At 40.4% G+C, this 270484-nt stretch overlaps 4 protein-coding genes and 1 long non-coding RNA gene across 22 annotated transcripts; 3 read left to right on the forward strand and 2 right to left on the reverse strand.

The window, feature by feature from the left end:
- Positions 1 to 16368: 16368 nt before the first annotated feature.
- Positions 16369 to 60107, reverse strand: SPATA6L (spermatogenesis associated 6 like). Of its 5 annotated transcripts, XM_014860717.3 has the most exons (14): positions 59978 to 60107; positions 59754 to 59798; positions 55486 to 55623; positions 52535 to 52583; positions 49425 to 49466; positions 40186 to 40310; positions 35087 to 35164; positions 32158 to 32397; positions 29726 to 29828; positions 26936 to 26970; positions 25998 to 26194; positions 22805 to 22898; positions 21701 to 21803; positions 16369 to 17574 (listed from the first exon to the last, which is right to left on the reverse strand). In XM_014860717.3, exons 2-13 carry the CDS (start codon positions 59790 to 59792, stop codon positions 21714 to 21716), a joined length of 1230 nt encoding a protein of 409 aa, XP_014716203.2. In that variant the 5' UTR covers positions 59793 to 59798; positions 59978 to 60107; the 3' UTR covers positions 16369 to 17574; positions 21701 to 21713. The 5 variants fall into 5 exon arrangements, with proteins under 5 accessions (XP_014716203.2, XP_044612713.1, XP_070351787.1 ...); XM_044756778.2 differs by lacking the exon at positions 55486 to 55623; XM_070495686.1 differs by lacking the exons at positions 59754 to 59798; positions 59978 to 60107 and adding an exon at positions 55732 to 55851 and having other exon boundaries at positions 16774 to 17574.
- An 11061-nt stretch (positions 60108 to 71168) lies between these two features.
- Positions 71169 to 90620, forward strand: CDC37L1 (cell division cycle 37 like 1, HSP90 cochaperone). 2 transcript variants are annotated; one of them, XM_044756507.2, is made up of 8 exons: positions 71169 to 71503; positions 75302 to 75583; positions 78482 to 78575; positions 80296 to 80411; positions 80983 to 81105; positions 84973 to 85137; positions 85563 to 85592; positions 88980 to 90620. In XM_044756507.2, exons 1-8 carry the CDS (start codon positions 71372 to 71374, stop codon positions 89079 to 89081), a joined length of 1044 nt encoding a protein of 347 aa, XP_044612442.1. In that variant the 5' UTR covers positions 71169 to 71371; the 3' UTR covers positions 89082 to 90620. The 2 variants fall into 2 exon arrangements, with proteins under 2 accessions (XP_044612442.1, XP_044612443.1); XM_044756508.2 differs by lacking the exon at positions 85563 to 85592.
- Positions 82809 to 110353, reverse strand: AK3 (adenylate kinase 3). Of its 6 annotated transcripts, none has more exons than XM_044756510.2 (6): positions 109247 to 109579; positions 101561 to 101680; positions 99986 to 100158; positions 99265 to 99383; positions 95211 to 95350; positions 82809 to 86594 (listed from the first exon to the last, which is right to left on the reverse strand). In XM_044756510.2, the coding sequence occupies exons 1-5, from the start codon at positions 109395 to 109397 to the stop codon at positions 95230 to 95232; spliced, it is 684 nt and encodes a 227-aa protein (XP_044612445.1). In that variant the 5' UTR covers positions 109398 to 109579; the 3' UTR covers positions 82809 to 86594; positions 95211 to 95229. The 6 variants fall into 6 exon arrangements, with proteins under 6 accessions (XP_044612445.1, XP_044612446.1, XP_044612444.1 ...); XM_044756511.2 differs by lacking the exon at positions 82809 to 86594 and adding an exon at positions 87670 to 88877; XM_044756509.2 differs by lacking the exon at positions 82809 to 86594 and adding an exon at positions 92570 to 93326.
- A 995-nt stretch (positions 110354 to 111348) lies between these two features.
- Positions 111349 to 134910, forward strand: LOC139041693 (uncharacterized). Its single transcript, XR_011497369.1, has 3 exons — positions 111349 to 111758; positions 122776 to 122891; positions 133901 to 134910. It is a non-coding gene; the product is annotated as an uncharacterized lncRNA (long non-coding RNA).
- Positions 134911 to 146260: 11350 nt separating this feature from the next.
- On the forward strand, positions 146261 to 215991 carry RCL1 (RNA terminal phosphate cyclase like 1). Of its 8 annotated transcripts, XR_011497257.1 has the most exons (11): positions 146302 to 146618; positions 163797 to 163868; positions 166019 to 166194; positions 171656 to 171730; positions 172660 to 172784; positions 195999 to 196124; positions 200009 to 200165; positions 204680 to 204783; positions 205123 to 205234; positions 207471 to 207634; positions 215198 to 215991. XR_011497257.1 is itself a non-coding variant. In XM_070495515.1 (10 exons), exons 1-9 carry the CDS (start codon positions 146483 to 146485, stop codon positions 207599 to 207601), a joined length of 1056 nt encoding a protein of 351 aa, XP_070351616.1. In that variant the 5' UTR covers positions 146304 to 146482; the 3' UTR covers positions 207602 to 207634; positions 215198 to 215991. The 8 variants fall into 8 exon arrangements, 4 of the variants coding, with proteins under 4 accessions (XP_014716208.1, XP_070351617.1, XP_070351616.1 ...); XR_001401237.3 differs by lacking the exon at positions 205123 to 205234 and having other exon boundaries at positions 146295 to 146618; XR_011497258.1 differs by lacking the exon at positions 205123 to 205234 and having other exon boundaries at positions 146303 to 146618; positions 207517 to 207698; positions 215198 to 215432.
- The last annotated feature ends 54493 nt before the right edge of the window (positions 215992 to 270484 follow it).

Genomic DNA, 270484 nt, shown 5'->3' on the forward strand with positions numbered 1-270484 from the left:
AGAAGTACCATTTATCAAAAGATGGCGGCAAAGAAAACCTGAAACTAAATGCAGAATCAACCAAACTCCTGAGCAGCAGTGTTTCGATCCCAACCCCACTCCCACTCCCACCCACCCAACCCCATTTTCCCTCCGAGAAAATGCCATTTCCTGACAGACTAGAGGCTCTGGTAGCTGTGGTTCCTCTATGACTCAGGAAAGCTTTCAGCAAGGTTATGATGATGTCACATTCTCTTTCCTCACTTCAGGGCATTTGAGGGAATGCAAAGCAGGGTTGCATCATCTGGGTATTTCAGAGTCAAAGGACGGGCTGCCACAGGAAGAAATGAGGAGTTTGGAGATCTGGCACTAGCCAGGGTCTGCTTTATCTTGTCCAGGCCCTGTAGAAAGGCCTGTTTCCCAGGGCGAAGATAAGACTGAAACGAATGGACTGGTCCCAGGAGGGTAGTCGCAGGAGAAAAGGCACCACCTCATCAGTGCACAGGTGCTTTCTTTTATGGACACACCTCCACAAAGTGGTGAAGGCATGCACATTTTAAAGATGACTTTGATCTTCTTCCAAGCACTCAAATGTAACTTTCATTTAAGAAGTCCTCATGTTGTGTTTCCAAGGTCATCATTTTAGTTTGGCAAGAATAATAAGAGGCCAACAGAAAGGTCTGTCTGAGCTGAGGACTTTGGAAAGAAAAAAAAGTTCTCCAAAATGAATCCGAGGATAATGAAATGTCCAGGTCTTTAGGAAAGTGGGTAGGTCTGACAAGTGTCAAAGAAGTGCTACTGTGTAACTCATGTTATGAATAAAAGCAATACGGGTTAGCAACAGCAGGACCCTGGCTGATCCTTCCCCAGCAATTGCTCTCGTCTTCCCAGCATGCCAAACCGGCTTTAATTCCCAGGGCTTACAAACGAATCCTCCATTTCCTAATTTAGCAAGAAAGGTTAAGACAGACAAGAATGTGTTAACTTCACATTAAGCACAAACAAACTCAAGGCTCTTTGCTCAGGAGGGGCCAGTTAAGTTAGAAAAACATGCCACCTGCAGTTGATGAGAAAATTAAAAGTACAAACAATAAGGCAGACTCGGGCTGCAAGCACATTGAGTCTGCTTTTCTAGGACCAAGGAAAAGTTTGCTCCTATATCATTCCAGGCAGGCAGCCACCTACCCTAATCTTGGGCATCATCACCTTTAGTAGAGATGATGCTTTGAGTCAAATAAGGGTTCAGATTAGTTTAAGATGTTGACCTAACATCTAACTGCTGCAGGCACTGAGGAGTTTCCTCCCTGCCAGGATGACTGCAGGAGAGGATGGGATGTCATGACTCCAGAAGAAAAACAACAACGACAGAGAGGAAACTCATTTTTATTTACTTGACAGATGTTTGCATATCAGATACTATGTGGCAAGCATCGCTCTTAGCACTTAACAAATATTATTAATCTCAACAACATCATGAAGTAGGTGCTATTATTATCCCTTTTCTACAGATGAGGAAACTGGTACAAAAGGTTAAGCCACTTGCCTAAGATCACACAACAGATAGGTGGCACAGCAATTTGGCTCCAGTGTCAACATTCTTTACCAGGTGTTGAAAGCCAGAGAAGGCCAGGAGTGCTAGAATATTCATTCTAACTCAAGTCTAGAGTGACCTCACATTTTCAAGACAAATAACAATCATTATTAACACTTACCAAGTGTTAACTACATGCCTGGCACTGTACTAAATACATACTTAATCTCGTTTATTCTTCTCAACACTCCTATCAAGCAGATATTATTACCCTCCATTTCCAAGATGAGGAAACTGTGACTTAGAGAGGTTAAGTAACTTGTCCAAGTTCACAGAGTTGGGACTCAAACCTGATTCCAAAGTCTGCGATCCTAACCATTCAGGTATGTGTTCAAAATGCCTAAAAATTCCACGTAAATGGGAACCAAAAGAAAGTAGGAGTAGGGGCCAGCCCCGTGGCCGAGTGGTTGGGCTTGCACTCTCCGCTTCTGGGGCCCAGGGTTTCACCGGTTTGGGTCCTGGGTGCGGACATGGCACCGTTCATCGGGCCATGCTGGGGCAGCATCCCACATGCCACAGCTGGAAGGACCCACACCTAAAAATACACAATTATGTACTGGGGGGCTTTGGGGAGAAAAAGGAAGAATAAAATCTTTAAAAAAGAAGAAAAGAAGAAAGCAGGAGTAGTCAGAAATCTCCCAACAAAGAAAAGTCCAGGTCCAGATGGCTTCACTGGTGATTATACCAAACATTTAAAGAAGAATTAATACCAATCCTTCTCAAACTCTTCCAAAAAATAGAAGAGGAGGAAACACTGTCAAAATCATTTTACAAGGCCAGCATTACCCTGAAATCAAAGCCAGATGAGGACATTATGAGAAAAGAAAATTACAAGCCAATATCCCTCATGAACATAGATGCAAAAATCCTCAACAGAATATTTAACAGCACGTTAAAAGAATCATACCCTGTGATCAAGTGGGATTTACTTCTGGGATACAAGGATGGTTCAACATAGACAAATCAATAAATGTAATAGACCTTATTAACAAAATGAAGAGAAATATCATATGATCATTTCAACAGAGGCAGAAAAAGCATTTGACAAAATTCAACATCCTTTCATGATTAAAAACTCCTAACAAATTGCATATAGAAGGAACATACCTCAACATAATAAAGATTATATATGATAAGCCCACAGCTAATATCATACTCAATGGTGAAAAGCTGAAGGCTTTTCCTCTAAGATTAGGAACAACAAAAGGATGCTCACTCTCACCACTTTTATTCAATGTAGTACATAAGAAGTCCTAGTCAGAGCAATTAGGCAAGAAAAAGAAATAAAAAGCATTCAAATCAGAAAAGAAGTAAAATTGTCTTTGTTTGCAGAAGACAGGATATTGTCTATAGAAAACCCTAACAACTCCACCAAAAAACTGTTAGAACTAATAAACGAATTCAACAAAGTTGCAGGATACAAAATCAACATACAAAAATCAGTTGTGTTTCTATACACTAACAACAAATTATTGAAAAAAGAAATTAAGAAAACCAGCCCATTTACAATAGCATCAAAAAGAATAAAATACTTAGGAATAAGTTTAACCAAGCAGGTGAAAGATCTGTATACTGAAAATTATAAAACATTGATGAAAGAAACTGAAGAAGACACAAATAAATGGAAAGATATCCCAAGTTCATGGATTGGAAGAATTAATATTGTTAAAATGTCCATACAACTGAAAACTATCTACATATTCAAAGCAATCCCTATCAAATTCCAATGGCATTTAAAAAATAGAAATAGAAATAACAATCCTAAAATTTGTATGAAAACACAAAAGACCCCAAATAGTCAAAGCAATCTTGAAAAAGAAGCACAAAGCTAGAGGCATCACACTTTCTGATTTCAAACTGTATTACAAAACCATAGTAATCAAAACAGTATGGTTTTGGCATAAAAACAGACACATAAATCAATAGAACAGAATAAGGAGCCCAAAAATACATCCATGCATATTATGATCAATTAATTTTCAAGAAAGGAGCCTAGAAGATACAATGAGAAAAAGATAGTCTCTTCAATAAATGGTGTTGGTAAAACTAGACATCCACATGCAAAAGAATGAAAATGGATCCCTATCTTACACTATACACAAAAATCAACTCAAAATGGATTAGAGTCTTGAATATAGGACTTCAAACCATAAAACTCCTAGAAGAAAACATAGGAAAAAAGCTCCTTGACATAGGTCTTGGCAATGATTTTCTTTGGATTTGACATCAAAAGCAAAGGCAAGAAAACCAAAAATAAACAAGTGGGACTACATCAAACTAAAAAGCTTCTGCTCAGCAAAGGAAACCATCAACAAAATGAAAAGGTAACCTATGGAATAGAGAAAATATTCGCAAACCATCTATCTGTAAGGGGTTAATAAACAAAATATACGAGTAACTATATAACTCAATAGCAAAAAAACAAATAACCCAATTTAAAAATGGCCAAAGGACCTGAATAGACATTTTTTCCAAGAAGATATTCAAATGACCAACAGGCACATGAAAAGATGCTCAGCATCACTAATCATCTGAGAAATTCAAATCAAAACCACAATGAGATATCACCTCACATCTGTTAGTATGTCTATTATCAAACAAACAAGAGATAAGAAATGTTGGTGAGGATGTGGAGAAAAGGGAACCCTTGTACACTGTTGGTAGGAACGTAAACTTGTAGACAACTATGGAAAACAGTATGGAGTTTCCTCAAGAAATTAAAAATAGAACTACCATATGATCTAGCAATCCCTCTTCTGGAAATATATCCAAAGGAAACAAAATCACTATCTTGAATAGATATCTGTACCCCTATGTTCATTGCAGCATTATTCACAATAGCCAAGATGTGGAAACAGCCTAAATGTCCATCAATGGATGAATGGATGAAACAAATATGGTGTATACATACAATGGAATATGATTCAGTCTTAAAAAAAGGGAAAGAAATCCTGCCACTTGCAACAACATGGATGAACCTGGAGGACATTATGCTAACTGGAATAAGCCAGACAGAGAAAGACGACTACGGCATGGTATCACTTATATGTGGAATCTAAAAAAATGTCTAACTCATAGAAACAGAGAGGAGAATAGTGGTTGCCAGGGACTGAGGGGCAGGGGAAATAGGAAAAGGCTGGTAAAAGGGTAAAACTTCCATCTAGAAGATGAATAAGTTCTGAGGATTTAATGTGAAACATGGTGACTATAGTTGATAACACTGTATTGTATAATTGAAAGTTGCTAAGAGAGTAGAATTTGAGTTCTTACGACACACACACAAAAAAGTGAATATGTGAGGTGGTGGATGTGTTAACTCAGTCAACAGTGGGAATCACTTCACAATGTATACATACACCAAATCATCATGTTGTACACTTTAAATATATCACTACTTTGTCAATTATACCTCAATAAAGCTGAAAAAAATGCCTAAAACATAAAAGCAATGCATGATAGTATCCGGTCCTCATGTGTTTAAAGGTTATTCATCTTTTCTAATCATCTGTCATTTCATTTGTTACAATCAAATTTACTCCTTCAAACTGCCTGTCTTCATTTTCCCATTCTAGCAAAGATTAATTTAAAATGTGTCTGTATTGTCTCCCACACATCTAGTTGCCCAACCTCACCTCCTTTATAGTTGATAGAATATCATTGTATCCTTCCTTCATATCACTTTTGAATCTTTAATTCAAAACTTAATTCTTTCAAGAAGGCTTTCTATTCCAAAACCAGGGATGGGAAGGTGTCAGAATAAAAATTGGAACCCTATTTCTCTTTTCCTTTCTTGCTAAATTTGGGGGGCTGATTATTAGTCTTCATGCTCTTCCTCCCTTTCCTCCCCATTCACTAACACCTTAATCCCCTGCATTCTGGCTTCTACCCCTCACAGCTCCCTGAGACACCAACATAAACCAATACCCTGCTTATAAAATCCAACAGGCATGTTCTCAGTTGTCAACTTTTACTCTTTCACAATATTTGTCACTGTTAGCTTGTTTTCCACTAAGTTCTCTTCCCTTGGCTTCTAAGACATTGAGGGGTTCTGGCCCCATCCTCTTCCACCATTCTTCAGTGACCTTTGTAACTTGTTCCTCTTACTACTCCCTTCCTGTGGGCCTCATCTCTGCCCAATACTTAGCCTGTGCCAAATACACAGGGGCCCCTCAAATATTTGTGGAATGAGTGAACAAACTCCATTTCCTTCTTCTCCCTCTCTCTACACTCTCTCCACCAGAAATTCATCCATTATGATGGCTTCAAGTTCCACAACTATGCAGATGATTACCAAAAATATGTATCCACAAAATCTATAGTTGCTCTTGATTTTTCCTGCCCTGACTTCCCAACCAAACTTCACATACACGTTTCCAACTTCTATTAGACACTTCCCTTTGGCCTGTCCAGTATCTTTCTAAACTGAACTTATCCAAAATCCACCATGTAAATTTCTTCTGTATCCTCTCTTTCCTAAGTTGGGTATTGTGTTTTCAAAACCATTATTCCTACTGCAGCCTAGGATCGTAACAATTTCTTCCCTCTTTGGCCCCAAAAGGTCTGAAGTTACAAGGCAGGTCTACAGAGGTTCATTCATTTATTCGAACCCCTCCACCTTGGTGGGAGTTTCAGGTGGGAGCCACTGAGTGACAGTGCTGCCTTTCTGTGAGTGGTGGCTCAAGACTTAGCCTCTGTTCAGACATGAATAACTGAACATGGTGCATCCCTGCATTTTCTCTTCCCATGTAATTCTTGAATAAACAACATGTATTTTGATAATTCTCTAAATTCTATTTACAAAAATGAGACCTTCACAATAGGAATAAGATTTAGAGGGAATGACCAGAAAAAAAAACCAACTAAATCCAAGCAAAGGCTCCCATTTCCTCTGAGCACCCACCCAATCTCACAGCACCCCACCCCCAGTAATTCTGAGTGTTCCCTACTCTGGCCCTACTGCCAAAAGAACACTATGAAAAAAAAAATCCTTCCCTACGAGCTGGAAATACAAGTGAAAGAAACCAACAGATCTCCTAACTATATCGATGTGAAAAGATTTTCTCCAAGGCATATGGTAGCAAAGCTGGAAAAAGTCAATGACAAGGCAGCAACGCAGAAGAAAATAACATACAAAGGACCCCTATCAGGCTTTCAGTGGATTTCCCCACAGAAACCTTACAGGCTAGAAGAGAACGGAATGATATATTCAAAATTTGGAAAGACAAAAACATTCAGCCAAGAATACTCTATCCAAAGAAAATGTCCTTCAGATATGATGGAGAAACAAAAACTTTCCCAGATAAACAAAAGCTAAGGGAGTTCATCGCCACAAGACAGCCCCCGCCCCAAAATAAATGCTCAAGAAAAAGGTCTTCCTACCTGAAAAAAAAAAAAAAAGAAAGGGGTTACAAAGCCTTGAGCAAGGAAATAAATAAGTAGATAAAATCAGAAAATTGCAGCTCTCTATCAGAACAGGTTAGCAAACAATTATAACATTAAAGATAAAGGGAAGCAAAACACCAAAAATAAATATAATCTTGTCATTTTATCTACAAACTCACAACACAAGATGGAATAAGATGCGAAAATAACAAACTTAGAAGGGGAAGAGGAAAGGGATGGAATTGGTTTACTCTAAGGAAATAAGAGGCTATCAGAAAATGGACTATCTTATCTATGAGAATTTTTATACAAACCTCATGGTAACCACCAAACAAATAATTAGAACAGAGACACAAATGACAAATGAAGAGAAAACTAAGAAAATCATCATAGAAAACTACCTAACTGAATTGGTAGTTTGAAATACATGGGACAAGAAACAAAGGAAATGCAGAAGAACTGGAAAACAAGCAATAAAATAGCAGCATTAAGCCTTCATATATCAATAATCACTCTAAATATAAATGGATTGAATTCTCCAATTAAAAGACACAGAGTGGCAGGATGGATTAAAAAACAAGACCCAACAATATGCTGCCTCCAGGAAACATATCTCAGCTCCAATGACAAACACAGGCGCAGAGTGAAGGAAGGGAAGATGATACTCCAAGCTAATGGCAAACAAAAGAAAGCAGGTGTTGCCATACTTATATCAGACAAAGTAGACTTCAAGATAAAACAGGTTATGAGAGACAAAGAGAGGCGATATATAATGATAAAAGGGACACTCCACCAAGAAGACATAACACTTATAAATATATATGCACTCAACACAAGAGCACCAAAGTACATACAGAAACTATAAACAAACCTAAAAGGAGATATTAACAACAACACAATAATAGCAGAGGACCTCAACACTCCACTTTCATCAATGGAAATATCATCCAGACAGAAAGTCAACAAGGAAATAGTGAATTTAAATGAAAAACTAGACCACATGGCCTTTATGGTTACATATAGAACACTCCATCCAAAAACAGCAGAAAACACATTCTTCTCCTCAAGTGCACATGGGACATTCTGAAGGATAAACCATATGTTAGGAAACAAGGCAAGCCTCAATAAATTTAAGAAGACTGAAATCCTATTAAGCATCTTTTCTGACCATAATGCTGTGAAACTAGAAATCAACGACAAGAAAAAAGCTGGGAAAGGGACAAAGATGTTAAGACTAAACAACATGCTACTGAACAACCAATGGATCATTGAAGACATTAAGGGAGAAATCAAAAAAATATCTGGAGACAAATGAAAATGAAAAGACACCATACCAACTCATACTGGATGCAGCAAAAGCAGTCCTAAGAGGGAAATTCATAGCAATAAAAGCCCACCTCAATAAACAAGAAAAATCTCAAATAAGCAATCTTAAACTACACCTAACAGAATTAGAAAAAGAAGAACAAACAAAGCCTAAAGTCAGCAGAAGAAGGGAAATAATAAAAATTAGAGCAGAAAAAATTGAAATTGAAACAAAAGAGACAGTAGAAAGAATCAATGAAACCAAGAGCTCGTTCTTTGAGAAGATAAACAAAATTGACAAACCCTTAGCCAGACTCACTAAGAAAAAGAGAGAAGCTTCAAATAAATAAAATTAGAAATGAAAGAGGAGAAATTACAATGGCTATGGCAGAAATGCAAAGGATTATAAGAGAATACTATGAAAAACTATATGCCAACAAATTGGACAATCTAGAAGAAATGGATAAATTCTTAGACTCAAACAACTTCCCAAAACTGAATCAAGAAGAAATAGAGAATCTGAATAGACCAATCACAAGTAAAGAGATTGAAACAGTAATCAAAAGCACCCCAAAAAGTAAAAGTCCAGGACCAAATGGCTTCTCTGGAGAATTCTACCAAACGTTCAAAGATTTAATATCTATGTTTCTCAAACTATTCCAGAAAACTGAGGAAGATGGAACACTTCCTAACACTTTCTACAAGGCCAACATCACCCTGATACCAAAGCCAGACAAGGACAACACAAAGAAGGAAAATTACAGGCCAATATTGCTGGTGAACGTAGATGCAAAAATCCTCAACAAAACATTGGCAAACCGAATACAGCAATACATTGAAAAGATCGTACATCATCATCAAGTGGGATTTATAACAGGGACACAGGGATTGGTCAACATCCGCAAATCAATTGATGCGATACACCACATTAACAAGTGAGGAATAAAAACCACATGATCATCTCAATAGATGCAAAGAATGTATTTGACAAGATCCAACATCCATTTATGATAAAAACTTTCAATAAAATGGGTATAGAAGGAAATTACCTCAACATAATAAGGGCCATATATGACAAATCCACAGCCAACATCATACTCTATGAGGAAAAACTGAAAGCCGTCCTTCTGAGAACAGGAACAAGATAAGGGTGTCCACTCTTACCACTCTTATTCAACATAGTACTGGTGGTTTTGGCCAAAGCAATTAGGCAAGAAAAAGAAATAAAAGGAATCCAAATAGGCAATGAAGAAGTGAAACTCTCACTGTTTGCAGATGACATGATTTTATATATAGAAAACCCTAAAGAATCCAACAGAAAACTATTAGAAGTATCAATAACTACAGCAAAGTTGCAGGGTACAAAATCAACTTACAAAAATCAGTTGCATTTCTATACTCTAAAAACAGAAGGAGAACTCAAGAATACAATCCCATTTACAACCACAATAAAAAGGATAAGATATCTAGGAATAAATTCAACCAAGGAGGTAAAAGACCTGTACACTGAAAACTATAAGACATTATTGAAAGAAATCGATGATGACATAAAGAAACGGAAATATTCCATGCACATTGATTGGAAGAATAAACATAGTTAAAATGTCCATACTACCTAAAGCAGTCTACAGATTCAATGCAATCTCAATCAGAATCCCAGTGACATTCTTCACAGAAATAGAACAAAGAATCCTAAAATTTATATGGGGCAACAAAAGACCCCAAATCGCTAATGCAATCCTGAGAAAAAAGAACAAAGCTGGAGGCATCACGATCCCTGACTTCAGAATACACTGCAAAACTATAGTAATTAAAACAGTATAGTACTGGTACAAAAACAGGCACACAGATCAATGGAACAGAAGTGAAAGCCCAGAAATAAAACCACATGTCTACAGACAGCTAATCTTTGACAAAGAAGCTAAGAACATACAATGGAGAAAGGAAAGTCTCTTCAATAAATGCTGTTGGGAAAACTGGACAGACACATGCAAAAGAATGAAAGTAGACCATTATCTTACACCATACACAAAATTTAACTCCAAATGGATCAAAGACTTGAAGGTAAGACCTGAAACCATCAAACTCCTGGAAGAAAATATAGGTAGTACGCTCTTTGACATCAGCCTTAGAAGGATCTTTTTGAATACCATGTCTACTTAGACAAGGGAAACAAAAGAAAAAATAAACAAGTGGGACTTCATCAGACTAAAGAACTTTTGCAAGGCAAAGGAAACCAGGGACAAAACGAAAAGACAGCCCACCAACTTGGAGAAAATATTTGCAAGTCACATATCTGACAAGGGGTTAATCTCCATATCATATAAAGAACTCACATGACTGAACAACAGAAAAACCAAACAACCCGCTCAAAACATGGGCAAAGGATATGAACAGACATTTTTCCAAAAAAGATATACAGATGGCCAATAGGCACATGAAAAGATGTTTAACATCACTGATCATCAGGGAAATGCAAATCAAAACTACACTAAGATATCACCTTACACCTGTTAGAATGGTTATAATCACCAAGACAAAAAATAACAAATGTTGGAGAGATCGTGGAGAAAGGGGAACCCTCATACACTGCTGGTGGGAATGTAAACTGGTGCAGCCACTAAGGAAAACAATATGGAGATTTCTCAAAAAATTAAAAATAGAAATACCATATGACCCAGCTTCCTGCTACTGGGTATCTATCCAAAGAACTTGAAATAAACAATTCAAGGATACTTATACACATCTATGTTCACTGCAGCATTATTCACAATAGCCAAGACGTGGAAGCAACCCAAGTGCCCATCAAATGATGATCGGATAAAGCAGATGTGGTGTATATATATATACAATGGAATAGTACTCAGCCATAAAAAAAGACAAAATTGTCTCATTTGCAACAACATGGATGGACCTTGAGGGTGCTTTGTTATAAGAAATAAGCCAGACAGAGAAAGACAAACACCGCGTGATTTCACGCCTATGTGGAAAATAAACACACAGACAAAGAGAACAGTTTAGTGGTTACCAGAGGAACAGAGTTTAGGGCCGGGCACAAGGGGTGAAGAGGTGCACCTATATGGTGACTGACAAATAACAATGTACAACTGAAATTTCACAATGTTATAAATGTTATAAACTATTAGGACATCATTTTTAAAAAATCCCTCCCTGAAAGGTTTCATTTGGCCTCCTATTTTGTTCTCTTAGTCCTGAGTTCATCTTGCCTCATGTCATGAAAAATGCAAATCTACAAAATGAAGGACACTGTGTCCTTAAATCTCTGGAGTAATTATTCCCTCAGTCAATAGTTCATTCCTGACGATTAAATAGTTCGCCTTCGCTTTGCAACTCAGCCCAGCCCAGCTGACTTAACTGTTTCTTCCTTAATGGAGGCAGACTCCTCCTCCCCGCACACACGCCATTAAAGCACCATTCAAATAAGTTGCCTGGTGATTTCATCCCACCCATGATATCTAATGAGCCCCTTTATCCTCTATGACCCTCTCACTCTGTCCAGGCTCTATTACCCTAATTTCCAGACTTCTTCAATGGCTTTGTCATAGTCTCCCTGCCGCCAGCCTCTACCCACTCCCAAAGCACCCTGAACAAGATCATCAGATTAATAGTCTGCTTTCCCATCCCAAAACTCTAATGGCTTCTTATTGTCTACAGCACAAAGTCTAAAAGACCAACCTAATATGTAAGACACTTCAGAAGATATCCCTAGTGGGTATCCCCTTCTTCTCCATACACATATCCTTCATTAGACTCTAATTTCCTCACTTCTCCCAAACCTCTTCTCCACTTGGTCTTCCTATTCCTTAATGTCAAAACTCAATTCTTGGCCCTTAGCCCCAAGACTCCATATTTCTTACTTCGTGGAACCTAGAGAAGTAATAGCACCTTGGTAATTAATCAGATATTGCCTTATATTACTAAGTTAATCAACATGAGACTTGATTATAACATAATGAAATTGAGTTCCACAAACTTCACTATCTTTATCAATATCAAATCAATATCATTTCATATGAATATCATTTCATACCATTAAATAAGAGCCCAAACTGGTGGCTGTGAACAAGATCCAGCTTCAGCTTTATGTGGTCATAGAGACTTTTGTTGTTTTAGATTTGAATTTGAAGAATCTGAACATCTTGCGGAAGGCAAGGGGGAGGAATTACACTCTCCATTTCACCCCAGTGCCCATCACTCACCATTATTTCAAACCCCACTGCTTCTGACAGTCACCAAGCCTGCCTGGTCCTGAGGGCATTTGAGTTTGCAACACGTTTTGATAGGCACGCTTGAAACATCTCATTGCCCTAGGAAGTCTGGAAACTCCAGGCACAGCTTGTAATCTTAGACTACATAGCATGACTTGTCCCCTACCAACAGGGCCCAGCACAATACTGAGCACAGAGTAGAAGCTTAAAAAATACAAGTTGAGTGACTCCATGCAAGGCTGTGGAATCAATTTGGTTAATTGTGAGGGCTGAGAGACTGGATGTCTCAATGAACAAAGGATGTCAACATTTGCCTGGGTTGAACTTCCCTTATGCAGTGACAAATGTGCTTTCATGAGAACAAGTTCTCACCATGAACCCAGCGCTTCCAACAATGACACCTATTACATACAGTTTGTTCCTGGAAATCATCCCACTAAAACAGGTATGATCAGTTCAAGATACCAATTTGAATGAGTTTCAGTTCCTAGAAGAAAAGGAACAGACATATTTACTTTGGGATGGGGGAGCAGCTTCTGAAAAATGCTATTCACAAACATGATATTCCAATGACAGGAAGTACGAGCAGAAAGCATCTCTTGTTGGCCTAAACAAAAAGTGGTTAACCTTGTTCCAACTTCTGTCAAGAGAACTTAGTTGCCCTGTCACTCTACTGAAATGCTCTGAGTTCATTTTTTTAAACCCCTTGGGTTGTATTATCCAGCATGCACCAGCCTCAGGGACAATCAGGTGACAACCAAGTGGCAGAAAGTGGAAGAAATAACATGAGGTTTGAGACAAGAAGACCAGTGTTTGGAAATTGGCTCTGACACTCATTAACTTCTCTGAGCCTTGGTGTCCTTAGCGAAAAAAAAGCTTTCCTCAAATAATTAAGTGAGATGAGAATAATAACAGCTAACACTTACTGAGTGCTTATTTTATGCCAGCCACTGACTCAATGTGCTTTAAATGTGTTAACTCATCTACTTAGGACAACATTATGAAGTAGATACTATTATTGCCTCATTTTATACAGAAAGACACTGAGGCACCAATAGGTTGTTATCCCCCCAACTCACTCAGCCAGGAAATGGCAGAACCAGGATTCAAATCTAGGTGCCCTCACTGCAGAGCCATCAGCCCTAACACCTGCATGCTCATGCCCTTGAGAAGCACTCGATACAGTGCCTGGGAAACTGAGGCACTAAACACAGGAATGAAGAAAATGATTGAAAGAGAGGGGGCAGGAAGAATGAAAAAACCTCCACTCCATTTCTTTACTGGGATTCCAGGTCTCCCAAGGTTAGATGGTGAGGTCTTTAAAAGACCGTAGGTCTCCAAAGCCCCTCAACATTGTCCTGTCCTGTCCTCCTCTGTGGAAGAAACTGGAATAAATCACCCTTCCACACCCACTCGGGCTAAGCAGGACAAGCAGCAACATACCTTGTCTGGTTCAAAAGCATCCCCGGCCGATCACAAACCAAAGGCCCCACACCCACCATTGGGTATTTCAACTCTCTTACCTTAGAGCAAATTCTCTGCCTGGCCAGAGGTCTCTCTTCTCCCTCTTCATTTTACAGTCCTAATCCTGGTGACTCAGCAGCCTAGCAGCCCCCAAATTCCCTTTGCCATTTCTGGGGCAGGCCATGATGGCCCTCGGTGCTGCCATCTCAGAGTTCCTGGTGTTGAGATGAAAATTAGTCCTCTCCGCCGTGTGACCCTCCCACACATACAGAGCAAACCCAGCCATACGTCATGTTGCATTCTCTCTCTCCTATTGGCCCACATGGTCTTAGAGAGGAGGCAAAGCTATGGCCACCACAGAGCCAGCGAGTGCAAATGAGCCCCAGCAGGTGATTCTTATGGGGAGATGAGAAGGGTTGATATCACACTATGGGGTACATAGTACTTTTAAAATAAAGATAAAAAGGAAAGAAAAATACATACTTACAAGGGTGCTGGAGGATCACGCTAAAAGATATACTATCCTGAGGGGAAAATTTCAGACTAGGACCTCCTCACTCTGCGGAAGAAGTCCCGACAACCCAGCCATCCTAAAAAGGACCCATTTGCACCAGGGAAAAGCTCTTGTCCGAGGCATGACTGTTTTTGTCGAATTTTCTAGTTCTGAAGATGAAACTAAGCACAGGCTCTTTCCTCCAAACAAAGCCACTACTGCGGTCCCTAGATCTGAGTGGAGGAGCCGTAGGGAGCAGACTCAAGTTGCTGGAGGACTGCAGCTCTTCTCATTGTCAACGGGGTTCCCGTTACATGGGAAGAGAGGAGGGGCTTCCTCCAAGACCTGCACATCCCCAGGGACTGCTGGAATGGGTCCCCTACTTAGAGAAGGACAGCAGTCCCATCAGGTGGTGCTAGTAGATTCACTGGTCACACATGAACCAGAGGGCATGTCTTTCCCTTGGGCTGCCCTCAGAGAGGCCAGAAGGCTCCTTTAACGGAACTCATCGAATAGAGTCATGACTATTATTAAGACTGGCCGGGGGGCTGGCCCAGTGGCATAGCGGTTATGTTGGTACACTCCACTTTGGCGGCCCAGGGTTCACACGTTCAGATCTTAGGGGCGGACCTACACATCACTCATCAAGCCATGCTGTGGTAGCATCCCACATAGAAAATAGAGGAAGATTCGCATGGATGTTGGCTCAGGGACAATCATTCTCAACCAAAAAGGGGAGGATTGGCCACAGATGTTAGCTCAGGGCCACTCTTCCACACCAAAAAAAAAAAAAAGAGTGGCCAGTCATTCGGAGGCTAGGCTGAACTTGCACACATAACCCATAAATCCTCTCCAATTACACATTTAAAATAAACCACCTTCTTTTATGTTAAACATATCACAAACACTCTCATTTTTTAAATTTTATTTAACTTCAGGGTCTTTAGGCTTCAGCTGACTTTGGGTCAGTCAGGTGACCATAGAGAAATGGTCTCATTGTATGGTGGCTTTTGCTTGGAGGGCCCAGGCTCCACAAAGGAGATTTTCCCAGGAGCCTCTGCAAACCCAGACCCTGTGAAACATGCTTGCAAAATATGGTCCAGATCTGACAGATCTGCAACTATGAAAGCCAAGAAAGGAATAACAAACTGACACCAGACAGGTGGGAATCTTTATTATGTTTAATGACACATCTCCCCAAAGTAATCCAAACCCCAGTATGTCACAAAATTATTCACATTATTATATACTCCCAAAGCAAAATACCTCAACTGCAATCCTGGATCCAATATGATTCCTCAAAACTGAAATAATTCCTTGAGCAATAAAAAGGTAAAATAGGAATAATTTAAGCAACAGAGTTAGCAGATCAGAAAGTGAGAAAAAGGTAGATTAATTTGTGGGGAAAAAAAAGGCTTTACCACAACTAGAAGGACCCACAACTAAAATATACAACTATGTACTGGGGGGATTGGGGGAGAAAAAGCAGAAAGAAAAAAAGGCTTTAAATAAGAATGGGCATTTCAGATCTTATCCCTAAACTGAATTAAGATGCTCAAACCATTTCAAAAAAACCGAACAGTGAATGTAACAGTGTATATTTGAACAATAACTTACATGGGATACCAACTCAGTAGAAATGATTTCCTTCAGCTGCTTGTATACCTTGTTGTAAGTGGCCCCTTTCTGAGAATTGTACCACAGTCTTAACGTAACACAGTATTTTTTATTTTTGATGACTACTTAGACGTCAAAATAACAAATTGACAACTATAGTTTCAGACATATCGAGAACATATGAGCAGTTGTAATTTAAGCATGTTGTCTGTTTTCCAAAAATGGAAAGCTTTCTGTAATAGATACCTTTATTTGGCTGAAATTCTGAGAAAAGGATAAATGAGTTTTGTTTTACTGTTTTTGTTTTTGGAGAGTTTTTTTCTCCTTTAATTTTTAATTTCATTTTCCTAATTTGCCTAATGAACGAATTCCTGTGGTCATAATGAGAAAAGAAAACCTGACTCTCACTGAATCTTGTAAAAACTAAAAGGGTGTTAGGGTGTGTAGAGGAAAGCGCTCAGGTTACCGTATGAAGGAAAGATGAAGGTTTCCATTCTCAGGCTGCTCTTCCCTGGTCCGCACCCACAAAGATTGACGTGCCCCCGGTCCCCCTTCCTGCCATCCCCATCCTCTTCATGCTCCCTCAAGCTGTGTAAACATTTCATAAAAGCACCCTTCTAACTAATTTTAAATCCAGTTTTCAACAGCCATATTCGAAGAGCCTATTTACTTAAAACAGTTCTTTCAGAGAAATATTTGAGGAAGGTTTTGTTCCTCATATAAATTTATTAAGAATTTATAAATTCTAAATAAAAAGGAAAAAAAGGAGGGCTAGGTGACACAAGGAGGAGTTTAAACTACAGTCCAAAGAAATCAGCCTCCTCCTACAAACGCATCATAGAAATTGAACCTTTAGAGCAAGATCTGAATTCTCCAGATGTTATACTGTCTTTCTAGATTTTCAGTGGACTTCATGTAAATCAAGTCTAACACTAAAAAACAAACAAATAACAGAAAATAGATTTACCAAAAAAAGAAAATCACGTTGACAGTCTTTTCGCGAAGGATTTACCGGGTTATTCCTCTAAATAGCAGCTTCCTCTAGATCATGTAAAATGTAAATTGATTTAGAAAGAAAGAGAGATTGAGGGGGGAGGGGGAGGGGAGGGAGGAGAAAAAAGAACTTTTCAAGAACACATCCACTGCCCAAAATGAGGAACACTTGAAAAGCCATCTTGATATTTTCATTAGAATTCTAAGTGGCTTCCAAATGAAAAAGCATCTACCACTCAACTATTGGTATTTTCTATTTCAAGTTCAAAACAAACACACAAACAAACCAGAACACAAATTTTCCAGCTTGACAAGAAAATATGAGCCCCAAGCAGCAAACGCTTTAATCAATGACTCTTACCTGAATACAAAAGACTGAGGTACAGGGTTTTATTTAAAGGGGATTAGATACCCGGTGACTCATTACACATAAAAATTGTTGTCCTTCTCTCTAAGGATGTGTCAGTTGACTCGATGAGGGAGTTCTTCATGATGCTCCTCCAGCTTCCATTCAGTTTACCCTGTGAAATGTGAAACTTCATATACTACACGTGGTACTGAGAAAAAGAGCACCAGTCGACACAAGGAGAAGAGTTTACTCTGTTCTCATCTTGGCATGTAGCTGTACCTTGGGACCCCAGGGTTTCTGAGCCCCTTCTGCATTCCCAGTGCAATGAAGCAACATTAGGTGAGCACGACAAAGCAGCCATGTGACCTTGGGCAAGTTACCTGACCTCTTTGTGTAATACCAGGATGATAATAAGCAGAGTATCCACCTCTGAGTGTTATTGTAAGGAGTTAGTACAGTCCTTGGCACATAGTAAATGTGTAGAAACTGCTAGGTGTTACTGAGCTGAACTGTTAAATGTGCCCCAATCAATTCCATTCTATGCAAAAATTATTTTTGAGCATGGCGAGAGTCAATACAGAATTGGGGGGTGTTACAAGTCCCCCATCCTCAAGGCACTCATAGCCTACTGCAGAGATTCTCAGTCCTAAATGTGCATTAGAATCTCCTGAAGAACTTTTATAAAAATACTGATGCCACCCGCAGAGATTCCAACTAAATTGGTCTGGAGTGGGGTCTGGGCATCAGTATTTTTCACCCCCCACCCCAGGGGATTCGAATGCTCATTGAGGACTGCTGACCCAGGAATCTGCCTTGTGATTTGGGTACATGCTCACTGCCTGTGTGGTCTGTTGGATTCTGAAAGAATCAGGAGCTCCTGGGATGAAGGGAGGTGTGTCATTATCCATTGCATCAATCTCTGCAGGCCACCAAATGCCAAATCCCTCAGAAGCTGGTGACCAAATCAGACAGGGAGAGCCCTCAAGGTTGGACATTAGAATCTGTGTGCTGGTTTGCTTTTTGCTTCAGTTGTAATGGAAATGAAGGGGCCCCTGTGGGAGGAAGTCAAATGGCTCTTGCGTGCCCAGCAGAGACAGGGGAGGTTGGAAGGCATACCAGCCACTGTTGTAGGAGACGGAGGCCTAATGAGCTATGACAGAATCAGAAACCAGCACTTCAATTAATTTTTGTCCTTCATTTTTTTCTTTTCTTGGGTTACTTCCTTTTTGCTATTCTTTAATTTTAGAAAAGTTGTGTGCTATAATTCTTGTCTGTGTCTGAGGAAATCCAGGCCTGAGTTCCTTGCCCACCCTCTGGTTGGGAACATTACAAGTAGACCAGCTCCCACTGAAGCCCAGCCACTGCAGTGGAAGCTGGGATCACAGGGAGCTGCGCACAGGGATGGGGAACTCAGTGGGCCAGAGTTGGCGCCATTTGGTCAGTCTCCCCTCCCTTCACAGAAACTTCCCTTCCAGTCCTCTGTCCTCTTCTTGGGAGGGTTTTCATAAGGAAAAATAACTATAATACAAGACTTAGGGAAAGGAGTACTAAGTGGAGCATGAGGAAGAACAGAGGGCAGAGGGCCTGGCTCTGCCTGAGGGACCAGGAGGTTTCACAGAGAAAGGCCTTGTACGCCCATCTGTGAACGTGAAATCTCAGTGAGCACATACCAGACATGGGCAATCAGCTCACGCACTTGGGAAGGGCCATGACACAGAGGCAATCACGCCTTCCAGGAGAACTAGGGATAATCTGCGGGGGGAGGGGCAGTGATTATGGGAGTTTTTTTGCAGTAAAATTCACATAACATAAAATTCACCATCTTAAAGTGTACAAAGGATAATCTGTTTTATGTCAAAAGAACCAAGTCCCAAATCATCCTGAATAAGGAGAAATAGACGTATTCCAACCCCTTCTGCCCATTTCTTCCACCCATTCCTTGGTCAGACAATTGGACTCATTGTTTATGGTCCAAAAATTCCTGACCTTTTTGTGGTAAGAATCTACTTTTTCATTTCCCCCAAATCAGCAGATCACTAGGAAATCGGGAGAGGAAAGCTGATAGACAGTAAAAGAGCAGCAGTGGAGAAGGGAAGGGACGAGAATTGGTGCTGCAGCAGGAGAAAGTCCTCGAAAAAAGCAGGGAAGGGGATAGGTAGTGGAGACCAACCAGGTCCTCTGCTGAACGCTCCCCTCGGGCCTGTCTTCCTGGCCACAGGGTGATTCTGGCTGACTCGCTTGAGTCACCTGACCTTGCTTGTTTGATCTTCCCTGGATTCAGTGAGATACTCAGCATCTTTCTAATAAATGCTCTGTTTGCTTAAGGCGAGCCAAAGTCACCTTGGGTTTTCTACAACCTTAAAAACCGTCACTAACACAGCCCTCCAGGCCCCAGCCTCACCAGGAATCCAAAACCCAAGAAGTGGAGGTAGGGGGAGGAGAGTGTGGAGAGCTTTCAGACAAGGCCTGCGAGTATATTCCAAACCATTGGCTGGGAACTCGTGTTATGTAGAAAATCTATTTTCTAAGATAGAATTTACTAATTTTTTTTCCTTCCTCTCTATCCCCTCACATCAGTGTCCACATGTCAGCTGGTTCAGGGCTTTATGTAACTTGATGTTCCCCTTGTTGAAATTCAGTGCAGTTTGGCATTTGGTAATCACATGGGCCATACTCCCTAAGTGGTAATTATGTGGGCTACGTTCGTATAACCACCTAATAAATGCCTAGATGACTGTTTTGGCAACTGGAGATTAAGTGGTCCAGAATCCATCCTTTAATCTACCAAGGAGAACATTCTATGGTAGAAGCCAGCAAATGGGCAATTACTGAGCTGCCCTCCACATTCCTGTGTGCTGAAGACAAGGCGGGCAGTCCTGGCCAGCCCTGGGGCAAGGTGATTTGTGCCCTAAGGCATAAATGACCTTCGAACCAGACTTTCAGGAGCCTAACTACAGTGAAAACCTAGCATGTCAATCCCACACTCTTTTATTGTTTAAAAAGACTCATAATTATTTTGATGTTGCTAGAATGGGGAACTACACAATACAACACCATAGGATCCTTGTGGGAGACGTTCTAGGACAATGTCCACAAAGTCTGCTTGGGTTCCAATGGGCTCTGCTCTGTCTTTCTCTCCAGGGTTCTTCTGTCACATATTCTAGGTTTGAAGAAGCAACAGAATGTAATGGCTAAAAGTATGGTCGCTGAAGCCAGACTACTCACATTCATATTCCGAGCTGTGCCATTTACTAGCCACGTCACCTTGAGCAAGGCCCCTAGCCTCCCTGTGCCTCAGTTTCCCTGTCTGTAAAATGGAACTAATGATAGTATTAACTTCATAGCGTTGTTGTGAGAATTAAATATTAACTTATTTAACGCAAGTGAAGTATTTGGACCAGTTCCCTGACACTCAAGAAGCACTTAGCAAGGAACAGCTACTATTATTCTGGGCCTGAGCTAGGAAGGAAAAAGAAGAGAATACCTGAGAAATGATGATACCCCACAATATTGTCAAATACTTGTCACATATCTGAATTCTAGATTTGCCTCGTTACCTCAGTCAACATTCACTCACAAACAGTATTTCCTGAGCACCAACCACAGTGGAGGGTCATCGGATGCAAGGAGAGCGGCAGGGTGCTGGGGGGAAGTTAGCATCTTATTCAGGGCACAAACCTAGGATGCGAGGCCGAGTTCATGTAAGCTAAATGGCATTCCATCGTAGTGCACTAAATGCTGGCTAGAAAATAGGGGACAGGACAGACAGAGTCCCTGACCTCGTGAAGGTTTCATTCAAGTAGAGGGGGCAGATTTTAAACAGTCAACCCATATAAAAATATAACATCAACTGTGTCATACTTTATGAAAAAAAAGTGCAAGGTGCTAAAAAATATACCTCAGAGAGGGAGGGAGGGTCATGGAAAGTGATGAGACCGGAAGGATAAACAGAAGTGGCTAAGCAGAGTCAGGAAGTATTCCAGACAGAGAGCAACACATGCCAAGTCCCCACAGCAGGAAAGAGCGTGTATTCAAGGAGCTGAAAGGGGGGCCATTAGATTAGGAGTGAGAGAGAGAGAGAGTGAGAGAGAGAGAGAGAGAGAGAGGAGTACAAGAGGAGGCAGGATTCCTGGCAGGTGCACATATGTGCTATGGTTACTACACTGAGTGAAGGAAGAACGTGGTTCTTAGACCTCCTCCACGTCTCCTGTCCACCCCATTTTCTAGGTACTTCACATTGACAGTGGGAAATTGAAATTGCTTTAGTAAATCAAGCAGCACTTAAGCTGCTTACTTACATAAGACAGCAGCTCAAAAATATCTCTTTTCATGCACTGGGTATTTCTTCAGATGGTAGCTGGGTCTTTCAAGGATACAATTTACTTTAGAGAAAGAATCTTCCTACAATAAAAAACAAATCCAGCAATTGCATTACTCGTAATGTAATATAGATCAATGCTATCCAGATGTGTAATTTTGCATTTAAGAGGTCTGTGAATCCCATATATGCTATATATGTTGGGTTCACTATATATGTGTGTACATACATACCCCTCCCTCTTTCTTTTTCTTTCTTTTTTTCTTCATTTTAAAGGGAGTCCCCTACTTGAAAAAATTAGGAATTAAAAAGCAAAGCCAATTGTTTTTCTGAGAGGAAGTAAAGTAATTCACTGCCCTCATGGTAGAGTAGTCAATATTCATTTATAAGTGTCATCCTATAAATCTAGGATATGTCAGCATTTAAATAAGTCAAGATGACCAATTCAACTACATGGTATGGTTAAATCCAATCCCTGGGGGCATGTTAAGCTTTCATTCGAATTCTTCTGAAATGGTGACAGGTCACTTAGCTGTCGGTACACTGCAGCAGACAAAGTCCTGGGTCTATCTGTCTATGGATCAGAAACACTCCCCACCCCCATAAAAGTTAAACAGCCAAAACACCTTATTAACTTTTAGAAAAACATCCTTCCATGTTGTGACCTTACGCAGACCACACACATTTTGCTGGACTCGTCCCTGGCTTGGGACTCCTGTGAGCAGTGGAAGGGAATGTGCTACAGGCCAGTTAGACTGTCTTCTCTCAGTCTTTTGAAGGACCACATCCCCTCCTGCTGCAGGACCTCTACTTGATCATGCTGTGCTCCCAATTAGCTGCTACTCATCTCTCATTGTCAGGTTCCATTGTCTCTTTCTCAGGGAAGCTTGCCCTGACTCCCAACCAAGTCAAATACCCACTTTCATACACTCAAAGGACACCATGTACCCTCCTTGGTAAGCATCACAATTTTACCTTTATTTCTGTGGTTACTTGATTAATGTCTGTCTCCCTCACTAGACTGGAAGTCCCAGTTCCCATATTATTTTATCAGCAAAGATCTAATGTTATCAGAAGTCCTAACCTTGTCTAGGTGCTGCTGAGCTCTGTGGGATGTCAGAAGACTGCATACCCTTTCATGGATCTTCTTCCACGTAGACTGAGAACTAGGATGGAACCTGCACAACAGAGTAAACAGGGTGGAGTATTACGCAGCTACTAAAAAGCATATTTAGAGTACATAACAGTATGGGTTGATATTTATAATTTAATAGCAAGAAAAAAACAGCAACATGCAAAACAGTATACATAGTGTGGTTTCAATGTCAATGAGCCTATGCATAGGAAAAACATTGAGGAATAAAAACAGCTAAGCTGTTAAGAATGGTTTGTGTTTGGGTGTGTGGCTGTGAGTGATTCTTTTCTTCTGTGTACTTTACTGTGTATTTCAGATATTTCTCCAAAGAATAAATCCTGCTTTAACATTTAAAAATTTTATCCCAAAAATTTTAATTCAAAATTTAATCCTAATTAAGAATTTTATTTTATATCTCATTACTTTAGGCCAGCCAGTCCCAAGCTTAACCACAGGTCCTGCAGTGTCTTTCAGTTCCTCAACATGAAGCGTTTTCTCCCTTTCATGGGCATTCGCAGCACTGCTCCCTCTGCCTGGAACGCTGCAACCCCCATCCTCATCCCCACTGGTGTTAACTCCCACCCACCCTTCAGAGCTCAGTTCAATTCTTCATCTCTCAGGAAAGTCTTTCCTGAACACCCTCCTGTCGAGGAATGCAGCTTCCTGTTATGTGCACTTGGAGTCCACTCACCCCTCATTCACAGAACTCCCCCCAGTGGATATTCTGTCATTACTTGGTTAATATCTGTCTCTACTCCTAGACTGAAATTGGGACTGAGATACTTTGGTCCATAGCTCATCCCAGGGCCTAGCAGGAATTGAATATTTCCTGAATGATTAAATTCATCCATCTATTCATTCATTCATTCATTTTAGGGAGGAGAGTGGGTACCAAATCCTAAATTCTGAGGCAGAATTAGCATTTTGGTCATGAAAAGCACAGATATTGAAACACCTAAGGAATTTTAGGAATTTGGATAAAATCATTCTCTTTAGTTAGTGTACAATAAACATTGGAAATGACAGGAACATTAAGGGAATCAATCCAGTTGTTAGTCTAGCCACCACACTAATGAGCCCCTGTGTGGGTGCCTCTCTGCTTGGTTTAGGACCCACATCCAGGCCACCTATCCAGCTCTCTCATAACAAGCATGTCCCACTGGTTTCCAGGGAGACAAGACCAAGAGCCTGAGTGGATCTACACAAATCCATTACCAACCCAGGAAAACAACTCAAAGCAAATGAAAGCATCACCCAAAGCACGGCCATGTTTAAGAAAAGACAGGCATGTCACTTCTATACTCCTCTAAGAATTTTTAAGAGGAAGGAATAGAAATATTTTGAAAGCTATAAATAGTTAGCATTTAAAAATAGCCACCAGCTGGACACTGTAAATGCTTTTTCATAGGTCTTGAGTAACCAGTGCCAAAACGATTCCTACATTTGTTACCATTACTATCATACACAGTCAATACTACATTTGAAGATCTTTGAGAATGATGAGTCAACAGACAGGAGCAGACTGTGCCCTCATTACAGCCTTCACCATCTCCAGATGGTGGAGGTAGGGAAGAGGCTCGGGAGAGTTCCTCCCTCTTTTGGGACTACCATTTCTCACCCTTTTAAAAGGATTCTCCACTTCCCCCATTAGAACATTGGGCGGACTCACTCCCAAATTTGTCTCCCAACTCATCCCTGCAACCTCGGCCCTGGCCGATTTCCATACTAAGCTAGCAGAAACTCAAAAGGTGTTTTTCAGGGGCTGGCCCCGTGGCCGAGTGGTTAAGTTTGCGCGCTCCGCTGCAGGCAGCCCAGTGTTTCGTCGGTTTGAATCCTGGGCGCGGACATGGCACTGCTCGTCAGACCACGCTGAGGCAGCGTCCCACATGCCACAACTAGAGGAACCCACAATGAAGAATACACAACTATGTACCGGGGTGCTTTGAGAAGAAAAAGGAAAAAAAAAAAAAATCTTTAAAAAAAAAAAAAGGTGTTTTTCATGCACCCCAGTGATCCGGGCACAGGGAGACTGGTCCCAGTGTCTGATGTGAAAAGAAATGTGGGGGCAAAGTGCTGGTGGCACCTAGTGTTCCAGGGGCTGCCTCCGTGCTCATGCTGAAGGCAATGAAGAATGGATTCTTCCCCAAGGATATGAAGGGATAGCTTTCATTCAAAACAACTGTCTTAGGGGCCGGCCCAGATAGTTAAGTTCACATGCTCTGCTTCAGCAGCCCAGCGTTCACTAGTTCGGATCCTGGGTGTGGACCTACACACCATCGCGCATCACCATGCTGAGGTGGCATCCCACGTAGAAGAACTAGAAGACCTTACAACTAGGATATACAACTATAAACTAGGGCTTTGGGGAGGAGGTAAAAAAAAAAAGGAAGGCTGGCAATAGATGTTAGCTCAGGGCCAATCTTCCTTACCAAAAAAAAATCAAAACAAACAAACCACCTTTAAAAAAGAAACAGCTATCTTAAAAATATTATCTTCAGTGCCACCTCCCTGGAGTTAAGGTGACCAACTATCCTGGTTTTCCTGGGACTAAAGAGTTTCCCAGAATGCAGCACTGTCAGGGTTAAAACCGGGACAGTCCCAGGCAAACCGGATGCCTGGCCACCTTACTAGAGAGTGCAGTTTGGAAAACAGAGCTTACTGCTCTCCATCTCTGACTTACCCACCAGACATGTGCAATCATGGGGTTTTTTTAATTTATGACAATAATATAAACAAACCATGTCTAGAAATATACCCACATGTTAATAACATTTGTCTTTGGGTAAGAGGACAACGGGTGACTTTTTTTCACTCCTTTTTGGATTTCTTAATTTCTAAACTTTCTATAGTGAGCAATTTTATACCTGAGAAATCAAAAGCTTGAGTTTTTAAGTTTATGACACATAAAAGTGGATAAATAGTATCTTCGTCAAGTTAGCTATGTGTCCCATTTCCAACAAACATCCTGAGATAGGCTTTCCAGAAGCAAGGGAAAAGGCTCAACTCTTACTTTGGAGAAGTAATCTTCCCCAATTTTTCATATCAAGGTGTCCTAAAGAAGCAAACTGATGAAGTGACCCAGCTTTACTCCTGCCAGACCACAACACACCCTTGGAGCAAAGAGATGGTGCTTGCCGCTGACCTTTCTCGGAGAAGGGGCTGATCCAGAAGAGGGCTGGGAGACCTGCAGTGCTGGGAGGCGGCAAATGAAGTTTCCCGACGGCAATCGGCATCCCCTTGGTCACTGTAACTGGGCGAGGGCTTTCCAAACTTACTCGAATCTAAGGGTGATGGTGACTCATTCCTTAAAACAATCCGTTCATCTGGCTCTTTGACAACCTGAGTGACAATGTACATGATTCTTTAGTTGTCGTTTTGTTTCTGTTTGGTGGGGGTCAGGTAGGACAAGGAAGAGAACTGGGGACAAAATGACAGTCTCCCTGCCCCAGGGATCTCCTGCAGTGAGCAAGGGGCAGGAGTAGAGAAGACTAGAGACAAGGTCAAGGAAAGATAACCAAAATTCTGCACATTCGACATGTATTAACAAGCCCAAACAACTTAGGCTCTTAACTTTGATTTGTGAGGATTAGGATTATTGGGTTTGAGAGAGAGAACTTTTAACAAAATATTTAAATGCTATGGCTTAACAAGCATAGGATAATACTCCATTTTCTTTGCATACATCTAGTCCCAAGTTGTAACACAGAAGTTTGTACCTTCATTTTGACAAGCCAATCAAACTTCAAGAACAAGTGATTTACCACCTCTAAGTATAAAGGTATTCATTAGAGAAAAAGCAACGAAAATCCCTACTGATACAGTAGAGATTGGGCCTACATACATCCCCACTGGTGATTCGTCCTACAAATGAAAAGAGCTTATATGAGGGGAACAAACCAACTAAAGCAAAGCAAAGCATACAGCAGACCTAGGCACCTCTTACGCTCTAGTTAAACTATAGCAATTCCATAAGCAGCACTAGCTAGAAAGATACTGTCCACCACTCACTGGAGAAAGCACAATAACTGACATTAGACAGCTAGAAATAAATCATTTTACAAATGCTACTTCTAAAATTACCTTTATGTTAGCTGCAAGGCTGTCAAAAGAAGAAGCTAGAAGAAAGAGGAACAGGTGTTTCAATGACTCAGTATTACCAGTTATCCCTAAAACTGCTGTTACACTTATTCCACAGCAGTACAGAAATATCATACGATGAATGAACTATTAAAGAACTTAAATGCTCCTTTGTAAATTATACTATCACTTTTAAGTCTCCCTTGAGTCACAGCAATTCTGAGTTTTTCTGTCCTCTTGAGGCAACAATGAGGTTATATTATTAATGACAGCACATATGGATATGGGAAGGATAAAAGAGTCTAAAGTGAAGCAGTAAGTTCAGTAACCCTTACGCAGCCTGGAAAACTCATATATGCCCAGGTGCCTAGAGCCTAAAAGAAAGCCATGTGGCTCTACTATAAAATTCATCTACTCTGCCTCTTCTGCCATTTCCTTTATATTTAGATTTCATGGAATCCTATTTATGTAGGAACTCTTGAGTATACTTGTCCAAGGTAGGCACAAATGTTATATTGACACAATGAATACATAAGAGCTTAGAGAAACATAACGCAGCAAAAAATGTAAATCATTACAATTACCATGAGTAACCGTAATAAGCAAGTAGAACTAATGCCAGAGAATGGTAAGAATGACTAGGAAATGAAGTGATAAAGACACATAAACAAAACCAAGATCAAATTGGATTTTTCCAGGTTGAGAAAAAAATGCTTTTGAAATGAGTATTTGCAAGGCTATGCTAAGGCCACCATGGCTTCTCCCGGTGTGACCGCGCTTAAGCGGTGACAAGGGGCTTTTCCCAGACTGCTGATTCCCCTGTGCCACTGGCAGGAAGAAGGAAGATATGAAAAAGGATTTTAAAGCCTGGTAATTGTCATATCTTCTGGGCATGTGCGTATGTGTGTATCCATCTTGTCCCAGAAGCTCTCTTCTCCCAGCTGAGCAAGCAATGGGCCATGCTAAGGCCCTTTTCAGCTATAGCCACAAACCTGCCCTGTGGCCTCAGAGCCCCCTGGCCACTGGTTTTGAGCACTCCTTTTCACAGGAGACTTGCCTTTGTTCCCTTGCTTCTCAAAAGTGCAGCCTTTGGACCAGCAGCATCTGTATCACCTGGAAGCTTGTTGGGAAAGAAGGAGCCTAAGCCCCACCCCAGCCCTACTGGATCTGAATCTGTACTTTAACAAGATCCCCAGGTGATTCAAATGCACATTCAAATTTGAGAAGCACTGCTTTATTCTACCTTAGGCCTGGATGAATGAGCTAACAGGTGACCTAAGCAAAGGTGTGGCTTGGAAGCTACAGGGATTCCAAGGATCTGAGCCCAGAGGTCTGAACGTCTTCTCTAAATGTACGTATGTGCAAAACTTGGTGTGTGACCTGGACATACTCTGTAACCTCTCTGGAACCTTAATTCTCCACCTGCCAGGATTAAAAAAGACAAAGGCCGAGACCAATGTGATGTATGAGTCCCATCGCTACTGAGCCAGCATTAAACCCAACTTGTCCTCCCCAGGAAAGGACATTTGCTGTTGCTTGATTTCACAGTAATAGAGAAGACAGTGCTGCTTTTATAAGCTACACGGGTGATTTCCAAACCAAAAGACTTAAATTAAATGTCAGAGGTGATGAAGCACTTTCTACTTCAAACTCTGTACTCTGTCCTTGGTTTGCTACTGTCGAACAGTCACCATGATCCAAGAACATTGGATTGAGTTACCATAAGAGACGTGCAGCCCCTTAAAAGTATAAACCTTTAACCCTACAATAGGGAACTCTGTTGTCAAGGATGGTAAGGTCCAGTCCCACCAGCCCCATTCAAGAGAATGGGCCACCACCATCCCTTTCTAGCCTAAGAATTTTTATTAAGTTCAAGAATGGTTGAACTTCACTGCCACGACCTTCAGCATTGACATGGTTCACATATTTCAATCATAAGGTAAAGGCCTCCAAGGGATGCCTTAACCCAGTGACTCTCAATGTGTGGTCCGGGGACCTCCCCAGGGGTCCCCAAGACCTTTCAGGAGATATGGAAGGTCAAAACTATTCTCCTAATAATACTAAGGCATGAGTTGCCTTTTCACTCTCATTCTCTCACACTTTACAATGGGGTTTTCAAAGAGTTACATAACATGTCATCACATCACCACTCTGATGGATAATGGAATGTGTGCTTGTGTATTCTTGTATTTTACAGATTTCTCAGTTTTAATTTCTAATACACTAAACATTAATAGATACCATCCACATAAAAAGAGCTCTTTTGGGTCCTCCATAGTATTTAAGGATGCAAAAAGATCCTGACACCTAAACATTTGAGATCCCCTGCCTTAACCTAACTGCTTCAGAGAGAGTGGCTCCCCTCCTCACTGACATGGAACCTTGCAAGCAAATGTTCTGTCTCCTCCTCTCCACCATTCCCCTGCTCTTTCCCATCAGAGAAAGGGCAAGTCTTATTTATTAGCTATCAATGGTGCCTTTGCAAGGAGTTCACGCCAGGACAAGCTGCTCCCTAGTTTTCCAACCCAGCCAGGGAGCAACTACCATCAGGACATGGTGGGTGATCACACTACTCAGAGCAGTCTCCTTCAGTAGCTAGGGGACTCAGGAACTTCTCGGCTGACTCTGCTCATGGGAACTCCTGCCCTGGAAACTCCACAGCTGGAGGGCACCTGAAATTAGGCTCCGAGTTTCCAAAATAAACTGTGATTCCTCAGAATGAAAGAAGGTTTAGAAATAGGATACGGTTGTCCCCAAAGGGAAATGCACAGAAGTAACAAAAAACTCGAGTACCTCTTCTCATTGGAAACGGAAAGTTTGAAAACTTAGACTTTCTTCTAGACTTCCGAGAATGATGCTCTGAAACATCCTCACCAAAGGGCTTTGCGCTGTCCACCTGAAAGTAAAGAAAGAAGACTTGAATCCACTGTGGCTTGTATTACCATTTCCTCCTTACCTGAAATGCCCTTCTCTCCCTCAACTAGAGGTGACGCAGGTGAGATAAGCAAAAGCTGAGAACAAATTAAATCAGTCTCCACAGTGTTGTCCCCAATAGGGGAACCTGTCTGTCCCTATCTTCATCGAGGCTAGAACATGAAGATATGGACTAAATTTTAGCATAAAGAACATAACACAAATTATATTCTAACCACTCGTAAGGATTGAGCCCAGAAAAGAGCAAGTGAAGTTTATTTCACAATCTTTACAAGAGGACAGAGTTTCATGTTTCTAAACAGCCTGAGCCATGCTGGCCTAGGTGGGGTCCTCTCTGAAGACAAGGGATTATCACAAGGTGACTTTTCAGCCTTCCACATTCCCTTCCAGTCTGAGTGTCCATATCCTTGAAAAAAAGAATAGCGGTGACTGTATTATTAAGGTGACCATATTTTCCTAAATTGGACAACATGATCTGCAAACAGGTCAAAAGACTTGAAATAGGGACTCTTCCAGAATATCTATGACATAGAGTTGCTGGATTTTTTTAATCTTGTTTATTTCTGCAGTTTTTTAATTTCAAGAAGACATGTTATAATGTTACTTTTCATTCTACCTCAAGAAACATATTCATTAGAATTTACAGTCCTTGACAACATCAGATTCTCTAAGTTTTAATGCTTCTACTTAAAGAAAACAGATATCATCAGGAAATCTGGCTAAATAGAAGAGTTAATATGTATAAAACACTTAGAAAATAGCTTGGCACACAGTAAAAGCTGTATGAGAATTTGCTGAACAAAAATATAAGCAAGTTTTGGGGCCAGACCAGTGGCGTAGTGGTTAAGTTCGCACAATCCGCTTCAGTAGCCCAGAGTTCTCAGGTTTGGATCCTAGGTGTGGACCTACACACACGCTCATCAAGCCATGCTGTGGCAGCATCCCACATACAAAATAGAGGAAGACTGGCACAGATGTTAGCTCAGGGACAATCTTCCTCACCAAAATAATTATACATAGATATATATAGATCTATCTATCTAGATAGATAGATAGATCTATAGATACATCAAGCAAGTTTTAATTCCCTAAGAAATCCACCAAGATTTTAAGGTTATTTAGCCCATAATAGCATAGGCTACAGTTATATTTTACAAAAATTTATATCACATAGAATAAATCAGACTGTCCAATATACTCAATTCAACAATATTTTATGAAGCCATGTTTACTAATTGGCTGCTAGATTTTTGCCACATTTTTACCCAGGTCACCATGAAGAAAACAGCTATTCTGTAGTTTCTAACCAAATGTCTCTTTTCTACCCACAAACCAACTCTACATATGGTCATCTTAACAGCACTTTGCTTCATTTCTTGTGTCTAATACACAAACATCATCACTAGTGACTTTGAGTTAAATTATCAACTTGGCAATAATATTAACAGTTAACATTCTGGAGAATAAGTCATGAACTAGAAGATGGAACGTTGTTCATGAAGAACACGAAATAATATAGCAAAGGCTTTTAAGGTAATATTCACTGTAAATATCAAGAAACTAATCTGTATATACAGTATAATTTAGAAAAAAAGGTGGAAAAAGTTCATCAAATTAAATAAAACAATGATTTTATCATGCTGGTGAGCCCATGGGTAATGTTTTTCTTGAACTTTTCTATATTTTCCATTCCTTTTATAGTAGTCAAAAAAATTTAACAAGACTAGGAGAACCAGTGTGATTAAATTTGCCCACTGCTTCCTAAGGGCTAAATCTAAGATAACTTTAATTAAGGGCTTTGAGGATGGCACATCATTGCTTCTTCCTGTAGCACATTTTTTCTGCTCTTTAAAGTATTAGCCACTGAGTAACAAACTCATTAAGAAAACTCAAGCAGTTTTCTTTAAAACTGATGAAGCTTTAGTTTTAGATTGGTACAGAGTATATGCCAGCCTTTGTTACACATCTCCTACCCTTGTCAGTTCGCTGATTCTTCTGGATAATGGCAGGTTATCATACGTAGACATTACACTCTATTAATAATTTTCAAAAATTAAAAATAGGGATGGCTGACATATACTGAGCAAGTCCTCTGTAAAAGATATCTTTATAGGAGTTTCCTAACTATGAGTCTAGGAAATGAACATAATTTAATCATCGTTATTATTCAAGCTGAATTCCCTCTTTATTTAATATTACCCATTTGTTTTTATGGCCCAGTCTTCCCATATTCCACACTCAGTCACACCCTCACCATTCCAAAGGACTCTGAAAAATAATTTTTGGCTCACATGTCTAACCACAAATGGAGGTTTGCTTTGTCTAGAGATTTTGAAATCATTTCCAAAGTTCAGTTGAGCTGGCTGATCCTGGCAGAAACGCCGGGTGGCATACGGAGAGGACGCCCGGGATTGCATGCCTCGAGGCGGTTTGTCGAGATTGCCCTCCTTTGCCTCCACCTTTATATCATCCAAGGGGAGCGGTGGTCTCCATGAATTAGATAAAGACCTTCGTGACTTATATTTTTCTTCCTAAAACCAAAAAACAGGAACAATATTTTGAAAAACAAAAAGGAAGAAAAAAAGAAGAAAATTCAATTAGAATATAACCATATTTAATTGAGCTTTGTTTAACTAAGGTAGAAGAGTGAACAGAGATTTATAAAACATGAATTTAAGGGAGGGCATTTCTCTAATTTATCTTCAGTTCAAATTAGCGTCACTAGTATTTATAACTTGCTAGTATAATATATTTCAACTAATCACAGTGAGATTTATTGGTATTAGAAGAAAGTTGGAAAGTATCTGACAAGCCTTGTCATAGACAGGCGATCAATAGATATAAATAGAGACAGAGTGAGAGAGAGAATTTGGCATACACTGGGGTCCAGTAATTTTACTTCAAGAAATTTAATATAAGAAATTAATTATGGCTATGTGTATAGCTACAAAAATTCTCATAACAGTAAAAACTTAGAAACCAACTATATTGGTGAGTAAGCAATTTCCTCTCAGCTCCAAACCCACCTTTCTACACTGAGCTTCATGATACCGGGGCTGGCACTCCGCAAACCCCCTTTCCGCTTTTCCAGCCGTTCTGCAGGCTCCACCGCTAGAAGGCACTAGAGGGAGACTGCAGACTGGAGGAGGAAGGCGGTACCGGAGGCTTCCAGTTTTGCATTCTATTCCTGTCAGCATCACCCTATCAACCATTCCGCATCTTGGCAGCAGCAAATTGTTCCAGTTTATAGTTTCTTCCCACCATAATCCCAGAACTAGCCTCACTGTGCCCCACTCGGACAAACCAGCACCAGCTGGCCAGAGCCCCATGCTCAGAGATTTGAGTCTAGCCCCATAGGATCCTTCCTCCAAGCTCCAGAGTCACCAGCAATGAGCAGTGTCCCTCCTTAGATGTCTAAGTCCCAGCTTGTCGCCTCTGGATTCTGAGGAAGCAGCCCCTCCGCAGAGATCTGGGTCCCGTTTCCATGGGGTCTAGTCCTCAAATTCTATGCTGTTGATGACCCAACCTCTCCCCTTTGCTCCCGCAGACCCAGGCGTGAAAGCTGCTTCCTGCAATTACTACCTCCATCACATTAGTGTTCTCCTTTCCTTTCAGTCTTCTAACCCCAGCCTAGCCTTTTTTTTTAAACATTAATCTTTCTGTTAAAATAATAGCTGTGGTTTGTTTTCCTGACTGGACTTTGACTGATATATCAGTTTAGTACCCAATAATAGGAAAATGATTGGCCAAAGAAATTATGATACTTCTGTATGATGGAATACATCAAGCTATGAAAAACTGCCTGGGCCTAAGAATATTTAAGGACACAGGAACATGTTCATGATACAGTAAGTGAAAAAGGAACGTACAAAATAATACACAGTATAGTATGATCCCAATATTTTAAAATTAGAAAAGTATGTGTGTGTACAGAAAAATATCCTCAAAAACACTAGTCATGCTCATCTCTAGATAGTAAGAATGACAGATAATTTTTATTTTATTTTTTGAGGAAGATTAGCCCTGAGCTAACTGCTGCCAATCCTCCTCTTTTTGCTGAGGAAGACTGGCCCTGAGCTAACACCCATGCCCATCTTCCTCTACTTTATATGTGGGTCGCCTACCACAGCATGGCTTGCCAAGCGGTGTCATGTCCACACCCAGGATCCGAACCGGCAAACCCTGGGCTGCTGAGAAGCGGAACGTGCGAACTTAACCACTGCACCACTGGGCTGGCCCCAAATTTTCATTTTTATTTTGTCCTTTTTGCTTGTCTGTATTTTCTAATTTTCTAAAATTAATGGAATACCTTTGTTATAAGAAAAAACAGTAAAAGCTATTACTTTAAAAAAAATTAACACTTAGAGGAAGACATATTAAGAGGTTAAAACAAGATTAAAATGGTGGAGTGGAAGAGAAAGAATGATAAGCTGAAAAATTACTATGCACATATATCAAACAGATTGGAGGAAATAGTGGGTAAAATAGGAAAAACTAAAAGCAGATAATGCCTTCCTTAAAAGTAATCATTGGTCTCCCATTATATGCGTTCTGATGCCGAGAGGATTGGTGGATTTGCACAGATTAGTGACCCTTCGCATTCTGTACCCCTTAACCCACAGCCCACATTTTCAAGGTATTTCCAGGACACCAGGTGAGAATCGAGATGACAAGTATTTGAAGAAGCTTTACAAATTACATTCATTCTCTATTTTGTTCTAGAAAGGATTTTAAGTGGTTACAAAATTACGTACAATAAGGTAAAAGAAACATAGAAAGAAATCAGGGTAAAGAGGCAATTGGAGCTGAACAAGAGTGCCCAAGACCCTTCGTGATTACCCAAGATGGCCTACAAACACAACTCTGAGCTTCAGCCTCAGCAAAAGAAAGAAGGAAACACTACTGCCCATAAGATCAAGAGTACAGTCAAGGAACAACAACGAAAAAGCTAACTAGCCTACTTATGTCAAACTGGTGATTTTAGCTTTTGTATCACTCTATTCCACCAACTATATCATAATGAATATGTGCCAAACACACTCTAACGTGATAGGCTGAACAAATAGTTTGAATATAGAAATTCAAACCTAGCAATAAGTCTCCAGGTTTCTATTCATCCAGTTGTATCTAAACTTGGTAAGCCAAGTTTAAGCTGAAATTCTTTAAATTTGTAGAGAAAATTCCAGACATTTCTATCACTAGCTTCTTCATTATACTTACCAGACATCTGTTTCTATGCAGAAACACACATTCTCTGATGGCTGTCCTTGTAGAAAACTCTATTTTGGGAGCAATGCCCTAAAAATAAAACAGCATAAAAGAAGGAAATAAAATTATTGGAAACAGGTTCTTTGCCCATCCCATCCTAACCTGAAATCACACAAGAACTTAATTGCTCTTTTGTGTGTTTGGCATAATCCACATGCATTATCTAAAACATATACATAACAAATATATATACAATGGAATATTATTCAGCCTTAAAAAGGATGGAAATCTCGCCATTTGAGACAACATATAAGAACCTGGAGGACATTATGCTAAGTGAAATAAGCCAGACGCAGAAAGACAAATACTGCATGTCTCACTTATATGTGGAATCTAAAATAGTCAAACTCACAGAAGCAGAGAGCAGAAATCGTTGTCAGGGGCTGGAGGATGGGGGAAATGAGGAGATGCTGGTCAAAGGGTACAGATGTTCAGTTATGCAAGATGAATAAGTTCTGGAGATCTAATGTGCAGCAATGTGACTATAGTTAACAATACTATACTGTATTTTTGAAATTTTCTAACAAGGTAGATATTAAATGTTCTCACCACAAAAAAGAAAAGAAAATGGTAACTAGTAACAATATTAAGTGATGGATGTGTTCATTAGCTTGATTGTGGCAATTATTTCACAATGTATATGTATATCAAAACATCAAGTTGTATAGCTTAAATGTATACAATTTTTATTTGTCAATTATACACCAATAAAGCTGGAATAATAACATATAATACATGCATAATAAGCACAACTAAACACTTATGTAATATGTATTACATGCTAGGCCCTGACCTAAGTGCTTCGCATATATTAACTCGTGTAATCCTCACAACAACCCCATGAGGTAGGCCCAAATAGCACCTCTGCTTTGTAGATGAGTAAATTAAGACACAGAGGACCTAAGTAACTTTCCAGCCAGTAATGGCAGAGCTGGTCAATGAACCCACACATTCTAGCTCCAGTGTCCTTATGGTTAGCTACTCCACTGAAAATATTGGACCATGGAAGTGAATGAGATTATGTAGGGGGTGGGATGGATAGAGGTTCTTCTTCCCTATCTACTTGCTTTGAAAAACTTGCTTTATCTCTTATACCAAATATTTATGCTCATTAGATCTATTTCCCAACTCTTCATTTTGTTTCATTGATTGGTACTTCTATCTTTGCTCAGTAGCACACTAAAATATTGTGATTGATATATATGTGTAGGATAGGAGATACATATATATAATCTCTCCTATCCTACTTAATTCTCATAATCCTATGAGGAGGGTACAATTATCATCATCAACCCATTTTAGAAATAATAAAACTGAGAAATGGACCAAAACCGGAATCAACCCAAATGTTCTTCATGGGTGAGTAGATAAATTGCGGTGTATCCATATAATGGAATCTACTCATTAATAACAAGGAACAAACTACTGATACACACAACTACAAGGATGAATCCCAGAGGCATCGTTCTGAGTGAAAGAAGCCGGTCTCAAAAGGTTACACACTGTATGATTCCATTTATGTGAGAGTCTCAAATAGACAGAACTATAGTGATGGACGACAGACTAGTAGTTCGGGGTGAGGGGCAAGATGTGCCAACAAAGGGATAACATGAGGGAGATTTAGGGGTGATGGAACTGTTCTATATCCTGATCATGGTGGTGGTTTCACAAATCTATACATGTGTTAAAATTCACAGAACTGTGCATTGAAAAAAGGTCAATTTTACTGTATGGTCGTTTCAAAAATACAATTATTTTTCTAAAAAAGCCTGAGGCTTAGAAAGATATAAAGCAGTTTTCCCAAGGTCACATGGCTTGTAAATGGCAAAACAAGGACAGGACCTGGATCTGTCTCCAACTGACCCCATCCACTCACCTGCAGCCCCTCTGAGCATGACCCTCTGCTCTCCTCTCCCCCAGAGAACACCCCCGAGCCAGGTATTCCTCGTCCTAGAGGCGCCTTCCCCTTCGTCTTTTCCCATCCAAATCCTATCTGTCTCTCAAAGCCTGGCCTCACCCTAACTCCTCCAGGCATGCCCACAGTGACGTCTCCCTCCAGCCTCTAACAGTTCATATTCATGTATATGACATACTCTGAGTACTTCCAAGAAGGATTTGCATCAGCTGAAGCCCAAAGGGAAAGGAAACTGACATGTGCTGCATGTCAACTACATGTGGCTGGTCCTGGCAGGGGCTTTCACACGTGTGATCTCATTTCATCCTCACACAACCTGTGTAGGAGACAACTATATCCCCATTTTACATGTGAGGGAACAGGCTCAGAGAGGCTAAATAGTCTGTCCAATGTTACACAGCGGGAATCGATAAGAGCCAAGATTTGAAACTCTCTTGGACAGCGAAGCCCAACTTCTTTCTAGTACCCCATGCTACCTATCCAGGGATCCCTGTGGATCAACTCGTTAGTTTGTTTCCTGTGCATTCATTCATTCCTATGCACATTCATCCCTGTGCATTCATCTTGTCTACAGAACAAGTCTTTACAGACACAAGCTACTTCTTGTTTTGGTTTTTTTTTTTTGTCTCTAGAATGTACAATATGCCCATAGGAGTGCTACGCCTGGACTGGTGACTCAAGATTTGTGGCTTATAAACACAAAAGCCCAGTTGCTGCACAGAATCAGATAATCCAGAAGGGCATTTGATAAAGAACGTACAATGACATGACCAGCACAGCCTCACCTCTGGTTATCAAGATTACCCACATGAGGAAGACGGTAGCGGGAGTTCCAGGGTCCACAGCACCACTGGCAGAATCACAAGACCTCACATGTATGCCAAGCCCCAGGTCCTCCGTGGCCCAGATGCCTGAGCCTGAACAAGTCATCTGGGAAGCCACAGATTTGTGCAGTCTTCTCATTGCCTCATAGGGAGACAGTATTAACCCTTAAATGACAGTACAGCCATGTTCACTTAATGACGGGCATGTGTTCTGAGAAATGCGTTATTAGGTGATTTCGTCATTGTGTAAACATCGTACAGTGTACTTACACAAACCTAGATGGTATAGCCTACTACACGCCTAGGCTATATGGTACTAATTTTATGGGACCACCTTCGTATATGCAGTCATCGTTGACCAAAACGTCACTATGTAGCGCATAACTGTAATTCACCCAAAGTCACACAGTCACTGAGTGACAAAACTGGAACTGAACCCAGACAATCTGAGTCCACACTTAACCACTATGCATGCAGCTGCCTAACAGATCTTCAAATACCTGATTCACTTTGCCTGGAGAGGAGGAGGGTCCCCTACCAGTAAGGAATGCATCCCCTGTTAACACATTCTTGTTGGCCTATATGACCTCCATTCCTTGAAATGACTTAGAGACAATAGGAAGGAATGTGCTTTCTTTTTCACAGCAGTACTGATTTTAGCTTACAGGCTCTATCTTGTCCAATCTCCTTAGCAATGGCATGATGGTGATAATGGTGAGGTCAATAAATGGACTTAACAGTAGGATTTTTCTAGAATCATTTCACTAAATAAAGAAGAAAATTATTAAGTAAAAGTTAATAATTTAAAAAAATAATATTCTTTCTGCTTAATTTACAAATTCAGCCTTCACCTAACAAGAAAACATATTATATTAAAAAATATATATACTTCAATTAACTTCATTGTAAGAATCAATACTTTACCTCTAATGCATGAGGATCTTTCCTTGCAGTTTTAAAGCCCTTTCTCTGATGATCACCTGCATTTATGATTAACTATAAACACAACTTTCTATAGGCTCTTCTTCCTACTGATGCCCATAACAGAGATAAAAAATTCAGGGAAGATATAACAAAGTGTTTCTCCTTGTCTTGATACTTAGCTGGACACCAGCCCAGTGTTTGAAGATGGCATTTATTTAATAGAAAACTCAGGCAAACCAAAGTTAATATAAAGAGTATCCCACACCTTATTCTCATCAGTTTTTATCCCCTTTTAGCTTCTAAAGAGCAATATCTCAATAACTTGAAATAATAAAGGCGAGCATCTCACAAGTACCATAGATATAAGTGATACACAAAGAATATTTCTGAGAAGAAAAATGGTGTCAGTCACACTAAACAAACCCTCAAAGATATAGAGGGCTCAAAGTTATGGCCATTAGTAATTTTGATTTGGACAACTCTTGATGAACGTTTGCTGTTTGAAGTATCACAGCTGGAAGTTGTGTTATCAGAAACATCACAGAAACAAGGGTCCTGCGTGTTATGTATGCCTCATGGCACTCTCAACAAAATGGGGACAGTAACGTTTTATTAATTTGTAATAATGGTAATTTATGGGGCAGTACCAGAAAAGTTGAGTATTAAATATGCTTTTATAATTCACAAAGATATGGTCCTTAAAATGGAGGTCATCCAAGTGACATACAAGTTGAGAAAGTTGTTGCTGCAGAATTAGAAATCGTCACAGATAACATCAAAATGAATATTTTGAATTTGGCTTCAGATAATGGCCCCAAAACAGTTAGATTATCAACTGAATAACTGAAGTGTCTTTTCAGATCCTTCAATATATCAGTCTGTGAACCTCTGTCAGTTTTCCCTCCTTTACGTGGAGGCCATAATATCTGCCTTGGCTGACTTGAGAATTGTTATGAGGAAAATAAGATTTCATATGAAAAACTGAAACTGCAAAATAAATGAGAAGTAGCATGATTACTATTACTACTCTTTTTTATTGTTATTATTACTAAAACAATAGCTATGATTAAATAAACTGATATCAAATCTTTCAGTTAATCGGCCTTAAGAGGAGGTAAAAAAAAAAGCCACTTTTTTATAACTATGTGATAACTATGGCAATGATTTAGCCTGATTAGGTAAGACTCTCATTTCTCAGATCAATAGGGGAAATTAGTATAATTTGGTATTGTGAGTGGGGCATCCTAACAGGGATGCTAAAATACAACAACAGGGGTACTAACCAAGAGGAAGTGATCTGCCCAAGAGCAGGCCATACCAGGAATAAAACGCTCAGGTCGAAAGAATTTCTCTCCCAATAGAAGCCCAGCTGGGCTCAGATCACTTACCGGAAAACCTGCAACCGTCTTCATGAGCACCTCCCTACACATCCCAGGGTGTGAAGGTGTCAGCTTGGGCTCAGGGAAAAGAAAATCCCGTGTGTTTTCTTCATAGTAGGCCAACTCTGCCCACCCTAGAAAGAATGCAGAAAAGGCATAACTAGATTTACATCCTGAAAATGATGTATCAACATCCCTGAGTTGAACAAAATAAAAGCTTAGACAGGTGACAGCAGAGGTGGCACTCAGATAAAAACAGACATTTTGACCACAGCACCTGTTATTCAAGAGGCAAATGACTTCTACTACTTTTTATCTCATGGATAATTTTTTAAAACCTCCCCAAGTCATAACAGAGAAAAAAGACTATCTAAAGGGTTGCTCCACAAAACAGAAGAGGAAGATCTCTTTCATCCATTCATCCATCCATCCATCCATCCATCCACCCCTCCATCCCTCCATTCATTCATTCATTCTTTCCTTCAACAAATGTCTTCTAAGGGCATACCATGGGTCAGGTCCTACGGATGGAACAGGAATAAGGCAGACAAGGCCCCATCAACGCAAAGGTTACAGTGTGGACTAGGGTTCAATGTATTCTGTGATGCAGTGATGTGTCAAGGTCCCAACAGCCCAGAGAAGAGCCAGAGCTGTGGTTCTCAGCAGTGCTGGTACAACCCCAAGGGCATTTCGGAAATTTGTGGCTACATTTCATGGGCAGGAGCCAAAGGTGCTAGAAGGTCCTGGAATGCTCATGATACTCCTGCACGACTTTCTAACATCCTACCAGACATTCTTTCAGGTGAGAAACCATTTTATAATTGTCTGAGTCTGAGGCCCAACTCTTACATATAAACACAAAGCACTTTTTTGCATGATTTTAAAATAAACTGAATTTTCAGGAATGCAGGTACCACGTAAATTAAGGAACAACTGTACTTTGCTTTGTTTGGATCTTTACCAAGACCCTTCTGGCATTTTGAAAATCATGTCACATCTAAATACTTCATGTTGCTCAACATTTACATATTGATATACATATTTATTTTAAATTACTTTCCTTTTATTTCTCCCTTATATTACAGCCCGAATATTACACTGATTTTTACAGTGATTCGTGTAAGTTGGGTATATAAACTACGAATATGATTTTAGTATGGTAAAAGTGATGCTACAAATACTCATTACCAAAAGAAGATCTTGGGTCTAATAGGATTGAGAATTACTGAGCTGAAGGATGGAGAAGCTGCCATCTGAGACCTTCTTGTTTACACAGCAGGTGTTACACAAGTGGTTTGCACTGAGAGTGGCCCCTGTGCAGAGCACCATCAAAAGAGTCACTGTAGTCAATGAGGCAGCTTCACTGTTTGGTGGCTGCCTTTTTATTTGTGAGAGGAATTCTGATTAGGGCATTTTTTTGAACATCAACTGTAGAAAATAATTGACTTTGCAGCAAGTAATATGATGGATTAATTTCTTCTAACATTTCACTTAATATGAATGTTTGGGTCCTAATGAGGAAAGGATCAAAGTGCAAAGCAAAGTATTCTATATTTTCCATCATAATATCATTTTTTCCCACTCTTCCCCTCTTAGACATGCTCCAGCCACAATGGACTGATGATGTATCTTTCCCTCCTCTGCTATGTACTTCCTCAGCTTATGGCTATTCCTTCTCATCCTGTTCAGATTATATTCATCATAATAGGTCCAAAACAGAAAACTCCATTTTTTCCCACAAATCAGCTTTCCCCTAGCCTTCTTCATCAAAGGAACTGGCACCATTGCTCAAGTCAAAAATCTAGGATTTATCCTTGATTCCACTCTTTCACTCCTTACATCCATCCATTAGCAAGTCCCATTGACTCTATTTCCAAAATAAATCCCAAATCTGTGCTTCTCTCCATCTTTACCACCCTCACCCTAACCACCTGTCCTGGAATACTGCCATGGCCTCCAAGCTGGTCTCCCTGAGTCCACTCTTCCTGCACTCAAACCTATTCTATAACCTGTAACACGTCATGTTATAAATACATCAGATCGTGCTTTTCACCTACTTAAAACCTCCCAATAGGCTTCCAATCATATTAGAATAAAATCTAAGAATCTTACCCTAGCCTTCAAGACTCTATATCAGGCCTCTAAGTACCTCTCCTACTTTTACCACTCTCCTTCTTGATCATCCCTGCTGCCCTTCTCACTGTCCCTCAAACACATCAAGTTCGCCTCGATCTTAGAGGTTTGTCCCACTGATCTTCTCCCTGTAATGTTCCTTCCCTGGATCTCTTCGTGGCTGGCTCCCACCTATTGGATGGTGGGCCTTGGTTTAAATATCTCATCAGAAAAGTGGCAACTCAACCTAAAGAGGCTGCCACTCCCTATCACATCACCCTATTTTACTTTCAATCTAATAGTTATGACTAACTGATATTTTCGTTCATGTATTTATGATCTGCTTCCATGAATGCTCCATGAAAGTAGTGACTCTGTTCTGTTCTGTTCTTTACTAAATTTCTGGCAGGACTGTCCCTAGAAAGGTGTGAGCTCAGGGCAGTTCAGCCAGTACAGGGCCTGGCCAAGCCAATCTCACCTGAAAGGGGGCCATACTGTCAGCATCTTTCTCAGGCCCCCTGAGATATCATTAAAGGCAGACATTTTAAAATGGAATTTCAGTGATATTCAGAAAAGAACGGCAAAGTGCAGCATCTTTCACTCCGCCCCTTGGCCTGTGGAACAGTGCCTGGCACATGGTGGGTACTTGAGAAGTGCTTCTTGAATGAATGAATGTGAAGATTAAAATGAGATAAGTTACTTAAGTGCCTGCTTACATCAGCCACTCAATAACCATTAGATTCCCTCTTTGAGACTCAGTTTCCACAACTGTAGAAAAAAGGGAGACAGACTAAATGCTCTCTAAAATCTTTTCTGACTCTTATCAGTAATTTATTTTCAATAATTTCTTTTCATTCATACATTCAAGAAATATGTACTGAGAACTTACTATGGGCCATGAGTTCCAGACTCTGGATGTGTCCCAGTGAGCAGGATGGCTGCAATTCCTGCCCTCCTGGAGCAGTCTACAAGCATTAACCAATTATACAAAGAAACATACAGCATAAAGGCAGATGGGAAGGTGAGTGGAATTCTAAGATCAATCTTCTACTTCATTTACTAGTCTCATCCTGGCCTCCTTTTTTTTTTTTTTTACCAATGCTCCTTTTATAATGCTCCCTACGAAGGGCATGACCTCCCCACCTTTATTGGCCAAACAGACTTCCTCCATTCAGAGATCTCAGGAGTGCAGCCTGAAAATGGGAGGTGATGTGACAATTTCCTTACCCATCACTAGCAACAAAATACAACTTGCTACTGAAGTTTATAGTCCAGTGGTTAGGAACTCAGTTTCTAGATTCAGACGGAGCTGGGTTCAAATCCCTGCTCTACCACTTACCAGCTTTGTTATCCTGAGCAAATGACATAATCTCCTTAACTCTAGTTTCCTCTTCAGGAAAATGTAAAAGTCACAATAATACCTGCCCCTTAGGGCTACTGTGAGGACAAATGACAAACACCTGTGAAGTGCAGAGCATAGTACCTAACATTACCTGCCATTGACATGACTGCTCTGTGACGCCAGCCCAGCAGTGGTCTCAGCACCACTCTGGTCTCTATGAATGTCACGTGTTTTGGGCCATATGCTCCTACTGGGAACAAACACCTCGAAGCATGATATGATGCTCTATACAGTGCGCTTTTCTTTTTTCCTTTCATACGTTTTTGGCTGGTGCTGCATCCAAAATGATAGCTCCTAAATTACTACTCCTAAATTTAGCAAGAATTATGATAAACATAAGAGATCAGATAATTGTAGGCAAGCTCATCCACTATATTAAGAATCACAGGAATAAAAAGAGACTGAAATAGAGTTAGAGAAGGCTGTGAAGCTTTCCAATTCTGTCTCTCTGATTTGGTCATTTTTTTAGAGATTTAAACTGCCACCCAGAGTGAAAGTGTCAGCACACCAAGGGGATGTTACAGCAAGAGGCTGGGTTATAAATAATAAATAAAAATATACACAAACTGAGCAAGTCTCATAGGCCATGTGAAATGTCTGAAAGAACTCAGTGTTCTTAAAAGATTAATGGTGTAGACAGGAACGTCATCAGTGCCATCAATGAAAACCTTCTCCTCAAAAAAGGAAACAAATGAGACTTCAAGAGAAATAACAATTTTAATAATATTAGCTCAAGAAACAACATTTATAGAGCATATTAGAATTGACAGCTTGCTTCCCAATATGGGGTCTCACTTGATTCATCTTTATAGATACAGGAACTGAGGCACTAACAGTTGAAAACACTTGTCATGATGCCACATGATAAAGTAGGAATTCAAAACCAGATCATCCGAGGCAGTTCTGTCCTTGCTGATGCCTAATAAACATCACTACAAAGTATAAAATCAATCTCTGATTCACAGAATAGGTGCCCACTAAAGTAGCATTTTACAGCTGGACTGAATAGATATGACATCTCAAAGTAGAGGTTCTTATTTAAAAGGTCAATAAAACGAAAGCACCAAGCTCACAATCAATCAGGATTATGCTGCCCCCTTGTGTCCAATTGCTCTTTCCCACCTTTGTAAACTGAAAAACCAGAGTCTTCATTACTTCCAAGCCAAACCATTGGACCTCTTTGGTCGTTATCAGGAAAGCCGTACGCAAATGTGAGGTATTTGTATCATTAACTTAATGGTCACAATACGTCTTTTAACTATAATAAGTGTGTTTGAAAGTGATGCAAAAAAAATCAAACAATAAAGTAATATCTACAGCAAAATGAAAAGGTAACAATTCAGCCAATGAAGAACTGGTCCCTGAGAACCTAAAAGTGGCCCACGTGACCCCACAGTGCTGTCCACATCAGACTTTAAGCAAATCATTTTTACTTAACTATGTGGTATCAAGAACCAGCAGATCATGAGGGCTCACTGTCAGCATTCTGTGCTTGATGCCACCAGTGTGATACCAGGAAGTGGCACAGTGTAGCCCATGTTCGGAGTACACCCTCAATAAATATATGTTGGACAAATTAATGGATCAACCTGTAATGCATCTGAAGTCGAACAAAAATAATTATTTTGAGAAATTCATATTTAATTCCACTAAAATTATAATCAGAAATTGAAGGACTGTAGACAAAAGGAAAACAAGTATAATAAAGCCTCCATTTTGTATCTAACTTCCAAGTTATAACCAGTATGCATGCACCTAGCTCCCATATTCTCCAGTCATCATGGTTTTGAACTATTCTTGCAGTCTTCTCACAGATGCATTTATGATCATAAGAAAAACATATGGCAAACTAAGATATATTAAATTTTGTTTCTTTTTTTTTTTAAGATTGGCACCTCAGCTAACACCTGTTGCCAATCTTCTTTTTTTTTCCTTATTCTCCCCAAAGCCCCCTAGTACCTAGTTGTATATTACAGTTGTAGGTCCTTCTGGTTCTGCTTGATGAGCGGTGCCATGTCCGCACCCAGGATTTGAACCCGCAAAACCCAGGGCCACTGAAGCAGAGCTTGCAAACTTAACCACCCGGCCACAGGGCCGGCCCCAGATATATTAAATTTTAAAAAGCAAGTTGCAGAATATGTATATTCAACCAAAATCAAACCAAAATATACACTAAATATACATTTGCTAAATACTAGATATATTTAGTATATATATGTATACATACATGCTTGTGTGTACATATATGTATGTATTTTAGGGTTGGTTGAACAGACTAAATACATTATATATACTAAATGCATTTTAAAAGATCTAAAAAGATACACAACACATTATTAATAGTAATTAGTTTTGAAGTTGTTGAGGCATGTGGCTTTTGACTTATTTTATATAATTTTGTGTTAGCTAAAATTTTTACAGTGAGAATATTTAAGTATTGGATAATTTTTTTTGTCATATAAAATTAAATAAGACCCAAATTGGCCTGCTTCTCTTTTATTAGCATACTAAAATATAACTTGCCAGTTAGCAGTGATACATGTTTGAACATAAAATTGAGTCAAATAAGAAAAAAAAAAACCTATAAAAAAAACGAAATGCCCTGATTTTAGCCTGTCATTTTTAGGCTGAAAAACATTTTGTGAAAATTTCTGAAAAGCAGGTAGGAGGCATCTCTGATCTTCCCTGTGTTCTGCCTTCCTAAGAAAGCACTGACATACACAGGAGTGTCTATTCCTATATCCACTTGTCTGCTTTCAGGGCCTGGCTCTGCCAACAAACCAAGAGGCAGAAAAAGAACTACAGACTCTGGGTCCATTCCACTCCTCTGGGGCCCCTGACGTGCTCCCAGCACAGCCCCAGTGGGCAGGGCTATAATCCCCATAGAAGCCTCCACGGCCACCTCTGCTTTAGCTGAGGCATCTGCCAGGAGCTCACCTTCCTTCTCGAGACCATGCTTTCTTAAGAAAAGGAAAAATTCACACAATAAAATATTAAAATAATGCAATGAAACAGGGGAAATACATATGTGTTGAGCATAACTGATCAAAAACTTTGGTAAAAATATCATGAATTTATACTAAAATGCAATGCTAACATCCAGACATCACTCCGCAAGTAATCGAAGGACACTGACAGTCATGTTATACAGAAAGAAAGAAAAAAAATCGTAATATAGAAAAATGAAAATTTTTTAAAGTAAACTTTAAATTTAAGGTTGTCACAATCATATCTAAAAAGAAGAGGCCAGAAATATAGTAAAATATATTTTAAAGAAATTATTACACACTTTGTAAACACAATCAATGAAATGATAATATCCAGCATTAGCTAGGATCTGGGGATGGGCAGGCACTGTGGAATGCAGCAGAAATAACGGAAACTTATTATCAGTTTCCTAGGGATCAGTTTACTCACGTTGCAAGAGATGGTTCAATCTAGCAATTCTATTCTTTAAAAATATACTAAGAGAAAAAATAATTTTTATAAATATGTGAAAGACACAGAAAATCTAAATGCTCAACAATATCAATTTGAACGCTATGGAAAAATACATAGCTATTGAAATTGACAAACAAGTAAGCCACAGGAAATAATGTAGACTGAAAGAGCAAAACCCAAAATATTATGTACATACTGTTTATAGACCTATAAAAACACATAACTAAATTAATGAAAATAATGATGTAGATCTATGTTTTTAGAAATGACAACATAACAGTGATGTATAATGGGGAAAGCTAATAACAGAAGAAAATGTACGTGACACTATTTATGTAAAAATTCCATATCTATGTGTTCTATCCACAGAGAAACATAAAGGAACATGTTCACCAAAATCATATAAATAAAGGTTTTCTCATCATTTGGAGATGCTTTTTTATAACAAGTAAAAACTGAAGCTATTTTCATTTTGGGGAAGGGAAAGGCAAAAACATAATAGCAAAGATCAGAAGAGAATTAGAAGAGTTTCTGAGTTTTAAGCATTCTTTCTCTTTCTTTCTCTCTCTCTCTCACACACGTATGCAAATGACTCTAAAATCACCAGATGATCTGCCACATTGAGAAACTATGCATGAAAATTGATGCTACCAGGTGGCAGTTCCTACTCTCTGTTTATGACACATCACAAAGCAAAGGCACCATAGAACAGTTTCCTCCTAAAAGTCTCATGATTCTAGCACAGGGGTCACAAATTTTTTTCTGCAAAGGGCCAGAAAGTAACTATTTTAGGCTTTGCAGGCCATGTGGTCACAACTACTCAACTCTCTCACTGCAGTGTGAAAGCAGCCATAAATAATACCTAAGCAAACAAGCATGGCTGTTTTCCAATAAAACTTTGTGGATGATGAAATTTGAATTTCATGTAATTTTCAAATCACTAAATATTCATCTTTTAAAAAATTTTTTCCAACCATTTAAGAATGTAGCAACCAAAGACAGTTTGGCAGTTCCATAAAAAGTTAAATACGGAGTTAACATATGATTCAGCAATTCCACTACGAGGTGTACACTGAAGAGAACTGAAAACAACACTTGAGTAACACAACTTGGACACGAATGTTGACAGCAGTGTTATTAAAAAGTGGAAATAACCCAAACGTCTACCAACCAATGAATGGACAAACAAATGTGGTATATCCACATAAAAGAATATTATTCAGCCATAAAAAGCAATGAAGAACTGATACATACTACAACAAGGATGAACCTTGAAAACATGCTAAGTGAAAGACGACAGACAGAAAAGGCCACATATTGTGTGATTCCATTTATATTAAACGTCCACAATAAGCAAATCAATAGAGACAGAAAGTAGATTAGTGGTGGCCAGGGGCTTGGGGAGGAATGAATGAAAAGTGACTGCTAATAAGTACAGGGTTTCTTTTTGGGGTAATAAAAATGTTCTGGAATTAGATAGTGGTGATTGTTGCACAATCTTGTGAACATACTAAACCAACTGAATTGTACACTTGAAAATGGTGAACTTTATAGCACGTGAATTAAATCTCAATTTTTAAAAATGTAGAAATTTAGCTCATGGGCCATATTAAAAACAGTCTGAAGGCTGGATTTGGCCCAGGGGCTGTAGCTTGCCAACCCTATTCTAGCATCTAACAGAAAAGATGGCTTTGGGTTATACACACACACACACTCCACAAATTAGAACATAGCCAAAGGCAAAAAAGAAGAAGCTGAGCTAGGACTGAAAAAATTATTTGATGATAATTAGATAAAGTTATGAAAAAATGGGGCCGGCTCCATGGCTGAGTGGTTAAGTTCGCGCACTCCGCTGCGGTGGCCCAGGGTTCGGATCCTGGGCGCGGACAAGGCACGGTGTATCAGTCCACGTTGAGGCGGCGTCCCACATCCCACAACTAGAAGGACCTGCAACTAAGATATACAACTGTGTACCGGAGGGGTTTGGGAAATAAAGCAGAAAAAAAAAAATAAAAAAAGATTGGCAACAGTTGTTAGCCCAGGTGCCAATCTTTAAAAGAAAAAAAGTTATGAAAAAATGGAAAGTAAAACAGCCTGTTTGAGTAATGCTCACCGCCACTAAACCCACAAAGTTACTCTTCCGAAAGTGGACATAATTCAACAGACTGGCGGGGGAAAAAAAGTGAGTGTTATATAAAGCACAACTTTTAAATACCAGTCCCTATTCTGTCACGACAAAATCCTTTTTAAATTAAATTAAGCTAATTTAGAAATGCATTTGCTGGCACGTTACCTGGAGGCACTTGCTGTATTAATTCAAACCTGGTTAGGAAGCCTAAAAAGGAAAAAATGAGATTTTAATACTTTAGAAAATTGCCAGAGTTTTTCATTGATTGCTAAATCTAAAACTGCCATAACATCCTATTTACATTATCAATAATAATAATAGTAAGTGCCATACCAACTATGACTCAGATAGTTCTAGACCCAATAAATCAAGGTCATGGAGTAACAGTAACTGAGTTATAAAAACAGCATTTCGTCCCCTTAAAAGTATTGACAAAATGGATGCAATATTTTTTCTCTTAAAAATATATGCATAAATCACTGAAATAACAATAAACTTTTCATGTAAAAATTCAAAACATAATTGTTATCCATTGACCTATAAGTTTATCTTGCTTAAAACAGTATGCTATGTGACTATATAAATTAGACATAAAATACAACATTTTTTATATTTCCTAAGTCCAAAATGTATTTAGAAATAGTGAGCCCATGTACAATGTCTATAAGAAAAGAATAAAATTTCAATCTTAAAAGTAATCTAAAACGTAAATGGTATAATAACAAAAAATCAATAAAGATAATTCCCACACAAGGTTAGAAGTGAAAATATTTCAAAACAGCCTATAACAGTGATTATAGTTAATAAACTGTAGTATACACTTGAAAGTTGCTAAGAGAGTAGATCTTAAAAGTTCTCACCACAAAATGAAATGGCAACAATGTGAGGAGACAGAGGTATTAGCTAATGCTATGGGTGGTAATCATTTTGCAATATATAAATATATCAAATCCACGTTTTCATCTTAAACTTACACAATGTTACATGTCAATTACATCTTTTAAAAAGCTGAAAAAAATATACAATAAAAGTAAAATTCTTCCTTTGAAGACCTGTGAAAAATACATGCATCAGGACAGAATTTAAATGCCAAGAAATTTAAAAGCCAAGACAGCCTATAATTTTAGGTTTTCCAAGTGGAAGAAGGGAATATATCCTTGCCAACCATCACCCCAATGGTAATGTAAGCACTTAATTTGTCTCAGGCTCTAAATTCCTTACATTCAATTAATTCTCAGCACATCCCAAGTTCATGTATTGAAGACTTAATGTTGTTAAAACTAATAGTCCCCAAATTGATCTACAGGTTCATTGCAATCCCTATCAACATCCCTGTTGGCATTTTTGCAGAAATTGATGAGCTGATCCTAAAATTGATATGGAAAACCAAAGGAACCCAAATAGCAAAAATAGTCTTGAAAAAGAAGAACTAACTTGGAGAACTCACATTTCCTGATTTCAAAACTTATTACAAAGCCATAATAATCAAGATTGTGTTGTACTGGCATAATGATAGATAGATGGATCAATGGATTAGAACTGCGAGCCCAAAAATAAACCTTCATATTTACAGTCAATTCATTTTCAACAAAGGGGCCGAGACTATTCAATGGGGGAAAATACTCTCATCAACAAATGGTGCTGGGATAAATGGATATCCAGATGCAAAAGAATGAGGTCCGACACCTACCTCATGCCATTTACAAAAATCAACTTAATAGGTATCATAGACCCAAACGTAAGAGCTAACACTATAAAACTCTTAAAAGAAAGCATAGACATAAATCTTTGTGACTTGAATTAGGCAATGGTTTCTTAATAATGATATCAAAAGCACAAGTAATAAAAGAAAAATAGATAAAATAGAATTCAACAAAATTAAAAACATATGTGTCTCTGGGGGCGGCCCCATGGCTGAGTGGTTAAGTCCTAGCGCTCCACTTCGGTGGCCCGGGGTTTCGCCAGTTCAAATCCTGGGCGCGGACATGGCACCACTCATCAAGCCATGCTGAGGCAGCATCCCACGTGACACAACTAGAAGGACCCACAACTAAAAATGCGTAACTATGTACTAGGGGGGCTTTGGGAGAAAAAGGAAAAATAAAATCTTTAAAAAAATATATATATGTGCCTCAAAGAACATCATCAAGAAAGTGAAAAGATAATAGAAAGAATGGGAGAAAATATTTATCAATCACACATCTGATATGGGACTTGTATCTACAATATATAAAGAACTTACAACTCACTAATAAAAAGACAAATAACTCACTTAAATATAGGCAAAGGATCTGACTGGGCATTTCTCCAATAAGACAAATGGCCAATAAGCCCATAAACAATTGCTCAATATCATTAGCTATCAGGGAAATGCAAGTCAAAACCACAATGAGATACCACTTCATACCCATGAGGATGGCTACCAATCGAAAGGACAGATAGCAGCAGGTATTGGCCAGGACCTGGAGAAATGGAACCTTATACATTGCTGACGGAATGTAAAATGATGCAGCTGCTTTGGTAAACAGTCTGGAAGTTCCTCAGATTAAAAAGAGTTACCATATGACCCAGCAATTGCACATCTAGGTATATACCCAAGAGAAATGAAAATCCATGTCCCCAATAAAACATGTACACAAATATTTATAGCAATATTATTCATCATAGCCCCAAAGTGAAAACAATCCAAATGTCCATCAACTAATAAATGGATAAACAAAATGTGGTATATCCATACAATGGAAGATTATTTGGCCATAAAAAGAAAGGAAATACTGACACATGCTACAGCAAGGATGAACCTTGAAAACATCATGCTAAGTGAAAGAAGCCAGTCACAAAGGACCACATGTTATATAATTCCATTTATATGAAATATCCAGAATAAGCAAATCTATAGAAACAGAAAGATCAGTTAGTAGTAGCCTAGGGCTGGGAGGGATAAGAAAGAATGGGTATAGGGTTTCTTTCTGTGGTGAGGAATATGTTCTAAAATTGATTATGACGATGGTTACACAACTCTGTGAATATACAAAAGCCATTTAATTCTAATAAATAAATAAACAAACAAACAGAATTGTACCATCCAGTAAATCCCATCTATATCTAGAAAGCATTTGTAATAGAATCAAAAACACAATTCACATTGTACACAGACTCTCTTGAATATAAATATGGATCACACATGGAAGTATCATAACTTAGAAAATAGTAGAATTTTACATCTGTGAATTACATACATACAATAGTCTCTTCTTTTTTTTGAGAGTACCTACTTTCTAAAATGTCTGCTACAGCTCCAGGATCTATTGCGTTTTCAAACACCTGCAAGAAAAAAATAGAGAAAATAAATTTTCAAAGTTCTATTAATATATACTTACAGAAACTGTAGATTATATTCTTCCAAATAATTAACACATGTCAAATCCAGCCATATGTTATTTAGGTTTCAACAGGAGTAACTTTAACAGGTATGTGGTTAAAAGTTAACAAATGATTACAAAATAAATGGAGAATGAACCCAACACCACCGACTGAGCCAGCTGAATTTCCCACATGCCCATACTGCCATCAGCATGACCTCCTCCTACAGTTTGTTGCTAAAAGCACATCTGGCATCAACCTCAGAGAACTGTTTGAGAAACCAGGAAAACATCCTGCATACCAGAGATACTCATTAAATGTTGTTAACTGAATGAATGACTTCTCTTCCCAAGCAACTGGTTGGGAAAAAAGGAACATAAATAAAAATTCCATGTGTGACACAAAAGAAAAGCTAAGCGCTAGTAGCTACACTCCCACAGAATCCAAAAACAACTAGAGAGAGGGAGAGCCTCATAAGTTTTAAGTGCATCATGAAGCACAAGAAAAACACTGTGATACCTCTCTAGCCACTGCCAAATGTGCTTATCTTGTCCTCGAGATGAAAGGGCAAAGGATAGGACTGAAATAAAAGGCATACAATGGGGTCCGGCCAGTGGCAGAGCGGTTAAGTTCACACATTCCGCTTCGGTGGTCAGGGGTTTGCCAACATGATCCCAGGTGCGGACATGGCACTGCTTGGCAAGCCATGCTGTGGCAAGTGTCCCACATATAAAAATAAAATAAAATAAGTAGAGGAAGATGGGCACGGATGTTAGCTCAGGGCCAGTCTTCCTCAGCAAAAAGTGGAGGATTGGCAGCAGTTAGCTCAGGGCTAATCTTCCTCAAAAAAAAAAAAAGGCATACAATGCCCCTCCCGGTGAATTCTAGAACCCTGTAAGAAACAAGAAGTTTTCAGCAGAGTTTGATCACAGGCATTAAAGTTCTGATTTAAAAGGTGTTTAAACTTAAGCATGGTTAAAATCTGCTGCTGATTCAAAGTAAGGTCTGCTTTAATTACAAAAATGGAGGCTGTCCCCTGTAATCCATTTTTGCCTTACTGACTTGGATTTATCGAGCAAATGTGGGTGAGGTTTTTGGGTTTTTTCCCTAAATTATTTCAGTAATTGCATCCCTTCACTTCATCTATGTCTAAAGATTTTCTCAAGTGTGATCTGTGGGAGTAAATGATCCACATGAATTGCTCAAACACAATGGCTCATACATTCCTTATGAGTAATTTCTTGTTTATCCAAATGCTTTAGAACATTCAATCCTGAATTACACAGAACGTCCAAGGAGGAGAAACCTTTTGCTATCTGCTGCCAGTATTTGCAGCTAGAGAATGGAACAGATACAAGAAAGCTGGAGCCAACTGGAAGAAAGCTGGAACATGAACCCAAACAGCTCACACAAGAAGGCAATTTTTCAAGATATTAAATAATTGCATTTTATAAAATGAGAAATGATCCATGATATATGTTTGACTAGTAATCTCAAATGCACAGCTTTGCAACAGAGCAGAAGTAGCACCTAGAGTATAACTCTGAGGCTCACCTTCCTCTTCCACAAGTCAAGGAGGTTGGACCAGACGACCTTCAAGGTCATTTACAGAGTTACCATTCTGTGCGTCTACAATTTTCTATCCTTGACCTTCTTATAAAAAGATTTGTACATCCCACAACTAGAAGGACCTGCAACTAAGATACAACTATGTACAGGGGGGTTTGGGGAGACAAAGCAGAAAAAAAAAAAAAAAGATTTGTACAGTCTTCTACAGAAGAAAACTTAAAATTGATAAAATAAGGAAATTCTTAGGGAAAAAAAAGACTGGATTTTCACCACCCACTTTTTACCACTACCAACAACTAAATGGCAGAAGTAGGTTCCTTTGGACTCTGTATGCTCCAAAGTTAATATCCATTTATTCCTCTTATCCAAAAAGTTTGGTAGACTCTATTTAAATTAAGAGGCTGGGATTTACAAAAATACTACATAGAGCCCTAGCCCTTTAGAAAATCAATCATCTCCTGTCCCATTCTCAGGTCAAAACAGACAGGCCATTTTCTGGGCACCACCATCCAGACCTTTTAAAGTGATAGGCTGTACCCTGGAGCCTTCTCATACTCATCCTCTCCCGGAAAGAACCGCCTCAGTGATCTTGTTTAGGGCAAAAATCATTAGACTTCTCAAGGTTAAAATTGATTCCACCTCCAAATTCCAAAACAAAAACTTGAAAGGACTGTCTGTGATTGCATAGTAATGAAATTAATATTCTAAAGTGGGAAGAAGGTTGGCAATGTTTTGACTACTTACATCATGTTCATATTCCTTGGAATGGAATCTGGCCTTTATCACTGTAGCTAAATAAGCTACATATGACCTAAGGACACTCAGTAATATCTGAAGAGGCTTCTTGTTTTGTCACAGGATTTCAGAGACAGGATTTAAGTAATTTGGTGGTAGTTTTTCGTTATTTTTCTGAGTCTAAAAAGGGCTGTTTACAAGGCCTTCTAGTTTATTGATCATCCTTGTCAGAAATGTAATGCAACTGCCTCTAATACCTCCAAGAATATTCACAAAATGCTCTCTGCTCCAGTTAGAAAATGCCATGGGAGTTCCAAGAATAGAAAACATCGACCAGGGTACTTAGCGCTAGCTTGACACAACTTGGCTCAGACCTGAGATACAAAAGCAATTCCTCCAACTATGGTTTTGCACTGTGCTGAGGCGCCTTCAAGTAATTTTCTTTTAAAGGAAATTTACAAAATAACTTTATAAGAACTGTGTTCTTTACATGAACCATTAAACGATCTTCAGACAGCAAAATCTGTTCTCTATTTAGCAGTGAGAATGTCACGTTCACCTTTTCAAACCTCATGTTCTGCTGAATCATAATAGGGAACACAGAGGGAAAACAGTCTGTCTCCAGGTATTGATTCAGGAGGTAAACAGCAAGGTACACATCCTGCTTGCCAGGAAGGAACACCCCAGGGCAAGAAATCTTAAAAACAAAGAAAAAAAATAGAGAACAGGGTTTGTTTTGTTTTTTTAAACAGGGTTCTATTTTGCCTAACCTCTTGCAATTTCCCCCACGTCCGCACCCTCTCACCTGTACCTCCCACACCACCACCCTCTCCTCTCCTCCGCTTTCTCAAACTTGAAATTCGTATTTCCTCCCACGTCTCCGCCAGGTGTCACAATCAGCCTCTCGCTGGCTCCTCTCCCCGCCCCTAAAAGATGGCAGTGCGGAAACGGAAGAGACTGCAGGGCCGGGAAGCCTCTCTTTAGGCCGCTCGCCGCGATGCCGAGCCCCCGGAGGAACACCGAAGGACGCCCGCTGAGCGCCTCCGCCTCGAGCAGCAGCAGCAGCCCCGGCAGCCCGGCCCATGGCGGCGGCGGCGCCGGCAGGTTCGAGTTCCAGTCCCTGCTCAGCAGCCGGGCGCCGGGAGTCGACTCTACCTGCGCCCGGCTCCGCGCGTCCGAGAGCCCGGTGTACCGCCGCGGCTCCTTTCCCCTGGCTGGGACCGGGCCATCGCAGGCGCCCCCGCCCGCGCTACCCGAGGATGACCGCATGGACCTAAACCCGTCCTTCCTGGGCATCGCTCTGCGCTCCCTGCTGGCCATCGACTTGTGGCTGTCCAAGAAGCTGGGGGTGTGCGCGGGGGAGAACTCGTCGTGGGGCAGCATGCGGCCCCTTATGAAGCTGCTGGAGATCTCCGGACACGGCATCCCCTGGCTGCTGGGCACCCTCTACGGCCTGTTCAGAAGCGACAGCTGGGCCGGGCGCGAGGTGCTGATGAACCTGCTCTTCGCCCTGCTGCTGGACCTGCTCCTGGTGACCGTGATCAAGGCGCTGGTCCGTAGGCGCCGCCCGGCCCACAACCAAATGGACATGTTTGTGACCCTCTCGGTGGACAAGTACTCCTTCCCCTCGGGCCATGCCAGCAGGGCTGCCCTGATGTCGCGGTTCATCCTGAACCACCTGGTGCTGGCCATTCCACTGAGGGTGCTGACAGTACTGTGGGCCTTCATCGTGGGCCTCTCCAGGGTCATGCTGGGGCGGCACAATGTCACCGACGTAGCTTTTGGCTTTTTTCTGGGCTACATGCAATACAGCATCGTGGACTATTGCTGGCTCTCACCGCACAATGCTCCGGCCCTCTTTGTACTGTGGAACCAACAATGACACCATCTCATTCCTTATGGCACCAGGAGATCTGAAGGTTTTCACATGCGACAATGCCGACATAAACCAGCAGTCATCCCGCTTGTCCCTCTTAAGACGTTTCAGGCTTCCTTTGGGATTTCAGGCATCCTACCATCTTCATGGGTTGTGAAGTTGGAGTATGTGCTGGCCATTACTGATCACAGCCATATTATGGAAAGCAAAAAAGATCCCTCTACTATGTATTTATTCAACATTTATATCTCCAGGACAACTGCAAAGAAACCAAGCTGGGGTGATTATAATGTTGCTGTGTTTTTAAAAGTTGACCTCAGTAAAATTTGTGTTTTCTAGTAATCCTGCAAATCAACATATCACTTCTAAATTGAACTTTGAAAACGAAACACCATCTTCATTCTGTAAATATACATGCAGATAAGCCACGTACTGATCCTAGTTCTTTTCCTAAGGTATATTTTAAGCAGTATTTTAAAAGTCTAAGACATAGGTTTTTCTAATTTATTCTCTGAAGATCTGTTGCCACAGTTGGGGAGATTTCCTCTTAATCCTGATTTGCTTAGTGTGCTTTTTCAGTTTATTGTCTCTTCTGGTAGTGAGAAGAGAGATTATAGTACATATCTTTCTTTTCCCTCTAAATCCTCAAAAGATCTGCAAATAGATATTTATTTGCCACTACTCTCTAATAATGTCTTTTAGCATTCAGAGAACAAGCCAAGAACTTACTTGAAGAAGAAACGCTTAAAGGTGGGCATACCTACAGTCCCCATAGAAAAGGAAGGATGGAACTCTGGCTTCATGCTTAATTCTGCTGATAACCAATAGCATGACACGACAGAGGGAGGAAAGCTAAGTGGCTGAGGAGGCCAGAGGAACTGAGAGTTGGGCAGCATGTCATCCTGTCAATGGACCAGTATAGCAGGAGATGGGGCCTGCTGCCCATCATCTCTACTGAATAAAGTATAATGCTCTTCTATTGGGGTAATAAAATGGGCAAATGATGTGATTATTTGCAATGCAAAAGCATAAGCTTTCTCATATATACCACAAGGATGACCTTGTATATTATAGTTTTTCATATGGAATTCCGTTTCCCTGTATACAGCACACTTTAGGTAAATTCATCAGGGGCAATCTGCTGCTATACCAGGCACAAAGTATAACTAACTCCTAAATTTCTGTTTACATTGACCTTTACATTTAAAGCAGTTTATCCGTGGTGCCTCCCCAAATCACAAGACCAAAGACCACCAAATATAGGGTGGACCCTTCATTATTCTTTGATCAGGAAACACCAAAAAGGGCATGTGCTGTAAATGCTGCTCTACCTGAAAATAAGAACCTTTAAATTACCTGTGGAACTGGAGTCTTCAGATAATCTTAATGATCAATTATTTTGACATTTATAAATAGAAAGCATTATGGCCTTTGATCTGTCATATAGAGCTGCACATAGAAATCCTGAGAATGGCTGCGACAAGTAGGCTCTGATTGGGTGGAAGTGTGAACTATCTGAGTGTGAGAGGCACAATGAAAGAGGAAAAGCTACTCCTTAAAAGAAAATAAAATCATTTACATTCCCATAACATCCTGAACACAGACTACCTCTTCACTTCCTGAATCAGCCAAACCGTGAAGGTCTAATTGGTTTGCTTTATTGTTTCGCCTTTATTTTAATTGCAGCAATATTCAGCACAGATATTTGGGAGCAATGATATATCCTCTTGCAGTGTCCACAAGTCTGAATACTAGGGGCTCAAAATTAGGCTCACTTTCTGGTTCCTGGTTCTACTTCTGGAATTCCCTGTCTTAGTTGCTGAGCCTGAGTTTGCTGGTTTTTCAAGCACAGATCAATTCACCTGCTGTTTTTGGAGCATCGTAAGTACTGTAAAGTGGAAAACTGATTTCACTGTTAATTAATTGTACACTGAAGAATGCCTTTTAAAAATCAAAATAAAATTAACCAATAATGTTGAATGAAGTGAAATGAAAACTTGCTTGGTTTTTGCCTTGATAAGGAGGAAGCCTGATTTATTACTCAGCTTCTCAAGAATTCCTTCATCTTACTGCACAATTTTGACAGCTCACAATTGATATAGTCTGGTCTTGTTTGCTGTCAGCAAAGTGGGACAAATCCAGGAAGTTTTCATCTTTGTTTCAGAGCTGCATGTATGATGACACCAGAGCATCTGTCACTTGCATGGAGGCTAACCAGATTTTCTGGAACCCTAACTTTTCTGCATTGCGCTTGCAATCATGGCCTGTACAGAAGCATGTATAGCTTGGAGGCAAAGTTGCATGATAATGTGTCGTAACTACAGATGGAAAGATTGAAAACTGGAAGCTGAAATAAGGGGAATGACCCCAAACAAGAACGATGGAGTCACTCGGCCAGGGCACCTCACTTAAGCAGGATTCAGTAATTATAAAACAGTCGTTGATTGATGGATTTCCCTCTTGAAATTGCAAACCAGAGCCATCTCTAGGGGAAATAGCTTAGAAAATATTTGATTGGTTCATAAAGGTGACAAATTATCAGGAAGTGATGGGGCTTTTTGAAATTAAATTCTTCCCTGATTATTTAAAGGCTGGGTTTTTAAGTCCTTTCACAAATCTTTACCCTGGTAAAGAAAAATAAAATCCTTCTTGGATTTAATGCAGGGTTGTTTTAAAAGAACAGAAAATTTCAGGATAAAGCCAAGAAACAAGTTGGCTTTAGAGGGGAAAAAAAAAGTGGGGAAACGTTGAGCTGAATTAAAGGTTAGGAAGTCAGGGAACACCAATGTAGAGAATCTTAGGGACAGGTACGATTTGTCCCAAAAGATAATGATGTATGTGTGGTGAGGTGGGGAGGGGGTGGTGAAAACGACCCGGGACCATTTAAGAACCCCACGGAAAGAGTCTGATTTGGGGCAAGTGGTGGGGGGAGATTCATCGACGTCTCTTACCGCCCGGATCTGCAGCTCCACCACCACCTCCAGAGGCATCGTTCCCTGCGTGGGCGAAAGAACTGGAATGAAAAGATCTTTTTGTTCTGAGCCTTGGACCGTTTTTTCTTAGTTTAGCTTAAACTCTAGGGCAAATGTTCCCAGCACCTTCCCCACCCGCCACCCCCCTTGCACCCCCATCCGTCCTCCCCAGCCCAGGTCCCTCCCACCGGGACGGGTCTCACACTACTGGAGCCGGAGCCAAGGCTTCTAGAAGGCGGCAGCGTGGCGTTGCCATAGACACTCAAACGCACAACCTTCCAGCCTGGAACTCGAGCGAGGCCTCAGCGCAGGCGTGCGCGCCCCCTGTGCTCCGCTTGGAACGCGCGGTCCCGATGTCGGCGTCCAAGGCTGTGAGCTCTCGGAGAGGGTGGGCGAGTCCTGTCGTTGTGGTTGGTTTTCGAGATGCTGAGAGCCCTAGTTTCCTTTCCACCAACCTTTTCCATCACCTCTCTTTATGGCTCCCAAGCAGTATGTTAAAACGGTTAGTGTGTCCATTCTAAAAGTAGAATGTGATCATAGCTCCAGTATAATTTAAGTACTACCCATTTTTAGGAGCTATACGAGCCCCAAGCCCTGGAATTTCTGTAACAATTCCAATTAATATAGTAGCCTGTCACTAAAGGTACTCTCTTGCTTATTGAATGTTATGTTCTCGTGTTTGATTCGGAAAACATGGCCGTTGTCAATAATAAGAAATTAAACGAGTGCTAATTAGAAATACAAAGATAATTGTTAAAGAGTTTTAAAAGTTAGGTATCCTGTGTTAGCCACAATAGAAACATTTGTCAGTCTCTCTCTTCTGGGGTTTAGTTAACCTAACACAAGCATTGAATTGCATTATCTCCCAATCGGTCGTTACTGCAGTTGCCAAAGCCAGGGTTACACTGTAAAAACCATCACAGGTGGCAGGCAAAGCAAGAATTCTTAACCAGTTGGGAAACTGCTTTTTTTCCCACATCACTGAATTTAATAAACAAAAATGAAGGAAGGGAGATGGAGTGCCTGCTTCTGGGCAATCGGAAAAATCTGGGAGGGCCAATGCTGTCGCTGAAAAACAATCTTAAATTGTGATGGATCAATTATCGCTAATATTTTGCATTAGAGATTTATACAATTGCAGAAATGCAAGTGCAGAAAGATGTCCTGAGACAAGAATTAGATATTCCTTTCAGTAATTGTAGTTCCTTTCCCTGGAAGGGAAAGACTCAGCATGATGAAGCGTATATTATGTCCTTATCCAATCCCTGGTGCTTTGTCTGTCTGCATACCAAGGGGCACACCGGTAGGTGCTTGGCTCCCTACAGTATCCAGAGAACTGCGAGTGCCGGCTCACAACAGTTTGCTGGCACCCAAACTAGTATGGGGATATATGGGAATAGGACCTGTGTTGACCCTTACAGGTAAGTGACCAACGCCAATGCTAAGACATCAAGGAGAGTAAAAACCAAGGCAGATAAATAAGTAAGTTGTCAGAGACATATCGGAAGGGAGGAATCAATCTTTATTGAGGACCTGCAAAGTGCTCGGCACACTGCATACGCTAAGTCATTTCATGCCCACAATAACTTTTTGAAGAAGATGTTATTAACCCTGTTTTACAGATGCAGAGTCTGAGGCCAGACAGCCTTTTGCCCAAGGCCACACAGCTAAAGGGAAGGAGCCACACTTGAATCCAGGTGTGCCCTACCACGTCACTGCCCCTGCAACATAGATATCTTATTGGTCCCTAGAGACAGAGTCCCCTCCTAAGCTCTTCCTAGCCTTACCTGGAGTTCCTTGCTCACCTGAACTCTCTTTGCTGTAACTAACTGGACTCTCCTTGGCTGGCACCTAGGGCCCAGCCCTCTTCTGGTTTCCCTCCAACTCTCTGGATGTTCTTTCTCTGTCTTTGTTCATCTTCCTCTACCTGGCTAAGCAATGTTTCCAGGTTCTTTCCTCTCCTCACTCTAACTCTGCCTAGGGTGTCATCCAGTGTAGCTATGACCGACATGAACCTACATAGAACATGTCCACAGATTTACATATCCCACCCATGCTTCTCTTATGCTCTCCCTGACAACCTGGGATCTCACCATTACAAATATATGTTATCTCCTCTTTGTAGCAACTGCCACAATAGCAGTTTTACATTTGCTCCTATGATTGTTGATTACTATTTGTCTCTCTAAACTGTAAGGTCTGCATGGCTAAGAGTTTGTATCCTAATATTTAATATAGCAGATGCTGCTCAGTAAATATCTTTGAATAGATGTTAGATGCAGAGATGGTCAAGCCAGTCTGTAGGATTTAATGTACACGCGTAAGGGGAGGTCCCACCACATCCAGGCAGGCACAGCTACTTCCACTAGTTTGCCATACGGGTATTAAATGAGTTGATAGGGAATATTTACACTCTGTTATTTTCCCCCACCATGGTCACCTAAGGCTCTCAGCTGCCAGGAAAATGTGGAAGTTGCTACATAGACAATGCCTCTGGGCCATCTTGCAAAGCAGTTAATTACTGAGGTTGCCACCTCCACTGGAGGCCAAGCAGAGCTGTTCAAGGAGTGGACTGTCACCACTTCCAGAGATTGGCTTTATTACCTGTCTATGTACCTCTTGGTGGCAGAAAATTCCATTGAACAAATCTTATTCCCAGAGTGTTTCTGCAGTGCAGGCTGGTCAGCAGTAATATCAGCATTGTTGAAATGACCCATCAACATATTCTGCTCACATCCTGTCCTGGCGACCTCCAAGAAAATGGCACATGCCCCACATGGGAATTTTCCAAAGAGTTAATTATAATTAGCAAAGAACAAAAGAATGACAGATAATTATGGCTGAGATTTTCCTTTTAACTAAAAAAATTAATTATAGGACACTGAATTGTAAACATTTCTTTTCAAATAATATAGGAAGCAGTATTCATATGAGGGGAGAAAACTATAAAAAAAAAAAGGAGGCACTAATGGCAGGGGTGTGAGGAAACACATTACTTATTGGTAGGAGTGTAAATACATATAATATATTAATTTTCTATGGTTACTGTAACCGCAAACTTAATGGCTTAAAACAAGACAGATTTATTATTGCCCAGTTTTGTGGATCAGAAAGCCAACACAGATCCCACTGGGCTAAAAGCAAGGCTGTATTCCTTGCCTTTTCTGTTTCTTTGCTTCTCCAGCTTCTAAAGGCTGCCCACATTCCTTGGCTTATAGCTCCTCTCCATCTTCAAAGCCAGCAACATCAAGCCGAATCCTCATGAAGCCATCTCTCTGGTTCTCTCTTCCACTTTTAAGAACCTTTGTGATAATATTGGGCCCACCCAGATAATGCAGGATAATTTCCCTATATTAAGGCCAGCTGATTAGCAACTTTAATTCCATCTGCAATGTTAATTTCCCTTTGCCACAGAAGGTAACATATTCATAGTTTCCAGGGATTAGGATGTGGGGATCTTTGGGGGCCATTATTCTGCCTATCACATATAGCTTCTCTGGAGAGTAATTTATTAATGTCTATCAAAATTTTTCATTTGACTCAGCAATTCCACAGCTAGGTATGGGTATATATGGGCATACTTTCACAAGTACACAAAAATATATGTGGCAGCATTATTTATTATTTAAAAAATACTAGGGGGCTAGCCCAGGGGTATAGTGGTTAAGTTCGCATGCTCCACTTTGGAGGCACAGGTTTGCAGGTTCAGATCCTGGGCGTGGACCTAGCACTGCTCATCAATACACACTGTGGCAGTATCCCACATAAAAGAGAGGAAGATTGGCACAGATGTTAGCTCAGGGCCAGTCTTCCTCACACACACACAACAATACTGGAAACCACCTAAATGTTTATTAACTAGGGTCATTAAGTCAATTATGGTTACGTCTCAAGATGGAATAGTATGTAACATGGAAAAAGGATGAAGCAGAGCTATAAGTCCTAGCAATAAATACTCTCTAAAATATAGGACTAAGGGGAAAAAAGCAATCATGGAACAAAAAATGTGTAAAGTGTGCTGCCATTTGGAAGAGACAGGAATATGATATGTACATATATGCTTAGAATATTCCTGAAAGGATACATTAGAGACTGCTAATAGTGATTGCCTCTGGAGAGCGGATCTAGAGTAGAGAGAGAAAGAAGAAACTTACTTTTCATTGAATATCCTTAGGTACTTTTTGAATATTTTTGCTAAGTATGTACATTATCTAGTCCAAAAAGGAAAACAAAACAAGTAGAAAACATAAACCAATATAAAGGATAAATCTGGGAAGATAGGGAGGACCAGGAACTGGCTTCTTCAGCTTTTGGAGCTGCATCCTATATCCTGCATGCCATGAGAATATCCATGCAGGTGTGTCTGCTACTTCTGCTGCCAGTGCTGGGTGTCTTACCCTAAGATCCCTGGCTGTCTCAGGGGTCCTAAAGCCTCGGAAATGATAGGCAACCTTTCCTGCATGTGCATATGTCCATTTTTCTGGGAAGAGAGGCTGTAATTTTCATCAGAGTCTGGAAAGGGTAGAGTTAGTCAAAGCAGGTTTTAGAACCACTGTCCTGCCCTCTGTCCTGCCATCAGTCCCCTCCTATAGCAAAAAGAAGGGCCACCCAAGTGATCTGACAAGGTGACAGGTAAAGAAAGAGGGATTCTTCTCTATCACATTCATGCCCACTTATTAGAGCCAGGTGTCTCCTCAAGGGCAGCAGTATTCAATAATAAGCGAAAAAGACCTTCAAAGTCCTGTTCTAGGCCATTAGTTTACGTCTGGACTCAGACTCATTCAGTTGGCCCTACAATCTTTTGAGCCAGTAAATTATTCATTAGCAAATGTGAATAACACCAGCAAATTGAGTTTCCAAAGCAAGTTGTTCATTAGCATTTGTGAGAAATGCCTGAAAAGAAAAAAAACCAATTACATGAAACAATCTGGATTATTTCAGCAGTAACACATTTCTAGATCACTGATTTTTTTTTTAAGTGCAGACTCAGCCTCAAGACCCAAGAAATAAATGTGTTTTATATTTGGTGTTCTCCAAAATCTTTCTCTGAAATGTTCTTTAACAGTTTAATGTTCTCACAGTCTGAGATACACAGGAGGAAAATTGACTTTTCTGACTTTCACCATGAATGTGTAAGAGCTCAATGAACTATGCTGGGTGCCTGCCTTGGCTCTCATAAACTGCATAAAGACAAAGTTTATATATATATATATCAATTTTTTATTTTGAGGAAGATTAGCCCTGAGATAACATCTGCTGCCAATCCTCCTCTCTCTTTTTTTTCCTGAGGAAGACTGGCCCTGAGCTAACATCCGTGCCCATCTTCCTCTACTTTATATGTGGGACACCTACCACAGCATGGCTTGCCAAGCGGTGCCATGTCCACACCCAGGATCCGAACCGGCAAACCCCAGATCGCGGAAGCGGAACGTGCGCACTTAACTGCTGCACCACCAGGCTAGCCCCCAAAGTTTATATTTTTAAAGAAGTTAATGTTAAAATCATATCCTTTGGGAGAACTTTAAGGGATCAGGCTGTCACCATATGAACTCACTGATCAATCAACATCACTAAAGGTGACATCACATGTCTCCCTATGAAGGAAGCACCTATGAAACACTTTGCCAAGAAAGGTGAAGTCAAATCTAATCAAGCCCCTAGAGCCACACTGTCTAATAAGGTAGCCACATATGGCTACTTAAATATAAATGAACTAAAACTAAATAAAATTTAAAATTCACTTCCTCACTCACACTAGTCACATTTAAAATGCTCAATAGCCACATGTTCCTGATGGCTATGGTATTGGATAGTGTAAGTAGAATATTTCCATCGTGACGGGAACTTCTATTGAGCAGTATTGCTCCAGAGCTAACTTCACTTAAAGGGGGATAGAGAAACATGTTAATGATACCACAAGGAAGCAAAGAGACATATCTAGAATGTAGGACATTCTATAAGGACAACTGACCCAGTTAGTCTGCAAACAAGCCAATGACATTAAAAAAAAAAAAAAGGAAAGGGGGAGGAGAAATGCTCTAGATGAAAAGATACTTAAGGGGACCGGCCCTGTGGCCTAGTGGTTATGTTTGGTACACTCCACTTTGGCAGCCCAGGTTTGGTTCCCAAAATAGAGGAAGATGGGCACAGATGTTAGCTCAGGGTGAATCTTCTTCACCAAAAAGAGGAGGACTGGAGACATGTTAGCTCAGGGTGAATCTTCCTTACACACACACACAAAAGATACTTAAGGGCCAGCCCTGGTGGCCTAGTGGTTAAGTTCAGCGGGCTCCACTTCGGCAGCCCAGCTTCAATTCCCGGGTGCAGACTTACACCACTCTGTTAGCAGCCATGCTGTGCTGGTGGCCCCATACTAAAAAATAGAGGACGACTGGCATGGATATTAGCTCAAGGTGAATCTTCCTCAGCCAAAAAAAAAAAAAAAATACTTAAGAGACCCAACAACCAAGTGTAATATGTAGAGTTTGTTGGGACTCTGATTGAAACAAACCAACTTAAATAGAATATTTGAGACTATAGAGGAAATTTGATTATGGTTTTGGTATTAGATAATACTAAGTAATTAATTTTGATAGATATGATAATGTCCTTGTGTCTATGTAAGGTAAATATCAACGTTGCTTAAAGATGCATATTAAGGTATGTAGTAGAAATGATTTAATTTCTAAGACTTTGTTTTCAAATACTCTGGCAAATTCATAAAAGGAATGGACAAAGCAAATGTAGCAAAATCTTGATAATTGTTGATGTGGAAGATGGATATATGGGTTTACTATAATTCAATACTTTTGTGTATTTAAAAATATTCATAATAACAATTTAAAAATCTGTAACACATACTTAAATTAGAAAAGCAATCCTATCCTTACATGAACCTCCTTATATCCTACAATAGCCCATCAAGAGCATTGTTGGTGGCATCACTATGAAATTCTCTTCAACAGAAGTCTTACATACACATAAAGAGAACATATAGTGGATCCACTCCCCCCAAATGCAGATGAGATAAGAAAATTATTGTGGTGTGTAATACTTTACAAGTAAGTCAGACGGAAACCCACTTAAGGAAAAAAGAAGCACTGTTTTATAAGAATAGTGGTCTCTGCATGAATATTCAAAACAGAAGCTGGCAATCTGAATATTTCTTTAAGTATACATACTTCTTGAGAATTTTCCCCAATTATCAAGAATGCTTTCAAGGAAGGAATTAAATCACAATTAAACAGCTTTAACAATCTTGAAGTCATTTAGGATCTGGACCCACACATGGGATCTATTTCACAAACTTTATTAGAGTTCATGAGTCAGACTCATATGTTACTCTTTGGCTTCTGCTTTGACTCACTGGCAGTTGTAGGCTCAATACTTAATGACACCACGGAATCCTTTCCACAAGGACTGCCTTTGGGGATTCTGGACTACATAATCCATATCCTTCCATTTTAAAGTAATTTCTATTCAGGAAAAACTAATTTGCTCCTTTGACTTTCAGCTGGCTAGTTCTATGTCCAGGGGAGTAGTAGACTAAATATGACCAAAGCAATCTCCAAGGAACTATATTTATTATCCAATATAAGAAAGCAGAAAAGAGTATGATTCAGTTCCAAGACTTGCAAAAGGTGTCCACTGTACCTTGGCACAGGATTTAGGTCCCAAAGTCAACAAGGACTAAGATGAGGATACTTCCCATGTCATTATAGCCACCTTTTCTTCTCCTACCAAAATATATCTCTTTCCATTCTCTTTTCATCCTCTTCTGTCTTTATTTAATCCTACACTTTTCCTTTTATGCTTGTTTCCATTCATTCATTCCCTTTTCATCTATTCGCACATATTTATTGAGTACCTACTATGTGCTAGGTACTGATCTGGGCAATGGAAGTACGAGGGTAAACAAGAAACAATCTATGCCCTCGTAGACCTTACATTCTAGTAGGGGAAGAAATATAATAAATAAGTGAGCATAAATAAGATAATAACGGTATGATAAATGCTAGGGAGGAAATATCCAGGAGGATGAGATGAAGTGTTCAGGTTGGAGAGAGAATAAGAACATAATTTAGACCCAGTGGACAAGTCAGCCTCTTTAAGTGTATGACATTTGATCTCAGATCCAAAAAGAAAAGCATGACCGCTAGCAAGACTTTTAAAGAACTAAGAGAAAAGATATCTAGGCAAAGGGAGCAACAAATGTAAAGGGCCATGAGTCAGGAAAGAAATTGTTATGTTTGAGGAACTGAAAGGAAGCCAATGAGCATACTAAGAGGGACCTGGGCAGGAGGTAGAGGAGGTTGAGATGACACTCAAGAGTTGGGCCAGCATTAGATAGCATAGGAACTTAAACAGCTACAGCAGACAACATGACTGCCTACTTAAAAGCCATAAGCTCTTCCTCCTTGCTAATGGAACTCCAGTTTTGCTTGGGTGACAATGCATCTAGCTCCAGAGAATGAATCATAATTTACCTAAGCCAGTTCTTGCCAATGAGGTATACAGGGAAGTCACTGGAAGTTTCTGAGAAACATTTTTCTCATCTGAGAGCCACAGTGAATAAAGTTGTTTTTGCCTCTTCTCCCTTCCTACTTCAGCTGCTGTCATGTATTGATGTGATGTCTAGAGCTGTGGTAGCCATCCTGCAACCATGACAAGGCTGAAGATGAAAGTCAACAGACTGAGGATAGTGGAAAGGATAGAAAGAACTTGAATCCTTGATGACATCACCAAACTGCTAAACCAATCCTGGGACCACCTATCTTCATCCTTTTTGTTAAATATAAAAGAAAAGTCCTTACTGTTTAAGTCTCTTTTAGCTGGGGTTTCAGGTATTTGTGTTGAAAGCATATAATTGATACAGCGGGATGTGACATGATCTAATTTATATACTTTTTAAAAAATTTCTTTGGGGGCTGCCCCATGGCCGAGTGGTTGGGTTCACGTGCTCCACTTTGGCTGTCCAGGGTTTTGCTGGTTTGGATCCTGGGTGCCGACCTAGCACTGCTCATCAAGCCATGCTGAGGCGGCATCCCATATAGCACAACCAGAGGCACTCACAACTAGAATATACAACTATGTACTGGGGGGCTTCGGGGAGAAGAAGAAGAAGAAGAAAAAAGGAAGATTGGCAACAGATGTTAGCTCAGGTGCCAATCTTTAAAAAAAAAATTTCTTTGGCAACTATGTGAAGAGATTGTAGGAGTAAAAATGGAACAGAGACATTGAAGACTACTGCAGAAGGCCTGAGGAAAGGTCATGGTGTCCTGGGCTGGAGAGGAAGCAGTAAAGCTGGAGAGAAGTAGGCAGATTCAAGATGTATTTGCAGGTGAAAATAACAAGACTTGCTATTGGTTCAGATATGGGAGGTAAAAGAGAGGAGGATTTAAGGCTGACCTCTTTTAGACTTGACGGTGGTGCCATTTATTAACATGGAGAAGACAGGAAAAAGAAGTTTGGGGAAGGGGTGGAATCAAGAGTTCTTTTTTGGGCATGTTCAATTTAAGATGTGCATGAGCCATTCGAGGAGAGATGTCAAGTCAGCAGGAAGACATATGAGTCTCAAGTACTAGGGTTAGGTCAGGGCTTGGATTTCAGTTTGGGAGCTGTCAATTCACAGATGTTATTTAAAGCTACAGAACAGACAAGGTCCTCCCCACTGGCCAAAACTTTGAGGAACTCTAAAATTAGAGGTTAGTTAGAAGGGGAGGAGACTGCCAAAGAGACTGAGGGGAAGTAGTTAGAGAGGTAGGAGGAAAACCGATAATAACAACAACAACACTTAACATTTGTATAGAGCTTACTGTATGCCAGGCACTGCTCAAAGCACTTTGGGCCTCCATGGAAGCAAAGAGAACAAAGTGTTTTCCTTTTCTTTTTCTCTTCCTGGTTTCTCCTGTGGCTTTCATCCCTAAACTCTAAAGGTTTAGGCACAGTGCTTCTCAACTTGTATTTGTAGTTAATTATTAAGATATATATTCTAAACAAACACATGGACAAAGAAAACAGTTCAGTGGTTACCAGGGGAAGGGGGTAAGCACAGGGGGTGAAGGGGAGCCCTTATGTGGTGACAGACAAGAAATAATGCACAACTGAAATCTCACATTGATGTGAACTATTAGGAACTCAATAAATAAAATAAAAAAGATATAAAAAAAGATATAACATGTATTCACCAGAAAATAGTCAAACAGCATAATACAGGAAAGCTAAAAGTGGAAAGTAAAGATGGTCAGAAACTTTCCTCCCCAGGCTTACCCACCAGGGGTAATCATTAACAATTCTTGTTTACCCTCCAGGAATTTTCTATACACATGTGCACACACACACACATACACACACACAAAAATTTGTTTTTACACAAATTGGATCACTGTCTTTCTCAATAGATAGATATAGATATATAGACATATATCTAATTCTGCAACTTGCTTTTCTTTTTTTCACTGAACACATTTTGGAAATATTTCTATATCAGGACATTTATATCTACTTTACTCTTTTTAAAGACTGATAATATCCTATTGTATTAATATATATGATTTATTTACGTTTCTCTATTGATGGACAATTCGATGGTTTTTTCCTGCCACACACACACAAATGCTGCGATAAACATCTTTGCAGATAAGTCATTGGATATTGGTGCAAAAATAACGCATCTTTGGATAATTTCCTGGTAGTGAAATTGCTGAATCAAAGCACTTAAACCTCTGATATTGTAAAATTACCCCTCCTGAAAGGTTAGACAAATGACATTCTAACAGATTTCCTCACATCTTGTCAACACTCGGTATTGACAAACTTCATAAATTTGCCAATCTACGAGATTGAAAAAATGGCGTCTTGTTTTTATTTGGGTCTCTTCAATTATGAGTAGGGCAGCAACGCCTGATTGTTAAACTTGCGTGTTTTGAAATGAGACTCCCTGGGCTGGTCCTAGTTCGCCCTCTTAAATGTGTCCGCATCTTTGGCGTATTCCTCCCAGCCAAGTTTCACAGAACTCTTGTTGCTTGTAACTCGAAATGAGAGGAAAATTGGCCTTGCTTTTCAAAATTCTTCCCTCTTCTCCCCTCCCCCACCCCAGTTTCAGAACTGGTTTACATGTCAATGTCCAAGAATGAGCTGCAGTTTTTAAACAACAGGCAAAGTGGACCACACTCGGTCCGAGCACCTCCTGGCGTCCAGGGCCCACTGTCTACAGCGTAGGGGAAAACCAAACAAGTACTTAATACTCCAGGATCCGCAACACCGTTACGAGTATATCAGCAGCGCTGAAGGACTTCCGAGAACGGACCTTTAAACAAGAAAACGTTGCAGACCCGCCCCCTACACGGAGGCCCGACAGCCCACCCCCATGGCCCCGTCCTCCAAGCCGGAAGTGACGTACAAAGTCGAGTCCGTCTCTTTCCGCCGTCCGCCGGTGGCGCGGCCCAGGCTAGCGTGGGGCGTGCGTCGGCATCGCGGTCAGGAAAGGGATTCTGGGTAACGGCCCCGGCCCCCTGGGGCGGCTGGCTCGGCGCAGCAAGTTCCAGTCACGCCAAGTCCGTTGGCAGTGGCAGTTGTAGGGTCGGGGGCAGGCGGACATGGAGCAGCCGTGGCCGCCGCCAGGACCTTGGAGCCTCCCTCGGGCCGAGGGGGAGGCTGAGGAAGAGAGTGACTTGGACGTGTCCCCTGGTTCTCCCCGCTGCCCCCAGCTGCCGGGCGGCGGCGCCCAGGTGAGAGGGGCCCGCATTCTGTGGGGGGTGGGGTGCGGTGGGGTGGGGTGGGGAGGGCCCCCAAACTCCCTGTCTCCGAGACTCTCTGCTCTGCGCTACTCTGCGTCCCCCCACCCCACCCCCGGGGACCTGATGCCATCCCACGACTATTGTAGCATCTTCTGAGGGCTTCGAAGAGGGGCTGGCCACGTATTCCCAACCTCCACCACCACTCACACCTTTTTCACCTTGGCAGATTCCTCCTCACCCGTGGAAGACGTTCCTTCCCCCATCCACCACCCCTCTCCTGACAGCACCCAGATTTGGGGCGGCTCACGCTATAACACTGACCCTTTGTCCTCTTGTGCGTGCTTTTATATGAGCACTTTATTCTGTTGAAGGCGCTAATACTTGTGCATAGTTGGCAGTTAGGAACGGTGTATGGTTGTATTTCACCAGTTCACTGAGCTCCTGACTTGTAAAGCTTTCAGGTCCAATTTCACTGACTTGACATCTGAGCAAATTCTGTAAACCTCGCTTTTGATGCTGGCGTAAATCTCTCCCATTCGCGTGACCATTTTTTCCTTACGGTTATCTTTTTAGTTTGGCTTCACATCATCTCCAGTAAAAACATATACTCACACGTTTGCGTTTTTCTTCAGATTTCTGATGCTACTTGTGGTTTTCAGCGCAGCCTTCCTTCTTCTGAAACTTATTCAAATGTGATATGCCATTTAGGATTTTTCTGGGTCCTGTCTTAGGGAGTGCTTTCCTACTCATATCACCTTGTCTTCGTTTTTCTGCTAACCCGAGTATATTTTGGAAGGATCACAAACTAAACACTAATATGTTCAATGAAAAGGATTTTTGGTGTCTGCTTTCTAGGCTTCTTGCAAAATGGGGTCCCTAAGAGCTTAATTGAATTAATACAGTTTTTCTCCAGACTCATCTTGCTACCTGTTAATGAAGATGAGTGATTTAAATCGTTTGCCATTAAGTGTAGGGTCATCGATCCTATGCCCAGCTCACAGCGTTAGTTGGCTTCCCATGGAGAAAAATGCTGTTTCATAACCACAGACTGTACTTCGGCCAGCCAGCCACTGGGAAAGCGCAAGACATTTTTTAGGAGGACAGAATGAGAGTTGATGGTTAGTAGTCAGCCACTAATTATGGATAGCTAGTGTCATCTTTATATACAAAGTGTGTTATATGAGCGCGTAATGAATGTGTTACAGAGAGAAAAAAAAGAATGAACAGCAGCTGTCATCGTCAATTTTGAAGGCATATGGAGAGAATAGAAGGGTCCCCAGAATTTCAGTGCATTATGCTTGAATCATAAAAGTAATCTAAGAGAAACTCTGAATTTAAAAAATATCTGTATATTAACTTTTTACTTGTGCACTTGGAATTATAAGCTTATTTACTTGAAAGGGATTTTGGAAGTGAATAGCTTATCTCCTTCGTTAAAAGTGATTTGCATGAGACCATATAGCCAGTTAGTGACAGAATTAAAACTAGAGCTCGCTTCTGACCCCTGGATACAGTGTTTTTCCCCATCTACATATTGCACTGCCCATCCTGTGATGTAATGTAAAACTTTATATGGCTGAAACTACTTTTGAATGGTGTTAAACTTTGCAAGGTGATTACTAATCCTAAGTTAGTTCATGTGATTATAACAAACCTACTTATTTATCTTGCTGACTTTAGGATTTAAGATTTGGATTAGAATATTTGAAAGAATAAAATGTTTAATTCAATTTATAAATATTTTATAATCTTGTTTTAAAAAAACAGCTTTGGTTTAATTTTACCAAATATGGAGAATCTAGACATCTTAATGTCATATGTGATGTATACTTCTGAGATGCACTTGAATGTAAAGGCAGTTTGGAATTTAGAGAGCCTGTTTGAGAATTTTTTGCATAAAGTTGCATTAGTAGACCTAATGCTAACAGCTGCTATTTATGTTCATGAAAATGTAATTATGTTTAATATCCCTCTAAAATCTGAGTATGTTCACAGATAAAATATGATCTTTTAATTAGCGCATGTTGCATAGTTTGCTCAAATGGCCAAATGTTGTCTGTGTAGTCCATGGAGAAGACTTTAAACTTAAAACATCTTTGGAATTTGGAAGTCAGATTTCTGTGTTTGATTTGAGGAATGAACATTTGCTCCCACATAATTTGAAAATGCAAGATATTTCCATTAGTCCATATTGTCTTTCTTAGTATATCTTTGTCATTCCTTACAAAATAATAAATGTTATCGCTTTCTCATTTTCCTGGCCCCTTTTTAAGCATAGTCTACAGTTATTCTTGATCTTATTCTAAGATAGCAAACACTAAAAATAAATATTTTACTTGGTTGATTAGGGCCATCGGGTACCTGGGCTCCAAACCTTCTAAGTGAGTAAATAAATCATCTGAATAGCAACAGTGTCCACATTGCCCCAATGGAAATCTAAGTTTGCCTGAAATCTCAGCTAGGAAGAGGGGGCCTTGCATATTGCGTGCCTGAGAATTCTTTGCCACGACTAGTCTGTTCCAAGAAGTGGAGAATCATTTATTCATCTAAGATTTATTGAATTCTAGCCTCTCAAGAAGCTGATAGTTGAGTAAGCAAACAAGCACAACATTGTGTGAAAACACTACTACAGAAGTATGCATAACCTGGATGGGAAGGGAAGGGATAAGAGAAAACTGAGGGAAGTGATGCCAGAATCTGAAATGGGGATAGGAGTTTGGGGGAGTGGGGATAAAAAGAGTAAGCAGACAATTAGAAGAATCACTAGAAATGAGTCTAGAGAGAGAATAGAAAGTGAGATCATGAAGGACCATGCTGTGCCACAGAGTTTGCACTTTATCCCAAGGTCTAAGTATGTAATATTACCGGATTCGTTTTTTGGAGAGATCACTCCAAGTCTAGTAGAGTGGAGAAGAGCTTAAAGATGAGAAAGGCTGTATTTATATAATTAAGGTGTGAAATTAAAAGGGCTTGAAGAGTGATGCAGATAAGGGAACAGATTGGAGTAAAATTCTTCTGAGTACTCAGTTTGAAATTGATCTACATTTTAGCTAAGAAATCATAAAAATATGTGCCTTCAGCTTTTGTTTTATAGAGCTGTGGCATATAAGGAATTAAACACCCATCATAGTGCCTTACCTGTAGTGGTTCAGTAAATATTAAAACTAATTACTACTGCTTCTGAGTGGAACAGAGTCATTGGGGTGGGTCAGTTGGCTTTAGTTTTTAAAATGACTTTGCCTATTTTGATTAGGGTTAAGTTAAAGAATATCTGTCTGATATAGTCAGTTATAAATAGAAATTTCCAATAAGAACTTCTCAAATCACCAAGGATTGGAATGGTAAAGAAAGAAAATAGAAACCAAGAAATGGTTATTTCAAAATAAGAGGTTCGATGCAGTAAAGAACTTGGAAAACCAAACTATGAAGGTCTGGTTTTCAGCATGTTGGATGGTAGATTGATGACCTAGATTTAAGCTTCTGTTCTCATTATTCTGCTGTTTCAGGATTATAAAGACTATAAATCAAATGTTTGTTGAGCACCAGCTGTATGCAGGACTCTGTGCTAGTTGCTAGGCTTTTTGTTGCTGTTAGTTGTTGGGGGAGGGGCGCAGATTAACAAAGAAACTTAGAGTTTGATGAAACAAGGCCTATAATATAAAAATGTAACTGCCTACACGGAAGGCAGGATACCTATATACCAAAAACATTGTACAGAAATCCTTGACTAAAAGAAAAATTGAACTGTGCTGCCTTCTTCATTTCTTACAAACATTGTTATTTATCCAGATGTATAGCCATGGAATTGAACTGGCTTGCCAAAAGCAGAAAGAGTTTGTGAAGAGCTCTGTGGCGTGCAAATGGAATCTCGCTGAAGCTCAGCAGAAACTTGGTAGCTTAGCACTGCATAACTCTGAGTCCTTGGATCAGGAACATGCCAAAGCACAAACAGCCGTATCAGAACTGAGGCAACGGGAAGAGGAATGGCGGCAGAAAGAAGAGGCTCTAGTACAAAGAGAGAGAATGTGTCTGTGGAACATGGATGCCATAAGCAAGGATGTTTTTAATAAGGTATGGCCTTTTATTGGACCATAATGAAAGAAAAAAAACTGAAGTGTTTGTGCAAACCAGTTGTGCATATTTGCTAGCAAAGAAACCGAATCCTGTAAAACAGTGTTCAGTTTTGACAGTTTATGAAAGTGCTTGTTACAGAAACCTGTATCCCCGATACTGTCTAATGTGGGTGGTTCTTAATACAAATATATGGTTGCACTGTAGCACACTGGACATAAGTGTGGGCTCTGATACCAGACTGCCTCAAATCTCAGCTTTGTCAGTACTGGCTTTGTGACCTTGGGCAAGTCACCTAACATCTCTAAGCCTCAGTTTCCTCAATGATACAGGGTGGGTATGAAGACTAAATAAGGTAATGTCTTAAAAGTACGTGGGATGGTGCCTGCCTGGCACATGGTAAAGCTCAGATATTATGAGAGCTTTCTTTTATTATTATTATTTTTTTATTGCAGTAACATTGGTTTATAACATTATATAAATTTCTGGTGTACATCATCATATTTTGATTTCTGTGTAGATTACCTTGTGTTCACCACCCAAAGACTAATTATAATCCATCAACATATACATGTGCCTAAACACCCCTTTCACTCACTCCCCTCCCTCCTTGCCCTCTGGTAACCACCAATCCAGTCCGTGAGCGCTTTCTGATGTTGCTGTGCTATCAGCTTGCTATCACTTTTGTAACACCAATGTATAGTTACTGGATTTATTAAATAAAGTCTTTCAGTGTTATTTAGCATTGTGTATTTAGTAAAACTCAGGCAGTAATCTGGACTTAGTGTTACAAGCATTATTACTGAAAGGACTAGTACAGTAGTACAGTACTTTTGCCAGGTTAGTAGTTAATATAGTAAGATCAGTGTTCTGTTTCTCACTGGATTATATAGGCCTTCTTCTTTGACTTTTTTATCTGAACAAGAAATGGGCCATCAAATTCAGTCATTTTCTACTAGTGTGTGCAGCGGAACTTCTTTCTATTTATACTAAACTTAACTCTCAAGCTTCAGAGATAGACTACTCATTCTTGTCTAAGTCCACATTCACTTCATCTTTAACCATCATTATTCTCTAGATGTCTCAGTCTATACCACAGCTTGTTTCTGTCCTGGCATCCACTCTCAACCCACTCTCTAAGCACTCATTAATTTCCTTCCCCTGCACCAGCTCTAGTTGTGCTACAGCAACAGATGATACACATAGGTAAATGTACACCACCACTAGCCCTATCAGTACTTTATTCTTTAATCAAGAAAAATTGTGAGTACAACATGCTTATTGTAAAAAGCAAAATGAAACAAAAAAAACAATACATAAGTATGTAAAGTAGATTGAAAGGCTTCTTTCACTTCAGTTTCATTTCCCAGAGATAACCACTGTTAACAGAGTTGTATCTTTCTAGACTTTTTCTGTGCCTGTACCAATGTATATTTATATATTTTTCCTCTCCCACAACATGATCATTTCTTTATCTGAATGATTCACTATGTCTGTATATTCTTCTAAGTAGTGTGTCTTCTTAAAGTGTTATTTTACTTCTGGTTTGTATTTATACCCCATAAGTATTTAAAATAATTTTTTTCTTCCAGAAGGAATGTCACAGCAATGTTTCTTTGTTTCATTAAGTTAGTGTCTCTTCTTTTAACACACTGGTCACAAAGAAAATATTTACTTGTCTCTACTTCTCTTTTTTTAAACTTAAGTTCTAACATAGCCTACATTTATACCACAAATTAATTAGGACTATCTTTATGTTCCAGTCATTTGCTCAAAATCGTACATTGATTTTTGTCTGGGAGCTTGAGACTTGAGAGGACTGGTCTAGATCTGCACTGTCCAACTCGATAGCCGCTAGCCACATGTACTGTTGAGTGCTTGAAATGTGGCTAGTCCGAATTGAGATGTGCTGTAAGTGTAAAATACACACCAGATGCCAATGACTTAGTACCAAAAAGAAAATAAAATATTTAATTAATAATTTTTTTGTATTGCTTACATGTTGAAATTATATGTTGGCTTAAATAAATGTGTTATTGATTTCATCTGTTTCTTTGTGCTTTTTAATGTGGCTAATAGAAAACTACATTTGTGATTTGGCTTATATTTCTATTGGACAGAGCTGGTTTAGGTAAAGAAGATATTAAAGGGGAAAAAAATGCTTTTATTTTGAAATAAATAAAACTTTTCTGTGCTTCCTGATTGTAAACTGGCAGATTTACGTTTTTGGCAGCGATGATCTCAAGGTTTAAATGGGATCACAGAATGTTCTGAGAAACCGTTCTGCCAGTTTTTTTGGCTAGATAAAAACTTCATCTTGGTCTGTTTTATGACTTATTTAACTGAAAATAAGGACTTTCTTAATAGAAATTTGTACTTTATTTCAGAATCAAACTGTTTGGCATCTCCTAAGAAAGTTTATGACAAAAGTCTATTTTAGGTTTATGTCTTATCAGAAACTTTATAGTAAATATACTTTATTATGTATATGCTTCGAATTTCTAAGTTTATTTCCAGCAAGAACTCCAAAGATTTGGTTAGAGTTGCAGATATTTAATGGAAATGAATAATGCAAAATGTAAATTATGTATGTAAAGGATCTTTCTGTACTTAACTTTGATAGGGAAATTGTTTAACAAAAAAGTTAATTCATTTGTTTTTTTGTATGATTTCTAAAATAATTCTGTAATTTCTCACAAATATCATTTTAAACAAAACTAATGAAACTCCAATGGAAGAAAATTTTAATTTTTAATAGTTTAACAGATGAATTTAATGATATAGTATCAGTATAATACTACTAGTGTCTATAGGAAGGATTGCTAGGCATTCAGTATCTGAGAAAGATGGTTCAATTAGAATATAAAATCTGATTTTAACTTCAAAATTTTTTCTTAGAGTTTTATTAATCAAGATAAAAGGAAAGAAACAGAAGATGAAGATAAATCAAAATCATTTATGCAGAAATATGAGCAAAAAATCAGACATTTTGGTAAGTCTACTATTTGAGTTTCCTTCTTTTGTAACATTTGGTATCATAAACATGTGCACAAAAAGTGGATTTATAAAATGGGGACCAAAGAGAAAATAAGTGACAAACTCTAGTTGTGTAGCTACTTGTGACGCAGTGTACAGCTCTTGTTTTAGATTTTTTTTTTGGTCCTAAATAAAACAGATTGAGAGTAAACCGAATGGTGAGGGGAAGCAAAGTTCAGTCTATTGTTATCTAGCACTACCCTCCAGGACATGGTCTTTGTTTATTCCCTAGCCTCTTTCCAGCTCCTCACCAGTCTGCTTTTGTCTGTTGCTCTTTGCTTCCTTGGTATCTGTTTATCTTATGAGTATAAGATTAGCATTAATTTTTTCAGTTTTGGATATGTTGCTATATATAAATCATGCAGATCTTTAACTGTTATTCATATAAATATAGTAATAGAAATATGTACACAAAGAACTAAAAAATAGTTTTCTCTATTGGGGAAAAGCAGTGGGATGGGAGTTGATGTAGTGAAGACTTCCCAAAAGGAGGTAATATCTGAGCTAGATTATGAGAAACAGAGGAGTTTTCCATGTAGATACGGGAGGCAAGGTAACAGCAACACCATGTACAAAGGCAGAGTTGGGAAACAGCATGCTGTGTTCTAAGGATTAGAAGCAGTGGTGTACTGTTGGGGTGAAAATGCTGCTGGGTAGTGTTAGGAGTTAAGGTTCAAGGCATATTTTTTTGATCCCAAGTAATCTGTTAATTTAGTAAACATAGTTTTTGTAATACGTTAATAGGCTTTTAAAATGGCATTTTGAAATCTTTTTCCTATGGTGTTTTTTCCCCAAAAATATTCAGAATATTATTCATCCTTCAGTTATGTCAAGGCAAGACAATGGATACTACTTTAGATTTTTTTCCCTTCTTTTTATGCAGTTTATTCATAAAATGTTCATTTTTCTTATACTTTGCTGGTTACATGATTACTTGGGTGGTATCAACTTTTTGACCAAATTTCTTACTGATTTGGATGAAGATACACTTTAAATAGTATTTGGGATAGTTTGATATTTTGAAGCAAGATAGCAAAATTTTCAAATATGCTTAACTGATTTTTGAAAGATTTTGTTTTCTATGTATATAAACATGACTAGTTAACATGACTAAAATGGTTAAAGTATGTTTACTATTATGACACTGAATGGATTGGTTTTCCATGCTGTCAACTTTTTACCATATCATTTTAAACATTTTTTAATAGGGATAATGTGGTTTTCCTGAATCTTTTACTAAGTTTTTGTTTGCATAGCATTTTTCTTGAGGTTTTGCTTTCTTTTCCATCTTTCTAATAGAAAAATTTGTATTCTATGAATAAATAATGTTGAATTTCTTGAAATCATCTGTACTTACTTTTGCCTAAGATAACCAACTATCCCAATGGCCTGGAACTTCGGGCATCCCCCAGAGGCAGGATTTTTTTGGCGTTAAACTGGTGACCCTACTTTAGCCTAATTATCTAAAATAAAACTTGCTGTGAAGTTTGGAGGCTGTTTCCACTATACTGGCTATTGCTTTAAAGTTTTATCCCTTTTCATTTGCTCTTACGATAACATACTGCTGTGGTAATATGAATTGTCTTTAAAGAGAATCATTTTATTTTAAATACCATTTCTTTGCTTATAAGAAGAAAATATTTGACATTCATGATTTAATTCTTTTTCTTTTACAGGTATGTTGAGTCGATGGGATGATAGTCAGAGATTTTTGTCTGACCATCCATACCTTGTATGTGAAGAAACTGCTAAATATCTTATTTTATGGTGTTTTCATCTAGAAGCTGAACAGGTATCATGTGAACCTTGAGTTTCTGGGAACCTTAGTGGAATTCTGATTTACTTTGTTGGTTTTTTGTTTTGTTTTTTACCTTACTTTAAATGAAAGTAGGAAGGTCATTGAATGGAATTAGAATTTTTTTTTATTTTCAGATCTACTTGAGTTTACTGTGGGATTTTTTTTTTTTCAGCTGTTTCAGTCAGCATAAGGAGACTTTTCCAGTGTGCTTTCCCTGACCCCCCGTCTCTGGTTCCCATATAATATAAACCTTTTTTTTTTCCATGAGTAAGATTGGCCCTGAGCCAACATCTCTTCCCAGTCTTCCTCTATTTTGTATGTGGGGTGCCACCACACTTGGCTTGATGAGCAATGTATAAGGTCTGTGCCCAGGATCCGAACTCGTGTACCCTAGGCCACCGAAGCGGAGCACGCGAACTTAACCACTGTGCCACTGGGCCGGCCCCTACACCTTGTTCTTTTTTAACCTATTAGAAAATTCATGTTTTAAAAATCCAAATAGTAATCACAATATTAAGTATATTTCCAGAGGTAGTTTTTGTAATTTTAATGTCTTTATTTTCAGAAAGGGGCTTTAATGGAACAAATAGCACATCAAGCTGTTGTAATGCAGTTTATTATGGAAATGGCCAAAAGTTGTAATGTGGATCCAAGAGGGTGTTTTCGTTTGTTTTTCCAGAAAGCCAAAGTAAGTAGCTATTTGGTATTGTTAAATGGGAAGGTTAGGCCTTAGCTGAGATTTCTGTGGTCTGTACATATCAAAGGAAACCATCCAACCAGGATACCACAGGCTAAATTCTGTAGACTTTATAGCGGAAAGGAAAATTATATTGCTGATTTCATGCTAATTTAGAGTTAGGAGAGCAATATAAGAGGCTGTACTGTAGCATGTATATGAAACTGAGACCCGTTCAAATGAATGTATGTATTCAGGAAAATTAGAGTGTCCCATCGTTTATTCATTCAGTAAATATTGAGCACCTACTAATGCAAAGCACACATGTTTAAGATGCTCAGGACAGTGTAGAACAAAACAGGTATGGTATCCTCCATATGTAGAAGTCACAGTTTAATGAGAAATCAGACTTGTGTATTGAAAAAAAGGGGAAACAACCTAAAAATTCAGCAGTTAGAGGAATGGTTAAAAAAAACCAAACCTGTACACAGAATATCATGCAGCCATTAAGATTATATATATATATATATTTTTTTTTTTTTTTTTTTACAGATTTTATTTTTTCCTTTTTCTCCCCAAAGCCCCCCGGTACATAGTTGTGTATTCTTCGTTGTGGGTTCTTCTAGTTGTGGCATGTGGGACGCTGCCTCAGCGTGGTCTGATGAGCAGTGCCATGTCCGCGCCCAGGATTCGAACTAACGAAACACTGGGCCGCCTGCAGCGGAGCGTGCGAACTTAACCACTCGGCCACGGGGCCAGCCCCCATTAAGATTATATTTTTGAGGAATTTTTAATGATCTGAGAAAATGCTTTGCTATCAAGTCAAAAGAAGTGATACTTTGTTAATATATACAGGATGATGCTGGCCATGTTAAAGAAAGACAGATATCTCTAGAAAGATTAACTACCATTTCACACTCACTAGATTAGTAATAATTTAAAAGTTGTACAAGAAGTAGAGCAATAAGAATTTGCATTCACTACTTATGGGAGTATAAATTGGTACAACGACTTTGGAAAATTTCCTAGTAGAGCTGAACAAGTGCTAATGCCCAGAAATTCTTCTAAGTACATACGCTAGAAAATAGATTTCTCAATATGTGGTCCAAGGACACCCAAGGGTCTTCAAGACCCTCTCAGGAGGCCCTGAGTCAAAACTATTTTCATAATAATACCAAGATTTTATTTGCCATATTCATACTCATTCTCTCATGAGTGTACAGTAGAGACTGATACAGAAGCAGATGTGTGAATGTAGCTATCTTCTATTAAGTCAGTCTTCTCATGTTTTGGAAATGAAGTTTTTTAAATAAAAATATGTTATAAATATTAACATGTAGTGAGTTTGTTATTGTTATATTTTAGTTAATATTTTTTAAATTCCTTGGTTTTAATTTCTAACACAGTAAATATTGACAGATATAGCCCACATAAACAGGAGCTCTTTAGTTTCCTCAGTAATTTTCACAAGTGTGAGGGAGTCCTGAGATCATAAAGTTTGAGAACTACTGCCCTAGAGAAACTCTTACACATGTGTACTAGATACCGTAATGTTCATACTAGAATTGTTCATAATAGCAAAAAGCCTGGGAACAATCAAATGTCTGTTATCAGTAGAATGAATAAATTATGGTATATTCATTTGGTAAAATACTAACCAGCAATCAGCATGGATAAAAAAACGAGAATGAAAAAACAAGTCACAGAATGACAGATTCAGTATCATTTAAAAAATATTTTGTATTTTTTATAAAGTTCAAAAACAAGCAGAACTAAACAATATATTGTTGAGGGATACTACATATATAGGCCATAAAACTAAAGAGGCAAAAGGAGTGATTAAGACAAAAGTTACAATAATGGTAACCTCAGAGAGAGAGAGGGAATGCTCTTGGCAACTGATTTCTAAGGCACTAGTAATGATCTGTTTCCTAATTTCTGTGGGTACATAGTGGGGTTTTGCCCAATAAACTGTAGATAAATATATTTTTTACATGTTCTTTTGCATATATGATACATTTTAGCATACACAATTAGAAGTTAGAAGGAAATACTATATACCAAAAGTTTAACTTTGATTATACCGGGTGGTGGAATTATAAATGATTTCTATTTTCTTTCTAATAGACTACGATGAACATATTTTCTTTTATATACAGAAAAAAATTGTGTTTTTAAATTTAAAAAAGTATGTCAGGGTGGCAATAACCCACCTTTAATGCTGTAAACTCTTCTAAAGTGCAACCTAAACAGGAAATTGTCCCAAAGAAGTAGAGTTTTAGTGAGTAAACAATTGAGTTGGTATTTTAGGTAGGTTTCTGATGACTATTCTAAATAGTCATTTGACACATAGGCATAATATAAACCATACTTTCTTTTTCATCTTACATTAATGGATATGTTTGAAAATAGTCCTTAATAGGACAATGGAACATAGCCAAACTATATATATTCTTTGAAATTTACTTTGACAAAATAGAACAGAAAAGCACTGAAGTCTTTAATCTTAACACTGTGTTCTTAATAATATTTTTTGTTTTAATTAGGAATAACTTTCACGGGGGGCTACTTTGTGCCAGGTACTATTCTAAGCACTTTATGTGCAATAACTCATTAAATCATAACATTTCATGACAATTATTATTTCTGTTTTACAAGTGAGGAACTTAGCATAGAGAAATTAAGCAAATGACCCATAGGTTGCTTAATAAAGCAAAATTCAGTCAAGTCTCTCTAGATCTAAATCCCCAGGCCTTAGGCATGCAGTAAGGTCGGCACTTTTGCCACTTGATTCCTTTAATAGTTTGCTGCATAACCATTTCAGAAGGATTACTTTTGGATATGAAGACTAACATTCCATATGTCCATATGAATACCATATAATGACTAAAGTGAAATGCTATCATATAATTAAGGAAATGATTCTTAAATTCATAAAAAGATAAAATGGCAGCACAGAACACTGTCTGCATTATGTTTATAAATATTGATGCTAATAACTAATCCACAGGTTTTAATCTGGTTACACAACCTAAACTACATTAAAGTAAAAATAGCACTTCAGACAAAGGCGCTCCAAGATATTAAGGAATGAAATCTTGACAAAATCTCTTCCACCACTTGAACTTAAAGCCTATGTTCTGTAAGTGAAGGATGTGCATTGTGCTATTCTTGATCTGCAAAGGAAACGTTTATAAATGGAGGCTACTGCCAACAGGGTATTTTGTATCAAGACTTTTATTTATATTATATATCTTGGAGGGAGTTCCCCTCCATCAACATAATTCATTGTACTTCTTTCCATAATGTTGAAAAGAAGGTACTTGCTTAACTTAAACACTAAGATATTTCCATAATGAAGTTGAATGTTGAGTTTTATTTGGTTTTCATCACTTTTACAAATAGGGAGTATAGGGTTAGAGAATTACTAGAAACAGGTAATAGTGCCTCCTCATTGATGGAGAATTAAAAGGTTTTAAGAATATCCCTTGGTTGTTGGTTGGCAGTGGGAAGAGGATAGAATGAATATGACAAGTTAAATGAGGACTATTTTGGATCCTGTCAAGAATACGGATAAATCAAGAGAAATACAGAGAATGCCTACTTTCTTTTGTTGTATTTGTATGTGTGTTTATAAAGAGGGGTCATTTCTTATTAGTTTGTTTTATTTTGCTGAAACAGAAGGAAATGGAACAAACCAATCATTAATATTCCTATAAAACAGGCAGTTTTCACAAATCTGACAGGGATCTTGGTGGTTTCTACGTTTAAACTATTCACCTCATCTTTACTTCCTCCACTTCAGACCTGATAGACGCTTGTTAGAATTTACTGTGTGGTCTGGAAGTTTTGAGAAACACAGTCTTCTTTGTTTTCTAGGCAGAGGAAGAAGGTTATTTTGAAGCATTCAAAAATGAACTTGAAGCTTTCAAGTCAAGAGTCAGACTTTATTCTCAATCACCAAGTTTTCAGCCTATGACAGTGCAGAATCATGTTCCCCATTCTGGTATTGGATCTATAGGTTTATTAGAATCCTTACCACAGGTAAGTTGGAAAAGCAAATATTTATTTATTTATTTTTTAAAGATTGGCACCTGAGCTAACAACTGTTGCCAATCTTTTTTTTTTTTTTTTTTTCCTGCTTTCTCCCCAAAGCCCCCCAGTACATAGCTGTATATTTTAGTTGTGGGTCCTTCTAGTTGTGGCATGTGGGATGCCGCCTCAGCATGGCCTGATGAGCGGTGCCATGTCCGCGCCCAGGATCCAAGCCAGTGAAACCCTGGACCGCAAGCAGAGCACGCGAACTTAACCACTCAGCCATGGGGCCAGCCCCAGCAAATACTTATTTTATAAATGTATTAGTTCACATAATTTTTGTTCTTTTGGACTACTTTTTCTTCTTAGATGTTAAAAATATTCTTGCCTCAGAAGATAACTTAATTTGGCACTAAATCTCTTCCATCCCTTAGGTATTTAGAGAGACACCAAATTCCACTGCTGTAAGTATAGAAGAGATGAGTTGCACCTAAGCTTTTTTAAGGGCGGGTGTTACCTATTGATCTTCTCAGTCATAAATTTCTCACCATGGCTCCTGAGGAACCCCTCCCATTCTGAGTAGAACTATATTGTTAAGAATTTATCAGGATGAATTAGCTTCAAAGCATACATCCAAGTGGCAACCAAGATGATCTGTTACATGAGTTTATTTAGTGTTATCTTGTTAAATGTTGGTGTTGCCTACCAGATGTAACGTTGTTACTACACATTAATGTTGTTCATGCTAAGCCGCTCTTTCTGGTAACATTGGCCAACTGTTTGAGCCTCTGAAGTCTGCTATTAGATCAAGATAAAACCATGTCACTAGCATGAAAGAACTTATGTCAAAAAGAAGAGGAAGTTAGATCACTGGTCTGTCTGATACTACTTAGGATTACAATTTTAAATTATCATTAGAAAGTTGCTGCCCATTTTGATTTTTGTGGCATTTTAATTGACCCCAGTCATCTCTCATTTCCCAGGCCCCAAGATTTTAAGACCAGCTTTAGCCAGTTTAGTCTGTTGCCTACACAATGAAAAGGGAAGTCTCATTCAGAAGGCAATGTGAGGAGAGCCCTGAATTTATTTTTAAATCTCATAAATTGGTAGGAATTGAGATTTTCAGTATCTTGACCCTATGTCTCTATAATTTCAACATTCCAGTTACATGTATTGTAAGCCAAAGGGACAATTTAAGGAAAGCAATTTATTATATTCAACTCAGCCAAAAATATTATTCTCAAGGATGGAAATAATCAAGGCCTGATTTTTAAATAATTAGTAACGTTACCCCTTAGTTAGACATGCAAGCAATATTCCCTCTCCATTTGTCCTGCAGATTCTCTCTTAATGCTGTTTAAATATAGTAATTTTCTCTTCGTTTCCTTGAGAAATAGCCCACAGAGAGTCGTCTTTCCAAGGAGATTTTATGATGAAGTCACTGTCAAGTCCAGTATACAAACCTCCTAAAATTAAGATATCACATAATGAATGCAAAGGAAAAAGACTTTTGAAGGATATCATTGATTCTAAACATAAGAGGGGGAAAGTACACATTAAAATATAAGAAGCCTGTATTAGAGTTGCTTCTGGTTTGAGAGAAGTAAGTTCTCATACAAATCAGATAGCAACTGAGGTCTGCTGCTAGGTATGTATCCCCTTGCAGTCATTTTGGCAGGAGGCCTGAGATTATACAATTTTGACACTTTTGAATTGCTGATGTTACTAGGGCTGTTTATGCTTAATTCACTTGAGCTAACAGACCAGTTCCTCTTGGTGGGAGAAGTTGAGCATCCTGGTCTAGTCCTCCTGAGGGAGAGAAGGGCTAGATAAGATTTCAGCTAGATATGCAGGATTGTCAACCTGTTGAGGGGAACCGGATAAGATGAGAGGCAGCCTGAGGGACTAAATTGTCAGCTCAGAGGAGATTTGGAAGAAAAGCTTACCATAATCCCATTTTTATTATATCAGTTTATAGATTGCAAAATACTTTATGTTGTATCATTTAATCTCAAAAACTCTGTGATTCATTTTCATTCATTTTATGGATGAATAAACAGCTTATGGAGGTCAAGTAATTTGCCTGAAGTCAGTAAAATAAGTGACAGAGCTAATATCCTAATCCTAGATTCCTATCCTACATCACTGCTCATTCCCCTGTACTGTTGTTGAATTGTTTATTGGAAATAGGGCAAGACGCTCAGTCATGTGCTCTTGGGAAGAATTGATCACTGGGACAAGACATGTGTTGAGATTGGTACCAGATGAGAATATGGGGTGAACAGTGGAACTTGAGTGTAGATTAGGTTAGGTATATTGGTTGCCTTTTTTTTTTTTTAAGTCTCTCCATGATGATGTCTTACAGTTCTTAGGGAAGTGGGTAGATGAGTTCTGGAGACACTTTTTAGCCAACTCTAATAGTCAAAATTCTCTCACGGAAAACTGGAGCCTAGTCTTAATAGAATAATTATAAGCTCTGTTCTGAAGGCTTTTGGAATTGGGCCTGGATTGTTAGAAAATGTCTTAGCACTTTGTTTCTTTGGAGAATCGGATAATGTAATGAGAATATTAATCTTTTATAAAACTTAAACTTGGGTAACAGTTTAGCTTTTCATTGCTTTTTTTAATTGATAACAATCTGGTGAAATAAGCCACATACTATTATCCTTAGTTTTGAGAGAACTAAACCAAAGCCTCTTGGGATAGAGATAAAAGTAATAGTTACCTTAGGTTTATCCTATAGACTAGCTTTTAATTTTATTAAATTGTGATGTTATTTTCATCTGAGGTCAATGTTATTTTAGTGTCCCAGACCTCAGTTTGGGAATAATCCAACTTCTAGCTAGATTTTGACTTTTACAATAAAGGAATCACAAACTATTGGACTTTATTAAGTGGATCTTTTGAAAATGCTGCCTCCCTATGGGAAGGGGAGATTTAAAGCAGCTGTCCCGTTTGCAATATTTTCCTCATTGGTGTTTATTAAATAAAATAAACAAATGAAACTAGGTGATACAGTAGTAAAACTCTTACCAGCAGATATTCAGAACAACTGACCAGACAAAATCGAATTCTTGGAGAAGAACTTTCCAAAGTCCTGGGTCTTAAGGGCTTATGCCCCTATTCATGGTGCTTTAACAAATAATGTTTTTATTTTTGCATTTATTGAATAAGGTTTTCTGTTCCTAGTTTTAGAAATAAACAAGTAGAACATTTATGAGTTTTTCCATTTAAAAAATAAACAAAAAAAGCTATTCTTTTATTCTCAATTTTTTAAATAGGGGCCCAAGTACCTCTCAAAAGATTAACAGTTTCTCACTTGATTTTAACCTTTGGGAAACCAGAATCAACTCTGAAGATAGCTATAATTTTTACTTATAAATGGATTTTTTTCCTTATTCAAGTGTTTGGCGTGTTTAGTATTTACTGTTATAATTATTAGATAGTGATCTTCAAAATATATTGCTGGCTTAATGCCATATTTATCTCTTAAATTATCAATGGCTATGTACATATAATAAATAACATGAATGATGTAGCCTTGTATGATTAAATAGTTAAAATTATACAGTTTGTTAAAAGGAGAAAAAAGTAATGTTTATTACATTGCTGTTTTTCACATAGATCATTCTGTCTTTATCACATCTTTTTTGGATTAAGTGGTAATAGTCTATTTTTTCTCTTTTTGACTTCTTGAATTTCATCCCAAGTCTGACTTCAAAGTCCATCTTCTTTCTCACTCTGCTGTACTGCAGAGAAATGGAGAGAATGTGAAACTGAATATGTAGTTGCATATACTGGCATAAAACTGGTTATCATCCATTGTTTCTTCCCTATACTTTTTTTTTCAGAATCCAGATTATCTTCAGTATTCTATCAATACAGCTCTCTGCAGTTTAAACTCAGTGGTACATAAAGAAGATGATGAACCCAAAATGATGGACACTGTATAATTTGGTTAAGACTGCTGAGGCCAAGTGCTATTTTGTTACAAGAAAGGAAGAACTTGGCTATTTTCTTGACACTTTTATGGGTGCTGCACTTTATTTTTGTTCAGTTTTTGATGGGAGGGAAAAAAGAGTACTGAAACGTTTTGTAACATTTTTTTTTATGTGCTGCTAGGTTTTTTTGTTTTGTTTTGTTTTTCCTGGAGAGAGGAGTGGTACCGTATGTTGCAGGAAGTCAAACTGGACTTTTTTTTTTTTTGCGCTACTAAATTTGCCTTTAATCTTATTGTTCTCAATTTTGGAATCAAAGTATGAAAATCTGCACAAATGTAATGTTTACAAGAACTGGTTGATTCTAGGAGGCATCTGCTACAGTCTCTTTTTATATGGATATGTACATGTCCTATTCTATAAAAATGATTAAAGATAAAAAATGTACTTGTATCCTACTGCTAATTTAGCTGTCAGATCTCGTGTTTCATCATATTAAAAGCAATAAATCAGTAGTTGATAATCTACTAAATAAGCTGGGTGGTACAAATGAAAACAAAGTCTTTCCCCTTAAAATAATATTATGTTTGTATTTTCGGCACCATCAGTTAAATCCTTGACTAATATCTATTTTATATAAACACTAAATTTATTCCGTTAAGTATTCTCAAAACTATATTCCTTAGAAGTTGATTTTACTCTGTTGACTTTTTAATATTAAGCATTGTAGTGATATAAAAAGTGATAAAGCTAATATTTTTTTTAATAAGATCAACTTCAAGCTCACTCTTAATTTCTGTACTTGACATAGTCTGGGATCTCTCAGGGAGCAAGTTTTAAAAGAATACTAATGGCCTGTAAGAACAAACAGGAAGAAGAATCTGACTTTTTAAATTATGGTTATTGTTTGTTTCACTCTAGTGTAGCCCAAGGACTTTTTTAAAAAGCAAGAGAAATCTTGTAGAGCTAACTGCCTTGACCTGGCAACTACTTATTTCTAAGAACTTAGTGATCGTTATCGGTAATGATGGCTTTTACTACATTTGTCATTCCTCTTATTAGCTCAGTTACCATAGAATGCTTCTTAGCTTTACTACGTCCTATATAATTCACTTCAAATATGCCATGATATTTGATGATTCATTTTATTTGGAGTTAGATGACAGTGCTAATTATGCTATCCTTATTATGTGAGGATTAATCTTCTGATGTATAGGAACATGAACTTTGATTTGTATTGAGTGTAGTCTTTGGTTCAGTCCCATTGAGACTAGTAGCAAACATTTGGAAATGGCTTGCTGGGATTGGGAATACATTCCTCAATTTCAGAAACCAAATAATGCTAAGGGACCCATATGGTGATCAGACCTGTGACCTTGGCCTCATTTGCACCTTGTCTTAACTGAGGTGATAAGGCACTCACTACCCATAGAAATGGACTGGAATTACTGAATCATACTTCTGTAACATCACAATCTTCCTGGTTTTCAGAATAAAACTCTTTGTGCTTTTGATATAAATATATACTCTATAATAAAATGTTTGACTAATTTATATGGTAGTATTCATCAGCCTGTATTTTTTTTTTTTTTTTACCGATGACCTAGTTATAGAACTTTTTTTCTCTTTTAGCAAGCTCTTGTTTTTCCCTTCCTATCAGATAGGGAATGGACACAGGAGTAAAATCCCGTTTCACAGAAATGTTACTTGAACCATTACTTCCATTCCTCGACTTCACTTTTCGCCAGGATTTGCCTCTTAAGCATCCAAATTGTTTTGAATGTCATTTTACCTTCTATAAGATAGAGGTATTAATGACTGAAGACTAGAAGGAGAGAAATTATCAACGAACTGACTGTTCTGAAGGGTTTTTTGGTTTTTGTTTTCTAAAACAGGAAGTATTCAAGAGCTATTTAAATTTTGGCTATGTCTGTTTTTTAACTTTGAAAAGGAAGTGTTCTATGTTTTGATTGTGAAAATGTGATTGGATTTATTTTGGGAACCAGTGACTGATGCCAGAATTTACACTTAAAGACTATGACTGTTACGTATTTAGCAGTACTTTAGTATTAAGAACAGTAAATTGACATCCTTTTTATTTTATTTTGCTGCAGTACTAAGAACTAACTCCTCTTAAGAGAAATGTTCTCTTTTCTGTTTCTTAAGAAATAATAAGAGCATACTAAGCAAAGGGACAATTCATATTTCACGTTTGACAATTTTCTCTAAACAAACTATGGAAAGTCCAAACAGATGAATGAAACATCTTTGACATCAAAGTACCCATCAAAGATTTTTGTTTCATTTGGTAAAATTAATCTTCTAATAAAAGATTTTTTTAAAACCAAATAGTTATCACTCTATTTATTCCCTATTAACTCAGTGTCATTTTATCAATGGTGGTGGAGATAATACTGATTGGAAATTATTCTCTAGGAGAGACAGATTCTCATCCAATTATACCATCGGTTGGCTCTTTCAAATCTTGCATAATAAGCTCACAATCTCCTACAACTTCTCTTTAGGAAAACTGGGTCTTCATTCAGACTAGTATTCCTATTAAAGTGATTTAACGTGTTGCCCAAAGAACAAGAATTTAGTAAGTAGTCTTTCTTACAGGATGAAAAATGTGATTGCGGGTTTAGGCAAAGTGATCTTGAAGTTAACCTTGAGGTATTTTCAGAAAAAATAAAAAGATGTCAATGTACTGTCCTCAGAGTCAGTCGTGTATTTCAGTTCTTAAATTGATGTGGGACAGAAATGTACTTGTCTGTGTTGAGGTCAGGCTTTTCATTTCCATTTTGCGACTATAGCATATAGTTTTAATAAGTCCTAAAATTCTATGCATCCATTTCCCATCTGTAACAGACATGAATGTACTATTTCACAGGTCTTCTGAGAAGCTGATTCATCTAATAAGTTTTTCCTTGCTTACTATGTAAGCTCATGGAGGGGAGGGGATACAAAGAAGAATAAAAGTTGATTATAAATTGCTTACGATCTAATAATGAAGTCAAAACCATTCTCATAAGCCTTGAAGAATTAGACATGAAGTTTAATCTTTTCTAAATATGAAAATGATAAAAATACATCTTTCAACCTGTTTCTTTAGACAGCATGCTTCTGCATGCTGTTTACTCTTTTAAACACTTTAAATTTAGAGTCCTTTGGTTAAGTGTGACACATCACCAGATTGATTTACACTGTGGCGAAATCCTTCCAAAGTGCAATCTGGCACGACAGTTTAACTTCACTCACTGCTGTATATATAGAAGACACGTGAACGTTAAAGAAACGCAGGAAGAGGGGTATGAACTCTACAAAGCACACTGGCTTTTACCAGAATCTTAAAGCACAGGGAGACTATTTTGACTGTGTTTTAAAATTTTTAAACTGTATCCTCCGAAGTCAAAATCTTGAATTAGAAAGCTAAGAAAGCTATTTCTGCGGTTTACCAGTGTCTGGGAATATTTTCTTTTGTCACTGAGAAGACACCTTATAAACATGTTTTAAAATAGAAATTTATTTTTGCTGTTGGTTGCAAGTATTACAGCAATTTAATCTGAGGTTTGTAATGACCATGATTTGTTGTTAACATAGGTAAGTTTGTCAGAATCTATGAGTGTCCAAAATATTTTATTTTGCTAGAATGCCATTGTAAATAGCTGAGGGGGAAGTAGCTATGGGATGGGGTTTAGAAATTTGAGCTGGTATTTAACCTATTTCAAATGTAATTGAGAAATAAAATTTCTGGATGGTACTGCCACTTTGTATTTCCCACAGCACACAATGCTTATGAAAGGTGTACCAAAATAACTATGGCACTCCAGAAAATAGGGTAATGAGTTGATGTACTGTTCTCATTAGCCTTTAACTAAGGCCTAGTAACTTCTAGCCATGGCATTCAGCTCCAGACATATTTCCGTGTGGCACATAAATCATAACGATGGTCGCTGCAGCATTTTTATGGTTTTTAGCAGGATGTACTCCTCAGCAATGAGATTGTTCATCAGAGCTGTCTGTGACATCAACTCAGCATGAAACAAATTTTTTTTGTTTGCTTTAATAAAGAAAAAAGTAATAGTGCAGGTGTTTCCCAAAGTAATGGATGCAAGTACAAAACTTTGGGTTAAGTGTTTTGGGTGTGGGGAGAAAATGGTCACGGGAAAGAAGTCTTGAGTCTTCATAGCCATGTTCTTCTACCCCTCTTTTTAATTTCCAAATCTCTTAAGGGTGTCAAGAGGGCCAGTGTGACTGCAACTATAGCAGGAGATAAAGGACAGTGTAAAATGAAACCAGCCTGTGTACTGTTTCAAGACAACTATTAGAAAGCAGTCACTAATTCAGAAGCCAGTGAGACATCCAGGCAGTAGAATAGAAGGTGGGATGGAGTGAGCCCTGTGAAGTACCAAGGACAAAGTAACATCCACAGTTCAAAAATTTAATTTTATTCTATTAATTCTAATGTATGCCAATAACCTAGTGGTAATTCATAAATTTAGTGGTTAACCCAGTGATAATTCATAAATTTAGTAGCTCACAAAGTTTTTAGAAAGCACATAATATTAACATTCCAATAAAACATAGGAAGTTTTGTAAAGAATGAAATGTTTACTATAATCTTTTTTTTTAAAGCCGTGATCCCCTCTGGGAGATCAACAGTGATTTTTAAAAAATCAAAAGAAAAGAAAATAAGTTTTTTCCCCACAAATACATAAGAACCACTTGCTGGCAATTGTATTTTAAGTGCCTGAAATAAAATGAGCCAAATTTTCAAAGGCAGTTAATGACAGCTTGTATAAGGATTTGTTTCATTTGATTTAGCACCAAGTAAAATTAAGAGTAAGTATGCCACTGAAGATAAGTGAGGTTTCTCCCCCACTTCTCATCTGCCTCACTCTTCCTTCCAGGCCACAGTACATACACACACATCCTACTGCCCCACTAAGGAATCAAATCATTTTGATTTTAAAATGGCTGCTCAGATTACATTCACCAGCAGAGTTCTTTGCCTTTAAGCTGGGATGGCAGTGAGTGCTAGCAGGTGTCAACTTTGATTCGGAATAAAGAACTCCTTCAGCAAATTCAGTCTCCTAGTCTTTTTTAACCTGTCATAGAAACCCTTTTAATTGCTACACCTGTTTACTAGTTATGATTGTTACTTATGTCAAAGGAATTTTCCCCAGACAAACCTGATTTATTTCTATTTCCTAATGACACAGTTGAGCTTACCTAGTGCTATGGGTCTTCCTTCTTTTTGTTTTGTACTTTAATTTGTTACTCATCAAGGCAGATCATACATTTTGATCAAAAAGAGAAACTGGCAAGTCGAACCTAGAGCATGCATTTCTTACCCTGAGTAACATCTGAGAAAATAAGACTTTAATTATATTTTCCATTGAAAATTCAATTTTGGTGCTTTTGCAAGAACTTATAATGTCAGTTTCTAACATAAATCATATCCCTCAGTACACATGTATTTCCAAAAGAGAACAAGTCATAACAATAACTAATAACAGGAAACAAATATTTTCCTGTATACTAACTCATAGATTTTTATGGTGAATTGAAAATTCTGAGTAAACTGAAGTTATGTTTAACAAAATAAATACAGCATATATGGCTAGCTTGTAAGTTTCTTAGTGTAAAGGCAGCAGTGAATTTGCATCCTGCAACTGATGTGTAAATCCAGTTGCGTATTTTCTGGAATTTTATAAACATAGTGTCTCACAAAATCGTGTACCACAGTGCTAGAGATGTCTTTGGTATCGGTCTACACAAAAGCCTCTACTGAGCTATTTTCCCCAAATTACATGGAATTTTTTTTTTCACTTTTCCAGAAGACACAGAAAACTCTATCAGCCACTTACTCTTCTGAACAAACGTTAGATTACTACCATTACTCTTTTAATCATGCTCTAAAAGATTTTCCAAAAGTTTAGACATCTCTGATGCTTTTGAATTGCACATCCATAGAAGATAACTAGATAAAACAGACTAGACAATTTCAAAAGATGAATCTTGGTATCTCACTCATTTGGCACATCCTTAATTTCCAGAATAAAATCAGTAGAAATGAAATTAATACAATTTTCAAAGAATTCATACATGAGTCTTAGGACAAGGAGCTTCTGCCCATCTTACTAGTTATAGGCACTTTTCCTCATGGAGTAACTGATGCTTCCTGGTTTACTTGTGGAACTTTTGTTTGTAGGAAAGCATATACATGAGGCCAGATCTTGTTGGTTTCTGTTCCAGAGAATGTTTCCAACACCCCTTTTTTCCTAAAGATGACGAAACAAAAACAAACACAGGTCTGAGTCTTCCCAAAAAGCTTTTTCAAAATGACTCTTAAAAGATGATAATGTGGATTTAGGAGTCTCAGTAAGTTTAAGTCTGTGTGATCAAGAGAAAGGCACTTTACTGGGCATTGGAAAACCTAGATTTTAGATTTGTTTTGCCCTCTGGCTTACAGAATTATAAGAAAATAATTAGAAAATAATAGCACATACCGTTTATTGAGCATGTGCTAAGTGCTTTAATATAACAGTTCATTTAATCCTTTCTGAAATTCAAGTTCCCTTATTTTACTGATAGAACTGTGTGTCAGAGATGTAAAGTAACAGCCCAAATCACCAAAATGGTAGCGTGCTTCCAAACACAGGGCCTGCCAGACACCAGGACGCCCCTTAGCTTTCTGCCAGCCCATTTGCAGAACAGCTGTTTAATGCTTGATTATGCTTCCTTCTTTTCACCTAGGTTTATTTTTTCTTCTATGCTATCCTTCTAAATGTGAGGGGGATTAAAAAGTACAGTTTTTATTATTTCCTCTTGTGTTTCTCCATTTGTCCCCAGGCAGATCTGTCTGGCTTGTCACCAGACCAGCAGCCAAAGTCTATTTACTCCAGTTTCTTTGGGGTAAGATGGTGAAGAGGATCAGAATCCTGGGGTTACCTTTCAGAACAAACAGCTGCCCTCCAGAGATTCTAGCATTCCTCTTGCTTACCGTCCCCCTCTAACCCACTCATATACACAGTGGCTTAGAGGCTGCGTAAGAGCAACTGAAGAACTCTGGTTTACTGCTTTCTAAAAACAGGATCAGTCATACCTCTGCAGCCTGTTCACTAGACTTTCAGAGGTTTCACCGGGGGCAAAAACATTCCTTTCCTGATACCTCATAAAATTTGCCACAGTTAAGACTAACTTAAATAATTCCCACTGTTTTCTTGGTAAGAAACATCTGCTAAACAGAGACATTATGCTAATACAGTATTCTTTGCATATTAGAAGCCCTCCTGCTTCTAAATTCACTGTCATCTTGTAAAGCTTTCAAGAGAACAAGCTTCTTAGCTACCCTAAGCCTCTTGAAGAGTCACTGTAAAATCAAGCCAATGTCACAAGTGGGTTAATTACTGAGGGCACAACTACAGGCACCTAGTCAATGCTAAAGCCATACCTTGGACGAACATTGGTCATTTTAATTTCTATGTAATAAAATGGAACCAGCTTCAACTATTGGTCCTCTAAAGAGTAAGAGCATCATGTTTTTAAACACAGACCTAATTACTCTATAAATGTTGCACAGCTGCACGAGTTTTAAAAACAATATAACTGTCAGTATTTTTAAAGAACAATGCTAACTATCTCTAAAGTTGTTGCAAATACCACCTGCAATTTTTGGTTAAGTCCAGTCCTAGTTTTATGTGTGGGAGCTTAGAAGGAAAAGTTTCAATTAATGGCAAGAGGCAGCAAAAGCCAGAAGCGTTAGAAAAACTAGGGTATCGCCTAAGATAGGGACCCGGGTCATACGCTTCATCTCTGCAGCGTTCCCCACCTTCCCTTCCCACATTAGTTCCCACATAACTAATCCCCAGAGCCACTGTGCTGCCAGAGCATTCAGTGATTACCTCTATTAATAGCCTTGCAGTGTTACCAGCCCAGCAACAATGCGTTCTCCCTTCTTCTGGTTACTTTTGAGTGAATAACAAACACTTTTCGGGAAACAACCTCTTCGCCAAACTCCATGAGGTTCAGGTGGGACTGTCCCCACTTCCCAGCTTCAAGGATGGACATGTGACCTAATCAGTGCCAACTCCAGGACTTCTGCTGGCAAAGAGGCTCTCTTTCCTGCTGGGGTAGCTGAACTGGTAGGAGGTAAGCTGGAATGATGAGGGCCTCGCACAGGGAGAGCCCACCTGAGATTGAAGCCAAGATAGGCAAATGGAGTAGAGACTGACCGAGGCCTAATACACTGTTTGAACACCTGGACCTAGCCATCTACCTTTGGACCTTTTAGTTACATGACCAATAAATTTCCCTTTTGCTTAACCTAGTGTGAATTAGGCTCCTGACTGATATAATCTTGTTGTATGATAAATATTATTTACCCAGCTCTCTGCCTCATCAACATATGGAAGGTGAGAGTTTCTTGGGGCTTGGCAGGGACTGGGTCTAATTATCTGTGTGTGGACTAAGAGCTTAGCACAGTGTAAATTGTGATTTACCAGAGTAAATCATAACAGCCAAGGGGCCGGCCCAGTGGCATAGTGCTTAAGTTCGCACTCTGCTTCGGCAGCCCACGAGTTGCAGGTTCAGATCCCAGCACAGACCTACCACCAGTAGTGAAGTCATGCTGTGTCAGCATCCCACATAAAACAGAGGAAGACTGGCACAGATGTTAGCTCAGTGACAATCTTCCTCAAGCAAAAGAGGAGTATTGGCAACAGATGTTAGTGCAGGGCCAATCTTCCTCACAAAAATAAAACAAAAAAAACCAAAAACAGCCAACACTCAGCGATTTAATAATGCCAAGGCTATTGTCAGTCTTTACATGGATTCTCAATCTTAATTCCTTTAACAACCCTATAAAGTAGGCACTATTTAATACTGCTTTGATTTTACACATGAAGAATTTGTGGCACAGAGGTTAAATACCTTGCCAAGGGCCACAGCGCTGGTAATCTGCAGAGGCAGCCTCATTACATAAATCACAAAATTATAATACCACCTATGTGGGAAGTGAATCACCAACTCCCTTGAAATTTTGCCCTCCAGAGACAACTGTTAAAACGGCTTGCAGACTATTGCCGTATATTTCACTGCACACTTACTCTGTTATAACAACAACAATAATAGCTAATAATTATTAGCTTACTATGTGTCAGACACAATTCTAAGAGTTACACATATTAATTCATCTTTCAACCCTCTATTCTCACTCCATTTTACAGAGGGAAAAACAGAAGTTAAGGCCAAGTTAATAAGTGGTGAACTAGGATTTGAACTCAGGCAGTTTGGCTCCAGAGTCTGTGCTCTAACCACAAGACTGTACTGCCTGAGGCTGAACCATTATTCAGTAAGTGAATAAATGAACGGAAAGGGGATGCAATCTGTCCTCTAAGGAGAGGGAAAGGCTGAGTTAGGAAACTGGATCATTTCTTAGCCTGAGTCAAAAATTAATTCAGCACAGTTCCTACATCTGTTGTGGAGCATGAATTCCCTCAAGAGCAGACAAAACTATGTTAGAATAGAAGCTTTAAAAGACCTAGCCAAATAAATGATGTGAGGATTATTTGCGATTTGAGAGTCTTCTTTGCTGTAGTGTCCTCCACTGTCACAGGCCGTGGGCATGATTAAGTTTGCCTCCCCAGGATTCATTCCAGCCCTCCCTCCACCAGACAGCAGAGTTTGGGTTAGACTAAACCACTCCAAGCTGCGGGTGTGGACCAATCAGTGTAATCCCCCCACCCCAATGCCTAGTTCAGGAATGGGCGGTAACCCAGGCCTCCAACAGGTAGAACAAGGCATTCCCTGACCACAGAGGCTGTTCAAGCTGATCCAATCTGCATGATGCGCAGGGCTTTTGTTCACTGGGGGAAAGGTGACCCTTCAGCCCTTCATGAAAGATGATGCCCCGGCTGTTCCTGGCCACTGTCTGCAACTATGCAGGAAGCCTGAGGACAAAGCCAACACAAAGCTGAGGACGACGGCAAAACTCCGATCAAACCTAAGGGCAACTGAAGGCCAACCTACCTTCTGGACTCCTCTGTTACACAAGCTAATACATTTCCTTTACTGTTTAAACCAATTTGAACTGGATCTTCTGGTATTTTAGCATTTCGGCAGCAAAGCATGAATAAGCAAAAACTGACTTAGTGCTTCACAAGGCAAGAGAAGTTCTACAAAGTGACAGACTCACTGGTAGTAATCCAGGACCGGCTTTGTTTGCGCCTCGTAGGCCTTCAGCCTCTTGACAACTGTCTCTGGTTTGTCATCCTCCCGCTGAACGAGAGGCTCTCCAGTCACATCATCAACACCCTAAACAGGAGTTAAAAGAGACTGGTATCAAAGATCACATTTTTGAAAGATATTTTTATAAGCAGTTCCATGATTTTTAAAGACATTTTTTCCCAAGCACCAAACATAAAAATGTGCTTTTAAATAAACGGAATCAAATTCAAACCCAGATCACCACATGACAGCACCATGAGACCCTAGGGTCATCTCTACAGTATCAGTCACCTTCTCCTTAAAGATTTTCTTAGCAGCCTCAAAATAATTTCACATATATACAAAAAGATTCAGCTATATACCTGGGATCTCAACCGCAAGCCCTAAACAAACCAAGGTGTTGCTAATCCCTATTGCCCCAGCTCCCAACACACTCCCTGGCACACAGCAGGGAATCAAGAAATGCTTCTGAAGGAGTAACAAACCCCTGCTGCTCCCGGGGACACCTTTACTACCAAGCTGAGCGGACTGGACCAGTCAACTACACCAAGGAATCTAAGAACATGCCCTCCGGAGTTTTGGACCAGTGGAGGATTTCCAAGGTCTTAGAACTTATATCTGCGGACTCAAGAGGACCCAAAACAGTCTGCTACCTGGAAGGCTGTGTGAGCAACACCACAACTACTCACCAGTGTTTTGGGAGGGTTGAATTCCATGTTGTAGACTCGGCCGCTGGCTGGATGAATCCAGCGGGCAGTGAGGCGGTGCTGAATGACTTCAAAGGGCACATTCAGATTAATCACTGTATCTATCTGATACGCTTTATCCAGGGCTTCTGCCTGTGGAAGTGTCCTTGGAAAACCTTTACAAATTAAAAAAAGGAACAAAGGAAGAAAGGGAGGGACGAGGGAAGAAGGAAGAGAATTAGGTAATTTAAGCAATGTGAACAAAAGCAGTAACGCCAGGCAGGCTGATCACAGCTGTAGGGCAACCGTGATAGTTAATTTTATGTGTCAACTTGACCAGACCATGGGGTACCCAAATATTTGGACAAATATTATTTTGGGTTTGTCTGTGAGGGTGTTTTTGGACGAGATTCGCGTTTAAATCAGTAGACTGAGTAGAGCAGATTGTTCTCCCTAATGTGGGTGGGCCTCATCTAATCCATTGAAGGCCTGCACAGAACAAAAGAGCTGCCGCTCCCTGCCAAATAAAGGGGGATTCCTCCTGCCCAACTGGCTTTGTCTTCAGCCTCAAACTGAAACATCTGCTCTTCCTGGGTCTCGAGCCTATTGGCCTTCAGATTGGAACTACACCACCCATCAATTCTCCAAATCTCCCGTTTGTCAACTCGCCCTGAAGATCTTGGGACGCGTTGGCCTCCATAATCATGTGAGCCAATTCCTTACAATAAATACCTCTTTCTCTCTCTCTAGAAAGTAAAAATCAACTTATCTGGGGCGGGCCCCGTGGCCGAGTGGTTAAGTTCGCGCACTCGGCTTCGGTGGCCCAGGGTTTCACCAGTTCGAATCATGGGCACGGACATGGCACTGCTCACCAAGCCATGCTGAGGTGGCATCCCACATGCCACAACTAGAAGGACCACAACTAAAAGTACACAACTATGTACCAGGGGGCTTTGGGAGAAAAAGGAAAAATAAAATCTTAAAAAAAAAAAATCAGGGCTGGCCCCGGTGGCCGAGTGGTTAAGTTCACACGCTCCACTGCAGGCAGCCCAGTGTTTCGTTGGTTCAAATCCTGGGCACGGACATGGTACTGCTCATCAAACCACGCTGACGCAGCATCCCACATGCAACAACTAGAAGGACCCACAACGAAGAATATACAACTATGTACCTGGGGGCTTTGGGGAGAAAAAGGAAAAAATAAAATCTTTAAAAAAAAAAATCAACTTATCCTCAAGGATTCTGTCACACTTCTAGTTGGGGAAAGTTTATAGCTGATTGTAAGTTACTCTCCAGTCTTCCTTCTTTTGTGGTGATTCTTCCTCATCATAAAATATTCTCAAAGGAAGGGGAAGGAACTAAAGTCACATCTGAAGTGAGCTTAGAAAATGTGGCAGTCCACTTCCCTCTTTCCATTCAGATAAAGAAGCAGGCCCAGAGAGGATGACTGGCCCAAGGCCTCAGGGTGGTGACTGGCAGCCCACCATCCATGATGTCTGTCTGTACCCATGAAATGCTCATTCTCCTGCCTGCACTCATCATTTGGGGCAGCTGAAATGCTCACAACACTTCACTTACCATCCAACAGCCAGCTATGTTGGGTGAGATTTTTCAGCTCATGAAGGGCCAGCCGAGTCATGACATCATCTGGGATGAGCTTCCCTTGGTCAATGAAAGTCTTGGCTAACACACCAATTTCTACAGCAGAGGGAGGGGAAAAAAGCAAATCAGCAAGTATGTTTGTTCTATCCCATTCCGGGCCCCTAGGAAACTGGTCGCCTAAAGAAGACCTGGATAAGTACCTTCGTATGAAAATGTGCATCATCAACTTTTATGATAAAAACACAGGTTACAAAATAATCTGTGCTTATCTCAAATTCTCCATTACGTAAAAATAAATTTAAATGTATAGACAGAAAAAATAATAGAAAGCTACAGACCAATACGTTAACAGTAGTCATCTCTGTATGACAGAATTATAAGTGACTTTTGAAATGTATTTGCACTTTTCTGTATTTTCTATCAGAAAAAAAATAAAGAATAACTGAAATTATTTTCTTTTAAATAATAATTTGAGGGGCCATCCTCATGGCCGACGAGTTGAGTTTGTGCGCTCCGCTTCCACAGCCCAGGGTTTCGCTGGTTTGGATCCTGGGCAGGGACCTAGCACCGCTCATCAGGCCATGCTGAGGCGGCGTCCCACCTAGCACAACCAGAAGGACCTACAACTACAATATACAACTGTGAACTGGGGGTGCTTTGGGGAGAAGAAGAAAAAAAAAAGATTGGCAACAGATGTTAGCTCAGGGCCATCTTCAAAAAAACAAAATAAGAAGAATTTGAAATAGTCATTATTTTTAATTGCCTCAGTTTAAATGCCTTCTATCATGTAACTAGAGATTTTTCTAAACCTCTAAATAGATGCTGCTGTCACAATTCAACTTTTGACCAGTTAGCACTGTGATCATATCATATTTTTATTAATAAAACATGTCATTCTTTTGCAACAGTATTTTAATTTTCTCATCATCTCTTACCAAATTTATTTATATACATTCAGAATTGTAATACCACTGTAATCTGTGTATCCATAGTTTTGTGTTCTTTTTTCACTTAGCATTATTTTGTAAATACTTTTCAGTGGTTTTATATAGTCATTTTTTGTAACTATGTAACATTCTACCAATATACATCCATGTTTGATATATAAAAATACACTCTATCAGAGCAGTACTGTTAGACACTTAAATTATTTAAATTAGTCTTAGTTTTTCCCTACCACTGCTGCTTTTATATATCTTAACACCTTTTCTCTTGTCTGTCTTTTTTTTGTCTTCTCAATTATTTCTGATGGATAAATTCCCAGGAGTCAGATTAAAGGTTCAAAGTGTATGACTATTTTCATAATTCTTAGTATGAATTGCCATACTGACTTCAGAACAGATTCTAAATTGTCAAATTCATGAAACTTTAAGATTTTAACACATTCACTGCATGGAAATTGGCTGCCATTGGACAGGTGTACTGCCGGGCTTTACAAACTGCATCTGAGAGAGGCCCTGGGTTCTGAGTGCTAACATTAAAACACCCTATCGGAAAGGCCCACAAACTCAGTAGATGTGTGCACCTCTCTGTCGTCAGGCTTTTGACCACTGCTTGGGGAAGCAGAGCTCAACCTCGGCAACAGTGTTTGGGAAAAACGTAAAAACTTGCAATTCTCCAGGACTGAGTCCCTAAAACTCCTCTCAGCTCTCTCTTCAGGCCACGCCCTCTTCTAAACCATCAACTAATGGTAACAAATCGATTGAGATGATGGGATTAACTGATAAAGTACTTAATTTCAGCCTATAAGAACAGCTTTAAGAAACAATGATCTGCTCTTGCCACTTCTGTTCAACATTATGCAAGAGATTGTAGCCAGGGGAGTTAGTCCAGAAAAAGAAATAAAAGGCATCCAGAAAGGAAGAAGTAAAACTATCTCTATTTGCAGATAACATGATCCTGCATATAGAAAGTTCTGAGTAATCCACTAAAAACTATCAGAACTAATAAATGAGTTCAGCAAAGTTGCAGGGTACAAGATCAATACACAAAAATCAACAATGAACAATCTGAAAATAAAATTAAGAAAACAATTCCATTTACAATCGTATCAAAAAGAACAAAAAACTTAGCAATATACTTTAGAAAGTGCAAAACTGGTAATCTGTAAACTACAACATTATTGAAAAAATAAAGAAGACCTAACTAAATGGAAGACATCTCATATTCATGGATTAGAACATTTAATATTAAAATGGCAACACTCCCTGAAAATGATCTACAGATTCAATGTAACCCTATCAAAATTCCAGCTGGTGTCTTTGCAGAAATTGACAAACTGATGGTAGAATCCATATGGAAATGCAAGGGACCCAGATTAGCCAAAACAATCTTGAAAAAGAAGAACAAAGTTGGAGGGACACACATTTAGAATTTCAAAACAGCAATCAAGACACTGTGGTACTGGCATAAGGATAGACGTATACGGGGCCTGCCCTGTGGCCGAGTGGTTAAGTCTGCGCACTCCACTTTGGCGGCCCCGGGTTTCACCAGTTCGAATCCTGGGCACGGACATGGCACCACTCATCAGGCCATGCTGAAGCAGCATCCGTATGCCACAACTAGAAGGACCCACAACTAAAAATACACAACTATATACCAGGGGGCTTTGGGGAGAAAAAGGAAAAATAAAATATTTTAAAAGAAAAGGATAGACATATAGATTAAGGGAACAGAATTGAGAGTCCAGAAATAATCCCTCACATTTACAGTCAACTGATTCTCGACAAGGACGCCGAGACAATTCAACGGGGGAAAAATAGTCTTTTCAACAAATGGTGCTGGGGTAACTGAATATCCATATACCAAAGAATAAAGTTGGACCTCTACCTCACACTGTATGTAAAAATTAACTCAATATGTATCACACACCTAGATGTAAGAGCTAAAACTACAAAACTCTTAAAATAAAACATAGGTGTAAATCCCTATGACTTTGCATTAGGCAATGGTTTCTTAGATCTGAAACCCAAAGCCGAAGCAACAAAGGGAAAAATAGACAAACTAGACTTCATTAAAATTAAAAACCTTTATGCTTCAAAGAACACATAATGAAGGTGAAAACACAATCCACTGAATGGGAGAACATTTTTGTAAATCATGTATCTGATAAGGAACTTGTATCTAGAATATCCAAAGAATTCTTACAACTCAACAATCAAAAGACAACCCATTTTTTTAGAAAATGGTCAAAGGATCTGAATATAAAAAAGCAGATATACAAATGGCTAATAAGCACATGAAAAGATGTTCCACACCATTAGATATCTGGGAAATACAAATAGAAACCACAATAAGATACCACTTCACACTCAACTAGGATGGCTATAATCAAAAAGACAGAGAATAACAAGTATCGGCAAGAATGTTGAGAAATTGAAACTCTCATATAGTGCTCGTAGGATTATATACGGTATAACCAATTTGGAAAACAGTGTGCCAGTTTTTCAAGAGGTTAAACTGAGTTACCATAGGACTGAGCAATTCCACTCCTAGGTATATACCCAAGAGAAATAAAAACATGTCCACACAAAAACTTACACATGAATGTTCACAGCAACATTATTCACAATAGCCAAAAAGGAGAAACAACCCAAATGTCCATCAAGTGATGAATGGGTAAATAAAATGTGGTATATCCATACAAAATTATATTATTCAGCCTTAAAAAGAAATGAAGTACTGACACATGTTGCAAAGTGTATGAACTTGAAAACATCATGCTAAGTAAAAGAAGCCAGACACAAAAGACCACATATTGGATCATTCCATTTACATGAAATATCCAGAATAGGCAAATTTATAGATAGAGAAGGAAGATTAGTGGTTGCCTAGGGCTGGGAGCACTGAGGAAAAATGGGGAGTGACTGCTAGTGGAAATAGTGTTTCTTTTGGCGGTGATAAAAATGTTCTAAAACTGATTGTGGTGACAGCTGCACAACTCTTGAATGTACTAAAATCCATTGAATTGTAAACCTTAATTGAGTAAATTATATGGTATGTGAATTACATCTCAATAAAGCTGGTGGAAAAAAAAATGGGCAACCCGTATGGAAAGTAATATTGTTAAAGGTACAGAACAGTATGTACAGTTTGCTACCACTTACGTAAAAAAGAAAAAAAAAAAACAGAGGGAAGAAGAGGTAAACATTTGGTTGTGTATACATGAAATATCTCTGGAAGGATCTTTTCACTAACTGTCCTTTTATATTGTTTGGAATTCCAAATCATGTAAATGTCTTGCCTATTACAAATTGAATTTTTTACCATTACAAAAATAATCTGCTCTACTGTCAATATCATTCTAGTTAGCCCTATTTATGCTGCACGGGTGTACATAATTAAAGTTTTGTTGGATAGACAGAATCTTGGGAGCTGACTGAGGCTTTGAAGAGTTCAATCCCCCAAACTCATAGAGAACAAATGAGATCAAAAGGGTTAGGCATGTAGTTCAGGGTTATGTGTTTAAGAAGCACTGAGCTGCAGGGTAGTTTCTCAAACTTTGGGCAATCATATGGAAACCTTACAGTTTCTGCCATAGCTGAACTATTATTTACTATATACTTTTCTTTAAAGCGACTCAGCTTTCTAAATAAACTATAATGTTTATGAAATTAAAGGTTTGGTATGCTAGTTAGTGTTTTCTAAATACACTTTAAAATAGATTAAAAAATTCTCTACCTAAAATTATCTCATGAACTTCAACTTGGGAAATACTGTATAATAAAAGGCAAATTTAATTGGCACACAAGGACACCTGAGTTTTCAGCCTTCTCTCCTAGTTTCCTCATCTTTAAATGAAAGGGGTGGACTAATGGCTAAGGGTCAGACTCAAGTTTCCTGCCTCCAGGGTCCAGTGATGGTCTTCAAGGAATCCAGGTTTGCAACTGTCAACAGGTAGCTTTGTGTTTCCAGTGTCCTTATCATATCTGCTGAGATGATTTTAAACTTTAGCTATAAAATACAGCCATGGGTTATAAAACATGGCACACTCATGAAACGGTGGTTGGACAGTAAACTGGCACCATCCTTCTACAGCACTATTTGATGGTATCACTATTTATAGAAATTCTACACGAGGGAGTTTATTTGAAGGAAATAAGCAGAGATGCTGCCAAATGTTCATGTATAAGGATAGTCATAATGGTATTGATTATAGCAAAAAATGGTTAACATAAATGTTCAATTAATAGGAAGACATTCAAATTAATAATTGTGCAATTGATGAAATTAAATATCATTTTAAAACTGCTTACACTATATGAGGGAAAAAAGGTATCTAAGCCATCATTTAGAATATAAGAATTTTGCAAATACATACAGAGAAAAAAAGGATATAAGAGAAAGCACTAAAGGGTCAATTATAATTGTCTCTGTGTAGCGGAAGTATACAGGATTTTAATTCCTTTTTTTATATTCTCATGACATGTTTTTCTTCCTTTTTAATAAACATAGTTTACTTTTAGTATAAAAAAATATTAAGCAGTATTTTTTTAAGATTTTTTATTTTTCCTTTCTCTTCCCAAAGGCTCCCGGTACATAGTTGTATATTCTTAGTTGTGGGTCCTTCTAGTTGTAGCATGTGGGATGCCGCCTCAACATGGCTTGATGAGTGGTACCATGTCTGCGTCTAGGATCCCAACCAGCCAAACCCTGGGCCTCCGATGCGGAGCACTCGAACTTAACCACTCGGCCACAGGGCCGGCCCCAAGCCGTATTTTTTAAATAAAAGATTACACCCTTATTTTGGCTCTGCTCCTGTGGGAAATATCCAATCCGTTCACAAATACTTATTGAGAATATATACATAGTCCTGAGATACAGAACATCTGTAATAACAATCTCAAGACACCTCCCTAAACTCCGTTTTCTGTTTTCCTTGCTAAAGAATTGCCCACAAAGACTCCAGATTGAGCAAGGCCTGAGGCAAGTTGAACTTCTTTCCCAGCAATCCCCTCTTCCCTCCCTCCCTCTAGGCTCTTTTCATTTTGTGGAGCCAGAAACAGGGCAGCAGGCATGTCACGAGATGTTAAGCATAAACAAAGAGTTCCATTCCTTAATTTAAAAAAAACTTCACTTGTCTTTAAATTTAATTTTTAAAAATGTTCTGTTTCCCAAAATTAACATATCCTTAACTCTTCACTCAAGGTGTTCTATAACCACACAGTTGTGCCTCACTGCTCAGTTATTTTTCAGAGAATCCCTTTAGGATTCTTCACTCCCTTCCACTTTGGATAACCTTACCCCAGCTGGGTGCTGGGTAAAAACAGTCCTGGAGACTGTTTTCATTACCTAACTACTTCAATATGTTGCAAAGAACACTCAGCAAGTGAGCCAAACAATTAACCTTTTGAAGAAGTTTAATTAACTACAAAATAGTCATATGACTTTTTTAAAGATCAATGTTAGAAGAGAAAAATAAAAGTAGTAATTCACCAGACTAGGTGCTGAACAGAACTCCAAGAAACAAACTGAAAACACGGGGGTGATTCTTTTATTCATTAAATGTCAAGTATTTTGAAACAAACAAACAAAACAATCCCATGTAGAAATAACCTCTATGTCCACCAATTGGGGATCGGCTAAAAAAAAATCATAGTAGATTCAGCAGATAGATGCCTATACAAACATTAAAAAAGTGAAATGGATTTCTATGTTATCATGTGGAAAGATATCCCAGATATAAAGTGAGAACACACTGATGCAGCATACATAGTATGATTGCATATTGCTTAATATAAGGGATATACATATATGTGCTTGTGCATAAATACATATTTCTAAACGGAAACACATGGCACTGTTACCCTCTGAAAAATGTAAGGCTTTTTTACTTTTCATTTTATGTACTTCCGTTCTGTTTCCAATCTTTATTTACCTTGTGCAGGAATTACTTCTCTAATTTCTTAAAAGGAGTTTCAAAATGAGTTGTTTTGTAAAACAAAGGTCAACACTTTTGAGAAAATGAAACTCGCCTTGTTGACTTTTTGAAAACAGCTTTCTTAAGATATAATTTACATAACATAAAATCCACCCATTGTAAAGTGTACAGTTTGTTGACTGGATTTTGTGCTGAGTTATAAGAATTTATTTGGCAAAAGAAAACAATCTTCCAAATGACCACGCCCCAGAATAGCTTTCGGGTCTAAGAAACCTCTGGGGATATCAAAGAGCTAAGCCAACTTTGTGACTGCAACGAGGGTAAATAATATTCGACCTTCAGATATGGGGGAAAGGTCAGAACCAGAAAATCCAATAGAGTTTAAAAAAAAAAAAAAAGTAAAGAGCGAGCGAGCACACAGTTCTCCAGGCTCAAGGGCACGTGGAGAATAAGCCGGAGCGCGATGGACCCTCAGGGGCACCTGCGACTGGGGCCGGACATGCCTCTCAAGAGCCAAGTGGTGTCCTTTAATCTTTGAACTTCCAACTTCTCCTAACTTCCTAGTTATTTCCCCCAATAACCCGCCTGAAGCTGTCCACCAGGCCAGAGGTTTCGGGGAACAGTAGCTCAGTAACCCGGGGTCTCTCCCCGGGCGGCGAAGACAGATGCTGCGCCCGACTCCCGGGACCCGCATCCGGGGACCGGCATCCGCCGCCCCGGCCTCTCCGCCCGCATTCCTGCCCGGGGATACAGCGCCCGGCCACCCCTCCGCGTGCTCCCACCTGTGCCCCGAAGCATGTTGTCTCGGAGCAGGTCCCCGCTCGAGAGGTGCTTCAGCTCGAAGTGTTGGGTGATGCGCGACGACACGGTGCCCTTGCCCGAGCCCGGCGCCCCCATGATCACTGCGCGCAGTAGGCGCGCGGACGCCCCCATGGCCGCAGGGAGAGGCCAGGACCGCGCGGGCAGAGGGCCTCGGGCCTGGCTGCGCGCTCCCCCGCTCCCCCACCCGGAGCCGGCCGGTCTGCAGCGCTGCGAACAGACGGCGGCCGCGGCGCCCGGGCGCTCCCGGAAGTGAGGCGACGGTCACCGGGGCCGCCCCGCCCGCGCCCGCCCCCGCCCCCGCCCCCGCCCCTCGGCCGCCAGGGCGCCCCCTCCCCCGTGCCCGGCCCTGCCAGGCCCGCGCAAGCCGCGCCCCCTTGGCGACTCCGGAGCCCTTCCGCCCTTCCTCCCCATCCGCCTGTTCCCCCCTGCTCCGTACGGCTGCACCCCCCCCCGCACCCCTCTGCTTTCCTCCACCGGGGCCCCCCTCGGCGACCCCGCGCCCTATCAGTCCCGGCCGGATAGACTGCGCCCCTCCGTGCCCCTCCCAACCCTTGCGCCCTTCTTGCCACCACCTGTGCCCCACCGCTCTCCTGGGTCACCAGACGCTCCCCTCCTGCTCCTCCCAGCCCGCATTTGCCTCCCCTCCCTTCCGCCTTCCCCTCCTGGGCTGCAGAGCGACCTCTCCTCCTCCTCCCTTGCTTTCACGCTGTTTTTTAAGGCATGTTTATCTGTGTAGAATGACTGGGGGTGACAATGAGCCGAAAGGGCCTTCTTCCTCATTTCACCGGAGAGGAAACCCCGTTGAAATCAAGTGAGGTGCTCTAACTCACACATCTGTTGAGGGGTGTCTCTTACCTCCCGGGATCACGCTTTCAGATTCAAAAGTTCTTTTTGCTCAGCAGAGCCTAAAAGTACTGACTGCTCCTCGGGCTCCGTTCTTTCCCTTCGGCAATGCATTGATTCCATAGATCTCTACTGTGTGCCGCATACTGTTCCAAGGGACATCTGAATGCTGCGGTGAATAAGACAAAATTTCTGCTCCTTGGAGTTTAAAGTCTAGTGAGAGGGGCAGATCATAACAAGGGAACGAATAAATGAGCAAGATAATTTTAGATACTAATGTGAGCAAAATAAAATAGAACGTGCACAGGTGTGGAAGGACGCTGTCTGGGATTAGGTGGTCAGTCAAGCTTTGATGAAATGGCATTTCCTCAATACTGAATGAGAAGATGGAAGGAGAAGGACACAGGCAAGGTGGAAAGGCCCTAAAACTGAGTGCTTGGCATGTTCCAGGAATAGAAACACAAGACAAACATTTAGTACCTATTTCCTCTGTGAAACGGTCATGAAAGATTAGTATAGAGTTGTTAAAGTAATGTGTGTAAAGTATAATGCCAGCTATAGGATAAGTGCTCAATGAAGATTATCCATTATTAGTATAATTTCTTTGTGCTAGGACACTATGCTAAGGCTGAAAGAAGGCTCTGTGAAAATAAACACAGTGCCATCCTCCTCAGAAGTTGCCAAATGAGTGGCCCAAAACGGCTTTCGTTTTCAAAGATAGAAATTATTACAGAGAGGGATGGTAAGGGAGGGCTTGCTCCATGGTGAATCTAAACTGGGTGAATGGATTTAATAGGTAGACAGTGCTGTACTTACAAAGAAATTTAATAGCTCATACATATTCATTACTAAGAAAGGAAGAATGAAAACAAATAAACATTCCATTCATGTAGTTAGAAAAAGGATGTCAGAATAACACAAGGAAAGCAAGGAGGGGATTCAATAAAGAAAAAGAACATAAATGAACGGATCAGAAAACCTAAGAAACAGAAGTCACAAAACAATGAAAAGATCTGGACAAGCACAAATTACGAAACACTGGAAAACCCAAAGGTGTGGAGAAGGTACTTCTAATCTCCAAAGCTGGGAACATTTGAAGTTTTAGCCACAAAAGAGACCTGAAAGAAAATCCTAGGGAAATTTGACTTAGAAAAAAATGTTCAAACAAGCAAACAGAAAAATAGCTGAGGAATTATCCTGTCGTTGGGGAGGAAAAGCTGAGTGTTGTGGTTACATCAACAGGACGCACACAGCTCCAACTAACTGCAGCTTTCTTAAAGCTTGTTGATTACAAACGAGTAAGTAACTGCCAAACCGTGGGAAATCTGGGGAGTGTGCCTCACAAAGTCATGTCGCCATACCAGGTATTTTTATGGGTCAGTTCTTCACTGTTTAACTTACCTACCCCAATGGTAAAGACCCTCAGTTCAAATTAATACATCCGGAAGTGTGAGTCAAGAAGAGATTTAAGTGCTTGTGTGTTGAGGCTTGCCCTGTAAGGAATCTTGAAGAGGCCAGGAGCTGAAGATGCCTGAGACAGAATACCACGTGGAGGGAGGCCCAGCTGTGTGAGCCCTTCCAGCCATTCCAGCTGAGCTGCCGGTCACAGCCACAGGAGTGAGCCCACAGGTAGGTGGATTAGAGAGTGGAGAAAGGATTTTTCCGTGAGCAGCCAGAAGAATAGAATTGTCATTAACTGAAATTGGGAAGACTGTGGGAGAAACAGGTTTGGGGAGAATATTAGAGTTGTTTTGGGGTAAGTGAAGTTGGAGATACCTTTGGGAAATCCAGAGGAAGTTTATAAGGAAAGAGTTAGAGGTACAAATTTTGAGTACGTAGTAGAGGTCCAGGCTGAAGATATAAAATTTGGGAGTTGTTGGTATATTTAAATTCATGAGATAGCATAAACTCACTTAGGGAGTGAGTTTAGATGAGAGGAGAAGTAGTCTGAAATCTGAGTTCTGAGGTTCTCCAACATTTAGAGGAAGAGGAGGAAACAGTGAAGGGGGCTAAGAGGAGAGGCAAGTTAGGAAGAAAAATGGGTGAGTGTAGTGTCCTGGAAATCAATGGAATGTGTTCAAGGAGAGAGTGATTAAATGAGTCAAATTCTGCTGATAAGACTGAGAAGTGACTGAAAATTATTTCTAATTGTAAAAGAAATACGAAAAACAAAAAACTCCACAATGCGATAAAATAGATTATTTTTCATTTACAATGTATAGATGAAAAAATCTGAGGATAGTTTGCCCAAAATCCTATAGCTATTCAGCAACTGAATTAATGATTTCAAAAAATGCTAGATGAAATATAGAAAATGCTTTCTCTGAGAAGAAACTTCTGGAAGTAGAATTCAAATTGTCCAGAACAAGGATATTAGGAGAAAAAGAAAGAGAAGATCTAGACAAAAGTCGGGGAACAGGACAGAGGAGGCAGAACTCAGAAAACACAGGGCCATGTTTTTTTAACACTTTACAAAAGCAACAGAAGAGGGAGCCTTAGAGCTAAGAAAATTTTATGGTAACGTTCATTTGAAAGGATACATAAGCAAGAATATCTGGGAAAGCCCTGAAAAAAAAGAAAATGAGGAGAGCCTAGCCCTACTAGTTATTAAAACATTGCAAAACCTGTATAATAAGAAGATGGTATTGGCACATGAATACATAGATCAATAAAACAGAATAGAACATCCAGAAATAAACCTAATTGCATCTGGAAATTTAATATGTGATAAAGGTGGCATCTCAAATCAATGGAGGAAAAACACCTTCTTCATAAATATCGTAGGGTAAATCATATCTCGTTCTCCATACAAGATGAATTACAAATGGATCAAAGATTTAAATTTTTTTAAAGAAAACTATATGAACACTAGAAGAAAATATCAGCAGATTCCTATATATGGAAGGAATTGAGGAAACTTTTCTAAATAACTCCAAATTTAGAAACATTCAAGGAAAAGACTGAAATTTGGACTATACAAAACAACAAGAGCATCAACAAAATGTTTGCCTAGCAAAACACATCACAAGCAAAATTAAAAGACAAATTACAAACTGGGAAAAACATTTCTGACTTACAGATAAAAGATTAATTAATAATAATTAATGTGGTGTGTTCTGGAGGCGGGGGCAAGAAGGAGCCCTGATTCATAGCACTTGCCAATTCCTATGGTGTAAATACTCCCACAATAGGAGATTTTAAGTTGTTAAGATGACATCAACTGTACCCATGTGACATCAACTGGCTCACAAAATTCCTGACAATTTAACAATCAGCAGTCATAAGCCAGCACTGGCCAACTCCAGCATACCACTGTAAATATCCCTAATATATAAAGGGCTTCAGGGGCTGGCCTGGAGGCAAAGCAGTTAAGTTTGCAAATTCTACTTCGGAGGCCTGCGGTTCACTGTTTCTGATCCCAGGTGTGGACGTATGCACCACTTCTCAAGCCATGTTGTGACAGGCATCCCACTTCTAAAAAAGTAGAGGAAGATAGGCACGGATGTTAGCTCAAGGCCAGTCTTCCTCAGCAAAAAGAGGAGGATTGGTGGCAGATGTTAGCTCAGGGCTAATCTTCCTCAAAAAATTTTTTTAAAAAAGGGCTTCAAAAGATGGAGAAAAAAAGGAAAACTACCCTGTAGAAAATAGGCAAGAGCTATAACACACAGTTCACAAGAAAAAGAAATGAAAATAAAGGACACTTAAGTATATGAAAAGATGTTCAATCATACTTAAAATAAAAGAAATGAAAATTAAACCTACAGTGAGATACTATTTCTCAACTATCAGATTGGCAAAAATCTAAAAGTTTGACAACATAATGTGTTGACAAGGTAGTCAGGTGTGTGAAATCAGAACGGGCAACCCCAAAATATGTCTCTTTGCCTTGGCTTGCTTATTTTTAAGAACAAAAGACTCTGAAAGAAACTTTGTCTTTCCCTCCTAACTGCCTAAAAAAATTTAAGATAGGGGCTGGCCCCGTGGCCGAGTGGTTGAGTTCGCGCGCTCCGCTGCAGGCGGCCCAGTGTTTCGTTAGTTCGAATCCTGGGCGCGGACATGGCACTGCACATCAAACCGCGCTGAGGCAGCGTCCCACATGCCACAACTACAAGGACCCACAACGAAGAATATACAACTGTGTACTGGGGGGCTTTGGGGAGAAAAAAAAAAAAAAAAATTTAAGATAAAGGCCTGTCCCCAGGACAGGCCATCACCAAAGATAACTCTGGGTATCTGGTAGACTGGGAGGATCCTTGCTAAGCCCACTCTTATCAAAGTTCTGTTTACCAAACATTTACTTTTCCATTTCCACGTGAATTGCCTTTCTTCTCTTTGAAATCCCAAACCACTACCCTCAACACCCTCCTTTGTCTTTAGCTGAAGATGGTATTTAAGAAAAGTGCCTCTGCATTTTGGTGAGTTACTCAGTTTTCCTGGGTCTCCCTACATACACACGTTATAAAGCTTTGTTTGATTTTCTCCTTTTATTCTATCTCATATCAATTTCGTCTGTAGCCCAACCAGGAGGACTCAGGGGGTAGAGAATATGTCTTACAAAGGAAATAGGCACTTTTATAGTTTGCTGGTGGGAATGTAAAAATGGTACAATCCATGGGGAGGGAAATTTGGCAATGTTGATTAAAATAATCCATAGCCAATCTAAAATGAAAATTTGGGTGAATTTATTCTGAACTAAAATGTGAGGACCATGGCCCGGGGCCTTTCTTCCCAAAGGAAGAAAGGGCACCAAAGAAGTGAGGTGTACAGAGTGGTTATATACTCCCAAAGAAGATGTTTCACATATGATTGAAATGTCCCTTTTGCAATAGTCGTGAGACTGCTCTGTAGGCACAGCGATTGATGGACACAGCAGGTAGATCTGCTGTCTCGGTGGACACAGCAGGGTGGCAGTTCTGTTGTCTCCAGCTGGGTGGTCACAGGTGAGCTGGGTGGTCAAAGGTGAGCACAGCAATCAGTTCCTAGCTTAAGGAAAGATGCTTATCCTTAAGGAAATGCCAGTGTGAGGGGAAGTTGCACCTTTATCTTAAGGGCGTTTGTTCTTGCTACAGCAAATGTTTAAAGCAGATATACAATGCACACTCAACGGCCACGGTCAAGCCCTTTTGGAAAAAACAAAGTCAGACCGAATTAGGTTTACACTAAGTGGCTTCCTCATATACTCCAATATATCCTATTGCTTGCTATTTCTATTTGTCAGCAACATCTAGCAAAATTTCATATACATTTACCTGTTGATTGAGAAATCCCACTTCTAGGAATCTAGCTTAAAGATACACTTGCAAAAATACAAAAAGACGTATATATAAGGTATTCAATGAACACAATTTGTAATAGCAAAAGACTGAAGACAACCCCAATGTCCATCTACCACAGAATGGTTGAATAAACTAGGATCCAGTCACGTACTGGAATGCTACACAGCTGTAAAAACAAATGAGAAATATCTCTATATGGTGCTATGACATGATCTCTAGTGAAAAGATCAAGATGGCAAAACTGAAGGTGATATACTACCATTTAACTAAAGGAGGAAGAGGATATGAATAATGTGGATCAAGGCTGCCCCAGGGAGAGAAGCCCAAGGTGTTCTGGCCTCCATGCTGATCTATATCATCCTCTGACCTGATTCATAGCTAAAGTTCTACGGCTGCACGACAACCAGACCCCGGCTGCACTGATACCATTTTAATGACTTTTTTACATGATATTTCCTTTGTCTAGTAAAAAATAAGTTACATACCCATGCCTTATAAATTTATCCCTACCCTCAACACATTGCAGCTCTTCACTGCCCATGGGTCCTGTCCCCATGCTACTCCATGCTATTCTCTGAATAAAAGAGCACTACTACCAGACCTTGAGAGTCCAAGAAGTCTTTCTTTTGACTCCTCGGCTCACTGAGCCTGCATCAATGAATATGTCTTTATATTTCATATATAAAAGATAAAATAAAAACAAAGTTAAAGAAACAAACAGAAAAACCTGATTACCTCTAGGGCGAAGAGGGAATGGCGCAGAGGGACAGGGATGGAGGTCAGACTTCTGTGACTATACTTTGGTTTATAGATTTGACTTTGCTAATTATGCAACAAGATTTAATTTTTAAAAAAGTTTTCAAAAGCGAGTCCTAAAAGTCAAAGGCAAAATGAAACAAACAAACCTGGTTGTGTAATGACCTGGTTCTATTTTTATCAATTGCTACCGCTCTTTGAATAGCTCACAGAAATCTGAGTAGCTTCGCTTGGTACTGAGGTAACCCATGTTCTGAAGTTTTCTCTTGGAATTTTCCATACCATTTCACATATCTAACTTTGCATTCCTGCCAGGTGACAAATACTATAACCTTGGCCATGGGACATACTTCCTTGCCTGTTGTCTCCTAACCTGCGGCATTGATTGTCTTTTAAGACAAAACTACTCCCTTCACAGCACTGACTTCCCTTCAGAAATTAAACATTGTTATTCTCCCAGTAGTGGTCCTTCAATTTTGAAGCTGTGGTCCACGCAGGGCATTTCTGTCCCAGGACCCAGGGATAAGGTAATCATATACTCATGAGGGTGACACTCCTCCTTGATGTTCAAGAGTTTCCTGTCACAAGATTTGGAGTTGCACATAGCTGAGTTTGACTCTCACAAGCTGAGGAACCTTGAGCAAAATAAATAACCTCTCTTAGCTTCAATTGCCTCATTTATAAAGTGGAGAAGAGTAATATTAATCTTTTGGGGTGTTTGTGAGATTTAAATAAGATTGCGTATGTAAAATACCAGGCATCTATCAGATGCTCCTTCTCTTCCCCTTGCTCTGCTTCTCTCCTCTTCTCTTCTTCCTTTCCACCTTCTTTTCATTCAATCTTCCCTCCACCTCCTTCCTTCATTAAACAAAATGAATTAGACTAGGAAATGTTTTTTTTTTTTTGAGGAAGATTAGCCCTGAGCTAACATCTGCCGCCAATCCTCCTCTTTTTGCTGGAAGGCTGGCCCTGAGCTAACATCTGTGCCCATCTTCCTCTATTCTATATGTGGGATGCTTACCACAGCATGGCTTGTCATGCAGTGCCACATCTGCACCCGGGATCTGAACCAGCGAATCCCAGGCCGCCTAAGCGGAACGTGTGCACTTAACTGCTGTGCCACCGGGCTGGCCTCTAGACTAGGGAACTTTTAAGGTTCTTCTCAAACCCTGAGATCTTTAGAAATATTGACAGAATACAATGCATTTAGGTGGGTGCTTGGCTGCTAGGATTAGAAATTCCAAGATAGGTATAGTAGAAATATGGATTTAGAGGTCAACGGTGATTTTAAGTGAAGAGGAGTTTAGGATCTAAGAAAGCGCAGTGGAAAAGGTTGCTTGGTGGAACAATTTTAGAGTCTCAATAATATTATGTATTCTGAAGATTTGTCCAAAGGAGAGGAGGAAGTAGGGAAGTGAGGGAAGGAGGGAGGGAAAAAGAAAAATTGGAAAGCAAGAAGGAGATTAAAGTAAAAAAGTAATAGATGGCAACTAGACTTTTGGTGGTGAACATGATGCAGTCTATGCAGAAGTGGAAATATAATGATGTACATCTGAAATTTACATATTGTCATCAACCAAAGTGATTTCAATAAAAAAAAAGTCAGATAAAAAAAACAAAAAAGTCAGATAACAGCAAGTGTTGGAAAAGATGTGGAGAAATCCAGAATTCTTTTTTTTTTTTTTTTGAGGAAGATTAACCCTGACCTAACATCTGCCACAAATTCTCTTCTTTTTTCAGCTGAGGAAGACTGGCCCTGAGCTAACATCCTTGCCCATCTTCCTCTACTTTATATGAGGGACTCCTGTCACAGCATGGCTTGACAAGCTGTGCATAGGTCCACACCTGGGATCCAAACTGGCAAACCCTGGGCCACCAAAGCAGAGTGTGCGAACTTAACCACTGTGCCACCGGCCTGGTCCCTGAAATCTAGAATTCTCATGCACTGCTGGTGGAAATGTAAAATTATGCAGTCATTTTGGAAAATAGTCTGGCAATTTCTCAGACAATTAAACATAGAGTTAACATAGAAGCCAATTCCACTCTAGGTATATACCCACGAGAACTGAAAACATGGCCACACAAAAACTTGTACGTGAATGTTTATAGCAGTATTGTTCATAATGGTCAAAGGGTGGAAACAACTCAAATGTCCTTCAACAGATGAATGGATAAGTGAAATGTAGTATGTCCACGCAATAGAATTTTATTTGGCCATAAAAAGGAATAACGTACTGATATATGCTATAACATGGATGAACATTGAAAACACTATGCTAAGTGAAAGAAGCTGATCCCAAATGATCACATATTATATGATTCCATTCAAAAGCAAATCCAGAATAGGGAAATCTATAGAGATGGAAAGTATATTAGTGGTCTGGGGAATATGGGAGTGAAGTGATAGGCTGGTAATAGCTAAAGGTTTCCTTAGAGGTATGAAAAAGTTCTAAAATGGACTGTGGTGATGGTTGCACACATCTGTGAATATACTAAAAAACATTGAATTGTACACTTTAAATGGGTGAATTCTTGGTGTGTGAAATATATCTCAATATAGCCATTTAAAAAATCAATCGGGGCTGGCTCAGTGGCATAGCAGTTAAGTTCTCACGTTCTGCTTCAGCGGCCTGGGGTTTGCTGGTTCCGATCCTGTGTGCGGACCTACACACCTCTTGTCAAGCCATGCTGTGGCAGGCGTCCCACATATAAAGTAGAGGAAGATGGGCATGAATGTTAGCTCAGGGCCAGTCTTCCTCAGCAAAATGAGGAGGATTGGTGGCAGACGTTAGCTCAGGGCTAATCTTCAAGAAAAAAAAAAAAATCAATCAATGTAATTATCATATTAACAGCTTAAAAAGAAAAAACATATGATCATCTCAATAGATGCAGAAAAATCATTTTATAAAATTCAACACGCATTAATGATTTAAAACTTAGAAAATTAAAAGTAGAAGAGAACCACCTCAATCTGATAAGGAGTCTATATAAAAAAGCCTCTGCACAGCAAAGGAAACCATCAATAAAATGAAAAAGCAACCCACTGAATGGGAGAAAATATTTGCAAATCATATATCTGATATGGGGCTAATATCCAAAATATATAAAGAACTCTTTCTTTTTTATTTTTATTTATTTAGAGGAAGATTAACCCTGTGCTAACTGCTGCCAAACCTCCTCTTTTTGCCAAGGAAGACCGGCCCTGAGCTAACATCCATGCCCATCTTCCTCAACTTTATACGTGGGATGCCTACCACAGCATGGCTTTTGCCAAGTGGTGCCATGTCCGCACCCAGGATCCGAACTGGCGAACCCTGGGCCACCGAGAAGCCAAACGTGCGAACTTCACCACTGCGCTGCCAGGCCAGCCCCAGAACTCTTACAACTCAATGGCAAAAAACAAAAAAAACAGAAAAAAAAACCCCAAAACAAATCCAATTAAGATATGGACAGAAGAACTGAATAGACATTTTTCCAAAGAAGACATACAAATGGCCAACAGGTACATGAAAAGATGCTCAACACCCCTAATCATCAGGGAATGCAAATTAAAACCACAATGAGATGTTACCTCATATCCTTTAGAATGACTATCATCAAAAAGACAAGAAATAACAAGTGTTGGCAAGGATGTGGAGAAAAGGAAACCCTTGTGCACGATTGGTGGGAAGGTAAATTGTTGCAGCCACTATGGAAAACAGTACGTAGTTTCCTCAAAAAATTAAAAATAGAACTACCATGTAATCCAGCAATTCCACTTCTGGGAATTTGGCCAAAGAAAACAAAAACACTAACTCAAAAAAATATATGCACCTCCATGTTTATTGCAGCATTATTTACAATAGCCAAAATGTGAAAACAACCTAAGTATTCATCAATGGATGAATGGATAAAGAAATTGTGGTGTATATATATGTGTGTATGTATACACACACACACATATATATAACGGAATATTATTCAGTCATTAAAAAATGATTTCTTACCATTTGCTTGAAAAAAAAATTAAAAGTAGGATGCAGGGCTGGCCCGGTGGTACAGCAGTTAAGTGTGCACATTCTGCTTTGGCAGCCGGGGGTTCGCCGGTTCGGATTCCGGGTGTGGACATGGCACCGCTTGACACGCCATGCTGTGGTAGGCGTCCCACATATAAAGTAGAGGAAGATGGGCATGGACATTAGCTGAGGGCCAGTCTTCCTCAGCGAAAAGAGGAGGATTGGCAGCAGTTAGCTTAGGGATAATCTTCCTCAAAAAAACAAAAAATAGTAGGATACACTGGTTAACGCAAGTGTGGTCCATCGATATAATGAAATGTCATGTAGTGGCATTCAGAAGCGGGGAGGAGGGAAACAGAAGGAGGAAGGCTTTTTATGATGACACTAAATGCTTTCCAAGACGTAAGCAAAATAAACAAATGTTTTAAAAATTAAAAAAGAAAATCTGTCTATCTGGATGACTCAACTCTAAGACATTAACACAATACCTGTACATATAGACATGTGGGAAAGTGCTGAAATGAGAAAATGCAGGGCATTAAGAAAATATGTATATACGTATATGTTTTCACTCACATGTGGAATATTTACAATGACTATGTTCTAAGCCACAGCAGGATCCAACAAGATGTCAAAGCACTCATAGCATTCCAAAAGAAACACAACAGAAAAAACATGAAACCTAAGCTAATATCATACTTAATGGTAAATGTACTCTCCCAAACATGGGGAACAAGACAAAGATGTCTGTTCTCATCATGTCTGTTGTTTTTTTTTTTTTTTTTGAGGAAGATTAGCCCTGAGCTAACTACTGCCAATTCCCCTCCTTTTGCTGAGGAAGACTGGCCCTGAGCTAACATCTGTGCCCATCTTCCTCTACTTTATACGTGGGACGCCTACCACAGCATGGCATGCCAAGCGGTGCCAGTCCATAACCGGTATCCAAACCGGCAAACCCCGGGCCACCAAGAAAAGGAATGTGCGAACTTAACCACTGTGCCACAGGGCCGGCCCCTCATCATGTCTGTTTAACATTGTTCTGAAGGTCCTAGTCAGTACATTAAGGTAAGGAAGATTGGAAAGGAGAAACAAAACTGTCTTATTCACAAATGTGTGTAGAAAATCCTAAGGAATCTACAAAAAAGCTGCTAGAACTGATGAGTTCTAGTTGCAGGATTCAAGGTCAAATACAAAGAAACAATGGTATTTCTATACACTAACAACAGACAATTGCAAATAAAAAGTTTTTAAAATGCCATTTGTATTAACATTAGAATAAGAAAATATTTAGGGGTAAATCTAACAAATTGAATGCAAGAAGTGAATACTGAAAACTACAAAACATTTCTGAGAAAAACTATAGAAGACCTAAATAAATGGAGAGACATACCATGTTTATAGCCTCAAAACTCTCATTATTGTTACAATGTCGGTTCTCTCCCAAATCATCTATAGATTTGACATAATGTCAATCACAATATCAGCAGGGTTTTTATTTTTTGACAGAAATTGACAAGCTGTTTCTAAAATTTATAGACGAATACAAAGAACCTAACCAATCTTGAAAAAAACAATCTTGAGAAAGAAGAGCAAAAATGGAAAATTTTACCTGATTCCAAGGCTTACTATAAGGCTACTGTAATTAAAACAATGTGGTGCTGATGTAAAGATAGGTATATGGATCAATGGAACAGAATAGAGTCCAGAAACAGACTCATACATAGGGTGAATTCATTTTTTATAAAGGAGAAAATGATAATCTTTTTAATAATGTTCCTGGAATAACAGGATATCCACGTGGAAAAACATGAACTCAATTCTTACTTCACACCATATGCCATAATTATCTCAAAATGGATCATAGACCTCAATGTAAAAGTTAAAAATTATAAAACTTCTGAAAAAAACCTAGGAGAAAATCTTTGTGACTTTTGTTTAGATTAAGATTTCTTAGGACACAAAAAATTATGAACCATAAAAGAAAAACATTATAAACTGGACTTTATCAAAAATAAAAAAACTTATGCCCTTTGAAAGAGGGTGTTTAGAAAATGTAAAGGCAAGACACAGACTGGGAGAAAATCTTTGCAAAACGTATATCTAATAAAAGGCTTGTATCTAGGATATGTAAAGACCCTTTAGAACTCGATAACAATAAAACACACAACCTGATAACAGAATAGGCAAAAAATTTGAAAAAATACTTCATCAAAGAGGGTATATGATTAACAAATAGGCACCTGAAAGATGCTTAACATTATTGATCATTAGGAAAATGTAAAATAGAACTACAGTGAAATACCAGTATGTACCACCAGAATGGCTAAAATTAAAAAACAAAAACAGAAACAAATACAAGTAATACCAAGTACTGATGAGGATGTGGGGCACCCGCAGCTCTCATACATTGCTGATGTGAATACAAAGTGGTGTGGCCGCTCTGGGAAACTGTTTGGCAGTTTCTTGCAAAGTTAAATGCACACCTACCATAAAACCAGGCAATCTCTCCCCTAGGTATTTACTCAAGAGAAATGTAAACATATGTCCCGTATTGGTCTGCTCTTGTTGCCATAACACAATGCCATAGCCTAAGTGGCGTAAATTTTTATCTTCTCACAGCTCTGGAGACTAGAAGCCCAAGATCAAGGTGTCATCAGGATTGGTGTCTAGTGAGAGCTCTCTTCTGGCTTGCAGATGGCCACTTTCTTACAGTGTCCTCATATGGCCTTTTTTCTGTATGTATGTGCCAGCCTAATGCGTGGGATGTGTTGATTTTTTTTTGCGTTTGTTTTGTTTTAAATAAGGACGGTGGATTTTTCTCAGCTTCCCCCCGCCCAGCTTCATTGAGGTATGATTGATAACATCACCTTTTTACTATTCATGCTGATCAATTCATGTTTTGTTCCAATTAGTATTTACTGAGGATCAGGCACGGTTGTAGGAGTACAGCAGTGAACACAACAGAGCCCTCGCCCTCCCAGAGTTTTCCCTCTAGTGAGTGGGAGGGCAAGAGGATAGTACTGAGTGCTGTGATAAAATAATATAAGCCAACATAATAAGCCAAATAATAATAACAGTTATAAAGCAAAGGAAAATTTTAAGCTGAGGACAATTCTTTTAAATATCAATATCTCTTTTCAGTCGATACTTGCAACCTCTGCCTCATCAAATATTCCCTACAGCAGCATGATTGATAAAGAATGAAGTGCAAATTGGAAGAGCTGAGTCCTAGTCCTGGTCCCATCACTAATTGGCTCTGGAGAACTGGGCAAGTACTTAACCTTTCCGAGTCTCACTCTCCTCCACAGGAGAGTGGGCATCATGCCTGTCCCAGACCGGGTGGCGAGGCTCTTAGTGATGTGGGCATGCTGTATCACTGTGTAAATGTAAGGCTCTGTCTACAAATATTCTCTTTAGGCAAATCTAGTAATTTGAAATTGAAATTCTTTTTTTTTAATCCCCTACTCTCATCTTTGGCTCAAGATGTTAAAAATTGCTATTCAAAGACAAATAGCACATTAAGATACTATCACCTAGCGCATAATTTTTTAAAAGTTGCTCAAATTAGTCCTAGCAGAGAGCCAAACTGTGATGCTTTGGGGCACAGTGAGGATGTGGAGGTAATGGGAAGGGCTTCAAGCACAGCCTGGTTCCTGGCTGTTGGTGCTTCTAAAGAAAACCCCTGTACAGAAAGGTGGGTGGAGGGACCCTCGAGACAAATCCTGCCCTCTTTGCAGTTTTGCCTTGGGCTTCTAGTTCACTCTCCAGAGAACAACTCGTAATATGTGGATAAGCAGGTAAAGAATAGTTCTCAGCAAGCACTAATTGAAGAGCAAAAAGGAAAAAGATTAACTGTTAGAATCTAATCTGTCCTAAACATTTCACGAGTTTCCTCCAGGAAAGGCCTGCAGTGATGAATGGAGCCCTGCATCGGGATAAGAAATTATTAGAGGTCAGGTGGAGAATTCTAAGGTGCTGTGAAGATCTCATCCCCAGGCAGAAATCAAACGGAGGGAAGGGAGAGTGGAGCAAATGAAATCAGGAGGAAAGTCATAAAGCAACTGATAGAGAGAACCTGAAATAGGACAAAACCTGGTGTTGCCAGAGGCTCCCACTACCCACGGGATGAAGGGTATCCCTCACCAGTGTGTGTAGTTCCTGAGACCACAGAAGGAGGCGCCATTCCTGCATTCCTTTTCCTGCTCCAACACCACCCCTCCCTGCCACACCCAGTAATGAGGCTTCTAGTGATAGGACTTATCACTTATATTTCATTTTACAGTTTTGAGAGCACTTTCTCATTGGATCCTTACAACAACTAGGTAATGATTTGGGGCTGGTCCTATTATCCCCATTTTACAGACAGAAGACTGAGAGGCAGCCAGTTTAAGTGACTTACTCAGTGTCATATAATTGGGTAGCAGAGTTAGTCTTTTGACTCCTGACCCAGTGCTCTTTTCACTCTGCTGTCTAGAATAAAGCAAGATTGTCAGGTACAACTGAGAAACAGACAAAGACCAAAGAACTCCCTGACAAAGGGGAAGAAGACCCACTCCAGCAGCCATTCCACACAGAGAATGGCCTTGGGAACACGCTGCTCTTAGGAGGTTTGGAGGTCAAGTTGAGCCCACTCCTAGGTTTCAAACATATAATTAAATTTAGCTTTGTTGGGTCATTCTGTGGTCAGGGCCATGAGTTGAGTTTGGTCAAGGGGAAGGAAGGGTATAAGCAGAAGTGGGTTGGGAACCTGCCACTTTTCTAGCTTGGTCCGTTTCTTCTCAGGGACATGGAGAGACCCAAACTAACCCCTGAGTGGCAGCAAGTTGGGAAACCTCTAAAATGATTGCTTTCAATAAACGCTGAGAAGACCTAGTGTATCGTCAGAGATCTAGGGTGCCTAGCCAGCCTCTGCTTGCAAGGAGCCTGGTGTTGCGACACAAAAGTCTCCGAATCAGTGTGAAAATTTGGCTAGAGAACATTTTCCCATATCAGTGTATCAGTGTTACGATAATGCTCTGTAACAACAAACTCATAGCTCAGTGACACACAACAAAAAACATTTATTTTCTTGTTCACAAGTCTGTGCATTGCCCGGGCCCCTCCGGATTGAGGCTGTAGGTCCAGTCCAGGCCTGCTCCCTAGTCTTCATCATTCCAGGCCCGGTGCTTGGCATGGTTGGTAAATAGCACAAGCACAAAAGAGCAAGCCAAACCTCAGAAGTACTTTTAAGACTCTGCTTGTGTCACGTTCACTAACAATGCATTGGCCAGAGGAAAGTCATGGATGCTAAACAGGGAAATGTACTCTGTCCCACAAGGAGGTGCTGCAAAGCCATTTAGTAAAGGACATAAATATAAAATTCTAAAGCATGGAAGAAATGAAGCATTGGGAGCAAAGGTCCAATGAACCGGAATCAGTTAGCAATCTGGCAATAAACATTATTATGAATAATATAAAAAAATAAAGCAATAGCTAACATTTATTGAGTTTTACTATGTGCTAGGCACTTTTTTTCAAGGACTTTGCATGTATTAACTCGTTTAATCCTCACAACAACCCTATGAGATAGATACTATTATGATCCATATTTTATAGATGAAACAACCAAGGCAGAGCAGGGTTAAGGAAGAATTAAGATCACCCAGGAAATGGCAGAGGACGGCAGTGACAATTACGTTAGAAAGGAACACTATCCATTTCCTCTTTCCTTTTTTTTTTGTGAGGAAGATTAGTCCTGAGCTAACATCTGTTGCCAATCTTCCTCTTTTTGCTTGAGGAAGATTGTCCCTGAGCTAACGTCTGTGCCAATCTTCCACTATTTTTTTTATGTGGGATGCCACCACTGTGTGGCTTGACAAGCAGTGCTAGGTCTCCACCTGGGATCCGAACTGGCAAATCCCAGGCCGCCAAAGGGGAGTGCACGAACCCAACCACTACGCCACCGCCACCGGCAGGCCCTCCTCTTTCCCTTTTGTGTCTGTTCTGTTCTTTCTCCACCATCCCCAGCCCTGTCCCTCCCTCTGTGTACCTTGTCTTGGAAAACAATGACATCTGGTCACCCAAGCCAGAATCCTTAGCATCATCCTGGAAGCTCCTTCTCACTTGCCCCCTGCCCAGTGTATCAGTCATTGGGTTCTGCTGTCTGTTTTTCCTTGAGTCCTCCCACCTCTGCTCCCTTCTCTTCATTCTCTGCCATTGCCTCCTCTTAGAGCCCTGCCTCTTCTTTCCCAAAGGATCCCCTGCCTTTTAGTCCTGCACCCTTAGCATTGCTGCTGGAGGGATTTTCCTAAAATTGCAGATCTGGTCAAGTCATTTTCCTGCTCAAAAAGTTTCCACATTCCTTGGAGCTTTTAGGATAAAGTTAGCTTAGTATTCCAGGTCCTTCATTTGCTGACACTCTGACACACTTCACTCTAGCTTCCCACACGACCTGCAGGTCCTGTGCAGTCTCATGCCCTCTTGCCTTTGCATATGCTGCACCCTCTGTCGGGATCCCCTGCCTCCTTCTTCATCTCATCAACTCCTATTTGTTTAGAGTCCCACCTTCGAGGAAGCCTTCTCCAATCTGCTCCCTATTCTGATTAGATGCCTCTTCTCTGTGTCTCTGGCAGACCCTGTCCGTACTTTGCGGCATTTATCATACTACATTGCAACAATGGATGCCACTGTTTGCTTCTCCATCATTAATTTTCTCAAAATACGTTTCGTGGATTGCCTGTTCCAGAATCATTTGCGAAGTTTATTTAAAATACAGACTCCTGGGACTTATCCTAGACCCACCAACTCAGAATCTTTGCAGGGTAGAGCCTAGGAATCTGCATTTAAAAAATTTCCCCCAGTGATTCTTGACTCGTGCCAAGTTTAAGAACCACCAACTAGACTGGGCAGTAGTCCTGCTTTCTCGTACCTCTAGCGTCTAGCATAGTATCTGGCACAAAGGAAGCACACAATGAATGTGTTCTGAATGAATGAGCCAAAGGAGCAGCACTGGTCAAGGACAACACTGAAATACAGTGAGGTGCATATTTGGCTGCTGCGCTTCCAGATGCCAGCAGACGGCGCCGTGTCAACATAAATGCTTTTATGAGAAGGGGAGGAGGAAGACAGGAAGTTTTGTTTTACTGGAATTCAAGACTCAAATGCTGCATAATTGAGTTTATTTTTTCCTACTCAGTTTATCTACCGTTGTCCCACTTGCATGAACAAATTGATTTCTTAAGGCATGAAGACTTTGACAAGAAAACAAGTGTAAGGAGGCTGGTCACAGAGGAGAGCTGAGCAAGTAGTAAAGGACATGGGAAGGATGTTCTAATTACCCCATTTCCATCCTCGGTGATGGAAAGCTGCTCCGGGGGAGCACTAAGTGTTGTGAAATTACCCAAAGCATTCCAAAGAATATGCCATTTCGGTGAGAGGGTGGAGCCATCCTGTAATTTCTGTTAGTCATCCACTGTTTTCTTTATCCACTGTCAGATGCCTATGTGACTGACCTTTTAAAATCGTTTCCCTCACAAACCAAAGTCTGAAGGCCTGAGTCTTCCTCCTGGGCTGAGTACTTTATTCTCCTGAAGTGTTGGAAGTGAGCCTCAGAGTCTACAGGCCAGGGGCCCAGAGACAATACTTCCTCCCCCTTCCAGTCACCCCCAGGGGCATCCATGTGCAAATAACTGATAAGGCTAGCATGGAGCACTGGGAAGACTATCAGGCAAGGCCAGAGCTGGAGGCTGAGCTGTTTTCCTCCCAAGGTGGAGCCTTCAGCCAGAGGTCTTCGGGGGGAAGCAGGGGGAGGGGCTCCCTCGCTCTAGGCAAAGGGAGCAGACACTGGTAGACACAAAAAAGGAGAAGCCAAAACCCCTGCTCTCAGCACAGTCTCAGTCTTATTGAGGAGGCACAGTTTAAAGGCAATATACAAACTGAGGACAATACATAGTAGAAATAACTATTAAGCTTTGAATGATCCAGCATAAACTAGATGGAGGTGCTTAAAAGTAATGAGAGAAGATAGAGTTCCCCTTTCTATTTCTGTTTATGCCTTGAACAGTCAGGCTCATAAGTCATTACATGGGGCCCAAGAAAGGCTGGGACTTCATGGCCTCCTCCTGGTCACAGCAGCAGGCAAGGGCATCCTCTCAGGTCCCCCACAGGTGGTTTGGTTGTCATCATGAAAGATCAGCCCACAGCTGCCTCTGGATGGGGTCAGTGGCTAGGAGGTTGGGGAGCATCAAGCAGGAGTGTGTCAGGTGGCAGATGTTTCCATCTTTGTCCAATGTCGCCCTCCCTCACCCCCCCCCCCACTGCAACCTGAGAAGAAGGACCGCTCTGGGTCCAAGGGTGCTGTCCCTGAAAGCAGGAGAGCTGAGCCTACCCAGCTGCAGACAGCATCAGTGGTCTCTGGCCAGATGGAGCATTCAGCATCAGAGAATGCTCTTTGACTTTCTGGGCAGCCTGAGTGGTACGGGCAGTAGCATCAGCAGTAATATCTCTTTCCAGGAAGTTGAGGGCCTCACCCTGGTGGCTGAAGTGAAAGTAGCCAGCAGAAGGTAGGTTCTGGGGGCCACACAACACATGTTATGGCCAGGGAGGCAGATCTGGTTCATGTTGTCTGGGGAGGGGCAGGGAGCCATCCAGCTAGAGACCCCCCTATCCAGACATGGGACAGGCCCTGGTCCACAATGCTGGACTGGACAGGATGCCAGCACTCAGCCTCAGGATGGCTGTTGACCATGTAGGGGCAGGGAGAGCAAATCCTCAGATCAGAGAGAGGCAGATCTACTCCCTCCTTATCGACAGGGAACAACTTTCTCCCAGTAGTGGGGCAACACTTTCTCCCAGAAGGGATCCCACCCTTGGAAAGATGGGAGGGAGGAGCTCCCCTTCTTTTTATTCCACAGGTAGTCTGGAGGGTGGCCCTGCTAGATGGGAGAGTCTTTGGGAGAAATCCCCTTCTCTCTGTGGAAATTAGTAAAACAAACCTTAACTAAATTGGTGTCGGGAAGGCCTGTAGGGGGAGCTCTCACACCCTATCACACATCCTCAATTACACCAAACAGGAAGAGAGGAGGGCTTGCATCTTGGACAGGAAGTAAAACACTTTACAGCTGAAGGAAGATTTCTCTCCCCAAGGGGAAGGGAACAGCCGATGAGAAATGCCACAGCTCAGCCAGTGAGAATCCATTGCTGCCCTGAACTGTTACCTTCCCCCAATGGACTTTCCTTTAGAACAGTGCCTCCCTACTCCTCCTTTTTCTCTATAAAGGCACCTCCCCTTCCTTGTTGTTGGATTTGTCTATGGCTTCCCGTAGTGTTACCTGGCCCACCAACTCCTTAAGACATTAACTACAACCCTGCTCAGAACAAGCCTAACATATTGTCTTTAGCTTATAGGAAACCACACAGAAAGGAAGGAGAAGGCTGAGACATAGGTCAAAACCAGTTAAAACTGGTTGAAGGCAATATAGTGGTCAGACTTGACCTGCCATAGACCATGCAGCTCATTATATGTTCATTGTAATACATTACCATACTAAATAACACACCCATCCACAGCCATGATGGGAAACCCCAGACCAAAATAAAGGAAGAAACAGGGTAGCACCCCAATTCTTAGAAGAAACCACCCAGTTCCATATTGCTATGAATATTCTTCCCCTTCATTGCTTCAATCCTATAAAATAGCTGCTTAAACACCCCAAAAGCAAGAAGTTGACTTGTGAACTTTGTTGCTGCTTCTCCATTCTTCGGCCATTGAATAAAGCTTGTGCTATTGAACCCTCAGCTTCAGTCTCATTTCAAAGTTGCCACACCAAACAGAGGACGGACTCTCTGAGGCTGGGAAGGAGCTCAGTTGGTAGCAATAGTATGCACAACCTGAATTTCAATTCTTTTCACTATTCCTGAATAAACTTGTTTTGAGACTTTTCAAGTCAATATCTCTGTCTCTCCTGCTCAAGCCAGGGGAGGGATAGGAGTGGGTGCTGCTGGGAAAGAGCTTTGGCCAGACTCTTCCTGCCCTGGAGGCTGTAGAAGATAAACTCAGCGGGCTAAAGTCAAATCTGCTCCAGGTTTGGTCCCTAGCTGGGATGAGGATGGGCCACTGGCTGCCCAGAGGGTTGGATTCTCTCTGGGAGAGCTGAGTTTATGGGAAGGGGTCACAGGAGCTGCTCCCTGCTGGCTGTTACTATTGTAGTGATCCCAGGGCTGATTCTTCCCTGGTTCTTAGATGCTTGGTTAGGTCCAACATGGAACTCTTCATTTCAATCCTCAAATCCACTCTTCTCTCATATTCCTCATCTCAGAACTGTTACCACCACTTACCGAATTGTGTAAATCAGAAAGTTGGACGTGATCTTTAATTTGGCCCTTTCCCTCCCCCTTCATATAAAATCTATTAGCAAGCCCTATCATTTCTACTTCTTAAATACATCTCTAAAAAGATCACTTCCCTCTCTCTCCACTGCCACTACAATAATCTAAACCATTGTCATCTGCTGCCCAGACAATGACAGGAGCCTCTTTATTGATTTCTTTACTTCCTCTTTCTGCCTGCCCTCCCCCCCCCCCCAAATCTACACATCACCAAGCAACCCTGGACCCTCCCTTTAATTATTGGATGCAGCATCCTGGTAATTCCCTTCAGAGCACATGGCTCAAGTTATACATTTATTTTGTTGTTCACTTTATTGTCTGTCTCCCCCACTAGATTGTGGCACCATGAGGCAGGGAATCCTGTCTGTTAGGTGCATCATTGTATCCTTCCTGCCTAGCACAGTGCCAGGCCAGAGTAGATAAATGAATAGCTTTTAGATGAATGGCTTTAGGCCAAAGAGTTTAGATTTGAGTCAATAAACACTGAGGAGCTATTACGCATTTCAGAACATGGACTGATAAAACATAAGAACATATTACAGGGAATAATGGAGACAGTGGTTGGACGTTAATTTGAGTCCTCCTTTACTAACAGCTTTCCAGCTGATAGGGCCTGAGATAGAAGTATAAAATTCAAGAGGAAGGGATGGAATCCTAGAGAGAGTTTAGAAGAATTTCCATCTTTGCAACTATGTTAGGAAGAAGAGAGAAAGGCATCAATGTTGTAAATCTGGTGAAACAGAAAAAGAACATTACTTCATCTCTTAAAAAAAAAGAATAGCCTGGGGGCTGGCCCCATGGCTGAGTGGTTAAGTTCATGTGCTCTGCTTTGGTGGCCCAGGGTTTCGCCGATTCAGATCCTGGGCGTAGACCTAGCACTGCTCATCAAGCCATGCTGAGGCAGCGTCCCACATAGCACAACTAGAAGGACCTGCAACCAGAATATACAACTATGTACTGGGGGGCTTTGGGAAGGAGAAGGAGGAGGAGGAGGAGGGGGAGGGGGAGGGGGAGGGGGAGGGGGAGGGGAAGGAGAAAGAAGGAGAAGGAGAAGGAGGAGGAGGAGGAGGAGGAGGAGAAGGAGGAGAAGAAAGATTGGCAATAAGTGTTAGCTCAGGGCCAATCTTAAAAAAAATAAATAAATAGGGGCTGGCCCCGTGGCCGAGTGGTTAAGTTCACGAGCCCCTCTGCAGGCGGCCCAGTGTTTCGTTGGTTCGAATCCTGGGCGCGGACATGGCACTGCTCATCAAACCACGCTGAGGCAGCGTCCCACATGCCACAACTAGAAGGACCCACAACAAAGAATATACAACTATGTACCAGGGGGCTTTGGAGAGAAAAAAGCAAAAAAAATAAAATAAAATCTTTAAAAATAAATAAATAAATAAAATAAAACATTAAAAAAGAATAGCCTGACTAGGAAAGCCTCAGATTTAAGTGGAAGATGAGTTCAGTTTTTAAACATGTTGAGTTTGAAATGACTATAAATATTTCCTATGGGCCACTGCAAACAGCCAAACCAGGAAACTTCCTTTGACATTTTGGTCAGCCGTGAAACAGGCATGGGGTTTATTATTCTTGACTTCTTTGTCTGTAAAGTCAAGAAATTAAAATAGATTCTATAATTCTAGTAGAAAGGAGAGAGTTAAAGCTTTAAAATTCTAAATCCTGTTAAACAAATCTTAAGGAAACTGCCAAATAATTTTGGGCCATAATTTTATTATGTCAAACATGACTCTTAATAGGTATGCCATTATCTAACGACTATGCAAAGATTTTATTGTATGAGTACCTAGCATAGCTGATTTGACTTCTACTTATGAATATTTTTCCGTGTTTCCCAAATTTTCTGTGACAGCATGTAGTATTTTTATAAATCAGGAAAAAAGTAGGACACATTTTTTTAAACAAAGAATCACTGTGTCAACTTCTGAAGGAATATCTTTGGGGTAAGCACTTGCCTTTACACACCAAACACATGTAAGCGCAGAAGTTGCCAAATGTTCCCAGAAATCACTGGAAATTTCCTTCCAAGAAGTACACACATGGTGATGTTTCTTGGAATTCCCTGCAGCTAGTTTCCCTTCTCTGGTTTCAGACTGCCTTGGTCCCAAAAATCACTGGGCTTCAGTTATACAATAAACCCATTGTTCTAATACTTCTTCCTGAAGGCAAAGTTCAGGGATTTGTCCTTTTTTTGTTATTATAGTCCCAGATCTAACTGTTAGCTATTCTTCTGTGTGTGGTTTTGATCTCTTAGAGGGCTGTCACATCAAAAGTGCCTTTTATGGGTTTGTTTTACTGTGGTAGGATTTCCATTCCAGCAGCAGTCAGCAGCCTGGGGAGTTTGGGGGGAGGAGGGCAGAGGGAGGGGTGTAGAGAATAATACATGCCAAATTCAGAGTCCTGTTGGTTATTAGACTGAAGAATGGCCCAGAGGTGAGTCATTGGGAAGGAGAATGGTCTGGAAATAACGACATTGAGGAACAGTGCAAAAAACTGGGTATATTTCACCAGCATAGGAAGGTAGTCCATTAGGGCTTTGTAGTAAGAGGGATTAAATTTACTCACAGTACCAATGCATTGCAATAAAAGGGAGAAAGAAGTCACCTTGATATATAAAGAGGAACTTTTAAACAATTAGAGTTATTGGGAGTGGAGCATGCTGCATCATGTGACATAAGCTGTCTGTCCATGGGGTTTTCAAGAAGACCCTGGAGACTACTTTCTGGAAACAGTACAGGGGAGCTGAGTGCTGGATAGAGCACTGGACTTGATCATCTCTAAGATCCTTATAAACTCTCAAAATCAATGATTCCATGAGTAATTAATTACTTAGCTGGTCTGTAAACTGATATTGATTCCACATTGATACATATTGATTTTTCAGAGTTACAGAGTAATCCTTTGGTACCTCTGTATTGTTTCAGAGGTACACTTTCCAGTGTCTTTTTTATTTTATTTTATTATTATTTTTTTTTAAAGATTGGCACCTGAGCTAACAACTGTTGCCAATCTTTTTTTTTTCTGCTTTTTCTCCCCAAATCCCTCCAGTACATAGTTGTATATTTTTAGTTGTGGGTCCTAGTTGTGGCATGTGGGACACTGCCTCAGCATGGCCTGATGAGCGGTGCCATGTCCACGCTCAGGATCCAAACCAGCGAAACCATGGGCCACCGCAGCAGAGCGTGCAAACTTAACCACTTGGCCATGGGGCCAGCTCCTCCAGTGTCTTCAACTGCATTGAAACCTCAGGTCTCCATGATATACAGCCACATTAAAGACTCTTTGATATATTAGTCAGGATAGGCTACGTTATGTTACACTAACAAGCAACCCCCAAATCTCAGTAGCTTAAAACAGTGTATTTGTCTTTCAGGCTACATGTCCATGGTGGCTGGATTGACTGCTACATCATATTTGTCCCCACTCCAGGACCCAGGCTAATGGAGCAGCTACTAACTGCAAAAATGTTGGTTGCCATGGGAAAGGGAAAGAGGAGCTTCAGCCTGAAAGTGATACATGTGACTTCTGCTCACATCTCACTGACCAAAGCAAAATGCATGATCACACCTAAAATCAAGAGAACAGCGAGATGCATATGCCTTATTTTCATGGGCAAATAAAAATGGCTTATAATATAAAGAGCACACAGTTTATAATTTAAAAAATGTAGATGTGACTAGAACTTTGAAAATGCTTCACTGGGCTTGGAAACAGTTTGTTTTTTGTTCTCTTAAGTAGTTTCAACATTGTTGCATTTAGAGGACAGAAGGCTATAGGCCCCAGAGTAAGATACAGTTCTAGCTCAACGGTTAGGGAAAGGCAACCTTCTGAGATGGAAGCTTAACAAGAATCTGTGTATCATGTATGGGGTTAGTTTTCTAAAAACCGCTTTGCAACAGGTATGGACTCCAACTGCGTGATGATATTAAAGGCCTCATCCTTGGGGTGGCTAGGCAGAGTCTCAGGGTGATAAGACTCCTGACCAATTGTCATCGGTCATGATCAGCCTCACTTTTCTACTTCTGAGCGCTACTTGTAATAATTACCAATACTATTATTTTATACGTGTGGTTGAGAAACATTGGCCAGAGAGATGGTTTTTATACCCTATTCTGGGGAATGATGGGGTCTGTGAGCAAGTCTTCACCAGCCTAGAGAAAATGAGAAAAATAAGGAACATTTAGTTAGTGCAATGGACTGAATGTTTATGATTCTCCAAAATTCATGTGATGAAATGGTGAACCCAATGTGCAGGTATTGGAGGTGGTGGCTTTGGAAGGTAATTAGGTCATAAGGGTGGAGCCTTCATGAATGGGATCAGTGCCCTTATAAGAAGAGGTCAGAGAGCTAGCCAGTTCTCTTTCTTCCATGTGAGGACACAGCAAAAAAAAAAAACCCTAAAAAAACAAAAACACAAAAAACAGAAAACAAAAAGACATCTGTAAACCAGGAAGAGCACACTTACTAAGAACTCAGCCAGGCTGGAACACTGATCTTGGACTTCCAGCTCCAGAACTGTGAGAAATAAATGTTTGTTGTTTAAGCCACACAGTCTATGGTAATTTGTTAGAATAGCCCAAACTGACTAAGCTACTGAAGTTTGCATAAATCTAATTGTTTTCAATTCAAAGGGCTGTACTTCATTTTGAAATTATGCCCTTACTCTTTTTGGGAGAAAAGAAATATTTTTGGTAAATTAAAATTTCTCTGAAGTGGGGGCCGGCCCCATGGCCGAATGGTTAAGTTCAAGTGCTCTGGTTTGGCGGCCCAGGGTTTGGCCGGTTCGGATCCTGGGCATGGACATGACACTGCTCATTAGGCCATGCTGAGGCAGTGGCCCACATGCCACAACTAGAAGGACCCACAACTAAATATAGAACTATGTACTGGGGGGATTTGGGGAGAAAAAGCAGAAAGAAAAAAAAAGAAGATTGGCAATGGTTGTTAGCTCAGGTGCCAATCTAAAAAAAAAAAAAAATACACTGAAGTACTGTTTATCACCTATCAGACTGGCAAAAATCTGAAAGTTTAACAATATACCCTTTTGGTGAGGCCATGGAGAAAAAAACACTTTCATATGTTGCAAGTGGGAATGGAAAATGATATGATTTATGTGAAAGGGAATTTGACAATATCTAGAAAAATTATTTACATATTTACACTTTGACCCAGTCATGCCACTTTTAGAAATATATCCCAAAGTTATATTGGCAAAAAAATCTGAGAATATGTATGAAGTGAGCTATTAATGGCTGCAGTGTTGTAATAGCCAAACACTGGAAATGCCCATTTTGTAGTGGATGTTTGATTAAGATGTAGCCCATCCACACAAAGGGAGCTGTAAAGAGAAATGAGACGGGCCGGCCCAGCGGCACAGCGGTTAAGTGCGCACGTTCCACTTTGGTGGCCTGGGTTTCACCAGTTCAGATCCCAGGTGCAGACATGGCACCACTTGGCAAGCCATGCTGTGGCAGGCGTCCCACATATAAAGTAGAGGAAGATGGGCACGGATGTTAGCTCAGGGCCAGTCTTCCTCAGCAAAAAGAAGAGGATTGGCAGCAGTTAGCTCAGGGCTAATTTTCCTAAAAAAAAAAAAAAAGAAATAGAGACATGAGAAATAACTCGACGTACTGCTATGGAGCGATTACTAGGACATATTTGTCAGTTGACAACCAACATAATGAAAATGGTGTGTGGTATGCTACTGCTTATCTAAGAAAGCTGAAGAAAGAGAAATAAAAAATTATAGATTTATGCTTATATTTTAAAAAATAAGGCTAAATCAAAAACTTAAAAAAAAAGATCAATCCTCTATAGGAGGAGGGAAAGGACAGGGTAGAGGGGATGGAGGTAGTAGCTACATTTTTCTCTAGATACTATGTTTTATCAACATGATCTGTTTTGTAAAGTTTACATAATTATGAAATACAGTCAAATTTTTAAAAATTAATCCCTAAAAACTGGAACCAAAATGAAATAAATAACTCTAATTCTATGTTGAGTAGATGGCATAACCACACAAAGAGGGACATTTAAAGTACTTTTAAAACACAGTAATTTCACTATCTATCCCTTATAGCGTATACCCTAAGGCCAAAAAATTATTGTAAAGTCTTTTCTGTAATCAAGTTGGTGGTAGTGTTAGTATTGTTCTCAGTCTATTTTTTGTGTCTTGTGGGATAAAGCAAATGAGTAATTTCCCTGGGTGGTTGGGGTTGTTGGGAACCAAGCTTTTTCTATGGAAGCAAAGAGATACAAATCTAAGAACAATGAGGTTAATTTAAATACCTCGAATCCACAGTATATTTAATCTTAAACAAGAAAGAGTAGTTCCGAGCTCTGTCTACTGAAAAAGCCTACAAACAAGCACAATGTAGCAAAGAGTGCCCAGACTATGGCCTCTAATTACCACTTCCCACTAAAAGAAATTAGAGCTTCTTGGAAAAATGGCTGATTCCAGATTAGGGACAGAACATACACAAGTTGAGCCTGGAACATCATGTCATTTAAGTAAGAAAGTTTTCAGGGAGTACTTCAGTCATGCGAAAAGGCTCAGCAACCAAGTTGAAGAGTCTGTTCCTGGAAAGAGGAGATAATTTGAACATTATTATGAATACTAACTGCAATGGATTGAAACGCATCAAATACATTTAAATTCACAAGCTCTTAAAGCCTCACACCTCCCCAAGTCCCCAGTGGACACCTTTGCAGAACTTGTTATTTTGAAAACTGGTAGATAAAGGAAAAGGAACAGAGATCTTACCTTTCCTTTAGGAACTGCACCTCAGATAACCAAATAGTTGAGAGGAAGTTTCTCTTTATGGAAGTATTCTAGTTAATAAGTGAAGAAGAAATAATTGAATGAGAATATTACCGTTTGGCACTCCCTAATGAATTAAAGGACGTAGGCAATGCTCATCAATGGCTGCTATCACACAAAAAGAAGAGACATCTAGACATTATACACTTTTTGACAAAAGTGCACATCCTACCTATAAAGTATGCCCCCCCTCAAAAAAATTGAACCTGAATCTTATGAATCCTCTAGATCAGAGACTATCAATAATTTTGCTCCCCAGGAGACATTTGGCAATGACTGGAGATATTTTCGGTTGTCACAACTGAGAGAGGGAGTGAGAGTAGCATCTAGTGGTTAGAGGCCAGGATTGCTGCTAAACGTTCTATACCACATAGAACAGATCCCCACAATGAAGAATTATTTGGCCCAAAATGTCAATAGTGCTGAGCCTGAGAAATCTCACTTTAGATCAAATAACCTATTAATATACAGTTGTATATACAGTGAATAGAGAAACATGTCAAATGATATCATGGGGACGTAATCAACAAAATCCAGATCATTGGAAACTCTACAAGACAATCAAACTAGTTCCTTCAGCAAATAAATTGCAAGGAAGAGAGAGAGAGAGAAACAGTAACTGGATATTTGGCAATATTAAGGAATTACCCTTTTAGGTGTTATAATGGTTTTATGGTTCTGTTTAAAAGAGGGTACTTATCTTTTTGAGATCTATACTGAAATATTTACAGATGAAATGTTATGATGTCTGAGATTTCCTTCAAAGTAATTTAAGATGGATAAGGGTGGACGGATGTGGGTCTAGATGAAATAAGATAGGTCAGGAGTCAATAATTGCTGAATTGGGTAGATAAGTACATGAAGATTCACTCTCTGGTATGTTAAAATTATACACAATAAAAAGTTAAAAGACTTTAATGGTTTGTTTTATAAAATGATAGTGATAACAGATGGCAGTTTTTAAAAATCTCCTTTACTTTACAGTAAAAAGGCGGCATCTTTTTGTCAGTATATTAGTGATCTATTGCTGCATAACAAATTATCCAAAACTTTGCAGATTCAAACTGTATTATCACATACAGTTCCTGAGTGTCTGGGATCTGAGAGCAGCTTAGTCAGGTGGTTCTGGCTCAGTATCTTTCACAAGTTGCAGTCAAGGTGTTGGCTGGGGCTGCAGTCACCTGAAGGCTTGTCTGAGCCTGGATGGTCCTCTTTCAAGGTGGCTCACTCACATGGCAGTTGATTGGAAGCCTCCATTCCTTGTCACGTGTCTTCTCTACACGACTGCTGGAGTGTCCTAATGGCATGGCAGCTAGCTTCACTCACAACAAGAAATCCAAGAGAAAGAACAAGCAGAAGGCTGCAGTGCCTTTTATGACCTATTCTTAGAAATCATACTGTCACTTCTGCCATATTTTATTCATTAGAAGTGAGTCACTAAGTCCAACCATACTCAAGGGAAGGGAAATTCAGACCCACCCATTCTACACCTAAGGGAGCATTGAAGAATTTGTGGACATATTCTAAACCACTACAGTGTGTCTCCATTTTTTTTCTTTTAATTTTACTGGTTTATGACATCCTAAAGTGGTGGAAACTCTAGTCTCAGAAACCTAACCTAATTAAAAAAAGACTGCAGAGTCAGTTTTCAATTTATTGACGGACTGTACATATATTCTACTCATGAGATTAACCTGTGTCTCCTTACTTAATTATCAGAAGAGTCAATCTAAATGGAACCCTAATGGTATATAATAGTAAATGATTTTTAAAGGTGAAAATCATATATTGAAGCAATTTGAAAGAAACATGGAAGGATGAAAGTTTTCAGTTAAGAAAGTACTGACGTATAGGATAAATTCTGAAGGGTAAATTCATTTGTGGTATCACTAAAAATTCTCAATGAGATTAAAGGAGAGCAAATATAGAGGATTGTTACAAACAAATGAACAAAGGCCAGCTCTTAGCTTCTCATCTCCCAAATAATCACAATCAGAAACATTCGCATAAGGCTGTATATAATCACGTAGTTTCCTTTATAGGAAAACATATCTTGTGCAAAATGCATGATGTAAGCTAAACAAGAACATCCTCTGCTCCTCCCAGGCATTCACATTGGTCTTGTCACATCTCTCAGAAGCCCTGTATCTTCCTGTTTGCATGTCTTTCTCCTCCATTGTATCAGAGAATCTCAGAGTAGTTCCTGGAGCCTCTGCAGCATGATCATCTGGGGATCTTATTAAAGACACATTTCTAGAGTAGACCCCACCCCTATCAAGTCAGAAAATCTTAGATTGCAGCCCAGGAATGTGCATTTTTAAAATTTTAAAAAAATTTTCCTTCTTCTCCCCAAAGCCCCCCCAGTACACAGTTGTATATTTCAGTTGTAGGTCCTTCTAGTTGTGCTATGTGGGACGCTGCCTCAGCATGGCTTGATGAGCAGTGCTAGGTCCATGCCCAGGATCTGAACCAGTGAAACCCTGGGCCGCCGAAGCAGAGCGTGTGAACTTAACCACTCGGCCACGGGGCCAGCTCCAGGAATATACATCTTTAATAAGATCCCCCAGGTGAATTTTTTGTGCACTAGAGCTCAGAACCACTGGATTAGGCTGTGAACATTCTGTGGACAGTGTCTTAGTCTTGCTCATCTCAGAATTCTTAGCCCCTTACCCTGTGTCCTTGTACCTTTCTTGGCACAGTCAACTCTAGCACTCTAGTAGGTATTAAATGTTTATGGAATGGAATTGAGTCGGAAAAATATCCACATATATTTTGTGCATTGTGAAGCATTGTGAAGTTTTAACTCCACAAAGTCATGAAGAGGTTCTACGTGATGAAACCCTTTTGGCCTTGTGTGGGTTTCGTGAAGTAGTCATGTATTATTTTTGCCTGTCTGCATCTGTTATCTCTTGTGATCACAAAACTTTGATTTTCCTTAGGGGAGCCACTCCTCTCTCATGCTCCATTCTTGTAGTTTGAGAAGCACTGATACTACTTTCTCTACAAAGAAGGTGAACACGTGACCTAGGTTTGGCCAGTCAGGGTACCATATTCCCCCAGACTACAGTGATGGGTTCAGTAATGGGTATGTAACCCAAGCAGGGATAATGAGAGCTCTACCCCAGATTTGCTGGTGCTGTTGGGAAAGATGTGGTTTCTTCATCCTGGGTTTGCTAAGCTGGTGGAACATGAGTCTGGATTTTCTAATGACCATCTTTGCCTCTACCTAGTCTATTTTCTGTCTTTATAGAGTTTCCTATTTTGGACACTTCATATAAATGGATTTCTTTGTGTGTGGATGGCTTCTTTCACTTAGCATAAAGTTTTCAAGGTTCATCCATGATGCAGGATGTATTAGCACTTCATTCCTTTTTCTTGTCGAATAATATTCCATTGTATGGATATATTCCCTTTTGTTTATCCATTCGTCAGTTAATGGATATTTGGATACTCTTTGACTTTTAATGGATCAATAAGTTCCTTTCTATTGTTAAGTACTTTTAAAAGAGTGAAAGAGCTGTAATACAGATGGCTCTAAAGCAAATATTGGAACATCAGATTTGATGAGTGATGAGTGTGATTTGATGGAGACAGTGAATAAAATATGGGAACTTTATTAAGACAGTCCTATGGGGCCGCCCCCGTGGCTGAGTGGTTAACTTCACTCACTCTGCTGCAGTACCCCAGGGTTTCGCCAGTTCGGATCCTGGGTGTGGACATGGCACTGCTCATCAGGCCATGCTGAGGTGGCATCCCACATGGCACAACTAGAAGGACCCACAACCAAGAATATACAACTGTGTACCAGGGGGCTTTGGGAAGGAAAAAAAATAAATAAATGAATCTTAAAAAAAAAAAGTCCTAGAAAATGAAGAGTGTATCATTTATGCAACAATGCCTAATTTGTGTATTAAGCTTCAATTCACATTGGATATTTCGTAATTATGAATCATGATGCTTCATAATTATGATATGATGGCTTCAAGATTGGCAAATAGTGCCTTAAGAATTCTGCTCTGGGTGTTTATCACCTGCTAATCATCAGCCTTTCTTTCACTGTCACAGTCAATGAAGATGGTTTATCGTTGTCTGTGAAATAAGACTCAGGTTCCTCACCCTCCTCCTCTCCCGAAGGCTCTAAAAGAAGCGCACAAACTTTTTCAAATTTTACCAATGTTTTTACTGCTAACAATTTTAGGAAAACAGAGATTAAATATCATAATCAATGGTCTCCGAGAATCATAAGAAATCTTTAAAAGCATTAGTTATAGTTGTCCCTGGTCGTCATCTAAATATAAATTGGACTCAAGCCACTGTCTTCTAGATCAATGTTCCAGCATTTTTAGATGTCCCCTTGGGAGAGGTGGATCTGTTTGTCAGAGAGGGACTGGACTACATGACCCGTGTTCCTTGGAACTCTGAAAGTCTATAATCTTCATCAACTCCTCCATTAACACCTTTCACAAGACATTTAATCAGGTGTAGGAGAAAGAGCACAGACTTTGGAAGCCAGACAGACCTGGGTTTCAAACCCAGTGTACCAATATTCCACAGATGTGTAACAAATTGCCACAAATTTAGTGGCTTGAACACATACTAATTATCTCACAGTTTCTCTGGGTCAGGAGTTCAGGCGTGGTTTAGCTGGGTTCTGTGCTTTAGGGCCTCACAAGGTTGTAACCAATGTGTTAGCCAGGACTGGGTTCTCATCTGGAGGCTCAGCTTCTAAGTTGAGCGACTAACTATTTGGATGTGTAGATTTATGTATTTCATCAAATTTAGGAAGTTTTTATCTACTATTTTGTCAAACTTTCTTTCTGCCCCTTTCTCTCTCTGGTCTCCTTCTGGGACTCCCATTATGTGTATGTTGATACACCTGACGGCATCCCATACATCTTTTTTTTTAGCTTCTTAAAGTGTGGTGCTTAGGTCAGAAGCATTAACATCATCTGGGAAGTTGTCAGAAATGTAAATTCTCAGGCCCTACCCCAGATACACTGAAGAAACTCTGGGGATGAAGCCCAGCAATCTGTGTTTTAACAAGCCCTCAGGCAATTTTGATGCATGCTAAAGTTTGAGAATCACTGTTTTAGACAGTTTGAGTTTATTGATTTAGGCTCGTCATATATCTTTCAATTAACTGATTCAGCAATTAATTCTAGTCACACACTGAACACCTACTAGGTGCTAAGCACTAAAGACACAATGATAAGACGCTATTTCTGCTCTAAACGTTAGGACACAGTCCTTGCACTCAATGGATCACCAAGTGTTGTTAGGAATGCTGCCACATAAACAGTTTATGAAAGGATATATATGCAAAAATGTAGTCATGAATAGATATTTTGAGAGCCCAAGGGAGGAGCACTGGATAAAGGAATTCATCCTAAAACTGGAGCAGTATAAGCATTAGTTCCAGGCTCAAGTGAGTCAAAGCTGATAGAGCCATTGTTTGAACAAAGGAGATGATGAGATAGAGAGTAGAAGTGTGGTGTTGAGCAACTTTCTCAACCAACTGGGAAGAATCCATTTCTACTCTGGGCTCTAAATCCAATGCCCCCTTGCTGAGCCAAGTACCTTTTTATCCTTATAAAAATGGAAGTATCTGTGGAAGTGAGTACAAGGGCAGGTATAGGTCATTTATCATTTGGTGTGAAAGAAGAATCTAAGAATGGAGTAAAAATTTGCAATGGACAATTTCAAATATAAACAAAAGTAGAGAGAATTATATCATAAACCCCTATGTACCTATAATCCAACTTTTGAGCTAGTTGTGTGAGGACCAAATGAGATCACGTATGTAAAGCCTTTAGCAGAGAGTCTGACTCTCTGTAGGCTATCGATAATGGCTTGTGCACCAGTCAGGGTTCAATCCAAAAAGCAGAACCACTCACTAGAGGTTAATCATAGGGATTTGACCTTATTCAAGTGGGCTGGTTTCACAGTCTATATGAGGCTATTGTCTTTGTGCCTGGGATAGAGCCCAAAGTCACCAGGCTGAGCTGGAACCTGCATCAATCTTTCACTGCCTCCAAGCCTCTAACTTCTAAGCCGAAGATGGCATCCTTTGTCATGGAGGCAAACGTACAGCTGGCTCAGCAGCTGGAGTGGCTAAAGTAGGATCAGGCAGGAGCTGGAGGAACTATGGGCCTGGCTGCTGCCCCATGCCAATAAGGTCAGCATCAGATAAGCATGTGAGCTACAAGAGAGCCTGGTACCTTGCAGCGACCTTTCAAACATAAACAATCTGGCTGTGACATCACTTTTGCCTTCTAAATCTCACGCAAGATGTTTCTTGTGGCTTGCAACCCAGAATTATGCACAGAAGGGAATTCAGGGATACACAGTTTCAGTTATCTATTACTGTGTAACAAACTACCCCCAAATGCAGAGCTTAAAACAGTAGCAATCATTTATTTAGTTTAGGAATATGCAATTTGGGCAGGGATCAGTGAGGACAGCTAATCTGCTCCACATGGTGTCAGCTAGGATGGCTCCAAAGACTGGTCAGAGGCTCACTGTGGAGCAGAATCATCTGAAGCCTTGCTCCCTCCCCTGTCTGGTGGTCGACGCTAGGTGTCACCTGGAACAGCTGGCACTGTCTTTCTGTGTGGTCTCTCTCGCATGGCAGCTTTATGGTAGCCAGACTTCTTGGAAGTTCAGGATTCCAAAGATATATGATAAGAAAGAAAGAGAGAGAGAAAGATGGAATTTCTTTTATTTATTTGTTTATTTTCATTTTTTGAGGAAGATCAGCCCTGAGCTAACATCTGTTGCCAATCCTCCTCTTTTTGCTGAGGGAGACTGGCCCTGAGGTAACATCCGTGCCCATCTTCCTCTACTTTATATGTGGGACACCTGCCACAGCGTGGCTTGATGAGCCGTGTGTAGGTCCGCACCCAGATCTGAACTGGCGAAGCCCAGGCTGACAACGTGGAAGGCACGAACTTAACTGCTATGCCACGAGCCGGCCCCCAAAGATGGAGCTTCTATTCTGGTTCTGCCTTTTATTAGCTATGTCGCTTTAAACTTCAGTGGGTCATTTATTCTCTCTGAACCTCAGTTCTCAAATTTTAAAAGTCAGGATTTATTTCGGGGTTGCCCAGAAGAAGACCCTGTGGCAATAATTTGAGTGAAAGTAGTTTATTTGGGAATTAATCCCAGGAAACATCAGACGGGAGCTGGGAAGGATACAGGGAAGGGAAGAAAGCCAGTAAAAGCTACTTGAGCAAGTTACCCCTGTGTGCAACTGGAGCTTAAAACCTCTGGGGAACCCTGGAGAAACACTGCAGAATCTATGTCTCAGAGCTATCTCACCAAAGGGTTGAGGGAGCTGGGATATTTATACATCAACCTCCATCAGTCATTGGTTGAGGACTCTGGAGGGGTTGGTGTGGGTCTTAACTCCCCAGTACCTTTCGCCTGCTGAGTTTCATGTAGGTGGGAAAAACCCTCAGACAAAGAGATATAGGTGCTGTTGGAGGAAAATTAAGCAGATTTGCACTGAAAACAGCAAGAGCTGAAAGGATATGAACAGGGCTCTGACAAGGTTTGCTACAGAGGATACTGGTTGTTTTCTTAAGGTTGTTGAGTAATTAAAATGAGATGATATACAAACAATGCACTCCTGTGTGATGGCTCCTCTCCTTGCTTTAGATCCTCCTCAGAGGATTCAGGGGAGGTCCTCAGAGGTCCTGGCGATTTCAACATTCCCCACATTACCGCTGTCAACTTCCTAAAAGACAGTCTCAAGAAATAGCAATAATATAATTGGATTACCCACCTCCATCAATGGACATTAGGGTAGATTCTATTAAATTCTACCTATACCTCTAATAACCTGTCACCCTATAGGAGCTCAGACTTCTCCTGTGGTTCCTCATAACTGAGTCTTATCCACATAAGGCTAGCTGCCTTCCTTAATCTTACTTTAGCTCCCTCCCCTTCCACAACTCCCACCACCCCCGTGTGTTCTGGAACTCATGATCTGGTGACATTGTCCAAAAATGGCTGTAAACTCACGTTATTATGATATTGGACTGCTAAGTTTGCGGTCATATGATACTTAACTGCACATCTTTGAAGGTTTCTGGGCAGAGGAATGACATCCAATCTTTGGAAAGACTGGTGTTCAGGATTAGAAGAGGGCAGGAAAGAGGAAAAAGCAGTGCGTGTGTGTGTGTGCACGGACGTGTGTGTTTGAAGTTATAACTACCCATTCTGAGGCATGCGAGATGGGAGGCCCTGACTTGGCGTGAAGCGCAGCGAATGTAAAGGAAGGGGTCGATATGAAAGGGGCAAAGCCTGCTGTCTCAAAATAAGCAACGGCCGGGGGTCGGAAGACTCGGGTCCCAGAGCATGCTGCCACTGCCAGCTTTGCAATGTTCCTCGAGCCTTTCCCCATGTGTAAGGTGGGAATGGCACTACCTCGTAGGGTTACAGCGGGCAGCGAGGGGACAGCGCCGACAGCGCGTTCAGCACGGTGTCTGCAACAGGGTAAGCGCGCCAATACAGCTTTCTCTTCTATTAAGATAAAGGCGCGGGAGATAATACCAACCACATTCCAGGGGTTGCTGTTTAAGTAGTGAGGCTAAGAATAGGGCATGTAGTAGGCACTCAACCCCAGTCCGTCGCCTCCCGTTGCCCCCACGCCGGGAGAGACCCCGCGGAGACGGCCAGGGAAGGCGTGCTCTCGCGCCCCGGCTCCTAGGCCTCCCCCCACCGCGCTCCTCCCGCGGCGCGCTGTTGCCGGGGCCCGGGCACCGCCCAGCTCCAGCGCAGGCCAATGGCGGCGTGGCTCGGGCACCGCCCAGCTCCAGCGCGGGCCAATGGCGGCGCGTGGAGGGCACCGCCCTGAGCCCGCACGGACCAATAGCAGCGTGGCCCTGTGTGGGGGCCGCCCCTAGCCGGGCGAGGAGGCGGGGAGGCGGTCACTGGCTCCGCCCCGCTCCCCTCTGACCCGGTGTCTCGTCTCTCCGTCTTCCTGTTCCAAACCACGTGGACGCGCCGGGGGCTGCGGGGTTGCGGGAGGGAGCCCTGGTCGCCACCGTCGCCGCCGCCGCCGGGTTTGCGACCCCCGCGCCAGTCCGAAGTCGCCGCGCCCCGGCCGCCCGTACCTTTGTGGAGGGCGCGCACATGGCGACCCAGGCGCACTCCCTCAGCTACGCGGGCTGCAACTTCTTGCGCCAGCGTCTGGTCCTGTCCACTCTGAGCGGGCGCCCAGTCAAAATCCGAAAGATTCGCGCCAGAGACGACAACCCGGGCCTCCGAGGTAACTCTGGCGGGCAGCGCGCGGGGTGGGCGCGGGGGCCGAGGGGAGACGGGGCTGATGCCCAGGGGCCGGCGCGCGGGCAGCCTCCGGGTCCCGCGGGCGCGCTGGGGAGGGCCAGTGGCGCGTCGCCTCCACATTCCTGCGAGCCGGAGGCTGAGGGGGGGAGGCGGGGTCGGGCCCCGAGGGGTGCGCTCAGCTGCGCGCTGCGCTTGGCGTCTGCCGGGCGCTGGTAGTAAACAGCTACACGTTTTCCAGCATTACGTGTTGCAACAAATCCCTAGGCATCGCCCCCTGGCTTGTCTTCAGTCCCTTTTGCTCTCGCCATAAACCTCTCAGAGGAGAAAAACAGTTTGTTGGACCAAAATGTGGTGAATGGGCTGATGTAAAGATGGAGCGAGATTTGGAGAGAAAAGTACCACTGGTTGGTTCCGTACCCTGTCCCAAAACAGGTCTGAGAAGCAGCTGCCCCCTTCATCACTGGCTGTCTCTGTCGCCATGATTTCTCGGCTGCCTTCACACCACTCCTTGAGTGTGGGTTAAAGAATTTTTAAAAATTCTGTGTTTGTTTTCAGCCGTGACTGTGATTGATGTGCGCAGGACAGGAGCTTTGAGATAAATTTTTAGCAGTCATGGGCCTAATTGCCTTGACTTTAGTAAAGGGTTGGTGACAAGCGCTAAACTACAGGCTTCCAAGCTCCCTTTCTTGTCCTACAAAGGTAGACAGATTAAAAATGGGCCCCATTTAAACACACATCGAGTTAAATGGCTCCGATTTTCAACTGGTCCCCTGGAATAAGATACATGCATTTGAAAGCTTCTGTCTGGTTATCCCAGGTTGGGAGACTCAGTTAAAGAAGAAAAGGAAAAACCTATGTGGACATTGAAGGAGAGGGTTTGTGGCTGGTCCTGGAAGTTTCCTGGGTTGTCTTGATGTGTTTGGTTTTGTGTTAGTTCCTGTACTAGGTGGCCAGCCCATTTCATCATCTATCTGAATTCCTTTTCTGAACAGTTACATTTCTGCCTCTTTTGAATGATGATTCGTTGCAAAAAAGGGGAAAGTGCCATGTCATTGATGGAGATAGAAGGTTAGGAAGGAAAGAACCAGAAGAACCTTCATACCGTGAAGAGGAACCTGGTGACAGTAGGAAAGGCTTGTGTTAGTACACGATTACTGCCCTTGCTGTACAGCTCAAAACACAGAGGAAGTTAGGGAGGGACTGCCAGCATGGTTTATGCTAGATGCTCTTCCTCTCAACCTTTCTTTTCCTTATTTTGAGTCTGGCCCTTGGGCAAAGCAATTGCTTAATTGCTCTACTCTGTGGCATTCCCAGCCAGCTCTCCCCTTCACTCCCAGATTAGCCTAGTCAACTTGACACTAGCTGGATATTTTTTTTTTTGGAGAAATAGAATACTTTAGCCTGGAGACTTGGGATTTCTAATGGAAACAGAGTGCCCATAAGATACAGTTAGTGTTAGTCTCTTGACAGGTGACCTCCAAACTAATATTTAATATTCCAGAGGATGTTTCCTTCTCTCCCCCCTCCACTGTTTGTGCATCTCTTTACTGCCACACACACATGCAAACACACAAACACACAAACTCCCATTTCTTCCAATAGGGCTTGGCCACTTGGCACTTCCCTGAAAAGATGCCAGACTCTGGTGCCTGGAGGAGGTAATACTAGTTGGCAGATGTGCTGGTATTTTAGGGAGAACACTACGTGGAGCATATTTGCCTTACCTTAATAATATACCAGGAGAAAAAAGAGGCCCCTGATTTAGACCTCTTTGTGCTGGCTTCAAGAAACCTTGTAGACATTTGGTTAGTTTCTTGTAGAGGGAATTGAGATGTACGTATATACATGCATTCATAGATATACATATGTGTACATACACATGTTAGTGTATATACATATACACATATACATAAATACGTGTCACCTGTGACACGTGATATGTGGTCATAGTCAAGCAAGTTGTGGGTAGCTTGACTGAAGATGTACCCTGCCAGCTGTGTTACCAGTCGTCTACCCCTTTCTGACCCTTCCTGACTTAGATGCTGAGAATTGGAAAAAATCAGAGCATATCCAGTAAAATCTTCAGCTCAAATGCAAGAGTCACATCTCTGGAAGGTGCTTGCTTAAACATCTCTTCTGGTGTGGGCTTTGGAGGGTGGGGGTGGTGCGGAGGCCTTCTGCCTCAGGAGCCGTCATTCAGAAAAGGTTTGTTGAGCCCCAGTATATGCAGGGCTTTGTCGCGGTGTAAACGTGAGAAGCTGGTTGCGCTGCTCTCAAGGAGCTTTCTAAGTAGGAAGAACTTGAGTGAGTAGCTTGAGTAACTTGAAGTAGGAGGAGATGAATGTTGTGAAGAGGTTCAGCAGAGTTCAGAGCCCACTTCCCTGTAGGTAATGAAGGAGGGCTTTCTGGACCTGCTGATCTGGACAGATGGGATTGAGATGGTGGCTGCAAGAATCAGTGTTGGTGAAAGAAACAGTTTTTAAGTCAAAAAGTTCTTTATTATGTTAAGGTAAAATTTTTAATTTGTCGTAGGCGTAGTGGTGTTAAGAGCTTGGGCTCAGAGTTAGACCTCGGTTTGAGTCCTGGTTCTGCCTTTTGCTATTAGTTCTCAGACCTTGGGTACATTCTTTAACATTTCTGAGCCTCAGTTTTTTCATCTATACAGTGGGGCCAGTACTACTGACTTTAGAGGGTTATTGTGAGGATTAAATGGAACAGTACTTCCGAGTGCACCGAACAGTGTCTGGCATGTAGCGAGAATAAATGTTAGCTGGTTTTATTATTATGTAACTTCTACCCACTGGGTATAGTTCTGCTCTGTGGCATCCAAAATCTGTTCCTGCTTCTATATGGACACTTTTCAAGTATTTAAAGAGAATTGTGCCTTCTCTTTGTCTTCTCTTTTCAGGCTAAAGTTTTCCTTTTAGGTGATGGCTTCCAAATGTTTGTGTGTTATATGTATAATGAGGGGTTCTCAACCAGGGGCAGTTTTGCTCCCCAGGGGACATTTGGCAGTGTTTGGAGACATTTTTGGTTGTCACAACTGGGAGACTGCCCTTAGCATCTAATGAGTAGAGCCCAGGGATGCCGCTAAACATCCCACAATGCCCTGGACAGCTCCCCACACAAAGAATTATTCTGTCCAGAATATCAATAGCACCCATGTTGAAAGACTCTGGCCTACTGGACTTAATTATTAAGGCTTTTCTTTTCCTCTGTTCCTAATGGTTGGGAATACTAGTATGTGGCACCAAGAAAACTGCATAGGGATTCAGAAGGGGATGAGACACAGGTCAAACTCTGTGCCTTAAAGCAGAGCAGTTAATCTGTTAAGTAAAATTGCCTTGTTCCACATGCAGAGGGATTGTAAATGAGAAGTATTTGAACCCCAAGGAAAGATGATCCTGGAATGGTTTTTATTAGTTATATAGCCACATGTGTACTTTTTGCTTCACTCTTGAGGGACATGAACAATTATGTTATCTCAGACGACTCCTATTAGCAGGAAATAAATATTTTTGTTGTTGTTTTACTGAAGATAAAAAAGCCAAGACATAGTTAAGTAAGATAGCTGGTGACGTTGCACATCCACTGAGTGACAGAGCTGTAAAGAGATTGCAGCCAGCTCCAGCCTGGAGGGCCTGTTCTCCCGTCTGGTTAGATGGACTTGGGTGTTCCTTGTCATATTATAAAGCAGCTGTCCAAAGTGCGTCTGTCTGTCGATTCCATGAGGGCTGTGTCTTGCAGGGTTCACTTGAGTTAATACTTTCTGGCTAAGGTGAGGTCCAAATGGAAAGAATTCCACGAGAGTGATAATTGTTTAAAGTGAGAATACAGAAATGATGGACTTGGGCAAGAGCACTGGCTTAGCAGTTAGGACACGGGACTGCTGCTACCCAAGTTCCTGAGCAGGTCACGTGACTAAGCCTCACTGTCTTCCCCTGGGAACCCTAGAGAGGGGTTGTTTGGTCCCATGGGAGTGCTGCACGTGGCTTAAGCAGAGACTCTGAAAAAGGAGGAGTAAGCGGATTTTCAATCAAAAGAATCTTTTAAACTGTGCTAAGGAAACATGCTACATAGAGGTCCTTTGAAAGGTAAAACACCTTTTGGTAAACTCTTGCATTATGTCGGGGGTAAATCTGGCTGTTCATAAATTGGATTTTCTAAAAAGAAGATTATAAGGGAACACTCTATTTTTCTCCCTACTCTCAATACTTCAGACACCAGATGTGTGGTTTTTTTCCCCCATACCAAGCAGTTCTCTGATTCTCAGGGTATACCAACTGAGTGTCCTACAAATTTAACTCAATTCTGACGCTCTCTATGTAGCGATAGCATCAGATCCCACAGGTTAAGGGTTCAGTCCCACAAGACTGTCCCCAACTTCAGATACCAATCATGAGTGCCAATCGCAAGTCCGGGCCACTCGTACTCCTGACCAACCAGCTATAAATGGAGGGTTCTCACAAACCCCCCTTGGGTCTGATAATTTGCTAAAATGGCTCACGAAGCTCAGAGAAACAATTACTTACATTTACCAGTTTATTATAAAGGGTACTGTAAAGGATACAGATGAACAGCCAGATGAAGAGGTACATAGGGCCAGGTCTGGAAGGCACCTGAAGCTGGAGCATCTGTCCTTGTGGAACCGGGGTGTGCCACCCTCCCAGAATGTGGATTCCTTCACCAACCTGGAAGTTCTCTCCTTGCTCAAGAGTTTTAATAGGAAGTAATTTCCTAGGCACCCTTCCCCTTCTAGAGGTCAGTAAGTGAGGCGGAAGTTTTCAACCGTCTAATCATTTGCTCCTTCTGGTGAGCAGCCCCAGCCTGAGGCTATTTCAGGCCCCCACCCTAAGTTACCTCGTTAGCATAAACCCAGGTATGCTTACAATGGGCGCCTTATGGAATAACTTGAAAGAGACTTCTGTCACTCTGGAATGTCCAAGGGTTTTAGGAGCTCAGTGCCAGGAACTGATGACAAAGACCAAATATATTGTTATACCACAAGGATCTACCTATATTTTATTTCACCGTGGCCTAGGACTCAGAGTTGTTGATAGATAACTGCAGTTGGGGAAGGCCTGACAACTATACTAAGTGTGGATTGAGTATTGTCTTGTTGATTAGGAACCTGCCCTCTTGTGCCTCTATTGACTATTAAAGTTTGCTCTCATGTGATGATTATTGGCTGCCCTAAATAAGACACACATATTTTAAAGACAAATCCCAAGAATCCTAACGGTCTGTTTTCAGATTTCCTGTTGCTTAGAAGCTGTAAAATGCTATTCCAGATTGAACTGTCCATCATCTTTTTTTTTAAACTAAACGTTTTATTTTGAGATCATTGTAGATTCACATGCAATTGAAATAAATAACATAGAGAGATCTGTCTACACTTTATCCAGTTTCCCCCAGTGGTAACATCTGGAAAAACTGTAGTACAATATCACAACCAGGATATTGAGATGGATAAGAGTGAAGATGACTGAGCATTTCCATCACCACGAGCTTTCCTCAAGTTGTCCTTTTATAGCCACACCCTCTTCCCTCCTTTCCACACTCACTCCTTAACCCTTGGCAATCACTAATCTGTTCTCCATTCCTTTAATTTTGTCATTTGAAGAATGTTGTATAAATGGAATTATACAGTAAATAACCTTTTATGGTTGACTTTTCACTCAGCATGATTCTCTGGAGATCTATCCAAATTGTTGTTTTTATCAAGTTCCTTTTTGTTGCTGAATTGTATTCCATGGTATGAAAATACTGCAGTTTTTTTTTAACCATTCACCTGTTGAAGGACAGCTGGATTGTTTTCAGTATTTTGGCTATTGTAAATAAGGCTGCTATGAAAATTCATGTACAAGTTTTTATATGGACATAGGTCTGTCTTTCTCTGGGACAAATGCCCAGGAGTGAAATTGCTGGGTTGTATGTTTAAGAAACTGCTAAACTGTATTCCAGTGTGACCTTTCTATTTTATATTCCCACCAGCAGTGTAGGGGTGATTTGGTTTCTCTGCATCCTTGCCAACATTTATTATTGTCTATTTTTAATTTTAGCCATTCTGATAAGCATATAGTGCTATCTTATAGTTTAATCTGCACATTCCTAGTGGTTAAGGATGTTGAACTTCTTTCCATGTGCTTATTTGCTCATCTGCATAGCCTTTTCAGTGAAATGTCTTTTCAAGTCTTTTGCCCATTTTCTAGTAGGATTGTTTGTTTTTTCTAAGTTTTGAAAATTTTTTACATATTCTAGTCTTTTGCCAAATGTGTGGTTTGCTAATATTTTATCCTGCTCTATAGCTTTTCATTCTCTTAACATGGTCTTTTGCAGAGGAAAATATTCTAATTTAATGAAATAAAATTTGTCGCATTTTTCCTTTATTGCTTGTGCTTTTGGTGTCAAGTCTAAGCAGTGTTTGCCTAGCCCTAGATCCTGAAGATTTTCCATGTTTTTTTCTAAAGGTTTTACAGTTTTACGTTTAATTTTTGTATGAGGTTTAAGACTTAGGTGCAGGTTCATTTGTTTTGCCTGTGGATCTCCAGCTGCTCTGGCACCATTTGTTGAAATGGCTTTTTTCTGTTTAATCACTTCTTTACCTTTGTAAAAAAGCAGTTGGGCATGTTTGTAGGGGTCCCTTTCCGGGTTCTTTATTCTGTTCCACTGATCTATGTATGTCTATCCCTTTGCCAATACCACAGTCTTGATTACTATATCTATATAATAAAATTTTAAAATTGGGTGGGCTGATCTCTCTAACTTTATTCTTATTTTTCATTATTGTTTTAGCTATTCTAGTTCCTTTGCCTTTCTATATGGATTTTAGAATAATCTTGTCTATATCTATAAAGAATCTTGCTGGGATTTTGACAGGATCTGTGTTAAACCTATATGTCAATTTAGGAGGGATTGTCATCTTCACTATATTGAGTCTTCTAATCCGTAATCATAGTATATCTCTCTATTTTTTTAGATTTTTATTTTCTTTTATCAGTGTCATGTAGTTTTCAGCATATATCTTGTACATGTTTTAATTTACACTGAAAATTTAACTTTTTGAGCAATTGAAAATGGTATAGTATTTTTAAATTTTTTTTTAAAGGGAAATACTACTTTTTTTTTTTTTTTAGATTTTATTTTTTCCTTTTTCTCTCCAAAACCCCCCGGTACATAGTTGTGTATTCTTCGTTGTGGGTCCTTCTAGTTGTGGCATGTGGGACGCTGCCTCACCATGGTTTGATGAGCAGTGCCATATCTGTGCCCAGGATTCGAACCAACAAAACACTGGGCCGCCTGCAGTGGAGCTCGCGAACTTAACCACTCGGCCACGGGGCCAGCCCCAGTATTTTTAATTTTTAGTTTTGATCTCTATGTGTTCATTGCTAGTATTTAGAAATACAATGTATTTTTTCTGGATGTTTATTTTGTGTCCTGCAAACTTGGTGAATTTACTTGTTAGTTCTAGATGTTATTTTGTAGATTCTTTGGGATTTTCTATGTAGAGAATTATGTCATCTGCAAATGGGAACAGTTTTATTTCTTCTTTCCTAAACTTTATGCCTTTTATTTCCTTCTTTTTATTGCATTGGCTAGAACTTCCAGCACTATGTTAGGTAAAAGTAATGAGAGCAGATCTCCTTGCCATGTTCTGGTCTTAAGAGGAAAGCATCCACTGTTTCGCCACTAAGTATAATATTAGCTGTATATTTTTTTAGATGCTTTTTATCAAGTTGAGGAAGTTTCCTTCTGTGCCTGTTTTTCCAAGAAGGTTTTTTTTTTTTTTTTAAATGAATGAGTGTTGTATTTTGTCAAATGCTTTTTCTGTACCAATTGATGTGATCATGTGATTTTTCTTTCTTAGCCTGTTAATATGGTGTATTGCATTGATTGATTTTCACATATTGAACCAGCCTTGCATTCCTTCAATAAACCCTACTTGGTCATGGTGTGTAATTCTTTTTATATATTGCTGAATTTTATTTGCTAATATTTTGTTAAGGATTTTTGAGTATATATTCATAAGTGGTAGTGATCTGTAGTTTTCTTTTTTGTATTGTCTTGGTCTGATTTTGGTATCAGAGTAATACTAGCTTAAAATGAATTGGAAACTGTTTCCTCTTTTGTTTTCTGGAAGACATTGTGTAGAATTGATTTTAATTCTTTATGCATTTGATAGAATTCTCCATTGAGACCACTTGGGCCTAGAGATTTCTTTTTTGGGAGTTTTTAAAATTATACATTCAATTTCCTGAATAGTTAGAGGACTATACAAATTATCTATTTCTTATGGTGAGCTGTGGTAATTTGTTTTTTTTGAAGTGGTCCATTTCATCTAAATTGTTAAGTTTATATAGGTAGAGTTGTTCATAGTATTCTCGTATTACCTTTTTGATGTCTGCAGGATCTGTAGTGGTATCCCTTGTTTCATTCCTGATAGTGATGATTTGTGTCTTCTCTCTTTTTTTTTGTCAGTCTTGCTAGAGGTTTATCATTTTTATTCATCTTTTTAAAGAACTAGGTCTTTGTTTCATTGATTTTTCTCTGTTATTTTTCTGTTTTCAATTTTATTTATTTCTTCTCTTATTATTTCCTTTCTTCACCTGTTTGTATTTATTTTGCTCTTTTTTCTAAATTATTGAGGTGGGGCTTAGATTATTGGAAACTTTCTCTTTGTTAATGTATGCATTTAGTGCAATAAAACTTCCCTCTCAACATTGCTTTAACTGTGTCCTGCAAATTTGATATGTCGTATTTTAATTTTCATTCAGTTCAGTGTGTTTTTTTTCCTTGCCTTTGAGACTTCTTTGATCCATGGGTTATTTATAAGTGTGTTGTTTAGTTTCCAAGTGTCGGTATATTTTCCTTTCTGTTACTGATTTCAGTTTGATTCCATTATGGTTGGAGAACATGCTCTATATGACTTCAGTTCTTTTAAATTTGTTGAGATTATTTTTTTATGGTCCAAGATATTGTCTATCTCGGTGTATGTTCCATGGGCCCTTGGGAAGAATGTGTATTCTGCTGTTGTGGGTGGAGTGTTGTGTAAATGTCGATTAGATCCTGCTCGTTGATGGTATTGTTGAGTTTTTGTTTCTTCTTGTTGATTTTTATCTAGTTCTAGTGATAACTGAGAGAAGGATATTGAAGTCTCCAACTGTAGTTGTGGATTTGTCTTTCTCTTTTAAGTTCAAATAGTTTTAGCTTCACATATTTTGCAACTTTGGTGAATTTAGGATTGCTGTGTCTTCTTGGTGGATGACTCTTTCATTATTGTTGTCCTGCTCTGTCTTTAGTAATTTTATGAGATGGAGGAAATGTCTAGTGAATTAGGGATAGAGAGTATTTGCAAATACGCTCTAGCCCTATGTATTTGTGAAGCCCGCCCAATGTATTTGTAAAGAAAAGAACTAGAACTCTGAAGAGTTTGGATATAAATAGTAAACTTGAAAGGTGGTAAAAATAGCCTAAATTAGAGAATTAAGTTGCCCTTTGTTGATTTTATCTCTTTTACAGGTTTTTATATAAGCAAAACAAAATATCTAGGTAGATTTGAAGGTATGGGACAAAAAAAATAATCTTCAGTGTTATAAATAAAGCATCGGTAAAAATTATACAAATATCCTGGCGTATTTCTATTTCTGTGGGATAGAGTTCTAGATGTGGACTTGATGGGTCAAAGATTATGCTTTTTTTTTCTTTTTTCAAATGGCAATGTAGAGTAAAGTCAAAGTACATTAAATCCTCTCGCTTAATTAGTAAGATAGCCTTTCCTTTAATTGATATTTCTTTGTTGTTTTGACACCTGTCATTTTTTGGAGCTATATTTAATGGCATGTCTAGTATCATGGTGATTTGGAGAGATAATTGGGTTTATTTGTTTTTTTCGTATTTTAAAAGGTATTACTTCTTTGAACTTGATTTTTCATTTTTTAAAATAGGCTTTTATCAAAGTATACTACACATTAAGAAAGGTGCACAAACCATAAATGTGTAGCTTGATGAATTATTACTAAGTGAATATATTCTTATAGCCGGTACCCATGTCAAGAAATAAAACATGACCAGCACCCCTCAAAACCACTCTCCTTGCTTGCTCCCAATCACACTGTTTCCTACCATCCCCAGTATAAATGGTAAGTTGACTTTTTACACCACAGATTAGGTTTCTAAAATATTAGCTGTAATTTATATAAGTGGAATCATAGAGTATGTATTTTTTGTGTGTGTTTGACTTCTTTAATTCTGTATCATGTTTGTGAGATTTATCTCTGTTGTAGCAGCAGTAGTTTGTTGATTTTTGTTGTGGTAGCATGGTATTACATTTTATTAATATACCACAATTTATGTATTGTATCTATGTTTTTTTAAAAAAATTTGTTAATTTTAATGATTATATTTTTTGTTTCCTAAGTTTATGCATTGCTCTATTTTGTTTTATTTTTTTGAGGAAGGTTAGCCCTGAGCTAACATCTGCCAGTCCCCCTCTTTTTGCTGAGGAAGACTGGCCCTGAGCTAACATCCATGCCCATCTTCCTCTACTTTATATGTGGGACGCCTGCCACATCCTGGCTTGCCAAGTGGTGCCATGTCTGCACCTGGGATCCAAACCGGTGAACCCTGGGCTGCCAAAGCAGAATGTTCGAACTTAACCACTGCACCACCAGGCCGGCCCCCTGTGTCTGTGTTTAAGTATTGCAGATATCTTTTTCCACTCTGTGACTTGTCTTTTAACACTCTATATGGTGTCTTTTGATGAACAATAGTTACTAATTTTAAAGATTGGCACCTGAGCTAACAACTGTTGCCAATCTTTTTTTTTCTTTGCTTTTTCTCCCCAAATCCACCCAGTACATAGTTGTGTATTTTAGTTGTGGGTCCTTCTAGTTGTGGCTTGTGGGACGCCACCTCAACATGGCCTGATGAGCGGTGCCGTGTCCGTGTCCAGGATCCAAAGCAGCAAAACCCTGGGCCTCTGAAGCAGAGCTCGTGAACTTAACCACTCGGCCACGGGGCCAGCCCCCCTCCTTGAACTTTTTAAGGCTTCTATTTTTATATATAAACTCTTTTATAATGAATAAATTCACTTTTCATATTTTTGAAAGCAGAATTTTAATGAGAAATAGATGTTGAATTTTATCAGATGCCTTTTCAGTAGCAACTTGTTTTTCCTGTTTTTATATTCAATTTGTATTTAATTATGTTGTTGTTTTCCTTGTACTTCATCTGCAGCCCATTCCTGGGACGCACCTTCTTTTTTTTTTTTTAACTTTTCATTGAGATTTTGATAGTTTACAACCTTGTGAAATTTCAGTTGTACGTTATTGTTTGTCAGTCGTGTTGTAGGTACACCACTTCACCCTTTATGCCCACCCCACACCCCCTCCCTTTCCCCTGGTAGCCACTAATCTGTTCTCTTTGTCTACGTGTTTAACTTCCACATATGAGTGGAGTCATACAAAGATTGTCTTTCTCTGTCAGGCTTATTTCACTTAACATAATTTATCCTCAAGGTCCATCCATGTTGTTGTGAATGGGACGATTTTATCCTTTTTTTATGGCTGAGTAGTATTCCATTGTGTGTGTGTGTGTGTGTGTGTGTGTGTGTGTGTGTGTGTATCATATCATCTTTATCCAGTCATCAGTTGATGGGCACTTAGGTTGCTTCCACATCTTGGCTATTGTAAATAATGCTGCAATGAACATAGGGGTGCGTGGGACTTTTGGAATTCCTGATTTCAAGCTCTTTGGATAGACACCCAGTAGTGGGATGGCTGGATCGTATGGTAGTTCTATTTTTAATTTTTTGAGGAATCTCCATACTGTTTTCCATAGTGGCTGCACCAGTTTGCATTCCCACCAGCAGTGTATGAGGGTTCTTTTTTCTCCACAACCTCTCCAACATTTGTTACTATTAGTTTTAGTTATTTTTGCCATTCTAATGGGTGTAAGGTGATATCTTAGTGTAGTTTTGATTTGCATTTCCTGATGATCAGCTATGATGAGCATCTTTTCATGTGCCTGTTGGCCATCCGTATATCTTCTTTGGAGAAATGTCTGTTCATGTCTCCAGCCCATTTTTTTTTAAAGATTTTTATTTTTTTCCTTTTTCTCCCCAAAGCCCCCCGCCGTTACATAGTTGTATATTCTTCGTTGTGGGTCCACCTAGTTGTGGCATGTGGGATGCTGCCTCAGCGTGGTTTGATGAGCAGTGCCATGTCCGCGCCCAGGATCCGAACAAACGAAACACTGGGCCGCCTGCAGCAGAGCGCGCGAACTTAACCACTCGGCCACGGGGCCAGCCCCTCCAGCCCATGTTTTGATCGGGTTGTTTGATTTTTTGTTGTTGAGTTGTGAGAGTTCTTTATATATTATGGATATTAAGCCTTTGTCAGTATATGACTTGCAAATATTTTTTCCCAGTTAGTGGGTTGTTTTTTTGTTTCAATCCTGTTTTCATTTGCCTTGAAGAAGCTCTTTAGTCTGATGAAGTCCCATTTGTTTATTCTTTCTATTGTTTCCCTTCTCTGAGAAGACATGGTGTCTTTTATTTGTGGTGCTCTTAAGTGTTCTGCTATTGAAACCATCTTTATACATTTTTTTTTTGTTTGGAATGTGTAATATAAGAATTATTTTTCTTTGAATGCTGGGAAAATTTTAAAAAATAATTTCATCACTGCTCTTTTCTGCTTGTTATTTAATTAATTTTCTCATTCGCTTTGTATTGGGTTTGTCTTTTTGTGTCTTTTTCTGGTTTGTTTTATCTGTTTTGACTTGTCATCTGTTTACATAGTTATCCGTCTTAATTTCAAATGTATCAATAAATAATAGAGAATATTTGCCACAAAAGCTATTAATCTTTTTTATTAACTGTAGTTTTTACTTCTGGCTTTATTAATTCACATTTTCTTTCCTTTTACAAATGAATGAAGCTATTGATTTGTGTTGTATCTTCTCAATGAATTAGCTTAATTTTTTTCTACTATATTTTCCATTTTGTTTATCTCTTCTTTTGAGATTATTATTGTCATTTACTTTTTGGCTTGTAATTTTGTTCCACTTCTAAAATCTCAGTTCATTTTGCTCTTTTTTTCTTAATAACTAAGGTATTTAGAGTGGTAAAATTTTTTTTAGTAGACTCCTGTGTATTTTGATTAAATTGGTATTTCTGTTTAAGACATTTTATTATGGTCTGCAATATTTTTTTAATCTGTTCACACTTTAGGAAAGATGTTATATATTTCTTTAAGTTAAAATATAACATTATTTATTACACTGTGCGTAACTACATATTAAACATAAAATATGTATATATTTTATACATACATTATTTCCAAATGAATGACATCTTTTAACTTAATCTGAGGGGCCGGCCAAGTGGTGCAGCGATTAAGTTCACACATTCTGCTTTGGCAGCCCGGCGTTTGCTGGTTTGGATCCCGGGCATGAACCTATGCACCGCTTGTCAAGCCATGCTGTGGCAGGCATCCCACATATAAAGTAGAGGAATATGGGCACGGATGTTAGCTCAGGGCCAGTCTTCCTCAGCAAAAAGAGAAGGATTGGCGGCAGATGTTAGCTCAGGGCTAATCTTCTTTAAAAAAAAAATTTGTTATGAGAATTGAGTATGTGTTTTTAATTTCTATTGTTTTGGATTTAACAAGGAAAATAATGACTCCTAATTTCATGTGCTAATAGTTTGCTCTCTTTTAGTTACTTCTCTAAAGAAATTGAAATCACGTTGTATATGTTACTTATTAATTTTTTCCATACCATAGTGTGAACATTTCCTCGTGTAATTAAATAATTATTTTAAAAATACTTTTAATGGCCGCAAATTATTGTAAAGATCTTTATAAGCTATTTAATGAGAGCAGTTTTGTTGGCTATTTAGATTGTGTTACAGTACCTTTATTTATATTTTTAATTTAAATTTTATGTATTTTTAAAAACACATACACATGGCATGAAATTCAAAGGGAACCAAAGGGTTGTCTCTTTTCCCAATGTTCCTTCCCTGTGGAGCAATCAGTGTTACTAGATTGTGCTTCTTTTCAGGACTGGTTTTTGTATAAATAAGCAAATACATTTGCACTTTTTTATTTTTCACACAAATGGCTGTCTGCATCTTACTTTTTTTCACTCAGTATACCATGGAGATGATTCATATCAGTATATGAAAAAACCTTATTAATTTTTTTTTTAATTAATGTTATGATAGATTACAACCTTGTGAGATTTCAAAAACCTTATTAATTTTAAGGCTGCAGAGTGTTCATGTATATAGATGCACCATAATTTATTTAAGCAGACTAGTATTTGTAGATATTTAAGTCAAAACTGTATTTGAGATTTGCTTCTTATTTGTAAAGTGTAGATCTTTTGAGTCTATTCTTTCTTCTGCTCCTCTTCTTTGAGACAGTTTTGCCTATCTTAGTGAGGAATGGATCAGGCTGACAACTGTCACGGTCTTATAGGAGTTACCGACTCCTTTAAAGAAATGATCAGCTCACTTCTTTGGGGGTTAGGGGAGGACATTAGGCATAGGAGGTGGTATTAAGGAATCCTGAGATTAGAGGACCTAACAGTGCAAATTTGTTTAAAATGTGAAATGTGATAACATAAAAAATGCATGACATAAAAGTAGTTCTTAAAGGATTATAAAGTGAACACCTGTGTGACCCCATCCAGGTCAAGAAATAGAACATTGCCTATTTGCTACTCCCTTCTGTGCCCCTGATGGTAGTCACTTTTCCTGACAGTTATGGTATTCATGTTGATTCTCTTTACAGCTTTTTAACCTAATTATGTATTCCTAAGCAATGTAGTAAAATTGTGCTTATTTTTGGAACATTTCCTGTAATGTGAAATTTTGTAGCCCCAGGAGCAGTCTTGAAGAGGAAGAGTCCTAAAAGGTGTATGGGGAGTGAAGGGGCAAGGAGTCCTACTCATGTTGTCTTAATGAAGTCTGAGACTTCAGCCTTAATATTATTAGATGAACTTGAGATCTTTTTTGTACCAGGTGATGGAGCTATATCTTCACTGTTGCCAGGATTCTGGAATGAGCTGTGTTTGGTTCTGCTGTGACCAGGGCATGATCCTGCCTGGAGGTCTCTTTATGTGTCTATTCTGTTCCTACTCGTGTTCCTGTGCTGGGCAGTTTTAACTGTGTTCATGTTTAAGAATTCCTGTGGATTGCAAAAAAAGAAAAAAATTATTTCTAAACTCATACATTTGTTTTTTTTCTTTGATAATCTGTAAAAGCTATGGAATTTAATCCTGGGCTTTATTCGTAAATGCTTGTTCCCCTCTCCCATTTAGGCACCTCGAAAGCTTGAGCAAATCAAGTTTTCCCCTTTTTTGTGCAGAGTAATTTGCATTTTCTGTAAACATATGGAGAAAGTGGCATTGTGTGATAGATCATGCTTGATTTTTAAAAACAGAATATTTTTTTATAAAAAGGCTGTAGAAATAATTTCTAGTTCACTTTTATAGTTGTTACTTTTTAATTTTTGTGATGCTACTTATACCACAACCTAATACACATACAAATTTATGTAAAACTGAGACCAAAATTTTATGAACTGCACCCTTATTATGTACACTTACTCTGAAATCATTTATTCTCTTCTGATTTCATTAAACATAGATTGATTGGGAACCCATTAAATTGTCTGCAGGATCCCTCGGTAGGTCGCTGCCCACAGTTGGATAGGTCTTTGATTTTCTAGAGGAAGAGGTTGGCTCCCGGGGATTAACCTGAGTTAGGCAAACTAGTGTCGTGGTGAGGTTAAGAGCATGGACTTTGGAGCAGGACAGAGTTGGGCTTGACTCCTGGCTCTGCCACTTGCCAGTTGTTTGACCAGGGCAAGCTAGTCAGCATTCTTGGGCCTCAGCTTTCTATAAAATGGGAATGGCACTTCTTGTCTCGGGGTTATGAGGATTAAATGAGAGAATGTATGGCTGTAAGGTAAGCATTAATACACAGCAGCTGTTATTAACTATTATTACTTGTTTCAGGACTTAATAGTGTTTCTGACTTCTAGCCTAGAGCTCTTGGTACAGATTGCAGAATCTACTATGACAGGAGTTATGGGACAGCGTTAAGTAACAGAACAGGTGGATAGGAATTGCTTAGTTGATCTGCTCACTCTTTGAGATGAGTTCATGTGACCACGGGGTCTGTGTTCCCCAACTCTGCTAGTTTATTACAGGAGTGGGAACTGCCTAAAGCATCAGACAGTCCCAGTGCCTTCAGTGCAGAAGAGTTGGTCTTCTGTCCTTCTTCATGGGCAGGAGGTTGAAGCTAAAGCGTGCGTTTAAATAAAGGTAGCAGTAATACTGTACATTCAGGTATCTTTGTAATGAAATTAAAAAAACTGAACTGGTCGGATAACTCTAGATCAGTAAGATGATAGAAGAAGGAAGAAGGGGCACTTTGTTGAATGGCAGAGACAGTGACCTCTTACTACGTCTGAGACTGAAGGGGAGCCCTTGATTTAATCTGCCCTCAGGTATTCTAGAGCGAGTAAGAATTTGACTTTAAAACTCTTCCCTAGGGGCCGACCCCGTGGCCGAGTGGTTAAGTTTGGGTGCTCTGCTTCGGCGGCCCAGGGTTTTGCTGCTTCGGATCCTGGGCACCACTCGTCAGGCCATGCTGAGGCGGCGTCACACATGCCACAAATGGAAGGACCCACAACGAAAATATACAACTATGAACTGGGGGGATTTGGAGAGAAAAAAGCAAAAAAAAAAAAAAAAAAAAAAGATTGGCAACAGTTGTTAGCTCAGGTGCCAATCTCTAAAAAATAAAATAAAATAAAGCTCTTCTCTACTTTCTACTGTTCTTCCCATGTTTGGCATGCACTCCTGAGGTCAGAAGAACAGATCTTTATGGGTGTTATGCTGCTGAAATTAATATCCCATTAGATTGCTGGTAGAGTCACAGTTTTTTGTGGAATGTGAAAGCTGAGTTGTTTCTAATCGCTCTACTAAATATATATATGGTAGGTAGTGCTTTTCAAGTGTCAGCTTCCTCAACCAGTGAGATCCCATCCAGATCCTGAGGAAAATCCAGGTGTGATGGAGGAAGTACCTACCTGCTTTCTGGAAATGGTGACCTAAGATGACGCCACTCTGCTTTCTCTTTTTCCCACAGATTTTGAAGCCAGCTTCATAAGGCTCTTGGACAAAATAACTAATGGTTCTCGAATCGAAATAAATCAAACAGGTAAGCTCCTTTTTTCTTCCCATTGCTGAAAGCACCTACATGTGCTACTTAAATATTCCTCTGTTTCTCACTCCTTTTGATGTTATAAATATTGTGTTCAGATGAAAAGACCCAGTTTCCTGTCTGTGATACAATTGTCTGGAGATGTATATGAAATCTGCCAATTTAAGGGGCACACACTTGATTTAAGGAAGTTAGAAGAATGAAACTTTCAAATCAACAAGCAACCACTTCCTCTTTTTTAACAATATATTTTATACCTAACATTTACCTACAACTTTTCAAAGTCCATTTATATACTTATATTGTCACATTAAAATCTTACAACAAACTCTGAGGTAATTGTATGTGCTGAATTTTATTGTTTTATTTTGCCTTTCAAAAGAAGTTTGTACAAGTATATGCAAAAAATGTGAAAAATCCCTTCACCTGTTTCCTCTTCCACTCTCCCCAGGGGCAGCCACAGTCACAGCCTGGGGTGTGTGCCTTTGTTTCATTTATATGCATTTGCTTACATGGGCACCTTGTATCTCAAACCATCAAAAGGGTCATGCTCTTCATATTTTCCTGCAGCTAACTATTTTTTACTAGCACACATGTCTCAGAGAACTTTCCCTGCCTGGCACATGCAAGTCCCTCTCAGTATTTCAATGGCATTTAGGTGGTTTCTAGCTCTTTGTTTGCTATTAGAAACTCTTGTATCTATATTGTGTAGGATACCATGGCCAGCATCCTTTGGCCAACTCCATGAACTATGTACCTTTGCATGTGTATTCATCAAAGGAAACTCTCACCTTTCTCATAGGTTGGCTCTCTTAAGAAAGAAGACAAGCTTGGCTTTCTAAGTGACCATCCACCACATCAGACTCATTGACCTGTAGCTGCATTCAGCCATACCTTGTAGAGAACAGGTTTCAGGCATGAGACTTCAGATGCCCTTTGCAAGCTATGAGTCCCTTAGTCTTCCTTGGCTTGTTCACTTTGAAGTTCTTGGAGATTTTTTCAGCAATTTTTATTGGCGAATCAGAGGGCAGGTAATTCTAACATCTGCAGCTTAGGTTGGGAAATGAGATATTTACATGATCCCGCTTCCACTTCATCCCATCCTGCCTGCCCCTCTCAAGTAAAAGCCTTCATTCTGATAATCTGGTCAATTTCTCATTTGGTTAATTTGAAGGCATAAACAGATTTGCAGAGTTTAGTGGTTATGTAGTCTTCTTTTGGCTTTTTGACCTAAAGGATTGGTTTTATGACTCTAATAATATTTAGAATAAGTAATGTAGAATCTTTCCCTTAGAGAAGTGTGGGAAGAATATGATTCTGATTGTGATTGTTGGGATTTTGGTTTTTAATATAGTAAAACCTAAGTTTATTTTATGAAACTCTCAAGAACGACTTTCCTTTTGAGTGACTGAACACATCTCCTTCCTCTGAAATTTGCTTATTGGTAAATTGTGCCAGAAGACATTGCAAAACATTTGAGCAACAAAAATACCTAGTTCACCCATTTATAACCCTCAGATCATCTAGAGTATTTTACTTTTCTTCCCCCTCCAATATGTAAATCCAGTAAGAAACTTTTTGGATGATACGAATATGTGAAAGAGTGAATAAAGATAATAAAGAGTTTCCACTAAAGCTATTCAATAATTTTATTTATTACTATTAAATTAAAATAGCTACTGTTAATGGCATTAAGTGCCATAAAGTACTTGTTTGGTGACTGTGATATATGAGAAATCTCATTTCAAGGGCCTAGAAGACACTGGTTGCTGGTATGATGATTTCAGAACATCATTTGTAACGCCTCCCTGCCCCTCATCAGCAGAGTCTAAAAGTGTGCTCCTCGGAGGCTAAGGTGTCCGTTAGAATCTCTCCTCTGTGCCCTGCCACGACTTTGGCAATTTGGGTGGCTTGGGGAGGGGTTTGATTTATTACTGTTTATTAAATTACACTCGCAGTTTATTATTGTTACAAGGGCTTGACAGTAATGAGTCAGCTTTTGGATTGAACTGTGGGCTCTTAGGAATGGCATTTTGAACTCTCTTGGATGCCCTTGTCAGACTTCCCCTTTGCGACTCACTGCCTTCGTTGCCTGTGTGATACTTTTTTTTTTCTGCTGAATGTGGCTTTCTTTCCTCCCGTGTAAGGAACGACGTTATATTATCAGCCTGGCCTCCTGTATGGTGGATCTGTGGAACATGACTGTAGTGTCCTTCGCAGCATTGGCTATTACCTGGAGAGTCTTCTTTGCCTGGCTCCATTTATGAAGCACCCGTTAAGAATAGTTCTGCGAGGAGTGACCAATGACCAGACTGACCCTTCGGTGAGTAGTGGGGCCAAACCAAACCATGGTGTGATTTTTGTTTTGTCTCTTGGCACAAGTGAACTTTTGAGAAACAAGTGCCTGATAAAGCACAGGTTTATTGTTGAGCCTATTTGTTTTGTTGTTTTCCTTGAGATTTAGAGATTAATCACTCTAGGAGGCAGATGAACCAAGACTTGTAATCGTCAAATTCAGTGACAATTGTTAACATTCATCAAGGTGCCTTTCATTGTTGTGTCTAAGAACCTTCAGAACAGATGCTTGCAGTCTCGTCATCGTTGACATGAAATATGGCTCTGATGGCTGAAGTGTATGGGAGTGGAGCTTTCATGAGGTCATGTGATAGCTGAGGCTGGAAGGCAGCAGATCAAAAGTTTAGACAGAAAATAATCTCTCCTTGGCATTGCTGCAGCGTGATCTTGACTTGCTCAGGCTTCAACCGTAAACTTTAGCACTTTCTTCTTCCAAGAAGAATTTGCAGGTTTAGAAAAAAGGCATAAGGGCAACGAAGGTATATGTGAGCTTTGATAGTGTATGGGCACCAGCAAGCTTCTTATTAAACACGCTAATTTTCCTCCACGTATGGAGAGGATACTTTAATATACAGGTGGAATTTTCACTGTAGCCACCACAACTGTCTTAGTGCCAGTCTGGGATGGGTTTTGTGTGTGTGTGTGTGTGTGTGTGTGAGAGAGAGAGAGAGAGAGAGACAGAGAGAGATTAGGGAAGTCCTGTGTCCAGGCCTGCCTTAGATCTCTTCTTGGGCGGGAAGGATGCCCATCTTTGGATGCTCTCCTGTCTAGAGACGGTATCTTAGAGCTGAGGGCTGTGTAGCTTTCCTAACCAGGGAAGACCAGTTAGGTGGTGTGGTGAATCCTGAAGTGGAGACTGCTGGTATTCACCGAGACACTATGGTTAATGTGTTCTTAGGCATTAAAAGACTTATTCCCCAATTCTTGGGAATTCAGGTACATAAACTCTTTTCCTAGAATCCCAAGTACAGTGCAAGATCTGGAATTCTTAGCTGTAAAGGAATGTTGCATAAACTGTTTAGAATTTTAAACTAATTTCAAATGATTGCTTTCTTCCTGCATTTTCTGGAATATTCTAGGAAATGGGTCCTTCAGTTAAAAGTGTGACGAGGTCTGTATACTTAGATTGGAGTGGGGAGGAAGGTGCCTTGAATAATGGGAAAAGGCCCTGAAGTCTATAGGTGACTGGTGCTGTTGGTCCCAGTTTTGTACTGTTTTTCTCTAATTGCTAATAATCTTAAAAGCTCTTATCACTGGCAATATTTTAACAGGTTTTGTGTATTAATAGTGACAAAGATTAGTTGACAAGTTCCCCAGAAATAGTACTTAACTCTTTTATGCAGAGTTAAAAAAAAATCTGTTTTCGTATGCTGCAGGACTATCTGCTTTTGCGAACTGCATGACTAAAATGACCTTGGTTAGTCTCTGGCTGCAGTCCAGTATAAAATAAATACATCTAATCCGGGATAAAGAGTAACTTCTTCAGCCTGTGGCTCCTTCATTTCGAGCTTTCTCTTTAATGTCTGGTTTCTCCATCAGTTCATGTCTGCATTTACTCTCTGCACACAAGGATGAGTACAATGAGTTCTGCTCTTAGGGGACTCGGTCTCATGGGGTGGACAGCTGTGAACACAGCTAGGGAGACCACAAGGCTGAATACTTCTGGGATCTGATAGAGATATAAGCAAAGTGTGAGGGTTGGGGAAGGTTTTCTAGAGGAAGGGAAGCCACAGAGTCAGTCTGGGTTTTAGGAAGATAACTCTGGAGGCCGAATGAAGAATGAATTGGAGAGGTGTCAACTTGCTTGAACATTATGGAGATGGAAGTGGAAAGGAAAGGACAGATATGAAGTACAGTGTGGAGGGGAGACTTCGTAACTTGACAGCTAATTGGAGATGGGATAGGAGGAAGTGGTTATAAATAACTCCATGATTTCTGTCCTGGTTGACTTGAAGGATAGTGATCAGAAAGAGTTTGATACAGGAAAGAGGGAAGTTTTGGTAGGCCAATGGGTGTTATGTTTGATTTTGGTCCTGTTCTCTGGGATATTGGTGGGATATCCATATGGGGATATCTAGTTAGCAGTTGGAGCTTCAGAGATAGGTCATGAGGATCTCACCTACTGATACTTAAATCCCTAGGAGAATGAGATTGACCAGTGTGGAGGTTGAACCCTGGTGGCTTTGTAGTTGAATTAATCATACAGGTGTTTTCCTTTGGCTTGCACAGTCTGGTGGTGTGTGTATCTGAATTGGTTGTTCCTGTTTGAAACCTCAGCTTTTATGTTATAGGAGGTTGATGTGGCAGTGCTGGATGACTGTTCCTCCAGATAGCCATCAGTTTGAGCTGAGTATCAGCTGCCCTCTTTGGATAAGACGTGAGCTCTCCAGTTATCTTGGGGTCTTAGCTGACTTCATCATTAATTTAAATTCCCTTTCTGGCCTCTGTGGGTGTTAGTTTTTGTCCGTAGTCCCGGGGACTGAGAATATAAGAAGAGGAAATGAATGTTTAACGTGTGAGCTGGGCAAGAGGAGCTGGAGACAGTGGCTGTGGAGATAGAAGTGTTTGGAGAAGCCGAGCAGGAGTTGAGTCCTAAGAGTCGGGATGACCGAGAGAGCCAGTCTATGCAGGAGTTGCGTTAGGATTGGACAGGGAGATTCAGCGGTGAGAAGTTTTATTGACCTTTGAGAGAGCAGTGTCATTGGAGAGTAAGGACAGTCACAGGTTCAGGAATAAGTAGAAAAGAGAACCACGGAAAGTTAGAGGTTCTTCCAGAAGGCTAGATAGGATGACTCCTGCAGAGCTGAGGTTGGGAATTTTTTTTAAATGAGGGGAAATTTGAGCTTGCTTATAGGCCAAAGAGAAGCTGTGATGCAGAAGGAAAGAATTAAATAAAAGGGGTTGGGGGATTTAATAAGGGTAACAACTCCTGCATAAGTCCAGAGGGGGATGAAGATATGGAGCAGAAGTGACAGGATGAGCTTTACAAATGGGTAGGGACTATTTTTTCCTCAGAACTTCCTCAAAAGAAAAGTTGCAGGAGGTCTCCTTTGAATCTCAGTGATTTGGCACCGGAGCCCCTGGTAGATATTTATTGGTGCTATCGACTTGCTCAAATGGTGAGTGAGGATTTCATTCTTTTTCATTACCCTCCTGGAAGGGAAAAAGAAGTACAATGAAGTCTGTTGTGTGCTGGGCACTGCTCTAGGTGTACAGAGATACGTATATATGTATCCATTTTTATTTAATTCTTGTACCAACCCTGTGAGAACCCTGTTCTTGTCACTGTTTCAGACAAAGTAACTGAGAGCAAGTTTCTTTCCTTTTTCTGTTTGGCATGGCTCTGATTACATTTCTACCTGTTGATTGATTGACTGAACTGAAGGGTGATGCCTTTGCTCTCAGGTGCTACTTGAGTCAGACTTTTGCATTTTCTCTCTAACCACAGAATGACTGCTCAGTTTCCCTTAAGCAGAACTTGCAGACCACCCCCACTCTGCTAAAACTAGTGTGCAGAGCTGGAGGAGACTGTGGAGCGTGTCCATTCCAGCCCCTGGTTTCATTCAGCAGGAAACCAGGGCCCCGGGGATATAGGGAAGTGTCCAGGTCACATAGGTGGTAAGAGGCAGAGTGAGACTCAAGCCCACATCTGCTTTTCCAGCCCTTGTCCACCGCACCAAGTTGCCTGCCCTCCACGTCAGATGGAGATTGATTTAGGAGACAGGATCACACCTGGAGTTACACTTGGACTTCTGACTGACCCTCAGATTTTACTTCATCCTTTATGACTCCAAATATAGGTAGGATGAGCCAGAAAGGATACTCACTTTTCTCACTTTTCTTTTCCTCAGGAGAGCTGGTGGCTGCCTGGTTCCAGGGAGTCATGCAGGCAGAGTAACTTGCATCCTTGCATCCCCCACTTCTCCAGAAGGCTTGGCCTTCTCCCCAGATGCCCTTAATACTAGCCTAGACTGAATTCTTTTTGGTTCTGGCAATCCCAAATACATATTTTAAGTTTTGGGGTGTGTTTAGCTTTAATATTTAATTGAAATTAGCTATAATCTTATGAGTTTTATTAGTAACTGCTTCTGCCCCACCCAATCTATTCTGAACATTTTCCTAGGCTTCATAGGTCATTTCTACCTCTGGTTAATTTTCTGATATCAGAATATGTAGTTGGGGCCTATTCGCTGCTCCACAGCCTTATTGGAATATCATTCTATTGAATCTTCCCATGTTGGAGTTGGTAGCAATTTGGAGACAGGCTGAACCCCTTACCTCAGAGACAAGGAAATTCAGACATTTGGGATTTTCTTGTCTGAGGCCACACAGCTGACTAGAGGCAGAGCCTGAAGCAGGACCAGGGCCTTCCCTACACCCTCTGCTCATGCTGCTGGCCCTCTTGTTCCATTGGGAACAAGTAAGGGAGTCGTTTTCTTTCCCATGTTGCAGTTGAGGCGGCATTTGCTGAATTGTTAGAGAAACGTGATTTGAATGTCGTCCTTATACTCTATGAGGAATCTACAGATGAACAAGAAAGGACCCCAGGCCTCTTCCCAGTTCTGAATAGGGAAGAAATAACAGTAACACTTGGCACAGCCATGCCATGAACTGTGCAGGTTGGGATTTGTGCTGCTCCCACTCCCTCGTGGACTCACCACCTACCCTTCAACTGCCTGTGGGGTGGGCGTCAGCAGGGTTCTTAGGAAGCCATTGAGCAGTTCGTTTGGTTTGCTTTGGCTCGGACTGCTACTGGCTCTGAACGTTTAAACAACCATGTTAGAAAAAGATTAATGAAAAAGGGTATTTTCTTCCATAGTGTTTATACCTAAAAGAATGAGCTTAGGTCCCAGTTTGTTTTCTGTATGAGCCCAGCAGTTTGTTAATGCTTTTTGCATGATGCATGTGATGCTCACGATGATAACTTGTAAGGTAGATGTAAGTCTCCATGTCATAAATGAGGAAGGGGGCTCAGAGGAGCCAGTGGCTTGTAAAAGCTCGGCCTTACTCGGGAGCAGAGCCAGCCCATGCCTGCAGTTGTAAGCCAGCATCCTTTCTCTTTACTAGACTGTATCATCTACCTGGTTGCTAAGCCTCAACCAACTTCATAGACTCTTTCTTCTTTCCATCTTCTCTAGGCTTTTGTTTGGTGAGGAAGAGTGGCCCTGGGCTGACATCTGTTGCCAATCTTCCTCTTTTTGCTTGAGAAAGATTCTCCCTGAGCTAACGTATGTGGCAGTCTTCCTCTATTTTGTATAGAGGGATGCTGCCACGACATGGCTTGGTGAGCGGTACGTAGGTCCGTGCCCAGGATCCAAACTGTGAACCCTGGGCTGGCGAAGTGGAGCGTGTGACCTTAACCACTGCACCACTAGGCTGGCCACTGCTCAAGGTTTAATTAAACCTTTTTTTCTGAAATAATTCTGCAGGTTGATGTTCTTAAGGCAACAGCCCTTCCTCTACTGAAACAGTTTGGGATTGATGGTGAATCGTTTGAGCTAAAGGTAAGAATGTATGAATTGTTGGCTGTATATATCTGCATAAAACGTTTTCTTATCAGCTCATTGGAAGAGCTGTATGACTCTGTCTGTGTGTATTACATTTGAAGTCATCATTTTTGAGAAGACACACAGGACTCGTGAACCAAACGTTATAGACTTCAAGTGAAAGGGACACTTGAGTAATGATGATAGTAGCCAGCAGTTACATTGCACTTACTTTGTGGTAGGCACTGTCATAAGCATTCCATGTATATTAACTCCTTAATTCCTTATAACAGCTGCATCCGTGTCACTCAGCTAATAAGTAGTGGAGCCAGGATTCTGGCCATATTGCCTCCCTAATCTAGATCAACCTGGATGCCCCTGAGAATTATCAGTATTTTCAAAAACTAGTAGAAGTAATGTAACATCTGTTTGTTTGCCGTTGAAAGGAATTGCATCAATCAAGTGTGATAACACTGGATGTCTTAAGCTGTTTAGAATCTCTGCTTTTTAAACTGGTGTTTTTAAACATGGGAAATGACTTCATTTTTATTTAATAGTATAGAGTTTTGATAGATCAGTTAATTGCATAGAAGGAGAAATAAGTTCCTGATGGTTAAGAAATGGGATTAGCTCACGAACTAGGTCAATCTCTCTTTTTAAGGATGAAGAAATAGGTCCTGGTGGTAGAGTGACCTGCCTGGCTTTGATGGGACATGCTGGCTCTCTGTCTGCTGTTCTTTCTGAGACATGATGGGGTGTATTTGCTTAGCATGTGCCCTCTTGGAACTAACATAAGGTGCTGTTAATCTTGAAGAGATGGACAAGTTGAATGTGAAAGGGCTGTCTGCTTTCTAAGGAAGAGCCCCTTGGTGAAACCTCACTGGGTTGGGTGTCAGTCATCCACTCTTTGCTACAACCTTGCCTCTTCTTTCTCACCACATGTGCAGATTGTGCGACGGGGAATGCCTCCTGGAGGAGGAGGTGAAGTGTTTTTCTCATGCCCTGTGAGGAAAGTCCTGAAGCCCATTCAGCTCACAGATCCAGGAAAAATCAAACGTATCAGAGGAATGGCGTATCCTTTGCATTTGGTTCAGATTTCTTATTTTTTTCCTCTCCTCACTAAGATAAGAATGACTCATAATAACTTCACTTCTTCCCAAGGTTATTTATGTTTTAGAGAACAATCTTGGAAGAGTCTTAACAGTGATATTGTAATTGTTGGCTGAGATAAGATACTTTATTGTCTGCTTCACCATGACTAGATTGATTGGTTGATTCATTTTCGTCTTTTCGTTAATGCTTAAGCAAATGGCTCCCATGTATGTGATACTCTCTTGAGGTCTTTGGTTTGGGTGCCACCAATGCACTGCCGCCCTTCCCTCAGAAGAGCTCATCGTCTGGTGGAGGAAACAAATATGCAAACACATAGTTCTGATGTAAGGTGTAAAATGATATGGACATATGTGCAGTGGGCTGGGAGAGCTAAGAGTAGAGAGTGGCTAATTTTATCTGAAGAATGTAGGAGGACTGAGATAATAATAGTATCTACTATTTATTAAGTGCTTATTCTGCATGCACTTTGATAATCACTTTATATACTTATTTTTTAAAATCTAATTTATTGCAGTATGATTGACATCCAAAAAGTTGTACATATTGAATTTATACAACTTGATGAGTTTGGAGATAAGTATACACCTTTAAAACACAATCAATGCCATAAATATGTCTCTCACCTCCAGAAGTTTCCTCTTCCACTCTTTTTTTGTTGTTGTTCTTTGGGATAACGCTTAACATGAGATCTACCCTCTTAGCAAGTTTTTCTTTTTGGTGAAGAAGATTGGCCCTGAGCTAATATCTGTTGCCAGTCTTCCTGTTTTTGCTTGAGGAAGGTTGTTGCTGAGCTAACATCTGTCGCAGTCTTCCTCTATTTTGCATGTGGGGCACTGCCACAGCATGGCTTGATGAGCTGTGTGTAGGTCTATGCCTGGGATCTGAACCTGCAAACCCCAGGCTGCTGAAGCAGAGCACACAAACTTAACCACTATGCCACTGGGCCGCCCCCACCCCCACTTAGCAAATTTTTGAGTACACAATACAGTATTATTGTACTATAGGCATTATGCACAGTAGATCTCTAGGACTTATTCATCTTGTCTAACTGAAACTTTGTACTCTTTGACCAAAACGTCCCCGTTTCTGCCTCCCGCTAGCCCCTGGCAACTAGCATTCTACTCTCCACATCTGTGAGTTTGACTCCTTTAGATTCCTCGTGTAAGTGGGATCATGTAGTATTTGTTCTTCTGTGTCCGCCTTATTTCACTTAGTACAGTGCCCTCCTGGTTCACACCTGTTGTCACAAATGACAGGGTTCCCTTCTTTTTAAATGTTTAGTAATACTCCATTGTGTGTAAGTATCATGTTTTCTTTATCTATTCATCTGTTGATGGACATTTATGTTGCTTCTATATCTTGGCTGTTGTGAATAATGCTGCAATGAACATGAGAGTGCATGTATCTCTTAGAGATCCTGTTTTCAATTCCTTTGGATATATACCTAAAAATGGGATTGCTAGATCATGGCAGTTTTATTTTTAATTTCTTGAGGAACCTCCATACTGTTTTTCGTAGTGGCTGTACCAATCTGTATTCCTACCAACAGAGTATAAGGGATCCCTTTTCTCCACACCCTTGCCAACACTTATTTTTTGTTTGTTTTTTTTTAATAGTTATTCTAACAGGTTGAGGTGATATCTCATTGTGGTTTTTACTTATATTTCCCTGATGATTAATGATGTTGAGCACTTTTCCGTGTACCTGTGGCCATTTGTTTGTCATCTTTGGAGAAATGTCTATTTAGGTCCTTTGCCAATTTTTAAATCAGGTTTGTCTTGCTATTGAGTTATATGAGTTCCTTATAATTTTTTATTTTAACTCTTTATCAGATATATGATTTGCAGATTTTTTTAAATCTGATACATGATTGCAAATGTCTCTAATTCTGTAGTTTGCCTTTTCAATTTGTTGATTGTTTCCTTTGCTGTGCTTTTTAGTTTGATGTAATTTCATTTGTCTATTTTTCCTTCTGTTGCCTGTGTTTTTGGTGTCATATCTAAGAAATCATTGCCCAGGCTAAGAAGCTTTTCCCTTATTTTCTTTTTTTTTTATTGAGTTATTGATAGGTTACAATCTTGTGAAATTTCAATTGTACATTAATGTTTGTCAGTCATGTTGTAGGTGCACCACTTCACCCTTTGTGCCCACCCCCCACTCCACCTTTCCCCTGGTATCCACTAAACTGTTCTTGGTCCATAGTTTTAAATTCCTCATATGAGTGGAGTCATACACAGATTATCTTTCTCTGGCTGGCTTATTTCACTTAACATAATTCTCTCAAGGTCCATCCATGTTATTGCAAATGGAATGATTTTGTTCTGTTTTGTAGCTGAGTAGTATTCCATTGTATATATGTACCACATCTTTATCCATTCATCTGTTGATGGGCGCTTAGGTTGCTTCCACGTCTTGGCTATTGTAAACAGTGCTGCAATAAACATTGGGGTGCACAGGACTTTTGGGATTGCTGACTTCAGGCTCTTTGGATAAATACCCAGTAGTGGGATGGCTGGATCGTATGGTAGTTCTATTTTTAGTTTTTTGAGGAATCTCCATACTGTTTTCCATAGTGGCTGCACCAGTTTGCATTCCCACCAGCAGTGTATGAGGGTTCCTTTTTCTCCCCAACCTCTCCAACATTTGTTGCTATTAGTTTTAGATATTTTTGTCATTCTAACAGGTGTAAAGTGATATCTTAGTGTAGTTTTGATTTGCATTTCCCTGGTGATCAGCGATGATGAGCATCTTTTCATGTGCCTATTGGCCATCAGTATATCTTCTTTGGAGAAATGTCTGTTCATGTCTCCAGCCCATTTTTTGATTGGGTTGTTTGATGTTTTGTGATTGAGTTGCGAGAGTTCTTTATATATTAAGGATATTAAGCCTTTGTCAGATATATGACTTGCCAATATTTTTTTCCCAGTTAGTGGGTTGTTTTTTTGTTTCAATCCTGTTTTCATTTGCCTTGAAAAAGCTCTTTAATCTGATGAAGTCCCATTTGCTTATTCTTTCTATTGTTTCCCTTCTCTGAGAAGGCATGGTGTCCGAAAAGATCCTTTTAATACTGATGTCAAAGAGTGTACTGCCTAGGTTTTCTTCCAGAAGCCTTATGGTTTCAGGTCTCACCTTTAGGACTTTAATCCATTTTGAGTTTATTTTGGTGAATGGTGAAAAAGAATGGTCAATTTTCATTCTTTTACATGTGGCTTTCCAGTTTTCCCAGCACCATTTGTTGAAAAGACTTTCTTTTCTCCATTGTATGCCCTCAGCTCCTTTGTCAAAGATAAGCTGTCCGTAGATGTGTGGTTTTATTTCTGGGCTTTCAATTCTGTTCCATTGATCTGTGCACCTGTTTTTGTACCAGTACCATGCTGTTTTGATTACTGTAGCTTTGTAGTATGTTTTGAAGTCAGGGATTGTGATGCCTCCCGTTTGTTCTTTTTTCTCAGGATTGCTTTAGCAATTCGGGGTCTTTTGTTGCCCCATATGAATTTTAGGATTCTTTGTTCTAATTCTGTAAAGAATGTCATTGGGATTCTGATTGGGATGGCGTTGAATCTGTAGATTGCTTTAGGTAGAATGGACATTTTAACTATGTTTATTCTTCCAATCCATGTACATGGAATGTCTTTCCATCTCCTTATGTCGTCATCCAATTCTCTCAGAAAGGCCTTGTAATTTTCATTATATAGGTCCTTCTCTTCCTTAGTTAAATTTACCCCAAGGTATTTTATTCTTTTTGTTGCGATTGTGAATGGTATTGTATTCTTGAGTTCTTTTTCTGTTGGTTCATTACTGGAGTATAGAAATGCTACTGATTTATGCAAATTGATTTTATACCCTGCAACTTTGCTGTAGTTGTTGATTACTTCTAACAGTATTCCAATGGAGTCTTTGGGGTTTTCTATATATAAGATCATGTCGTCTGCAAACAGCGAGAGTTTCACTTCTTCCCTCCCTATTTGGATTCCTTTTATTCCTTTTTCTTGCCTGATTGCTCTGGCCAGGACCTCCAGTACTATGTTAAATAAGAGTGGTGATAGAGGGCATCCTTGTCTTGTTCCTGTTTTCAGGGGGATGGGGTTCAGTTTTTGCCCATTGAGTATGATGTTGGCTATGGGTTTGTCGTATATGGCCTTTATTATGTTGAGGTAGTTTCCTTCTATGCCCATTTTGTTCAGAGTTTTTATCATAAATGGCTGTTGGATCTTGTCAAATGCCTTCTCTGCATCTATTGAGATGATCATGTGGTTTTTATTCCTCAGTTTGTTGATGTGGTGTATCACGTTGATTGATTTGTGGATGTTGAACCATCCCTGTGTCCCTGGTATGAATCCCACCTGATCCTGATGTATGATTCTTTTGATGAATTGCTGAATTCTGGTTGCCAAAATTTTGTTTAGAATTTTTGCATCTATGTTCATCAGTGATATTGGCCTGTAGTTCTCTTTTTTCGTGGTGTCCTTGTCAGGTTTTGGTATCAGCGTGATGTTGGCCTCATAGAATGTGTTAGGAAGTGTTCCATCTTCCCTAACTTTTTGGAATAGCTTGAAAAGGATAGGTATTAAATCCTCTCTGAAAGTTTGGTAGAATTCCCCAGGAAAGCCATCTGGTCCTGGGGTTTTATTCTTTGGGATGTTTTTGATTGCTGTTTCAATCTCTTTCCTTGTGATTGGTCTGTTCAAATTGTCTGCTTCTTCTTGAGTGAGCTTTGGGAGATTGTAGGAGTCCAAGAATTTATCCATTTCCTCTAGGTTATCCATTCTGTTGGCATATAGTTTTTTGTAGTATTCTCTTATAATCTGTTGTATTTCTGCAGAGTCTGTTGTTATTTCTCCTCGCTCATTTCTGATTTTGTTTATTTGAGCTTTCTCCCTTTTTTTCTTTGTAAGTCTGGCTAGTGGTTTGTCAATTTTATTTATCTTCTCAAAAAACCAGCTCTTTGTCTCATTGATCCTTTCTACTGCCTTTTTCATTTCAATAGTATTTATTTCTGCTCTGATTTTTATTATTTCTCTCCTTCTGCTGACTTTGGGCTTCATTTGTTCTTTTTTCTCTAGTTCAGTTAGGTGTGCTTTAAGGTTGCTTATTTGGGATTTTTCTTGTTTGTTAAGATGTGCCTGTATTGCGATGAATTTTCCTCTTAATACAGCTTTTGCTGTATCCCATATGATTTGGTATGGCATGGTATCATTTTCATTTGTTTCCAGGTATTTTTTTATTTCTTCTTTAATTTCTTCAATGATCCATTGCTTGTTCAGTAGTGTGTTGTTTAGTCTCCACATCTTTGTGCCTTTCTCAGCTTTTTTCTGGTAATTAATTTCTAGCCTTATAGCACTATGATCTGAGAAGATGCTTGTTATTATTTCAATTTTTTTAAATTTGTAGAGGCTTGCCTTGTTTCCAAACATGTGGTCTATCCTAGAGAATGTTCCATGTGCACTTGAGAAGAATGTGTATTCAGCTCTTTCAGGGTGGAGTGATCTATATATGTCTATTAAGTCCAATTGTTTTAGTTTTTCATTCAGCTCCACTATTTCCTTGTTGATTTTCTGTGTGGATGATCTGTCCATTGATATGAGTGGGGTGTTGAGGTCCCCTACTATTATTGTGTTGTTTTTAACATCTTCCTTTAGGTCTGTTAATAGTTGCTTTATGAATCTTGGTGCTCCTGTGTTGGGTGCATAGATATTTATAAGCGTTATTTCTTCTTGATGAAGTGTCCCTTTGATCATTATATATTGTCCCTCTGTGTCTCTCTTTACCTGCCTTATTTTGAAATCCACTTGGTCTGATCGGAGAATTGCAACACCTGCCTTTTTTTCCTTGCTATTTGCTTGAAGTCTTGTCCTCCACCCCTTCACCCTGAGTCTATGTTTGTCCTTGGGGCTGAGGTGTGTTTCTTGGAGGCAACAAACTGTTGGATCTTGTTCTTTAATCCATTTTGCCACTCTGTGTCTTTTTATTGGAGAGTTCAGTCCGTTCACATTGAGAGTGATTATTGATGCATGTGGACTTAATGCTGTCAATCTGTCACTCATTATCTTGTTTTCCTGTGTTTCTTTTCCTGTGTGCTTTAGACTACCCATTTAATACTGCAATTTCTTATGCTGGGTTTCTTAGATTTTTCCTTATCTATGATTTGTGACTCTGTTCTGTACTTTATTTTAGTGTCTACCTTGAAGTTTGTATTTAGAATCTTGTGTATAATATAGTCTATTCTCTGGTGGTCTCTTACTTACTCGACCACTAGTGATTTAGACCCTTTGCTCTTCCCCTCCTAAATAATTATTTTCATTTTTTATTCCAACTCGTCTTATTAATTTGTAGTTAGAGTGCTAAGATCGTCCTTGTTTTGGTAGTTTCCTTATTTTTACCCTAATGCTATAGTTGAATATTTGCTATCCTGTTCTGGTTCTATCCATCGGTCTCCCTAGTCTGTGGATTGTGTCCCCTTTCTCCCTTTTTTCTTTTTTCAAGTATGAGAGCCTTCTTGAGGATTTCTTGTAATGGAGGGCTTTAAGTTACAAATTCCCTTAACTTTTGTTTGTCTGGAAAAGATTTAATTTCTCCCTCATATCTGAAGGAAATTCTTGCTGGATAGAGTATTCTTGGCTGAAGGTTTTTATCCTTTAAAGCTTTGAATATATCACTCCATTCTCTCCTAGCTTGTAGGGTTTCCGTAGAGAAATCCGCTGACAGTCTGATAGCGGCTCCTTTGTAGGTTATTCTCTTTTTTTTTCTTACTTCCCTGAGTATTCTTTCCTTATCATTCCTATGTGCCAACTTTACTATTATGTGCCTTGCGGTGGGTCTTTTTACATTGACAAATCTAGGAGATCTAAACCCCTCCTCTACACACATTTCTCCATTGATCCCTAGATTTGGGAAGTTCTCTTCAATAATTTCGTTAAGCACACTTTCTGCTCCATTTTCCTTTTCCATATTCTCGGGAATTCCTATGATCCTTATGTTCTTACTCCTCATTGAATCCATTATCTCTTGGAGATTTTCCTCATTTTTTTTAATTCTTAGTTCTCTTTCTTCCTCTGTCTGGTGCCATTCAGCCTGTCTGTCCTCGATTATGCTGATTTGCTCCTCTAGGTTGTCTACATGGGCATTCAGGGAATCCGTATTCTGTTTTATCTGGTCCATTGTGTTTTTCATCTCAAGTAATTCTGTTTGATTCTTCTTTATGATTTCAATCTCTTTTGTGAAGTAACTCCAGAACTCGGCTTGTTTCTCTATCTTTCTCTCTACCTCATTGAGTTTTTTGATTATAGCTGCTCTGAATTCATTATCACTTAGTTTACCTAATTCCAAGTCCTCAGGACTTAATTCTGTGTTTTTATTGTTTTCCTTCTGGTCTGGGGCTTTTATAAATTGCTGGATGGTAGAGGAGCGGTTTTTTCTCATGGTGGTAGAATTCAGTTGCAGTTACAGCCTGTCGCCACTAGATGGGGTGGAGAGCCGCGTGTTAGCTCTCCGCCTTGGGGCAAGATGGCTGCGCCCACTGGCTTTGCTGGGGGGGAGGAGCTGTTACTCACACGCGCTGGTCTTGGTTCAGATCAGTTCTGTTCTCTGGTCTCCCAAGGCCCTTGATTTATAGGGTCCCCGCAGACAGAAGCTTTCCCCCCCGTCAGCGGGTCTCCACTGAATCAGCGGCAGGAGTCCTGGATGATCCCCCGGTGGCGCAGCCCCTCCCCCGCTTCTTCCCGACCTGCGCCACAGCGATCGCAGACTCTAGGGGAGGGAGCGTTGTTCTCTCCTACCTTCCAGCGCCTCCGAGGGTGTAAGCAAGGTTTATGATCTCCGCCTTCTTGGTATTGTAGGTCTCTAACGTGCTGGCATTATGTTTATTCTCTGAAATTCAGTTCTTCCAATCTTTTGGTGTATTTTGGAGGGGAGAGAATCCCGGGTCAGCTCACCCCGCCATTTTGCTCCGCCCCCCTCCCTTATGTTTTCTTCTAGGAGTTTTGTGGTTTCAAATTTTTGTCTTTAATCCATTTTGAGTTGATTTTTTAGTGTGTTTTTTTTTTTTTTTGAGGAAGATTAGCCCTGAGCTAACATCTGCCACCAATCCTCTTCTCTCTCTTTTTTTTTTTTGCGGAGGAAGACTGGCCCTGAGCTAACATCCTTGCCCATCTTCCTCTACTTTATATGTGGGACGCCTGCCACAGCATGGCTTCATAAGCAGTGCATAAGTCCACACCCAGGATTGGAACTGGCGAACTCTGGGCCACCAAAGCAGAACGTGTGAACTCAACCACTGCACCACTGGGCCAGCCCCCAAGTTGATTTTTGTATATAGTGTAAGATAAAAATATAATTTCATTCTTTTGTGTGTAGCTATCCAGTTTTCCTAGTTGTATCCAATTTTACCATTTATTGAAGAGACTATCCTTTCTCCTTTGTGTATTCTTGGCACACTTGTCAAAGATCAGTTGACCAGATATACATAGAGTCTGTTCCATTGGTCTATATGTCTTGTCTTTTGAAGAAGACTAGCCCTGAGCTAACATCTGCTGCCAATCATCCTCTTTTTGTGGAGGAAGACTGGCCCTGAGCTACATCCGTGCCCATCTTTCTCTACTTTATGTGTGGGACGCCTGCCACAGCATGGCTTGACTCAAGTGGTGCATAGGTCTGCAATACATGAACTTTTTTTTTTGCTTTTATTGATATCTAGTTTCATTCCATTGTGGTTGGAAAAGATACTTGAGGTGATTTCAGTCTTAAACTTGTTAAGATTTATTTTGTGACCTAGCATGTGATCCTGGAGAATGTTCTGTATGCATTTGAGAAGAATATGTATTCTGCTGCTATTGGGTAGAATTCTGTATATGTCAGTTAGGTCCATTTGGTCTGTAGTGTTGTTCAAGTCTGCTGTTTACTTATGATTTTTTCTGGGTGTTCTGTTTATTATTGAAAGTGGGGTGTTGAAGTGTCCTACTATTATTGTGTTGCCATCTCTTTCTCCCTTCAGATCTATCAGTGTTTTCTCTACAGATTTAGGTGCTCTGATATTGAGTGCATATATGTTTATAATTGTTATATCTTCCTGTTGAATTGAGTCTTTTATCACTATATAATGATGTCTTTGTCTCTTTAAAGTCTTTTTTGTCTCTTTAAAGTGATTTTAAAGCCATTTTTGATTTAAAGTCTGTTTTGTCTGATATAACTATAGTCACTCCTGCTCTCTTTTGGTTACCATTTACACGGAATATCTTTCTCCATCCTTTCATTTTCAGCCTATATATGTCCTCAAATCTAAAGTGAGTCTCTTGCAGACAGCAAATAGTTGAATATTATTGTTTTATCCATGCATCCACTCTATGTCTTTTGGAGGAGTTTAACCCATTTATATTTTATAGGCTTTATTTTTAAGCCTCAAAGTGACTGAGTTACGTTACACCCTATTTTGCAGATGGAGAAACTGAGGCTTCAGAAACTTGAGGAATTTGCTCCAAGTTACACTGCTTATAAAATAACATAGCTGGGATTTGAACCCCATGTGTCCTACTCTGCGGCCCATACTTTTTTATAATTATTATTTTATTGAGGTCATAATAGTTTATTGTGACATTTCAGTTGTACATTATTATTTGTCAGTCAGCATATATATGTATCTCTTTACCCCGTATGCCCACCCGCCAAACCCCTTCCCCTCTGGTAACCACTAACCTTCTCTTTGCCCATGTGTTTGTTTATCTTCTACACATGAATGAAATCATTGGTGTTTGTCTTTCTGTGTCTGGCTTATTTCACTTAGCATCATACCCTCAAGCTCCATCCATGTTGTTGCAAATGGAACAATTTTGTCTTTTTTTAATGGCTGAGCAGAATTCAATTGTATATATATATGCCACATCTTGTTTATCCAATCATCAGTCAGTGGGCACCTGGGTTGCTTCCACTTCTTGGCTATAGTGAATAATGCTGCAATGAACATGGGAGTACATAAGTCTTGTTGAATTGTTGTTTCAAGTTCTTTGGGTAAATACCCAGTAGCAGGATAGCTGGGTCATATGGTATTTCTATTTTAATTTTTTTGAGAAATCTCCATACTGTTTTCCATAGTGGCTGCATCAGTTTGCATTCCCACTAGCAGTGTAGGTGGGTTCCCTTTTCTCCTTATCCTCTCCAACAGTTGTTATTTTTGTCTTGGAGGTTACAGCTATTTTAACGGTGTAAGGTGATATCTTAGTGTAGTTTTGATTTTCATTTCCCTAATGGTTAGTGTTGAATATCTTTTCATGTGTCTATTGGCCATGTGTATATCTTCCTTGGGAAAATGTCTGTTCATATCCTCTGCATACTTTTTGATTGTTTTTTCCCCAAAGATTAGTGCCTGAGCTAACATCTATTGTCAATCTTCTTTCGTCTTTTCTTCTTCTTCTTCTCCTCAAAGCCCCCCAGTACATAGTTATAGGTCCCTCTGGTTCTGCTATGTGGGATGCCGCCTCAGCATGGCTTGATTAGTGGTGCCATGTCTGTGCCCAGGATCTGAACTGGCGAAACCCTGGGCCCCCAAAGCAGAGTGCACGAACATAACCACTCAGCTACAGGGCAGCCCCAGTTTGGTTTTTTGTTGTTCAGTTGTGTGAGTTCTCTATAAATTTTGAACATTAACCCCTTGTCAGATATACGATTTAAAATATTTTCACCCAGTTGGTGGATCGTCTTTTCATTTTGTTCCCAGTTTCCTTTGCCTTGCAGAAATTCTTTAGTCTGATGAAGTCCCACTTGTTTATTTTTTCTTTTGTTTTCCTTGTCTGAGTAGACATGGTATTCGAAAAGATTCTCTTAAGACCAATATCAAAGAGTGTACTGCCTGTATTTTCTTCTAGGAGTTTTATGGTTTCAGATCTTACCCTTCAAGTCTTTGATCCATTTGGAGTTAATTTTTTTTTCCTCAAGATTTTACTTTTCCTATTTCTCCTGAAAGCCCCTGGTACATAGTTGTGTATTTTTAGTTATGGGTCCTTCTAGTTGTGCTATGTGGGATGCTGCCTCAGCATGGCTTGATGAGCAGTGCTAGGTCCATGCCCAGGATCCGAACCAGTGAAACCCTGGGCTGCTGAAGCAGAGCAAATGAACTTAACCACTTGGCCACGGGGCCAGCCCCTGGAGTTAATTTTTGTGTATGGTGAAAGGTAGTGGTCTACTTTCATTCTTTTGTGTGTGGCTATCCAGTTTTCGCCACACCATTTATTGAAGAGACTTTCCTTTCTCCATTGTATGTTCTTAGCTCCTTTGTTGAAGATTAGCTGTCTGTAGATGTGTGGTTTTATTTCTGGGCTTTCAATTCTGTTCCATTGATCTGTGTGCCTGTTTTTGTACCAGTATCATGCTGTTTTGATTACTATGGCTTTGTAGTATATTTTGAAGTCAGAGATTGTGAAGCCTCCAGCTTTGTTCTTTTTTCTTTGCTTCAGTTGCTTTTTAGATTGCTTTAGCTATTCAGGGTCTTTTGTTGCCCCATGTGAATTTTAGGATTCTTTGTTCTGTTTCCATTGAATCTTTAGATTGCTTCAGGTAGTATGGACATTTTAACTATATTTATTCTTCCAATCCATGTGCTTGGAATATCTTTCCATTTCTGTATGTCATCTTCAATTTATTTCAGTGTCTTATAGTTTTTTGTGTATAGGTCTTTCACCTCCTTGGTTAAATTTATTCCTAGATATTTTATTCTTTTTGTTGGGATTGTAAATGGGACTGTATTCTGTTTTTCTTTTTTCTTTTTAAGATTGGCACCTGAGCTAAGATCTGTTGCCAGTCTTTTTTTTTTTTTTCTTTCTTCTTCTTCTCCCCAAAGCCCCCCAGTACATAGTTGTCTATTCTAGTTGTATATTATACTTGTAGGTCTTTCTGATTCTGCTGTGTGGGATGTCACCTCAGCATGGCCTGACAAGCGGTGCCATGTCTCTGCCCAGCATACGAACCAGTGAAACCCTGGGCTGCTGAAGCAGAGTGTGCGAACTGAGCCACTCGGCCACGGGGCAGGCCCTGGGATTGTGTTCTTGAGTTCTCTTTCTGTTAGTTTGTTATTAGAGTATATAAATGCAACTGATTTTTGTAAGTTGATTTTGTACCCTGCAACTTTACTGTAGTTATTGATTATTTCTAATAGTTTTCTGATGGATTCTTTAGAGTTTTCTATATATAAAATCATATTGTCTGCAAACAGTGAGAGTTTCACTTCTTCATTGCCTATTTGGACTCCTTTTATTCCTTTTCCTTGCCTAATTGCTCTGGCCAAAACCTCCAGTACTATGTTGAATAAGAGTGGTGAGAGTGGGCACCCTTGTCTTGTTCCTGTTCTCAGGGGGATGGCTTTCGTTTTTTTCACCATTGAGTATGATGTTGGCTTTATTATGTTGAGGCACTTCCCTTTAATACCAATTTTATTCAGAGTTTTTATCATAAATAAAAGTTTTATCATAAATAAAAGTTTCATTTCATAGTTTCATTGATAAATGTATGTTGGATCCTGTCAAATGCTTTCTCTGCATCTATTGAGATGATCATGTGATTTTCATTCCTCATTTTGCTAATGTGGTATATCACATTGATTGATTTGCGGATGTTGAACTATACCTGAATCCCTGGTATAAATCTCACTTGATCATGGTATATGATCTTTTTAATGTATTGCTGTATTCAGTTTGCCAGTCTTTTGTTGAGGACTTTTGCATCTATGTTCATCAGTGACATTGACCTGTAATTTTCCTTCTTTGTGTTGTCCTTGTTTGGCTTTGGGATCAACGTGATATTGGCCTCGTAGAATAAGTTAGGGAGTGTTCTGTCTTCCTCAGTTTTTTGGAATAGTTTGAGAAGGATAGGTATTAAGTCTCCTTTCAATGTTTGGTAGAATTCTCCAGAGAAGCCATCTGGTCCTGGACTTTTATTTTTGGGGATGTTTTTGATGACTGTTTCAATCTCTTTACTTGTGAATGGTCTATTCAGATTCTCTATTTCTTCTTGGTTCAGTTTTGGGAGGTTCTGTGCCTCTAAGAATTTATCCATGTCTTCTAGATTGTCCAATTTGTTGGCATATAGTTTTTCATAGTATTCTCTTATAATCCCTTGTATTTCTTTGGTTTACATTGTAATTTCTCCTGTTTCCTTTCTAATTTTATTTATTTGAGTCTTCTCTCTTATTTTCTTAGTGAATCTGGCTAAGGGTTTGTCAATTTTGTTTATCTTGTCAAAGAACTAGCTCTTAGTTTCATTGATCCTTTCTACTGTTTTTTGGTTTCAATTTCATTTATTTCTGCTCAAATTTTTATTATTTCCTTCCTTCTGCTGACTTTGGGCTTTGTTTCCTCTTCTTTTTCTAGTTCTGTAGGTGTAGTTTCTGATTACTTATTTGCAGTTTTTCTTGTTTGTTGAGGTGGGCCTGTATTACTATAAACTTCCCTCTTAGGACTGCTTTTGCTGCGTCACATATGAGTTCGTATGATGTATTTTCATTTTTGTTTGTCTCCATATATTTTTTTGATTTCTCCTTTAATTTCTTCATTGATCCATGGGTTGTTGAGTAGCATGTTCTTTAGGCTCCACATATGTGTTACTTTCCCAGCTTTTTTCTTGCAGTTGATTTCTAGTTTCATAGCATTATGGTCAGAAAAGATGCTTGATATGATTTCAATTTCTTACATTTATTGAGACTTGACTTATTTCCCTATATGCAGTCTGTCTTTGAGAATGTTCCATGTGCACTTGAGAAGAATGTGTATTCTTCTGTTTTTGGATAGGGTATTCTATATATATATCTATTAAGTCTATCTGGTCTAATTTTTCTTTTAGTCCGCTATTTCCTTGTTGACTTTCTGTCTAGATGATCTATCCATTCATGTAAGTAGAGTGTTGCTGTTATTGTGTTGCTGTTAATTTCTCCTTTTAGGTGTGTTAATAGTTGCTTTATGTACTTTGGTGCTCCTGTATTAGGTACACATATATTCATAAGTGTTATGTCCTCTTGGTGGAATGGCCCATTTATCATTACATACTGCTCCTCTTTGTCTCTCATTGTGTTTTTTATCTTGAAGTCTACTTTGTGTGTTATAAGTATGGCAACACCTACTTTCTTTTGTTTGCCATTTGCTTGGAGAATCATCTTCCATCCCTTCACTCTGAGCCTATGTTTCTGTTTAGAGGCGAGATGTTTTTCCTGGAGGCAGCATATTGTTGGATCTTGTTTTTCAATCCATCCAGCCACTCTGTGTCTTTTGATTGGAGAATTCAATCCATTTACATTCAGATTGATTATTGATATATGTGGGCTTAACACTGTGATTTTATCACTTGTTTTCCAGTTGTTCTGTATTTACCTTGTTTCTCGTTGCATATGTTTCTGACAACCCGTTCAGTTTGGTGATTCTTTATGATGGTTTTCCCATTTTTCTCTTTATTTATTGTTTGTGTGTCTGTTCAGAATTTTTGTTCAGTTATTACTATGAGGTTTGTAGAAAATATCTCGTAGATGAGATAGTCCATTTTTTGATACCTTCTTATCTCCTTAGTCCAACCAGGTTGCATCCTTTTCCTCTTGCTGGCGTAAGTTATTATTGTCACAACTTACTCAGTTTTGTGTTGTGAGTTTGTGATTAAAATGAAGTGATTATGGTTATTTTTGATGCTTTCGTTCCCTCTATCTTTAATGTTATAATTGTTTGCTAATCTGTTTCATTAAAGAGCTGCAATTTTCTGATTTTGTCTGTCTGTGTATCTCCTTGCTCAAGGCTTTGTAATCCCTTTCTTTTTTTTTTTTTTTTTTAAGATTTTATTTTTTTTCCTTTTTCTCCCCAAAGCCCCCCGGTACATAGTTGTATATTCTTCGTTGTGGGTCCTTCTAGTTGTGGCATGTGGGACGCTGCCTCAGCATGGTCTGATGAGCAGTGCCATGTCCGCGCCCAGGATTTGAACCAATGAAACACTGGGCTGCCTGCAGCAGAGTGCGCAAACTTAACCACTCGGCCACGGGGCCAGCCCCATGTAATCCCTTTCTTTTTATTTTCGGGTTTGAGGGCCTTCTTGAGCTTTTCTTGTAGGTGGCATCTTGTGGCGATAAACTCCCTGAGGTTTTGCTTATCTGGGAAAGTTTTTATTTCTCTATCTTGTCTGAAAGTTTCTTGGCTGAACATTTTTGTCTTTCAGTACTTTGAATATATCATTCCAATCTCTCCTTGCCTGTAAGCTTTCTCCTGAGAAATCCACTGAAAGCCTGATAGGGGTCTCCCATTGTAGATTATTTTCTTGTGCCTTCCTGCCCTTAATATTTTATCTTTGTCATCGACTTTTGCCAGTCTTACTAATATGTGCCTTGGAGAAGGCCTTTTTATGTTGATGAAATTAGGAGTTGTATTGGCTTCATTTACATGTAATTCCAGCTCCTTCCCCAGGTTTTGGACATTCTCAGCTGTTATTTCTTTGAACAAGCTCTCTGCTCATTCCTCCCTCCACTCTCTCTCTGGAATATCTATAATCCTTATATTGCATTTCCTAATTGAGTCATATTTCTTGGAGAATTTCTCCATTTCTTTTTAGTCTTTTCTCTCTTCCTCCACCTGAAGAGTTTCTATATTTCTGTCCTCTGAAATACTTATTCTTTACTCCATAATATCAGCTTTATTTTTTAAGGAGTCCACATTTTTTTTTAATCTAATTCATTGTGTTCTTCATCTCCAACATTTCTGGTTGGTTTTTTTTTTCTCTTATAGTTTCAATCTCTTTTGTGAAGAATTCCCTCTGTTCATTAATTTTATTCCTGATATATTAACTCTCTGGTCTTCTTGTAACTCATTAAGTTTCTTTATGGTAACTATTTTGAATTTTTTGTCATTTAGATTGTAAATTTCTGTGACTTCAGGATTCGTGTCTGGACTCTTGTCATTTTTTTCTGGTCTGGAGTGTTAATATATTTCTTCATGCTATTTGATGGGGTGGAGTTTTGCTGTCACGTGGTGGTAGTATTTGGTTGCAGATTCCACCTGCCACCCTGGAGGGGGCAGGAGCTGTGTTTTCTGAGCCCTCTGTCCTGGTGGTTGTGCCTGTCTAGTGGAAGCTGTGCCGATAGGGCTCTTTGAGTCTGGCTGCCACTACTTTACACATGTAGGCGCAGGTGCTCTGGTGGGGATCCGCTACCCTGGCCGACTGGCTGAGCTGATGCTCTGGGGAGGGGGGGGTGCCTTCTTTCTTGCCCGTTCTGCTGCTGTGCACTCACTGGCTGCCCGCCTGGGTTGCTTGGCTTGGTGAGGGCCCCCTTCCTTGCTTAGCCACCTCGGTGTGGAGAGTTTCTGTGGCCTGGGAGGCAACTCTGAGGGTGAAAGTGTTCCCACAAAGGGCAGCCCTTGCTTTTAACCTCTGCTTTCTCCTATGGAAAGGACATAGACTGAACCTTGAAGGATGGAGGCTTTTGAAGTCCAGCAAAGAAGAAGTGCTTCAAGAGAAAAGTGGGTCTGTGTAGAGTTAGCAGTGCACACTGGTTCTGGGGAACCGCAAGCCATGTGGTTGGCCCAAATGCAGTTTGGTCAGTGGTATTTGGCAGAAGAAGATGGGACATGAAAGAGGGGCAGGAGCTAGTAAAGATTGAAGGTTATGCTGAGGAGTTGTTCTTCATTCCAAAGTTAGCAGTTTTCTTCTGGAGAGTGAATTTGCGTATTAAGAGGACAACTCTGGTAGTACTGAAAGAACTTTCGGCTGCTTTTGGCTCATTGTGGAAATTTTGGAAGGTATAAGTTAAAAAAAAATCTTGTCACCACTTAGAGGCAAAGATAACAAGGAATTATTGTGCCCTCAAGAGAGACAGAGAGGGTAATGGCTGGAGGACAGGTGAGAGCTGCTAGTTTATAGAGGTCCTCTAGAGGCACGATGGATAGGATGCAGTGATCACCTGGGTCTGTGATAGAGGAATAGGGAATCTGAGGATGATTTTGATGTTTCTCACTTATGCACCTGGGTAGAGAGATTTTGTTCTGATGGTAGCTATAAATGGGGTGGGATGTGGTGGCGTGGGAGGTGGTGAAGTTCAGTTTTATTCATGTTGGATTTAAGGGTTCTTCAAGATCGTTACGGGAGATAAGTCTAGGAAGGAAGTTAGAAATGTAGATCTGTAAATTAGGGGCAATGTGAGAGCTAGAGATGAATGATTTGGAGTCAGCCACTATGTAGATTGCAAAGAGAGGAGGGTGGAACCCTGAGAGGCCACTAAAACTTGAAAGCAAAATAAAGTAAGTAATCCCAGGAAGGGAGACTAGGGAAAGTCCGAGTCGAGAGGAGAACAAAGATGACACAGTTTCTTGGCAGCCCAGGTCAATACCTTAAAGAGCTGAGAGGAATCAGCATTAGGATGTGGGACAAGGTGAGGAACTCACAGCAGACTGCCACTGAAGCCCCTGGGAGGAGCTCTTTCTGGAGAGTGATGGAGACAGGCCAGATAACCAGTTCTGGGTTGTGGAGTGACTGGGAGGTTGATGGTGAAGTGTGAAAGACACTCTTTAAAGAATCTTGACAGGAAAGAGAAGTGGAAAGAAAAATAAGGTGTTAACTTGATAAAGAGAGAATTGAGAAGATATCCTCCCTTTTTAAAAAAAGGTTGATAGTGATTTGAGTATTTTTGTAGGTTTGGTAAAGGTGATTTAAGTATGAGAGAGAGAAACTGATGAAGCAAAGTAACAAGGGGATTAAAGCACAGGTGGGGAGTCAGACAGCTGTGGGTTCTGACTCTGACTTTGCCATTCACTGATAGTAGGATTTGGGCCCCACTCGTTGGTTGACTCATTTATCATTGGGCACATCATACCTGCTACACCTGTAATGAAGGTTAAATGAAGTAATAGATGTGTAATGTGAGGCACTGGAGTGGTATATAAGTAAGCATTTGGTCAGTTGGAGCTGCTATTATTTTTATTACTACTTGGGAGGGGATGAGTTAAAGATGGACGCATATGGTAAGGACGGCTGTAGATTAAGCCTTCTGGAGGTGATTGGAGAGGGTTGGGAGGAGTTTTCAATTTTCGCTGAGTTAGTGTGGGATCTAGGATAAGGGGATTGGCAGGGGTATGATAAAGAAGTGTGACAAGGATGTTAAAGATGAGCTGTCACAGGGAGGCATAGTAACTAAAGATAAGAAAAAGGCTGTGGGACAACGATGAGGGCTCTGTTGAAGCTGGAATTTTATCATAGTACCAGCTGTGACTTTATGGCTGCATGCAACTGCAGTTGGCAGCCTAGAGGGAGTGGTAGAGAAGGCAAAAGGGTCAGTTTCATTCAGGGATGGCTGCAATTGACAGGGTCAGTGAGTAGTGCAGGAGGATGGGTTAGAAGTGGATATTGGTGAGGGTGTCATTGAAGTGATGGCCAGCACGCTCCTTACTAAGTAATGTAGCAGGAGCTCGCTAGCTTGGAGAAAGTATGTGGTCAAGGGATTGGAAACCTGAGATTTAAAGATCGAGTCTAGTGGAAGTAGATATGTGTGCTGTGTAGAAGAACAAGAAATTGTGTTTCCGGAATTCTGTCTTGGGGGTTCAGATATTAAAAGTGGTGCCAACAAGATCTGTGTAAGGGCAGTTGTTGGAGGCCAAGGTCCTAGATGGGGTTGGGTGATGGCTTTCCTCGTAGGTATTTGACAAAGCAGGTTAGACCAGGAAGTCTCTTCTGAGGGGTGAGGTAAGTGCTTAAAGTCAAGTTTTGTACTTCTCAGGAGGTTTTGGGGCACTTACTTGGAGGAAGAGAATTGTGGAGTGGACTAACTTTTCAGAGGCCTTGATCAGCTTGAACAGTAAGTGGTGAGGAACATGGAATGATGTGGGCCCCAAAGCTGTGGGGCACAGGGAAAGATCAAACTTGAGGTGTCACCTGAAGTTCTTTGTAGTGATCATCATGAACAGAGGAATTTATAACAAAGGTTCCCTGGATTATGGTCTGTTCTCTGCATGACTGTCCTGGGGCACACCTCATGGCTGAGCCCTATGTATGTGAGGAGAGAATGGGCAGGTGGAGGAGAAATGGTTCCTGTCTTTGGAGCTCCCCAGGTTGATGGATGGTTAAATTGACTTCCTAAGGTGATGGTCAACTCTAACATTCTCCAATTCTGAGGAGGTAGAAACAGGTCATAGAGAACTGGAAATGCAATGTGAGTAGATGGGTTTTCTTTTTCTTTTTTAACCAAATACGCCTTTTCTGCTTGACCCATGTCAGTTACATATAGCCTGACCTCATCCTTACTAACAGGTGCCTTGTATTTCACCATATAAAGAACCCCAAATTAAACCCTGTTGATGGCCATTGGATTGTCGTCTGTCTTTCACCATTGCCAAAAATGCTATGGTTGATGGCCTGGTACATGAAATCTTGCACGTTCTCAGGACTGTTTCAGTTTGTCTTTTCTCAGTTGAGCTTTGTTTCCTTAATGCTGTATGGTGGCATCAAACTCTGCTTGGAATCCTTTCTGTGTAGTCTGTAAGTGTGATTTCCAGTGTGTGCTCTATTTGTTTTGACACAAGCCTGTGGTAACAACATGGATTGCATGGAGGCCGTTATACTGGGGTCCCACCTGTACTGTCTCTACTGGGTGTGCAAAGCCTCGTGAGGAAGCCTTGATGAAGACACTGGGAAATCGGGAAGCCTCCAGGGTTGTACAGGATTTTGCATAAAAGCTGAAAGAAGCCTTGGGCACCTGGGGTGTAACTTCGTAATCCCTGGCCCTCTCTAGTGTTCATCAAGCCTTCCCTATAGAGAATCTGAGCCAGAAAGACACTGGTGAGGTCCTAAGCACCTCCTCTTCTTTAAGGCTGGGGATGGGACACTTGAACCCTCCCTGGATATATCTCTGAGTTATAAAGCCCTCTTCTTAACACCCCAGGAAAGTCGACGCAGCGCCCTTGCTCAGATCCCTGCAAACCAAACATTCCAGCCACTGGTCTCCAGAGCTGCCCATTTCACAAACACCTCAAAGGAATGTGGGTTTGAATTGAGATCACCTTCTTGGCCAGTTTTGGAGCCTGGGAAAAAAGAGCCGCCTTTGGAAAAAGCTTTAGCTGGTTTTGTGGGTTTTTTACTTGCAAGGCTGGTTGACTGTTGGGCTGAGCTTGGAGGTTGTATTCCCCATAGGAGGGCTCGAGTTAGGAGAACTAGCCCCACTCTCTTGTGTGTGTTTGTGGTTTTAACTGAGCTACCCCCTAAAGTGCATCTTTTCCCTCTCTGACTGACTAGCCAGGTCCTGGGACGCAGCTGGTGTTGATTCCTGCCAGCCACTGTGACTGGACAGTGCACTTACCTTCTGTTTAAGGCCACCCACTCTCATTCTCCCCGCTGCCTGATGTGGGTGAGAGAGAAAGGAGCACTCTGTCTTAGTTTTGTGGTGCTGTCCCAGTAGCTCATGATTTGGTACGTAAGAGTTAAATGAAGAAATTGGGGTAGAGGCAGAAGAAGGGACTGGGGTATGAGTTGAAATTTGTGGGACCATCTGGTGTCCTTTCTCTCACTGTAGGGAAGGTACTTAGGGAATCAATCTCTTTCTTACTACACACACACACTCACTCACTCACTCACTCACACTCACTGCCTCCTTAGCTTTCTCTGACCTAGAACACCCGGAGGGTGAAGGGTAGGAGTTCCATATGGGCTATGGCTATGAACTTGTCTCTCTTGGATATGAGTTCTTAATATGGTATTCATAAATGGCCTTCAGGATGTTCACAACCCCCTGAAATTGTCTACAACATTGTACATTCATGTGTTTCTTCAGAGAGGGTCCACAGCTCTCATCAGATTCTCAAAGGGGTCTCTGGTTCCCAAAAGGACAAAATTCTCTGCTTTGGCATTTGAATCTTGGACTGATAGTAAGAAAAGCAATAGTTGACATTCACCAGCCTCTGATCACACACCAGGCAAGGCTAAGTGCTTTACACGTGATGTTTCATTTGAGCCTCCAAATCTTGCAAGGAGAGTATTATGATTATCCTTCTCTTACTGGTTAGGAAGTGGAGGCACTGAGAATGGCACATTAGACCCAGAATGATGCAGTTTTCTGGAGCTGGGACTTGAACACAGTCTGATTCTAGAACTCTTAGCTGTTCCTTGGTAGGGCCTCCATGCCAAGCCGAAGGGCTCCATAGTGACTCTGGGATGTAGCTGGCTTTAAAGTTCCTTTCCCTTCTTCACTTCACTGCCTGACTCTAGTATAGGCTTCCACTGGCCCTGAAATAGCACTGTTACCCACCTGGTTTCCACGTCTCTGGAGGGGTAGGAGAGAGGAGATTGTCTCTGGGAAGTCAAATCTATTTAGTTTTGAATCTTAGTTCTGTGACTTAGTTGTCCTCAGCATAAGCTCTGGAACCAGGAATCCATGGCCCTTGCCACAGGGTTACCGTGAGCACAAAATAAGTTGATAATGTATCTGAAAGAACTTTGGGATCCATGAATACTGTGGGATTATGTGTTAGGATAGTGACATCTGTGCTCTCCTGGGGAGAGTGGGTAGCCTCCAGCCTCAGAAGGACAGCACCCACCTGGTCCAAAGGGTATGAGACACGGGACTGTTTGTCTAAGCTGCCTGTGGTCAAAAGTACGTTCTGGACAGAAGAGGTGGTGATGTAACTGGCTCTGTGTGTGTATTGAAAAATCCCTCTTTGCTCTTTCCTCATTTCAGGTTTGTCCTTTGAGTCAAGTCAAATATTTATCGAGTATTTCTGAGTACAAAAGTAGTGTATGAGAGAGTTGTGAGGGATACAGAAGAAGTGCCCCTCTCCTTATGGAGTTTGTGGTCTCGCTGAAGAGCAAGGACAACATGTGTGTATATGAAGGGAGATGTACGGTAAGTTCAAGTACAGACCACAGTCGGGTGCTGGTTGGAGGGTTTCAGGAGAGAGAGGGAACTCTGGGCTGGAAGAATAAAGGCAGGCAGATCAGGTTGAAGAATTTGGACAATTTGGGTGGGTGGAGGGGGTGCTGGTGCCCGGTTGGGGAGGAACACTGAGGAGGCTGGAGAGTCTGACTGACAGCAAGATCTGGGAGCCTCCGGAGTTACTGGGAGAATCACTAGCTTGTGGAAGATTGATCTTTTAGTGGAGTGTTCTGGATGGATCAGAAAGAGGAGCTAGATGCCAGTCAGGTTCTTTGCACAGTCTCTGAGCATTTTGTTTCTGCAGCTCAAATGAAAATTAAATGTGTTATGGATGGTAATTTCTGAACGGTTGGGCTGGAATGCACGGACCGCACGTCTTTTTTTCCCTGTTGGACTTGCCAGGTGGGGTTTGTTGTGGTTGTGAAGAGACCAGATATTGTTACTTCTCCATTTCTTTAGTCCCTTGTCACACATATGCAGCCAGCTCTTGACCATGCATTGCACACTGGAAGTGCTCAGTACATATTTATTTTTTATTTGATTCATGGGGGTGGGGAGAGCCAGTCTCTGTAAGAAAGTCAAATTTTAGGTAATAGTTTCCACTTCCTCAAGCACCAGTCTTTTCACTTGGATTGCTAATATCTTCCTCCTTTCTTTTCTGGGGGTGCCCTGTTGTAAAAGTGCTAATTATCAGTATTTTGACTGTAAGATAGTAGGTGGGAGGAGCCTGTATCCACAAATGGAGTACAGAATTGATACTTAACTGATTGAAAATAGGCTTCGTAAGTTAAAAAAAAAGAACTGTTTAGATCTTTATACACAGCCCACCATGCTCTTCACTAATCTTTTTCTGGTTCCCCTGTCAACAGACCAGGGGCAGGAGTGCCACTGGCCCAGTGTGGTGTCTCTTCTGGCCTTTCGCTCTTGCTGGCTCATGCCATGCAGAGAAGCATTGCCTTCACTTGTTCCAAAATGGAGTGGAACCATTTCTAGGGGAGGAAGTGTGGGTAGGAGGTGTGGAGCAGAGCTGAGGAGCTTTTAGTTTATACTTTCCAACTCTCTATAGTGTTTGAATTTTTTCACCATGGATATTTAAGCCTTTTATAACAATAGTATAAAAAATTATATAATAATAAATAATAACAATACAAAAAATTGAGTTGTAGTACTCAATTTTAAGTGCTTAAATACAGTAGGAAAATAGAATGGAATTAGAAGTCCTAGTTTATTTGTTCCACAGATGTTTGCTAGCTTTATAATTGAATTTTCTCTGTTCTGTAGTCCAAGCAGAATGACATCCTTAACTCTAGGTTGTAGGTACTCCGTGCGTGTATCACCTCAGATGGCGAACCGGATTGTAGATTCTGCAAGGAGCATCCTCAACAAGTTTATACCCGATATCTATATTTATACAGACCACATGAAAGGAGTCAACTCTGGGAAGTAAGTGCCTGTGCAATTCTGGAGCCTAATTCTGCAGCTACTTTAGCTTGTTTCATAGTGCGGTTCTGATTAAAGTTAAAGCTGCCAGCTCTGAGGTTGGGCAGCCAGAGAAAGAATGATTTCAGGATTAATTTCCTTCTAACTTATTGCTCTTGTCACCAGCAATGCCTGTCACACAGAAAGCATCACAGTGGCCAGTGTTGGGAGATGAGGGGTCCAGTCCTAGCCTAGGGGAATTAAAACCCGGCTAATAATAAACAGTGCTTCAAGCTTGGAGTCCCATCTGCACTCTGTTCCCACAAAAAATTAAAGTAAACAAGTTCTTCCACCCTGAGTAAACAGCAGTTTAGGGAAAAAAATCCTTTGTTGATCTAAGTGCCAGTCGGCTTCTCTCTCCATCAAGGGGAACAACAGACCTAGAGCCAAAGAGAGTTGTTATTGCATATTTGAATTTGGTTTAGTTAAAGCCTTTGCGGGAAACCTCACTTTAGAAAATAAAAAGTTAATGATGAGTTATGTAATTAAAATATCTGTTTTAGGTTTTGGTTGTGTATTTAGAAACCAGTAAGTTAGGGAAGCAATTAAAAACTAATTTTTTAAAAATGAAAATGTTATACATATAGAAAAGTTGAAAGTATAGTACAGTGAACACCTGTTCATTCCCACTAGCTGTAGCTAACAATGAATAGTTTGCCCAATTTGCTTTTCTTGTTGAGGGGATTTTCTTTGTTTGTTTTTAGCTGAACCATTTCAATGTGAATGACAGTATCATTACACTTTGAATCTGAACTTTTCAGCTTGTGTCTCCTAAAAATAAGAACATCAGAGATTGACTTTCAGTGTTAAGAAATCAATTTTTTCCTAAATAGTGCCACAGCTCATCCTTTTTTATAGCTCTTCCGTCTGAGGTTTCTTTTAACTTCAGCAAAAGAAGGAAAGAGAGAATAAAGGAGGGGGTGAGTGCGTTATGAGATCTCTGACCTTCACAAGGTCCAAGGGAAAGGTGTAGGTGATTTCAGAAATACAGTGGTGGCTCAGAGTCCAAAGCAACAGAGGTGGAGGTGTCAGAGGTTAGAGTTGGGAAAGAATTTGTGTGCAAACCTGGCCCTTTCTCTGTGAGTTGGAAAGGTCAGTGATGGTCCCAAACCTTTGGTGTATTGCTCAAATATCACCAGTGTTTTCCTCATTCATACCGTGGGAGTGATAATGCCTGCATTCCTAGGTTACTGTCAAGATTAAAAGATCATGTATGTAAACCACTAATGCAATGCCTGGCACATAGTAGGTGGTACAGAAGTGGTAGCTGCTAATGCCATTCTTACCTTCTCTTCTCTTCTTGGCCAAAGGTCTGGAATTATGTGTCAGCTTTTCTCTGAGGAGAGGAGATTACAGAGGGAGGGAGGAGGATAGGTAGGAGCAGCTGTCTGAAAGGCCTGATCTCGATAATCTCTCCTCTGCTGGCCTCTAGCTCTACCAAAGGGTGGCCAGGAATGAAGCAGAGCAGGCCTGAAGGCCACGCTGCCCCCAGTGGTAGCATAGCTTTTTGTAATGCCGTTGACTCAGCTGACCCTGGTGCGTGGTCTGGTCCCATGCTTGCTGATGGTGAGTAGGAACCTCACACGTGGATCATGATGTGGGTGTGATGCAGACTCATGGGTCATCAACTCCAAGTTCCATTTGAAAAATTACATGTGAAACCAGTGATGTTACGTGTGTGTTTCGTTTTCTAAATTTCAACTTACAGATGACAAACAATGATCTTCCTTGTCTGGTATGAAATTATAAAGTCATGGGTGGGTATTTTCCTCTTCTAATTTGGTGAAGTATCCATGTGAGTTAGGCTTATTGAATGAAGTCTAGGAGTGAGAGTTTGTGTTGTGGCCATGACCTGGACCCTTGGGGGCCAGCAATTCCTGGTGGCCGGTGTAAGGACTTTGACCAGTGTGCACATTTGTCCAGTGTAGTCCCATTTTGATTCTCACAGTAAATACTTAAAAAAAAAATCCAGTCCTTTACCAATTGGAAAGTTTTAAAGACTGTCATTTGCAACCTGTACTAGCACACAGCTTCAATGAGGTCACTTGGTGACCATCTCCTTTGTCAGCATAACTTGAAATAGGCTTGATGATACACACCCCAAATTGGGGGGGGGGAGGAATGGAGTAATGTACATAGAGCTTAACATGTTATTGTGTTCTTTGTTAATGTAATATTAAATGGAACAATCTTGATTAAATATAGAGTTTAATGTAATAAGTATACATCCCTCAGAAAATTCACATGGATGGAAAAATTTGGACATTCTTGGGAAATGCATGTAAGTGGGTTGAAGCAGTGATGGTAGCTATCTTCTGATTCTCCCTCCCCTCCTTTTTCTACTCTTCATTTTTGAATGCCACTGTCTCTGCTGCTGAGCTGGATACGCCCTCCCTTCTCCTTGTCAAGTGACTCAAAGGCAACATAAGATTGTGCTCAAATGTCCCATGATGATGGTTGGTGGCACAGTGTTAGATTGTTAAGCATGACTCAGAGTGCCCTGGAATCTTTGTTCTCACTGCACCCCCTTCCCTTGGCAGGTGTTATTAACCCTTGGCTGCATAGACAATTGAATTCTTTTTGAGAAATTAAGGACTGACCAATATAGTTCATCCATATAGTGAGTTCCTATAGTACATTTGAGACATCAATAATTTCACACATAGTTTTTCTGAAACAAATATCTTGACTACTTTTGTGCTGGACACATAGAAAGTGCTTCATGAACATGTGTGTTGAATTGTGTCAAAGGAGGCAGTTCTGTATTGTAGTTGTGTGTGAACTGTACTGCTGGGAAGGCTGCCACACCTTTCTTGATGACACATTTACTCAAGAAGCACTTGGCAAAGTAGATTTGAGGTGTCAAATCTGGAAATTTTGTGGAAAGGTGATTTTTATTATTTATGGGCTGAGTTTTTGTGGTCAAGCTGGTTGTTACTAAACTGTGTGGTTGAGAACTCTTGTGTTTACCACGATGTCCCCAGTTCCTAGCCTGTGGAAACTTTCTTCCAGATGTTTGTTGGATCCCTGAGTGGATGAATCAGCTGTGGTTCTGGACAAGAAGGGTGTTAGGTTCTGGTATTGGTGGTAGAAACACAACGCGAGGGAGCATCGTGCCAGCTCATTGATTATATTAATTGAATTCTGAGTTAGAGATATCCCTTGGGGACAGAAACATAAAGCTGTCCCATATTTAGGCCATTTCTGGCTTATGTGGTATTTTTTATTATGGGAAAAAAGCCTGATATTTCTCAAGCAGAGCTGTAAGCAGGTGGTCTCCAGGCCCCTTGTACCCTCTGGTTTGCCTGTGAGTGAGGGCCAGGGGAGGGCTGCGGTGAGAAGTTGTGTAGGCTCTGGGGGCTGGAAGACCTGCATTTGAAACACACCTCCCTCACTTTCTACCTATGTGGACTTGGTACAGGTTGCTTAGTTTCTCCATTCCTCACTTGTAAAATGGGCACCGTAATACCTACTCTGCAGGGTGGTGGCGTCAAAGCCCCTAGCTCAGAAACTGGCAGAAAGTAGGTGCACAGTATCTAGTAGCCCTTGTTACTGTAACTCTATATGTTGATTGTTACAAACTCTCAACCTAGGATCTTTGACAGTGTGGGAGGGGAGGGAAGAGAGGGCTAAAAGGAAGAGCAGTGCAAACTTCATCTTCTCTGGTTCTGCCATGTGTGCCCTCACTAAGTCCTGTATGTTTCCAGTGTAAGCCAGTAGGAACTCTAATAAGGCTGGATGTAACCAGAATGCCATCAAAAAGATGTTTGTCTTCTCTTTCCTTTTGCTGATGAATGTGAGCCCCACTTCATTAACCCTCCTCAGAGTCTGTGCCTTTGAATCCCCAGGTCTCCAGGCTTTGGGTTGTCGCTGGTTGCTGAGACCACCAATGGCACCTTCCTCAGTGCTGAACTGGCCTCCAACCCCCCGGGTCAAGGAACAGCGGTGCTTCCAGAGGACCTCGGCAGGAACTGTGCCAGGCTGCTGCTTGAAGAAATCTATAGGGTATGTCCTCAGCCTCTGCAGGTCTGGGAGAGCAACCATCAGGAAGCAGTTCATTGTCTCTCATTCTTATTCCTTAGCAACTTTCTTCCTCTTCCAAGGGCTTAAGCCAAGGACTTAACCTCTTCCTACTCATTAAATAGTTTAGCCTTAACTAGTTTAATGGATTAACTAAACTAGTCAGTTTAGTTAAGTCGAGGTCTAGCCCCACTAGTTTGGGACACAGGGCAGGTAAGTTTTAATGTTGGGGAGAGGAAAGAACTGAAACAGAGTCAGGAGAGAGAAGGCAGAAAAATGCAGCAGGTTAGGTGGTGACTGGCCAGTTGAAGAGCACACAGTGCCCCGAGCAAAGTGAGTACCGTGTCTCAGCTCCCCGAGTCGTTGCCGTAGGGGTGTGGGAGCTCGGTGCTTGTAGAATTTTCAAGAGAAGCTGGAAATCTGGATTTGTAGGTGACGGTTAATTCAGATAGGAAATAATGTCAACAGGCCACATTTTGCCATGTTCTAGAGCATAGAAGAATGTCTAGTGAAGGCAGGCCTGTGTCAGAGCATGCTAGGGGCTTGGAAAAATGAGAACATAGGACAAAGAAGGGCTGACACCTCACCTATTGCCATTTTACTTCTGCAGCTCTGTTGAGGGACACAGCTCAGACTAACTGGACCAACTTGTCCTCTCTGTTGCCACTGTCTTTTCTCTGTCGGTCTATATGAGGAACATGCACATATACATACACACACTTTTACTCTGTTTCCCAGAGATAGTTGAGGTGACCTAAAATAAGCAAGGAAGAAATTGGGAGAGAAGAGATGATCATGGCAGGAGGAATAAGATGAAGCTGCCTGAAAATACATTCTCTAAGATCCTATATGCTTGGTTAGAGGAGAGTCACAGATCTGGTTCCAGGATTTCTGTTAGTCTGCCCTGTCTTTTTCCTTGGTTCTATGTCAGGAAGGTGAAACCTTTTCCTTGGTATGTAGAACCCAGGCAGGCTCTGAGTAATGGCCATTTTTCTGCTGCGTATGCTGGGTCCCACATTCTAGAACTGAGCCCTGACAAGAGCTGTCCCCTGGGTGATTTGCTTTTGGATGGTGTATGTTGTTTGTAAATTGTCTTTCTTCTTCAACTGAAGAGCCTTTCATCTCTGTATTTATCTGTGCATTTATTCTTGGTTATTAGTTATCTCAGTGTGTCCTGAAGTCTCCAAGAAGTTTTGCCCTTTTTAAAGTAGCTTATTAATCACTATGGTAAGGTTATGCCTGGGTCATGGGTATTGATCCCCGCACAGGCCTCACTAAAGACTAAAGCTTATAGCCATAGTCTGCTCTCCTGAACCAAGTCAGCATTCTTGCAAATACCTCATTGGTTGCAAGGTGGAGCAAGTAAGAATGAACTGTTTGAGAGTTAATTGAAATTTTGGGGCCTTAAATGACTTTATTTAATGTCCATCTAATTAAGATGGAAGACAGGACCTATAATTGTATCTTCTGTAGAGCGACTCCATCCCCTCCACTGACCATTCAGCTAGGAAATAGTGGAGGAAGGAAATAGCCTCTCAAGTGAAATTCTCCTGAAGGAGACTCTTCTCATGATTCTTGTGCAGTCAAGGTCTGGCCTCAGTTTTTTTGATGCTAACTCAGCCCAAAGTTTAATGCTTAGTGATTTTTGAAAGATAGGTAGTACCTAAAAGTTGGGGGTAAATGATCAAGAGGTTGCCCTGCCAGTTCCTTAGTTCAAAAAGTTTGTTATATCGATATTCGTGAGCAAAGAATGTGCGTGTGATACGTGTGTCCAATACATGCATCCCTAAGCCCCTGCTGACTTGTGCAGGTTTCCATTCCTTGGTCCTGTGGTGACTGGCAGGCCCTCTCTCTGACCATGGGGACACTTCCATCTCTTTCCAGTAGACCTGAGGGAATTGGAAGCATCACATTACAGAACAGCGCAGTGGGAGCGCATGGGCACAGCTGGACTTCGGGTTTTATATCCCCATAAATAGCAGTTTATAAGCCTCAGGGTGAAAGCACAGCTCATCAGTCCACAGAGAAAAAACATGCAGTCTAGATTAGGTTATGTTATTTATTTTTTACTCTAGTTGAGTTCTACTTTAAACCATTTCATATGCCTAGATCGTTTTTTCTTTAATCATTAAGAAAACTTATTTTGTGTGTGTCTGTGATCTTAATTATTAAAAGGATGAAAATCCTTCATGTTCTTAAGGATAATTCTCTAGAGGTCTGTGATGTGACATAGTTTAGATGAGTAATAAAGATCTATCACCTTTGAAATTGCCATTTATTTTTATTTTATTTAGTTTTAAGCCTCTGATCTAATCCCTTTTGTCCCATTTCTGTCTCATCATTTACCAGGCCTTCTTGATTCCGTTTCAGGCTTCCTGGAACTGCTCTTTCCTGTCCATCTTTTTTGCTGCCTGCATCCACTACCCTCCTCCTTTCTACACCCCCTGACTCCCCTGGACCTGGATTATGCTTACCGACTCTCCCCACTTGCAGAGTGGAACTCTTCTCCAAATCCTCTCCAACATGCTTTTCAGTTTAAATCTCCCCCTAAAACATTGATCTGATCTTTTCACTCCTGTGCTCAGAGACCTTCACTAGCTTCTTACTTTCCCAAGATAAAGTCAAACCCTTGACCAGTTAGAAAAGCCTTACTTTAACCTGCCTATTCCACCTTCCCCCTGCTGTTTCGCATACTTCTCCACGGATGGCACGCACCCCCTTTCAGGTTGGTGTCCTGGCTGTTCCTTACTTGCCCTGGGTCATATTTTCCCCATTATCCTGCTCTTCCTCCCTCTCCAACTCAGCTCATCCCTCCAGGGCCAGCTCAAGTCCCCATCTCCCCAAAGCTCCCTCTGGGCCAGGTGAGTGACACCCCCTGCCTTGGCAGTCCCTGCCTTGGCAGTCCCAGTGTCCACAGCCCTCAGCCGCTGCATAGCTTTGGCTCCACCTTGAACTGTTTCTTCTTCCTGCTCATATCTCATCTTTGTAGTGAGATTGGAGCCACGCGGCACGAAGATTGCATCCTCTGCTGTGGGGGTGGCCCCACCATTCCCTCTGTGGTGTCCAGTACACAGACCCTAACATATTTATCCCACTAAAATATTGGTCCATAGTAAAAATCACTTGACAATGGTGGAATAGTAACATAGTGATAGGGAGCAGAGACTGAAGAGAACATTTGAATGTTAGACAGTCTTATGAAAAGGAGCAGGTTTTCTTAAAACAATTAGTTTTGTTGTTTTCATAGTCTCTGTGGGTCAGGTTTTCCTTTTTAGGTGGAAACATATGCTGTAATTCTTTTTGTCCTAAAATTTGCTAAGTGAGATAAATATTGTCCTTTATTAACTCAGGTAGTTTAGGAAGAACAATAGATTTTCATAAAGGCTAGCAGTAGAATAAACCCCTTTATTTTACTGCTCCCCTTGTCAGGGCTGCTAAATGAAGTCTGACAACCAGACAATGAGTGTCTGCATCTGAGAATTGGTTTATTCTCTACCCTACATGCATTGAAAGAGGAGGGAGGTGTACCCACATAACAGCAGTGGGTAGCCACCTATTCTGTTCAAAATCTGGGAGAGCCTAGCCTTGCAGTGATGTGCCATGGTCAGAAACTGAGTTTGTTATTGTGATATGTGCAGAATACGTAGAAATTCAAGTTTATCCTGCTATTGCTGTGTACAATGTAAGTTTGAATTGTTTTAAGTAAAGTTACCCAGAAAGAATGATCAGAAATAAAGACATTTTTTAAGGACAAATGGAAACAGTGGTAATGCGCACGTCTTGTAGAAGTAAAATGGCTGAAATAGTTGAGAAATTCAAAAATGAAAGAAGGGCATTAGGAGAAAGTTTTTGAAAAGAATTCTGTTCTGCTTATTGATTTGGAAGAAAAGGAAGGAAAGGTGGGGAAAAACAGTTCGTAAGTAATAAGAATGGAGGTCTGTGATCTTAACAGTTCTCCAGATTTAAGGCACACAGAGGAGAAGAAACAAATGTAACACAGCAGGCAGTTTCTAGATGTATTTGAATAGGTGTTATAGGTAATACCCTTGACGTACAAAGATCCTTTCATGTCAGATCGACTGGTGTTCTTTGACAGATTAAATAGTGGTAGTGTCACTCACTTAGCCCTTGGTAATTAACTATACATTTCCTAGAACCAATCTTGCTTTTTTGCTTATATGTTCTGCTGCTGCTTTAATTATGAAGGAAAGTTTTGTTTTTCACTAGATACGCCTCAGTAAACTTGAGTGTCTAGTTCATTCTGATAGTCTCAGCTACTACAATTGCTTTAACTGTTAGTTTAACCCCCTAAAGTCAATTGCTCTAAGGATTACTCTTAAAAGACCTGTATTCTGTTTTATGATCGCTTTTAACTTTGCAGTCTGCTCTTCTGTTGTTCTGATATTCTATTTATCTGTCTGTTTTCTTTCCTCTGTTTTGTTGGTTGGCCATTTTCTGGTTGGTACAACGATTAATCTTTAAAGTATTTGTGTTTACAGGGGGGATGTGTGGACTCGACCAACCAAAGCCTGGCTCTGTTGCTTATGACCCTTGGACAGCAGGACGTTTCCAAAGTCCTGCTAGGACCACTCTCTCCCTACACGTGAGTTGTTCTGCAGCCTCATCATGCTGTCCAGCTTAATCTTCCGATTGCGCGAAATGACAAAGGTGTTGTACTGCACATAGCCTGTCACTACAAACACCTGCTTGTATCGATGCTTAATGAGCTGGAGACTGTCACTCTCAACCTCGTCTTTTACAAGGGTTTTGCCTTCTTTTCTTCCTGTAGTTTCATCATTCTCATGTTATTAAAGTTACGTGGTATGTATTGGATAGTTCTTTTGTCTGCACTTTAGATTTTGGTTCCATTTTGAAGGTAAACTTCTGGTTCTGTTATAGCTTGGATTTTGTTGTTAGTTTTTTAAATCCCTCTTTTCTCTAGCTGTGGCAAAAAGGACTTTTTGTCCAAGATGATAGGATATGAGCTGGCAGGAAAGATGAAGAAAGAGGCAGAGTTCACAGTAATGCCAATGGACTAGCAGGCAAATGTAGAGGTGAGTTTGAGGCCGTGGGGTGTTATCAGAAGTTGACTGCTGAGGTATTAAAGCAGGCACTCTCCAAAAAGAGCAGATCCTCAGAAGACTTGAATTCTAAACAGCACTGTGAAAGGAGCATTTTCCATTGACAGTAAACGAGGTTGCTGTAAACAGCTTGTTTGAGCACTGACATCTCTGTATGGGCACGTGTGCTTATATGGGATCATTATGTGGTCATCTGTGGGTGGGGAGTAGGGGTGGGTGGGCTTTGTGTGGGAGGAAATATTCAGGTAGATATGAGACTGAACTGTCCTTTTTCGGTTATCATGGTACCGATGCTGTATATCTGAAAGGTACAGTACTGTGATAACTGAAGAATGGTGGTGCCATCACATTGAGAAAGGGGTGAGCACTGCCAAGGGGCGAGGCACCATCGGACCATGGCTTGGGGTATGTGGAGACCAGGAGCTTGAAAGAGAGTCTTTTGAAGGCTTTTTTTTTTCGAGTTGGTGGTAGGTGGTTTTTTGGAACAAGGAAATGAAAGAGAATACATTCTGTTAGCAGTGGGGGAAGACTGATAAGCGGGAAATTGGTGAGGACCACATTATCTCCTGATAACTTGTGTAAAGTATTTCACAGGACAGGAAACCTGAAATTGAGTAATCCTAAATGGCACGATAACATGAGGAATCAACATTGCTAAAATAGACTTTGTAGTTAAGGCATTGGGGTTTGGAGAGGAGGTAAGGGCTGGGAGTACAGGACCCCACGTGCAGAGATTCTCTTCCCATAGAGAGTTTGCTGGAAGCAGCTGATAGCTCTGTGACCCCCACAGTTCCCTTCCGCTTTTTAGCTGGTCTCATTGCTGCTGCCTTCCCAGCCTCTGCTTCAGGGCAGCAGAAGGCCTGACCGCTCACACAGCAGTGTGTGGTTGTGGGGCATGGGGTTTGGCAGAACATTATGTGAAAAATGGAATGTATATTTTTATTTTTCCTTGACACTTTTTTTTTTCTTTTGGAGATTTTTTTTTCAGTTTGGCTACAGGGCCTTTGTAATCATTTCAAGTCAGCAGCCCCTGTGGAGTTGGTCAAGATGTGACTGGACATTTTTAAAAGTTCCTGTGTCCTCCTTGACACACCCCCTCACCAAACATTAATTGCAGTGTCTTGTCTTCCAGAAACCTTGCCTAAAATTACTACGTCTCCTGGGAAAACAAAGTAGTCTGCCCTGAATGGAGCTTTACAGGAGTAGGACAAATTGCAAAATTATGTTTTGAGACTTGGGGCTGGGGGTTGCAGGACATTCTTCCTCTGCGTTATCTGCCTTCCAGGGTGTCATGCAAGGGGGGCTGCCATGGGGTGGGAAAGAGCAGCCCAGATTCTTTTTGGTAAGCTAGCTCAAGGTAGGGGGAGAAGGGGTTAGGAAGTTTATTTTGAAAGCTGTATCTATTTGAGACTCTTTTTGCCCTTTATCATGTGGAAGGCTCCGGTGGCCCAAAATAATGAAAGGCAAATGTGGGAGGAAATATACGTCCTTTAGAGACCTGACAGGCAAAGTTAACAACGTATTTCTGTGTACAGTTAATGGTGCAGAAGGGACAGAATCCATAGTCAGGACGATCACAGTGGGGGGAAAAATTTATCCTAGCTGGATTCAAGAGCTTTGGAGACCAAACTGTCACACTTATTTTTTTGTGCAGTTAAAGTCATAAAAATCTGTTTTTTGAAACCTCAAATTTCTAACAAAAACCAGAAGCAAGACTCTCTTCGGTTTAAAGAAATGTATTTCTTCTGGCAGTTTGCACGTTCTGATTTGTATAAATAGCTTTTTAAATGTCTGTTTACAGAGCACTGGGATTAGGGAGGATGTTTTTTCTTGCAGTGTTGCTTTCAGACTGTTTCTGGAAAATAAGGGTCGCTATGATCTTTCCTTTTCCTCTTCCCTCTGTTGTACTTCAGGAGATTGCTGTTGGTAGTTTCATGTGTTACTTGAGAAAGTCAGTCTATGTGTGTGAAATTCTTAGGAAAAGCCAGAGAGATTTTTTTCGGTAGAATAAAATAGTATTGGATATCATGCTGGTATGTGGAGACTCTGTTTCGGTTAAGTTTGTTGAGTTTAGGTGGCTACAGTTGGTGACAGTGATTCCACCTTCCCCTCGAGAAGCTTAACTTCACAGTTTAGGGGAGGATTTATGCTTTGTTTAAAAGCAGGATTAACAGCAAGAAAAATACATATTAATGAGCATTTTCCTTAGCGCTTTCAGCAGTTGCTGATGACCAGAGCTTCCTGCGTTCTGCCAGCATACAGGCGTTGGAGTCCATTCTATCTGGATTTCAGCTCTGGCTCTACCCTGGAGCACCAGGAGACCATGGACAAAGTATTTAGCATCTCTGAGCCTCTGTCGCATCCGCAGAGAAGGTGAATGGTCCTGACGTCACGGGTTTGGGGAGATGGAGATGGAGCGAGACTTACATGAGGTCAGGTACTTTGCGCTCCCAGCAGCCCAGTGTGCCTGATGGAGCTCACTCAGTGCTGAATGCTGAGGCTCCCGCCTGCACGTCCCCTCAGTCTGGGAAGTCCAGTCTCCCGTTAAGGTCACTTTGAACACTAGGAGGCCTAGTAAACTTGCTTTGGGCAATCTCAGACCGAAGTCAGCTGCAAATTGTCTGCTCAGCTATCTCTAAGTCTATAAATTTTAACTTTATGACTAACTTCCTGCCGTTGTGTTACTAAACCATCCACACACATCTTATTTACTCTTAGGTATTTATTTAACAAACACTTGGAGATTTTACTGTTGGCCAGATGTTGTTTTAAGCGCTTTACAAACATGAACTCATTTGGTGTTCCTAATAACCCTAGGAGGATGATAAAGGCAGGTATTCTTAGATGCTCCATTTTACAGGTGAGGGGATTGAAGCACAGAGAGGTCGAGTCACGTGCCCAGAGTCACACAGTCAGCAAGTGGGATTCAGACCCGAACAGTCTCGTCCAGAGTCCATGCTTCCCTGACCCACTGTGCTCTTATGTAAGAGCTGGGATTCCATCCATCTTGTTGGACTCCAGGCACCTCCCTGCTACATCTTTTCAGAGAGTCCTCGTTTTAAATTCTGCCGTAAAATGATCTCCTTCTATCTTTAGTTGGAAGTCTAAAATAAACCATGCCACTTTGTTTTTTTCCAACTTTAATAAATGACCTCTTTCCACTACTTGCAAAGTGCTGGGGAGTGAGAGCCCAGTGTCCTTGTTAAACACTGACTGATCAGGGGTTCTTGGCTCACCCATTCTGAGGTGCAGCACGTGAAGATCAAATGAGATAATGTGCCGGAAAACTGGGAACTGCTGCCCAAGCCTACTGCTATGGGTTCAGTTGCTTAATTGCTCCCTGTGAGCTAGCACAATACCACTCCTCCTTACATGTGGGAAGTGCTTTATGTGCTGCAAAGCCATGTCACTTTTCTTATGCTGTTTGAGCCCAAAACATTTTGGCATAGGGTAAAAGCACGTGATGTATCCTTACTTTTCAGGTGAAAAAGCTGACCTCCGCTCCAAGAGTGAAGTTATTAAATTTGGTTATAAAGGCAGTAGGAAACAGAGAGCCAGGCTAGGGGAGACGTGCGTCCCAGGCGATTTGGGCCAAGAACTCACTATGAACATTCATTCTTGGAACAGAGGTCACCTGGGCTTTGGGAAATCCACTATTGGGCAGAAGAAGCACCAACCAGTGTAGTTTTAAAAACCTGCTGTGTAGACATTTCTGCAAAGAAGATATACAGATGGCCAATAGGCACATGAAAAGATGCTCATCATCACTGATCATCAGGGAAATGCAAATCAAAGCTACACTAAGCTATCACCTTACACCCATTAGAATGGCAAAAATAACCAAAACAACAAGTAACAAATGTTGGAGAGGTTGTGGAGAAAAAGGAACCCTCATACACTGCTGGTGGGACTGCAAACTGGTGCAGCCACTGTGGAAAACAGTAACGAGATTTCTCAAAAAATTAAAAGTAGAAATACCATATGACCCAGCCATCCCACTACTGGGTATCTATCCAGAAACTTGAAATCAGCAATTCCAAAAGTCCCATGCACCCCTATGTTCATTGCAGCATTATTTACAATAGTCAAGACGTGGAAGCAACCTAAGTGCCCATCAACTGATGATTGGATAAAGAAGATATTTTATACACACACACACACACACACACACACACACACAATGGAATACTACTCAGCCATAAAAAAGGATAAAATTGTCCCATTCACAACAACATGATGGACCTTGAGGGTATTAGGTTAAGTGTAGTAAGCCAGATAGAGAAAGACAGTCTCTGTATGACTCCACTCATATGTGGAAGTTAAACATGTAGACAAAGAGAACAGATTAGTGGTTACCAGAGGAAAAGGGGGGTGTGGGGTGGGCATAAAGGGTGAAGTGGTGCACCTACAACATGACTGACAAACAATAATGTACAACTGAATTTTCACAAGGTTGTAAACTATCATAGTCTCCATAAAAAGTTAAAAAAAAAAAGCTGCTGTGTAATGACTAGAGGGGGCCCCCATGATCAAATTCTCTTCCCACCCTCCAATCTTTCCCCTCAACTTCCAGAGCAACTCCCTAGACCTGAGAAGTGGGTAACCCCAATGTCCAGGTGCTCTGTGGAGCGGGAGCGCTGATCCTCTGTCGTAGTTTGTGTCTGTGGAGCTGCCAGAAGGACAGCTCCCCCATGGCTGCCCTCACCGCTGTTCTGTCAGGCTTCAGAAAGGCGACCTGGTGAGAGGGGCTATATTTAAGGGGCAGGCCAGACCACCTGGCAAGTCCCGGCCAGTTGGGATTCAATGGGCAGATGACTGAGCCCCTATTAGCCTTCACCTATTGGCCGACAGTGGCGGTGGGAACAACCCACCCTTTGAAAATACACAGGAAAAATTATCTCTGTGCTCCCGAATTCTCTGAAACCCACTCTCAGATGGACTGGAGGCTTTCGTAGAAAAGTAGATTGCTGTTTTTGTTTTTCTGAAAATAAATAAATAAATCGTTTTGTCCTGGAAAAAAACAAAGAAGAAAAGCAGCTTGCTACAGATAGAGTTCCTTAAAGTCGGGAGTTCAAACTCCTCACCCCAGAGTTGTGTGGAATCCCAGTGGCCTAAAATGGTTACTGTGACAAGTTGCCAGTTACGCTGTGCTGGTGGTCGTCCGCTGAGGAGCAGAGTCATTCTCGGCGTGCCATGGGCCTCTTTTTTGCCTGGCTCTGTGGCTGTGGGTTGTGTCTGTGAAGTGTGGATCTACAGTATGGTGTTGGGAAGAGAAGGAAAGGGAACGTCCTACACTGGGGAGGTGGGGCCTTGTGGGTGTGCTCCTGGGGCTGTGCGCCGCTGTGGGTCTGTGGGGCTGTGCTTCAGCTGCAGACATGACTTTGTGCAGCTGCATGTACTCATGGGGTGAGTTTATTCTCCATTTTCTCAAGGAGACTGTTAGGATTTAATATCACCTGTGGTTATTTCTTAGCTTCCGAGGATGTTTGCTTTTAGATGGCCCGGCTACAGAAGACATAGGGAGAGTGGGGCTGGAGGTGGGACAACGTTCTGAAACGTCCCTAATGGAGTCCGTTACACAGCCTTCCTCAGGCCACGGGGCTGGCAGAACATTATGTAAAAAGTGGAACCGACTTTGCTTTTTCTAACTATTCCAAAGGCCACAAATACCCCAAAGCTGCAAATATGTAGGCCTGTGTTCACTCAGGCCTGTGTTCCTCCCATCCTTCTCCAAGAGATCAAAAGCAAGCCGAGGCCCTGTAGGAATTCTGCCAGCTGGGGAAGGTGTCTGGTTTTTCCAGCACAGTTGGGCGATTCAGAGTGAAGTAGGCTGGGGCGGCTCTGGGAGCAGAGCGTGTCCCAGGCCTGTGTTAGAGCTCAGGCAGCAGCGAGAGAGAGAACAGGCTGTTTTCTCCTTAGAATGCAGACGAGTGGTTGAAATGGCTGACTTTTTCTGTGTTGCTGCCAGAGCTGTGGAAGCTTTGCCCACAGATGTGTACTGTTTGTCTATGGGTTTGATGTGTTTGTTTTCTTTTTTTCCTAGGACAGGGTGGGGGAGGTTGTGAGGCTGGGACGGAGAGCAAAAAACTGAAAATTTCAATTGGTTAGTAAGACAGGAAAGCCAGCAGGGGAAGAACTGACTTCCCTTCGAGGCTAAGAATGTTGAAGTCATTTCTCAAAATTAACCCTAACTCCTGAATTCTCTTTGGTGCCTCATTATTGAGTGCCTTACATGGTGCCTAGCAAGTGTAATGGGTTTCAGGCATAGATAGGGTCTTTGCCCTTGAGGTGCTTATATACTTTACCAAGGGGGGAAGGGGCAATTGTGCGACAGCTATGCATAGACGTTTAATTAGATACCATAAGGAGAGCCAAGAATGCTATGGAAATCCAGAGGGGTTATTGGCTAGGGAAGGCTTCGTAGAAGAATTGGCAAATGTGATGATATTTAAAGATGGAAATGAAGTAGCACAATCCTAGGTGGAAGAGGGAGCAAAGAAGTGAGGAATTTTTCCTGTGAGCGTGCAGCACTCACCAGAACTCCTACACTCCAGGGCAGTCACTCTTTCATCTCTTAGTCCCTGATGTCCTGGTCATGTCAGCCAAAAAGAATGAGGAATTGTTCTGGCCGCTTTTTCTCCTTTTTGCCATTTCTCTCCTTTGACTAGATCAACTAAGACAGAGATATAGGAGAAGATGGAAAATTCACTGCAGTAGGCTTTTACTTAGTTTGGTATATACTCTGTGAGGGCGGGAGCCAGGTTTAATACTTTTTTTTCTCATGAGGAAGATGGCCCTGAGCTAACATCTGTGCCAATCTTCCTCTATTTTGTGTGTGAGGTGCTGCCACAGGAGGGCTTGATGAGCCGTGTGTAGGTCCACACCTGGGATCTGAGCTGCCAAAGCGGAGTGTGCGAACTTAACCACTATGCCACCAGGCTGGCCCCTCAGTGCTTTTCTTTTACCATTACACATATATATTTATTTTAAACAGCTTTACTGAGATATAATTCACATAGCACAGTTTACCCATTTAAAGTATGCAGTTCAGTGGTTTTTACTATGTTTACAAAGTTGTGTAACCATAACCACAATCTAATTTTAGAACGTTTTCACCACCCCAGAAAGAAACCCTTTGCCATTCACAATTGTTCCTCATTCTTCCCACTTCCCCCAACTCCCAGGCAACCACAAATCTGCCTTCTGCCTCTGGTAGTAGATTTGCCTATTCTGGCCACTTCATATAAATAGACTCATACTATATGAGGTCCTTTGTGACCGTTCTTTTACTTAGTGTAGTGTTTTCAGAGTTCATACATGCTGTAGCATGTGTCAGTACTTCATTCCTTTTTAAGGCTGACTAATATTCCATTGTACAGATATACCACATTTTCTTTATCCATTCATCAGCTAATGGACGTTTGGCTTGTTTCCACTTTTTGACTGTTATGAATAATGTTGTTATGAACATTTGTGTACAAGTTTTTATATGGATATGTTTTCATTTCTCTTGTGTATATAGACCTAAGCATGGAATCACTGGATCATATGGTAACTCCTTGTTTAACATTTTGAGGAACTACCAGACTGTTTTCCACAGTGGCCAGACCATTTACATTCCTACCAGCAGTGTATGAAGGTTCTAATTTCTTCACATCCTCACCCCCACTTTTGTTATTATCTGTCTTTGACTGTAGCCACTCTGTTGGGTTGTGAAGTGGTATCTCATAGTGGTTTTGATTTTCATTTCCCTAATGACTCATAATGTTGAGCATCTTTTCATGTGCTTATTGGCTCTTTGTATATTTTCTTTGGAAAAATGTCAATTCAGATCATTTGCCCATTTTTGATTGGGTTTTTAAAATTATTATTTATTTGCAAGAGTTCTTTGTATATCCTAGATACCAGACCCTTATCAGATACATGTTTTGCAAATATTTTCTTCCATCTTGGAGGTTGTATTGTCACTTTCTTGATAGTGTCCTTTGGTGCACAGAAGGTTTTAATGCTTTTGGTGTTGTATCTAAGAAATCTTTCCCTAGCCCAAGATCATTGCCTAGCCCAAGATCATGAAGATTTACTCCTATGTTTTCTTCTGTGAGTTTCATAGTTTTAGCTCTTACATTCAAGCCTTTGATGTATTTTGAGTTAATTTTTGTGTACGATGTGAGGAAACGGTCCAGCTTCATTCTTTCGTATGTGAATATGCATATGGAGTTGTTCCAGCACCATTTGTTGAAAAGATTATTCTTTCCCCATTGAATTATCTTGGCACATCCTTTTTGAAAATCAATTGACCATAAATGTATGGGTTTATTTCTTCACTCTCAATTCTGTTTCATTGATCTTCGTGTCTAGGATCAGTATTTTGAAAGCTCCTCAGGTGATTTCGTGTGCAGTCGGGGATGAGGACCATCTGGCTAGGGGGGCAGTTTGTATGGTTTGATTGAGAGGCAGCGCCATACAACGTTGCTGGAATACTTCATTTCAGATATGCAGGCCATCTGTTCTTTTTTTTTTTTTAAAGATTGGCACCTGAGCTAACAACAGTTGCCAATCTTCTTTTCTTCTTCTTCTTCTTCTCCTCCCCAAAGCCCTCCAGTACATAGTTGTATATTCTAGTTGCGAGTGCCTCTGGCTGTGCTATGTAGGACACCACCTCAGCATGGCCTGATGAGTGGTGATGAGCCATGTCTGTGCCCAGGATCCTAACTGGCAAAACCCTGGGCTGCTGAAGCCAAGCACATGAACTTAACCACTCGGGCACAGGACCAATCCCAAACCATCTGTTCTTAACTAAACCAGTGTTTCCAAACTTGCCTGATAAGAATCACAATGGATGCTTGTTAACAGCAGGGTTCTGGCCCCTGTGCACTGAGGAGACAGGGCCTGGTAAGGGGTGGGGAGGGGACATCTTTGCATGTGGTGGCCTATGATTCTGGGTTCTACTACATGGACACGTCTTCCCTACGAGTTGCCAGTTGAGCAGAACCTTCAGGAACCTGTATGTTTAATGAACTCTCCAGGTGAGTCTTATGGTCAGGCTAGCTGGGGTGATGCTGAATCTGCTAGGGCACACCAGTAGAAGCCTGCATACCTGTACCATGGTCCTTCCACAAAATTGCTCTTCCCAAGGTACTCTTGGGGTGACGCCATCGCTCTGTCTTAAGGGAGATGACAAGAAACAGCCCCATGAGACTCTTCACCATGTTTACTCTGAGCTCCTCCCCAGCCACCTTATTCAATATGGCCTCCCGCCATATATACACAAATATTGTTAGACCCACATTTCCTCCCCCATCTGCCTGTTTATTTTATGTATATTTCCATAGTACTTTTCAGGAATATTTAACTAGGTTGAAAACTTCATGAGAGAAGTATTTTTAGTTGACTGCAACATCTCCAGCACCAAGAACAATGCCTAGCACATAGTAGGCACTGAATACATATTTGTTGAGTGATTGAGACTGTGTTGTCGGGGTTGAGGAATGAAGAGAAAGACTTCTCTATTTCAGCGTCAGCAGCAGTCATTCTGCTTGGTTTTATTTCATGATGCTGAGACTCATGGGAGGACATGCTTCTTTGCATGAGCTGCTCAAAGATTAACACCATATTTATGCTCGCTCTAGCGGTGTGTAGGACTAAATGACTTAGGTACTAACCTCTAACTTTTTAAAAAATTTATTTATTAATTTATTTTATTTTATAAATTTATTTATGTTGTATTGTGTGCATCTCTGCAGGCTGGCTAAATCCTCTTTGGAAACTGGCAGGCTATAAATAAATAGCTATATAATCGCTTTGATGAGAAATTGTTAATTTTAGTCATTCCTCTTGATCTACGAAATTAAAAGCTTGGGTTTTAGGTGGGGGAAGGAGAATTTTTTAAAAAATCGAATTCCTTTTTCATTCCTCCCTCCTTTTTTTTTTTTTTAGGATAGAATTTTTGCGGCATTTGAAGAGCTTTTTCCAGATTATGTTTAAAATTGAAACCAGGCCATGTGGTGAAGAACTAAAGGGTGGGGATAAAGTGCTGATGACCTGTGTTGGCATTGGCTTCTCCAACCTTAGCAAGACCCTGAAGTGATACTGTCACAAGAGAAGGCCCCAGTGCTGACAGACAAAGCAGAAGCTGCCATGGACACGAAATGGAGCAAGTCCAAATTTATCCAGGACAGGATAACCTCTTATATTAAGGACTTATTATTAATTTTACATTAAAAAAAATCAGAATATCCAAATAGAAGACATCTCTATATCATGTGGTTTCCAGCCATTTCTCCAGTGGCATTGACATTCCTCAGGAGGCCCCGCCGTGACGAGAGCTCCCTTGGCTTACCTGGACAAAGAGTGTGCCTTCAGGACACAGTTGTGCTGCTAGAAAAACATCACAGCTGTTTCCTCAGCCCACACCCCGGGCTTCTGTCATATGGCCGTTTTCCAGACCTGTGGAGACTGTTACTGTTCTTTCTGCAAGGACTGACCTCTTTCAGCCTCAATTTCTGTGTAGGGATTAAATGAGACAATATGGGTAGGGGCTCTTTATGAGCAGTGCAGTGCTATGCAAGTGTCAGACTGGTATATTAGACTGTGTGATCCCTTGTCTTCTGAATGGACTGCTGTCTTGGAGACAAATACTGCTCCCTCTCTGGTTCGTTGTATGGGTATGTGGGGGGATGAGTGTGTGTGGAGGGCAGAGCTCCAATTAAAGTTATTGGATATTTTCCAGATCCCAGGTGTGCTGTATGTTTCTTATTTTATTCTCACAATAGCCCTGTGATGTAGATTTTATCTCCACAAGAAAATTCAAAAAGGGTATTTTGTTCCTTTGAAATTTAGAATGTGAAGACACTAGATCTCCTGATTTAAAGATCTAAGTATAGTAGTGTCCAAGTCTGGAATTTTACCTTACTTGCAAGCTAATAAGTTAGATTATTACTGTTTCGTGGATGTTAGCAGAAGACGTCAGGGTCCTGGGTCAGAGACAAAGAACTTTATTACTCAGAGCGCAAGAAGCAGCATGAGCTTCATATTTGTCTTGGTTTCCCCTGTCTCCCCCAAGTCCCACAGTGGTGACATGGAGGGGCCTCATCTAGATGCCATACGCACAGTGGGTTTGCATCACAGCCTAGGAACAGGCATACTTGGGGACTCTACCTCTTACGGCAAACTGGCTCTTTGTTCTAGATAAGGACATTACTTCATCCCTCAAGATTGCTTGCTGTGAACGCAGTTATGAGAAAGGGCCCAGGTAAGGGCCTCTCCAGCAGGAATGTGCAGGAACACTCAGGGCCCGTGGTGGATTGCCCCTGTCAACTCATAGAGTCTGCATTTGGTGTGTGTATGGGGTTGGAGTTGGTAGAAAGAGAAGGAGCCTAGTTCTTTCTACTAGGATCCCAAATGGCATTCTCCACCTGAGGTGGGCTTTTGAAATAAGGAAAGGTCATTGCCTCCCCAGTCCTCTTGGTACTCTTTTCTTTTTTGATGAAAGGAGGCCTCAGAGGAAGTCTGTGCTCTCACAACTGGAGGTGTGGGAGGATGTGGAGATGGAGGGCTAACACTGAAGAAGTCCAGGCCGTCCTGAACTGTGGCACTCTACTTACTGAGAGCTTTCTATACTGTATTAGGTTTCTGTTGCTGCATAACATATTACCACAAACTTGGCAGCTTAAAACAATACCCATTTATCACCTCACAGTTCTGTAGTTTAGAGACCCTCGTGGACTTTGTTGGGTTCTCTGCTTAGGGTCTCACAAGGCTGCTGTCAAGGTGTCAGCCAGGCAGGGCTCTGGGAAATAATGTGCTTCCAGCTCATTCAGGTTGTTGGTGAAATTCAGGCTGTAGGACTGGAGTCTCCGTTTCTGGCTGGCTGTCAACTGGGGACAACTCTCAGCTTATAGAGGCTGCCCGCCTCTATAACAAGTTACTGGTAATTTGGTTCCCTCCATCTTCAAGCCAGCAATGGTGCATCGAATCCTTCTTGTACTTTGACTTCTTGTGGTACCAGTTGAAGAAAACACTGCTTTTAAGTCACTCCTATCACAGTCCCACCTGGATAATCTCCCTACCTTAAGGTCACCTGATCACAGCAGTACCTAGATTAGTGTTTGAATACTCAGGGGCTGGGAATCTTGAAGAGCCATTTGAGGTTTCTGCCTACCACACACACTGCAGTCTTAGTGCTGCTGATGTTTGAATCCAGATCTGCTCATGCTCAGATAAAGAACTAAGTGGCCACCTTGCTTTGGACCTGTCAAATGCTATCCTACAGGGGCTTTCTGTCCCTTGGAACAAGCTCTGGAAATGGCACTGTTGGTCAATTTAGGGTGGCATATAGATTGCAGGCAGATCATTGCAAGCAGTAGAAGGGACATGCACCCCTATCTGTTGTAAACACAAAAGTGTCTGGTGGTTTCCAGCCCTCCATCTGGCATAGCAGCTTCTGGAGTGGGAACATCTGGCGGTCGTGGTGATGATATTGCCAAAAGGAGGACGAATTTAATATTTATCTAAACAGCCTGCACCCAGCTCCTTCTCAAATGCCCAAGAGAGGCAATACCATTCCTTAGGCAGAAGCCATCTTGTTCAGGTTGCTGGTACATCTTAGTGACATTCAACTCCTACAGTCTCTCACTTGTTCTTGGCTTAGATCCTGTTTGGTCCAGCTGCCCCCGGATAGTTTAATGAGAGATTCCAGCATTTTGGTGTTGTCTTTCTGTCTTAGCCTGTTTGCTCCCCTCTGCTGACAGAGACAGACCACTCTGAGTTCAGTGAGACTAGTGATTTTTTTAAGGCAGATACACCTGTGACCTTGTTGAGGGTTGTGGCAGAATCATTGCCTTTGCCTTCCTGTCATCTACCAGGCCCTGCCTCTGTCTTTCAACACCCTTCACCTACATTCTCTGTAAACAGCAACCAGCCTCCCTCCATCATGATTATTTTACCATGTTCATCAAGACAGTTGATAAGGGGTGGGAGGAAGCTAGAGTGTTACAACATGACATGCTGATGGGGAAAGAACAACAGCACACTCTGTTAAACCCAAATTGCCCTCACAGGGCAGCTAAACCTCATGATTTGTTTCTTTTTTTAAATCTTTTCTGATAAAAAGTGGTGAAGGACATCACTAATTACAGACTCAACAAAAAACCCCCAAAACTTAAAGTTGCACCATGGTGCCTGTCCTCCCTGTCACTCCACAACAAAAGACCATGAGGTGGCCATTTCCCGCTAGGTCTTTTGTGTTGGGGGCTCGTAGGTGAGGCCAATGCTGGCAGTTAGTTTTATGGTGACTGAGTGGAACAATTGAGGGTGCTAAAGGCAGGGAAGGAAGTAGGCAGGATGGAGTAAAGGAGACTTAGAGAAGTGGTTAAAATCAAGGGTAGATGGAGAAAGGAAACACCAGGGAAATAAGGGATTACGACAGTGTTGGCCGTGCCCAAGGTAGGGGTAGGATTCACCTGGGTGAGGTGAGGGGACCAAGGCAATGGGGAAGAAATGGATTTGTTAGGGGTTTTGGTCATGGTCGGAGGATTAGAATGTGGGGTTCCATTGACTACCTATCACTGCTTTGTTGGAGACCTGTGGATATACCAGCGGGTGATTTTAGGCAGCGATGAATGAGAGCAGCACCACAGGCTGTATGCCCAACCTGGATCTCCATTGTTCCTCACCCAGCTCCAGAGTGGATGAGAAGTAACTTGTGCTTAGTCAGAGTTTCCATGTTCAGAAGACCCTGGCATGTCCTTTAGAAGTGACTAATAGTTAATGGGAGTGTCAACAGGCCAGCCCGGTCTTTTTGTACCCTAGCTGGAGGGGTGTAAGAAGCCATTTGAGTGGAACAATTTATCAATGTGTAGCATCTTACGGAGGCCAAGCCACATAACCACTTTACTCAAGCAAATAAAAGCCCTCATTTGTCAGGGGCTGCCTGGGTCTGGGGCTGCTCTAATTCCTTGTCACATTTGGCCCATACCTGTCAGAGAGTCTGACTTCAAGCCTGAGCACAGGCCTTGGGTTAGCACCTGTTGGTGGATCAGGTCAGAGTTTTGGCATGATGGCCACTCCCTCTCTTCCTGGTCCTTCTGATGCTGGTGGTTCTGGGATGTGGATCCTGCTCTGCTAAAGACCCTTCTGTTGGGTCTGCAGGGGAGGTGACCGTGATCTCAGGACGTAAATGTGGCACAGCTTGCTTTCTAGCCCAGTTCAGCTACTAACCAGCTGTTATGACATTAAATAATTCACTTCCCCACGTTTGGGTTTCCTCTGTGGAATTGAGGTGAATGTGTGAGATGGTGCCAAAAAAATCAGGCAGATGCCCATCGTTGCCTCCTCTACCCCTCTCCCATTCTTGGGATGGCAAGTAGGTTAATTGGCATGAGTTTTTTTGTTTTTAATATTGAGATGTTTTCTCTGAGGTCTCAGGACACTCTTTATGGCTGTGTTTCCTCCCACTCCCAACCCTCTAAAGAGTTTTACATCCAAAAATATTGAGATTTATTAACTTGTTAATACTTTCTTCTGTGATTTTAGAAATGATATATTCAAGCTGATGGAGATGAGTGAGTTTCTAGAAATCACAGGGCAACTTAAAGACAAAGAATAATGAGCCAACCCAGCAATGATACCTGTGGCAACTTCCTGTGTCTACTCTCTGAATCCCTATCTCCATGGCTGTGAGAGTGATGGGACTGCTGCTGGACTCATTGGTGGCCATTTGAGCAACTGGTCTCTGTCTGGGAAGCAGATAGTGCCCCAAAGGAAGGGGAATGGCAGGGGCAGCTGCCTCTTCCTGCTGCACCTGGGAATGGTAGGACATCCTGAAGCTCTTCATAGTCTTTAAGGAAAGATATCGGTGGGGATCACATATTTTGGAATAGTGCCTGGCTTGCTACATGGAAGGATCCAACTTCAGGTCATCACAACTGACCTCAGGCTGTTTTCAGTGCTGAGTGTGCTTGGTTCCTGGACTTTCCCGCATACTCCCCTCTTGGTCCCATGCTCTGTTTCGACCTCTCTGCTATTTTATGTGTTAGGCAATTAAAGCCATCTTGCCTAAGATCTGTAAGCTTTGAAGAACCAATGGAAATGTTTGCCAAAAACCAGGAAAACATTTCTGGCTCCGAATTATGCAAAGGAAGCGAAAATAATTAAATATCCACAAAATGAAATGTTTCCCAGAACAATATGGGTGAGTTTCTTTCTCCACGAGCATTTCCAAGCATATGTGATTGCCAAGGAATGCATAGCCAATCATCTATTAAGTGAGTTGCTGGGTACCAAGCAGTTTAAAAGGCAAAATTATAAAAGGCCTTTCAGGAAAGCCTGTTCAGTAAATGGTGTTGGGAAAGCTGGACAGTCACATGTAAAAGAACGAAAGTAGACCATTATCTTACCATACACAAAAATTAAAATGGATTAAAGACTTGAATGTAAGACCTGAAACCATAAAACTCCTAGAAGAAAATATAAGCAGTACACTCTTTGACTTTGGTCTTAGCAGTATCTTTTTGAATACCACGTCTCCTCAGGCAAGGGACACGGGAAAAAAAACAAATGGGGGGCCAGCCTGGTGGCATAGTGGTTAAGTTCACATGCTCTGTTTCCACAGCCTGGGGTTTGCCAGTTCAGATCCCTGGTGCGGACCTACCCACTGGTTATCAAGCCATGCTGTGGCAGGCATCCCACATATAAAGTAGAGGAAGATGGGCACACATGTTAGCTCATGGCCAGTCTTCCTCAACAAAAAGAGGAGGATTGGTGGCAGACGTTAGCTGAGGGCTAATCTTCCTCAAAAAATAAACAAATAAATAAACAGGACTACATCAAACTAAAAAGCCTTGGCACAGCAAAGGAAACCATCAACAAAAGGAAAAGACAACCCACCAGCTGGGAGGAATGTTTGCAAGTCATATATCCAGTAAGGGATTAATGTCCAAAATATGTAAAGGCTCATACAAGTCAACAACAACAAAAACACCTGATCAAAAAGTGAGCAGGGGATCTGAACAGCCATTTTTCCAAAGAAGATATACAGATGGCCAACATGAGAAGATGTTCAACATCACTAATTATTAAGGAAATGCAAATCAAAACTACAATGAGATACCACCTCACACTCATCAGAATGGCCATTATTAAAAAGACAAGAAATAAGAAGAGTGGGAGGAGATGTAGAGAAAAGGGCACCCTGATACACTGCTGGTGGGAATGCAAACTGGTACAGCCACTATGGAAAACAGTATGGAAATTTCTAAAAAAAAAATAGAAATACCATATGATCTACCTATTCTGCTTCTGGGTATTTACTAAAGAATGTGAAAACACTAATTTGAAAAGATGTATGCACCCCTATGTTCCTTGCAGCATTATTTACCATAACCAAGACTTGGAAGCAACCTAAGTGCCCATCTATGGATGAATGGATAAAGAAGATGTGTTTTATATATATTTACAATGGAATACTGCTCAGGCATAAAAAAAGACAAAATTGTGCCATTTGCAACAACATAGATTGACCTTGAGGGTATTATGCTAAGCATAATAAGTCAGACATAGAAAGACAAAACCATATGATTTCACTCATATGTGGAAGATAAACAAAAAAATCTAAAAAGCCTTTCAGAAATTTGGGGTGTGGCTACATTTTAATGTGTGGTTTGATAATGCTGTCATAAGAGACCTAGAAAGTGAAACCATATAAGCCTTCCCCTTTCACTGAGCCACCTCCTCAATCTTAAAGCCTTAGCAGTTCCTGATGGTGCCTTCAGCCCCACAATGCACCCCCTGTTTCATGTTCTTCTAGACCCCTGGGTGCCTCCCCCTATCTTAGCACTTTCCACACTCCATCAGTTGTTGCTTAATTCTCCTCCCTGTTAACCTATGATGGTACGGACTGGGTTCGTCTTTTAAGGTTTGGTGTGGCTATGATTTTAAAGTAGTTTTTGAATGTTTTTATTTTTTTTTAAAATTCAGTCGTTTATGAGGAAAGCTTTTGGTTTCCTGAGTTTCAATAGAGCATTGTGGAAGTAACACAGAGTTAGTAATGAAACCTATGTTTGAATCATAGCTGTGTCACTATATACATGGCATTGGGCAGGTCCTTCGCTTGAGATTATTTTCCTCATCTACAAAATGGCAAATATCTACCGTCCACCTTGGTATTCAGAGGCTTTGTTAAACATAATGGTAATGTATTAAATGCTTAAGGTTCTTTTGAGCTGTTCAATCCATGGTGAAGATTCAAAAACGTCTTCCATCTAACCGGTTAGTGTGAGTATGAGTCACAGTGTTTATCTTGACATCTAGTACTTGGATGTACTCAGCTAGAAGACTAGAGACAAGCTCTGGCACCTGCATATGAGATGGGGTCAAACTGCCCCATGACAAATGTTAGAGTTAAAAAGAGGCCCTGTGGGCATCTCCGTGAAGTTCACTGTGTTCCAACACGGAGTGCCAGGATCCATCCAGTCAGGGTGAAGTGAGAAGGCGGGCTACCTCAGGGCTGTCAGATCCTAGAGCTACTATGTACACCACACCAAACTGAGGAACTACAACATCATCAGACTTCAACTCTCTCCCGTCTCTCAGCTCTGCTTTCTTCCGTGTTGTCTCCCTTCTCCAGCAGGCATTCTCTTTAATATTCTGTTCTCTTGGCAAGCCTAGTGGATAGAGATTCTCTCTACCTAATACTTAGGAAAAAAAAAATCCCCTAGAATTGTGTCTCCCTCTGCTGACTCCAGAATGCTTTGATTGATCGGCTCTGGGTCCTGTTCTCATCCCTGGAGTGGTAGTGATGTCAGCCTCACCCAAATTGTGTGGATTATGAGGAAAGGAAGAGGTGTTTCCCGAAGGAAAATCTGAATGCTTTTACAAAGAAGAAAATGGACACTGGGAAGGCAGAAACAACAGTTGCCTACTATAGACTGCATTACCTAGTTGCCTGGATATTCTTCAAAGGAGGTCCCACAATACTGCCTGTCTACCACCATCTTTCACCATCTAAAATCTTTCAGCATTATGGTATAGAACTGACAAGGATGCATGCAGTTCAACAAATGATGCCCAACAAAGGCAAGATCATTGTGTCCAGGTCAAAGTTAACATGGACACTAAGCAAAAGTTTGTCATGTTGGCCAGTGGTTTTCTTGGGCTAGAAGGAGGAGAATACCCAGGATGATAACAGGGGAGGAGAAGTGACAGTGACCAGTTCCAGGTGTGGGAGCACCATATGGGTTGTGGGCCAGGAAGAAGAGTAAGGGGCTGGCCTGAAGGAAAGAGAATGTCCCCAGGCAATGTCAGTTGGTGCTCTCCATCGTGGTTCTGCCTTTCCTAAGCTCTGGAAACACAGATTCAGGAATAGAGGAGGAAGATTGGGACTCTTTTTCCCATTGCCAGGAATACAGGAGTTAGAGTGATGACAGCAACGTAGAGCTACCTCTGGAAGAGCAATGAGGACATACCTAAGTGATGATGGAGTATTAGGATGGGAGCATGATACATGTTTCTCTTATTTCCAAACAATTTGCACTATTTTGTTGTTATGGATACATGCACACGTATACATGTTTGTATATGTGTATATGTTTAGTTTTATTAAGAATCTCAGGCACAATTCCTGTGATTTTCCATCAGCTCCAAAGCAAATAAAGATGGACATTCCCTCTGTCCCACTCCTCTGCACCTTCCCTCAAAGAAGGAAACATACACATACACACACAAGCAACTTGCACACAGTGCTCTTATTCTGCAGATCATATTTGGGGGTTCCTGGTATAGTACGATTTTTTGGAAAAAGATAAACTCTTCTGTCCTTGATTGGAGTATTTATGAGAAGCCAACCGGTTGTAGAGAACCTGGTAGAAAATCCAGGCTGATGTCTAACCCTTCCCCTAGCCCTACAGCATCAGTAGGAGCTTCAAGTCAATGACCAGTCCCACCCAGCTCTGCACCATCTTCCTTTCTTGTCTGGGCTTCTGGGAACTAGAGGAGTCAGATATATGAATAGGCTGGAATTTTTTTTCATCATGTGAAAAGTACAGTCTCCCCAGTTTCTTGAGAGTCACACTGACTGTTCTTGACTCAGAACCTCAACATAGCAGTAGAGCCCACTTGAGCTCTCAGCAAGGAAATGTCAGAAGACGTGTATAGAACGTCTACTGACTGGGGGTTCCAGAGAGAGTGCCAGAGCCTTGTGGAGGCTTAGCCAAAGTATTGGTGTTGGGGAGGGTGCACCGTGGAGAAATGGTTGGCTGTACTCTTAGGCCAAGCCTGAGCCCCTAAACATCTGGATATTCAGAGAACTCTGACTGGGGCACTGCCTGCCAGCAGCTGTCACTGAGATGTGAAGACAGGGACCTTGAGGCAGCGGACCTGGGGTGGGGAGAAACCTTGGGCTTTTTCAACGGGCTTTTGAAAAGAGGCACTTGCACATAAAACAAGCCCCTGCCAGCCTGCTCCTCTGCTAATGGGCTCTGCAGAAACGAGCCTGCCTGGATACTCTCTGAGTGCCTTGTTGAGAATGTAGAACCTACGTGGTGGGTGCTTTTAAGCTGTTGATCTTGTACATCAAGGATAAACTTCTGCAGCTCTTGGCAACCCAAGTAGGCGTTATTTGCAGTCCTGAGTTTTGTCTTTTGGGAGTTCAGAAGGTGAAATAGCAGCAAAGGTTCAACCGGAGCCCTGAATATGACCCAGCTAGAAAATGAGGAAGAGAACTTGAACTTCCTTTTCACCTACCTGAGAGGAAGAAGAGTGCAAAAGGAAGTGGAAGACAACCTAACCACAGATGGAAGGAGCATGAAGTGAGTGCCTTTGTTAGCAAGACCAGGAAAAAAGCTTTGGCAAAACGGGGGTGCTGCGGGGAGAACAGTGATCCTGCTTCTTATCTGTTTGCCAGGAATCGTGTGCCCCAAGAGGGCTCTGAACACTGAACACATGATATGACTTGTACATTCTTGTTTGACTCTCTAAGTTAAGAACTACTGCTGCTATGAATAATATATAAGTTCATTTTAAAGCATTACTAAATTCATGCTTATTCCATTAAGTTCTTTCTCAACAGATTCCATCATATAGAAACAGGTCTGGGAAAGGTTTGGATGTTTAAAAGAGATCCCCATGCTTTCTTTAAAAGGTCAGAAGGTCTGTTATATTGTATAATTATTTTCTCCCCAGTAGCAGTCTTCTGTTAGTTACCTATTTTGGTCATGTGATTATTCTGGAATGTTCTGGAAGGTTTGAACTTCTCGGCACAAACCTCGACTGTCTGCTTGTGTCAGGTGGTAGGTTAGGAGAGAGAAAAAGGCGAGGAGACTGGAGGTCAGTTCAGTTATTGAGCCATTCTCATCATCATTCAAAGAGATGAAGTTCCATTTGGTGTCACTGATCTGCTGATACTAAAATGTCCAAGCACAGCCTCCTCACTTTGAGATAAAGTGCTGCTTTAGTCCCTATGGATGTTTTCTTCCACAAAGGAGCAGCCTTCAAAGGGGGCAAGTCACTGGCTCACAATCGTCACTGCTTTAGGGATATGCTTCCACGAGCATTATCTTATTTCATCCTCACAGGCATATACGTTTAGGCTTGCAGAAGCTTTGAGACTTACTCAAGGTTGCATGATTACTGGAAAAACTGGAACACGAACACAAAACTTTTGGTTCTGTTAGCTCTAAACCATGACATACGAGTGTCTCTAGCAGGTCATACTTTGGTGCCCTTTCAAATGAGTATTCTTTAAATATTTGTTCAGTATTTATTTAAAGATGAGAGGATGAACACTCTGTGAGGGAAAGGTAGAAAAGGAGCATCCCAGTTTTTCACATCTTTTCAGCAGAACTAAAGCCCTGCTTTATCATCTCTTGTTGCCCAAGCATTCCCCTTGGAAGTTATATTAATCAAGATTTGGGTTTTTTTTTTTATTGTAAGTGACTGAAAACAAACAGGCTTAAGCAAAAATGGCAGTGCATTGACTCATTTAAATGAAAAGTCCAGGGATGCACCTCACTTTGGGCCCAGCTGGATCCAGGGACTTAAACGATGTCAAAACTAATCACTTTTATTGCATATCTTTGGTCTTCTTTCTCCTCCTCTGTTCTCTAGCAGGGTCTCCCAAACAATGGTAGCAAGAGGCCGTCAAGAGTTTTTGGCTTATATCCTCTCCTCTCAGCAGCCTCAACAGGAAGAGTCTCTCTGTCTAACGGTTCCCAACAATATCCCCAAAGAGTTGAATATCATGGAATTGACTTGGGTCGTTTGCCCAACCAGTAATCAGTTACCATAACCAGAGGGATTCACTGCTCTAATTGGCCATACTTGGGTCACATGCCAACTCCTAGAGCCTGGTGGAGTCAAACCACGTGGGAGTCAAACTACCAAGCCACATGCATCAAAAGTGGGGGAGGTGGTTCCCCAAGGAAAATATGACTTCTGGTGCCGAAAGACAAAGAAATGGATGCTGGGCAAGGCCAAGGCAAGAGATATGTACTATAGAAATGTTCTGTCCCCCTAACATCCAGCAGCTTATCCAAAGATTCCTTTAAACAACATTCAGGACTCTCCCTGAGTAGAGTGCTGATCAGTATAATTTTCTCGGTTCCATTACTCTGTCGATTAGTTCCCTGGGCATCTTCCCAACTGGATCCCTCTTATTCTAACTCTTTCTTCACCAGGTGAGGAAGTTCAAGAGCAGAGGGACTCAGCCCAGGATGGGGCAGAGTTCAGACCAGATCCTGGCCCTAGACTATTGGCCACTGGAGCCAGCAAGCACTGCCATTTAGGGCAAGCCCAGCAGCACAGCCTTGCCTGTCCCACAGCCCACCCAGCTTCTGCTAGGGCCTGAGGTTGGTGTGGGTTGTGGCTGTGCCAAGAGATCTCCAGACTTAGGAATTAAGCCAGTTTGGCCCAAGGCATTCATAGCCTACTTAAGGCTCTGCAGAGGGTATGTCACTGTGGCCACTACAGTGAACTCTGTCTAGCATTCAAAATATGTGTATTGATTTAGGTAAAAGAGCATGATTAAGAGTCCCTAAAGAGAAACCATCTGGAAGGAAACACACTAGGCTGTTAATAGGAATAGCCTAGGCCTGTGAGATTGGGGTGGGGATGTTCACTGTTGTCTATTGTTGGAGTGATTTGAGGGAGGCACTGAGCTGCAGTGGGATATCTGGGGCAATCACTCTTAGCCCTAAACACAAGGTTTGAGGAAGACTGGCAAAATACCTCTGATAGGGAGCTGGGTGGGAGATGGGGGTTGGAGAGAAGACTAAGGATCCAAACACAGGCTACCACATACACAGAAAAGTTAGGGTCTTCAAAGGATAAGGAATGTTTGTCTCAGTGGCACTGACCCTACTAGTCAATGGCACCTGGTACACTGGACGTAACACTGTCAAGACACTGTTGACCGGTGAACATGATGATCAATTCCCCACCAGCCTGGCCGCCTCACTTCTGAGCAATTTTACAAGGCATAAGAGAACAATAATCACCAAACCAGCCACACGTAGATTTTGACCTAAAAGGGAGTTGCGTAGTGTATTGGCTAGGCTTCACTCCAAATGACTTTAGTCTTGTGCCAGCATCAAATGTGTCCTGAAAAGATTTGCCATTGCTGAGGACATCTAAAATAATAAAGTGTAAATCCTAAAGGCAATAGAGGGTTTCCTAAATATTAATAACAAAGGGCTTCTCTGTTGAAATAAGGATCTCACCTGCCCAGGTAATGACTTTGAGGAAGAGGCTATTCATTTGCATAAGCAGGGATGCCCTTCACACCATTGACTTGAGAGTGTCTTGTGGCTCCAGCTATACTTGAGACTCCTCTTCTTGCTCTTCTCTCCCTCTGCTGATTGCTTCCCAAAAGGGACCTGAGTCTGCCCTCACCTTTACTTCTTCCCTCCTTCTCATGCACGAAGTGAAATCTACAGTGTCTGGACTGGCAGTGGTCATGGATGTATCCTTTTGAGTCATTGGAACATGGATGCCTTGGTCTGGACCACTGAGTTTTTTCTCTCTCTCTTTTTTTTTTTTTTGGTGAGGAAGACGGGCCCTGAGTTGACATCTGTTGCCAATCTTCCTCTTTTTTGCTTGAGGAAGATTGTCACTGTGCTAACTTCTGTGGCAGTCTTCCTCTATTTTTTTTTTTTTGAGGAAGATTAGCCCTGAGCTACCATCTGCTGCCAAACCTCCTCTTTTTTTTTTTTTTTTTTTTTGCTGGGAAAGACTGGCCCTGAGCTAACATCCGTGCCCATCTTCCTCTACTTTATATGTGGGATGCCTACCACAGCATGGCTTGACAAGTGGTGCCATGTCTGCAGCCGGGAACCCCAGGCCACCAAAGCAGAACATGTGAACTTAACCGCTGTGCTACCAGGCCGGCACCTTCCTCTATTTTTTGTATGTGGGACATCACCACAGCATGGCTTGATGAGCCATCCATAGATCCATGCCCCAGATCTGAATGCACAAACCCTGGGCTGCTGAAGTGGAGCATGCAGACTTAACCACTACACCACCATGCCAGCCACCTGAGTTTTTTGTTATAGAGTCTACAAGAAAGAAAGAGATGATAAAGTGGGATAAAATGGAGTCATTTTCTTCTTTCCTGTTTCCTCTTATCAGCATAAGCAAAACCGTTTAGAAAACTGCAAAAGAGAAGTACCCAGTTGAGTAAGATGAAACCCTAAACCTTCAAGGGATACGCACTAGAAGGAGATGCCCAGAGGGGTAGTGGAGACGCACAGTAGCCTGGAAGCAAGATGGGGACAGAGCAGCCAGCCAAGAACTCTACTGTGTGGCCCCCTGGGGTCTTTTGACTGAATTTCCACTGGGCCTACAGCAATACTGACACATGGTGTGGTGTAGGAGTGGTTTGTCCTTAAGGATAATTCTAGCTTCAAGATTTAACACACTTTTAAGTGGTGTATCCTAAAACTGAAAGCAATGCCAGAAAACAGAAAAGAAAAACAATCCCAGACCCAGGATTTCATTTCTCCCCTCCGTGACAATGTCCATGACAATCTCTAAAGAACCATCTTTAGTGGCCTTGGAGATACCAAACTTTCTCAAGCTGGTAAAGAATTTGGTGGGGTATAACCTATCCCACAGCTTCCTCAACTTCCCTACACCCAGATACCCAGAGATTTCCAAAAGCTGAGGACTCAGGTTGGGATCTGAGGTGAGAGAAGAGAAGAGTGTGGGCTGGACAGGGCCCTGAGGCATGGGCGGGGCGTGAGGTGGGGTGAGGGAAGGAGAAGCTGCTGGTCACTGACAGTGCCTGGGGCAGGCTCACATCACACAGAGAAGTCTGACCTGGAGTCACTTGCTGCCTGTGGGGTCTCGGTCACCAAAACCTGTCTGGACTAAACAGTAAGAACAGTTTGATCTTAGCACTGACCTCACTTGAACGTTAAATCAGTAAATGCCAATTTAGTGGAGCCGTTGCTGGGAATCAAGTATCTGACATCTCTTAGGAGGAGATTTTTTTTTCTAAAGCCACAACTTGTTCCTTTTGCTCTTTAGGTTATTCTTTTCCAGTAGGAAAGTGGCTCTCCATCCCCTCTCCTCCTTGCTTCCACCCTTTGAAATGCACTCAGCAGCGGCTCCCATGATTAGCTGGGGAGCCAGGAGTGTCCAGGTCTTGAAGTCCTCCTAACAGGTAGAGTGAGGAGTTGGCAAATGAGAAAGGGGATTATGGTCTTTCCAGAAGAAAGACTTTAGAGGAAAAATATTTGGGTCAAAATTACCAGCTCACTTTCTAACTCTCTCTCGCAGCTTGTAGAGACTGTGTTTCTAGTGGAAGCATGTAGCTCTCAGCATGGTGCCTTTCATCTTGTCCTGGTGATGTGCCACACCATCTCCGTCTTCTATTAGTTGGCTTGTGGAGAACAGGCAGCTAAGCTTGGGTTTTCTCTCTTGTGTGTCTCTCCTAGGGATAGAGATGCCAGGTTTTATTGTTTTGGTTTCTTTTGCTGAAGAAGATTTGTCCTGAGCTAACATCTGTTGCCAAACTTCCTCTATTTTTTTTCTATCTGAGCTGCCGCCACAGCATGGCCACTGCCAGACAAGTGGTACAGGTTTGCGCCCAGGAACCAAACCCGGGCCACTGAAGTGGAGCACTCTGAACTTAACCAGTAGGCCACCGGGGCTGGCTTCCAGATTTTGTTCTTGCTTCACTTCTTGTCCAGCCCTCCCCTCCCCTCCCTTTCCTATGCCCTGGGTCGGCCATCCAGAGGTAGTGTTGGGGTGTGAGGCTGTCTGTTGGGAAAAGAGAAGGACAATTCTCATGTTCTCCAGGACAGCTACCACACACACAGCCCAGTCATAACGTGGGAATGGGGCCTTGGATGCCAGCTGTTGGGTGCCTGTCTTGCTGCTGGCTCTGCCAAGGCATGTGGTTCTTGTTGTCTCCATTCTCCCACCTTGCAGCCAGTCATGAATGTCATCTTCCTCAGATGTTTCAGTCCCTTGGGAACTGGGCTCTGAACTCAATTCTACTAGGGTTGACTATGGGCCACCCTCTCAGAATTTCTACCTAGGTTGGTCTCCAGTTTCCCTAGAGCAAAAGGAGAACAAACTGTGAAAGGTGAGTAGAGGAGTAGGAAGGTGGTCTAAGGACAGTTGTTCTGACCTAAATAAATTTACAACCCTGACAAGAGGCAGCGAGTGTAGCATCTCTGTACCTGCAACCATCACCCAAATGGTACTTCATGGTTTGGGGACTGTATTAGTTTCCTAAGCCTGCTGTAAGAAAGTACCACAAACTGTGTGGCTTAAAATAACAGCAATTTATTGCCTCATAGTTCTGGAGGCTAGAAATCCAAAATCAAGGTGTCAGCAGTTCCTTCTGAGTTGCTCTCAGGGAGAATCCCTTCTATGCCTTTCTCCTAGCTCCAGCTGTTTCTTGGCTTGTAGATGCATCACTCCATTCCTCCATCTTAGGTGATGTTATCCCTGGCTCTCTGTCTTCACACGGTCATCTTCTTATAAGGGCACCAGTTATATTGGATTAGGGGCCCACCCTACTGCGATATGACATCTTAACTTATTACATCTTCAATGACCATGTTTCCAAATGAGGTCACATTCTGAGGTACTGGAGTAGGATTTCAACATATCTTTTTTTAGGGGGAGACACAGAACAATCCATAACAGAGACCGAAGGCTGAACGACCTGCAGCAAATGGACCTGGAAGGAGTTACGGGGGTAAATCAGAGGCCCCTACCAAAACAGTGGTCTTGTTAATTCTGTAGGGACAATTGTTTAAACTCCAAACTTCATAAAACCCTGTATTTGTATATATTGTTGTATTAGTTAGGATTTTGGCAGCAAGTAATAGAAATTAACTAATATAAATCAGGGCTGTTTGGATTATAAGTGATGGGAACTCAATTCCAGCTAGCTTAAACAAAGAAGTAATAAAGGAAATTTATTGGCTTACATAACTGAAAAATCTAGGAATGGATCTGGCTTTAGGCAGGATACAATCTACGGCTCAAATTATGTTTTCTGAGGTCTCTTTCTTTCTCTGTCTTCTCTTGGGTTGGCTTGTCTCTGCTTGCTTTCATTCTGCAGTCAGTCTCTTCACAAAGAGGATAAAATGGTGGCTGAATGTCCTAAACTCACATCATCTCAGTTTAGCCACCTCAGCAGAAAGAAAACTCTTTCCAACTCCCTATATCAATCCTAGGGAAGACATTGACTGGCCTTGCTTGGGTCATGTGCCCACACACAAATTATTGTCACCAGGGGGATAGGGTGTCCTGGCTGGCCAGCCTGGATCATATGCTCACCATTAGGGGAGTATCTATGATGGTTTGTCCTCATGGATTAGAGGATCTCATGAAAATTGGGGGAAGGAATTCTCCAGGAAAATCAAAAGAAAGGAGTGGAGAAACGCATTGTAGACAGACAGTATAGCTGCTATGATCCACTATATAACTCAAGCTAGCTTAAAGAAAAAAGAGGGAATTTATTGTAAGGATACAGAGGTATTTCATGGATTGTAAGGGCAGGCATACAGCTGGGCCATAGAAAAGAACCTGAAAGCTACCAGGCCACAGGCAGCTTCTTCTTGCCCATAAGCTTCATTCATCTCTCTCTGAAATCCTCCTTTCTTTGTTTCTTAGTCCACCCAGTGGGGAAAAAAGCACCTTCCCTACATCCTCCCAGTTTTTATCTCTTTCATTCAAGGAACCAATCTAATGTAAAATTTGCAGGGAAGCAAATCTGATTGGCACGGTTTGAATCAATTGCCACCCCCAAACAAATCAGTTATGCTTGGGTGGGTGGGGGTGGGGGGGTCACACACCAAAGACATTGTATACATGGAGAAGGGTCCAGTAAATGCCTAACATATGTCAGTTAATCTCTTCAACGTGTAAGCTGTCCCTAGAATCATCCTAAAAGTCATTTATTCTAAGACCCTCATTTCGCAGATGAAGAAATGGAAGCCCCAAAATGTTAAAGACTGACTCAAGGTGTCATACATACATATATACACAGAGGCCTAATAATGACTTGGCTAGAACTAGTGGCCAGGTCCCAGCATTTCCATTCCCCTTTCTTCTACGATACCATGTTTGAGCTTAATAATTCCCATGGCATTAGTCTATAGAGAAAAGTAAAAACAAACAAACCCAGAAACACACACAAAAACAAACACTGGCAAACAGGAATCTTGTCATGTTCCCTCAGAGTCCTTGCTCCTCCTGTTAACCTCTGCCTGAAATGGTCCTTCCACCTAAGCCAAGCCTTGACTTAGTTAATTCTTACCCATCTTTCAAAGCTCTGCTGAACTACAACTTACTCAAGGATACTGCCTTGACCTCCCAAACTAGATCAGTCCCTACCCTGGGTTGTGTTTTCATAGTACTTCTGTTCTACCCTTTTTCTGTTGTTGAATTATTAATTATGAAAATTTGCATAATCTGGTGGGTACCTGTCCTTGAGTTACAGGCACTATGGGGCCCAAGATTGTGTAATATCCCATGTTCAGCGCGATGCCTCTCAATGGTAGGCACTTGATAAGTATTTGTCAAGAAAACCAAAAAGAATGAAAAGTAAGAGAACAACAAGAAAAAGGGAGCCTCTGCCTTCACCCTTTCTCTAGGAAGAAAGTTTCTTATTCTTGTGAATTCTCAGAATTTAGGAAAAAATCTTCTGAGATGAAAATTATTTCAGAAGTAATTTTGGGGGGTGAGGTTCCAGAATTTTTAGCCTCAGTATGATGATAATGGCTAATATATTAGAGCAGCTGTCATCCTCCAGGCTCTGGGCTACGTGCATTGTCCCTTTTTAATTGTCACGGAAACTCTTTGGAGTTGGTACTGTAGGCACTGAGCCTGGTTATCCAGAGCAGTAAATATCCTGTCAAATGATTGGTCCCTTGAAGACAGTATTAGGTCTCATTCCCCTTTACACTTGTCCAGAGACAAGCCAGAGGCTTGGTATGCTCAGAAGGGGGTCACGGGTGAGTAGCTGTCACAGGAAACAAGACCTCACTCAGTTCCTCTGGTTCCAGAGTAGAGGTGTGTAGAATTTGCAGGAAGGCAGTGGTGGGTGTTTTCACAGGAGCTGAGACTCTACTACCTGAGGAGCTTTAGAAGGGCTAGGGGAATTTTCTGGGGTCCTGTGAGCTTGGATAAGAGCTGACTTTGCTTTGGGTGGAAACTGTGGGTGCTTCTATTTCCTCATAGAGGAAAATCCTTTGAAATGTACAACAACACAAAAAAGTGTAATTTATTTGATTTTTCTGATTCTGTTCTTCATAAATGGGTACTTGTGGTAATAATGCTTGCCCCAGAAACTGGTTAATTTTTTCCAAATACTTTGGTACCTAATGTCATGGTACTCTTAGCAGCAGCCTCCTGAGGTGAGAGTGGTAAGTACCTGAGAGGGTCTGCCAGGGTGGACAAGGAAGCTGAGAACCAATAGGACTAGTTTCTGGTCTTTCTCTGAAGCTAAAACAAAAACTGCACCTGAACCAAATTTCTCAGCCCAGTGGCGCCGGGACGCATCACAACTGCCAGGGTCTTAATTGTTTTATCTTGAGCATGATCAATCTGCAGGTTAAACAGCTTGATTGGTTGTGACCTGAATGGGCTGCCACAAAGACGTAAGGTTGCACTGGCTGGTGCTTTTCCAAGGAGCCACCACACTCAGCAGTGAGGGTATGAGGATGTATTAGTTCGTTTGTTTAATTATAAATATTAATTGAGCACCTGTTGTTGTGTTGGGCTCTAAGTGAGGCACCAGAGATGTAATAATGAACAAGATACACAAATCTTGCTCTCATTGAGCTTACATCTAGCGTGGGAGAAAATTGTTAAATATGTACAATTATTCAATTACGATTGTGAAAATGGTTCCAAGGAAAAAGAATGAGGAGAAATATAATAGGGAACCCGACTTAAACTGAGGCATGAGTGTGAGGGGAAGAATAATGTAAGATGAGACCAGAAAACCAGATAGAGATTAGCTCACATGGGCCTTGTTGGCTAAGCTTATCAAAGGTCTATAGTTTAATCCAAGGACAGTGAGAAACCATCGAAGGGAAGTGATATGATCTGATTTGCAAGTGTGAAAAATGACTGTGTATGCTCCCTGGAGAAGGGACTGTAGCAGGCTAAGAGCCGATGTGAGACCATGGGAGAAGGGATATTGGGCAGGGTTGGCTGGGATCCAACCAAACTGCTTTAGGGCACTTGGCCTTCCTTCTGCTCAGCCCAGGTCTGGTGCCCTTTGGCTCCTTCACTGGTCTCTGGTGCAAACAGCTGTGGCTAAGGCAACGTTTGGCTTTACCTGATGGTGATAGCACAGGCCATAGGAACTTAGGTAGCAAAAAATGAGTTTGGTTAACATTATTCAAAAGGAGTGTGTGTTTGTACCAGGCACCTGGTCTTTCATGGATTCTTACATCTTGTTCAGTAATAATCTCAATAGCTTAACCCAATAATCCCAATAATTTAGTTGATGCTTAATTTATTGAGCATCTACTCAATGCCAAGTACCTTTTTTTTATCTGTAGGATCTTGTGTGAACCTCACAATCACCCACTATGATAGAATCAGTAGGTTCTATCATTATCCCATTAGGTTTGAGGTGGGGCTCTCTATTAAGATTAAGTGCAGGAAACAGACACTACTTCAGGTATTTCAAGCAGAAAGGGATTTAGAACAAGGTGCTTATGAAATGAGGTGCTTACAAAATCATTGTGAGGGCTGGAAGAGAGGAAGCTACTGGGCTTTTGGCCTCAAGGTCATTCCACCACAGCTGAGATCCAGAGGTTTGCTGATCTGTCATTCTGTCACTATTGCCTGTCGGGCTGTCACTATTTTCACCACCACCAACCCATCCCACAGTGCAGCATTGTGTCTGGCCTCTGCTGGCACTCCTATTTGTCCGAACCCACTTATTGTCCTGAAGCTCCAAGGAAAGATGGCAAAGTGGAATTGCCTTCTTTCCATTTTTGAAATCTCTCGTGAACACACCTAACTGGCAAAACCAATTCACACGCAGAAGCCTAGCTGCAAGGAAATATATTCTCAGCTTTCCAACTTCTCCACATAGGCGATGAAATAGAGTTTGAGAGCCAAGGTAAGTGTCCAGCCCGCAGGGCAGGACCAAATCTGCCTGTCTTCTGCAGTCTCTTTTTCAAATTGAAGTATAATTTTCGTATAAAAATGCACAGATTTTGAGTGCACAGTTTGATGTTTTGACAAACGTATGCACTCATGTAACCTATCAAGATACGGAACATTTCCATTGTGCCAACAATTCCCTCGTGCCTCTGTCCAATTTATCCTTCCTGCCTCCACTCAGAGGAGCTATTAAATGCTATGCAAAGGTCTGGAGCTGTGTTTCTCAAAATGTGGGTCACCAAAGCACGTGAAATGTGCAGGGAGATATCTAGAAAGGGCTGAGAGAGGTGTCTGAGTGGATGAGCCTAAGACAATATACTTGGTTCCATGGTCTTCCCATAACCTGTAGAAAGATCTAGAAGTCACGGCTCGCTCCAGTGAGGAGTAGCAGATATGTAGGCCCTAACTATACCATCTTGCCCTTATCACTTCAGTGCAGGACAGAACTCCAACTGCCTGAATGTTCAACCTAAGGGCTTTCTGTGGCCACTCCCGCTGTAGAGGGAGCAGTCCTCAACCAAAGACTGACGGGTGTTGGTGTAGAATATTAAAACCAAACCAGTTATTAATTATAAACCTAGAGGCAAAGTGTCCATTATTCCACCAATCAAAATACAAGTTCTGCAAAAACACAAAAGACTGCAGTTTTACTAATGCTCTTCTACTCAGAAATGTTCAGTGATTAAGTAGATTAAGGACCAAGTCCTTCCTTGCATTTCTGAAGCTGCCTCCTAGCTATTCTTCTGGCTGCAATCTTGTTTCCCTGCAACTCACTGTCTGCTCTTCTGAGTGACCTTTGAAACACAAATATGATCATTAAGCTTTGTGAGAACAGAGATGATGTCTCTTACTCTCCATTGTATCTTCAGCACCTAGCAGTGCCTGCACATAGTGGGCACCCAGTAAATATTTATTGACTGTATGTTGTTGAAACTCCCAGCTCATGAACAGGTTATATCCTGAAAGATTTCTTTTGTAAGGAGGTCCTTTGGAATTTGAAATACATTTGGCCATCACAATGATAAGTGGTTTTTAGCTTGTCAGACTAGCTTATAAAAACCAAATTCACTCATGATGTACCCTAACCCTAGTCCCAGCTTTCCTGCTGCTCTTGAGCAGAGAGCGTAAGATGAAGGAGAGAAGAAGAAATGGAAGATGGATAGGCTTTAGGAGTCATTTGGAACTGGATAATTTGTCATTAACATCTTCCTTTTTCACACTTCCATTTTTGCATTTCTCTGCCACTATATGAGTGCCTTCTCTGCACCTGTTCCCCACTATGCCCTCCCCAACTACAGCAAACTGCCCTCCGCCCCAGCAGGGTCTTCTTACCTTCCCTACACGGCTAATCATAATCCCATTTCAAGTATTAAGAGGAAAGTAGCCTGACTGAAGAAATTCACGCTCCAGATGGAAGTTTAATAGCTCTTTAACCTTCCTACAGATAATTCCAATTTTCTAAAATCAATTTACATTAAATGAATCTCTAATTACTGGCATTTACTCTAACAAGATAAAATGAAAAAAATATATATGGTGAAAGATATTTTGAAGCATGTAGTCTCACCAACTCATCAGCCTTTTTTCATATTCTCCCTCTAGGGCTAATCATCTGGATCATTATGGATTTTTATAACTTTAGGTTCTTTAAAGATCCCTTCCTGCATTTTATTCCCCCACAAATATTCCCATAGGCCTGGTTGGGGAGGGGACGTTTGAGTGAGCACAGCCGTGGGTGGGAAGGCCTACAATGTGGACCCTTCTTCATTGCCTTTGCTCCATATCTGGTGGCTTTGCCCCAGCAATGTGCACCTTTGAGCTCACCCTGCCTGTGGGGACACTGGAACCAAGCCCAGCATCAAACAGTCATCAGTACTCAAAGAGCAAGAACCAGGACAAATGGAGGGAATTTCTAACTGGACAGTCTGGGGGTTTCCGTCCTAACGTTTGTATTCTGTTTAATTCTCTGTTATTCAAATACATTTATATTTGGCCACCACAAAGAATTCTATGACCAGGGGATTTCTGCTTTTATAGCTATAGGAAAGAAATTGGATTAGAAAAGATTAAAGTGATACTTGCCCAGGCTCACACAGCTATTTAGAAGACAGCACATCTCCTAGCTCCTAATTCTATGTGTTTTGTTAAAAAGTAGATGCTACATATCACTTAAAATATTAGGTTTGCCTTAATAAGCTTGAAGATTAGCTCTTCTCTCTTAAATCAGAGAAAAATAATAAATTTATAGTTGCAGCATTTTTCCATTGGCCTGAGATAGCATTTCTCAAAGTATGTTGTTCCATTGAACACTGGTTAATTTTTAAAAGGACTTCAAACACAAAAGTCTGCTCTCTGCCATCTTGGAAACTTACAGTGCACATTAGCATATTAAAGGCTCTGGGAAGTCCTGCGACAATAAAATCAAAGTTTGTTGAGCTCAGCAATCCCCAAATTTATTTGGCTAAGAATTACCTTTCTTCCCCTTTTCCTTCTTTCCTTCCTTCCTTCCTTCCCACCCTCCCTCCCTCCTTCCTTCCTTCGCTCCTTTTCATGAAACACCATTACCAAGCAGTACACTTTGGGAAATACTGGATTCAGGTAAACAACTGAAAATCAGTCTACAATAGGCCAATAATTTTCTTCTGAGATCAGGAACTTCCTCACTGCTTTAGCTGTGTTCTCTACTGTGGACAGCATCACCAAGTGATAACATTAAGGTGTATTTAGTCAATTTGTATCTTTGGGAAGCCTTTGACTTTACTTAGGTTATTTATATAATGTCCTCTCACTGCATAAAAGATGCCTTGGTGTGTGAGGAACAGACGTACAGGTCTCAGTTGCACATAAGGAAGACCAGCAGGGGGGATATGTTTCTGTTGCTTTATAGTAAGTTTTGAAATTCAGTAGCTGACATCTTCCAACTTTGTTTTGCTTTTTTTTCTTCCAGATTATCTTGGCTATTTTAGAATTTTTCCTTTGCATATAAATTTTGAAATTTGATTGTCAATATCTACAAAAATAAGCCTGTGAGGATTTTGATTGTGGTTGCATTGAATCTGTTGACCAGTTTGGGGAGAACTGATGCCTTAATAATATTGAGTTTTCCAGTCCATGAACATGGTTGTGATAGTGTGTTATAATAAATATATATTTGGTCTTTTTCCCTGGTTCCTGTCACAGGAACTTCTCCAGGGTGATGAGTGTCTTTTTGTATGCTAATGAGATGACTGGTGGCTGGGGCCCCCTAGATATCTTCAGAATGGGGAGTCGTTGTCAGAAAGACCAAGGCATGATGAAAGGGTTGGAACTTTCAGCCTCCCCCTGCCTCTGTCCAACCTCCTGGGAGGGGAGAGGGTCTGGAGATTGAGGTAATCACCAATCACCAATGATTTAATCAATCTGTAAAAACTCCTAAACTCTGGTGTTCAGAGAGCTTCCAGGTTGGTGAACATGTTTGTGTGTCCTGAGGGAGGCACACTCCAGCTTCCTGGGAACGAAAGCTCCTGTCCTCAGGACCCTCCTGGACCTTGATCTATGTACCTCTTCATCTGGCTGTCCATTTCTATCCTTTATAATGTCTTTATAGTGAACTGGTAATAGTAAGTAAAGTGCTTTCCTGAATTCCGTGAACCATTCTAGCAAATTATCAAACCTGAGGAGGGATTCATAGGAACCGCCAATTAATAGCAGGTGGGTCAGATGTATGGGAGGCCTGGGACTTTGATTGGTTTCTGAAGTGGGGGCACACTGAGCTGTTAAGATGTGGGGTCTGACGCTAACTCTGGGTATTTAGTGTCAGAATTGCATTGAATCATTGGACAACCAGTTGGTGTCCAAAGGGTTGGAGAATTGGTTGTTGGTGTGGAAAAAACCCATGCAACGGTACCTCTCTCCATGTATTTGCTCTTTTAAAATCTCTCAGATTGTTTTGTGGTTCTAAGTATAGGGTTTTTGCACATTTTTCATTAAGTTTATTCTTCATTATTTGATATTTAATACTGCAACTTTCCTCCCCTCCCCATTTCCTGGAATTCCCATTCTCCTTACTCTGATCACTTTTTCTTTTTCATAGTGCTTATACCTCCAAATATACAGTATAATTTCATAGTTTACTGTTTATGCTTAATTACAATATATTTATTATTTTTATGTTTAATGCTTATAGTCTCTCTCCACACTAATTTAAGCTCCATGAGAGCAGGGATATTTTTTTTTATTCATAGGTATACCCCAAGCTCTTAAAATGGTGTCTGGCACATATTAGGCACTCAGAAAATATTGATTCAATGAATTAATGATTTAGTACAGTAAAGGAAGCTAAAAGAGGGTTGAAGTGGGGGTTTAATGAGCCAGTCCTCAGTGAGTGCCACAGTGAAGCCTGACATCTTTTTTATTCCCTCCCCTCAGTTTTCAACCCCAGGGGAGTTAGATGCATCTATTTTCTCCTCTGTTATTTACTACTCAATGTATTTCAATCAGATTTACCCTCTACCATGCCACTGCAACCGTTCTCACCAAAGTCACCAGTGATTTCCCTTTCACTGAACCCATTGGATATCTTTTAGTCCTTATCGAGTTTAACCTCACAGCAGCATTTGACATTGTTGACCACAGCCTCCTGGAAACTCTGTTTCTTTGGCACCTGGGATACTCTCCTGATTACCTTCCTACCTTCAAGGCAATTTTTTTTAAGTCCCTTTTGCTGGCTTCTCTTCCACTTCCTGACCTTCAAATGTTGGAGTTCTTTTGGCCTTTGTTAACGCAGTCTGTTATGGGCTGAATTGTGTCCTCTCCCAAATTCATATGTTGAAGTTCTAACTCCCAGTACGTTAGCATGTGACTATATTTGGAGATAGGGTCTTTAACAAGGTAATTAAGTTAAAATGAGGTCATTAGGGTTGGACCCTAATCTAATATGACTAGTATTCTTATAAGAAGAGGAAATTTGGACACAGATGGATACAGAGAGAAGACATAGGGAGAAAACAGCCATCTACAAGCCAAGGAGACCTCAGAAGAAACCAACCCTATCAACACCTTGATCTCAGACTTCTAGCCTCCAGAATTGTGAGGAAACAAATTCCTGTCATTGAAGCTACCCAGTCTGCTGTACTTTGTTATGGCAGTCCTAGCAAACCAACACACCCTCTTTTCTTCTCACTTTATGCTTGAGTGATTTCACCTAGTCCAATGGCTTCATCTACCATCTATATGCTTATTCTTCACAATCTTTCCTCTCTAGTCCAAATCTCACTCCTGAGATCTAAATCATGTATCCACCTAATCAGCTACTTGACATCTTCGCTTGAGGTAGACTCCAAGCAGACCAGCTGAGCCTGGAAGTACTGAACACAGACTTCAGCTGCCTTCCACTGCAGGAGAGGCAGAGTTTAGACATGGGGTTCAGCTAAGTTAGTTGCCTGATAAAGCCAAAAGAAAATCAACACTGTTCAGAGGAATATAACAGAATCAAGAGCCTCTACAATATTCATAGTGTGCACATAAAATCCAAAATTTCTAGACATACACAGAAATAGGAAAATGTGATTCCAAAACTCAAGAAAAAGGAGAATCAATGGAGACTAACCTAAGGCTCAGATGTTGGCTTTAGCAGGTAAATATTTTAAAACAGCATTTATAACTATTACAACAACTCATGGAGATAAACAAAAATATGCTCATCATAGAAGAACAAATAGAAAATTTCAGCAGAAAAATAGAAATTATAAAATAAAACAAAATGGAACTTCTAGAACTAAAAAATAGAATATCTTAAATAGAAATTTACTGGAAATCTTAATAGGAGAATGGCGATGGCTGAAGAGTCAGTTAATTTGAAGATACAGCAATCAAAACCATCCAATTTGAAGAAAAGAGAGGAAAAATATTTTAAAAATAAGCTTAGTCACAGGAACCTGTGGAACAATATCAAAAGGTCTAACATATACATAATTGGAGTCCCAGAAGGAAGGTAAAGAGAAAATAAGGCCTAAAATTTATTTAAAGAAATAAATGGTAAAAATGTTCCCAATTTGCTATTAGACATATATTTAGAGATTCAAAAAGAACCTCAATAAAGATAAATACAAAGAAAATCATGCCTAGGCACATCATAGTCAAACTCTGAAAACCAAAGATAAAGAGAAAATATTGAAAGCATTCAGAGGAAAATAACACATTACATATAGAGGAAAAAAGATGCAAGTGACTGGACTCATCATCAGAAACTGTGGAGGCCAATGGTGTCTTTAAAGTGTTCAAAGGGAAAAATGTCAACCTAGATGAATATGTATGACAACTGTAACATTAACAAGGAAGAGGTGAGTGGACAGATGGAGTTGCAAGATTCATACATTTTACATAAAGTAGTATAATATTAACTCTAAATAGAGTTAAGAGAAGTTCGGGATGTATATTTAATTCCTAGAGCAATCACTAAGGAAATGATGCAAAGAGGTAAATGTAAGAAGCCAATAGATGAGTTATAATGGAATTCTAAAAACTATTCAATTAATATAAAAGAGGGTAGGTATGGAGGAAAAGAAGTACAACAAACAGAGAGGGCAAACAGAAAATAAATAGTACTATTCATACAATGGAAGACTACTTAGCAATATAAAGGAATGAGCTACTGATCCACATACCAACCATCCATGAATGAATCTCAAGAACATTATGCTGAGTGAAGGAAGCCAGGCACAAGAGATTAATACTGTGCTTTCATTTTTAATGATATTTCAGAACAGGCAAAAACCACATCATTAGTGAAAAATCATCAGAACAGTGGTTTGCCTCTGGGATGTTGGGGAGTGAATTTGTTGGAAGGTGGCATAAGGGAACTTTCCAGAGTAATCGTAATGTTCTGTATTGTGATAGAAGTTTAGGTTACACAGGTGTATGTATTTACCAAACTCATTGAATTGTACACTTAAGATATGTGCATTTCAGTATATGTAAATTTTACCTCAAAAAAGAGCCATAAACAAATATTTAACTCTAATTGATAGTGTGCTTGCTGAAGGGTTTAGGGGCTAAATATGCTGATTTCTGAACTTACTTTGAAATCCATCAAAAAATAAGGTGGATTGATATATGATGTGATAAAGAAAATAATATAAAAGATTAATTATAGGACCTAGGTGGGGGGCATATGGATGTAAACTGTACAATTCTTTTAACTTTTCTGTATGTTTGAACATTTTCATAATAAAGTGTTGGAAAAAATTAGGAGACCCCAAACTGAGCCCTTCATCATTTCTACTCCCTTCAAACCTACTCTTACTTTACTGCTATTTGTTTCATCAAATGGCATCATCTTTTACCCAGTTGTACAAGTCACAAACCTGAGGCTCATTCTTTAATCCTCTCTTTTCCTCATTCTTCATATGCAAACTATAATCAAATATTGTAGATTACATTTCCTACACATTTTTCCTGTCAGTGCACTTCTTTCCATCCTAGCTGCCAATCTAGTCCAAGCGATCAACATCTGTCACCTTGACTTCTAGAAGAGCCTCCTAATGTGGCTTCTAGCATCCAGTATTGCCCCTTTCCAATCCATTGTCCACCCCTTGTCAGAATACTCTTTTAAAAATGGAAATACATTATATTGCCCTGTATAAAATTCTGCTAGGATATCTCATAACTATTAGGATAAAGCTCCAAAGCCTTCATGTGGCTTAGGAGTCACCTTTCTATCTCTCAGCTTTGTTTCATCCTAATCTTGACTTCATTGTCTCAGCCCCAGCTCTCCTGGACTAATTTCAGCCCCACTATGTCTGACATACTGCTCTTTCCTCTATCTGGAATAATCTTCTCCCTCGATTTCTTTCTTCCGGCGAATGCCTCCTGATCCTTCATGTCTCAATTTAAATGGAACTTCCTAGGGAGGCCTCTTGCGCCCAGAATAGATTAGATCCCCTTCCTGTAGTAGGAACTACACTTTCACAGCACTTATTACATCACCTTACCTCGTTACATTCCCAGAACTTAGCACAGTAGGCTGGAACATAATATATGTTCAAAAAATATTTGTGGTCTGGGTGGTTGAATGGGAGAGAGTGTGTTATTATACAGTGTTAATTTGACTTAGATGATTAGCTTAGGAAAAAGAACATGTTTTCATACACTTGAGGGTGTACGTATCAGTATGTTTCGGATTGCAAATGTCAGACATCAGGATCAAACTGGTAAACAATGAGGCTCATATGGGTAGATGTCTAGTCGTAGCATAGACTTCAGGTACAGTGTGATCAGGGCTTTCAATTCATTTCTATTCAACTCTTTTGGCTTTTCTCTTCTCATGTATTTGGTCTGTCCTCAGGCTGGTTTCTCTAATGGGTCTAAGATGGAAGGCAGCAGCAACTGCAGCTTCTTTTCACATTCAGCAAATAAGAGACTCTGGCTTCTCATTGGTCTTTCTTCAAGCCAAGAAAGAACTCTCACAGAAGTCTTCAGCAACCATCTCCTTTTGTCTTATTGGTTGAAATACAATCATATACTCATTCCTGAGCCAATCACTGGTTGGCTTATATTGATCAGTCCACCTCTGGGGTCAGATTCCTTCAATCGCAAGTGCTACATGAGGAAGGTAGATAGCTGAACAAAACTGAGGTTCTGTTGGGAAGGATGAAGGGGACAATGAATTCTGGCAAGACAACCAACAGTATCCACCTCTGTGTATTACGCTCTGAGAAATTGCCTTGCTTTTTTCTTATAGATATTTTGCATTTTGTGACTGAAATTATGTTTGATCCTGCACTGACAGTTGAAAGCTCAATTTGTGGGCCATTCATAGCAAATGCACAGAATATTTTTAGATTAGCTTCATTCCTGCTTCCTCTATGCTCCTTCTCTTATTTTCTTTTTGTGTCATCTTTCTTCTCCACTTCTAATTTATTCTATATTTTGTATATTTTTTTAAACCATATTAATTTAAAAAAATAAAGTAGATTTAAGCAAATAAAATGCAAATATTTTGGTTGTGGTATGCTTTCTCCCCTCCCCATTATGTTGCTTTGTCTTTAAATATCTAGAAGTATAGATTTTTTAAATTAATGTATAATTGACATATAACGTTATATTATTTTCAAGTGTACAACATAATGATTCGATATTTGTCTAGAAGTATAGATTTTTTACAGCTTCTTATTGCCAGCCATAGATAAGAGTTAGTTGGTGCCACCAGCATATCATTATTTTTCTCGTTTTATTTCCACTCCCTTTTGGAATATTCTTATTTTGCTGATATTTTAAGAAGGTAAATAAATGTTATTTTTGATGACAGAAACCAGGATGAACTAAGAAAATCCAATAATTTTATTGCCTTTTGGGAAAAAAGCACCCTATATAGAAATTATTTTTTAAAAGATAAAATTGACCTGATCTTGTTATACAAGAATTGTCTTGTCCTTACTCTTCCTGGGAACTGTGTATTACAGGGTTCTGTTGTTTAAAATATTATGCCCTGTAACCATTTGGCAAAAAGTAAAGTTAGATCCTTTCCTTATTCTATGTACCCAAATAAATTCCAGGATTTCAATGTAAAACATAAGACCGTAACATGGAACCTTGAGGGCATCATGCTAAGTGAAATAAGCCAGTCACAGAAGGACAAATACTGCATGATTCCATTTATATGAGGTGTATAAAGTGCTCAAATTCATAGAATCAAAAACTGAGATGGTGGTTGTTGGGGGGTTGGGGGATGGAGAAATGGGGAGTTACTAATCAGTGGGCATGAAGTTTCAGTTAAGCAAGATGAATAAATCCTAGAGATCTGCTGCACAACAATGTACCTACAGTTAACAGTACTGTCTCCTATGCTTAAAAATTTGTTGAGGGTAGATCTCATGTTAAATGTTCTTACCAGAATAAAATAAAATTTAAAAAGATTTAAATGCAAAACATAAGACCATCAAAGGAAATATAAGTGAGTATATAATCTTAGGAAGGGAAAGAACTTTCTAGGTGTGATACCAAAGACAGAAACCATACAAGCAAACACTGATTACAAATAATAGCTAGCATCTATCGAAGGCTTACTGTGTGTTGGGACATGTACTGAAGATTTGTATTATCTCATTTAACCTTCTCGTCAATCCTATGAAGTAGGTATGATTGTTATCACCCTTTTATGAATAAGAAAAACAAGACACTGGAAAGTTAATTACCTTACTTAAGGTCACCCAGCCAGGAAGTGACTGAGTTAAGATTTGTAGCCCAGTAGTCTGACTCTAAAGCCTGAAAACTTAATGGGTTATGATACAAAATAGTATTTACTGTATATGCTGGCCATTTCTTCAACATAGGGGTGTTGAGAAAGCTAGATGAGTTCTTGTATGTACAAGTAATTTATAAACCATAAAGGATGACCTAGTATTGGTGAGCAGGGGTTCACTGCTTGCCAGGGCGGAACAAGAAAGAGCTGCCAGCATCCAATCCATGTCTGCCCAGCAGCCTCCTCTCAGCTTTCTTCACTGTCTCCTTTCAGTTCCTTTAATTTAAACTGTGCTGCTCAGCTGCCCACATGGAACCCCCTCAGCTAATCCAGCAGTACTAGGTGCTTTCTCATCCTGCCAAGGGACCAGGCAAAGAGCCTGCTTCTTATTCTCTAGGGACAAAATGGCATGGATTTCACAACTGAAAGATGAAAGAGAATTGAATCCAAACAAAGAGTAGCTCTCAATCAGTTGGCAATTGGCCATTTCTTCTTTCTCTCCCACTCTTTTTCCAGCAAGTAGACAAACGTGGTTAAACTTCACTTCACAGGGGCTGGCCCGGTGGCGCAGTGGTTAAGTGCACACGTTCTGCTTCAGTGGCCCGGGGTTCACCGGTTCGGATCCTGGGTGCAGACATGGCACAGCTTGGCACGCCATGCTGTGGTAGGTGTCCCACATATAAAGTAGAGGAAGATGGTCACGGATGTTAGCTCAGGCCAGTCTTCCTAGCAAAAAGAGGAGGACTGGCAGCAGATGTTAGCTCAACGCTAATCTTCCTCAAAAAAAAAAATAAATAAAACTTCACAGCTTGAATAGAATTGGATGTAGAGACACACATATAGATAATTGCTAATGTGCCATACTCTTAGTTTAAAATTTACAGGAAAGAGATATTTCTAAATACAATATTGCTATTGCCAAAGAGTTTGTGGAACAGCACATTCAGTGATGTGATACTGGAAGCCATTCACTCCATCATCATCTTTCACCCATGGTCATTCTCCAGAGTGTTTGTTTTGACTTATTGTTCCTAAAAATGTGAAAGAAATACAAACCCTGCCCACTTCTAAAAGCACTGGTAAATTCAAACTTCTGTGGTTGACAAGACTTGGCATGGTGAAGAAATGGATCTCGGACAAGAACGGAGGTTGGGAATTTCCGAATCTACTGCATTCCAGTGGATAAATGAATAGTCAGGGGTTATAAGTGGTTCCCCAGAGGGAAGAAAACTTTGAGATTACTGACCACAAAAAGAAAAATTTCAAAATTTCCAGTTATTTGTTACTTTAGATTGCTTTCTATCTCTGGGAAATCCACTCTTACCAGCACTAAAGTCAGTTTCTAAGGAAAAAATGAGAAAAAAAGAAGATGCCACTTTGGAAGACGTCATTACCTTGTTCTTCAAATGGCCTCATGGGGAACGTGCAGCAATTTCCTTCTTAGGAAATTCTGTTCAAAGCATCCTGTGCTTCTCTACGTGCAGACTGGAACTCTCCTGAGAGCTGGACTCACAAACCCGTCACCTGACAGTGGTTCACTCATGTGGGCTCTGAGGATAAGGTGCTGAACTCAGGAATCGTTGACTCATGGGTGTTTCTGACTGAGCTCCAAACCCTGAGGCAAAGCAGGTGGTATTGGAGTCACAAGCTATTTATTTTCTTATTCTTTGCACATTTCTCCACAGGTGATTTCATAACATGTGGGGATTATTTAATTAATGACTATGCTATACATCTTTTGGAAAAAATCGTCTGTTAATATATAGGACATTATTATTGTTGGTGTTGAGATTAAGACTCATTACTTAATGAAATTTAGCAAATTAAGAAAAAGTGTGCAATTCACACTATAGGTATAATATAATATTCCTTGGAAAAATCTTTAATTTAAATAATTGCTTGAAAAGGCTACTAATTTAAGACTAGAGTCACTTTACTACTGTACCCTGGAAAATTGAGAGAAGGGATGCCAATTTTCATAACCTAAGAATCACATACCATCTCTGAATGATCACATATTTTAAATTGCTTATTATGGGTGAAGTGTCATTACAAATTATTAAAGATCACTAGCCAGTTCCAAAGGTGGACGCTTTCCCTGAGTAAGTCTAATTTCCAGGCTTTTGAAAGGGAAGCTGTTGGGTTTATTTACTTCATTAAAAAATAATATTTATTCTGTTTCCTAATTAAAAAGTAATACATGTTCATTGAAGAGCATTAGAGAGAAACATTAAAAAGCACAGGGGAAAAAAATAAGGGTTGCCTATAATCCTTAGAGATCTCTCTTAATTTTTTCCTGTCTTTTTGATTATTTTTAAAATTACAAAAGAAATACATGCTTGGTGTAAAAAAATTGCGACAGGACAGACAAAACGTGGAAGTCACTCTTTTATGGGCTTGTGTCCCCCCCAAATTCATATGTTGAAGTTTTAACCCCCTAAGTATCTCAGTATGTGACTCTTTGGGCCTTTACAAAGGTGATTAAGTTAAAATGAGGCTGTTCAGGTGGGCTCTAGTCCAGTCTGACTGATGTCCTTATAAGAAGAGGAAATTTGGACACAGAGAGACCCCATGGATACATACACAAAGAAAAAGCCACATGAGGACACAACAAGAAAGTGGCTAGCTGCAAACCAAGGAGAGAGGCCTCAGGAGAAACCAGTGGATACCTTGATCTTGGACTTCTAGCCTCCCAAAGTGTGAGAAAATAAGTTTCTGATGGTTAAGCCACCCAGTCTGTGGTATTTAGTTATGGCAGCCCTAGCAAACTAAGATGCACCTTTTACCCTTTATCCCACTGTTCTCCCCAGGGTAACCAGGACCAACACGTAGACTTATTTCCTATGCTTTTGCACACACAGAGTCATATATAGGAAGTTTCTTTGTTTATGCAGATGGGAACATATTATAAATATTGCTCTGTGACTTACTTTTTTCATTTAACAGTGTATTGTAGATAGCTTTCCATGTCAGTACATATAGAGCACTACCTACTACTTTCTTACTGAAACTGAATAGTTTTCCATTGTGTGAGTGTATCTTGATTTGATTTCACCATTCCATAATTGATGAGCATTTAGATTGTTTACTTTTTTTTCATATTACCAGAAATGCTTCAGTAAACATCTTTGTACATTTGTGGTTGGGCTCACATGCTAATACATCTCTTTTTTTTTTTTTTTTGAGGAAAATTAGCCCTGAGCTAACATCTGCTGCCAATCTTCCTCTTTTTGCTGAGGAAGGCTGGCCCTGAGCTAACATCCGTGCCCATCTTCCTCTGCTTTATATGTGGAACGCCTACCACTGCATGGCTTGACAAGAGGTGCCATGTCTGCACCCGGGATCCCAAGTGGCGAACCCCAGGCTGGCAAAGCAGAACATGTGAACTTAACCGCTGCACCAGCAGGCCGGCCCCTGCTAATACATCTTTAAGAATAATCCCAGAATTAGAATTACTGGACCAAAGAGCACATACATTTAACATTTGAAAGCTATTTGTCAAATTGCCTTCCATAAAGGGTTAATTTCCAATCTTATTGACATATATGAGACTCCCCATTTTTTTCTTTTCCTGTTTATAGGTTTGAGTGTATGGATATACAGAGATATATAAATAGACTTTTACAAAATAACATTGAGATTGTACAGTAAGTATTGTTTGGAAATCTTTCTTTACATTTTAGTCATCAGCACGTTTAGTCCTCATTTTCAGTCTTTCCATATAGAATCATTCTTCTTTTTGGGGAACTCTTGCCTACATCATCTGCCATTGTTGCCAGCTCTAGGTATAGGAACTTAGGGATTTGTACCAATCTAAACATTAGCTCTGAAGGTTTTGTCTCCTGGATGGAGGCAGAAATGAGAATGTTCCTTCCCTGGAATTCAGTGAGCAAATGCTTTGAAATCATTTCCTAAGGTACCCCTCCGAAAGTTAACTTCCAATTTTCTTTTGGAACCTAGTTAAATTATTAAACTGGCATTCAAACTCCGTAAGCTCACTAAATGCTTGTTAAATTGCAACGGAGTGTCTATTAGTCTGCTCAGGCTGCCGTTAACAAAATACCGCGAACTGTGAGGCTTAAACAACAGAAATTTATTTTCTCACAGTTCTGGAGGCTGGAAGTCCGAGATGAGGATGCTAGCATAGTCAGTATCTGGAAAGAGCTCTTCTCTCAGGTTGCAGATGGCTGCCTTCTTGCTGTGTCCTCACTGGACCTCTTCTTTGCGCATATAGTGGGTGGGGGATCTGAGGAGGGAGCTCTCAGGTGTCTCTTCTAAAGACCTTAATCCTATCAGATCAGGGCCCTACCCTTATGACTTCATTTAACCTTAATTACTTCCTTAGAGCCCCTTTCTCCAAATACAGCCACACTGGCAGTTAAGACTTCGATACATGAATTTTAGGGGGACACAAACATTTAGTCCATAACAGAATGTGTCTGTAGTTAAGCCAAGGTTTGTCATAAGGATTTTTTCTCTGCATGGATCTAAGGGAATTTGACCATGTGGGGGCTGGGCTCTATGAAGTCAGAACAGATAAGTGATTTGGTTGGGATAATGTCTCCTTTATACCATCTCATTTAGAATTCTATAAAATTGTAAGAAAGATGATCAGAAAATAAAGTGAAAGCTTTGTTGTTCCTTACTTATTGATTAATACATGTGGAAAATTTAATCTGAACTCAATCCAACAGATATTTATTATCTCTTACCGTGTGTTAGGTACTATCTAGTACATTGGGAGCAGTAGAAAGAGGTCGACATGGTGGCTGCCATCAAATTGCATGTGCTTTGATGGCATGTGGTTACCAAACCTGGCATCAGAATCAACTGAGACATAGCTTAAAATATACAGATTTGATACAACCATTTGGAAAACCTGTTGGCGTTATCTACTAAAGCTAAATATATGCCTATTCTTTGAGCAGAAATTTCATTCCTATGTATGTACTCAACAGAAATGCATATATATGTGCACCGAAAGACATGTATAAGAATGTTCATTGTAGCACTATTTGTAACAGCCCCTAATTGGAAAAAACCTAAATAGCCATCAACAGAACAATGATGGGAATGAACAAACCACACATATAGTGAAAACATAAATTTCACAAACATAATATTGGGCAAAGAAAACCAGACACAGAAAATTACATAAATTCCATTTATATGAAGTTCAAAAAAAGTCAAAACCAATCTATGCTGTTCTAAGTCAAGATATTGGCTAACCTCAGGGGGAAGAGGCAGAGTTTGGGAAAAGAACATGAAAGGGATTCTGGTAGGCTAGTATGTTCTGTTACTTGATATGATCAGTTACCTTGGAATGTTCACTTTATGAAAACTCATGATTTTTACATTTTTTTGTATGTATGCGATCAGTCATTAAAAACATACAGATTTCTAAGCCCTATCTTAGACCTACCAAATTAGAATATCTACCTAATTTTACTATCTACATAAGGAGCTCAGAAATCTATGTTTGTAAAGCTCCCCCGGGATTCTGATGCATTCAGATACAAGTTTTTGGGAACTACTGCTTTTGTGACGACAGCGTTTTAATTCTCCTTCCTAAGACCTTATCTATGCCTTTCTACTGGGGACTGATGTTTGTGGAGATCGTTAATGCACTAGGGGGGTTCATTATGGAGATGCTCAGAGAAGGCCATTGGCAGCCTACTACATTGACTGCCACAGTCTGATCTGGTATCTGCTCAAAAAGACTTTTGCTCAGACCAATGTAAAGAGAAGGGTGGGTCAAGAGGTGGATGTGGCAGAGTTCACTTAGAAGACTAGATTGTCATGTTTTTACACTAAATTTCCATATTGGAGCAAACAAGAGGAGTGCAGCTGTAAGGCAAATGGGATCAGAGGAATATTCCAGGTATTTCGTGAGGATTTTGCCAAAATACTGACAAATTATGACTTGCAGAGCTGTTTTCATGAAATTAGTTGTGTTATCTTGGTTTCTTCTTTTTTTTTTTTTCCTGAGGAAGGTCCTCCCTGAGCTAAAATCTGTGCTAATCTGCCTCTATTTTGTATGTGGGTCGCCACCCTAGCTTGGCCACAGATGAGTAGTGTAGGTCCGTGCCCAGGACCTGAACCCAGACTGCAGAAGCAAGGCACACAAACTTCACCAGTAGGTCACGGGGCCAGCCCTACCTTGATTTCTTATCATTCATGGAGTCATGTTGAGCAAAGAAAGAAACAGATGACATTTTTGTGAATGTTAAAGTAGAGAAAACATGATAATAGTCATGAATCAAAGAGGAAAAACATTTGTCAGTCAGAGTATGTTTAGCTTCTTAGTCATCAAGCAAAGAAATAGTTTGCCCAGTTTTATTGAGAAATAATTGACATACATCACTGCGTAAGTTTAAGGCATACAGCATCATGGTTTGATTTACCTATATTGTGAAATAATTACCACAATAGGTTCAGCTAACATCTGTCTTCTCATATAGATACAATAAAAAGAAAAGAAAGACAAAAAGGAAAAAAAAATCTTTCCTTGTGATAAGAACTCTTAGGATTTACTTTCTTAACAACTTTTCTATATATCAAACAGTAGTGTTAGCCATAGCCATCCTGTTGTACATTACATCCCTAGTATTTATTTATCTTATAACTGGAAGTTTGTATCTTTTGACCACTTTCCTCCAATTCTCCCTCCCCCAGCCCCCTACCCTGCCTCTGGTAACTACAAATCTCCTTTTCTGTGAATTTGGGGTGTTTTTTTTTTATTCTACCTGTAATTGAGATCATACAGTATTTGTCTTTCTCTGTCGGACTTATTTTCACTTAGCATTATGCCTTCAAGATCCATCCATGTTTTTTATGGCTGAATAATATTCCATTTTGTATATATATATATATACCACAACTTCTTTATCCATTCATCCATTGATGGACATTTAGGTTGTTTCCGTGTCTTGGCTATTATAAATAATACAGCTATGAACATGGGGGTGCAGATATCTTTTCAAGTTAGTGTTTTTGTTTCCTTTGGATATATTCCCAGAAATGGAATTGCTGGATCATATGGTAGTTCTATTTTTAATTTTTTGAGGCTCCTTCATACTGTTTTCCATAGTGGCTGTACCAATTTACAATCCCATCAACAGTGCACAAGGATTTCTTTTTCTCCACATCCATGCCAGCATTTGTTATCTTTTGTCTTTTTGATGATGGCCATACCAAGAGGCGTGAAGTGATAGCTCATTGTAGTTTTAATTTGCATTCAGGGAAAGAATTTTGGGTATCAAGGAAACACTGAACATTATTAGATTCCATTTGACTCTCTCTTTCCCTGTTTATTTTTTCTTTTCTGCTGGAGTTTGCCAATGAGATGATCACTAACAAACTATAGCAATTTACAGTCTGCAAATTTGAGTGCGACTAAAGCATCATAACTATTGGATAGAATCCTCAATTTGAGGTAGAGAGAACCATAATCAAGTGCTATTCAAAATTTTTCAACTATGATCCTTTATAAGAAATATATTTGACATTGTGACGTAATTCACACACACACACCCCACTCCTGAAAAAGAGATTGATCAAAAAGGCTTATCTTGGGGCCGGCCCAATGGCAGAGTGGTTAAGTTTGCACACTTCACTTTGACAGCCCAGGGTTTTACTGGTTCAGATCCTGGGCATGGACCTAGCACCACTCATTAAGCCATGCTGAGGTGGCATCCCACAGAGCAGAACGAGAAGGACCTACAACTAGAATATATAGCTATGTCCTGGGGGGCTTTGGGGAGAAGAAAGAAAAAAAAAAGAGGAAGATTGGCAACAAATGTTAGCACAGAGCCAGTCTTTGGGGGAAAAAAAAACCCAGCTTATACTACATGTGAGTGTATTTTTTTATTCTTTACTACTGTATTTCATTTCTTAAAAGATAATTGTTGTGGTTCACTAAATTGATTTCATAACCCACTAATGGCTTCTGAGATGCAGTTTGAAAAACACTGCCTTAAACTATATCCAGTCCAACTTCAGAAATTGAGGCACAGAAAAGCTGAGTGACTTACCTGATGACACACAGAAATGAATCAAAAAGGAGAAACTCATATTTCCTCACACCCACTTCTTTCTTTCATGATGTGACCCAGTTATTTCTGAAACTGATTAGTACAGACCTTAGACTCACCACATTCAGGTAGTTGTCACTCACTTTAGACTGAGTTCATGTTCTTGTAATTTGGTAAATAGTTTGTAATCTGCCCCCAGATAGAGCCATTCATTGAGTCAGAGTTTTAGTGAAACTGGTGGAAACAAAAGTTTTTTTCAGGTCCTAGTTAGGGAGGAGTGTATATGGTGGAGCTATTGAGGGCTCCAGATTTGGAGTCACACAGACATGGTTGTAAATCTCAGCTCCAACCCTTTCTAGTTTCATGATTTGCGGACAAGAAGCTTCTATATGACTCAACTCCCTCAACTGTAAAATGGAAGTAATAATAAAAATAACATCAACAACCTTACAGAGTTGTATGGTTTGGGTGGGGTCATTCATATGAAGTATACATGTATTACACAGTGACTCCAGCATGGTAAGTACTCAATATATGTTGACATTATGATGATGATGGCCATCTGGAAAGTCTAGTCCAAGGGAAAATGAAGCCATCCTGTGGACAGAGCCCTGAAAATCCAGGAGAGACCAATAGAAACTACCTACAGTTAAATCTGAAAAGAGGGGACTCTACTTGGTTTCCATTGATTTCCAGGTCCATGGGGCAGGCGTAAGGTACTAACAAACTCATACATGGAAATTACTTACGTTGATTTACAATGAAAATGACAATAACAATCAATTAACAAGTGATAGATTTAAATATGAACTGTCATATAAGGACTCGGTAATAAAAATTCAGTATCAGTACTCAATCCAGAATGGACTGTTTATGGAAAGAGATTTGGCTTTCTTAAACAGGCAAATTGTAGCAGATGGCTCTCTTCTGTTGTAGTTACATTTCAGGGCAAATGATACCAGGACCTCAGCTGGCTGGAAGGCTCAGTCTTTTTGCTAAGGGCTCAACCCCTTCCCTTCTTCCTCTTACCTTGCTTTACTTCATTGTAAGCACAAAGCTCTAGAAGTAGCTACCTGCAGTGGGTCTGTGTCCACTGAATAGATGGAGAACCTAATAACAAAACTTCTATAACTGTAAGAATTTCAAACCAAGGATAAAATAGGTATTTCATAGACTGGCTGTATCTTTATCATTTAAAGGAGAATGCAAGCCTTAGAAAAGAGATTCCTGTATAGGCATGGGGAGTCTGAGCTTTTGTGCTCTGACCCACTCTGATAAGGAGCATGAGCGCATCTGTAGAAAATAGTCAGCCTTGGTCACTCAGACAAATTGCATGACAGTGAAAGAAGCAGGTAATCCCAGTGTTCCCAAGTTAAGCAGTTTTGGACAAAGGCAAAAATAGTCTGGGTAGGAATGAAAGTAAGTCCAGTATGTGTGAACCTCCTTTTCAGAAGTCAGTGATGGTCTGAGGTCAGCGATGTGACTGGTGTACCTGAATTCTTATCATGCCTCAGGCCACAATGTCGCTATACCTGGTAACAGTCTACCCCTCTTCAGATGTGCCTGGGTCTTACTGACAGTGCCCTAGAGCTGGATTCTGTAGCAGGAAGGTCTTCTCCCTGGCTCATCCCTCTCATTTGGGATGAACTCTGCCCTCTTGTATACTGATAACCTTGCATTGGGTCTTTGCAAATGTTAACTCAGAGAATTTTCGTATTCTGGGAAATAGGTTTCATTCCCCCATTTTACAGACAAGGCAGTGAGGTTAAGTGACCATTTTGGAGCAGAAATGGGGTTAGAAGCCAAACTTGGTAGAATCCAAATCCCACAATGAAGCCCAGAGGGAGGTGGTGAGCACAGAGGTGTCAGAGTCGGATGCCTGGGTTCCTATCCCAGTTTGACCTCTTACTAGCTCACGATCTTGGAACATTTCCTTAATCTCAGTTTTCCTATCGTGGGGTGGAGATCGTAATAGTAGCTACATCAAAGCATTGTTTGCTCATATGAGACAATCCATGTAAAGCACTTAGCACAATGCTTGGCACACAGAAACTGCTCAATAAACATGACCTATCATGCTCCTCCATCTTTCAGAGACTTTGGAAATTGAACTATGTCCAAATTGCTAAGATCCCTTAAGCAGATCATTTCAGGTGTATTGCTGCTTACTTCCTGGCTCTGGCCACATAACATTCAGAAAAAAAAGATTTTAATCTTTTTGAGAAAAGAAAAGTTGCATGTAAAACATTAATTTTTGTGGAATTAATATGAATTTTCTCTTGTGCCAGTCACTTTAAATAGCCTTCTAATCATATACAACCACCACTCACCCTTAAACTGAGTAACTGGTAGGTGAAAATATCAATTTGAGCCAAGAAGTCTTTTTACGTTTTCAGTGTGCTTACCATTATGTTTGTGCATCATTTATGATCTCTCATCTGGTAGTGATATTCCCAGTGTTGGTATAACAGAGCATCTTGGCTGGTTGGAGCTGGGGCTCAGGTGATTCTGATGAGAGACAGGCACTAATAAGCAAAGGGGCCCAGGAGCCTCCCAGAAGGCTGGATCCTGACCACCATTGGCTTCAGATAGTGTGCCTGATGATAACAGGGAGAAAAGACTGGAGTACTTGACAGCTAACTCACTGTAAGGGAAGAAGAAAGCTGCCATAGCAAGCCAAACCCAGCAGCAAGGTCATAGTGTTTTAAGGAGAGGTTGCACCTGGGGTGCCATAGAGACTGCTACCAAAATCCATCCTGACCTAACAAGCCTGGTGGTGAATAAGGGCCCCAAGGAAAATGGGCCCCAATGGGAAAATGGGTGGTGAGTAAGGGCCCCAAGGAAAATGGTTGTGTCTCACTTGTGAATGAGCTGTCTAGAGCACGTTGGGGACTGAGCAACTTTACTGTGGAACATCCCTAACTCCCTCTCATTTTTTAAGTCAGTTTTAGGTGACTAGGTGTCCAGCACTGGGAGGACGGTCAGTGCCTAAACTGCTAATAAGGTGGCAAATGAAAGAATTTGCTGGACTAATCACTTACCACTTTAAGGCTCAAGCAACTTTGCTGTAGCCTCTTTCCCGAGTGAGTTCCACAGCTCATCTCCATGACTTCTTTGTGCATATTTGTAGGCACCTTAGCAGGCTCCAGGAAATAACTTTGAAGAGGAGATTCTGAGAGATTGGACGTCCTGTGGTCAAGCAAATGGAGGGCTTGAAGCTGGTGAAATTTGGATATTGATCTTATCTTTGTTCTAAAGGTGAATGAAGGCTCAGATATTTGGATTGCTTTTTAAAAAAAAAATCTCAACATCAGAGGACTCATAAAAAGAATGCTGATTTCTTATAAAGAAAATTTCAGGTTAAGCACTCCTTAAGGTCAGACACTATATCCCGTATTTTTTTTTAGGACTACTCATAAATTCTGGAATAGTGCTAGTACACAGTAGGTCCTCAAAGAAAAACTTAGAGTAACATTTGTTGCCAATTCCATTCTCTTGTGGCCTAAAGGCTTAGGGTGCTTATTACTGGACTGTGGTTTCTTCTTGCAAATCATCAAATTCTTCTCTGCTATGACTCATACTAACAGGAAGGCTGATGAACTATCTTTTCAGCAGTAACTGGAATGTGTTCTTTTCTTCGTTACTTAAAAGTGCAGTAGATTCACTAACACTGAAAACAGATATGACCGTGGCTGAATGATGACAGAGAGACGTGAAGCATTTTCTTAGAGGACTAAGGTGCAACTTGCTCCCACCCACGTTTCTTCTTTTAATCGGAGGAATAATTATAAGTGTAGCAATAATTATACAATGGACTGGTGTTCTGAAAAATGTGTCTACCTGCTTTGAAGACACTTTCAAGATGAGTTATAATTACTTGTCACAGGAATAAATGTTCTGGCACAAGCATTCATATTTTTTATGCAGAACAAGAAGGTATAGAATATCTGGCAAGTTCACTAATTAGACAAAATCGGCCCCTCCCCCTCAATCACAGTACCCCCATGAATTTTGGGGACTTTTTTTACTTGTGTGTGAAAGACAAGAACTTTTATCACTTTCTGAGAATCTGAAACTTATTGATATTGGAGTAGGCAAGGGCAAAAATGACATCACCAGATTTTTGTTTCTCTTAAGAAGCCAGTGAGTAATTGGGTGTGTCAGTTTCACTGGAGTTTTGGTCTAAGAGCATTTTCCTCTTTGAGATTTTTATTCCAAATATAATAAGTTATTGTTTAGATAATTTTCTGGTATAAACTATAAAATTAAGTACATTAAACTGCCATGTCAATGTCTTTGATTTTGATCCAGCAGCTAAACTGGGGATTAAGATTTAATATTTAGTACTGCTTTGCCCACTCTCTACCTTCCTTCCTCTCCCCACTCCTATGATTTTAGGTTAGAGGGGAGGAAAGTGGGAGAAAAAACTGGAGTTTTTCAACCATAGTTCCCTGGTAGGTGTTATTTGCTGAGCGCCTACTTTTAACTAGGCATTGTACAAACGATATTTTATTTCATCCATACAACAACTGTCTATGGGAGCTGCTGTTATTGTCCTCATTTTCCTGATGAAAACACTGAGGCACAGAGATTATAAGTGTGGAGCCTGATTTCAACACACTTCTATTTAATTCCTAAATGTTCATTCTTTCCAAACATGGAATGCATTCAGTAAACATTTGATCACTTCATTTTGTTTTTGTTTTTGAGCACTTTCTTACTTTCTGCCATTACAAGATGCTCCAGGTTCATTTTGTATGTTTCCTATTCCAGTCCTAGAGTGAGTCATTTCTCTAAGGAGCCCTGCTTCCTTTGACTTGTGAGTGGTGTTAGAAACCAACATTTGAGCACCAGAAGTGCTTGTTGCTACTGGGGTGTCCTTGTTTCTAGGCCCTGTCAAATAACTGAGCAAGGAAATATATGTGTGTAGATAATTTGTGTATATAAACATATCAATAAATATTTCTATTTGTAACCATTTATATCTATATTAAGCTACATGAGTTCATGCTGATACCCCTAATCTACTACCTCATGGATCATTCTAACTGGCTCTCCTTGCTTATCTGTCTGGACTCCCACCATCTGCCATCAATTTTCTTAATTGTTCAGTTACAGTATACATGTATAACAGTCTTAGAATTGTTAACCCATACCCCCATGGAATATAATTTTAACAACTAGAGTCCAGTGCTTATATATAGTTTCTTTTAGTTTTATAGACTCCACTTATTTTCAAAGTTGCTTAGGTCAGCGCCTTTTCCCCCATCCGCTTCAGTGAAGTTGTTTCACAGATTTGTAATACAGCAGATAGTCTTGTCACATTCTGAGTTACATCCCGGGACTCCCTTGACTTCCTAAATGATTTTTGTAATTTGTGTAAATTAAAATTCACTCTTTGTGCTATATAATTCAGTGGGTTTTGATAAATGCGTGATGTCATATATCCACAATTACAACATCATACAGAATAATTTCACTGCCCCCAAAAGTCCCCTGTGTTTCATCTATTCAAACATCCCTCACTTTTCCTGAAACTCCTTTGAACTACTGATAATTTTTACTGTCTTTGTAGTTTTGCCTTTCCCAGAATGTCATAAAAGGAGTCATATAGTAGGTAGTCTTTTCCTGTTGGCTTCTTTCACTTAGTAATATGCATTTAAGATTCATCTATGTCTTTTCCTGTTTGATAGCTCATTTCTTTTTATTGCTGAATAATATTCCATTATGTACATGTAGCATAGTGTGTTTATCTACTCCTATCTTAAAGGGCACCTTGACTGCTTCCAATTTTTGGCTATTATGAATAAAGCTGCTGTTAATATTCATATCACATTTTGTGTGAACATAAGTTTTCAAATCAGTTGTGTGAATAACTAGGAGCATGATTGCAGGATTGCGTGATAAGACTGTTTACTTTTGTAAGACACTGCCAAACTGTCTTCCAAAGTACCATTTTTCATTCTTCCCAGTAATGAATATGTGTTCCTGTTGCTTTGTATCCTCATCAGCATTTAGTATTGTCAGTTTTTTGGATTTTAGCCATTCTAATAGGTGTGTATTATACCTCATTATTGTTTTAATTTGCAATTTCTTTTTTTTTCTGCTTTATCTCCCCAAACCCCACCTGTACATAGTTATATATCTTAGTTGCAGGTCCTTCTAGTTGTGGCATGTGGGATGCCACCTCAACGTGGCCTGACTGATGAGCGGTGCCATGTCCACGCCCAGGATCCGAACCCTGGGCCGCTGCAGTGGAGCGTGCGAACTTTACTTGGCCACAGAGCTGGCCCCGTAATTTGCAATTTCTAATGAGAAATAATGTTGAGCATCTTTTCATATGCATTTTTACCATCTGTATATCTTCTTTGGTGAGGTGTCTGTGCAGATCTTTTGCCCATTTTTAATTGTGTTGTTCATTTTCTTACCGTTGAGTTTTAAGAATTCTTTGTATATTTTGGATAACTGTCCTTTATCAGATATATCCTTTGCAAATATTTTCTCCCAGTGTAGTTTGTCTTCTTGTTCCCTTGACAGTGTCTTTCACACAGCAGAAGTTTTTAATTTAATGAAGCCCAGCTTATCAATTATTTCTTTCCTGGATCATGCATTTGGTGTTGTATCTAAACCAAGTTCATCTTGATTTTCTCCTGTATTATCTTCTAGGAGTTATAGAATTTTGTATTTTATATTTAGGTCTATATATATTTTTTAGTTGATTTTTGTGAAAGATATAAAGCCTGTGTCTAGATTCCTTTTTTTGCTGGTGGATGTCAAGTTGTTCCAGCACCTTTTCTTCAAGACTATCTTTTCTCCATTGTATTACCTTGCTCCTCTGTCAAAGATTAGTTGACTATGTTTATGTGGGTCTATTTATGAGCTCTCTATTCTATTCCATTGATATATTTGTCTATTCTTTTGCCAGTGCCATCTGTCTCGATTGCTATAGCTTTATAGTAAGACTTTTTTTTTTTTTGCTGAGGAAGATTCACCCTGAGCTGACATCTGTTGTCAATCTTCCTCTTTTTGTATGTGAGCCACCACCATAGCGTGGCCACTGACAGATGAGTGGTCTACATCTGTGCCTGGGAACTGAACCCAGGCCACCAAAGGGGAGTGGGCTGAACTTAACCACTAGGCCACCAGGGCTGGCCCTATAGTAAGTCTTGACATCAGGTAGTGTCAGTTCTCTGACTTCGTTCTTTTCCTTCAATGTTGTGCTGGCTATTCTGGGTCTATTGCCTCTGCGTATAAACTTTAGAATCAGCTTGTTGATATCTACAAAATAACTTACAGGGATTTTGATTGGGATAGCATTGAATCTCTAGTCAAGTTGGGAAGAACTGACATCTTGAAAACAATTATCCATGAACGTGGAATCTCTCTCCATTTATTTAGTTCTTCTTTGATTTCATTCGAGTTTTCTTCATTTAGATTTTGTATATATTTTGTTAAATTTATACTTAAGTATTTAATTTTTAGGGTGCTACTGTAAATGGTATTGTTTTTAATTTCAAATTCTATGTGTTTACTGCTAAATATAGAAAGCGATTGAATTTTGTATATTAAACTTGTATCCTGCAACCTTGCTGTAATTACATATTAGTTCCAGGAGTTTTTTTGCTGTTGTTGATTCTTTCTGATTTTCTACATAGACAATCATGTCATCTGTGAACAACGACAGCTTTTTTTTCTTTCTTGCCAGTTGTATACCTTTTATTTCCTTGTCTGATATTATTCTAGTACCTAGGACTTCCAGTATTATGTTAGATAGGCCTGGTGAGAGAAGATGTCCTTGCCTCATTCCTAATCCTTGGGGGAAAAGCATCTAGTTTCTCATCATTAAGTATGATGTTAGATGTAGATTTTTTGTAAATGTTGTTAATCAAGTTGAGAAAGTTTTCCTATTCCTCGTTTGCTGAGAGTGGGTTATATGTTGTAAGGGAGACTGTATTATTTCATCATCCTTTAAAGGATGTTAAATTTTGTTGTGTTAGGCAGTTAAATTAATCACAGAGCTTTTTGGTCCTGTCAAGATTGGATTTACACTCAGGGTGGATCTCTTTAAGTTTGGCTGTAAGTCTTAGGGCATGACTTTTGTTCTAGGATGTCCTCCTTACTCCTAAGGCATGGCCTTTCTGGTGTCTCAGCTAAAAACTTTAGTTACTGAGCTCTCTCAACACCAGATGGGCCAGAAGCCAAATACCTCCTAGCACTTCAGCTCTCAGACCCACAGCGGGTTATCACTGCTAGACTTTGTGGAGTCACTCCTTGCAGATGTGCATCCAAATTGTTTGCCAAGGACTCATGCTAAACTCCCAAACTTTTGTCTTCCCTCACACCCCAGGCATCTCTTTCTTCTTCAGTGTACTGGCCTGAATATTCCAACCCCTCAACTGCGTGAAACTCTAATCTCTGAGGTCAGTTCACTGATACCACTGCTGTGCTTGGGCTCCCCACTTTCTCATCCCACAGCAGAAAGCCCATGAACTTGATCATTGGGCTCACCTTGTTTATTTCCCTTGTCTCAAGGATGACAGTTCTGTGCTGCATGTTGTTCAATGTCTGAAAACAGTTGCCTCCTATTTTTTTCTGGTTTTCTAATTTGTTGTTTTCTTTTTTCTGAGGGAGATTAGCCCTGAGCTAACATCTGGGCCACTCTTCCTCCACTTTAAATGTGGGTGCCGCCATAGCATGGCTGATGATTGATGTAGCCCAGGATCCCATTCACACTCTTTCTGATTATTGATATGTTTGTTGCTATTCCTGACATCTTGTTTTGTGTTTTCTATTCGTTTTGCTTTCTCGTTAATTTTTTTTATTGAGGTCATAATAGTTTATAACATTGTGAAATTTATTAGTCACCATATATATGTACCCCTTTTCCCAACCCCTAACCCCTTCCCTCTGGTAACCACTGATCTGTTCTCTTTGTCCATGTGTTTGTTTATCTTCCACACATGAGTGAAATCATTCAGTCGTCGTCTTTCTCTGTCTGGCTTATTTTGGTTAAATCATACCCTCAAGGTCCATCCGTGTTGTTGCAAATGGGAAAATTTTTGTCTTTTTTGTGGCTGAGTAGTATTCCATTGTGTGTGTGTGTGTGTATATATATATATATCTTCTTTATCCATTCATCCATCGATGGGCACTTGGGTTGCTTCCACATCTTGGTTATTGTGCTGCAATGAACATAGGGGTGCATAAGTCTCTGAATTGTTGATTTCAAGTTCTTTGGATAAATACCCAATAGTGGAATAGCTGGGTCATATGGTATTTCTATTTTTAACTTTTTGAGAAATCTCCGTATTGTTTTCCATAGTGGCTGCACCAGTTTGCATTCCCACCAGCAGTGTTTGAGGGTTCCCTTTTCTCTACATTGTCTCCAACATTTGTGATTTTTTGTCTTGGTAATTATAGCCATTCTAAAAGCTGGTATCTTATTATTGTAGTTTTGTTTTTTTTTAAATCAGGTGCTTTTTTTTTTTTTAAAGATTTTATTTTTATTTTTTCCCCCAAAGCCCCCTGGTACATAGTTGTATATTCTTAGTTGTGGGTCCTTCTAGTTGTGGCATGTGGGACGCTGCCTCAGCGTGGTTTGATGAGCAGTGCCATGTCTGCACCCAGGATTCGAACCAACGAAACACTGGGCCGCCTGCAGCGGAGCGTGTGAACTTAAGCACTCGGCCACGGGGCCAGCCCCTTATTATTGTAGTTTTGATTTGCATTTCTCTAATTTTAGTGATGTTGAACACCTTTTCATGTGCCTGTTGGCTATCTATATATCTTCTCTGGAAAAATGTCTGTTCATATCCTCTGCCCATTTTTTGATTGGGTTGTTTGTTTTTTTGTTGTATGAGTTCTTCGTATATTTTGGAGAGTAACCCCTTGTCAGGTATGTAATTTGTAAATATTTTCTCCCAGTTGGTAGGTTGTCTTTTTGTTTTGTTCTTGGTTTCCTTTGCCTTGCAGAGGCTCTTTAGTCTGATGTAATCCCATTTGTTTATTTTTTATTTCCCTTGCATGAGTAGACATGGTATTCGAAAAGATGCTTCTAAGACCAATGTCAAAGAGCATACTCTCTGTATTTTCTTCTAGGAGTTTTATGGTTTCACATATTACTTTCAAGTCTTTAATCCATTTTGAGTTAATTTTTGTATATGGTGTAAGATAATGGTCTACTTTAATTCTTTTGCATGTGGCTGTTCCAGTTTTCCCAACACCATTTATTGAAGAGACTTTCCTTTCTCCATTGTATATTCTAGGTTCTGCATTGAAGTTTAGGTGTCTGTAGATGTGTGGTTTTATTTCTGGGCTTTCACTTCTGTTCCATTGATCTGTGTGTCTGTTTTTGTGCCAGTACCAAGCTGTTTGGATGACTATAGCTTTGTAGTATATTTTGAAGTCAGGGATTGTGATGCCTCCAGCTTTGTTCTTTTTTCTCAGGATTGCTTTAGCTATTCAGGGTCTTTCATAGTTCCATATGAATTTTAGGATTCTTTGTTCTATTTCTGTAAAGAATGTCATTGGGATTCTGATTGGGATTGCATTGAATCTGCAGATTGTTTTAGGTAACATGGACATTTTAACTATGTTTATTCTTCCAATCCATGTGCAAGGAATATCTTTCCATTTCTTTATGTAATCATCAATCTCTTCCAATAATGTCTTATAGTTTTCATTGTATAGGACTTTCACCTCTTTGGTTAAACTTATTACTATATATTTTGTTATTTTTATTGTGATTGTAAATGGGATTGTATTCTTTCTGTTAGTTTGTTTAGAGTATAGAAATGCAACTTGTTTTTCTAAGTTAATTTTGTACCCTGCAACTTTGCTGTAGTTGCTGATTATTTCTTACAGTTTTCTGATGAATTCTTTAGCATTTTCTATATATAGAATCATGTTGTCTGCAAAAAGCAAGAGTTTCACTTCTTCCTTACCAATTTGGATACCTTCTATTTCTTTTTCTTGCCTAATTGCTCTGGCCAAAACCTCCAGTACTATGTTGAATAAGAGTGGCAAGAGTGGGCACACTTGTCTTGTTCCTGTTCTAAGAGGGATGGCTTTCAGCTTTTCACCATTGAATGTGATGTTGGCTGTGGGTTTGTCATATATGGCATTTATTATGTTGAGATACTTTCCTTCTATACCCACTTTATTGAGAGTTTTTATCATAAATTGATGTTGGATCTTGTTAAATGCTTCCTCTGCATCTATTGAGATGAACATGTGGTTTTTGTTCCTCATTTAATATGGTGTATCACGTTGATTGATTTGCGGGTATTGAACCATCCCTGCATTTCTGGTATAAGTCCCACTTGATCATGGTGTATGATCCTTTTAATGTATTGCTGTATTTGGTTTGCCAATATTTTGTTGAGGATTTTTGCATCTATGTTCATCAGCAGTCGTGGCCTGTAACTTTCCTTCCTTGTGTTGTCCTTGTTTTTGTTTGGGATCAGGGTGATTTTGGGCTCATAGAATGAGTTAGGAATTGTTTCATCTTCTTCAATTTTTTGAAATAATTTGAGAAGGGTAGGTATTAAATCTCCTTTCAATGTTTGGTAGAATTCTCCAGAGAAGCCATCTGGTCCTGGACTTTTATTTTTTGGGGAGTTTTTGATGACTGTTTCAATCTCTTTACTTGTAATTTGTCTGTTCAGATTCTCTATTTCTTATTAGTTCAGTTTTGGGAGGTTGTATGAGTCTAAGAATGCATCCATTTCTTCTAGATTGTCTAATTTGTTGGCATATAGTTTTTCATAGTATTCTCTTATAATCCTTTGTATTTCTGTTGTATCTGTTGTGATTTCTCCTCTTTTATTTCTAATTTTATTTATTTGATCTTTCTTTTTTTCTTAGTGAGTTTAGCTAAGGATTTGCCAATTTTCTTCATCTCAAAGAACTAGTTCTTAGTTTCTTTGATCCTTTCTACTTTTTTTTTGGTTTCTGTTTCATTTATCTCTGCTCTAATTTTTATTATTTGCCTCCTTCTGCTGCCTTTAGGCTTTGTTCTTTTTTTTCTAATTCTGTTAGGTGTAGTTTAAGATTACCTATTTGAGATGTTTCTTATTTGTTAAGGTGGGTCTGTATTGCTATGAATTTCCCTCTTAGGACTGCCTTTACTGCATCCCATATAAGGTGGTGTGATGTATTTTCATTTATCTCCAGATGTTTTTTGATTTCTCCTTTAATTTCTTCATTGATCCATTGGTTGTTCAGTAGCATGTTGTTTAGTGTCCAATTGTTTGTCACTTTCCCAGCCTTTTTTCTTGTGGTCGATTTCTAGTTTTATAGCATTATGGTTGGAAAGGATGCTTGATATGATTTCAGTCTTCTTAAATTTATTGAGACTTACCTTGTTTCTCTATATATGGTCTATCTTTGAGAATGTTCCATGTGCACTTGAGAAGAATGTGTCTTCTGCTGGTTTTGGATGGAGTGTTCTATATATATATCTATTAAGTCCATCTGGTCTGGTTTTTCTTTTAATTCCATTATTTCCTTATTGACCTTCCGTCTGGATGATCTATCCATTGATATAAATGAGGTGTTGAGGTCCTCTACTATTATTGTGTTGTTGTTAATTTCTCCTTTTAGGTCTGTTAATAGTTGCTTTATGTACTTTGTGCTCCTGTGTTAGAGCATATATATTCATAAGTGTTATATCCTTTTGGTGGAATCTCCCTTTTATCATTATATACTGCCCCTCTTTGTCTCTCATCCTCTTTTTTATCTTTAAGTCTACTTTGTCTGATATAAGTATGGCAATACCTGCTTTCTGTTGTTTGCCATTTTCCTGGAATATCATCTTCCATCCCTTCACTCTGGGCCTGTGTTTGTGTTTAGAGCTGAGATGTTTTTCCTGGAGGCAGCATATTGTTGGGTCTTGTTTTTTTTTTCTTCTGTGAGAAAGATTGGCCTTGAGCTAACGTCTGTTGCCAATCTTCCTCTTCCTGCTTGAGGAAGATTGTCACTGAGCTAACATCTGTGCCAATATTCCTCTATTCTGTATGTTGGATGCCTCCACAGCATGTCTTGATTAACAGTGTTTAGGTCCTTTCCCGGAATCTGAACCCATTAACCCTGGGCCACTGAAGCAGAGCATGCAAACTTAACCACTATGCCGCCAGGACAGCCCCATATTGGGTCTTGTTTTATAATCTATCTAGCCACTCTGTGTCTTTTAATTGGAGAATTCAATCCATTTACATTTAGAGTGATTATTGATATATGAGGGCTTAATAATGACATTTTATATTTCGTTTTCCAGTTGTTCTGTATTTCCCTTGTTTCTCGTCTCATATATTTCTGACTGCCGTTTCAGTTTGGTGATTTTCTATGATAGTTTTCTCAGTTTTCTCTTTATTTATCATTTGTGTCTCTGTTCTGATTTTTTGTTTAGTGGTTACTGTGAGATTTGTATGAAAGATCTCATAGATGAGATAGTCCATTTTCTGATACCTCTTATCTCTTTTACCTAAGCAGGGTCTATCCTTTTCCTCTTTGCCATCTAAGTTATTGTTGTCACAACTTATTCTGTTTTGTGTGAGTTTGTGATTAAAATAAATTGATTATAGTTATTTTATGATGCTTTCCTTCCCTTTATCTTTAATGTTTTAATTGTTTGCTAACCTGTTCTGATAGAGAGCTGCAATTTTCTCATTTTGTCTGTCTAGTTATCTCCTTGCTCATGGCTTTGTATACTTTTTCTTTTTTTTTTCCAGCTATGAGGGCCTTCTTGATCAGTTTTTGTGTGTGTGTGTTTGTGTGTGGGAGGGGGTCTTGTGGTGATGAACTCCCTCAGCTTTGTCTATCTCACAAAGTTTTATTTCTCCTTTGTGTCTGAAGGGTTGTTTCTCCAGATAGAGTATTCTTGGCTGAAAGTTTTTGTCTTTCAGTATTTTGAATATATCATTCCACTCTCTACTAGCCTGTAAGGTTTCTACTGAGAAATCTGCTGATAGCCTGATAGAGGTTCCTTTGTGGGTTATTTTCCTCTGCTTTGCTGCTTTTTATTATTTTTCCTTTGTCATTGACTTCTGCCAATTTTATTAATATGTACCTCAGAGAAGGTCTTTTTACATTGATGTAATTAGGGGTTCTATTGGCTTAATTTACCTGTAATTCCAGTTCCTTCCCCAGGTTTGTAAAGTTCTCAGCTATTATTTCTTTGAACAGGTTCTCTGCTCGTTTCTCCCTTTCTTCTCCTTCTGGAATACCTACAATCCCTATGTTACATTTCCTAATTGAATCGGATATTTCTCAGAGAATTTCTTCATTTCTTTTTAGTCTTAGTTCTCTCTCCTCCTTGACCTGAAGCATTTCTGTATTTCTGTCCTCTAAATTACTAATTTTGTCCTCCATAATGTCAGCTCTGTATTTTAAAGATTCTAGATTTTCTATCTCGTTCATTGCGTTCTTCATCTCCAGCATTTCTGTTTGGTTTTCTTTTAGTGTTTCAATCTCTTTTGTGAAAAATTCCCCTCTGTTCATTAATATTATTCCTGAGTTCATTGAACTGTCTTTCTGAGTTTTCTTTTAACTCGTTTTGTTTCTTTATGATAACTATTTTGAATTCTCTGTCATTTAGATTGTAAATTTCTGTGACTTCAGGTTGGTTTCTGGACACTTGTCATTTTCCTTCCTGTCTGGAGTGTTAATGTATTTCTTCATGCTGTTTGATGGGTGGACCTTTTCTGTTGCATAGAGGCAGTATATGGTCACAGATTCCACCTGCCACCGCTCTACACTCACTGGTGGCCCACCTGGGCTGTTTGGCTTGGTGGGGGCACCCTCACAGTGACTATGCTGCCTCCATGTGGAGCATTCACATGGGCTGGGTAGCAACTCCAAGAGCAAAAGGATTCTTGTGGAGGGCTGCCTTTTCCCTTGTCTCCTCTCAGAGTCACACACTGGCTGCTGTGTGAGGTCCCACACCCTAGATCACTACCACTGGAGAGGGGGAGGAGATCTACTTACCTCCTTCCACTCTCTCCTGGGAGATCAGGTACCCCCATCTTCAGACGTATGGCTACATGGATCTCTCAGATGTGTGTTGTGTTGTGTGGATGTCCTCTGTTGGTTAATCAATGTCTTTTTCATTATATCTTAGTGAGGAGAGAGTAAGGGAGGGACACACTCTGTCATGATGCTGACATCTCTCTCCTCTTCATTAATTTTTTAAAATCCCCTCTGCTTATTTTAGTTGGGTTGGTTGGACTTTATTTCTTCTTTTTTGTTCTTTCACACAATATTTCTCAAAGTGTGTTCTTAGTACCACCTGCATCATGACTACCAGGCTCCCACATCCCACCTCATGTTCATGGAATGAGAATCTCTGGAGATCAAGGTCTTGGAAGTTACATTTTAAAATAAGCCAACCAGGTTGTACTTATGCACATCAAAGTTTGAGAAACACTGATCTAGTACTTTGAAAGCTTGACCTTGCATTTCTAAAAAACATAATTAAACAGAGGTTTAGGTGGATGTTGAGCATCAGTAAATATAAACTTTTCCCTTCTGAAGAAGATTAGACCCTTGGAATGCTTTCATTTTCCTTTTCCCTTGCCTCTCCCTTCATCCCCTACTCCTGCTGCCTCCTATATTTTGTTAAATTCATTTAGAACATTAGCTACCTGTTTTATTTATTTTAAAATTAAATTTCCACTTTCTTGAAATCATAATAATTTCTTGATTATTTGTTGCAGATCCGGTTCCCCAGGAAGTAGTCACTGAAACAGAGGGGAAGTTTATTAGGGAATGCTCTTGGGATCAACATCTGGGGAAAAAGGGAAGGGAAACAAGCAGGAAAGGGCAGAAGGAAAAAATCTCTGTGATGCAGGCCTGGGGAAACCTCATCCTGCCCTGTGGAGGTCTGAAGGTGGATACTTTTCAGAGCTGTGTGAATTGCAGAGAGAAGTCTAAGTTTAAACCCTTGGGTGGATCAGTCATAGGTAAGAGCCACCCCAGGTAGGGTATGTGACCCAGATGAGGGGCTTTCTTTGGCTGAGGCAGTCTCTGACAGGGCTTGGCTGCTAAGGGCTGCCCCTGGAGGGACTCCCAGCAAGTGAAACCATAAGTCCTTTCCTCCTTATGAGGCATCGAGACAGCACATCACAGCATCAACCACAGTCTTCACGAGCATGTTATCAACAATCATTTTGAGGTAACTATAACTTTCAAAAATTATTTTTTCTTCATGACTTTTTCTTGTATTTATTTTTCATTTGGCTTCAGGCGATTATTTGGGTCAAAGCTCATGGATTGTAAACTTTGTGAGGTCCTTCATGACTAAAAACATCTTTATTTTGCCCACATACTTGAGTG

Source organism: Equus asinus, chromosome 23 (genome assembly GCF_041296235.1).
Source record: "Equus asinus isolate D_3611 breed Donkey chromosome 23, EquAss-T2T_v2, whole genome shotgun sequence".
NCBI lineage: Eukaryota > Metazoa > Chordata > Mammalia > Perissodactyla > Equidae > Equus > Equus asinus.

Bases quoted from the DNA above. Each gene is read 5' to 3' on its own strand.
- SPATA6L (XM_014860715.3), bottom strand. From the start codon at position 56,351: ATGCCGTGTCCGGAGATCTCCAGCAGCTTCATAAGGGGCCGCATGCTG. The intron at 32,398-35,086 runs GTAAGTATAATG...TTTTGGTTTTAG, and splicing joins TGCATAGAAACAGATGTCTG to GAAGAAAAATATAAGTCACG. The intron at 26,971-29,725 runs GTACTCGAGTTT...TCTTTCTTCTAG, and splicing joins TCCGTTTCCAATGAGAAGAG to CTTCTTCTTTTGACAGCCTT.
- CDC37L1 (XM_044756507.2), top strand. From the start codon at position 71,372: ATGGAGCAGCCGTGGCCGCCGCCAGGACCTTGGAGCCTCCCTCGGGCC. The intron at 78,576-80,295 runs GTAAGTCTACTA...TTTCTTTTACAG, and splicing joins GCAAAAAATCAGACATTTTG to GTATGTTGAGTCGATGGGAT. The intron at 85,138-85,562 runs GTAAGTTGGAAA...TCCATCCCTTAG, and splicing joins TATTAGAATCCTTACCACAG to GTATTTAGAGAGACACCAAA.
- AK3 (XM_044756510.2), bottom strand. From the start codon at position 109,397: ATGGGGGCGTCCGCGCGCCTACTGCGCGCAGTGATCATGGGGGCGCCG. The intron at 101,681-109,246 runs GTGGGAGCACGC...CCTCTGCTGTAG, and splicing joins CAACATGCTTCGGGGCACAG to AAATTGGTGTGTTAGCCAAG. The intron at 95,351-99,264 runs GTGAGTCTGTCA...CGTCATCTTTAG, and splicing joins CCGGTCCTGGATTACTACCA to GAAAAAAGGGGTGTTGGAAA.
- RCL1 (XM_014860722.3), top strand. From the start codon at position 146,483: ATGGCGACCCAGGCGCACTCCCTCAGCTACGCGGGCTGCAACTTCTTG. The intron at 171,731-172,659 runs GTAAGAATGTAT...CCACATGTGCAG, and splicing joins GTGAATCGTTTGAGCTAAAG to ATTGTGCGACGGGGAATGCC. The intron at 172,785-195,998 runs GTATCCTTTGCA...TCTAGGTTGTAG, and splicing joins AAACGTATCAGAGGAATGGC to GTACTCCGTGCGTGTATCAC.